The sequence below is a fragment of the Chiloscyllium plagiosum genome, unplaced genomic scaffold (genome assembly GCF_037043375.1).
Source record: "Chiloscyllium plagiosum isolate Xiang-an unplaced genomic scaffold, Cpla_swu_hap1 HiC_scaffold_23, whole genome shotgun sequence".
NCBI lineage: Eukaryota > Metazoa > Chordata > Chondrichthyes > Orectolobiformes > Hemiscylliidae > Chiloscyllium > Chiloscyllium plagiosum.
The window spans coordinates 53,995,877-54,284,234 of NW_028270161.1; the positions used below are offsets into that span (position 1 = coordinate 53,995,877).

Consider the following 288,358-nt stretch of genomic DNA (forward strand, 5'->3'; position numbering starts at 1 on the left):
CCCCTCCAAATCCTTGATTCCCTTGTCCATCGACAATCTAACTCAACATCAAATGAGTTCAATGACCCAGCCTCCATCTGCATTTATACAGAGCCTTTTCACAGCCACAGAATGCCCCCAAATGCTGAGCCAACTAAGTATATTTTGAAGCATGTGTGTTATAATGTAGGAAACGTAACAACTAACATTGCGCCCCAGCAGGCTCATACAAACAGCAATGACCATATAGAATTGTTTTTCTGAGGGTGTTTATTGAGGATTAAGCAGGCTACCAGGAATAACTCCCCTGATCGTCTTTAATAGACTGCCACAGGATCTTCAACATCCAGCTGAGAGGCAGCTGGGGTTTTAGATTAACGCCTTATTCGAAAAACAGCACCTCCAACAGTGCAGCACTCCCTCAGGACTGCACAGAAAGGTGAGCTTTGCTATTTGTGCTTATGCCAGGAATCCAGGGGTAAGTGGGCTGCCAAACTGACCTAAAGCTAACACAATGAAAACAAAGCAGAAAATCAGAGTGATGCAATTACAGAGCAAGGCATAAGAGGTAACATCTTCCCCTTGGTTGTGCCAGTGTAATAGATTAATATCCTTATTTCAATTTTTTTTTTCATTTTAAAGAGCAAAAGAAGAAGGAGCTGATTGATTGGAGATATAGCAAGAATTCTCAGACCAAGGCAGGTAGGTTTTGATTGGTCAAGATGTTGCTATGGCAATGCAGCACAGTTATGTTGTGCCCATGACCCTTCTTTTTCATGAAAAAGTTGAAGTTTTCAAATTCCTTAGAACAGGGTCCTGTGTTACTTATGTATGTAGTGCCTAGCACATCCAAATGTATCACAATGGTAGTGTTAAATTAGTTTTTGGTGTAATCCTTAGCACAATCTGAATTATTTAACAATTGATTTTCATTAGCCGAATCACATCCAAACGTTTTGAAGGTTTGCAAGCACAGTCTGGTTGAGATCAATCAGCATGCTCATGCTGTGAATGGTGAACAGGGCATGTCGATTGATACAGTCCACCAGCCATTGGGTCATATGGACTACCTTCTTGGCAACACACTAACACTGAAACTGTTACGTCACATTATACATTTATATGCTAGGCAAAGCATCAGCCAAGGTGGTAAAAACAATGACTGCAGATGCTGGAAACCTTCTTCTGGACCAGTGGTGCTGGAAGAGCACAGCAATTCAGGCAGCATCCGAGGACAGGCAAAATCGACGTTTCGGGCAAAAGCCCTTCATCTGGAATAAAGGCAGAGAGCCTGAAGCGTGGAGAGATAAGCTAGAGGAGGGTGGGGGTGGGGAGAGAGTGGCATAGAGTACAATAGGTCAGTGGGGAAGGAGATGAAGGTGATAGGTCAGGGAGGAGAGGGTGGAGTGGATAGGTGGAAAAGGAGCTGGGCAGGTCGGACAAGTCCGGACAGGTCAGGGGATCGAGTTGCTGGAGGTTAGAAGCTAGGATGAGGTGGGGGAAGGGGAAATGAGGAAACTGTTGAAATCCACATTGATGCCCTAGGGTTGAAGTGTTCCAAGGCGGAAGATGAGGCGTTCTTCCTCCAGGCGTCTGGTGGTGAGGGAGCGGCGGTGGAGGAGGCCCAGCACCTCCATATCCTCGGCAGAGTGGGAGGGGGAGTTGAAATGTTGAGCCACTGGGCGATTTGGTTGATTGGTGCGGGTGTCTCGGAGATGTTCCCTAAAGCGCTCTGCTAGGAGGCGCCCAGTCTCCCCAATGTAGAGGAGACCACATCGGGAGCAACGGATACAATAGATGATATTAGTGGATGTGCAGGTAAAACTTTGATGGATGTGGAAAGCTCCTTTGGGGCCTTGGATAGAGGTGAGGGAGGAGGTGTGGGCGCAGGTTTTACAGTTCCTGCGGTGGCAGGGGAAAGTGCCAGGATGGGAGGGTGGGTCGTAGGGGGGCGTGGACCTGACCAGGTAGTCACGGAGGGAACGGTCTTTGCGGAAGGCGGAGAGGGGTGGGGAGGGAAATATATCCCTGGTGGTGGGGTCTGTTTGGAGGTGGCGGAAATGTCGGCGGATGATTTGGTTTATGCGAAGGTTGGTAGGGTGGAAGGTGAGCACCAGGGGCGTTCTGTCCTTGTTGCGGTTGGAGGGGTTGGGTCTGAGGGCGGAGGTGCGGGATGTGGATGAGATGCGTTGGAGGGCATCTTTAACCACGTGGGAAGGGAAATTGCGGTCTCTAAAGAAGGAGGCCATCTGGTGTGTTCTATGGTGGACCCGCTCCTCCTGGGAGCAGATACGGCGGAGGCGGAGGAATTGGGAATACGGGATGGCATTTTTGCAAGAGGTAGGGTGGGAAGAGGTGTAATCCAGGTAGCTGTGGGAGTCGGTGGGTTTGTAGAAAATGTCAGTGTCAAGTCGGTCGTCACTGATGGAGATGGAGAGGTCCAGGAAGGGGAGGGAGGTGTCAGAGATGGTCCAGGTAAATTTAAGGTCAGGGTGGAATGTGTTGGTGAAGTTGATGAATTGCTCAACCTCCTCGCGGGAGCACGAGGTGGCGCCAATGCAATCATCAATGTAGCGGAGGAAGAGGTGGGGAGTGGTGCCGGTGTAATTACGGAAGATCAACTGCTCTACGTAGCCAACAAAGAGACAGGCATAGCTGGGGCCCATACGTGTGCCCATGGCTACCCCTTTGGTCTGGAGGAAGTGGGAGGATTCAAAGGAGAAATTGTTAAGGGTGAGGACCAGTTCGGCCAAACGAATGAGAGTGTCGGTGGAGGGGTACTGTTGGGAACGTCTGGAGAGGAAAAAACGGAGGGCTTGGAGGCCCTGGTCATGGCGGATGGAGGTGTAGAGGGATTGGATATCCATGGTGAAGATGAGGCGTTGGGGGCCGGGGAAACGGAAGTCTTGGAGGAGGTGGAGGGCGTGGGTGGTGTCTCGAACGTATGTGGGGAGTTCCTGGACTAGGGGGGATAGGACAGTGTCGAGGTAGGTAGAGATGAGTTCAGTGGGGCAGGAGCATGCTGAGACAATGGGTCGGCCAGGGTGGTCAGGCTTGTGGATCTTGGGAAGGAGGTAGAACCGGGCAGTGCGGGGTTCCCGGACTATGAGGTTGGAAGCTGTGGGTGGGAGATCTCCTGAGGTGATGAGGTTCTGTATGGTCTGGGAGATGATGGTTTGGTGATGGGGGGTGGGGTCATGGTCAAGGGGGCGGTAGGAAGAGGTGTCCTCGAGTTGGCGTTTGGCTTCAGCGATGTAGAGATCAGTGCGCCAGACTACCACTGCGCATCAGCCAATCAAACCAAGAAAAAAAAGTCAACACCTGAAAACTAAGGATGTTTTTTAAAAGAATTGTGAAGTCTGTGGGTAGAAAATGGAAAATGTGCAAATTCAGCATTTTGTTTTGAAAAGAAGCTGATGTTTCAAGGAGACTGAGTAAATTTAAAAGGTCTTGAAAGTGGTCTGCAAAAGATTCAAGAACACTTCTGCAATGTTTGAAAAGCTTCTCAAGTGCTTTATTACAATACTACAAGAAAATGCAGCAAGATTTTCTCTCTAAAAATGAATAGGCAACAGCAAAAAAAATCTAGATTGATAGCCAACAAGGGATAGTCAAAGGCACATTGTCAGAATGTCCGCACAATTCCCTAGTTTAAATTGGGGCACAGCAGACCTCCTGACAGAATTTAAAATATTCAAATAGCATTCAAGCTATGATGTCTAGATACAGATGTGTCTGATGTAAATAAACTCAGTTTTCACTGAGTTTTGGATGGCATGCGGCAGTGAAGGCCATTAGTGGAGGCAGAGCACTGGAACAAAGACTGACACAACGTCACAGAGCTAGGCGCTAACACAATTCACAAGAAGTACCTTCAGGCTACTATTTCAGATAGTCTGATATTCCACCAGGCGTATATGCATGAACAGATCAGCATCTGATGATACACACAACAAGATAATGAGTGGTAAACTCATTGCAGCTGTAATGTTAGTTATAGAACATGTAATGTGGATTTCTATTTCAAATAAACAAAGCTCCCAAGCCAATCAGCCCCTGAGGAGTGTTGAAATATTAGACCAACATCATTCGTGTGACAAGGAACAGCTTGTAAAGGGGTGAGCAAAATCGACAGACCTTACTGTGCACAACCAGAGAAAGATCATTTTGGCTGGTGGGTGATCAGAAAGACAGAGTGATCACGATCACCAGTCATTGAAGCTGATAGGTCAGGATGAAAAAATGGTTAATAAGGCATAAAATGTCATAGATTTTAGAAATAGTTGCATATAGTACAAAGGTAAAGAAGTTATGGTGAATTTTTATAACACTCTGGTTTTCCCTAAACTGGAGTTATATTTCAGCATCACATTTCAGGAATGATGTGAAGGCTTTTGATAGGAAGCAGAAAGCAATAGTTCCAGGGATGAGGGACAGAAACTCAGTGTTATTTCCCTCAATAAGACATTGAGAGGAGAGTTGGTAGAGAGGTTCAAAATCATAAGGGTTCTGGGCAGAGTGGGCGGATAGAATTACCCACTGACTGAGGGGTGCAGAGGACTCTGATTTAAAATAAAAACAGAAAATGCAAGAGCAAGTCTGGCAGCATCCACAGAGAGAGAAACCGAGTTAGCATTTTGGGTTCAAGTTAAAAAGCACACAACACCAGGTTATAGTCCAACAGGTTTAATTGGAAGCACTAGTTCATAACTACCTGATGAAGAGACAGTGCTCCAAAAGCTAATGCTTCCAAATAAACCTATTGGACTATAACCTGGTGTTGTGTGCTTTTTAACTTTGTACATCCCAGTCCAACACTGGTTCCTCCAAGTCAATTTGAGTTCAGTATGACTTCTTCAGGACAAGTTAGACTCAGTTTAAACTTTTATATTCATTGATTAGATTTCATGTTATTTAGACAGAGAATTATAGAATGCATGGTCCACTTTTTTGAGCAGATATAGAGAACAGAACTCAATAAGTGATTTATCAGTTGTGGAATCATCTATTTCCACAGATGCTGCCAGACTGAATAGTCAAGGTCGGTTCCCCAGATTCAGAGAGTCCATAACTAGAGGGTATAGGTTTAAGGTGAGAGGGGAAAGATTTAAAAGAGATCAAAGGGGCAACCTTTTCGCACAGTGTGTGTATGGAATGAGCTGCCAGAGAAAGTGCTGGAGGCTGGTACAATTACAACATTTAAAAGGCATCTGGATGGGTTTATGAATAGGAAGGGTTTAGAGGGATATGGGCTGAAAATGTGTTGCTGGAAAAGCGCAGCAGGTCAGGCAGCATCCAGGGAACAGGAGAATCGACGTTTCGGGCATAAGCCCTTCTTCAGGAATCCTGAAGGAATCCTGAAGAAGGGCTTATGCCCGAAACGTCGATTCTCCTGTTCCCTGGATGCTGCCTGACCTGCTGCGTTTTTCCAGCAACACATTTTCAGCTCTGATCTCCAGCATCTGCAGACCTCACTTTCTCCTTAGAGGGATATGGGCCAAATACCGGCATATGGATAGCTGGTCTACATGGACAAGTTGGACTGAAAGGTCTATTTTGTGCTCCATGACTCGATGACCTGCTGAGTCCTTTCCAGCATTTTCTCTTTTATGTTCCAGATTTCAAGCGTCCCACAGTATTTTGCTTCTAAATGACTCTGATTTAAGATGATGAATGAATGAACCAAAAGGCAACACAGGGAGACAGTGGGTGACCAGCATGTAGATTGCATTGCCTGATGAATATTCGGTTAAAGTTATGGGAAAAGGGCAGGGAAGTGGGCCTAGCTGAAATGCTCTTGCACAGAGCCAGTACAGATTGGAGAGGCTGAATGGCCTTCTCCTGTGTTGTAACCATCCGTGATGACCACCGCAGTATCCGAGTGCTTAAAATTGTACAGAACATTGCTTTGCCCAGACATGCAAAACCCTAGTCTCCATATTACATAAAGTATGTATATATTGAAGCACTGGAGAAGGTGCAAAGAATATTTTAAAAGCTGTTCACCTGAAATGTGAAGCTGCATCTGTCAGGGCTCTTCTGTCTGGAAAAATAACCGGATGAAGTTCTTTGAAACTGTGATAGGATTCAATAGGATACATATGGAGGAACCTTTGCTATTTGTCAAAGACTGTAAAATGGTGAGAGGGATCAATACCAAATAAAAAAGGAGACTGAAGGCAGTACTCATTATGTCAGGGAGTATCAGTGTAGAAAGAAATATGATAAATGTTTCAGGTCAATGACTTTCATCAGCCTATAAATATCAAATAGCCACCTCTACACAGGGAATATAGGAGAAGTGTTCTCAAACAGGGTGTATGGAGGTGGAACATGCTGCTAGGATCAAAGGAAATAGCAGGGTACATGGATAGTAAGATTGGGGCACAGTTAAGGAATAGCGGAGATATGGACACAGAGTGGAATAAGGTCATTAGAGTTGGGGGACAGCTTGCATGGAGAAGGTACACTGACGTAACCCAACCTCCTGAATAGTCTGGATCAGTGCTGCAGAATCTGCTGCCAGATGATAATATCTGCTGGCAGCTTGCCTTTTCTGAGGTCCTTGAGGGTCACCACCTCTGATACGGAAGGTCTGGGCACAAGTCCTGCTCCAGTGTGATTATTAAATCAGTCTGGTAGGATTGCTTGATGCATGTGGAACTAGATGGGGAATAGATAGCTTGTGGTGTGGAGGCCGAAATAAACTCTGACCTGAAAAGAATGCGCAAGCAGCATTTAACGGTTGGTCTTTAACATCCAGGATAGTCATGGAAGGAGCATTCATTAGACAGTTAAACTGCAAATCCTTCCAACAAGACTATGGCAGGTACTGAGAGTAAGAGAGCTTCCTGGTCAGCCATAATTGATATAGGATTACCTCCCTCAGTCTATAGCCTCCAGTTTCACGCAGGCGAACAGTGTAAGGTAAAAGACACGAGCTGTAGAAAACAGACCTAAACATATGCTTCGACAACATCACCCAACAAGGGATATCTTCTAAAGGCTTGGCTTTACCATAGAAATGATGGTTAATATAGTACAAGGCACTTGTGAGACTGGCTCCTGCCAAGGGAACAAATTACAGTCAGACAGGAGAACGTGAGTGGCTCTGGATTTGTTGAGGGTGTTAAGAGGAGCTCCCTGATCCATTGTAGGGCACCCAGTCTCCTTTTAACCTTGGAGAGCAATGGAATGACACTGCCCCGCAGAAAAGAACTGAAAGACAATTGCTCTGTTGAACAATTAATGTGGTCTGTTTCTCAGAAGGAGCTCGTACTATGGTCAGTACACTCGCAAGGCATCAGGCATTTGATAATACTTGATATTAAGCCAGCTGGTAAGGTATTAGAGACAAACTATTTTCCCTTTAAGCAGGCAGCATGTTGGCATAATGGTTAGCACTGCTGCCTCACAGCGTCAAGGACCCATGTCTCTGTGATCTTTGCACTTTCTCCCCATGTCTGTGTGGGTTTCCTCTGGGTGCTCTGGTTTCCTCTCACAGTCCAAAGATGTGCGGGTTAGGGGGATTGGCCAGGCTAAATTGTCCATAGAGTCCAGGGATGTACAGACTGGATGGTTTAGCCATGGAGAGATGCAGGGTTACAGGGATAGGGTAGGGGATTTGGGTCTGCTCTTCAGAGGGTCAGTGCAGATTCAATGGGCCAAATGGCCTCTTTCTGTACTGTAGTGATTCTATGATCCTATGCAGCTATTCACAACATAATACATGGTGCTAGAATACTGAGCACAGTTTTGGAATCCACATTATAGGAGGGATGTGGTAGCAGTGGAGAGGGTGCACAGGAGATTCAGCAGGGTGGTGCCTGAACTGGAGAGTTTCAGTTACAAACAGAGATTGGACAGATTGGGGTTTCCTTAGAGCAGAGGGGACTGAGAGAGGACATGCTTGGGATGTATAACGTTACAAGGGGCATAGGTAGGGTGGACAGGAAGAAACCTTTCCCCTTGATGAGGGATCCATGACCGGGGACATAGATTGTAGGCAGAGATTTTAGAGGGGATGTGAGGTGAAACATTTTCACCCAGAGGGGTGATGAGAATCTGGAACTCACCTCCTGTAAGGAAGGTAGAGGCAGAAATTCTCCAAACATTTAAGAAATATTTAGATGTGTACTTGCAGAGCCAAGGCTGTGGGCCAAGTGCTGGAAGATGGGATTCGAATAGTTAGGTTGTTGTTTCTAACTGGCACAGACACAATGGGCGAAAGGGCCCTTTGCGGTGCTGTAGATTTCAGTGACACTATCAGACACGCTTCACAAACCAATGGAAGGTTAGATGGAATATGCAGCTCAAATATACAAGCTGCAAAGCACTGATTATCAACTCGGTGCATGTTGAGTACAGATCTACACCAAGCCCTCACACAGCCTTCCTGTTCAGGTTTAGATTACTGTGTGTACTGCACCCGTCAGCCTGGGCACAATGACACCTCACTAAAGGCTGCAATTTGGGCACGGGCTGTGTCACCGATTGTTCTCCGGCACAGGAGTTCCAGCAGCACCTCCATCCCAGGAGACAATGACTGAAATGTTTGGAATGAACCCAGCTATTTCAGTCATGGCTGTCACTGAACAAGCACCAGTTTAGTCACTAGAATACAACATCAACAAGAGGTATTATGCTACAAAACAGCAAGGACATGTATCCTGATAACTTATGGATGGTCTTGGTGACAGTCAGAGGCAAGGAAGCATCAGACTGCAATATAGTATTCTGTCCAAAAAACTGAAAAAAAAACCAGAACATTGCAGTCTATTGCAAACTCTCAAACTATTCTCACTGGGTGCACCTCGTCACAGCATAAGCTTGAAGTATCTCAGCTTTTTTTTAAAAGTCAGCTTTCTCTGCAGAGTTTCCATCTGAAGATGCTAGTTAAGAAACGGCAGAGTGAAGAATGCCCACTTACTGAACTTGGTTTAGTGCAGAGAAGCAAGATGCTGAAAGTACATTCTGCAACGGACAAAATGGACAATTGCTGCATCCTAATTAGCCCTTAGATATTCGAAGCTAACTACCATGTGTGATAATATGGTCACTTCTAGGCCATTGAGTGAGCAGATTACCTTCCTACAGGATAAGACACTTGGAGGTTTATGTAAAAACATAAGAGTATATCAATTAGGATCAGGAGTAGGAAGCTCAGCCCCTCAAAGTAGTACGTCGATAGTTGAACGCATCTTAGCTTCAACACCATTATCTTGTCTGCTTCTAACTCTGTAATGTGTTACCAATTTAAAAATCTGTTCATCTCCTCCTTATGTTTCCACAGATTCATGACTTTGAGAGAAGTAATGTCTCCTCTCCTTGCTTTTAAATCTGCTGCCCCTTACCTTAAAGCTATCTTATCTCATTCTAGATTGCCTCACATGAGGAAACATTTGAATTAGAATTAGCTTTGTTGTCAAATCAATACAGTGAAATGTTTACAGTTGCCACATTACAGCACTACCTTAGGTACAAAGATACCTCGGTACAGATCAAATTCTTAGGAAATAAAAGAAGAATTAGAAAAGTAAAGAAATAAGAAATCCAACATTTGGCCCATTTCCTTCCTAACCCTTTCTATTCATATACCCATCTAGATGCCTTTTAAATGTTGCATTGTACCAGCCTCCACCACTTCCTCTGGCAGCTCACTCCATACACATACCTTTCTCTGCATGGAAAGGTTGCCCCATATATCTCTTTTAAATCTTTCCCTCTCATCTCAAACCTATGCCCTCTAGTCTTGATTTGCCCTGCCCTGGGGAAAAGACCTTGGCTACTCACGTTATAGGTCATAGGAATAAATTAGAAAAAAAAGTAAGAAGTTCAGAATACAGGTCGTTCTGCTAGACGTTTTGTTAACTCGAATTCACTGTAATGTGATTGATGAACTGGGGACACTGTTTCTAAAGCACAAGCCTTTAAAACATGTTTTGGCTGTAACGTGATTACATCGCCAACACTTTAAGTGCTGTTTCTAAAGAGTAATTTTTCTACAATGCAGGGTTGCACGAGAACGCAACCATCACGTTTGGAAGAACTACCTGTATCAGTTTTCCCGACCCAGTCCACGCCAGCACCTAGTCTCACGGGAGACCTCCGCTGCCCCATCGCTGTATTTGTCGGACCCACCAATGTAGGAGTTAACCCACTACCCAGCCATCTCTTCGCCACTGGGCCCACTTTCCTGGCACCGCTGTACCCACACTCGCTGCCCAGGCCAGGCCGTCGCCGGGCAATGAGTCCCACTTTGGCTGCAGATGTCACCTTGTTGGTGCTGCCATCTTGAAGGGTCTGCTGCTGCAGAGATTGTTGGCAGGGCAACCCCGTTGCTACTGCTGCTACTGTCAGCCTCAGACACCGGGAGAACACACTCACTGTCACAGGCCCCGGAAGGTGGGAGAACAGCCTCACTACCTCCGATCGCCAGGGGAAGCCACACCTGCCACTCTGTATGTGGCCCTCCCTCGCTGCTGCCCCAGTGCTGCTGGAGAAGAGAAAAGAAGACAGATAAAGACCAAAAGGAAAGGAAAATAAAATGAGAGAAAAGAAAAGATCTTGCTTTTTATGTCTACTTTGTCAATCTCCTTCAGCATCGCGTTTAATCTCCTCTTATTCTTCTAAACTCCAGGGAATATCAGCCTCAACCGCTTAATCTCTCTTCATAAAACAAACCCCACCAGCCCCCACCATCCCCCAACCATCTCTGGACTCAGTCCAGACAACCTGCTCTGAACTGGCTCACTTGCAATGACCTCCATCTCAAATATATTTAGGCCAGTTCAGCAGCTTCTGTTGTCATCTTCCAGTATCACCCTGACAGGTACTACATTGATGGAATTAAATTTACTGATTTATCACGGTGACAGATAACCTTGCGACCTGCCAATTTTCTGGCCCAACTCTCACTCATGAAGCTCACAGAATGACTATGCAACTTGCTGTTTCCATTGTCATATTGCAGAGACTCCACACCAACTTGCGGTGTCATAGAGTCACAGAGATGTACAGCACAGAAACAGACCCTTCGGTCCAACTCATCCATGCTGACCAGATATACTAAATAAATCTAGTCCCATTTACCAGCATTTGGCCCATTTCCTTCTTAACCCTTCCTATTCATATACCCATCCAGATGCCTTTTAAATGTTGCAATTGTACCAGCCTCCACCACTTCTTCTGGCAGCTCACTCCATACACATACCACTCTCTGCATGGAAAGGTTGCCCCATATATCTCTTTTAAATCTTTCCCTCTCATCTCAAACCTATGCCTAGTGTTGATTTGCCCTGCCCTGGGGAAAAGACCTTGGCTACTCACGTTATCCATGCCCCCCCATGATTTTATAAAACTCTATAAGGTCACCCCTCAGCCTCCGACACTCCAGGGAAAACATCCCCAGCCTGTTCAGCCTCTCCCGAGAGCTCAAATCCTCCAAACCTGGCAACATCCTTGTAAATCTTTTCTAAACCGCTTCAAGTTTATGGTAGCACGGTGACTCAGTGGTTAGCACTGCAGCTTCACAGAACCAGGGACCCAGGTTCGATTCCAGCCTTGGGCGACTGTCTATGTGGAGTTTGCACATTCTCTCCATATCTGTGTGGGTTTCCTCCCACAGTCCAAAGATGTGTAAGTCAAGTGGACTGGCCATACTAAATTGCCAATAGTGTTAGGTGCATTAATCAGAGGGAAATGGATTTGGGTGGGTTACTCTTCGGATGGTCAGTGAGGACTTGTTGGACTGAAGGGCCGGCTTTCACACTGTAGGGAATTTAATCTAACCTTTCTGAAGCAGGGAGACCAGAATTGCACACAGTATTCCAAAAGTGGCCTAACCAACATCCTGTAGAGCTGCAACATGACCTCCCAACTCCTGTACTCAATACTCTGACCAATAAAGGAAAGAATACCAAATGCCTTCTTCACTATCCTACCCATCTGGGGCTCCACTTTTAAGGAGCTATGAACCTGCACTCCAAGGTCTCTTTGTCCAGAGTTATGACAGTTACATGACATTACGTTATGTGATGTTCTAGTATAATAGGTTCCGCCTCATATTCGGTATGCAATTGTACCATCGTTGTGATTGCAATTACTGTCGCTTTGTTGTATGTAAGCAGACACTACGCACTGAAACCAGACTATCTGTAAGTCCGAGATCATTTAACATTCTAAAACGTGAGCACTGTTAACAAAGTTCAAAACATTTGTCTCAACAAGAGTCAGGGCATTTTGGTATATGGTCAATAGATCAGGAACGTTCAGAGCACATCATCCTTGCAGTGGTGTTCCACCCAAACCCTCTGACTTTGTCCATCCATTAGAAAATCAAATTTTGATTTATTTCAACTGAATTGAACTAGCTTTATTGTCACATGTACTCACATGAGTACAGTGAAAAGCTTACAAGCCACCACTCAGGTACAAAGGTATCCAGGTACAATCCTTAGTTACAGAATAAAGAAATGAAGAAGACCAAGTTACATTTCAGCTACACACAGAATGACCTGAGGTCGCAAAAACAAGATGCAAAGTTAAAAGGCAGCCATCCCAGTCTCTGTCCGAGGACCTTGCGCAGCAGACTATCAGAGGGGGTATCCATATGTGTCTGCTTGCTGGCTGCCCCCACGCACTGGCCCACTGTAACCATGCTCCGCACTGGGCCACTGCCCCCATGCTCCGCACTGGGCCATGTCACCACGCACCACACTGGGCCACTGCCCCCACGTTCCACACTGGGCCACTGCACCCATGCTCCGCACTGGGCCACTGTCACCACACTCCGCACTGGGCCACTGTCACCACACTCCACACTGGGCCATCGACACCACACTCCACACTGGGCCACTGTAACCATGCTCCACACTGGGCCACTGACACCATGCTCCGCACTGGGCCACTGACCCACGCTCCTCACTGGGCCACTGTCCCCACACTCCACACTGGGCCACTGTCGCCATGCTCCACACTGAGCCACTGTCCCCACGCTCCACACTGGGCCATTGTCCCTACGCTCTGCACTGGGCCACTGCCCCCATGCTCCGCACTGGGCCACTGACCCACGCTCCTCACTGGGCCACTGCCCCCACACTCCACACTGGGCCACTGTCGCCATGCTCCACACTGAGCCACTGTCCCCACGCTCCACACTGGGCCACTGCCCCCACACTCCACACTGGGCCACTGTCGCCATGCTCCACACTGAGCCACTGTCCCCACGCTCCACACTGGGCCATTGTCACCACGCTCCGCATTGGGCCACTGCCCCCACACTCCACATTGGGCCACTGTCGCCACACTCTGCACTGAGCCACTGCCACCACGCTCCGCACTGGGCCACTGCTCCCCAAGCTCCGCACTGGGCCACCTTTGCCATGCTCTGCACTGGGCGACTGTCACAATGCTCCTCACTAGGCCACTGCCCCCACGTTCCACACTGGGCCACTGTCCCCATGCTCCCAACTGGGCGCTGTCACCACGCAGCACACTAGGCCACTGTCACCACGCTCTGCACTGGACCACTGCCCCCACGCTCTGCACTGGACCACTGTCACCACGCTCTGCACTGGGCCAATGCCCCCACGCTCTGCACTGGACCACTGTCACCACGCTCTGCACTGGGCCACTGCCCCCACGCTCTGCACTAGACCACTGTCACCATGCTCTGCACTGGGCCATTGACACCACATTCCACACTGGGCCACTGTCACCACGCTCTGCACTGGACCACTGCCCCCACGCTCTGCACTGGACCACTGTCGCCACGCTCCGCACCGGGCCACTGTTGCCATGCTCAACACTGGGCCACTGTTGCTATGCCCGCACTGGGCCACCGTCGCCATGCTCTGCACTGGGCCACTGTCGCCACGCTCTGCACTGGGCCACTATCGCCATGCTCTGCTCTGGGCCACTGTTGCCACGCTCCGCACTGGGCCTCTGTCGCCATGCTCCGCACTGGGCCACTGTCGCCATGCTCCACTCTGGGCCACTGTCACCATGCTCCGCACTGGGCCACTGACCAACGCTCCTCACTGGGCCACTGTCACCAAGCTCAGCAGTGGGCCACTGTCACCACGCTCCGCAATGGGCTAGTGATCCCACGCTCCACACTGGGCCACTGTCACCATGCTCCACACTGGGCCACTATCCCCATGCTCCACACTGGGCCACTATCCCCATGCTCCACACTGGACCACTGCCTCCACGCTCCACACTGGGCCACTGCCATGCTCTGCACTGGGTACTGTTGCCAATCTCCACACTGGTCCACTGTCCCCACGCTCCATACTGGGCCGCTGTCCCCATGCTCCACACTGGGACACTGCCCCCACGTTCCGCACTGGGCCACTGTCACCACGCTCCACACTGGGCCACTGTCCCCACACTCCACAGTGGGCCACTGTACCCACGTTCTGCACTGTGCCACTGTCCCCATGCTCCACACTGCGTTACTGTCACCATGCACTGCACTGGGCCACTGTCCCCACGCTCCACAGTGGGCCACTGTCCCCACGCTCCACACTGCGTCAGTATCCTCATGCTCTGCACTGGGCCGCTGTCACCATGCTCCACTCTGGTACACTGGTGCCACGCTCCGCACTGGGCAACTGCCCCCATGCTCTGTACTGGGTCACTATCCCCATGCTCTGCACTGGGCACTGGCACCATGCTCTGTACTGGGCTACTGCCCTCACACTCCACACTGGGCCACTGCCCTCATGCTTCGCACTGGGCCACTGTCCCCACACTCCCAACTGGGCCACTGACACCACGCTCCACACTGCATCACTGTCTCCACGCTCCACACTGGGCCACAGCCCCCACGCTCTGCACTGGGCCACAGCCCCCATGCTCCGCACTGGGCCACTGCCCCCATGCTCTGTACTGGGACACTTTCCCCATGCTCTGCACTGTCCCACAATCCCCACGCTCCACACTGGGCCCCTGTCCCCACGCTCCTCACTGGACCACTGCCCCCACACTCCACCCTGGGCCACTGTCACCACACACCTCACTGGGCTACAACCCCCACACTCCACACTGGGCCACTGTCACCATGCTCCACACTGGGCCACTGCCCCCATGCTCCACCCTGAGCCACTGTCACCACACTCCTCACTGGGCTACTACCCCCACACTCCACACTGCATCACTGTCACCATGTTCCACACTGGGCCATTGTCACCACGCTCCACACTGGGCCACTGTCCCCACGTTCCACACTGTGCCACTGTCCCTATGCTCCACACTGCATCACTGTCACCATGCTCCACACTGGGCCACTGCCCCTATGCTCCACACTGTGTCACTGTCACCATGCTCCACACTGGGCCACTGTCCCCACACTCCACACTCGGCCACTGTCACCATGTTCCATACTGAGACACTGTCCCCACGCTCCACACTTGGCCACTGTCCCCACGCTCCACCCTGGCCCACTGTCACCATGCTCCGCAATGGGCTATTGACCCCATGCTCCTCACTAGGCCACTGTCCACACGCTCCTCACTGGGCCACTGTCACTACGCGCCTCACTGGGCACTGTCACCATGCTCTGCACTGGACCACTGTCCCCATGCTCCACACTCCGTTACTGTCACCATGCACTGCACTGGGCCACTGTCCCCCCGCTCCACAGTGGGCCACTGTCCCCACGCTCCACACTGCGTCACTGTCTCCACGCTCCACACTGCGTCAGTATCCTCATGCTCTGCACTGGGCCGCTGTCACCATGCTCCACTCTGGTACACTGGTGCCACGCTCCGCACTGGGCAACTGCCCCCATGCTCTGTACTGGGTCACTATCCCCATGCTCTGCACTGGGCACTGGCACCATGCTCTGTACTGGGCTACTGCCCTCACACTCCACACTGGGCCACTGCCCTCATGCTTCGCACTGGGCCACTGTCCCCACACTCCCAACTGGGCCACTGTCGCCACGCTCCACACTGCATCACTGTCTCCACGCTCCACACTGGGCCACAATCCCCACGCTCTGCACTGGGCCACAACCCCCACGCTCCGCACTGGGCCACTGCCCCCATGCTCTGTACTGGGACACTTTCCCCATGCTCTGCACTGTCCCACAATCCCCACGCTCCACACTGGGCCCCTGTCCCCACGCTCCTCACTGGGCCACTGCCCCCAAGCTCTGTACTGGGACACTTTCCCCATGCTCTGCACTGTCCCACAATCCCCACGCTCCACACTGGGCCCCTGTCCCCACGCTCCTCACTGGGCCACTGCCCCCACGCTCCACCCTGGGCCACTGTCACCACACACCTCACTGGGCTACAACCCCCACACTCCACACTGGGCCACTGTCACCACGCTCCACCCTGGGCCACTGTCACCACACACCTCACTGGGCTACAACCCCCACACTCCACACTGGGCCACTGCCCCCATGCTCCACCCTGAGCCACTGTCACCACACTCCTCACTGGGCTACTACCCCCATACTCCACACTGCATCACTGTCACCATGCTCCACACTGGGCCATTGTCACCACGCTCCACACTGGGCCACTGTCCCTATGCTCCACACTGCATCACTGTCACCATGCTCCACACTGGGCCACTGTCACCGCGCTCCACACTGGGCCACTGTCACCACGCTCCAAACTGGGCCATGGTCACCACGCTAAACACTGGGCCACTGTCCCCACACTCCACACGGGGCCACTGTCCCCACACTCTGCATTGGGCCACTGTCCCCACACTCCACATTGGACCACTGTCGCCACACTCCACACTGGGCCACTGTCCCCACACTCCACACTGGGCCATTGTCCCCACGCTCTGCAATGGGCCACTGTCCCCACGCTCCTCACTGGGCCACTTCCCACACCCTTCACCCTGGGCCACTGTCACCACACTCCTCACTGGGCTACTACCCCCACACTCCACACTGGGCCACTGTCACCATGCTCCACACTGGGCCACTATCCCCATGCTCCACACTGGACCACTGCCTCCATTCTCCACACTGGGCCACTGCCATGCTCTGCACTGGGTACTGTTGCCACTCTCCACACTGGTCCACTGTCCCCACACTCCATACTGGGCCGCTGTCACCATGCTCCACACTGGAACACTGCCCCCACGCTCCACACTGGGCCACTGTCCCCACATTCCACACTGGGCCACTGTCCCCACACTCCACAGTGGGCCACTGTACCCACATTCTGCACTGTGCCACTGTCCCCACGCTCCACACTGCGTTACTGTCACTATGCTCCACACTGCATTACTATCCCCATGCACTGCACTGTGCCACTGTCCCCACGCTCCACACTGCGTTACTGTCACTATGCTCCACACTGCATTATTATCCCCATGCACTGCACTGGGCCACTGTCCCCACGCTCCACAGTGGGCCACTGTCCCCACGCACCACACTGCATCACTATCGCCACGCTCCACACTGCGTCACAGTCTCCACGCTCCACAGTGGGCCACTGTCCCCACGCTCCACACTGCGTCACAGTCTCCACGCTCCACAGTGGGCCACTGTCCCCACGCTCCACACTGCGTCACTATCCCCATGCTCTGCACTGGGCCGCTGTCACCATGCTCCACTCTGGTACACTGGTGCCACGCTCCGCACTGGGCAACTGCCCCCATGCTCTGTACTGGGTCACTATCCCCATGCTCTGCACTGGGCACTGGCACCATGCTCTGTACTGGGCTACTGCCCTCACACTCCACACTGGGCCACTGCCCTCATGCTTCGCACTGGGCCACTGTCCCCACACTCCCAACTGGGCCACTGACACCACGCTCCACACTGCATCACTGTCTCCACGCTCCACACTGGGCCACAGCCCCCACGCTCCACACTGGTCCACAGCCCCCAGGCTCTGCACTGGGCCACTGCCCCCATGCTCTGCACTGGGACACTATCCCCATGCTCTGCACTGTCCCACAATCCCCACGGGGCCCCTGTCCCCACGCTCCTCATTGGGCCACTGCCCCCACGCTCCACCATGGGCCACTGTCACCACACTCCTCACTGGGCTACTACCCCCACACTGGGCCACTGTCACCATGCTCCACACTGGTCCTCTGCCATCACATTCCCCACTGGGCCACTGTCCCCATGCTCCACACTGCGTCACTGTCCCCATGCTCCACACTGCGTCACTATCACCACGCTCCACACTGCATCACTGCCACCATGCTCCACACTGACGTCACTGTCACCACGCTCCACACTGGGCCACTGTCCCCACGCTCCACACTGCATCACTGTCCCCACGCTCCACACTGCATCACTGTCACCATGCTCCACACTGCATCACTGTCTCCATGCTCCACACTGGGCCACTGTCCCCACGCTCCACACTGACGTCACTGTCCCCACGCTCCACACTGTGTCACTGTCCCCACGCTCCACACTGGGCCACTGCCATCACACTCCCCTCTGGGCCATTGGTTTCTGGCAACCCTGCTTCGGAGGTCAGGAGTCCGAGGCTGGGGCCAGGTGTCTGAGAATACAGAGGAGGAGAAGAAACCACAGAAGGGAGGAAGGAGGGAAAAAAAGAAGTCTGAATGTTTCAAATAGATGCTGTTAGTGAAGTAGAAGATCTCTGATGCGCACTGAAGCTGAGTGGAGGCCCCCCCCCTCCATAGTCAGAATTCTTAGATTTACATTTTAGAACTGAAATTCCCTTTTTCTGTGTCAGACTGTGTTGATTTATTTGTTCATTCATTCACTTCAACTCACGTCACTCTGAGACTCATGTGAATGCATGCTTTTGGTGCTTCAGGGATTTTAGCTTCTATTTAAACAGCAACTTGTTTCGATTACTTGATCCGAGGCATATTGACCAATAACTGTTAGAATCCATGACTGTAGTAAGGATCTCGAACACAGAATTTACAGTTCCTTCTGGTAATGGTGTATAAACGTTAACTCCTTTCTCTTACTATTCTCTGGATCAGTAGGAATTCGCATCCCAACGAAGGAAACTTCCATTTGAGGTGACCATGTTGTGTAACTTTCATTTAAAAACTTCACAGATTACATGAAAAACATCAGCTGGTCTTTAATGTATTAGAAGCACTGAAAATTTGGAGATTCTAATCAGGCCCACCATCACAGAAAACATCTTGAACCAAAAAATATATCGCAGCTGCTTCTCGGCTCCTGCACCCAGCTGACCTGGTTGCCAAGACAACCGGCAAATGCAAAATGATAGATTGAAGCCAAGTTGGGTTTCAGATGGCCTTCAATCATAATCCCCGCATGTTCAATTATCACTGAGGTTGAGGAGAGATCATTAGTTTTCTGCGTTTAATGTTTTCAAAATATAGCGCATTAGCTGTAAGAGTATTTTTATACTTGAGCACATGAATTATGGATATTTTTTTCAGATAGATGGCCTACAATTAAATCTAATTAAAATCTACCATCTGAAAGTTGTTGGACACATATGGGAGGCAGAGGAAATATCTAAGCTGTGATTTAATAACTTCTGTGTCTTTGAGAAGTATGATTACTAGTCTCTATCAGACTACTCAATGCAGAGAGAGAAAATTGCTCAGGAAGGAGTCCCTTCAGTTAATAAGTAATTCCCATAAAACCGTCAAAGACATTTTTGACGTAGATCATGACACACACTTATTAGAAGACGGAAAAGCCAGGAGAGAGGCGAAGATCATAAAGTTGGAGCTGTGGTTTTAAGTTCTGTTGTGTAAGCTTAACATAAACTGGCTAACTCTTTTGAATTAATCAGATGTGTGTCGAAAATATGAATAGGATCTGTGGGAAAAGGGATCGCCACAATCTTCAGCCAGAGTGGATGATCCATCACAGCCTCCTCCAATGGTCCTGAGCATCACGAGTGCCATCTTCAGCCAATTCGATTCACTTCATGAGACCTGAAGATACAGCAAAGGCACTGACCACTGCACAGGGAATGGGCCCTGACAATATACCGACAATAGCACTACAGACTTGTACAGGCTAGCCACACCCATCGCTCAGCTTTTCCCGGTTCCAATGGTGGTATCTACTTGACAAAGTGCAGAATTGTACAGCTCGATCCTGTACAAATCCAACCCGGCCAATCAGCCTACTTTCCATCATCAGTGAGGTGATGGAAGGTGCCATCGGCAGTGCTATCAAGCAGCATCTGCTTAGCAGTAACCTGCTCCCTGATGTACTGTTTGAATTCTCAGCTCCTGACGTCAACACATCCCCAGTCCAAACACAGGTAAACAACATGAAATGAGGGGAAGGGAGAGGAACTTCCCTCGACACAAAAGCGGCATTTGACTGAGTGTGGCATCAAGCAGTGCCGGCTAAACTGAGTCATAGAATCATCGAGTTACATAACACAGAAACAGACTCTCAAATCTAACTTGTCCACTTTGACCAGACATCCCAAGATGACCGAGGCTCATTTTCCAGCACGTGGCACAAATCCCTCTAAACCCTTCCTATTAATGTACCCATCCAGATGCCTTTTAAAGGTTGTCAATTGTACCAGCCTCCACCACTTCCTCTGGCAGCTCATTCCATACACGCACCACCCTCTGTGTGAAAAAGTTGCCCCTTAGGTCCTTTTTAAATTGCTGCCCTAAGGGGCAACTTTTTCACACAGAGGGTGGTGCGTGTGTGGAATGAGCTGCCGGAGGAAGTGGTGGAGGCTGGTACAATTACAACATTTAAAAGGCATCTGGATGGGGACATGAAAAGAAAGGGTTTAGAGGGATGTGGACCAAATGCCGGCAAATGGGACTAGATTAGGTTGGGATATCTGGTCAGCATGGACTGTTTACTTGCTGTACCTGTCTATGACTCTGACTCCTTTCGAGCAGTTTGCTATAACTGAATGGCTTGCTCATCCATTTCAGAGGACAGTTAAGAATTAACAGCATTGTTGTGAGCCCAAGTCACATGGATGCCAGACTGAGTAAGGTTGGCAGATTTCCTTCTCTAAACCTGATGGGTTTTAACAATAATCCCATTGAGGCTCAGTAGTGTGGCACAGTGGCTCAGTGGTTAGCACTGCTGCCTCACAGCGGCAGGGACCTGGGTTTGATTCCAGCCTCGGGTAACTGTCTGTGTGGAGTTTGCACATTCTCCCTGTGTCTGCCTCCGGGAGCTCCGGTTTCCTCCCACAGTCCAAAGATGTGCAGGTTAGGTGAATTGGCCATACTAAATTGCCCCATAGCGTTCAGGGGTGTGTAGGTTAGGTGCATAAATTAGTGGAAATGCAGGGTAATGGGATGGGTTACTCTTCGGTGGGACGGTACGTAACTGTTTGGCCATATGACCTGTTGCCACACACTGTAGGGATTATAGGAATCATGGTCACCATAAACCTAGCTTATTATTCCAATATTTGTTTGCAAAAATATACTTTATTCATAAAAAATACATAGGTGCTAAAGCAACTCTGTACTGTCGTTACATATCAAGAAAAACAGCCATTGGATCTTACACTTCCTGCAGCTGCAAACGCAGAAGGCCTTTCATACTCATGACGGACATACGTTTGAGGCAGTGAGAGGGTCTACCAACTGTATGAGCCCCCACTATATTTTGGCAGAAAGAGTTTAAATTCACATGCTGTCATAGTGGGATTTGGAGTTGTATCTTTTAGGCATTAATGCTGACCCCCAGGGATTACTGGTGTCCTGGCTGTTACCACACCACATTGCTGTTCTGTGCAAGAAAGTTGCTTGATTCCAGACTTGCGGATTACACCTCATTATCCCCAGGGATGAATTGAGCAGGAAATTAAAATGCACTCGCAAGAGCCAAATGTTAAATAATGCAAATCGATTCTTTAAAAGTCTTCCAATCACACGCTGAAGAAGGAAGCATGTTCGCAAATGTGTTTCCCAACCTTCTGGCACCTTGATGTCAGTTTGTTGCCTATTTGCTGCTGTTTGTGCTTTTCCTTTAGTTCAGACATGTTTTCTCAGCCTTTCTCCAGTAAATGACGCCATGTTGACACCCAATCCCAGCTTGCTTTGCCCTTGGCAGAAAAAGAGGGTGTGAGGTGGAAGCTCAGCGTCCGTTGCCTCACCTCCTGGATTTGCATAATCCAATTGACAAGAACTTCTGGCACTTTCCTCTACTCGAAACTGCTCCACATAAATTTGCACGTGTAACACCTCAATCAAGCAGCTTGTTTGCTCATTAATAAAAGGCTGGGATAGCTTATTTCACAAGTTCATTAGCTTTTCCGTTGTGCAATCCTTGGACCCCATTCTAATTTTGCTCTCATTCAGCAAAATACAGATGAATAAACTTGCCTGAATAAACTTGCCACACAGAGGCAATAGAACATAGAACATCACAGCGCATTACAGGCCCTTCAGCCCTCGATGTTGCACCACCCTGTGAAAGTAATCTGAAGCCCATCTAGCCTACACTATTCCATTCTCATCCGTACACCTATCCAATGACCATTGAAATGCCCGTAAAGTTGGCAAGTCTACAACTGGCGCAGGTAGTGCGTTCCACACCCCTACTACTCCCTGAGTAGAACACCTTCCACAACTTCAAGTTGTTGCAAAGTGTTTTGAAGAAGAAGTATTTTTATAGCAGTAACTGCAAGGTAGGAAATGGAGCAGCCTCGTAGCACATAGAATCATAGAAGCTGGCCATTCGGTCCATCAAGTCCACACCGACCCTCTTTCTCCTCTACCAACTACTGTGGAACTGTCTGCTCTTTCAAATCTGACACACCATTGTTTTAGGAGAAAGTGAGGACTGCAGATGCTGGAGATCAGAGCTGAAAATGTGTTGCTGGAAAAGCGCAGCAGGTCAGGCAGCATCCAAGGAGCAAGAGAATCGACGTTTCGGGCATGAGCCCTTCCTGAAGAAGGGCTCATGCCCGAAACGTCGATTCTCCTGCTCCTTGGATGCTGCCTGACCTGCTGCGCTTTTCCAGCAACACATTTTTAAGTTCACATTCCAATCACTTAACCTGAACTATCAACATCTTTACCCCACCAGCACTCTACTCCCCACGAGCCCCACAAACCCATCCAACAATATCATCCATGCTTCCCACCTCCACACTTCACATCAGCTCTGAAAGAAGTGTCATCTGGAGTTAAGATGTTAGCTTGCTCTCTCTCCGTGGATGCTGTCTGACCTGTTATGATCTCCAGCATTTGTTGTTTTCAGTACCTGCTGTAAATCACTCCTAGATTATGAAACAGCTGCCTTGTGTGCTTTCCAACACCGGTCTATGAAGTGAGGAGTAACATGAACTACCCTCTGGCATTTGCTGCCTCTTGACAGGAGTGTAATAAACAAGGCTAAAATAAAAACAAAGACTGATGTAGGGTCATCGCTCTGGTACAATTCCAGTTTCTCTCCGCAGATTTTGCACGACCTTTTTCTGGCATTTTCTGCTTTCATCGGTCCTTTACTTCTGCAGCCAAGGATGTGAGGGTGCCTTCAGCCAAAGGTGACAAGTGTAGGACCGTGTTTGTGAGGGAGTGGAGGGATGGGAAGGGAGGTACCGTGAGAATGAAAGCAGCGTTCTGCTGCTGTGGGGTACAATGGGTTCAGGCTGCTGACATGATCCAGAGCAAACATGTCAGCAGTGCTGCACAAACTCAGCTGGAGGTCAGGTGACAGTGTGTCACGTTGTGGCGGGGGGTTGGGGGAGGGGGGGCGAGTGACCAAGCCACTTCATTTCAGGTGTAAATCACCACCCCCGCCCCCAATCCAATCAAGCATAGTAGTGGGAAGTTGTGCATAGAGTCAGAGAAGGTAGGGGAAGTGCTAAATGAAGACAGCAAGATCAAATACTGAGATACAGGCTAGATGGGATTGAGGTGTTTAAGGAGGAGGTGTTCGCAATTCTGGAAAGTGTGAAAATAGATAAGTCCCCTGGACTGGATGGGATTTATCCTACGATTCTCTGGGAAGTCAGGGAGGAGATTGCAGAGCCTTTGACTTTGATCTTTGTGTTGTCATTGTCTCCAGGAATAGTGCCAGAAGACTGGAGGATAGCAAATGTTGTCCCCTTGTTCAAGGAGAGTAGAGACAACCCTCACAATTATAGACTTCGGTTGTGGGTGAAGTGTTGGAAAGGGTTAAAAGAGATAGGATTTGTAATCATCTAGAAAGGAATAAGTTGATTAGGGATAGTCAACACGGTTTTGTGAAGGGTAGGTCGTGCCTCACAAACCTTATTGAGTTCTTTGGGAAGGTGACCAAACAGGTGGATGAGGGTAAAGCTGTTGATGTGGTGTATATGGATTTCAGGAAGGCATTTGATAAGGTTCCCCACGGTATGCTATTGCACAAAATATGGAGGCATGGGATTGAGGGTGATTTAGCGGTCGGGATCAGAAGTTGGCTCGCTGAAAGAAGACAGAGGGTGGTGGTTGATGAGAAATATTCACACTGGAGTTCAGTTACTAGTGGGGTACCGCAAGGATCTATTTTGAGTCCATTGTTGTTTGTCATTTTTATAAATCAACTGGATGAGGGCACAGAAGGGTGGGTTAGTAAATTTGCGGATGACACTAAGATCGGTGGAGTTGTGGATAGTGACGAAGGATGTTGCAGGTTACAGAGTGACATAGATAAGCTGCAGAGTTGGGCTGAGAGGTGGCAAATGGAGTTTAATGTGGATAAGTGTGAGGTGATTCACTTTGGAAGGAGCAACAGGAATAAAGAGTACTGGGCTAATGGTAAGATTCTTGGCTGTGTGGATGAGCAGAGAGATCTCGATGTCCAGGTACATAGATCCCTGAAAGCTGCCACCCAGGGTGATAGGGTTGTCAAGAAGGCAAACAGTGTGTTAGTTTTTATTGGTAGGGGGAATTGATTTTGGACATATGAGATCATACTGCAGCTGTACAAAACAGCAGTGTATTCACATTTAGAGTATTGCATATAGTTCTGGTCACCACGTTATAGAAAGGATACGGAAGCTTTGGAAAGGGTGCAAAGGAGATTTACTAGGATGTTGCCTGGTATGGAGGGAAGGTCTTACAAGGAAATGCTGAGAGACTTAAGGCTATTTTCGTTAGAGAGAAGAAAGTTGATAGGTGACTTAATTGAGACATATAAGATAATCAGAGGGTTAGATAGGGTGGACAGTGACAGCCTTTTTCCATGGATGGAGATGGTTAGCACGAGGGGACACAGCTTTAAATTGAGGGGTGATAGATATAGGACAGATGTCAAAGGTAGTTTCTTTACTGAGAGAGTAGTAGGCGCGTGGAACAGACTGCCTGCAACAGTAGTAGACTCACCAACTTTAAGGGCAATTAAATGGTCATTGGGTAGGCATATGGATGAGGATGGAATAGTGTAGGTTAGATGGGCTTCAGATTGATTCCACAGGTCGACGCAACTTGGAGGGCCGAAGGGCCTGTACTGAGCTGTAACGTTCTATGTTCTAGCCCCCACCAAAGGGGAAGGTCTCTGATAAAGGATCCCATGACTACAATTGTGACAGGGGAGGGGGAAGCTGGGCTGCCTTTGCAATTATACAATGGATTTGGGTTGTTTTCTCATCTTGGTCAGATGAGAGTGGAAGGTATGAGCACCATGGCTCAGGAAACAATTCAAGTGGGACAAGGGAAAAGGAATGTGGTGACCATAAGGGACAGTTTAGTGAGGCGCACTGACACAGTTCACTACTGCAAAGGCAAAGGATCCCAGAGTGGGTGCTCAGGGCTGGCGGAGAAGTTGCAGTGCGACAGGGAGGATCCAGTTATTCTGGTCCACATAGGTACCAATAGTAAGGACAAGCAAAGAGGTTTGGCAGAGTCAGAATGAGTAGCTTGGCACCAAATTAAAATCCGCCTTCCGCAAAGACCGTTCCCTCCGTGACTACCTGGTCAGGTCCACGCCCCCCTACGACCCACCCTCCCATCCTGGCACTTTCCCCTGCCACCGCAGGAACTGTAAAACCTGCGCCCACACCTCCTCCCTCACCTCCATCCAAGGCCCCAAAGGAGCTTTCCACATCCATTAAAGTTTTACCTGCACATCCATTAATATCATCTATTGTATCCGTTGCTCCCGATGCGGTCTCCTCTACATTGGGGAGACTGGGCGCCTCCTAGCAGAGCGCTTTAGGGAACATCTCCGAGACACCCGCACCAATCAACCAAATCGCCCAGTGGCTCAACATTTCAACTCCCCCTCCCACTCTGCCGAGGATATGGAGGTGCTGGGCCTCCTCCACCACCACTCCCTCACCACCAGATGCCTGGAGGAAGAACGCCTCATCTTCCGCCTCGGAACACTTCAACCCCAGGGCATCAATGTGGATTTCAACAGTTTCCTCATTTCCCCTTCCCCCACCTCATCCTAGCTTCTAACCTCCAGCAACTCGATCCCCTGACCTGTCCGGTATTGTCCGACCTGCCCAGCTCCTTTTCCACCTATCCACTCCACCCTCTCCTCCCTGACCTATCACCTTCATCTCCTTCCCCACTGACCTATTGTACTCTATGCCACTCTCTCCCCACCCCCACCCTCCTCTAGCTTATCTCTCCACGCTTCAGGCTCTCTGCCTTTATTCCTGATGAAGGGCTTTTGCCCGAAACGTCGATTTTGCCTGTCCTCGGATGCTGCCTGAACTGCTGTGCTCTTCCAGCACCACTGATCCAGAACCAAATTAAAAGCAGACCTCAAGTGTAATCAGTCAGTTGCAAATTGGCAAAGAGCAAATTCGAGATACAAATTTATATCTCAATGCAAATTGATTCTCGTCCATGGGTCAATGTCGGAGTACTGGGAAACTGGGGGGCACTGCACCATAGTGATGGTCTACCCCTGCACCAGGCTGGGGTCAGAGTTCAAATGAACTGCACAAATAGGAAAGTAGAGAGGGACTTAACCTAAATAGAGGGGGCAAAGGATCAAGTGTGAGAGGTAGCAACTTAAAAAGCAGAGTCAGGGCATGATAGATGATAGGCAGCTCATGATAGGAAGACATAAAGAGTGCAAAGTCTAGATTAGAGTGGTGCTGGAAAAGTACAGCAGGTCAGGCAGCATCCGAGGAGCATCTGCAGTCCTTGTTTTCACCATAAAGAGTGCAAAGCCAAGAGTAAATCAGCAGAGGTTTGAAAAACAATAAAAAGATAAACTATGCAAATATCTGGTTAGAAACAGAGGTTCGGTTGAGAGGCAAGTATAACTAACCAGGTAGGACACTGACAGATATGAAAGATTTAAAGATTTATGTTAGAGTTAACCATCAAAGACAGAAGAAGGAAGAGTTAGGGAGCGCCACTTTGAAACTATGATTTATCTAGAAGGGGACATCGAGACGACACACAAACGCTATTAATTAAATAAATTATTAGTACAAAAGATAATATAATCATTGAAAGAAAGTCCGAGAAAGAGACATGCAACATCACACCTAGACATGAAAACAACCGTCCAAGTGACAAGATCCTTATCACATCAACACCATTAGAAATCACAATAAGTCAACACTCATAAAGACAGAGGAATGAAACCCTTGTTTCCAATTAATTAATGGGCTTTGCGTGTACATTAAGGGCATGGTGAGGGAGAAGAGGGGACTTAATCAAAATGGACTGTTCACTTTTCTAAACTCCAATGGAAACAAGTCCAACCTTTATTGGAGGATTATTTTAAGAATAAAAGAATGACTGATATGAAAGGAATATCAATATGGGAGTAGAAAACATCACAAATAAATTAACAAGCTAAAAGCTCACAACTTCATAAAGAAGATCTTCACTGATTAATTAAGGAATAGTAGTTAAATGATACGGCATCACATGAAAACGGGAGAAACCGAAACAAAGGGTAAACCCCGACAACTGCAAAGCTGGAGACATCCAAATGTTATAAAAATAAGTTTCACTTCAAAACTATTTCCCTCTCTGGGAGATGGTACCTTACTCACTTGGAGCTTTAAGATTCAAGATGGCAGTGGAGAGGTAGGCCCCTGAGCCTGGGGCTTGTCCACTCTGTCCACTTTTCTTCTTGGTGGTTTCTTTTTTGGGTTTTCGCTTCTACTCATATTCTGAGGAGAGCTTGGTCGTTAGGAAGGCAAACTCGACTGGATATGGAGAGGGAGTGACTTTAGGAGCAGCAGCGTTGTGGGCCCGAGTCCTGGCGGCAAAGTAGCTACAATGTGGGTCGGCTGGTGAACCAGGAGTGAGATTCTGGCAATTGTATGGTAGAGGCTGGTAAAGTCCAGAGTGGGATTCTGGTGGTGGCATTGATGAGGGGACTATCAACAGCAGTGGAACGTTGGGCTATCTTTAATTTATTTTGTTTTATTTTTAAGTTACTCAAAATTGGGCCGATTATTGGCAACAATTTAAATTTTTCACCATATTTTATATTAAATACACGTGACAGTAAATGTTCCAATTTCAATGAGTGGAAGACTAATAAAGTTGGAAACGTTACAACTCTGAAAAAGTTTAGTGAGAAAATGTAAAAACATAAACGTGAGCCTTAGTCCTATAGTTTGGAGACTTAATAATGGAACCTAAAAGAAACGGCATATGAATTGATCAGACTTCAATACAGACAATACAAGCAACATTCCAGCAATAGACGTCAACTGGGAAATGGAAGTGAGGGAGGAAGTTGAGAAAATTACAATCACTGGGCAAGTGGTTTTGAGCAAACAGGTCCCCAGATCCTGATGGGCATCATCCTAAGGTTTTAAAAGAACGGTTGATACATTGCTTTTAACTTCTTTAAATTTCCTTAATCAGGTGAGGTTCCATTTGATGAGGAATTGCACATAAAGGAAAGATTACACTCCAGTTTGACGTGGCTGCGCAGAGACTGCTTTGAATACTGCGTGCAGTGTTTTTATTTGAAGGACGATATAAATTGGAGGTGCTTTAGAGGAAACTTCGAAGATCGACACCTGAAATGAGTAGGTTGTTGGACAACATTGGACAGGTTGGACTTGTTTCCATTGGCGTTTAGAAAAGTGAATGGTTCATTTTGATTAAGTACCCTCCTTCTCCCTCACCACGCCCTTAATTAATTTAAATGCAAAGCCCATTAATCAGTTGGAAACATGGGTGATTTACTGATGGTGGTTAGTAGGTGAAAATTCCCGCAGGTGATTGGTAGTGGGAAAAGCTGTATGGTTGTGTGTGTTAACACTTCCGGATATATGAAAGAAGGTGAGGATAACGCAACTGAACTGTGTAAGATTCGCAATGATCTTGACAGGGAGGATATGAAAACAATATTTCCTTTTGTGGGTCAGTCAAGAATAAGATATGTGCTACTGCACAGAACCAAAATGTGTTTGCGACTATATATATTATAATTTTACGAATAAAGCATATTTTGTAATTTTAAAATGTTTTAAAATGTTAGCACGTGGCGTCCTTGAGACCCTGCAGGGAAAGGAGAGGGTGGATCCTGTTGCGTGGTCCCCTGAGCAGACTATCAAAGTCATTTGGTTAGAGACAAGTAAAATTGCAGATGCTGGAATCCAAGGTGGACAGGCAGGAGGCTGGGAGAACACAGCAGGCCAGGCAGCATCAGGAGGTGGAGAAGTCAATGTTTGGGTGTAACCCTTGTTCAGGACTGGGGGTAGGTGTAGGGAGAGCTACAGATAAAGGGGGTGGCGGGGGCAGGGTGCTGAAGTGGGGATAGATGAAGACAGGTAGAGGGTACAATCTGTTTGGCAGAATGCCTCATTGCTAGAACTTTCCAACAAACACCAAAGGCAGCTTGGCTGGTGGTGAGGAGGGTTACCTGCGAAATCCTTCATGTACGCCTGGTCGGTCTGCGTCACCACAAGCTGCCCTCGAAGCCATTGTGCTGACGAGGAGACTGTCACATAGCTCCCTCGGGAATGTGCCTTTGCAAGGCAAGTCTGGAGGAAGAGGTTTCTGTTGAGGCTCGTCCCGAGCAGCTCCGTAATGCAGGGCTCTGCTCTATGGCCAGTTCCCTGGGACACACACCGAGACAAACATCGGCTGTGCCTGGAGGACCATCAGGTCGGTAAAAGACACTCTTTGGTCTCACCAAAATTTGGTTGGTCTTACAGAACAAGGGGTTGACCCTGACCGAGTTTTGCAGATTGGCACATTCCAAGGTCCAGGAATATGTGCTGAGGGACGCCCGAACTTTTGGGGCAGTGCCACCAAGGCGCAGTGGGGAAAGACCACTGTCTGAGGTCCTTCTGCCAAAGTGAAATGGGGGTCCGTCCAGCTATCAGGCTCTCCTTATGCCTTGAATGTACGTAAATACAGTCTTGTACAAGTAAGAGATGTCTTTGGTTTGTTTTTTGAACAGTCAAACTCCAAAGTTTGTTCGTTTCCTCATATGTTACTGTACTCGAACAAAACTGCATTTGTGATTATGAAAAGATCTATATACACACAAATAAAATATAGTTGCGAAATTAAAACTTGTTTAAAGTAAGAGGCCTCCCTTTCAGATCAGAAATAAGGAGAGATGCTTTCCTTCAAAGAGTTGCATGGCTTTGCAAGTCTCTACCTCAGGAGGCTGTACACACTGCCTAGTGAGTATTTTTAAGACAGAGGTTAGACAGATTCTTGTTAGGAAGGAGTGTCAAAGGTTATGAGAGGTCGAAGGAAACATGGACTTGAAAACACAGACATCACCCATGATCTTATTGAATGGTGGAGCAGGTTTGAGGGGCTAAAAGGTCTACTACGTCTGCTATTTTATATGTCCACATCTGACCCTTACTGAGCTACCCCTAACCTCTCAGTTTTGACTGCCCAGTGTACAGCTCCTGAACCTCACAGTCCCAGCCTTCCTCCCACTTGCTACTGGATCTCTATCCTCTGGATTGTCTGTTTATACTAAGGGGAGATACCATATGACCAGCCAAATCACACTCTGTTGATCCCTGGCATTGACAGGCATCAGACTGCACCCACTGTTACAAGGCTATGGCATTGAGAGGGAGGATCTCCAATGGTTATACTAAATGGTGGAGTGAATGAGTCATATGGTCTACTCGTGCTCCCACTTTCTACGTTAGCTTCAGCCTTGATTTAGACACAGATGCAATAGCAGAATACCAGAGGTAGTAAGCGCAGCTGCCCCCAATATCGAAGCCATATCCAAAAGTACAGGACATGAATGAAATGGGGAAAGATGGACATCACTGGGGGCCATGAAGAAAACTCTCCAGTAACCGAAATGAACTTTACACATTGGCAGATAGACATGGTTGACAATAGTCAAAAGCTCCGATTATAGCCAAATGGAGAAAAGAGATCGGAATCAAATATCTTCATCTGGTTCCTCAATAATCTCCAGTCCATCAACATACCAGAAGGGTGACCATTAGCTGATGCTAAGTACTCAGCAACATTCACACCTCAACGTTCATACCTTTCTCAAATAACTTGATCAGGGTAATACTCACAACACAAAAATGCAGATAATTGCTATCTCAAATATGAGAGCATATACCCCAATCAGTGATGCCCTCGAAGGTGGCACTATAAAGATAGCATATCATCTTAGATTAATGCCTACAGTGACAGAACACGTGTCTGCTTCCCCAACTATTGAATCCTCTACCACTTCTTTTTGTCTGTTGTCTTTGTGTCCCACTGCATAGATGAGTCAGTTGTGGCAGCTTGGTTCTGGTTGCACACTCGCTATTCAGGAATGAATACAGTTTAGAGACAGAGACAGAGATGTACAGTGGAGACTCCTGTGCTAACTGCCTCATATTGTCTGCTGATGGCTGACCAATCCTTCCCTCTATTATCAGCTTATGGAGTGACCACATTTATAAATGTAGCATCAACAAAATGCTCAACGTTGCAGAATATACCAGAGAGAAGCCACCTGCAGCTTAAGCTGTGGCACGGCGCCCTGAGGGGGCAGTGGTACGGCCCCCTGGGTGCTATGAGGGGAGGGTTTGTCAAATGTGTAAGGAGATGTCAGTTATCTATAAGAATAAAAGGGTGGTTATGGTAGGAGATTTTAAGTTTCCAGACATAGACTGGGACTGCCATGGTGTTAAAGGTTTAGATGGATTGGAATTTATCAAGTGTGTACAGGAAAATTTTCTGATTCAGTATGTGGATGTACCTACTGGAGAAGGTGCAAAACTTGACCTACTCTTGGGAAATAAAGCAGCGCAGGCGACTGAGGTGTCAGTGGGAGAGCACTTGAGGGCCAGCGACCATTATTCTATTAGTTTTAAAACAGTGATGGAAAAGGATAGACCAGATTCAAAAGATGACGTTGTAAATTGGAGGAAGGCAAATTTTGATGGTATTGGGCAAGAACTTTCAAAAGCTGATTGGGAGCAGATGTTCGCAGGTAAAGGGATGGCTGGAAAATGGGAAGCCTTCCGATAATGAGTAAACGAGGGTCCAGGGACACTATATTCCTGTTAGGGTGAAAGGAAAGGCTGATAGGTGTAGGAAATGCTGGAAGACTAAATAAGTTGAGGGTTTTCATTAAGAAAAAGAAGAAAGCATATGTCAGGTGTACACAAGATAGATTGAGTGAATCCTTAGAAGAGTATAAAGGCAGTAGGAGTATACTTGAGAGAAATCAGGAGGGCAAAAATGGAGCATGAAGTCGCTTTAGCAAATAGGGTTAAGGAGAATCCAAAAGGTTTTTATACATACATTAAGGACAAAAGGGTAACTATGGAGAGAATAGGACCCCTCAAAGATCAGCAACTGGTAAAGATTTATAAAATCATGAGGGGCATGGATAGGATAAATAGACAAAGTCTCTTCTCTGGGGTGGGGAAGTCCAGAACGAGAGGGCAGAGGTTTAGGGTGAGAGGGGTAAGATATAAAAGGGACCCAAGGGGCACCTTTTTTCACACAGCGGGTGGTACGTGTGTGGAATGAGCTGCCAGAGAGAGAGGAGTAGGCTGGTACAATTGCAACATTTAAAAGGCATTGGGATGGGTATATGAATAGGAAGGGTTTGGAGGGATATGGGCCGGGTGCTGGCAGGAGGGACTAGATTGGGTTGGGATATCTGGTCGGCATGGACAGGTAAGACCGAAGGGTCTGTTTCCATGCTGTACATCTCTATAAGTTCCTGCACGTGTGGTTAGCTGGAACACCGTCTACACCCTGGAGTTTGACCATGAGTCAGGATGTGCAGTCCAAAAGTCAGAGCTGCTCTTAAATAAAAATTACTGCTTAAAAAAATGACAACTACTCACTTTTATAGTCATACAGCATGGAAACTGACCATTCAGTTCAACTAGTCTGCAGCAACCATTTTCCCAAACTAAACTAGTCTACCTGCCTGCGCTTGGCCCACATAACTCCAACCCTTTCCTATTCATGTACTTAACAAAATGTCTTTTAAACGTTGCAACTACACTTGCACCCACCATTTCCTCTGGAATATCATTCCACACACAAACCCACCCTCTGTGTGAAAGGTTGCCACTCATCTCTTTTGTTATCACTTAAATATAAGGAAGTGAATTTAAACAAAGACTTCAGTTATAACTCTTGCAAAAAGATTAAAAATCTGCTCTTTAGACAAACTCCTTAACTTTGAGAAAAGGAAACCAAGTTATATTATGCACCATCCAATAAACTCTGCCTTTCTCTTCTCTGTCCACTTCAGTGAACCTGAGCCTGTGGCCCAGCGACACCAGCCTGCCCCACACCGCTCCCCAGGCGCCAGCCACGCCGGCCTGCCCCACACCGCTCCCGGGCCCAGCGGCACCGGCCCGCCCCACACCGCTCCCGGGCCCCAGGCAAGCCAGCCTGCCCCACACCGCTCCCCGGGCCCCAGCGATGCCAGCCTACCCCACACCGCTCCCCGGGCCCCAGCGATGCCAGCCTGCCCCACACCACTCCTGGGCCCCAGGCACGCCGGCCTGCCCCACACCGCTCCCGGGCCCAGCGACACCGGCCCACCCCACACCATTCCTAGGCCCCAGCCACGCCGGCCTGCTCCACACCGCTCCCCGGGCCCCAGCCACGCCGGCCTGCCCCACACCGCTCCCCGGGCCCCAGCCACACCGGCCTGCCCCACATCGCTCCCGGGCCCAGCCACACCGGCCTGCCCCACACCACTCCCGGGGAATAGCCACGCCGGCCTGCCCCACACCGCTCCCGGGGAATGGCCACGCCGGCCTGCCCCACACCGCTCCCGGGGAATGGCCACGCCGGCCTGCCCCACACCGCTCCCGGGGAATAGCCACGCCGGCCTGCCCCACACCGCTCCCCGGGACATAGCAATGCCGGCCTGCCCCACACCGCTCCCGGGGAATAGCCACGCCGGCCTGCCCCACACCGCTCCCCGGGACATAGCAATGCCGGCCTGCCCCACACCGCTCCCCGGGACATAGCAATGCCGGCCTGCCCCACACCGCTCCCTGGGCCCAGCGACACCGGCCTGCCCCACACCGCTCCCCAGGCCCTGGCCACACCGGCCCGCCCCACACCGCACCCGGGCCCCAGGCACAGTGATCCTGAAATGCTTCAAATTCCTCCACGGTTGGGGAACAAGGGCAAGGCGTTGGATTCCTTTATCAGAATTGTAAATGATTGAAATAAATTAGTCAGGACAACTGTCGATAATTCAAAATAGTTCACATTTAACTTCAGTATTTTAAATGGACTAAAGTTACTGATCTTGATAGAATGATGGCAAGAGTGTGCCTTGACGCTTCAAGTCCCTGAATTCCTATGAATGGGATGAAATATTCTCCATTTTCCAGATGGGTACACCTGCAACAGCAGTCACTATCCTTACATCAGCCCAAACAAATTGGTTAAGTTGACTGGTGCTGTGTCACTGGTGCCAATATCTATTCCATCCTACTTTAAAAAAGGTACTAAAGTTGAACATCAAATTTCAACAGATGCCTACACTGGGAAATTTAGAGAAATCCATGCTCATTTATTGCCAATTATCGGAAGCTTATTTTTCACTCCAATCAACAGTTACAACATTCTCCACTTGTGGTCAATGTCTGCTCATCACATCACTGGTCACACACAATTCTGATCCAATAAGAAATAGCAAAACTTCTAACGGGTGGTTATGGCACAACAGTTCATTTAAAAATCTGAATTTCTGAATGATGGTTGGCATTATATTCACATGCTGAATTGTTTCGGAACCTGACTTTGACTTAAAAACCATACATGCAGGAAATGACTCCATTTCAGGCTCACCTTATTGTAGTAAAGTGACGAGAATTTGGACATTGGATATTCTTTCCTAACCACACGTGATCAACATTTCTCCCAGCACAGTACCCATTCACTATCAGTTTGAAAAAACAAACTGGACCACTTGTATCGGCAAAAAAGCAGCAATTTATAAATATTCATAAAATATTTATTTCCCCAGAGGAAGTAAGGGAACTATTTTCTTTCATGCTATTACATCTTTGTTACAATCTGCAAAACTACAGCAGAGAATTTTATTTTCATGCACTGAAGTGTGCAAAGCAAGTGAATTGTTGAAACCTTTAAAAATTAAGTGTTCTGTACATTCAAGTTTTCAGTTATGCACTAAATTTGCAAACAAAAACCCCACAATCGAATGCCTCCTGTACGCACTCTGGTTCTGCAATATTGCAAGTCACAGATTGAGAAGCTTTTTAACAGCTTTCATCCTCTTAAAGCTCCACCTTGAGAATTACAAAAATACCATTTTTCGATATGCAGAAATATACAGTGCCATTTGCTGGGTGTGGCAATTTCAAATTTGATTCCTAAACCTTCCAACATTTTCTAATTTTAACAATCTTTGTGAATCTGACTAGCCTATGTATTTTCTTAATAAAAGAAAACTTACATTTTTGTGGCTTATTACATTAGAACATCACAGAAAGATGTACATAGAGTTTCAGCATTTCTCTGTCAGACTGGCACTGAAGTTCTATGTTGATATAACATTTGGATAGTGGCACTTCCAGCTTTCATTTATCATTGCAAAGAGCAGGATTTACAGATAAACATCCAGTTTTACAGGTACAGCATTGGCTTAAAATACAGTTCAGTACCATTTAATACCCTTATATTTGGTCTTGGTGCCAAGTATTAACTCAAAGTTACTGAAAAAGTCTTCAACTATAGAAATGTTGCCAATTCTTAAGAGTATTTTACATATAATCTCCACATTTAGAGCAAACATTCACTTCTCATCTAAAGATCCAGATGATGCAAGGTCAAGAAATTTAAATTCCTGGATAACAGATAACGTGTCAAGATGGCCACTATTTGCTCAGGATAATCACATGTCTACAGATCTAGGACAATACGGGTCATCACATACTGTGTAACACAGTACAGCAGTTACATACAGATACCCATACAGAGAACAATGACCTATGAGGTGGGAAATGTAGAAAAATGGTCTTCGATCTGTTCCAGAAACCCAGGCAGCGACAGCAGGAATTATTCTGTACCAGTTTCATGTGACTATGTCCCCACTGCCATTTCCTGTCTGTAAGCCACTTGTTTGAGGCTGAGTTGATGTCAGCTCCACATCAGCATCTCTAAAGAAGTTCACAGCATCACCACTTACATTGATAAGGCACTGTGCCTAGAGAAAGAGACAATAGAGTGCGTAACCATTATGAGCAAAAGATGAAACATTCATGCAGCACAATCAACAAATCAACTCTACCATATGACAGAACTTCAACTTAATCATAGCTTTAAAACAAAATTAATGTAAAGGTTAATGACTGATGTCACAAATTGACCAAAAAAGGAACAGTTCTGTGTTTTGTTGTCTTTGAAACTTTCACCTTAAGTCTTAATCTTTCGTCCTCTGATGCTCGTTAGGACCTCTCTCTTTGGCCACATAATACCTTTCAGCCCATGAGTACGTTCCTTCATTCAAACAGATCATGGTTAATCTGCATTTTAAGGCCATCTACCCACCTTGAGTAACCCTCAAAACTCTTGTCTAACAAAAATCTATCAACTCCAGATCTTCAATCTTAAACTGACTACTCAACCTCAACAAATATTTGGGTGACAAGTGTTCTCAATGTCCTCGACAGTTTGTGTGAACAGGCTGGTTCGCAATTTTAAGACAATGGCTATTTGTTCTGGACTGACACACCAAATGACATAGGGCAGACAGAAACTACTGAATCCTTCAACCATCTTAAAATTAACCTTCAATCGCCTAAATTCCAGGAAATACAATTCTAGTCAGGCAACCTACCCTCATAACTTAACTGCCTTAGCCCAGATATTACTCTGACAAGTCTGTGCTGAACTCCTTCCAAAACCAACATATTCTTTGTGATGTGCAGTGTTTAGTTTGGAATGCTATATAGTCCAGATGGTGTCAAATCAGAGATGTGTACAGTTGTAACATAATTTACGCCCCCTTCTATTTTCAGCTCTTATGATAAAGGCCCAGTTTCCATTCTCCCTATCCACTACCTTGGAGCGGTTTCTGTATTTGGATTCCCAAATTACTCTGCTCTTCCACAATTTCAAGTTTTAAACAATTTAGATAATACGCAGCTATCTTCCAATTTATCAGGGTGAACCTAAGTAATTGGTCGCCTTTCCTTATATCTCACATGGTACAGTGCCAAACTGATGTTGGACAATGTTCCTGGGAATATGTGCCTACAACAGAGTTATTATACAAGTGCAATTTGTTACTCTTGATAAATTACAGTGAAATGCTGCATAATAATATCTCATATACTATCATAAATCATCCGATCTACAACAACAGAGATGGTGGCAAATTGGTATCACTCCAGAGACCCAGACTAAGGGCCTGGGGATTAAAGGAAATTCTGAAGATGCTGGAAATCTGAAACAAATACAGAATTCTGGAGAAAATCAGTGGTAGCTATCCCTCTACTTTTCTTTCCAGCTGTGCAGCCTTGGATGGCTGTGTAGGACAGCGATTTCTGGAACTGGAACACAGAGGGAATGTTGCTCAGCTGTCCCTGCAGCAGCTATGGAAGGAGAAGCAGAGTCCAGTGCGACTTCTTCAGATGGCGGCTCTGAAGAAGATCGTGTCAGACTTGAAACGTTAACTGTTTCTTTCCCCATAGATGGCGCCAGATACACTGAGTTTCTTCAGCACTTAGTGTGTTATTTTAGGGCTCTGGGGTCTGATGTTCAAAGCCCATTCTGTCGGCTGGTGGAATTTAAATGGCATTAAAACATGTGGAATATAAAGCTAGCTTTAGTAGTGGCTTAAACTGAATAGTGAGGGCAAGGAACCAAATTTGGGAAAATGTGACAAATATAGAGTCCAGCCAAAGGCAAAGGCCAATGTATTAATATAGGAAATGGTAAATAGACTGTGAGAAGAAGGAATAGCAAGTATGAATCCAAGGGCCAACCAGTAAATGGGATTAGAATTTATAAAGAGAGTGAAAAGACAAAATTAAAGCCTCTGTATCCGAATGGACAGATCATTCAAAACAAAACAGATGACCTGACAGTGTAAATAGGAATAAGTACAATCTGTAACCATTACTGAGACATGGCTTTGGGATTGGGTCTGGATTCTTGAAGGAAAAAGGTGGAGGTTGACTCTGCTAGCTAATGATGATATGAGCAAGCAAAGAGGGATGAGCTAAGTTTAGGAAAGTAAGATGCGGAACAAGTTAGGTAGAAATGAGAAAGGATAAAGCAAGAAGTCGCTAGTGGAAATGGCATACAGATCCACTAACAGTAACAGCACGTCAGAGTGGAGCATAAACAAATAAATAATAAGAGCTGGTCAGAAAAGTACATGATAACTGTGGAAGAGTTTAATCTATTATTAATATCAACTTTAAAGACTGGTGGGCAAAGGTAGCAGAGATGTGGAGTTCAAACCATGTTTACAGGGCTGTTTCCTACCTGGAGCTGGCCAGAAAGAAAGCCACACTAAGTTGGCATTGTACAAGGAGATAGGATTAATTAGCAATCTCAGAGCTCAGGTGCCCCATTATATGATTGAATTTTACATTCAGTTACAGGGAGAGATGAGTGGGAGCAAGGCTACTTTTCCAAATTTAAATCAAAGTAATTATGAGGGCATGAAAGCAGAGTGAATTGGCAAATTATTTCAAATGAAGGGTCAATAGAGCTGCAGTAGCAAACATTTATGGGGATATTTCAGAACATACAGAATAAAAATACTCCAATGAATAAGAAGAACTACCAAGTGTTGGACCCACCATTAGTGGTTAAGGTGAAAAGCTAGTATCAAACTAAAACAAATTTTGCACTGATAGGTGGCAGGTTAGAAGGCTGGACAAATGAGTAAAACACATCCAGACAGTCAAAAACATTTAAATTAATTGGGAAAAATTAGATTTTGAGAGAAAGTTGGTCAGAAATATAAAAATAGATAGTAAGAGTTGCTATAAATAATGAAAGAATACAAACAAAGAGTTAAAGTGAGTGTTGGCTCTACATAATAGATAGAGTAGACAGTCAGAAACTTTTTCCCCGGGTACAACAGAGTGTTACAAGGGGACATAAATTTAAGGTGAAGGGTGGAAGGTATAGGGGAGATGTCAGGGGTGGGTTCTTTACCCAGAGAGTGGTGGGGGCATGGAATGCGCTGCCTGTGGGAGTGGTAGAGTCAGAATCTTTGGTGACCTTTAAGCGGCAATTGGATAGGTACATGGATGGGTGCTTAAGCTAGGACAAATGTTCGGCACAACATCGTGGGCCGAAGGGCCTGTTCTGTGCTGTATTGTTCTATGTTCTATAATGAGACTGGGGAATTAATAATGGTGGACAGGAAAAGATTTGCCCCTGGCTGGAGATATCAATGACCAGATGTCATTGATTTAAGGTATGGCACGTGGTTTACACAGAATGTGAAGAACTGTTTTTTAATCAAAGGATGGGAATCTGGAATTCACTGCCTATGATGGCAGAGGCAGAAATCCTCATAATATTCAAGAAATATTTAAATGTACACTTGTGATGCCAAGGTATAGAAGGCAGTGGGCCAAATGCTGGAAAATAGGATTAGAATAATAGGTGCTTGTTTGATTGGTGCAGACTTGATGGACTGTTTCTATGCTGCAGACCTCTCTGACTATGAGAATAAGACAGTCTATTTCTACCTCAAAACATCACTTAAGTTCACAGTCTCAGCATATCTATTGCTGAAGTCCTCGTCCTTGCCTTGTTGCCTCAAGACTTGATAATTACAGTACACTACTGCCTGGAGCCCTCTGCCTTTAAACTTGAGGCAATCCAAATTTCTACTGCTAATTTCTTGCCTCGCATTAAGGCCAATTCCTCTTTCCAGGTGGCTTGCTGAACCATAATGACCCACTCTTGAACAAACAACATATAGATGTTAAAATTTTCACCCTAAGTTTCAATCATTCCATGTTGTTACCACCCCCCCCCACCCCCCCAAGTACTCTGTGTTGGTTGGAGTCATACCTAGCATAAAGGAACAAAGTTACAGCAGTTTAAGGTCAGTCATCTCAGTTCCAGAAAAACTTTGCAGGAGCACCTCAGGATAGCGTACCAGGCCCAACCTTCTTCAAGAGCTTCATATGCTCTCCAGCATAAGGGGAGATGTGGAGATACTCATCGATGATCGCACAATATTCAACATCATGCTCAACTTCTTAGTTACTGAAGTAATCAATGTCCAAATTCAGTTAGACTTGGATAGTACACAGCTTTGGTCTCACGTAACATTTGTGCCACACAAATGTCAGCCAATGACCATATCAATTGGCTCATGACTTTCAATGACATTCCCACTGCTATCAACATCTTGTAAGTTGCCACTGACCAGAACTGAACTGGACAAGCCATTTAAACATTGAAGGTGCAAAACGAGACCAGAGGCTAAGAATTTGCCAGCATGCAACTCAGTGCCTGACTCCCTAAATTCACCCATCATTGAAACGGCACAAGACAGGAATGGAACACAACACGGTTGTCTGATGAGTGTAGCTTCAAAAACACTTAAGCAGCTAGACACCTCCCAGCACAAAGCAGTAGATACATGGGAACATAGTTACCTGCAAGTTTCCCTCCAAGCCATTCTGATTTGAGAACATATCACTGTTTGTTTGGTGTCACTGGGTCAAATTCCTGGATTTGCCTGTCTAAGGGCACGGGTTTACGTACAGCACATAAACTGCAGCAATTGAAGAAGGCATCTCCCCACTCACTATCTCAAGGATACCTGGGGGAAATAAATGCTGCCCCAGCCAGCGAGACCCATTTCACATGACTGGGAAAAAAAAAAGCTGCTCCACTTCCACAACCTTCAGAAATACATTAATTCCTTCAGTTGACTTCTTGCACATCACTAATTTTAACTGCACCGTCATTGATAGCCATGCTTCAGTCACTTAAGCCCAAACTCTGGAACAGCTGCCCCCTGCATGTCTGTCCTTCTCTACCTCACTCCCAATCTTTAAGATTCGTCTTAAAATTGAAGTGTTTGAGAAAACCTTTGGTGACCGAGCATAATACCTCCTTATGCAATTTGGTGTTATATTCTATTTTATAATGCTCCTCTGAAACGCCTTAGGCAGTTTCAGTACATTAAAAACTGTGCATAAATCAGTTGTGGCAAACCAGAAGGCCACTGGATTCGTCTATTGTACAGGGCTCTAATTTTATTAAAATAATTTAGCATCAATTCATGCTTTTTTAAAAAACGTTTGTCGATTATTGCTATTCAAGCAAGACCTGTAGGCCACGTTGGCTGATCATTACTTGTCCTCATTCTAAAATTGTTGAGTACAAAAGTTAAAAATGGAACTGGGTTAAAAACCTTTTATGATAAATTGTTAAGAGGCATTTAAACTCCAGAGTTCAATAGAAATATTTATTAAGCATTCCAAGGACATTTGCTTGACCCCTTTGTTGCTTCACCGATTCTTCCACAGCAAAGGGTGAAGGATTCATCAGGGCTGGTGGGACTGTGGGCTGATGTAAGCAATACTAGTTTAATCTGAACAAGGTTCACTTCAAACGTGGTTTAGTTTAATGCATTTTACAAGGTATTAGAAGGTAACCTTAATACTTCTATAAAACAGATGAGCAATTTTTAAAACTGGAGTAACAGACCTGATTTTTGTTGGGATTTTCCATAAACACACACTGCTTCATGATATAAGACACGACTGCATTCCCTCCCAAGGCAGCGACATGGGCCCGCACCATAGCAAACACTTCAGCAATGAATGCATGAAGAAATCCACTTACTCCGCCTTCCTACACAAAAATAAAGCAGGTTCAAAATTCAAAATCATGTACCTCCCCATCTATCTTTGATGGGCCTTTTACTTGTTGTAATTTGACAGTTGATAGTAAAACTGCCCACTACCCATAAAAATTACCTTGCTCATTCTTTCTTTCCTAATAAGGGAATTGTATAAAAATGGAAGAGATTCTAAGTGAGATTCCAGGATTTAAAAGAAAGTTCAAAATTGCATTCTCAAACATGTTCATTCTTTTAAATGGTAAAACCTCTTCCACTGTTACAATAATGAAATTGCACACATTGGTCTCAAATGTGTGTTTTATTTTTGGTATTTTTAAACTTGAAGCAACAAACCTCCTTTTCTAGGCTTGGTGCAACCCACTTTGATGATCCTCAAATGGTGAGAATTTTCTCTCTCGGTAATTTCATGTAATTTTATACACATCCAACTGAAATGTTCTTAGCTGAAACAATAGTGGTTTCTTCATTGCTGCTCCAAGATAATAGCTGTGACTCTGTAGAAGCACTGTTGAAGGAGTCAAGACAGGTCTTACTCCAGCCAACTGAGACAGAGATGTAGGCTGACATTTCAATGGATAGTGAAGAAGTGCTGCACTGACAGAGGTATTATCCTTTTGAATGGGACATTAGACACTTTGATTGCTATCTTGGGTGGATGTACAACAATAACTTGCCTTTATATTACTACTTTAACACAACACAACAACTCAAGCAACTTCACCTGAGTATTTTAAAAGAGATATTCGGGTAGAAGTCGTCAGTTTTTAAAACTCTTAAAGAGAGTTTAAGAGTTTTAAAAACTCAGAGAGATACAGATGGAGCTCCAGAATTTAGAATTTTGGAAACTAATGGTTTAGTGACCAATTTAGGTACAAATACAATTGGGGATATTCAAGAAACCAGAATTACAGGAGCACAAACATTTTAAAGGATAGTGGGCTGAAAGTTACTTAAAGAGGGAGAGGCAAGGCTATGGGGATATTTGACAGCAAGGATAAGAAATTTAAAACTAAGGCAATGCTTAACTTGGAATCTGTAAGTTAAAGTCAGCGGAAATGTTGTGAAGGAAATACTTTTGTGAAGGAATTCTTTTAAAAACAAGGTCAGAGTGTCTTTCTAGAACAGGGACAGACTGCTAAATTGCAGGAGACTATAAACTCCTGCAAATTTAATGGAAAAATTCACAAGACAAATATTTAAAACCATTTAATAAAAACTGAAATAAGAACAGATGCTGGAAATCAGAAAAAAAAATAGAAAAACCACTGGAAAAGCTCAGCAGTGACCCTTCATCTTGAGGAAGGTTTTAAAGACAAAACAAAAACAGAAATTGCTGGAAAAGCTCAGCAGGTCTAGCAGCATCTGTGAAGAGAAATCAGAATTTTGGGTCCTTCCTCACTCATCAAATTGTCTCCCTAATTCAAGGCAAATATAGTGCAACAAGTCAGTTAAAGAAAATTAAATAGATAATCTGTCAAACCAGGTTTCATTCTGGGATCTGATTTGTCCAGTTGTAGCATCAGCTGGAATGACAGCAGACAGCTGTAGCCAATGAAAAATAATTCAAACTGCTTCTAACAGTAAGGACCGAATGCAGAACAGGGGAATATCATGCTATTGGCATGCATTTGATTAATTACTGCATCTCTTTACAAAGGATGACAGCAATACCACATTTGCATTTGAAAACTAAATTGATAAGGAAAACTGCTGTGTCTGTATTTGACAACATCTAGCAAAGGTAAGTGCATACATTTAGTAGCTTATTGAGCTTTATACTACAAAAGTGGCACCCCAGATCACACCATTTCTAGATTACGAGATTTCACTGATTGTAGGCTGTAAGGCTATCATCTTCCAATAGGAAGATACCATGTATTTTCTTGGACATAAAATGACTGTAGAAAGTATAGTATGAAGTTAAAAATCAACTATTTTTTCTTAAACTGCTGTCAGTTAAGAATAATATTCATAGCAGTCTGTAAATGTTTTTTCCTGGCAGCAGGGTTGGAGGGTTTGAGCTATAGGGAGAGGCTGAACAGGCTGGGGCTGTTTTCCCTTGAGCGTCAGAGGCTGAGGGGTGACCTTATAGAGGTTTATAAAATCATGACGGGCATGGATAGGATAAATAGACAAAGTCTTTTCTTTGGGGTGGTGGAGTCCAGAACTAGAGAGCATAGGTCTAGGATGACAGGGGCAAGATATAAAAGAGACCTAAGGGGCAACTTTTTCACACAGAGGGTGGTACGTGTATGGAATGAGCTGCCAGAGGATGTGGTGGAGGCTAGTACAACGGCAATATTTAAGAGGCATTTGGATGGATATATGAATAGGAAGGGTTTGGAAGGATATGGGCCAGGTGCTGGCAGGTGGGACTAGATTGGGTTGGAATATCTGGTCAGCATGGATGGGTTGTACCGAAGGGTCTGTTTCCATGCCATACATCTCTATGTCTCTAAAAGAATGAGTGAGAGAGTTTCATTGGCTTTAAGTGCCTGTCTGGACAAGCAGATTTTAGATTTGCTAATCACTCTGTAGGTGAACAATTTAACTCAGTTGGTGTGTACCATATCCAATCTACCTTTCCTGTAGTTCATCCCTACAATTTCAGTCCTTCGAATCCTAGAACCATGTAGGTAAATGGATTGGTTCTGAACCCATTGCATGTATAGAAATCGGTCACTTCACAAGAAGCAACTCTTCTAATAATGTTTGGTATTACCGTAACATCTGAAAACAAAACAATACAAAAGTATTGCAAAGGATTGTTTTTGGAATTAATTAAATTATTTAGTGTTTAATTATAGTTATTAACTTGCAAGCCATACCCACCACACATCCATGAAATAACAGCGAAGGAAAATTGTCAACATCAATTTTATGGAAAACTGGACAGCACAATTGCAAAGCACAGACTAAAGCACATTTTTTCACTTATTATGCAATACCACACAGAGACTAAAGCAGATGTCTTCCCAGATTTGCCGCTCACCTCACGCAGAGATGTGGTTTCCCGAATGAAGAACATATTGATGATTCCGAGATATTTAGTTATTTTTGCCCCAGGAATGAAGGAGAGGGGGGTCATTTCCACTACAGTGACTGTGGAGGTTGTGCATGATATTGGTGAGCGATGACGTGTATGAGCTTCAGCCAGTGGGCTCGCTTTGTCAAGTGAAGCAACTACAATGGGTGGAAGAGACAGAGAACAAAGTAGAATGCAATTAGTGGTGAAAGATCAATTTGTTTAGATGCACACGTGCTCTTTGTCATACCTTTTCAGAGCAGATGCAAAGTGATATATTCAGCACATGAAGCTCAGTAATGGAGCAGGCAATGGGCTACATTAAAGAGTGGATGATCATGCAGAACATGCAAATAAAAGGCATAAATAGCTAGAATGGGATCTTTTAAAAAGAAAAGTGGCATTCCGCCAAAAGGCTCAATTTTCCCCAAAAGGGAGCATTTTAATAGCGATGGCTGCATTGGCGGTATCTCAATACAAAAAGAAATCAAGGGAAACTTTTTTTTTGCTGAAGTGAAGTATTGATCAAGAGTGTGAAAGATGTTACTTTAGCAGAATGCACTATTTTGACATGTTCATCTCCAGGTTAATGCTGTCCAAATGAAAGTTAACGAATTTCTGTTAAACATTCTCTGGACAAAGGTGCAGCTTTCACACTCAAAATTGCGTGTGCCATTGATTTGCAATGCCATTACTGGGTAGGACAGTCCATCCTTCACCACTGCGGATCATAGGCATGTCTCCGATTATTATCACCATGATAAACTGTAACTTCCGCCTACTTGTTTTAATTGATCCACGCCTTATGGTCTGAGCTTTCTGTTTAATGAACTCTATCCAGCTGCTGCATCTGTCTGCAAAGGAACTGTAATCAACTGAGGTAGCTAAAAACAACACACAGAAAAGAAAAAGAAAAATGGATGACGTCTATTGCCTACTGCAATGCCCCTCTGATGAACCAAACATCACCGCATTAAGGGTCTGAAAAGGAGAACGAAGACCCTTTCCTTGGTTGAGTTAACAACCTGGTTTACTCACCTCTTTGTGCTGCTGGAGTGACTTGCTGCAAGTTGCCACTTTCTGTAATCCCTGAGAGAAAGATTTTATGAATATATATTGGAAAATCAATATACAAGAGCACCACAAGGCAACAGCATACCAAGGGATTTGTTCATCACATCTAGAATTATTCATCATTACCTCCGCAAGTCATATTATAATCTTAAATCACAATCTTACAGTTCTGAACTTTACAATGTGACCAAAGGATTACACTAGAGAAAGAAAAAGACTCTAAGGAAGTGCTTCAACAATGAGACACAGGTAATCAAGAAGCAAATTATACTCAAACTAATTAAATTATAATCAATCTGCATTTTAAATAAAACTTCTCAAACCAGAAAACAGAAGGGCCTTATTTTTATACTTAATGCAGCATCTTACTCAGTGGTAGTTTTATAACTTAACAGATACTTAGCTTGAATCACAGATTCTAAAATGATTGGTTAACATTTGATTAAAATCAACCTATCAATGGATAAGTCACATCCAGTTGCTAATGATATGGAAAGGGAGCAAAAGGCAGATATTAGTGATAAATGACACATGTACTAATGCTTTCTAGTAAGAGGAGACAGTGGCGTAGTGTTGATGTCACTGGCTAATGCTCTAAGGACACGTGTTTGAATCTCACCATTGCAGACAGTGAAATTGGAATTAAAATAATAAATCAAGAATTAAAAATGAGTTGAATGGTGACTGAGAATTAATTAGTGATTGGCCTAAAATCGAACAGTTTTACTAACTTTCTTTAAGAAACGAATACCACAGCTGAGCATATCAGTGCAAAAGTCAAAGGTGATAAATGTGTCAGTCTGCACGATGTCAAGAAACGGCTAAAAGCATTGGATGTTACAAAGGTTGCGAGAACAGATGACAATCGGACAATAGTACTGAAGATTTGCACTCCAGGATAAACATACAAAATAGGAGGAATAGGTTGTTTGGTCTTTCAAACCAGCTCCACCATTCAATATGATCACGGCTGATCATTTCCACTTTCTCCCCATACCTTTGATCCCATTGACCTTAATGATTACATCAAACTCCTTCTTGAAATCATTCAATGTTTTGGCCTCAACTGCTTTCTATGGCAGAGAATCCCACAGGCTCACCACTGTCTAGATGAAAAATTTCTTATCTACACCCTAAATAGCCAATCCTGTATCCTTGGACAGGAAGCCCTGGTTCTGCATTCCCCAGTCAGTCTTGGGAACATTCTTTTTGTGTTTATCCTGTCTAGTCCTGTTAGAATTTTATAGGTTTCTAGATGATTCACCCCATCTCATTCTTCTAAACGGTGGTGAATACAGTTCTAACCATATTCTGCCATCTCAGGAATCAGTCTGGTATACCTTCACTGCATTGTCTCCACAGCCATCTAAGGAGACCAAAATTGCACATATTTTAGGTGTGGTCTCATCAAGACCCTGTACAAATATAGCAAGACATTCCTGCTCCTGTACCCAAATCCTTTCATTATGAAGGCCAAAAAGCCATTGGTCTTATTTACTGCCTCTTGTTCCTGCATGCTTACTTTCAGCGACTGGTGAACAAGGACCCCATGGTCTTGTCACAATTCCACTTTCCCAACCTATTGCGATTCAGATAATTTGCCTGGGAGAAAGTGAGGACTGCAGATGCTGGAGATCAGAGCTGAAAAATGTGTTGCTGGAAAAGCGCAGCAGGTCAGGCAGCATCCAAGGAGCAGGAGAATCGACGTTTCGGGCATAAGCCTTTCTTCAGGAATTTGCCTTCCTGTTTTTGCTGCCAAAGTGGATAACGCCACATTCATCTGCCAAGCGTTTGCCCACTTACTCAATTTGTCCAAATCACACAGAGGCATTTCTGCATCTTCCTTACAGCTCACTTTCACTCCCAGCTTTGTGTGGTTTCCAAGCTTGGCGATGTTACATTTAGTTCTATCATCCACATCATTAATATAAACTGTGAGTAGCTGGGGATGGAGCACTGATCCCTGCACTGCTTGCCACTGGGAAAAATACCAGTTTATCCCTGCTCTATGTATACTTTTCCTGTCCACACAGACATCTATTTCAAACCCATTGACTCCTATAGCTACCTAGACTACACCTCCTCCCACCACATCTCCTGTAAAAAACACTATCCCTTACCCCTATCCAGAGAGGGGTGATGGTGATAGGTCAGGGTGGAGAGATGGGAAGGAAGATGGACAGGTAAGACAGTTCAAGAGGCCATTGCCAAGTTGGATCTGGGATAAGGTTTTGGGGGGGCGGCGTGGGGGGGGGGGGGGGGGGTGAAAGAGATCAGGAAACTGGTGAAATAGACATTCATCCCACGTGGTTGGATGGTCCCAAGGCTGAAGATGAGGTGTTCTTCCTCTAAACGTTGGGAGGCTAGAATTTGGCAGTGGAGGTGGCCCAGGACTTGCATATCCTTGACAGGGTGGGAGGGAGGAGTTGAAACATTTGGCCACAGGACATTGGGGTTGTTTAGAGAGTGTGTCCCAGAGATGTTCTCCGAAACGTTCCACAAGTTGGCATCCTGTCTCCCCAATGTAGAGGAGACTACATAGAGAGCGATAAACACAGTAGATGAGGTGTTTGGATGTGCAGGAAAATCTCTGCCAGATGTGGAAGTTTCCTTTTGTTGGGGGGGGGGGGTGGAGGGGGGCTGCAGAAAGAGGGGAAAGAGGTGTGGACCCAGGTTTTACACCTCTTGCAGTGGCAACAGAAGGTGCCAGGAGTGGAGGGTGGGTTGGTGGGGGGGCGTGGACCTAACAAAGGATTTTCAGAGGGAATTGTCTTGCGGAACAGAGATAGGACAGGGGAGGGAAATATCTCTCTGGTGGTGGGGTCTGATTGTAGGTGGCTGAAATAGCGGAGGATGATGCATTATCCAGAGATTGGTGGGATGAAATGTGAGGACCAGGGATGTTCTGTCCTTGTTGTCATTGGAGGGGTGGGTTCAAAGGGGGAGGTGCAGGAAGTGGAGGAGATGTGCTGGAGGACATTGTTGAACACATGGGAGGGGAAATTGCAGTCCTTGAAGGAGGAGGCTATCTGGGATGTCCTGGAGTGGAATTGGTCCTCCTGGGAGCAGATGCGGTGGAGGCGGAAGAGTTGGGAGCAAAGAATAGCATTTTTACAGAAGAGGGGGTGGGAGATGTAGTCCAGGTAGCTGTGGGAATCGGTGGGTGGGTTTGAAGTAGATGTCAGTGTTGAGTTGGTCACCTGAAATGGAGATGGTCCAGAAAGGGGAGGGAAGGTGTCTGAGATGGTCCAGGTGAAGTTGAGGTCAGGATGGAGGGTGTTTGTGAAGTTGTGAACTATTCAACCTCCTCGTGGGAGCACAAGGTGGCGCCGATACAGTCAGCGATGTAGCAGAGGGAAAGATGGGGAATGGTGCCAGTAAAAGCTGCAGAAGATGGACTGTTCCACGTTCATCAGTTTCCTCATCTCCCCTACCCCCACCTTATCCCAGATCCAACCCTCCAATTTGGCACTGCCCTCTTGAACTGTCCTACCTGTCTACCTTCCTTCCCACCTTTCCACTCTGACGTATCACCATAACCCCCCCCACCCCCCCATCTTCATCCACATATCGCATTCTCAGCTACCTTTCCCCAGCCCCACTCCCCTCCTATTTATCTCTCAGCTCCTTGGCCAACCGCAAACCCCCCCACCCCGCCCATCCTTTCCTGATGAAGAGCTTATGCTCAAAACGTGGATTCCCCTACTCCTCGGATGCTGCCTGACTGGCTGGGCTTTACCAGCACCACGCTTTTTGAAACTAAACTGCTCCCAAACCCTATGTTTTTGACAAATTTGTACACCACTCCTTTGGATCTCATACTATTTCTAATTTCCATTGATTAAGCTGGGACCATTTGTTCCAGTACAGTTATTTAGTGCTCATTACAATCTTGGTCCAAACATGGACAAAAGAGCTAAACTCCAGAAGGGAAGTGAAGTCACTATGCTTGACATCAAGACAGAATTTGACTGAAAACAGCCAAGTTACTGGTTGGAGTCTATCTGGCTCCAAGAAAGATGGTTGTCATTGTCCAAGGTCAATCATCACAGCTACAGGACATCCCTGCAGTAATTCCTCAGTGGAGTGACCTTGATCCAACCATCTTCAGCTGCTTAGTTATTGGTTTCCTCTTCATAATAAGGTCAGAAATGGAGAGGTTCACTCATTGCACAGGTTCAGCACCATTCATGATTCTTCAGATACTGAAACAGTCTGTACTCAAACGCAACAAGACCCGGGAAACGTTCAGGCCTGGCTACTAAGTGGCAAGTAATGACTGTCACCAACAAGAATGTAATGATCACTCCTTGATTGCCAGAGTTGAATCCCTTACTGTCAATATTCTGGGGTTGCTATTGATCAAAACTGATCTGGATCCCTGTGTAAATACTGCAGTTACAAAGTAGGTCTAAGGCTGGGAATTCTCTGGTGAGTAACTTATCTACTTGACTCCTCAAAAGCTTGTCCACAATTTACAAGGTAGAAATCAGGAGCATGATGGATGCCGACTTGCTTAGATGCCGACAACCGTCAAGCTCGACTCCATCCAAAATAAAAGCAGCCCGGTTGCCTGGCAACTCATGCACCAACTTCACTTCTTCCATCATTGATGCATAGTGGCAGCAGTGTATAGCACCTACATGATGTCCTGCAAGAACTCACCAAGGCCTGTTTGACAGCACATACGAAACAAATGAACTCTGCCAGCTAGAATAACAAGGGCAGCAGGCTGCACCCCACCCTGATCAAAATTCTGGAACTCCCTCTACGCCACATGGACTGGAGTGGCTCAAGAAGCAAGCACATTACTATAATTTCAAGAATAATTAATAACAATAAATGTCTATCAATCCAGTAATGCCCACATCCCATGACTGTAAGAAGAAAATTAGGTACTACAATTATTCCAAAATACATTCATTCACATTTTCAAACCACTTTATAGGAGTGCCACCTATTGGTAATCCCTACTGCTTTCTTTTGCATACAATAAGTATTTCCCAAATATTAATCTAAATACTCCACCACAAGAACAAGTAGTGGTATGGTGTGTGCATTTTCAGTGAGAATTAAGGGTCTCTCAAAGTCGTACATGGAGGACTAGGTCATGTAGATTTGGATTCTTATCTCACTTCAGAAGGCTTGGTATTTTCTACAGTGAGCAGACTGTCAAGGCATAACTATTTTCCAACATGCAGAATGGACAAATTAGCTTTTGCCACCAGGTTTCACATGGAACTACTTAATATTTAATGCAGGTGGTTATGCCTGACGAAGGAACAGCACTCTGAAAGCTAGTGCTTCCAAATAAACCTGTTGGACTATAACCTGATGTTGTGTTGATTTTTAACTCTTTACAGAATAGAAGATCTTTCTCTTTGCCACCAGAACATATGCCTTCTAAAAGAGAAGGTAGGGATAATACAATCATATAGTTGATATCAATTCTATTATAGTGCATGTGAACAATGTGCATTTATCATCATGCAAATACTCTGAGGAAAACCATAGCAACTACAACATGCATCTTCTTTAACACAAACACTTCTTGCATTTTTGTCAAGAGATTTGAGGATGGAATAAATATTAATACTGTTTGTTATTTAGATATGTAGATAGTCCTCACTATTGCTATAACTTTCTCTAGTTCTACCATTTCTCCATGAACTCTGTTCCTTTAATTCTGGTCTCTTGAGCAGTCTCCTTCTCTTTGCCCATTCTTGGCTGTGGTGTCTTTAGCCAAAGTTCTGAAATGGTCTTCCAAAATCTTTCCATCCTTGTTCCCTTGTAAATCCTTCTTTGAGCATTACTTCTTTGTCCATGCTTTTAACCAACCCTTTGGCTTTACAGCCCTTACTTGTCCACCTCAGCAAAGCAGGTTGGGATCTCTATTCTAGATGCAGTCTAAATGCAAAAACTTGCATACAGTCTACAGGCATCCCATGGGTGATATTAATTCCACTGTAGTTCACTTGAACAACATATATTTAACATTATGTATTCAATTGTTGAAACACAACCTTTTTGAACCTTCCACACTGATCTGCAGCGCAAGACTCATGAGCAAATATTTATGGAGACCTGGGCGCGAACTGAAAGCTCTTAATTGGCTTTCACCAATGTAGAAATCGGTCACATCGAAGGACATTTTCTAACATCGCTTTGAAGTGAAATGTTACAGGTCTTTAAAATGCATGTGGATAACTAAAAAGATTCCACTTCAATTTATATTAAATCTCCTATGCCCAGTACACTGCCTTACCTGTAACTTTACTCGGGGAAAAGTGTATAGCAGACTGACTAGACTGCGATTCCATGCAGAGTTCCAAAGTAAACTGCAGTTGGTCTTCATTCTCCACAGAAGCTTTAAGCCAGGGATGAAACAGAAAAAATTAATTAGATTCGGAAAAAGCCATTCAGGAACATAAACCTGTAAGAAGAATACTGTCAGCTGAGAGTACTTCCACAATGTTTAGATAAAAAAAATTGCTGAACAGTAAAACACAGAAAGGGGAAATTCAATCCATATGTCAATGCCAACTTTATTGAAGGATCTACCTAATTACTCCCAGTTCCATGCTTTTTTCTCTGTAGCCCAGCAAGCTCTTTTCTTGACATCTGAAAATGTATTCAACAGCTTTTCAAGCAGCACATTCCAGATCATAAAAACTGCCTACTTAAAAATGTTTCTCATCTTTTCTCTGGTCCAATTACTAAATGGCCTGCTCTGCATATTCGTTGTCTCGGCTTCTAATCAGTGGAAACAATTCCTCTTTATTTACTCTGTCAAAACCTTTCATGATTCTGAAGTCAGAGAAAGTGAGGACTGCAGATGCTGGAGATCAGAAAAGCACAGCAGGTCAGACAGCATCCAAGGAGCAGGCGAATCGACGTTTCAGGCATAAGCCCTTCTTCAGGAATGAGGAGGGACTTGGGGGAGGGGCGTTGGGAATGCGATAGGTGGAAGGAGGTTAAGGTGAGGGTGATAGGCCAGAGAGGGGGTGGGGGTGGAGAGGTCGGGAAGAAGATTGCAGGTCAAGAAGGCGGTGCTGAGTCCGAGGGTTGAGACTGAGATAAGGTGGGGGGAGGGGAAATGAGGAAGTTGGAGAAATCTGCATTCATCCCTTGTGGTTGGAGGGTTCCTAGGCGGAAGATGAGGCACTCTTCCTCCAGGCGTCATGTTGCCATGGTGGTGTCATGGTCAAGGGGGCAGTAGGAGGTGTCCGCGAGCTGGCATTTATCTTCAGCAATGTAAAGATCGGGGCACCAAACTACCACCGCGCCTCCCTTGCCTGCCGGTTTGATAGTGAGGTTGGCCCCACCTCCCACCACCAAACCATCATCTCCCAGACCATCCATAACCTCATCACCTCAGGGGATCTCCCATCCACTGCCTCCAACCTCAGTCACAACCCCACACCGCCCGTTTCTACCTCCTGCCCAAAATCCACAAACCTGACTGCCCCGGCTAACCCATTGTCTCAGCCTGCTCCTGCCCCGCCGAACTCATCTCTGCATACCTCGACATGGTCCTGTCCCCCTTAGTCCAAGAACTCTCCACCTACGTTCGGGACACCACCCACGCCCTCCACCTCCTCCATGATTTTCGCTTCCCCGGCCCCCAATGCCTTACCTTCACCATGGACATCCAGTCCCTGTACACCTCCATCCCCCATCACGAAGGACTCGAAGCCCTCTGCTTCTTCCTTTCCCGCCGTACCAACCAGTACCCTTCCACTGACACCCTCCTTCGACTGACTGAACTGGTCCTCACTCTGAACAACTTCTCTTTCCAATCCTCCCACTTCCTCAAAACCAAAGGAGTAGCATTGGGCACCCGCATGGGCCCCAGCTATGCCTGCCTCTTCGGCGGATATATGGAACAGTCCATCTTCCGCAGCTACACTGGCACCACCCCCCACCTTTTCCTCCGCTACATCGATGACTGTATCGGCGCTACCTCGTGCTCCCACGAGGAGGGTGAACAGTTCATCCATTTTACTAATACCTTCCACCCCGACCTCAAATTTACCTGGACCGTCTCAGACTCCTCCCTCCCCTTCCTAGACCTCTACATTTCTATCTCAGGCGACCGACTCAACACAGACATTTACTATAAACCGACCAACTCCCACAGCTACCTAGATTACACCTCCTCCCACCCTGCCCCCTGTAAAAACGCCATCCCCATATTCCCAATTCCTTCGCCTCCGCCGCATCTGCTCCCAGGAGGACCAATTCCAATACTGAACAACCCAGATGGCCTCCTTCTTCAAAGACCGCAATTTCCCCTCAGACGTGGTTGACGATGCTCTCCACCGCATCTCCTCCACTTCCCGCTCCTCCGTCCTTGAACCCTGCCCCTCCAATCGCCATCAGGACAGAGCCTCAATGGTCCTCACCTACCATCCCACCAACCTCCAAATACATCGTATCATCCTTCGTCATTTCCGCCACCTCCAAACCAAGGATTTATTCCCCTACCCTCCCCTATCAGCGTTCCGGAAAGACCACTCCCTCCGCAACTCCCTCGTCAGGTCCACACCCCCCACCAACTCAACCTCCACTCCCGGCACCTTTCCCTGCAACTGCAAGAAATGCAAAACTTGCGCCCACACCTTCCCCCTCACTTCCCTCCAAGGCCCCAAGAGATCCTTCCATATCCGTATATCCGTCACAAATTCACCTGCACCTCCACACACATCATTTACTGCATTCGCTGCACCCGATGTGGCCTCCTCTACATTGGGGAGACAGGCTGCCTACTTGCGGAACGTTTCAGAGAACACCTCTGGGACACCCGCACCAACCAACCCAACCACCCAGTGGCTGAACACTTTAGCTCCCCCTCCCACTCCGCCAAGGACATGCAGGTCCTTGGCCTCCTCCATTGCCAGACCATGGCAACACGACGCCTGGAGGAAGAGCGTCTCATCTTCTGCCTAAGAACCCTCCAACCACAAGGGATGAATGCAGATTTCTCCAGCTTCCTCATTTCCCCTCCCCCCACCTTATCTCAGTCCCAACCCTCGGACTCAGCACCGCCTTCTTGACCTGCAATCTTCTTCCCGACCTCTCCGCCCCCACCCCCTCTCCGGCCTATCACCCTCACCTTAACCTCCTTCCATCTATCACATTCCCAACGTCCCTCCCCCAAGTCCCTCCTCCCTACCTTTTATCTTAGCATGCTTGGCACACCCTCCTCATTCCTGAAGAAGGGCTTATGCCCGAAATGTCGATTCGCCTGCTATTTGGATGCTGCCTGACCTGCTGCGCTTTTCCAGCAACACATGATTCTGAAGTCCTTTATTAAAATTTCCTTGAAACATTCTGGCTCTGCTTCTTTAGTCACTCCAGCCACCTGGCATTTGCATCCGCGGTACCATCTTGTAAATCTCCTCTCGACTAACACACAGGCTCCAAAGAGCTTCTGTTGCCCAGAACTGGATGCAATATTCCAAGCTGAGGCTCCTGCACTTTTGTACCTTACTCCTCTATTTACAAAACCTTGCATTCCACATACATTTCTAACAGCTTTCCCAATTCATCCTGCTACTTTTAAAGATTTGCATATATACTTCCCAGATGTCTGATCTTGTTTTCTTATTAAAACTGTACCATATAGTCTTTATTAACTTTTTCCAAAATGCATCCCTTCATGTTTCTCTGTATTAAATCACATCTGACAGGTGTCTGTCCACGTCCTCCTCAGTCGTTCGTCAGCCACCTCATTATTTGCTGTAATTCCAAATTTCATGTCATCTACAAAGATTTGAAATATAGGGAGACGCCTGTATCCACGGAATGATTTTCCGCGGCCTGCACATATAAAAGGGAGGGGTGCGCTACTGTAATGGTTTGTATACTGATATCAAGGTCAAAAAGAAGTGATCCCAATAATGATCCGAGGACCAAAACCATCTACTTTGGAAATACTTGGAACAGTCCCTTAGTGTCTTCCATTACATAAATGCATAAAGCTAATCTGTAGATAATAAATTTCATGTTGCAACTGGTCAGCGATCTTGCTATGGCGTTTTATGTGAGCGTTCTTTACAAATGGGCAGCATCCCGAAGTGTGAGAGATTGTCTCGACTGCCGTCTCACACCTTTGGCACAGTTTGTTTCGATTTGGTCTTCCTCTCGATAGTGTAGCTCGTTGGGTATAGATTACACTGCAGGAGCAAGTGGTTTATAAACCCAGAGGATTTTTGCTGGTTTGCTGCTTTTAACCACGAGTTAGAGATCTTGTCATCTCTAAAATTCTGGATGCCTGCCCCTTGACATTCCAGTTTTTATCACTTTTCGAATTCCCATTCCCTCCAACTCGCATACCTGTTGGGTGGTTTCTGTCACCCAGCGTCTGCCGCCTGGAGTGCTGGCATGATGTCATGGATGTGGGTCACCTGGTCCATTTCCTCCTTGCCGCTGTTACGGGCTGCTGGATAGGAAATTTTCAATTTCTTGAAGGACCTTGAGCTCTCGCAGTCCCGCAACGGTATCTGTGTTGCACTCTCCTTTATACTGAAAGGAGGCCCGAATGACCACATCACTGGACATCTCAAGTGCCTAGCGTTTGTGAACAATTGCGGATGGAATCTGCACTTCCAGTTTTGGGACGCCTAGACTGCTGTTCCTGTGGCTGGTATACAGAACTCCGTCAGCGGTATGAGGAGGGAGGTGTAGGGATTCTTTGGTGGCGTTACGGATTATTTGGTCCAGTTTTGTGAGGGTAGTCTGAGATGCTTCAGTTAGGATCAAGTGCTGCCTGTACTCCTTTAATCCAGCATTTAAGCTTTTCCTCCCACTCCCTTTCTGCCACACCTGCCCACAGATCGAAACGGGCACCCAGGTACTTCTCTGTGTCACCTGGGGATATGTAGGCTTTGGATTCATCTCACAGCTTCCAGTTTGTGAAGTGGTTGCATAAGAAGGTCTTCCTTTTATACGTAAAGTGGAATCCCTTTGTCTTCGCTATGTTAATACTGAGAGCTGTATGGTCACAGTACACCTGGAACAGGTTAAGATTCCTTGCCATTCCAGTGTGTGAGTCGCTTAGAAGGGCAATGTCATCCATGAAGGCCAAAATCGAGCAGTTGGCTCTTCTGCTGCCCAGGGGCATGGTGACCCAAGTTGGCCCTCTCCAGAGAGCTTACCAGCAGGTCCAGAGCAATGTTAAATAAGATTGGTGAGAGCGGGTCGCCTTGTTTTACACCCCTCTCAATGTTCATTGGAGTGGTAAAGTTCCTGTTCCCTTCCACCACTGTTGTGTTGCTAGTGTAGTGGTCTTTGATCAGATCTACAAAGGCTTTGGGGAGTTGTACTCTTTGCAAGGCTGAGATTAATAGCCTGTGCCCAACCGGTCGAATGCTTTCGCCAGATCGACAAAGACAACTGCGAGGTCCTTACGGTTGTGTTTCGCTCTCTCAATGATGTTTTCGAGGATGACAATGTTTTCATTGCATCCGGGAGTGGATGCTCGGAACCCCTTTTGTCTGGGGTTAATTTCGACTGTTTCACTAAGGCTTTTTGCCATTATTTTCATGAACAGTCGCGGCAGCATTGGACCGATAGTTATTGGCCGCCAGTTGTTAATGCTTTTCAGACAGTCTTTATCCTCGCACTTCAGACCATTAGACTCTTTTTTTAGTGAACTGGGTACCTTGCTTGACTTAAGCCATAGGGAGAAGAGATAGGGTAGATGAGTTTCTTCTTGTTCGTGGATTGCTCTTACGTCCTGCAGTTTCAGGCCGTCTGGTCCAGCAGCACTGTTCTCATCTATCCCATTGACGGCTGCTTCAACCTCTTCTACCTCTATGGGTTTGATCAAGGACCCGTCATCAACTTTACCGGTGTATGAGGCGTACTTATTTATGTTTGATTTCTGGTTTGGTGATGACAGTTTCTCACGGAAACATGTCTCCAATTCCTCTTTTGAGAGAGGACAAGTGGATGACGTCGGCGCCCCCATGATCTCACGAGCTAGTTGGCGCCGGATAGTTGTGTAGAGCTGCTGTGTTGCTCTAAATACGCTCTACGTGCTGCCCATCGCTTGTCGGCTCCGGTATCGTTACCAGTCCTTTTGTCTCTTTTGATCTGGTCTTTTTGAGGCCTCTTGCGTTTTCTCTGTCCTTTCGTACTATTAGCAGGTCAGTAATGCTTTCCACTAGTCCAACCCCGAAGGCAAGAGTATTTGGGTTATTCCTCGCGCTCAAGAGCTCCTCAGCTTGTGTAAGCTGGTCATCCACGTCCCTGTGTTTCGGGCTCGAAGCCGGTGTTCTTCGGCCGGCTCTTTGGCGCGGGTTTTGATCATTGGGATTTTACTGGACACACTCTGCCTCTGATTCGTGCGAGTCGTTACCGGTCATTGACTCATTTGGGGTTTGGACCTCCGTCAGGGTGTTTGCCAGGAGTCTGCATTTGTCTGAGATTTGTTTCAGGGTTTTTGATTTAAGGATGCTGGCGATCGATTTATTTATGAACTTGTATCCTGCAAATCTCACTTCCAGGAGTGCCACCTCCTCCTGTGACTATATGCGATCACTTCTCCCAGGTTTGCCCTTGACTCTGGGTGCAGGTTTGAGGAGTTTTTCATTCCGTAGAATAGGGTGTCTGTGCCTCTCATGTTGACCAAGGCCCGACTGAGTAGAAAATTGTTGGTCACACGCGCTGCATGCAATATCCCCTGTTGGGGGTTGTTTCTTGCCTTTGCATTTTGGATAGTGGTAGGAGATTGCATGATATTGTCCTGCTTTGTCACAGCGTGAACATTTTGTTCAAATGTTCTTTACTCTGTTCACTTTAGTCAAATGAGTCTTGAACAGGCTCACTGTGGTGAAGAGGGTGTCACAGTCCTTGCAGAACAGCCCATCGACGGGGTAGTGGATAATTACCTCCAGGACAAATGTTCTGTCGTATACTGGCTCGATAACAACTCCTTCCATGAATGAGACAGTTTCGGTTGCGGTCTTCTAAAACTCTGTGCCCTGTATTGAGTTTTGATAAGTTCTGTTGTAGAAGGTCTGGGAAGTCACGCTTACCCCATCCACAGGGTGGACCGACCTTACGGAACCTTCTTCATTATCTGGCCCATCCGTTACTGGGCGAGCAGACTCCCCGAGAGGGGTGTCCGGTCTCAGCTCCATGTAAGGCAGGAGATATCGTCTCAAGGTCCTTGCCTCGGTTTGGATCAAAATGGACCTTGTTGTGGGTTTTAAACATGTACAACTTAATGACTTATCACAGCTCGCAGACGAGACTGCGGGGAGATTGTTTTTCCGGGGATGCTTCCCAGCCGGACTGCTCCATTGACATCATAATATTTTTGAGAACAGGTCCGTATGGATCACAGCTGTCTCGCACTTTTTCTCAGTCGTTTGGTTGCACAGCAGCCAGAGCTATTCAGCTTACCAGCGGGGCCAGTGGCGAGGCACGACACAAACTATGCGCCAAAAATACGTCAAAATGTCATAGCTACTCCCAGTTGTACTCCTAAATTTATCAACAAAATCAAAAGTTGATAAATCTAACAACTGGGAGAGAGCCAGCGTTCCCAAAGTTTTAACAGAACTTTAGCTTCATGGCTGTTTGCATGTGAATACCCTTTCAATGCTGATGTGATGTTACGACACTAAGTTTCTCATGACTCCAAGATGGCGTCAGATTAGCAGTGCAGCGTTCGGGCTCCTGAGCCTGGGGCTCGTCTGCTTCCAACTCCTTTTCATTTTCTACATTTGCTCTTCTTTACCTTTTCTTTGAAGCATTTTGTGGCTTCAGAGAGGATTGGAATAGTAGCAACGAGGCAGGGATTGAGTAACGAGTTCAGGAGGCTGGCAGTGGCAGCATCAGAGAGTTTTGGGAGCTGGTGGCAGCAGGATCAGATGAAGCTCCTATTACCGAAGAGCAACTTAGCAATGACTCGTGGCTTAGGAGGTGGAGGCCCATTTCACCTTACGGAGATAAGACTTTAAGTTACAGATGTTTCCCTTTCTTCTCGGCTTTATTTCTTGTATTTCTGCCTTTGCTTTTTTAAAATTATTTTTTGTATCTAAAATGATTGTTTCAGTTTTGTGTCTAAGATGGCTATTTCTGTTAATCGTTTCTTTTTGTAGCTAACACGGTGCCAGAGAAAGGTGACTTTGTACACTTTTCATTGTACTCCCGTATCCCTGTGCTTGAGTACAAGTGACGATAAAGCCTAATTCTAATTGAAAAAATCAGCTATCCAAATCATCTTTATGGTGCAGAGAAGCAATATTCAAGTTGCAAGAGTTTCTGGATCATTTCTAGCCATTGTCAGCAATAAATCTGGATTTTTAAACTGTTTTTTAGTAATCAATATTATTTCATGTCCTTGAAATATCTCACCTTTCAGGAGGGTCCTGTCTGTGTAAGCCTTAGTGATGCACTGGGCTTGGTCCTTGTCATATGTTATTGCAACAGCTGTAACTGCAACCTACAAAAATTAAACAAATGTGAATGAAAACTACAATTTAAATTACATACATTGAATCATTAAGCAATGTAATAAATAACGACAGTATACTGTATACGTACCTGGATTAACTCATCTTCTGGCAATGCAACATTAAAATTCACATGACAAAGGCAGCAAGGTACCATGGATCGGAGCTTAAAGTACAGGGTCTGGAAAATTTCAAAAAATAAATATGGCATCACATGCACATAAAACCTCCTAGTACCTTAAAGCATTATTCTATTGTTCATAGTGCCACAACTGCACCCTGTAGAAACAGGACAAACCCAATGTTTTTCATTTACTTGTGGGACGTGAGCATTGCTAGCTAGCCAGCATTTATTTCCTGTCCCTACTTGTCCTTGAGGTGGTGACGGTTAGCTGCCTTCCACAGACAGTAGGTAGATGCACAATGCGTTAGGATTTTAACCCAGTGACAGAGAAGGAATGCAATAGATTTCCAAGTCAGGAGGGTGAGTGGCTTGGAGGGGAAATGTTAAATCCCGTCCTTTGGCCTTAAAAGCATGGACAAAATGTAGATTTTAATGAAGGTCTTTTGAGAGAACAAGGGAGTGAAATGAAGAGATTTTAGAAGAGCATTTTAGAATGTAGGCTGCAGCACTAAAAGGAAAGGGGACTGTACAAGAGACCAGAATTGAATGAACATAGTTCAGGGGAGAATTGTAGAGCTGGCAGAAGTTAGAGATAGCAAGGGGTACTTACAGGGCTAAATATTAACAAAATAGCACGTGCTTTTTTTCCCTCCCATCTATTGACAAATGTCAAAAAAGTGTTTCAATCTGAAAGAAAATGCAATGATGTGGTTTTCCTCACACAATTTCCAGCCTCTTACCTTCAGCAGATTTTCACAAAGATCACTAAAAGCTTTATTAAGTCCATGTGATGTGAGACTAGTAACATTGTTTAACCGGAACACTCTCACTGAAGTGAACATCTAAAAAGCAAAAGGAGAAGGGAAATAACAAGTTAGTCATAGTAACAGGTACATTCAGTTGAGAGTTATGAACAAAACACCATAAGTACTAATTGTTCATGGTATGGCTAGTAACATTCTAATGATTGCTGAGTTCATAAATACTGGGCCCTCAAACTTCAGTATTTTAAAATACACTTCCAAAATGGGGTGCATTTGTTCTTTAAAGATGCTTGAAAGAAAAATAATCTGTAGAAGTATTTAGCAATTACTATAGTCTGCCACACTTTCCACAAGAACAAAAACAAAGACCATATGAAAAAAAACACAAAGTATTGGAACTTCACACGTGGGTTATAACGGTTATGAAAATGTTGCTATATTACAAGAGTTCCAGCACTGCACAGTTTGCAGTTAAATGGTCCAAGTGCTAGATGGTGGGATTAGGTGCTCAGAGGCTTGATTGTCAGCTGGCACAGAAACAATACATCAGTTAGCTATAAACTTTGTCTGATTTTCTATGGCTTCCTTGTGTCTCTTCATAACTTAAATGCACAGCATCGTTTATTTCAAACAATAAGATGTTATTTAAATAAATGCCTTCAAAAGGCAAGAGAAACCTCTTCTAGAGTAGTAGCATTGTACGCTGCATTGTACTTTCCAACAATTCATGACAACTTCAAACTATTACAATGTTAGGTTGAGTAACAATGTATTCACTGGTTTAAAAACATATTTTTATGTTCCTTTTTAAGGAACATAGAATCTAAGAAATTACAGAAAGCTGTAGTAGTAGGAGGGACTGAAGAAACCTACTCAGTCTTTTAAACTGGGATAAGGGCATTTGAATAGTTAAAGGCAAGTTTTAAATAGGCAAGGTAAAAATTACTACAATTACAAATTAATTTCAGAAGCCAATCATGGAATGTCACAGATGTTTTGTTAAAATAAAAAAAGGTTTGCTCTAAAAAAAATCCATCCACTGCATGGTGTGTCCTGACCATTTAGCTGGATCGAGCAGGTTATCCACCACTCTCACTGCATAAAAACACAAACCGTGTTTTAAGCTAATTTTCTTGCTATGTGTTTGCTTTTATTTACCCTGCTAAACCCTCCGTCAACAGAGCAGAAGACAGTTGGATGGCCAAACATTGTTCAAATGCAAAATATTTACCAAAGCAATGGTCTATATGAAAAGCCTTGAGGAACAGTGGCATTTTGGTTTAAGGATAGATAACTAATTGTTACCTTTGTAGTTCCTATAACAAGCTGAATTATCAATAGATCTTACAAAGAAGCCATTTTGTCCCAAACCTTCCCTTTGTTTTTGTTTATGTATAGCATAACTGCAATCTCAACATTTAGGATATTCTTCCTATTCTGTATGCTAATACACACTTTGCTATATTTTGAATCTCCAGATGCATGCAAGAATTTTCTTAGATATCTTAACAGGGTCTGTCCTGTGCTCGATTCTTATGAGCAGTCTAATGAGCTTGTTTCCCTTGTGCTCAATGAACAATCTGCCCCCAGGTTCTCTCTTACTGTCTAACATAGTAGCCTCTCTTTACTGGTCAATAGATACATTGAGATTCTACATGCTATAAATGTGGCGTTACTGACAACCTCAGAAAAAGGGCCCAAATTATTTGCTCACTCTGTAAACCTGATATTCAACAGGGTGCATCAAAGCCATGCTGTGAGATAATAGCTACCCTGATCAGAATATTTTTTGCCACTCGAGGTCCTGAAAAATGCCCAGTTCACCTCAAAATAGCCTGGAAGGGAAAAGGATGGTGTGAAAAAAAAAAGAATATTTACTATTAACCATCTAAATTAAACACCAGAGTCATAATGATTTGTGTCAGAACGTTAGATAGCTTGCAGTCTCAACGCATCTCATTTTCATGTGCAAACGAGGACACATTCAACGAGAGAGAGAATTTGGCCCAAGGACTGAAATGGAGACAATAAAACAGAAACTTTTTCCAAGTTAAGAACAAAGAACAATACAGCACTGGAAAAGGCCCTTTGGCCCCAAGCCTGCACCGACACATTTTGCCCTTACTACCAAAACAGTCTTCACTTACAGGATCTGTATCCCTTTATTCCCTTCCTTTCATGTATTTGTCCAGGTATTTCTTGAATGCTGCTTTTGCATCTGCTTCCACCACCTCCTCTGGCAGTGTGTTCCAGGCACCTTCTGTTTGAAAAACCTGCCTCGCACATCTCTTTTAAACTCCAACCCCCCTCCATCCCTCAAACCTGTATACCTGTAGTAATTGACCCCTCCCCTGTAACTTGTTGCAGATGCAGAGTTTGCAAGTGGAGGCTGACTTCGCGGAGACAGGTAATCTTTATTTTTGTGCACAACTCTTCTGCCTCCAAATACAAATTAATGGAGCTGAAGCTGCACAGGATATTGGGGTGCAATCTCTCAAGACTAAACAATGATTGCCTATGTGAAACCTATTAGTAGCTGTTACATCTAGACAGCAGTGGTTCAGCAAAACAAGCCTGTCACCATTGACAGTGAAGGGCTGAAGCTATAACACCCATATTATGAGCAGAGTGAGATGGAACACATTTCAATTTCACCCTTTCTTCATTATTTCAAATGCTTTACAGATTTACCTGTAAATCAGATGTCCAATTGTTGATCCCAGGCATAATTTCTGTATTGCAACTGTAAAAACCTGTCAACACGAAATAAATGACATAAAACACAAGTCAAGAATGTTAAGTACAAATCTAATTAACAGAGGGCTCAGCTGATCAGAGACAGGTAACTTCCATACATATATGTGGAACCTCAGCTGACCTTCAATTTCTGTCCACAATTGTATAAAAATAATTGTTTGTTGTACAGGACTTTAGTATTGCTTGAAAAGGACACATTTTGTCCAAGGTTTTTGTCTTATACACATCAGGACATTCACAACAATGTCAACGTACAAAGAACAATGTTGTATTCTGAATGAGAAGCAAGCACTGACTGGTTGGCAAATGGATTGGTCGAGGCACTGCACAACAATAATGTAGCATGGCAGCCCAGATACATAGCAGGAATCTGTATACATTATCTTGTGCAGCTGAGTACAGTTTTTAACACTATGTACGCCCAAATGAGATGGCGTTGCTTTTGAAAACCTACCGGCCTAGCTCTTGCAATCATTTTCGTTGGGTTCCACAAGAAACATTCCTTCAATGGAATTGCACCTGAACTCTTATCCATTGCTCTTTTCAGATAAGTGGATGATATGTTTGCTATATTTGAATCTGTAGCTGCCTGTAAGAATTTTCTTAGATAGCTTAATGGCTCCATCCTGTGCTCAAATTCAGCTTTGAAATTAAGCAGTCAAATGAGTCCCCTCTCCTTGCTGTGTTGTCGAATACTCAACCTCAACTACCTATGACTGTCCACCACAGTATCCCACCTTTACTGATCAATATGCATTATGGCATTCCTTCAGCACCACGTGTTACAAGATATGGTCTTATTGGCAACATCAGAAAAAGGACTCAAACCACTGGCCCACCTTGCAAACCTGGTGCTCAAAGAGGGCATACCAAAGGCAGCCTGTGAGATAATAGCTATCCCTAGTCTGAATATTTGTTACTGTGTATTACAAAAAAAACTCTCAAAACAAGACTAAGGCCGCCATGTTAGGTCCTGAAAAATACCCAGTCTTCCTCAGCTAATTTTATCACAAACAAGTGGTGAATTACAGTACTGGTGTGATGTTAGTGCCAGAAATCTGGCTGATTTCTAAATGGACCATGAATTTTATGACTGTCAGGGTCATTGTTGTGGGTAATCATACTCATAGAAGTGTAGTCAGTCATACAAAATGGAAACAGACCTTTCGGTCCAAATGGAAAACGGTCTCATGGAATACAGGGAGAACTAGCCGTTTGGATACAGAACTGGCTCAGAGGTAGAACTCAGAGGTGGTGATGAAGGGTTGTTTTTCAGACTGGAGGCCTGTGACCAGTGGAGTGCCACAAGGATCGGTGCTAGGTCCTCTACTTTTTGTCATTTACATAAATGATTTGGCTACGAGCATAAGAGTTATAGTTAGTAAGTTTGCAGATGACACCAAAATTGGAGGTGTAGTGAACAGCGAAGAGGATTACCTCAGATTACAACAGGATCTGGACCAGATGGGCCAATGGGCTGAGAGTGGCAGGTGGAGTTTAATTCAGATAAATGCGAGGTGCTGCATTTTGGGAAAGCAAATCTTAGCATGACTTATACACTTAACGGTAAGGTCCTAGGGAGTGTTGCTGAACAAAGAGACCTTGGAGTGCATAGCTCCTTGAAAGTCGAGTCGCAGGTAGATAGGATAGTGAAGGCGACGTTTGGTATGCTTTCTTTTATTGGTAAGAGTATTGAGTACAGGGATTGGGAGGTCATGTTGCAGCTGTTCAGGACATTGGTTAGGCCACTGTTGGAATATTGTGTGCAATTCTGGTCTCCTTCCTATAGGAAAGCTGTTGTGAAACTTGAAAGGGTTCAGAAAAGATTTACAAGGATGCTGCCAGGGTTGGAGGATTTGAGCTATAGGGAGAGGCTGGACAAGCAGGGGCTGTTTTCCCTGGGGCGTCGGAGACTGAGGGGTGGCCTTATAGAGGTTTACAAAATTATGAGGGGCAGGGATAGGATAAATAGACAAAGTCTTTTCCCTGGGGTGGGGGAAGTCCAGAACTAGGGGGCATAGGTTTAAGGTGAGAGGGGAAAGATAGAAAAGAGACCTAAGGGGCAACCTTTTCACGCAGAGGGTGGTAAGTGTATGGAATGAGCTGCCAGATGATGTGGTGGAGGCTGGTACAATTGCAACATTTAAGAGGCATTTGGATGGGTATATGAATAGGAAGGGCTTGGAGGGATATGGGCCAGGTGCTGGCAGGTGGGACTAGATTGGGTTGGGAAATCTGGTCGGCATGGACGGGTTGGACCGAAGGGTCTGTTTCCGTGCTGTACATTTCTACGACTCTAAATGGTACAGGCCGACAATATTCCTAAGCTAAATTAATAGAAGTTACTTATTTTATACACAGGGCCCTGCCCTTTGCAGACATAAAGAACACACACATTGTTTATACTTAACAAAATAGGTGTCAGCCATTCTGTTTCAATCCTCAGGGCAATGCTTTGGCCAATCAGTGTCAACCTTCATGGTTTAAATTTGAAGAAAGCTTGGCACACCATGCACCAATCACAATACACTTGACAACCATCCAGCATATTCTTCTCATACATTTGTTGTATTGTATAAATTTGTTTTGCCTTTACACTGGAAATCTTATTTATTGTTCTGAAGAGTGCAAGATGAAAAATTTCAAAATTGCATAAGACTATTAGGAAACAAAATTGCAGAGAAGTGGAAAATGATAAAAAGAAGCTTTTTTTATAAAATAATTTGTTATGCTAATATTTTCTTATTTGCTTACCAGCTGGTGTGGGAGCATCTGTCAACAATGAGTGAATGTCTTCAACTGCATCAGCATCATCAATCTGAAATAGAGAGCAATGATATTATAACCCTGACATGATTTAGTGGACTATAGTGCAATGTTGCTTAAAACTTCATCCAGGTCTTTGGAATATCAACACCACTTCTCTCGGCCCTTTCTACTGTCTCCAAAATTATGATTTTGCTTGTTTCACATCTATGTTGGATGAGCATGATTTCCTCTAATTAAATACTAGGGCAACCACAGCCATTGCTTTAGATCTTGCTACAAACCTCACTCCTGAGTCTTGGAAAATATTTGATGCTCAACCAGTTAGTTCACAACTTTGGTGAACTTCTGACCACACGTCTACAAAAGAATGCTTATTCCCCTCTCTCTAACATTGGGCAACTCCACCTTTGCTTCAGTTCATCTGCTATTGAATCTTCTTTGATAAATTTTAGAGATGATGATTCAATACAATCCTGGCCAGCATGTGACATTTTACCCTTCAATACCTGAACATATCTAAACCCATACTATGCCCTAATTTGTACCACATTCTGTTCACTTGTCACCCTCTGCTCACTGACTTACACTGAATCCTGTTTAAGTCATACCTTGAACTTAAAATTCATAGTTATTTTCAAATCACTTCATGTTCTCACCCCTCCTTTGTAATCTCTTTCAATCCATCAACCCTTGTTGCTTTAATTTTAAACCAGGCAGGTTATTTGTGATTTCTTGAGATTGTCTCGACCAATAAACAAGATATGACAGTCAAATGTCAGCCATCAGCTGGCTCATTGGTAGAGGCACTGCAATTGTCAATCAGACTCCATTTGCCAACCAATTCGCACTCTCCGCTCTCACAATACACATGATACTCCCTTTGGTTTGATATTTGCCACAATTTGCACTCATCAGGACAAAACAAAATACTTTGACAAAATTAATCTCTTTTCAGCAACACTCAAATTCTATACTATGAAATGACAAGACTGCAACTTTATTAAAATAGGAGCTAATTAACAAATGAAATGAATCAATAAGTATAGGTAGATCTAACATGGTAAGTGCATGCTATATTACTGACAGGTTTGGATTTGGATGAATGCCACAATCTTGTACAACCATGAGTAAAGAAAATGTTTGTAGCTTTCGTAATTTCAGCTCAGAGTTTTTGAACTGGGGTCTGAGGCATTGGGAGACAGCAGGGGTAAAGTGCGCTACCTGGACATCGTTTCAAGTAGTAGTCTCAGCTTCTATTACGTAGAATTTTAGAATTGGTTAACATTCAGAGAGCTGGTTGCGTCTGTGAGTCAGACATATGGGGGACACCAAGCTGTTGTGGTGGGGAAGCTTCAGTTCTCAGACTTTGACCAATAGATATGAAGTAATTGATACTTTTGTGAATGGGAGCAAGAATTTCAGGTTGGATATTCAGATTTTCTACGAATGGCTTGCTACACCAACAGACAGTGAGGGGAATTTTTAAAAAAATGTGACAGTGGAAGGGAAAGTAGAGGCAGCAGGTTAGATTTTGCTGTCTGGTCATTCCAGTCCAACACAATGTCTGTCCTCTTCCAGGGATTAAAAAATCTCCTTGTGGTCGGATATAAACTTGGAATGGATGGAAAAGGGTCTGATTATTCAGATTCATGTATTAACTAGAAATCACATTTTCTTGACAGATTTTGAAGAGTTTGGGTCCAAATTAACACACAGATGTCAAAGGCAATAATGTCTGGATTGTTACCCAAGTTAGCCACCACTTGATGTAGAGTCAATCAGATCAGAGAATTAAGCAAGTTGAAAGACTGATGTGGAAAGAAAGGGTGGTGATTCATGGGACAACAGTGTCAACTGCTTCAGAAAGAGGGAGCTGTTCTGTTGGAATCTGTCCACGGAAACCAGCCTGGGATCAGAGCCCTAACAAGTCATATAAAACTAGGCCTGTTGAAAGGGCTTTCGACAGGAGAGGTGAAAGTGGAGAGGTCATGTGAAAGTTAAAAACAGAAAGATCAAGATAATTGATTATTGCAATTTGGGACAAAAAGGGATCGAAAATTTAATGGTAATGCTGCATCAGTGAATAAAGTCCATGCAAAGAGCATTTTTTAAAAAAATTAAAGACTTTATCTAAATGCACTGAGAATTCAGGAGAAGACTATGAATTAGCAGGACAAATAGATAAGTGTTTAGATCTAATCACCTTGACAGATAAGTTTACAGGATGACCAAAATTGGAAATTAAACTGCTAGGTACACAATATTTCAAAAAGGGAGTCAGAATGGAAAAGCAGAGGTCATTGCACTGATAATAATGGATGACATAAGGGCATCAGTGAGAAAGGCTCTTGGCTCAAAAGATCAAAACATCGAATTAGTATGGGGGAAAATTAGAAATAGAAAGGGTCTGAAAACAATGGTGGGTGTATCTCATAGGGTTCTAATATTTATACTGTTGGAAAGAACATCAACCTACAAGTTATTAGCACTTGCAACAAAGGTGATACAATAATTGTTTGGTACTTTACTTTGTAGAGTGGTTTCACGATCATTTCCTCGAACAATATGTTGTGGACCCAAATAGGAATAAAACTACTTCAGAGCTAATATTCTGCAGTTGGACAGGGCTAATTCATAGTCACACAAAGTCTGCAGGGAAACAGTGATCATAATACAACTGATGTTTGGAACTGACATATTCCAACTACAAATAAGAACCTTAAACTTAGGGATGATGTAATTGGATGAGTTGCCTTAAGTTGCCTGCTCATTTATCCAAAAAGGTAGGGTAATAAATAGAGTGGGTAAAATAAAAATAAAAATGTTCAACAAAATATATTCCATTTCAAACAAAAACTCAACAAGAAATATGCATCTGATTTACAAGAAAGGTAAAGATAGTATAAGTTTTAAAACTAGAGACTTATAATCTTGCAAAGAATAATGTTAAGTCTGAGGAATGCAAGGGTTCTAAAAACTAGCAAAAAGTCACCAAAAGCTTGATAACCAGAAAACTTAGCACACAAGAATAAATTAGTCAGTAACACATACAGAGGTATTGCAAGTAAATGGAAAGGAGAGAATATCAAGTAATCTAAAAAATGAAGAAAGAAGAAATTGTCATGGGGGAATGAAAAATAGCATATATAGATTAGATTAGATTCCCTACAGTGTGGAAATAGGCCCTTTGGCCCAACTCCACACCCACCCTCCGAAAAGTAACCCACCCAGACCCATTTTCCTTCTAACTAATGCACCTAACACTATGGGTAATTTAGCATGGCTAATTCACCTAACCTGCACATCTTTGGATTCTGGGAGGAAACCGAAGCACCCGGAGGAAACCCACACAGACACAGGGAGAATGTGCAAACTCCATACAGACAGTCACCCGAGGCTGGAATCAAACTTTGGTCCCTGTGCTGTAAGGCAGCAGTGCTAACCACTGTGCCACCCTAATGCACAAATATTCCGTGTTCAACTTCAAATAGAAGACACAAGCTATTTCCCTGAAAAAGATAATGAGTGAGATAATTAAAGTAATTATTATTTACTGAATGAGTGTACTAGAGAAACATAAAGGACCAAAATCTGACAGATCCCCAGACCTGATGTCCTAAGCCAAAGATTTTAAGAGAAATAACTGCAGAGATAATTGATACACTGGTTACGATATTCCATTCCAGAATGACCATAATGAATTGGAAGTTAGCAAATATAACACCATTATTTAAGAAGAGTGAAGAGATAAAACAAGCAACTATAAACTCATTAGTCTGACATCATCTGTCAGGAATGTACTGCATTAAGGAAAACAGCGAGGTGTTTGGAGACTGTTGCTTTTAACTGTAAAATGGAGGAATAATGACCTACTTAGAATTTTGCTCAACAATAAACTTGGATGCTGTACAGATAAGAGGGGTTGAAGTCAAAAGCTTACAAAGACGATGTAAAATGTTCACACCTAAAGAAATGGCAAGTGTGTCTGTGCTGGTTGTGACCATCTGTCTGTCTTCAAGCCTCATTGAAAGTTGTTAGGAATGTTAGGTTTTGTAAATGATTATTCTCAACATGTATATTTAATACAAAAGAAATAAATGGCTGTTGGGTGGCTGGAAAGTAGTTAATTAGACCATGTGGCTACATGCCCCCTGTGATTCACATTGCCATGAGAATGGAAAAAATTATGGAAAGTCATTGTATTATCAAATTGTGGGGTTTTCCAGATATCATTGAACATGACAGAAACAAGTCAGTGAGAGGGATAGTAGAAGAAAACAGAAACAGCAAGTCCTGGATCTGAGGCAGGGAAAATGCTAATCTTGTGGTTTACCAAGCAGAACATAGTGGAAGTCACATTCAGAATGAAGGGCTCATGTTCGTGGCAAGTTTAAAAAAAAAGACTGAGCGACATGATGAGCTTGAATAAAACGAAAGAAATCTCCAGCATAATCTTCAGAGTTCTGGAATTATAAATTACTCAGCTAGGAAAGTAAAAGGAAGCAGGCCCATTGATAATGAAGAAACTTTGGACTAGTTCCAAAAGAATGAAGTGTCCTCTTAAGAGGCAACATAATTTGCAACTGTGGCAGAAGGTTTTCTGTTGTTTTAGAAGTTAACCTGGGAAATACTTTTTTTGTGTTAAGTACAGCTAGATTACTGTACATTGGTTAGTTACATATCATGCTTAACCTGTTTATTACTATAAAAATCTCAAAACTTTAAAACCTTGTTGTGTGATCCCTCCAGATAGTCACCAGATGTTCAAATGTGTTCTTCAAAGTTATTGATCTCTATAGGGATAAGAGATCACACAAAGGTTAAAATGTAGGTTAAGTGCTCATGAAGTTGGAGGTAACATCTTGGTATGGGATAAGAGGCAGAAGGAAGAAAAATGAGGCACTTTCAAGTTAACAAGCAGTAATGAGCAATGGTTCATGAAGATAGGCCCCTAGCCTTTTACAATCTATATTAACGACAAACAGACCAAGAATAATGTCTTTCCATTTGCTGATGATACAAAGCTAGGTGGGAACACAAGCTGAGATAGACACAGTGATTCCAAATAGTTACAGGCAGGTTAGGAGAGTGGGTAACAAGTTGTAGTTTAGGTCTGGGTTGGACAAGGTCAAAAATCACACAACACCAGGTTACAGTCCAAACAAGCTTTTGCAGCCTTGCTCCTTCTTCAGGTGTAAGAGATGAGTTGGACCGAAGGGTCTGTTTCCATGCTGTATATCTCATATATATGCGGAGAAATGAGAGATTATTCACATTTGTTGTAAGAATAGAAATGGTAAGAGGCTAAGCTTTATTATAAATAACACTTTTTCAATTTGCTGGCTATAAACTGGCAGGGTGGCACAGTAGTTAGCACTGCTGCCTCACAGCGCCAGAGACCCGGGTTCAATTCCCGCCTCAGGCGACTGACTGTGTGGAGTTTGCACGTTCTCCCCGTGTCTGCGTGGGTTTCCTCCGGGTGCTCCGGTTTCCTCCCACCATCCAAAGATGTGCAGGGTCAGGTGAATTGGCCATACTAAATTGCCTGTAGTGTTAGGTAAGGGGTAAATGTAGGGGTATGGGTGGGTTTCGCTTCGGCGGGTCGGTGTGGACTTGTTGGGCCGATGGGCCTGTTTCCACACTGTAATTTAATCTAATCTAAACTCCTCAGTGAACATTTAAAAAGACTAGAAACCATGCACCAGCAATTTGTGATTACATTCTTAGACGGCTCCTTACTTGTATCAATGCATTTTACGCATTCTAATGCCACTGAAATGAACAACCTGTCTGCAAATGTACACTATGAACAATATACTTGAGAGCATGCATAGGGAAAACTACCAATGCCATTAGCAAAGTAGCTGGGTGAGTCAGACCATTAGACGTAATAGTTTGAAAAATGGCACTATGGCTATGAAAGGAATGTTCTCAGATATAATTTAAACATTGGTGATAAGTCAAGCAACTGGAATACATCAGGCATGACCATATTCGAATGACTGGTCCGTTGGTAAGAGAAGGTTATACGACACGTCAACAAGCCCATTGTGCATTTAAGCAAATGGGTTCTTTGCAGATTAGGGACAAGCAACTGAGATGCTAAAGGTTGCCTCTCACTCTCCAGCCAACCTGCAAGTTTCAAAGCCTGTCAGTTGATCATGACCAACGAGGTACCAGAGACAGAAATTTTAAAAAGAGTACAACTCAACAGGCACAGTACCCAGATCAGATAAAATGCCGGGCAACACTTTTAAATTGCTTCACACTGCAGGCAACAGGTTTAGCATAAAGCCAGCCAAGACATTAACCTGTGCACCCCTTTCAGCTTAATGGACTTTAAATGGCTTAATATATGTAATATGTTTTCAATGGAGGAAGATATAAGTTTATCTTAAAATTAGAAAAGTACTTAGACCTAATTATCCAAATTAAAAGTATCATTTTTAAAAAAGACTCAACAAAAACTGTCTCTTTTGATTCACGTGTAAACAGTTAAATAGTCATTGAATTGGCATGTGCACCCTTGAGGAGGAATGGGAAATGTGTGCCTTATGTGACCTCTGCATCCATGAGATCAACCCAGTAGAAAATTAGATGATCCTTAGTAGTAATTTGAAGTTTCTATACAGGTTTTCTTGTAGTATGTAATGCTTGAGGACTTAAAAATATCCATATTTGAAGTCAGTAACTTCCTAAAAAGAGAAGGAAATAACTTGGTACAGTTTTAAATGCTTTATCAATGAATGGATTAAGGAATGTAGCTGGACATTTATAAATATGCCGCTGTCCAAAAGCTAGCAAACCAAACAAAAATCATAAAATGCGTGACCATCCAATTTGCAACTGAATCTGAGAAAAAGGAGAGTGGCATGAAATCTGAAATGGTAGGTTGCATCAGCAAAGACATCTCTGGAACTGCAGAGATTGGAATTGTAATTCCAAGCAAAAGAATAAAGGTAGGAGAGAGCTGTAAAACAAGAAAGAGACAGACAGACAGACAGACAGACAGAAAAGGGAAGGAGAATTCACTGTAAAAGAGAAAGACACATTGGGACAAGAGGAGGAGAAAGAATGAGTGTTCCAGAGGAAAAGCAAAACATGGATTTATGACAGCTTGAACTGATCAGGAATGGTCCATTGTGCTCAGTAAGGATGCTGCTAGTTAGAAAAGCAACCCCATTTGAGGACTAAGTGTTGAATTTAGTTATCACAGCAGATACCAAAGTTTGATAAGGGGAACCTAGGGCATTTTGGCTCAATGGCCAAGCAGCCAAAGGAAACAACAGGAATTTGGACCTTTCCATGACAAAGCAGATTAACAGGAAAAGCCCATTAAGTTTATTCCTTATTGTCCATAACAAGTTCGTCAAATTTGGAGATGACTATAAAGGCTATCATGAATTCACACAAGCTGATCAGAGGCTTTCTGCCAAAATTCTGAATTACCTGAAAGCTGCCTTAGACCTTATGAATGTGAATGAGTTACCAAAATTCCTTTTGAGTAGTGGATATGGGCATTTGAGAAATTTCCCAGCAATGGGAACCTCAGAATGTGAATGTCCTTGAGGAGTTCAAAATCTCTTGATTTTTCCTTAAAATCCCATGTGAAGAACAAAGAGTCTCCGAAGTCAGAGTGGCACTCCACCATAGTAGATATCTATGAATTAGCCCACAGACATGCAACTTCAAAGCAAATTGGGATCTGCTCAATTTCACAGGCTTTTGACAATCAGGAGGTGATTGAAGAAGTTTGGACAGACTTAAGAAAAAGGGGTATAATACAGGAAAGACACATCAATCCCCAACTTTTCAAAGATATCAAAAGAGATGAATGAATAGGGGAATGCCCATTGTGTTTTCAGCACAGAAATGTAGATACATGAGAGAGAGCTGTTGGCGTGCCAAAGGATCCACAAGAAAGCTCTGAAGTCAAGATGGTGTTTCTGGTTATGAATGTCATGAGCTTGTACTTCAACGTAGTCAAGGATCAGAGTATCTAACAGGATTTTGATTTATTCTCCTTTTAATCATAATTTTTCAAAAAGAAAGGAAAGATCAGCAATCTTAAGAGATACTAGTTGTTTGCAACCATTGCTGAAAGCAGATTTTACCCTGGTTAAAAGACTCACTGTAGAATGTGTAGAGTTTTTTTTTTAAACAAAGACATACCTGCAGGATGAGCTAGCGATGGGGCTCGTAATAATGGTGGGTGTGATTTCAAATTTGCCTATATAATGGTGGACTGTAGTGTAGTGAACTTCCATCCTCAATGGATCCAGAGCAGTCCTTGGACTCTAGAAAACCAAGCAAGCTTCTGCATAGGTTCAGAAGATTGAGGGGGTCCTAAAACACCCAAAGAAGGCAATGAAGCCTGTGAAATTTGAGGAGAACAAAATGGAGCCAGTAAGTAGAACGTGTGGAAAGATGGGGCCTGGGAAAGCAAACATACTGAGATAACAGCAACTGGAAATGCATCTGAAAAGCTGGCAAAAAGAAATCTTCCAGAATTTAAATATAGATTATGCAAGTTCCCAAACAAATGAGCAGAGTGAGAGAGAGAGCAAAAGAGAGAGTGCAAGAGATACCTCGCTTAACTCATGTGCCATAAAAGAGTTGTGCACACTGCCATTTGTTGCAATAGTATTCCAGAAGAGATGAGTCTGTTTGGGTGAAAGCCTATCTCAATGTAAAGGACCAAGGAAAAATGTGTCCCAGTGGTGAACAGTGCTTATCAACAGCATAAGGGAAACACAAGAGCAGTCAGTGTGGAACTGGCCACTTAAGGATCAAATCATTAGGTTCAAAATTTAATCCAACTAAAAGTAGTAATTCAGTTTCACAGTATACTGAAGACAAGCTGTAGGAATATAGTGCACTGGGGTTTATTACCAAGTTACAACCCAATGACCTCAGAATTAATATTTATTGATGTGCTGAAATCTGAACTTTTAAACCATGGGCTTTAGACATAGTAATTAAAGGGCTAAAGTTTTTACAAGCAATGCAATCATACAGCAACAAAACTCTGCACAGTAAACATTAGGGATTTAATGAAATTTTTTATCCACAGTAGCCTATGAAATTCAAGCTCCTTAGAAAGTTGAGTATTAAATGTGAATTCCCATTAAACCCAAAACTGAGAAAGAAAACCGTGAGCGTTCATATCAAAATATTCAGAGTGCCAACACGAAATGCTAATGACCAAACCTCCAAACAATACCCAACAGGGATTGAGAAGAAAAAAAAATTAGAGGGCAGCAGGTTTCCAAAATAATGTCTTCCTAACATGGATCTCAATATCAAAAGAGGCTCAGTTACAACTGTGCCACACAAATTTGAACTTCGAGCAGAGATATAGCAGTACGAGACTGATAAGTGATTGTTTTAATGTGATGCATTTTTGTTTAAAAAAAACAAAAGTTGTGCAGTGTGGAGATATTAACATGATTCTGATGTTAATTGGCTTGAAACCCTCAATTGAAATTTTTAGTAAAACTAAAAGCCACATTCCAGTCACTTGGGATTGCAAAGGTGGCTGCACATTCGCATCACTGTAAATTCCACATTTCAAGATGATATAAACCCAGGCAACTTATATGAAAAGCTGGACCGAGAACAAAGACCCTGAAGGATTATGAATCAGGACTAATTCCATGCCATTAGGGAAGCATTTGGACAATCATCTGAATACTTAACAGGTTGGATACAAATCATTCGGCTTAACACTTGGCCAGAGGGCCTTTGGTTACCAAAGGAACATCATAGCTCTTGTGGTGCAGCTTGTGGTTGCAGGAGAACTCAATTCAGGTCCCATCTGCTCCAAAAGTGTGTATTTACGTCCCTGAGCAGGTTGATGAGAAAATATTCACAAAAGCAACTTCTAACCCCACCATATAAACCAGGCAACTGGAATATACCAGCCACGTTACTTTTGGGTCATTGGTCAGTTGAAAAGATTTGATCACGTAGATAGAAGTGGGTACTGCAGAGGCTGAACATTAGAGTCAAGATTAGAGTGGCGCTGGAAAAGCACAGCAGGTCAGGCAGCATCCAAGGAACAGGAAAAATCGACGTTTTGGGCAAAAGCCGAATGCTGCTTGACCTGCTGTGCTTTTCCAGCACCATTCTAGATTTGGTTATGTGAGAAGCCAACTAGTTCTTTGCGCTATTGTTTCTTCTGCTGAATGGGACAAGTAATTGAGGTATTGAAGAAGCAAGCCCTCGAGTGGATTCCCTTTCTCTCCTCAGCAAACATACAAAGTTTTGAATCCTGTCTACTGATTTTCATCAGTCAGGTGCTACATAGACTTTTAAAAGAATTCAATCAATCTAGTAGCTACTGTCTCCAAAAGATAAATCATTTGAATATTTTAAAAATCACCTCAGTATTGAAAGCAGGTCTACCAAGTTCAGTGTGAAGTCAGACAAGCCACCAACCTTTGAGTACCATATACCTTTTACTTTTAACTGACTCTAAATTACCTCATTTATCCTCCAACTACCTGTAATCTATTTGTGTGTGTGTGCATGCACGCTCATGCAAAATGGGGAGAGACAATCAGATCTACTCAAAAGTAAGTTAAATACAATAAAATTATCCTCTTTTTCTAAAAAGAAAATTCAATTGTCTCTTTTATGATCATTGCCCATAAACAATTAACACTCACTGAATTAGCAAGTATTTCCTTTATTGATACCTACTGCAGTCAATAAAGGAGTGGGATAGAAAGGAAGCATTCCTCACCTGATCGTAACAAAAAGCAGAATACTTTTTAAAAGACGTGAAACTTTTAAACGTTGCTGCTTAGGGAGTCACTTATATACTCACAAAAAAAAATTAGCAAACAATTAGGGAGACAAATGGCATTGTAATCAAAAGGGGATTGAAATGTAAGAATGAAAACACAGCCTACTGTGGGCTGTTGGGGAGACCCCACTTGGAAAACTATGAGCACTTTTAGTCTCTATATCTCTGGAAGGATATATCACCTTGGAAGTTGTGCAGGAAAGTTCACCAGGTTGGATCAGGGGAAAAGAGGGCGGTCCTGTGATTGGAGACTGAGCAAAATGAGCCTGTACTCTCTGGAATTTAGATGAATGAGAGATGATTTCAAGTGAAACATCTAAGATTATGAAGGGGCAGTCACAGAGGCACAGGATAAGATGATGACTATTTAGGAAGAGAAGAGGAGACATGTCTCAATTCAGAAGATTGAAAATCCTTTCAATTGTCCTGCCCAGATAGTTGTGGGAGTATTTAACGTTGAGATAAATAGATTTTTAAACTCTCAGGTAATCAAGGGAAATGGAGGACATGCGCAATTTTAGCATTAATGTGGAAGATCGGCCATGACCTTACTGAGTGGTAGAACAGGGTCAAGGGCTGTACAGTTGACCACAGTGTTCTTCTACTTCTGAACAATGGGATATACTGCTTTTAAATATTGATTTTGTTCAGTGGAATAGTTCAATTTTAAAATCTGCAGATGTTTAGCATTATAATCTGAAGGAAAGCCATTATTTCTAGCTAATAAAGTTTTCCTTACCTCTAATACAAATGCATCCTTTTTTCCATGTGAAAGATCCAGTTCTGAAACATCATCTGAACTTTCTGACTGGGACCTAAAGAGCCTGGAACGCTGCCTTGATTCTGGGATTGGGGATCCAAGCAGCTCCTCTAGGATCTCCTATTGTCAAAAGTGTATCGGACAGGAAATAAAGGTTTCTATGAAAATATTTCACTAATAATTTCCTCCTCTGCTCCACCGAAAGCTCTTACGTACTCCAAGGGTACAATTCCAAGGGCTTTAGTCACCCTCCAGTACCTCATGTGAAGCTAGATTATGAATGCAATAAATGGTATTGGAAGAATGGAGTGGTCATAACCTCTTGACCTGATCCTGCCTTCAAACAGCATCCAAATTCATGAACCTCCACCAGGGTCGCTAGAAATTGATCAGGAATGGGAACCTTAGCTACTTTGCCCTCCCTTGGCAACAGGTGCTGAGACAAACTTCAGCCCTCAGTCATGGTCGGAGCTCAGTAAACCTTACATGAGCCTCAGATCTTGTATGGCTGTCTCGATCACTCAGTTAAATAAGTCATATTTCCTACAATGCTTGAATGTATTTAAAATAGTTAAATTTTGGATAGCCACATCATATTTCTGCAGGGGTCACATTAAGTTTGCTTACTTCAAAACCTTTACAAGGTTCCACAAACTTTACGTGATGCCTTGCAGAAATATGTTTCATAGATACTTGGCACTGGCAATTTCATAGAAGTTGTGGCTTACATTTGGAAGGTGCCACGGATTAACCATGTCACAAAAGCATTTTCCAATAGGTTTTGGCAACCCGCGGTTGTTAGCATGTTAAGTAAGAAAGTAGTGATGCTGTGGGCTGACATACTTTGGGCATTTTGTATGTTTCGGTGTAATCTGCACATTATGTGCTCGAAATTGATCACTTTTATTACAATAAATCTGAAAGGGAGGGGTCAATTTTACATTTTGAAAGCGAGAGTGATGAAAGCCTGCCAGCTGTAGGGAGCTTTGACTCATCAACAGTAAGTTGAAAAGTATAAAATTAGGGAAATAATGTCAGTCACAATGTTAACCAAACAAACAAACCAAACAACTGCAGATGCCGGAAATGAGAAGCAAACAGAAATTGCTGGAAAAACTCGGCGAGTCTGGCAGCATCCGTGGCAAGAAAACAGACTTAATGTTTTGGGTCCAGATATCCTTCTTCAAAATTCTGCACTCGTGCACAGATGCTGCCAGACTTGCTGAGTTTTTCCAGCAATGTCTTTTTATTTCAGACATAACTCTGATGGGTTCCATTGTATTAAAACTGGCATGAAACCAAAATGATTCACGAAACAGATATTTGAACGTATTCCCAATAAATTATTGGACACAAATGTAGTTATTCCGCATACTGTTTGTTTAATATGAAAACTGCATCAAACCAAGGTCTAATCTTCAAAAGATGTTGCCACTTAGAATAAGTGAGCTTGAGAAACAATTTTCAGGTACACTCAACAACCTCCTGTCACGGGTATTACGCTTGATTCCCTTATTATACAGTTGATTCTACAAATGATGTCAGTTGGGTAACCATCAATTTCAGTCCAATGTACACAACATTAATCTTTTGCAAATTGAGAGAGATTTGTAGAGTGCAACCAGAAATCTGTCACATCACAGAGATGCATCTCCTTGCAGAGACACCTCTGGCTGTGCGTGATCTACATAATGTAGAAATTTGACTGTATAAAAAATTTTCTTTTTATAACTAAAATCAGTCATCATCTTTCCATTCCACCATTTATTACTCCAATTTTTCTACTAGATAATATTTACATTTAAAAACAATTTTTTGCCATCTTTTATGTGGCATTACCAAAATATAAATGTATCTAAAATAAGGATTTTTAAAACAATTCATTCAAGAGATGTGGGAGTCACTAGTTGGGCATTTATTGTCCATGCCAAATCCCAATTTCGAGTCAACCACATTGCTGTGGGTCTGGAGTCACCTGTATGTGAACCAAGCAAGGATGGTAGATTGTCTTCCTGAAAGGCCATTAGTAAGCCAGATGTGTTCTTACAATTGATGGTGGTAACATGCTCACCATTAGACTAACATGTTTTTTTCCAGATTTTTTACTGAATTCAAATTTCACCATTGTCATAGTGGGATTCAAACCCATAACCCCAGAACATTAGCCTGGGGCTCTGGATTACTAGTCCAGTGACAGTCACTGCCAACCTCCTCCTCCCACCCCCCCCACCCCGATCAACCAACCAATAGGAATATCCGTGCTCACATTTTATTAATACTTCGGCATAAAGAATTTTTAAAAATTCTTTTTGGAAACACTTACTCTCATAATTACGAACGTAAAGTTTTTTATTGTAGCACGCTTAGACGTGGCTCGGCAGGCACAAGGAACAGGAGTCAATCAATCATCTCCTCACATTTATCTTGCTATTTAATTAAATTATAGCTGATCTACACTTCACCTTCATTTATCCATCTTTGCCTAGTATCACTAGATACTCACAAAAAATAAAAATCCAACAACTTCTGTCTTCGACTGACTTCCAACATTAACTGCCTTATGGTGGGAGAGGCGCATGATGACAATGTCCAGATTTCTATGACCCTTTGTGGGTTGCTTCATGCAAGTAGTGCATGCTAACTGCATACTATCTAGTTATGCAGTTATAACTAAAGAAACTGCAACAATCCAAAACAACATATTAATATTGTATTATATTTGCCTATTTCAAGTTATTTTTAATCCTGCTTTTAAATTAGCATATAGCTTATACGATGTAACACTAACATTTTGACTGAAGTTTTAAATTGCGATCACTTCACTCCTTTCTACCAGTTGCCCTCTTAACTCCTCAGATGGCATTCTTTCTACGTGAATCCCCCCACCAACTGTGTTTGGGCAGGGTGGTGTCGGGTAGGCGTGGTAGTAAAAGCTTCACACATTCTTCCACAATTGCTCCCAATGCAATTTTCTGACCATGAAAATATCAAGGTATAAAGTTAAAAATCACAACACCAGGTTATAAACACCTGGTGTTGCGTGATTTTTAACTTTGCCCTCCCCAGTCCAAGACTGGCACCTCCACATCATCAAGGCATGACACAAACACCCACAACTTTCTCCTCTGGCTCACGTGGTTCAAAGGTCAAATTGATGATTACCTACAACTGCAGGGCATGAACTTGTAACCTCTTGGGCAGGAAGTTGTGATTCTTACTGTAGCTTCAGTACTTAGTCATCAGCTTATTTCAGATTTTGAATATGTCAATGGTTTTCAATTTCAGTTAACAATGAAGCATCAAAGTATAGACTTGGAACCTTGGAGTTCCATTAAACGCTTATAATCATTTCACTCCACAATTAAAGATTTTCAATATTACAGACTTTCGAAACAAAGGTTCACATATAAATACGTGACTGTGAAAGTCACTCCCCTCACACAAATATGCCGTACTTACTGGAGGATTAATCTCATAGATTTCCCTGTTCTTGATGATCATATCATTAATCTTTTTCTGCATATTTGATATATGCTGTTCATAAGAAGAGTCACTGGGCGTCTTTCCTGCAATTTGTATACCACCTGGAGAGGGCAGCGCAGTCAAATATACACCTGTAGCAGACTAGAACAAAGAAAGAAAAGGAAAATATCAAATCATAAAATAAAATAGTTTCAATTATAAATATGGATAAGCCTTTTAAAAGAAAACATTGATGGGCAATAATGCACAGATTTTAGACTTACTGCAAATTGACTGTCTTTTTACACTAGAATTATAACACAAAAGCAGGAAGCTCAACTCAACTAATTTTTGATATTTGTAGAACTAACTCCATATGCTTTCTCTGTTTCATATTCTTTTTTGTTTCCTATCGTACTGACTTTTGAATAATGTTACAGTTTCTGCTGCAACAATTAATAACAAATTGTGTATTCCACCACCCTTCATGTAAAAACATTTCTCATACTCAACACCCCAAAACTCTTTCATTTCACCATGTTTTGGAGTCTTCACTTCACTCCAACTCAACTTCATTTTGTCATCATACCTTCAAGTCATTTCCTACCTACAACACTCTTTTGACATCTTCCACCATTTTCTAGCCCTCATCAACTTCTCTGTAGTGAGAACTTCCAACCCAGCTACACCTCTGTTTCCACTCTCAAAACCCTTTTCCATTGTTTCCTTGAATCGAGGAAAAACCCACCCAACTCTTCTGGCTGGCTGAACTTTCTATTCCATCGAACAACGTCTCCTTGGTCTCCATTCACTTTCTCCAAATAAAAAGGTTTTGCAATAGGAATGTCCATAGCTCGTTGGTAGGTCCTCCTTTTTATGGGACGTGGTGCACCCTTTGCACCAGTCCTACTGAGGTCCCCTCTTCCACTGCATCTCCCAGTGAACTGAAAATGTGCAGCTCAGAGAAATATCTTCCTTTACATAATAACTCCTGTGAAGCACCTTCAACGTGCTAACGGTGCTATATAAATGTAGGCTGCTGTTTTGTTCAATTGTCATATTTCCAGCATTTTGCCTTGATATTTACCCCACCTTTTTACATCCCTCAATCAACTGAGACTTTCTACTTCTGTTTGCTTTAGACTATGGGAATAAAAAGAAAAATCAATTTATGTGATATAAAACTACTGAAAGGATTTTTACTTCAGTTTCTGAAACTCCCTGCAAGTGTGACCATGGCTTAAACGCAGTAAACAAAAGAATTGTGGGTAATATTTGAATGCTGATTTGTGTTGGGGGTTAACACAATATTCTGTTAGATTCAATGGAATATTTACTCACAGCAAGGCCCATCAACATATTTTCACCAACTGCAATCTGAATCCTTAGGCCAAACAGTGCATTCATTCCTCTTAGTTTAAGTTTGTTCATCAGCTGAGTGTGGAGCTCATACTCCATAAAAGGCAGCAGATTGCTTATTGCCGTGGCATTGGCCTCACCCTGAGTTTTCTTCTTTTGACGGCACAGCCTAGGTCATGGAAATAAGCAGAGGTCAGCACACTTTATTCTTTGTGTCAAATGCGAAAATAGTAGTTAGAGCAAAATTATCTGAACTCTGCTTGTATTACCTAGCCTGTATTAAGCAACCTCTTCCAGTTACTGCTGCTTCTAAGGGAGGTTCAATTGTGGTGAAGAGAACATCAGGAACTTTCTGCTTCCGACAAACATAACAATATGTAAGGTGTGCAGGGAAAGGCATATTTAACTCATCATAAGGAATGTGACAGAAACTGCAGCCCTGGGATGATGTGTCATCCAACCTGCATAAAGGAGACACATTTGAGTGAAATCTTCAATCTTCAAATAAGTGAACATGATTATTTTTTGCAAGTATTTGGAAAATAGCATGCAGAGGCTCTTTAAAAGGTCTAAAAATTGTCAATAAAGCTAGTTTCTCATGTCTTTTAAATAAAAATACACCCTCATTTTGGTGCTAACTTCTTGCAATTCAAAAGGAAAAGATTAGCTGTTAATTTTATTCACCCATATACAAGGCATTTTCACCTACAACAATCCATAATAATAATAAAACACATTTTGTGCAGTATTATATACATCCAAAACAATTCTGGTCAAAGCGGTTTCAACAGGATTGGATGATGATTAAAATTAGAACCCCAATTGGCTTTATTATAAATTAGCTAAAAAGATAAATAGACTTGTTACTGTAGGACATTCAGAAATAAATGGGCTTAACCAAGCATTATATTGGTTGTTTACATAAGATACATGATCTTTGCTAATTCATCACTGAAAGCACAATTCAGTTTGACTTCCTGAGTCTTTGATCAGATCACAATAAACACAACACATGTTCACCAGTTATGAGTGGACAAATCAGCGAGCAATATTAAAATATTGTTAGTATTTTAGAGTTACCTTGATGCAAGCTGTTAGGTAACAACAACAGCATTTCAATTTCTTGCCAAATCGATGCCAAATTTCAAACTTTGTTAGTAGAACGAAATGAATTGTTTGGACCTGCCCCCTTCACTGTAATAGTTTAACCTACCCTAATATAGAAGCACTATCCTGGCACTGAAGAAAAAAATCAAACTCTCCCTTCTCTGACCCTGTGGAAAAGAAGCTAGGCTGCCTTGACAACCTGTGTTCACTGCAGCCTTCCACACTGCAGTCTTGAAGCATCTTTGGGTTCAGTACAGCCGCAGTGCCTGAAGCAGACAAGATACAGACTTCCTCACTGTGGAAAACAAATCAACAGAACATTACTAGGAAGTTGTGTCAAACAAAGGAAAGTTCAGAAGTACTCATATTTAGATACAAAATACTGATAACACTGAATTATATGGTACAAGTTAGAAGGATAGCTAAGCATGTACAGTGTAATTGGTGAAAAAAGTGTGCAAAAATACCAATAGGCTGTAAGATCACAACAGTTAGGAGCAAAGTTAGGCCATTTATCCCAACTAGGAGAAAGTGAGGACTGCAGATGCTGGAGATCAGAGCTGAAAATGTGTTGCTGGAAAAGCGCAGCAGGTCAGGCAGCATCCAAGGAGCAGGAGAATCGACGTTTCGGGCACGAGCTTCTAGCCTGCTCTGCAATTTGATCATGGGCGATAGGTTTCTCAACCCCATTCTTCTGCATTCTCTACATAATCCTTAGTTGCCTTACTAATCAAGAACCTATCACTATCTTAAAGACACTTAATGACTTGGCTTCCACAAATTCATCACCCTCTGCCTGTCTAAATTCCTCCTCATCTCAATTCTAAAGGGTAGTTCCTTCACTCTAAGGCTGTGCCCTTGAACCCTCGTCTCTCCCACTACTGGAAACATCTTTTCCACATCCATTCTATCCAGGCCTGTCAGTATTCTGTAAGTTTCAATGAGATCCTCCTTCATCTTTCTAAACTCAGTCCAGTGCCTCAACCACTCCTCGCATAACGACTCCTTCTTTCCCCAGGATCATTCTTATGGACCTCCTCTGGATCCCCACCGCCACCCCAAATCGCCTGGAGTTGTGACCTTGCTGCTGCCAATTCCATTGGCCGGGAGGTGTCACAAACTCATGCGGCTTCCACTTCCAGTTCAGACCATCAGGAGACTGCTGCTATTCTGCACACACCCTACTCTCACTGCTGTGCCAATGCTGATGATCCCGCCGCAAAAGGCTTCAAATAAAAGAAAACACAAAAAAAGGAAAAAGAAAAAAAAGAGAATGAGCAAAAACAATAAGGACAAAAAAAGCAAATTGGAGTGGATGAACCCAGGGCCCTAAATGGAGCCCTGCTACTATCTTAGAGACAGTAGCGTTGTGGTATTACCACTGGACTATCAATCCAGAAGACAGCAAATATTCCAGGGAGCTAGATTTGAATTCCACCATAGCAGATAATGGAATCTGAATTCAATTTAAAACAAAACTGAAATTACAACTCTAATGCTACAGGAATGTTGTTGTAAAACTTGAAAGGGTTCAGAAAAGATTTACAAGGATTTTGCCAGGGTTGGTGGGTTTGAGCTATAGGCAGGGGCTGAATATTTTCCCTGGAGCATTGGAGACTAATGGGTGACCTTATAGAAGTTTATAAAGTCATGAGGAGCATGGATAAGGTGAACAGCCAAGGTCTTTTCCCCAGTGTATGGGGAGTTCAAAACGAGAGGGCACAGGTTTAGGGTAAGGCGGGAAAGAATTGAAAAGGATCTAAGGGGCAACATTTTCATGCCGCGGGTGGTGCATGTATGGAATGAGCTTCCAGGTGGTGGTGGAAGCTGGTACAATTACAACATTTATAAAGGTATCTGGATTGGTACACGAATAGGAAGAGTTGAGAGGAATATGGTCCAAATGCTGGCAAACAAGGCTAGATTAATTTAGAAAATCTGGTGGCATGGGTGAGTTGGACTGTTTCCGTGCTGTACATTGCTATGACTCTAGGTGATGACCATGACGGTCAGACAAATGCACGTCTCACTAACATCCTTCAGGGAAGAAAGTTTACCAGCCTCGCCTAGTCTGGCCGACGTGCGACATCCAAACCCTCTGAATTGGCCTCTCATTTGTATCAATCATCACAAACTCTCAACAGTGAAATCTGACAGACCATCAGGCATCGATCTAGACACTGGCAAAGACAACAACAGAAACAGCCTTGTCAACCCTGGGAAATCCTCCATTACAACATCTGGGGGGCAGCGTCACAATTAGGAGAACTGTCTCCTAGGCTACTGAAGTAACAGCCTGACAGAGTCATACTCATAGAATCATGCCTAACAGACAATGTCGCAGATACCACCATCACCATCCCTGGATATGTTGTATCACTGGCAAGACAGACACACAGTTGGAGCACAGCAGAATGCAGTCAGGTGAGAGTTGCCTGTGGACCCCATAAAGTCTCTCAGGTTCATGTTAAATATGGATAAGGAAACTTCCTGCTGGTTTCCACATACCATCGTACCTGATGAATAAGGACTCCTCCATGTTGAGCAACACTTGGAAGAAGCACCAAGGGTTGCAAGAGTGCAAAATATACTCTGGATGAGGTTTTTCAATGACTACTGATCAAGCCGGAAGGGTGCTAATAAATATAGTTGCTAGACTGGGTCGGTAGAATGGGAAAAGCATACTTTACCTCATCCTTACCAATCTGTTAGCTGCAGGTGCCTCTGCTCCTAACAGTACTGTTAAGAGTGATCACAGCACAGTCCTTTTGGTGATGAAGTGGTATCTTCACATTGAGAATATCCTCCATGTTGTGTGGTACTTTCACTGAGCTAAACAGGACAGACTTCAAATGTCTGTCACAACTCAAGACAGGGCATCCATGAGGCACTGGGGCCATCAACAGCAACAGCATTGTACTCCAGCACAATCTGCAACCTCAAGGCCCAGCATATTCCTCATTCAACCATTACCATCAAACCAAGAGAACGATCAAAGTTCAATGAAGAGTGCAGGAGGGCACATCAGGAGCAGAACCAGGAATTCCTAAAAATGAGGTGTCAATCTGGTGAAGTTACCAAACAAGAGTACTCGCATGTCAAACAGTGTAAGAAGCACATGAATGACAGAGCTAAGCAAACTCAACCAACAGATCAGATCTAAGCTCTGACACAGCCAAACATGAATGCTAGTGGACAATTAAACAACTCACTAGAGGAGGCAGCTCCAATAAAATTCCCATCCTCAGAGATGGAAGAGCTCAAAACATCAGCGGAAAAAGAGAAGGGTGAAGCATTTGAAGCAATCTTAAGCTATAAGTACAAGCACATGATCCATCTCTGCCTCCTTCAGTGTCCCCAAGCATCACAGATACTCGTCTTCAGCTAATTCAAATCACTCCATGGGATATCAAGAAACGTTGGAGACAGTGGATACTGCAAAGTCAATGGGCCCTGACAACATTCTGGCAATAGTGCTGAAAATTTGTGCTCCATAGTTTGCCACACCCTTTGCCAATTTTTTTTATGTACAGTTACAACGCTGGCATTTACCCACGAAAATAGAAATTTGCCCAGATGTGTCCTCTACACAAAGTTAGAGGAATCTAACCCAGCCAATTACCCTCTCAATAGTCCACTCTTGACCATCAGTAAAGAGATAGGTGTCATCAACAGTGCTATCAAGCAGCATGTGCTCAGCATTAACCTGCTTAGTGATCCCCAATTTAGGTTGTGCCAGGCCCACTCAGCTCCTAACCTCATTACAGCCTTAGTTCAAACACAGATAAAAAAGCTGAACTCCAGCTGTGAGGTGTCAGTGACAGCCCTTGTCTTGAAGGCCATCTTCAATCTTCAGTGTAGCATCAAGTAGCTCGAGCAAAACTGGAATCAATGGGTTTCAGGGACCAACTCTCAGCTGGTTGGAGTCATACCTGACATATGGGAAGACATTACAGTTGTTGGAGGTCAGTCATCTCAGTTCCAGGACACCTCTGCAGGAGTTCCTCAGGGCAGCACAGTGGCACAGTAGTTAGCACTGCTGCCTCACAGCGCCAGAGACCCGGGTTCAATTCCCACCTCAGGCAACTGTGTGGAGTTTGCACATTCTCCCAGTGTCTGCGTGGGTTTCCACCAGGTACTCCGGTTACCTCCCACAGTCCAAAACTGTGCAGGCTAGGTGAATTGGCCATGCTAAACTGCCCGTAGTGTGAGGTGAAGGGGTAAATGTAGGGGAAAGGGTCTGGGTGGGCTGCTCTTCGGAGGGTCGATGTGGACTTGTTGGGCCGAAGGGCCTGCTTCCACACTGTAGGTAATCTAATCTGATGTATTGTCCGATGCACAGCGATCTTCAGCTGCTTCATGTTCAAATGCAACAAGATCGGAATAATATCTAGGTTTAAGCTGACAATTAACTTTTGCGCCAAGCAAATGCCAGGCAATGACCTTTCCCAATAACAGGCAATCTGACTACTGCCTTTTGACATTCAATGTTGTTCCATCATTGAATCCCTCACTATCAGCATTCTTGGGGTTACATTGACCAGAAATTCAACTGGCCTCAACACCCAATACACTGGCTACAAGAGCAGGTCAGAGGCTAGAAATATTGCGGTGAGTAACTCACCATCTGATTCTCCAAAGCCTGTCCATTATCTCAAAGGCACAAATCAGGGGTGTGATGGAATACTCCCCAACTCCACAACACTCAAAAGGTTTGACACCATCCAGGGCAAAGCAGCCCATTTGATTGGCACCAGGTCCACAAACATCCACTCCCTCCACCACTGATACTCAATACTATCCACAAGATGCACTGCAGAAATTCTCCAAAGATCTTTAAACAGCACCTTCAAAACTAACAACCATTTCCATCTGGAAGGACAAGGGCAACAGATTGGTGGGAATACCACCACCTGCAAGTTCCCCTCCAAGTCACTCATCACCCAGACTTGGAAATATATTGCTATTCCTTCACTGTCAAAACATTAGAATTCCCTCTTTAATGACTTTGTGAGTCAACCTATATCATGTGGACTGCAATGGTTCAATAAAGCAGCTCATCACCACCTTCTCAAGGGCAACAAAGGATGGGTAATAAATGCTGATCAGCCAGTGATACCCATTAAAAAAAAATCAACAGGTGTTCTCCCTTTACAAACTAGTGCCCCATATACAGCTTCCCCTTCCCTTCCAAAGTCCATGAACATAACATCACCTGCAAATCTGCGCCAACATTTCTGCAACTCCACGTGTGGTCCCCACTAACTGGGTTCCCTTCTTGCTACAATATTGAAATGACTCCTGCCCAGAGTCACAAACCACACCCGGTATGACTGTGATCATGATAAACTGACCCTTCATACTATTCTTTACTTGCAAGTAGCTTTTAATTCGATGAATCACACCATCTTCCTCTAACATGTTTTCTCTATCTTACAGCTGGGGGTGGGTCTGCACTTCATTTATATCTATCTTGACTTTGCTAAAAGAAGTAATTGTATTGGTTTCATTTTATGCTCCTGCACCATTACTTCTGAGGGCTCTCCTAAGGATCTAAACCCTTGCTTTATCTTTTTTTCCATGAAGATGCTGCCACTCAGTGACCTGAAACTAAAACCAAGTTAGGTTTCTCATGTCAACTGATGACATTCACTCTACCTCACCAGCACATCTCTCAATCCCTCCACTTTCGCTGCTTGTCCAACTTCTAATACTGGTTGAATAGAAACTAATTGTTTTCTTATTTTGTTCATGAGTCGTAAGCATTATTGCCTATCCCCCATTGCCTTTGAGAAGATAGTTGCCTCCCTGAGCAATTGCAGTCCACATGCTACAAGGATGCCTACATTGCTATTGGGGAGGGAGTTAAATTTCAGGACATAGCAATAATGAAGGACCAGTGATATATTTCCAACAATAGACCGGTTGCTTCTGTCCTCAGAGATAGTAGAGGTCAGAGGTTTGGAAGATGTTGTTCAACAAGTCTAGATGAACTGCTTTAGCAGACCTTTAGATGGTATGTGGTGCTCCAATGTGTGCCACTATGGAGAGAGTGAATATTGAAGGTGGTGAATGAGGGGACAAATCTAGCAGGCTGCTTTGTCACAGATGATGTTGAACAAGTACCACTCACCCAATAAAATGAAGAGACAAGTGTGACAATGCTGTCCATGGCATCATCCTTGTGCTCCCAGATTTACAATAGCTCCCATTGACAGTACTTCAAATATAACATTTGTATTCTTGTTTTCAAATCCCTCTGTAGCTTCTCCCCACCCCATTTCTACAACCTTCAAAGGCCCTAGAATCCTCCAGAATTCTGTAAGCTTGTAATTCTTCATGTGCACTGATTGTTACCATTCCTCCATTAGCACAATGTTGTCCAGATCTAAAATCTCTGGAATTCCCCTGGAAAGCTCTCTGCCCTCTCTACATTTCTCTCCTCAAAGATCCTGCTTAAAAGCTACCTTGTTAATCAGGTTTTTGATCAGCTGTCTGAATATTTTAAGTGCCTTCATTTCAAAACTTAGCCTGATAGCTCTCTTGCTTCATGCCTTGGGATATTTTCCTATTGAAAGAGATATCGCAATGCAACCTGATGCTAAAATGGTACCTTGCACTATATAATCCTTTTATCATGCACCTCCGTGGACGCCTGCAGTCTCCTGTTGTGGGCGGCACGGTAGCACAGTGGTTAGCACTGCTGCTTCACAGCGCCAGAGACCCGGGTTCAATTCCCGCCTTAGGCGACTCTCTGTGTGGAGTTTGCACATTCTCCCCGTGTCTGCGTGGGTTTCCTCCGGGTGCTCCGGTTTCCTCCCACAATCCAAAAAATGTGCAGGTTAGGTGAATTGGCCATGCTAAATTGCCCGTAGTGTTAGGTGAAGGGGTAAATGTAAGAGAATGGGTCTGGGTGGGTTACGCTTCGGCGGGTCGGTGTGGACTTGCTGGGCCGAAGGGCCTGTTTCCACACTGTAAGTAATCTAATCTAATCTAATCTATGGTCCAATTGTAATGATTCAGTTTCAGATCATTACAAATGAATGCCTGCTCAGATTTATCAAACTGTAACACTGGTAAGTCAAGTTGGCACTTTTCTAATTGTTCGGGTACATTTTCTAGAGTCTGGGGATTCTCAGAAGATAACTACCATCCACTAGCTCTGGAGTTACTTGTTTTAATATCCGAGGATTAAATTCATCAGATCAAGGGGACTGGATCCAGTCTTTAGCTCCATCAGTTTCTCTAGTATTTTTTCTCTAATAATTATTTTTATTCTATCCCCCTTAGTCCTTGGATTTTTCTGTACTGTTAGTACGCTGTTATCCCCTGTGGTGAAGAATGATACAAAGAATTCATTGAATAGCTCCACTATTTCTGGTCCCCCATTATTTCTCTATAGGACCTTTGTTCCCATTGGCCTCTCTTTTTCTATTTATATATTTAAAGAAGCAATTAGTATCCTCTTTCCTATTACCTGCTAGTTTACCCTGCTTATTTTCTTTCTTTTTTGGGGCATCTTTTGCTGGCTTTTAAAACTTTCCCTAATCCCACTATATTTTTCTTTCAATTTGATATTATCCTTAACCTCCAAGGTTAGTTTATCATCATCTTCAAAAGTTTTCTTCACCACTGTGATATATCTTGGTTGTGAGTCATGAAATATATTCTTAAACATTTTGCATTTTCTTGATAAATTCCTTTCCCAGCCCACTCCAGCCAACTCTGCCCTAATGGCTATTTAATTATCCTCATTAAGTTTCGCACAATTGTTTCTGATCTAAGTTTCTAACTCTCAAACAGAATGCTAAATTCTACCATTATATGATCACTAAACCAACCTGTTACACATCATTAAATCCAAAACAGCCTGCTCACTGGTCACACTATCACTTTCTAGAAAACTGCCCTCAATACATATGAATTCTCCATGCGACTGAAGTCAGAGTCATAGAGATGTACAGCAAGGAAACAGACCCTTTCGTCCAACCCATCCATATGGACCAGATATCCCAACCCAATCTAGTCCCACCTGCCAGCACCCGGCCCATATCCCTCCAAACCTTTCCTATTCATATACCCATCCAAATGTCGCTTAAATGTTGCAATTGTACCAGCCTCCATTACTTCCTCTAGCAACTCGTTCCATACACATACCACCCTCTGTGAAAAAGTTGCCCTTTAAGTCTCTTTTATATCTTTCCCCTCTCACCCTAAACCTATGCCCTCTAGTTCTGGACTCCCCCACCCCAGGGAAAAGACTCTGTCTATTTATCTTATCCATGACCCTCAATTTTGTAAACCTCTATAAGGTCACCCCTCAGCCTCCGACGCTCCAGGGAAAACAGCCCCTGCCTATTCAGCCTCTCCCTATAGCTCAAATCCTCCAACCCTGGCAACATCCTTGTAAATCTTTTCTGAACCCTTTCAAGTTTCACAACATCTTTCCGATAGGAAGGAGACCAGAATTGCACACAATATTCCAACAGTGACCTAACCAATGTCCTGTACAGCTGCAACATGACCTTCCAACTCCTGTACTCAATACTCTGACCAATAAAAGAAAGCATACCAAATGCCTTCTTCACTATCTTACCTACCTGCGACTCTACTTTCAAGGAGCTATGAACCTGCACTCCAAGGTCTCTTTGTCAAGGAACAGTCCCTAGGACCTTACCATTGAGTGTATAAGTCCTGCTAAGATTTGCTTTCCCAAAATGCAGCACCTCGCCTTTATCTGAATTGAACTCCATCTGCCACTTCTCATCCCATTGGCCCATCTGATCAAGATCCTGTTGTAATCTGAGGTAACCCTCTTCACTGTCCACTACACCTCCAATTTTGATGTCATCTGCAAACTTACTAACTGTACCTCTTATGGTCGCATCCAAACCATTCCACAAGTTTCACTTTTTCAATCTGCATCCAGTTACTGTAATTAACGTATGCCTTTTAAAAAAAAATCTTCATTACGACGATTTATTCCCTGTCCTACAGAATAGCTGCTGTTAGGTGCCCAATGGATGGTTCCTACTAGTGTCATCTTCTGCTTGCTATTTCTTACCTTCACCCACATCCATTCAACATCATCCTTTCACAGAATTCCTACAGTGTGGAAGCAGGCCATTTGGCCCATCGAGTCCACACCAACCCTCAGAAGAGCATCCCTACCCACCCCCCACCCTAGCCCTGTAACCCTGCATTTCCCATGGCTAATCCATCTAACGTGCACATTCCTAGACACTACACAGCAATTCAGCAAGGCCATTCTTGCAATTAAACATATTCCATCTCATACTAAGAAAGTTGCTCCACCATCTTTTTGTCCTTGCCGATCCTTTCAAAAAGTCACATACCCCTGAATATTTAATTCTCCGCTTTGATCTCCTTGTAATAATATCTGCTGTAATATCTACAGGATAATGCCATTAATTCATTTATTTGCTTCTAATATTACATGATTTAAGTAAAGTGCCATTACTTTTGCCTTTTCCCCCGTTGGCTAGGATTGCAAAAGATTGTAAAATTGGCACTGTGCCCCACAGTGTACACAGAATGAAACCAGAAATGGATGCTCAAGGGATACACCAGTCAAAACATTCGTTTTAACAAAGGTAACAATTGTAAAATGGCTGACTATGTCATACCATATAAACTTTCTTCAGCAGAGAATTGAATTAATAAAAAAGTATTTTAAATAAAAGAATATTCTAACTCTCCTCCCAACCAAACCAGTCTTCTCTTTTAATAGACAACTAATGTTATTCAATGGTACAACATTGCAAACTTGCCATTACTTGCCTATTACATGCATAATCATACACACTAAAACTATAAAGTCCTTTTTTTGACTACTATTTGAAATATTAAATTGCGAAAAAAATTAACTGGTGAGATGTCTCTAAATACACATAGCAAACTACGAGAAATATACTACGTTATTGTATTCACCTGCATCATGTGAAGATTTAATAGAAAAATTACACTCACCAGATGCTGGTTGATTCACTGTATCCAACCACTGCATGGCACCCAAGAGCTTTGCCATGTGACTTGATTTCTTGTCGGATTTCAGCCCACCAAGCATCACGAGTTTCAGGTTCATCTAAGAATAGGAAACAAAAAGAGACATCAATAGACCAGGAAGGTTTATTAATATAACATGAGATATAACTACAAAAATCTCTGAACACATACTTGTCATCCTTAAAGCAAGATCTTCAAATTGTTAAAAACTAAAAATGCACATACAGCAGGCTGTACTGCACTCCCCAAAAAGAACACAATATTCTTCCAAATTAAACATAGTTTCATGGTGATGGACACTAGAAGTATGCTGGCATCACCAAATGTGGTTATAAAGGTGTTGAATTGTTATTAAAGTCCGAATGGTTCATCAGGGAAGGAAACCTGTTCCCATTAGTTAGTCTGGTACCCATGACACTCCAGTCCCATAGCCCTCTGGCTAACTTGGGAATTTATTTGTTGCTGAGCTTACCAGTTCAAGAAGGCTCATCACTAACTTTTGAGAGTAACCAATGATGGGCAATAAGTCTGGCCAATTAATTTTTTTTTTGTTTTTAAAGAGTTGAAGCTTTCTCTTAGACTACAATTGTTTCCATGTTAAAAACCTGGAACTCTCTGTACAGCTGTGGTAGCAGCCTTGCCACACAGGCTGCAGTGGTTCAAGAAGTTGGCTCATCACCACCTTCCCAACAGCAATGAGGGAGAGGCAATAAATCCTGACATTTCTAGTGATAACTGCAACTCCTGAATGAATTAGCAAGAATGCATCCATTCTTAAACTATACTATTAATCAAAAAGGTATTCCAATGACCGATCATTATTGGGTCATTCTATCTCCTAAAAATTATCTGCTAGAAAAGCATAATAGGCAAGTTCTAAAGAACTAAATTCTTAATGCATGTGGATTGCTGTCATGGGTAGAACGGAAAAGTGAGTATTGACGGTGAGATTAAACTTGGAACGTGTACACCTTGCTGCTCTACTCCATTTGGTTCATGGGGGTTCTCTTTGTTTAAGGAAAAGCATACAATTGTCTTATGTAGTCACAGAATGTCAGGAAACGCCGACGATTCATATTACCCTCTCGAAACATAAAGCAGAGTACAAGTTCCAAAATCAAACTAACAAAAAGAAAATTAAGATGCAGCTCAAGCAGTAAGTGAAACCCAAAAAGTGAAAATGTAACGGAGAACTACTACAAAGTAGGCGTTACTGCTAGACTCTACCTTGTCTACCTTTATCAAAGCAGCATTGAACTTTGGCAATATTTATGAATGACTTCTTGATTTTCAATACACTTCAACAACTTAAAACATGATTAAACAACATACTTTCAGCTACTTGCACCGATAAATGTAAAGGCCATCAATATTTTACCACATATAAAATTTTTCGCAAGGCATTTCAAAGCCATTTGGCCCACTATGCGAAGTGAATTTTTAAAAACTATTCAAATCATCCACTTCCCTGCTCCTTCCCCACAGGCCTCTTGTTTCTCTTGAAGAATAGATCCAATTTATTTTAAAATTTACTATGAATTGACTTCCACAACCATTTAATATATTGTATTCCAGAACATCATATCTTGCATCTTAAAAAAAGCCTTTTTCTCTTTCTTCTGTGAATTTTCTTAAGTTTGTGATCTCTGGTCACTGGCATTCCCGCTGGTGAAAACAAGTCTATCAAAACAATAGATCTATTTAAATCTCCCCTTCAATTCTAAGGAGTACAATCCCAATTTCTTTAGTCTCTACATGTTACTGGTACTAATTGTGCAAAGATTCTTGCGTTCTGTCCAAAGTTTTTGCATCATTGCTGAAATACAATGTCCAGAATCAGATTGGAAAATTTCAACTCAAGACTAACAAGTAATTTTAAAAAAGGTTTTGAATAAGTCCCTTACTTTTGTGTTTTGCAGACCTGATTTTCTCATTCCTGATGAGACAGGAAGAAAGTAGAAGTGTCTGCTGAGGTACAAAGCTGGGACTCCTGACTCGAACTATCCCCGCACCATTTTCCTGAGAGTGAGGGGGTGGGAATAAGCTTTGGAAACGGCCCACTCTTATTGAGCATGCATTATGAGCCCATCACCATTATGCTCTGTAATGTTTAGCAAAGTAATGATTAAGAATCAGACGGTCAGCTCGATGAAAGTGGGGACAGGTTCGGCTGTTAAGTGACACATCAAAGTGATGCTAAAGACTATGCATGGCAGAGCAGTCTATGAGAATTCACTGACTTGATAGAACAGGTCATCGGCCTGCCATGTCCCAAGTTCCTGGCCTCTTGCTGCCCTCAGTAATGTGGGAAATTTTAACTATTCCAAACTGGGTCCCGAAATATAGATGTGCAAACAGAAGTGAATGCAAGTCACAATGTGTTCCATTCAATGTGGTCCAAACTGCCAGCTCCATTCCTATGGCCTTGCCAGATCAATGGGCATCAGACAGCCCATCAACACTTCATCTCTATTCCCAACTGATGCAGAACCCATCTGATCTTTAACATCAAGAAAGCAAATTATGGTAATTTAAGATTATTTAAAAGGGAAATATTTTTAAAAGTTATTTAATAAATACATTTTAGTAAGCTCATTAAAATCTATAAAACGGCATCAGCTTTAATTCTCATCCCCTCATAGCCAAAGGACTCGAAATGTATTAATAATGATGTTCCTATAAGCATAACTAATCAAATCTGTACAGGTTTATGTTGTTAGATCTGCGTGTGTATTTAGTCACGGTGCATTCAGAAACACTGTCTAGTTAGAACTTCGTTGAGCAACAATTACACTACAATTAATAATATTACATCCAAACTGCCAGCATACATTTTTAAAAATGTAATCAGGAACAAATGACAAAATGGCTAATGAAAATTAATGAAAAATACTGAATTCCATTTAGATTATAATGAAATATCCCCAGAGATGAGTCTGCAAGCACATATATGGATACACAAATATGGCAACATAGACACTAACTGTTCAGTTCTCAATGTGTGCATAGATGTTCATCCTTTATATCAGCTGCTTTCCTAATTTATCCTCAAGTCAAGGTACAGCTGAGGAGTCCTAAGACTCCACATTGTTTCCTTACTCCTGTATATTCCTTGCTTTTAATTACTCATCTAACTTATTCCAAATATTGTCCTCGTTTCTGTTTTAATCACTCATTTAGGTCGTGGCTGATATCTAATGCCAGGTATGTCACAAATCTCTTAAGCTCTTGTTTATATCGTCTTGTTCTAGGCCCCTCAACCACTGTTCCTAACAATTCTGTCTCTTATTGTCTTCGCACGGAGCATCTATCAAATTGTTTTTAATTTTGCCAATTTGAATAAAACAGATCAATAATCTTTTATTAAAGAAGACATACTCACGAATTAATGATTTTAATGCGCATTACTCTCAAATTCAGGATGAAATTTAATATTTAAACACTCTCTAATGAAACAATACCTGTTAACACACTTCCAACAGCAGTGTTCCGGTTGTTTATTTTTTGACAATCTTAGGATTTAATAAGTTGACTCAGTCCAAGTACATAAAGTGAAACAAGCGTGCAAATAAATAAAGTTCTTAAACCGCAACTGCACTGGCATGTTGACATGACCTTATCAATCATTACCTAAATAACAGCATGAGAAATAAGCATTAAAATTATTTTGCTATCCAACAATTAAGCCTTCTAGAAAATGTTCACTTTTTATACCATATTACATCTTTATCTTCATGTCCATCAACAAGTTAAAAGAAAGTTTCATATGAGTTTCACATGAAACAGAAGAACTTTTCAAATTAAATAGTAGATCTTTGAGAATTTGTATTCATTCTGCACCCTTCACAACCTTGAATCCCCGCCAAAACATTTCACATTGACCTCATTGTTTGTACAACTGCAATGATCAAATTCTTTATTCATGATGCTGATTAAGTGTACAAGGAAGGAGATCTACCCTTTTTTTCTTCAAATAGTACGAGATCTTTTAGGTCTACATGATTAGACAGGCAGTTTAATATCTATCAAAAGACCTCCCTTAAACCAGGTAACTCGACCAAAGCAAATGGTAAAATTTGAATTCAATTAAATATTCAGGGGAGGCAATGGCCAAGTGGCATTTTCACTGAACTGTTAATCTGGAGATCCAAATCATGTTCTAGAGATCCAGGTTCAAATCTCACCACAGCAGATAGTGGAATTTCAATTAAGATGATTGAAATGATGACCATGAATCCATTGTCGATTGTCACAGAAACCTATCTGGCTCACTAATGTCCTTTAGGGAAAGGAACTGCAATCCTTACCTGGTCTGGCCTACATGTAACTCCAGACCCACAGCAACGTGGCTGACTCATAACTGCCATCTGGTCAATTAGGGATGGGCAGTAAATGCTAGACTAGCCACCGATGGCTGCATGCCATGAATGAATAAAAAGATGTTCTCAAAGCTAATCTAATGGTGACCGTGTAATCCTTGTGGATTGTCATAAAAGTCAGTTTTTAGGGAAGGAAATCAATTGTCTTTATCTAATCTGATTTACTTATGACCCGATACCATTGTTATGTGGTTACCTTTTAACCCTCTAGACATGTTAGTAGAAAGTGAGGACTGCAGATGCTGGAGATCAGAATCAAGCGTGTGGTGCTGCTTCAGGAATGAAGAAGGACTTTGGATACTGCCTGACCTGCTGTGCTTTTCCAGCACCACACTTTCTACTCTGTATAAAAATATTAGTCTAGCCATCGACAACCACAGCCCTTGAATGAATTTAAATAAGCAATTCCCATTTACTGCTAATTAGGATTATATATATTAAATACAACTCAGTTATCATTTTTAAAACCTGTAATTCTTCCCAATGTGCTTTAGAAGCAGGAAGTCAGCCTTTTTAATCTCCCAAGAGAAGTACAGTGATAAGGAACAATATTACTGTACATCTTGGGGAAGTTTCATCTTGTGCCCACATTCCAAGTGAAGGCACTGCAGATAATCAATAAAGGCCTACAACATAATTCAAGGAACCTTTGGCAATGTTATAACTGAACTTCACTCCAGCAAATCTAGTAGGAAGGCAAGAGAGGTTGGAGTAGTACTGATTTGCAGATACATTGCACTGAATGAAGGCAAGTTGCAAGTGAATGACTGATAATAAAGTGACCTAAGAAATACATAGAAAAGTTGAAAAATTGGGGCTAATTCCTCTTAATGTCAACAAGATTAAAAAGCATATCAACTGATATAGTTATCCATTTACCCTTACGCTAAACAAGTATTCAAATATATTGAAAACATCAAGATTAGATGTTTAAAATACTTATACTCTTTAATAAAAACTTGTACAGGGAAACATAGAAACTAGCTTCCTTCATATAAACATTATCATGCTTTCATATGTATTCACGCAATCCTGAGTGCAGTTTTTAATTCCGAAAAGCAAAAGGTTAAATTGTTCCCAATTGTAAGCTAGTTCTTGTAATTTCCCAATTGCATTCTTTAATAGTGTTAGTCTGTGTGGAGTAGCACTTCTGCAGACAAACATTTAATCACATTTTGCAAGTGATCAGATTTAAGTTACATAAACCGCTCCTTGCTTATTACTTATAGACAGCCACAGACTTTCTAAGCCATTAGGTTCCTAAAGGAGCAAAAATTAAAGTTAAATTATGCAACCCTTTCAAAGCTTATTTCACATTTTTTTCTTATTCAGCAGTCTGCAAGGCTGTGTAACACTGAAGAGCAAGGATTATAATGTTTGAGAACGTGAGAAAAGTCTTAGTTGATTCATTGCATGAGGAATTGAAATGCAAACTCTCATCTTCAACAAAAACAGTTGCAGGAAAGATTACAATGCAATTAAACAAAATGCACCTGCGATGAAAAATGAAAAAGTGCAATTTTAAAAGGAAATTTTCAGAAGCAGCAGCCTTTTCATAGTTCGAGCCATAAAGTTTCAAGTGGGCATGCAAATTCACATAAATTAAGCTTGAAGCTGAAGAGGTAATAATTTAGGATGCATGATGCAAAGCACCAAGCAAAGTTCAACAATACACATTGCTGGCAATACTACTATTTGCTGCAGCAAAAAAGGTAAAAATAAGAAAAATGGCAATACAACAGGAACTCTCTCAGTGAACAATAGTCAAAAAATACTATGCATGTTGAGGCATGCTTCACTGAACGGGACAAAACAGACAGAAAACCATGGCAGCTCACTGAAATGGTTAAAGTAATGATCTTGACATCCTTGTAAAAGCATGGCAAATGTATGCAACAAAGAATTTACTTCTTTAAAAACTTTTAACATGTTACTTTAAATACTCAAATCAGAATATCAGAAAATTACCTATGATATACTATTTTTAAAAAATCATTTGCAAGGCTAATATTAAAGTAATAAGAACATTAGAAAGAATTATTTCAATAATGGTAGAGATATTAGAATCTACCCATATCTTCACTCAAAGTTCACGCAGATCAATTATCATCTGAATAAATTTGAAGAAAAGCATGTCATTCAACACTTCTTAAAATAGTCATGCGGCCAAAACAGCCTCTTAATTTAGTCTTCTGTAACCAAATCTCTTACTTATCATTTGTTTATTTGTTCTTCTCTGCTCTTCCATTTCAATTTTGCTTCTCCAGTCCTACATGCCTTTCCTGTCTTCTATTAGTTTTAGTTTCCTTTCTGTCACCAATCCAATGCTTTGTTGGAAATGGATAACTACTCAAGAGATGTGCCTCAATCTTACTGCAGCTGCTACTCTGCATTCTGATGGCGTGCACATCGCACTCCCTGCCAGTCATTGATTTCCTCGGGGCTGCTGTATTCTTATGCCATACTTTGAGATCTCAATCCCATCATCCTCCTTCTGCAAAATTCCTAATGATATCCCAGTCCTACCTCAGCCTTAACATTAAAATATAGATAACTGGGAACAGGCACATTTTGGTGGGAGAATAAGGAATCTGTGCCTTCAAAAAGTCAAGTCTAAGTGCAAAAGGATCCAACAGTACAGAGAACACAAATGATTAAAGGAAGCAACACATGAGGCCATAAAAGAAACCACACACACACACACACACAAAGTATCAGATGGTTTTCTGGAGGGATAAAACTGAAAAACAGAACTAATTTTGAACTTGCCAAAATCCCATTATAGTACTGTGTACAGTTTTATTTTCCATGTTTTGTTTTAAAAAAAATGAAATAGAAGCACTGGAGAAGGTACAAACATAATTTACAAGGATGGTATCAAGCTGAGAGGTTCAACCCACCAGGAAATTTTGAATAGGTTGGAATTCTTTTTTCTGGGAAAAAGAAAGCTGAGAGATAATCTTTTTTCCTACTCAGCAAACTTTGCACAATTTAATAGGAAATTTCTCCACTTTTGCAGGAGACCAAACAAAAGATACACACCAATAAGTCCAACAGGAATTCACTCCTTTACCTAGAATGTGGCAAGAATATACCACAGAGATTTGCAGCGTGAAATAACACATGTACACTTAAGGGGAAGCTAGATAAAAACATAAGCATAAAGGAAAGGATATCATTTAATAGGGTTAAGTGAAAGAGACTAAAGCAAATCTGATGTGGAGATTTGACCAGTTGGCTTGAATGGCTTATGAACACTGTAAACCTCTTAGATACTCTGCTTTCTCTTTCTCAGTTCTTATTTTTCTACACCCAGCTCCATTCTTCTCTAATTTCTATCACTGCATTTTTTTTCTGATTCTCCTTTCAATCTTTGTAGCCCTTCTTTTTAGTATGTTTTCTTTATACTTGTGGGAGAGCCCAATACTCAGGAACATAACCTTAAAACTGCAGTCATGATTTGAAGATGCCGGTGTTGGACTGGGGTGGACAAAGTTAAAAATCACACAACACCAGGTTACAGTCCAACAGGTGTAATTGGAAGCACTAGCTTTCAGAGCACTGCTCCTTTATCAGGTGAGCCACAACCACCTGATGAAGCAGCACTCCAAAAGCTAGTGCTTCCAATTAAACTTGTTGGACTGTAACCTGGTGTTGTGTGATTTTTAACTTAAAACTGCAGTTAGTCATTGTGGGAAAAAGTAATTTGTAACATTGCATCTCAAAGGCTAGGCGGAAATCTGAAAGTTCCTCCTTCAGAAAGATGTTGGAACTAGATCAATTGGAAAAATTCAAAACTGACACATGCTGAGTTTTGCAAAAGTTATGGAGCAAAGTCAGGTAAACAGAAATGAGACACAGATTACCCATGATCCAAATAAATAGGTGAACAAACTTAAAAGAATGAAGAGCCCTCTCCATTTTCTATAAAAGTAGGTCACTCAGCCATTCATGCTGGTTCTGCCAGCCAACCAGGTCATTGCTGCTCCATGTTTTAACTACACCTACATATCTTGGCATTTTCTACTCCCTTTTATAGTCATTACTGTGCCACTTCAGAACATGCACAAGAGTCATCACCCTCCTTTCCATCTGATGTCCAATTTCTATGACATATTTTTGCCTGAACAAAGATGCATAAAGATGCTGCTGTTGAAAGCTAGCATTAAAAAGATACGAAACTAGGAAAGCGCTAGGCCTTTACAGCTCACTGTGACCCCTATGCTAAACTGTCGGTCCCAGAAATCTGGTGGAACAGTAATACAATGAAAGTGTTGAGAATCAAAATTCCAGGTCAGTAATAACTGCTCATGGCAATTTTAAAAAAAAAAAGTAACTAAATTTGATCTCTCCGAGCTGTTGCTAATCAAAGAGTGAGATTTAGGCTGAAGAGAAAGGGGGAACATTGTTACATGGTCATCTTTAATGTTGGGACCTAGCTTAATTTTACCCAGAAGTTTGAGACATCCATCTACCTACTGGCTCTAAGGGGTCAAATGTTTGACCAACAATACAACTGCTCCTTATTCCAAAGAGCAATTGATTTGATTTATGAGGGAGGTAAATGCAATTGTTCCATCGGTCCTCAGGTTGAGGGATACAGTCGAGAGAGCTTTACTCTCTCAACATTGCTGCATCAGAACTGATCAAATGCCTGATGCTGAAAACACAAGTGACATTTCCAGATACTAAAGATCTCATCTTAGTAAACATTATATTTTTAAAAAACTAATTTGATCAGGACAGAAAGGTTGGCACCATTATAATTGTTCCATCTTGTTATTAACCTTCACAATGACAGAGAAAAATAAGCAAAGACTCACCTAAGTTAATGAAAACTTTTAAATAGGACTAAAAATCCTTTAATTGTTCTTTACTATTTAAGATGATTAGCTAAATTCTTGAACTATTATTTCAAATTGTCATTTCATCAATAATAAATGTCAGTGCTCTAACAGACTTTTCACAGTGTGTTACATAGGAAAGATGAACCGGACAAATAAGTGACTATACTCCAAAAGTAAAATTCTTTAAACACAAGCAACAAACCTGAAATAACAAAGTACATTTAAAATTTCACCTAATGGTACGATTAATCCTGAACCATTGACACAAGATTCTATTCTGCTAGTTAATCTCATATCTTTCAGTGCATTAGCTGAATTGAAGGTGGGATAGTACATTAAATTGACTAATATTTCAGTACTTTAAAAACTACCTCTTAGTGAAGTCATGCATCTCAGATTTATTAAATATGTTAAATCAGATTATGCTTTGACATGCAGGTTAAAACGTGTGTGCAGTACTGTACAAAATGAAGTACAGTAACTACACCCTTTAAAACTATGCAACATATAGTGTGCAAGTGGTTATTGTTAGACAACAGCTAAACTTTTGCTGTTTAAAGGAATTAAATAAACTTTGCATTTTAAATAAAGTATTTATTTCCTAAGACTGATTTTGATCTACCAACCAAAGAACATTTGATTTAATTAGCATTAGTTTCATAAATAGTCAGTGCTTTCAAGTGTTGTAAAATTATTTACTTTGGCTGATTATAAAATTATAAAATAAAGCCATGGAAGGTTACTTCACTGAGCTGCCATAATTTCGGTCAGTATGTGTAACGTTGAAGAAGTTATAAAATACCTGCATTGAAACTATTCCAGTCTAGCAGTTTGTAAGATCTTGTGTTACCCATAATTCCGACAAAGGCTGAGTTCAAAACAGCAAGTTAGTAGATCAGTTATAGGAGCAGATCGAAGTAAGCAATACAGAGAGCACAACAAGGACAACACTACTCCACAGGAACTGGAAAGACACAGACAATAGAGTTAATAGAAGTTCATTCATCCAGACAGGCCAGAGAGTAAGGACCATGCTACTTCAATCTAGTACCAGCTTTTAGCCATTATACCTTAAAATAGAAAAGGCTGAAAACTAGTTGCAAATATTGTTAGCTGTTCATTGGGAGTGTACATCAACACACATTTTCATTAATTTTCAATAGAAATGTCTTTTCCAAAACAGTTACCCTACTAATTTGTCAACCAAACACAAAATTAGTAATATAACTTTCATCAAAGACAGGGACACTCAGAAGGTAAAACTCTTAGATATTATTTGGAGATTAAAAATAGATTTAAATAAATAAACTGATAAATAGGAAGGATAGAAGACTGTACAAAGAGTAGTCAATATTACCATCTCTATGGAATTATAATATTGTAGACTGGTTCAAGATGATTTTATTAAATATTTTAAACTAAAAATATTGAACTTCATTTTTCTCCCAATAAAAGCATTATTGCACTAAAAAGATAAGCATTGCTCAAAAACCCCATTCCATATAAAAAGGTATTGATAGAACAGTATAGAAATGTGAAAAGAAATTATGTGAAAAGTCACATAATATGCCATGACCTGTGCACTTCAGCATGCAAATATACCCAATTAGCCACTACTAAAATACACAATTAAAGTAGTTAAAACTTAACATGGAAGAGGAAATCACCTCTTAACACACAAGAAACACATCAATATAGATAGATCACCAACCAAAATCAGCTGAGTTTGCACGTGTAACTATATGTGGGGTGAGGTTGTGGTGTTGTGGCAATGTCATTGGACGAGTAATCTAAAAGGCTCAGACTAATGAACTGCGATCAAGAATTCAAATGTCACCACAGCAGCTATGAAATTTACATTCATCAAAGACAGGGACACTCAGAAGGTAAAACTCTTAGAAATTATTTGGAGATTAAAAATAGATTTAAATAAATAAACTGATAAATGGGAAGGATATAAGACTGTACAAAGACTAGTCAATATGATCATCTCTACAGAATTATGATATTGTAGATTGGTTCAAGATGATTTCATTAAATACTTTAATATATAGATCGTGTTCTAGATGAAATGATCACAGACTGCTGCAAAACCTCAGCTGGCTCATGAAAGAAATCTATCATTTTTAACTGGTCTGGCCTACATGTGATTCCAGATCCACAGTAATGTGAACTGGCCTAGCAAACCAGTTGGCAGATGGGCAACAAATGCTGGCATTGGTAACAACATTCTACAAAAGAATAAAAGAAAATATACAGGTTTCATTAACCTGAACGTGGAATTTTAACACTGTCCCAGCCTAAAAATACAAGATTGACAGTCCATATTGCATTGATTGTTATTCACAGTGAAATCAACAATACGTTGTTTTTGAATAGACAAGATGAGCAATTCATCCCCCTTCATGAGGCTAGGATTTCAAAATAAAAATCAATAAACTAGTTGAATAAATCAACTTAAAATAAAAAAGTTAATACTAGGCATTAGCTCTTTCCTGTGATTATTCACTATTTTTTATGTATCTGAAGTACAGACTTTTTAATTTGCATAATATCAAATCCTCTTACAAAGTTTACACCAAACTCTGTTTCAGAGAAATTGAATCAAACATTCAACAACAAAAAAAAAGGAATCACTTATAAATCTGGTTGAAATTTATTTAGTTTTAATTTTATGGGTATAGATGCATATTGGTTACATTAATGGTCAAGTAATCCAGAGACTTCAACTAATGATCTAGGGAATACATGTCCCACCAGTTTGTGAATGTGAATTCATTTTATAAAGTGAACTGGAAATGGAAGACTGTGTTGCCAGATGGTTTCAAAAATCTGACAGATTCACCAATATATTCTGGGAACAAACATTGCTGTCCTTATCTGGGGCAATCTATAGTGACCACAGCTGTACATCATCATGGCTGACTCAGAACTGCCCTCTGAAGCTGTATCAGACCACTACAAATAAAACCCCCATATCAGCAGCATTGTGGGAACTCCTTCCCAACATAGACTCCCAATGATATGATAAAAATTTTCACCAACACCTTTTCAAAAGCAACTTGTAATGGGCAATGAATGCCAGTCTTGTTGATAGCCAAATCACAAGAATTAATTTTAAAAATTGCCACACAGATGTCCGAGATACATAGCTTTGAAGTTTAACCATATCCACGCTCAAAGAAAAAGTAGAAGGAACCAAGTTTTGAATTTTTGCTCTTTAATGAGAAGAGCACTGTTTGCAACATGATGTTATTATTCTAATATTTGATACTTGGGCAAATGCATTAGTTTCAAATTTCTTAATTTTGAACGAAACCTGAAAAGATGAAAGAAATACTGTCAAATATTCAGTTTCAAACTCGATCAGCAGCTGGAGACATTGCACATCCACAAGGCTGAGATGTACGTGGATAGCCTGTTTAAACAGGCAGGGTGAGCAGGAATCCCCTGGGATCCCATTCACAAATTGGTTTTCCGTACTGGAAGCTGAGAAGAGTGCTGGTCCCTCAAGGGAGTACAGTCAGAGCCAGAGTCTGGCACCACAAGCACCCTGACTGTACAGGAAGGGAGGAGGAAGAAGGCAGGCACAGTTGTGACAAGGGATTCATTAGCTCGGGGAACAGACAGGAGTGTCTGCTGCTGCAGATGTGACTCCAGATGGTGTGTTGCCTCCCTGTTGCTGCTGAGCAGCTGCAGGGCATCCTGAAGGGAGAGGATAAGATAGAGGTCATAGTCCACATTAGTTACGTAAAGTCACCATACTCTTAGAAGACCAGAAAAGGAGAGTCCTTCATGGTAACCTCATCCAATGTGGGAATTGAACTCATGCTGTTGGAGTCATTCTGCATCACAAACCAGCCATCCAACCAACTGAGCTAACTAGTTCCACATTGATATAAACAATAAAGGTAGAACAAAACACGAGTTCAGGGAGCTAGGTAAATGACTAAGAAGCAAGCTTTTGAATGTTGCAATCTCAGGATTATTTCCAATACCACATGCTCGTGTGGCAGAAAAGGCAGAATAAAGCAAATGAACGTGTGGCTCAGAAGTTGGAGCAGGAGGGGGGGTTTTACATTTCTGGACCATTTCTGTGGAAGACCAGACTTCCAGACACCAGACAGTCTGCACCTGAACCAGAATGAGAAGATTTGCTCGTGCCACTCTGAGAAGTTTAAACTAGTTAAGCAGAGGCAGGGTACTGACTGCATTAATTCAATAGTGACCCAGCATAACAGGGGGAAAAAAAAAAGGAACTGAGACAGATTCAAGTTTAGCCACATTGCACCTCAAGGAAGCAAGACAAGGATGGACGACTTCTACTTTTATGCCAAGGGGATTACAAGTAAGATAGCTGAATTAAGATATAGACTTATACATGGAACTACAATTGCCACCACAGAGACATGGTTGAGGGAGAGACAAAACTGGCAACTTAACATCCTGGGTTATAGGATCTTTAGGCAGATGGGGAGGGTGCTAAAGTGGAGGTGGTGTTGCAGTCTTAGGGAGTCAAGTACTGCAGTAAGGAGGGAATATACCATGGAAAGGTTGTCAAATGAGGTTTTGTGGATAGAATTCAGAAATTCAAAGGGGACACTCACAATTTTATGAGCATATTATAGACCCTTAAACAGTCAGCAGGCAATTGAGAAGCAGGTATGTAGTCCATTCAGGGAGGCATGTAAAATTCATAAGATAATTATATTTGGGGATTTCAGCCACTCCAATATTAATTTGGATAATCATTGTTTAAAGATGGCAAATTCCTTAAAAAGCTCTCCTGTAAACATTTCATGTCAACATGTACATGGTCCTACAGGGAATGATGCAGGGCTGGACCTAGTTCAGGTGTGAGGGGATGAGGCTGGACAGTTGTTCAAGGTGACATTAGGGGAATATCTTAAAGATAGCGACCACAACATCGAAAGTTTTAGGTTTGTAATGGAAAATGAGAAGGATGGTTTTGGGCTGGGGAAATGCAGATTTTATGAAAATAAGGCTGGATCTGGCCAAAATAGACTTGAAACAGCTACTTCAGGGTACATCTTCAACAGCACAGTCAAGCTTTCAAAAAGGTACTGGATGAAGTATATGCTAAACATGTTCTCTTTAGGGTGAGACAAGGAGCAACAAGGCCAGAGAACTGTGCATGTCTAGGAATATTCAAGACTGGATTAAAAAAAAGGAAAAGACAGATGTCTAACAAGTACAAACAGAGCAAAACAACAGGGGTTCTAGAGAAGTATAGAAAATGCAGGGGGAATCTCAAAAAATCTATTAGGAGAGCAAAGAGGGGCCATGAAAAAGTGCTGGGGGAAAGAGCAGAGTCTATTAGGGACCAAAGGAGGCAATCAGTGTGTGAAGGGACATTGGTAGTGATAAATGAGTAATCTATCTTTACGCTGGGGAGAAGAATGCAAGTACGGAATTTTAGAAGGTAAATGTAGTGATTGTAACAAGGTCAGCCAAAAATCCTCAGAATATGAGTTACCTGATTGGACCAGGTTAATAGCCCCAATCAGGGAGCCCTGTGCTGACAGATATAAACAGGAGTGTCTAACATTCTATTCATTCAGAGCTGGCTCTGAAGGAGCTGGATCAGTGTCAAGAACTCTCCATGTGTAAATAACGGGTGACTTTGGGATGGGATACCTACCTCTGTGGAGTTATTTCAATAGATTCCAAAGTTATTGAGAAGCAGGGAGGTACTGGAGGATTTTGGCACACTTTAAAGTGAACAAATCCCCAAGGCCAGGTGAGTTGCATTTCAGGCTGCTGTGTGCTTTTGTGTTGGTGGTAGCAGGGGAATTACAGGGGATCTGACCCACATTTTTAAATTGTTCTGGTTACAAGGGAAATGCAGGACTGAGGACAGTTCATGTGGCTCCACGTTACAAGAAGGTTGGCAGAGGTACACCAGGGATCTGTACGCCAGTGAGTCTAACATCATTGGTAAAGAAACTACCAGAGAAAGTAGAAAAGGAAAAAAAAAGTGAGTCTCCATTTAGTGGGACAAAATTTTATCATGAATAGCCAGCATGGCTTTGTCAGCGGGAGGTCACTCCTAACAGGTTTTACAGACATTTTGGGGAAATGACCAAGTGGTTAGATGGAAATATGGGCAATTGCTGTGGTTTATATTGATACCAGCAAGTCCTCTGACCAAGTCCCAGATGGGAAACTTGATGAAGAAGGTAAAAGCTCAAAAAGATCCAGGGTAATGTGGCAAGTTGAATCCAAAATTAGCTTAGTGACAGGAGAAAGAAGGTAGTGGCAGAAGGCTGTTTGTGTGACTGAAGCCTGGTGGGCAGTGGGCATACCAAAGGATTAGTGCTTATTACTTGTGATAGTCATAAATAACAGATTAGTATATGTGGTGGGGGAGGGGGAGGGGCTATGATGTAAGTAAGTTTGCAGATGACAAAAAAATGGCTACATGATTGACAGTGAGGAGGTGGGTGTTAGATTACAGGAGAATATAAAACAGATTTGTCAGAGACTCATTAGGTTTAATCCTGGTAAATGTGAAGTGATGCACTTGTAAAAAAAAATTAACAAGACAAGACAGTACTCAATGACTGGCAGGACACCAGGAAGTTCAGAGGAACATAGGGATCTGAAGGGGTTTGCCCTAAGATTTGTGAAGATGGCAGACCAGGTTAATAGGGCAGTTAAGGTAGCATACAGAACACTTGTTTTCATCAGTCACGGTACAGATTATAAGATCAGGGAGGTAGTGTCGGAGCTGTGCAGAACTGTAGTTGGTCCACAGCTGAAACAATGTGTTTGGTTCTGGTCATCACACTATAGGAAGGATGAGAGTGCACTGGAGGGACTGCAAATGAGATTCACCAGGTTGTTGCTGGAGATGGAGCATTTCAGCAATGGCGAGAGGCTGAACAAGCTCTGGGTTTTTCTTTGGAGCAGAGAAGGTTGGTGGGGGGGGGGAACCTGAAAGAGGTGCATGGACAGGGTGGTTAGAAAGCACGATTCCCCTTGGTCGAAGGGTCAATACCGAGGGGACAGAAGTTTCTAAATGAAAGGCAGGGAGTTTAAAGGGGATTTGAGGAAAGATTTTTCACCCAGAGGATGGAGGTGTGGGATCTGGAATGCACTGTCTGGGTGGGTGGTTGAGGTAGGAAACATCACTACTTTTAAGAAAAGTACCTGCATGAGCACTTAAAGCATCGTAACATCAAGGGTATAAACTGAGTGTGGGAAAATGGAATACTGTAGGTAATAGTATATTTTTAGCTGTACAGACTCAATGGGCTGAAAGACCTCTTCTGTACTGTATAATTCTATGATGCACTGTCACTTAAAAACACACTGAGCTCAGGTGTAAGCAAACACTGATGACCCCATCAAAATATAGCCAAGCATTTGAAGAGAGACATATTTTCAATATCTAGTAAAAATATAATCCATTATTTTTTAAGAGGTGTTGAAACAATAACTTATGTTTTAAAACACAGTCTCAGAGAATTCCAGTAAACTGATCAAAGAATTTCATGGCAAGGTCAGCCATTCCTCCGAACTCATGAAAAGTCAAAAACGTGAAATGTTAATTCACTCTCTCTCTCTCTCTCTCGGCCACACACATACGCCCACACCCCCACCACTCCCCCCAATCCCAGCTGAAAATTTCCAATTTTTTCACTTTTTATTTCAAACGTCCAGTATCTGTAGTATTTTAATTTTGTATCACGATAAAGAATCCTGGGTATTGGTTATCAGCGCCACTGTTAATAAAAACATCTTAAAAAGAAAATCCCCCATGCAAAAATAGTCAGCTTGTTCAAAGATTCTGCGTGAATTTTGCCAATATAAAACTGCTCACTTTGCCTTCAATCTTCATTTACATCCTCTCATTTCCTGTGAACAATCTGCATAGGAAGCAACATTTTAAATGTTCAACCCATAAAACTGAAACAAGTTGCAATTCTTTTTCTTCCCGGCAACAGACAGACACACACGTGACAAACACACTTACCCGGATTATGGATTCGGTCCAGTAACTTCACAGATCTCGCACTCACTACACCACCAACATGAACAAGAAACCCAGGTGGGAATGTTGTAAGGGTGAAGAAGGGAAATTCCTTTGCAGAGAAAAAGAAGTGAAATGATAAATTTACTTGCAAAATGACATGAGAGGAAAGTCATCACACTTTCACCGAAAATCCAGTGCTCAAAACCAAGACAAAGGAGCTACAAACCCTAACGTAATGCTGGGATTTATTTCTCAGTGCAAAGTTAAAAAGTATCAAATTTTTGTTGGACCTATATAGGACCCTGTTCAGGGTCAGAATAGACGTGCTCTGTAGGAGTTTGCTTTCCATCCTCTACAAAGGACTTAGAAACAGTGGAGAAAACGCAAAAACAATTTAGGAGAATGCGACAAAAAAAAAAGGAGAGGCCAAAGTTATTATGCAAGACTGAACTGTTTCCTTCGAAAAGAGAAAGACTTCAAGGCTTTTAAAATCACAGTAGATGTAAACAAAAGGTCTCCAGTTGTGAGAAAATCCAAAATTTACGGACATAAATATGAGACAGTCACTAATACTTCCAACAGAGAAGTACATAAGGAAAAATGGCTTCATTCAGATAATGGTCACCTGGAACTTGCTCTCATATAAAGTGGTTGAGGCAATAGCCTTAATCTCAAAAGGAAATTAGACCAGTACATGAAGTAAAACAAAATGGAAATATATATTGAAAGCTAAAATGCATTAGATAAAACAAGAGTCATTCATGTAGAGTCCCTTCCATAGAAGTATTACTATCAATATAGACTAGTTAGGTTGAATGGCTGTTACATTGAAAATAGGAGCAGGAGTAGATTGTTTGGCCCTTCAAGCCTACTCTGCCATTCAACATGATCATGGCTAATCCTCTACCTCAATGCCATAATCCCACTTTCTTCCTATACCCTCTAATATCTTTAAAATCTAGAAATCTCTCACTTTTTTGAATATATTCAGTGACTTGGTCTTCTATGGTATAGACTTCCACAGCTTCGCTACCATTTGGGTGAAGGAATTACTGGCAGTCAAGCTAAGTAATATTTTGTAAATTCCTCTTTGGAAATAGAACCAGTCTGCCTGAAGATTGGGATACAGACAAATTCTGACCTCACACCTTTAATGCATTGTCTGAGCTGAGATGTCACCTTTTGGATAAAACCTTAAATTATCTTGAGAAGGTGACTTGAAAGAAGTTCTAGGATTTACATATTAATGAACTAAAACCTGCTTTCTAAAAGATGAAAGACTTAACAATCTAGGTTTGTTCAATATATTGCTGTATGACACTGTAATCTTTTGCTATAAATTCATTGTCTTATGATTTTATAATCCACAACCACCTGGTGAAGGAGCAGCGTTCCAAAAGCGAGTGCTTCCAAATAAACCTGTTGGGATTGTTAATTGGTGTCATGTGATCTTTAACTTTATCCACCCCAGTCCAACTCTGGCTCCTCCACATCCTAAATAATTTATTTCTTATCCCGAACCTGCATACCCTTTTAAATGGCCAAGTGGTATTATCGCTGGACTGTTAACCCAGAGACCAAGGTAATGTTCTGGGGACCCAGGTTCTAATCCCGCCACAGCAGGTGGTGGAATTTTAATTCAATATAAATCTGTCTTATAAGTCTAATGATGACCATGAATCCTTTGTTAATTGTCAGAAACAACTATCCAATTCACAAACATCCTTTAGGGGAAGAAACTGCCATCCTTACCTGGTCTCCAGACCCACAGCAATGTGGCTGACTCTTAACCACCCTCTGGGCATTTAGGGATGTGCAATAAATGCTACCTAGTCAGTGACCCTTCATCCCGTGAATGGATAAAGGAAAAGAAGGGGAGCAGGAATATTACATTTACAAACAGATCAGCAAAAGCCTCAAAAGTCTGTATTTTTAAAGAGAGAGGTCTATGTTTGAAGAGTTAATTACATGTTCGTTTTTGATGAGAAACAGCACTCCCAGTATGTCAGGTTTCCTTGATTGCAAATACCACTTTGAAAAAATGTGCAAAGACATTCAAATTGCAAAACAAAACAATTGATAGCTCATAGCTGAGCTTGTTCCAAGCTTATAGATCATTATCAAGTTCAACAGTTTAGGACAAAGTTAACTGTCACTTAGGCAAATACGTTTTAATTAAGGAAAGCCAGCACTGATTGGTTAAATCAAAACTAGTGGTACTGGAAAAAGCACAGCATAGAGTCAGAGATGTACAGCATGGAAACAGACTCTTTGGTCCAACCCGTCCATGCCGACCAGATGTCCCAACCCAATCTAGTCCTACCTGCTAGTACCAGGCCCATATCCCTCCAAACCCTTTCTATTCATATACCCATCCAGATGCCTTTTAAATGTTGCAATTGTACCAGCCTCCACCACTTCCTCTGGCAGCTCATTGCATACACGTACCAGCCTCTGCGAGAAAAAGTTGCCCCTTATATCTTTCCCCTCTCACTCTAAACCTATTCCCTCTAGTTCTGGACTCACCGACCTCAGGGAAGAGACTTTGCCTATTTACTCTATCCATGCCCCTCATGATTTTGTATTTGGGCAAAAGCCCTTCATCAGGATTGGTTAAGGTCGGACCATGTTTAATTAGTTTGCTTGAATTTTCTTGATAAGTTAACAGTGTGTTGATGAGTGTACATGGACTTCCAAACAGCATTTGATAAAGTGCCACACAAAAGCAAAATTGAGAGTAAAGTTATAGTTCATGGGAAAAAAATGGACTGCAACATGGATAGTAAATTGGCCAAAAGACAAGATACAAGGTATAGCAGTGACTAGTTGATGTTTGGAGTACCATTCACAAGGGTTTTCTGTTAGGAACCATGCTCTTCCTGAAATGTATCTTTTTACAGAATACAGGGCACAATTCCAAAGTTTGGAGGTGATTAAACTACTCTACGATTAAAACAAAGATGGCTAGTTAACTTTCTAAAGTGACTCCACCAGCCGAATGGTGCACTGAACTACATCAAAAGGCTCCACAGCCACAGAAACAGGCCACTGCAATAAACTGGTCCAAGCCACAGTGTTTGTGCTTCAAAATACCTTTGCCACCTGGCTTCATCGTACCCCATCAGCATATTACCATTTCTGTCTCCCTCATTTTTTACTCCACTTTCTCTTGATTACACTTGTGTTACTCAGGAATTCGACATTCTCACTGCACTTTAGAAACTACAGAAATTTACAGGAGCGGATTTGGTCCATTGTGTTTGCAATGGCCAACAAAGAACTATCTAGCTGAATCCCACTTCTGGATTTTAGTCCATAGCCTCGCAATTTACAACAAGTGTACATCTAAGCACTTTACAAATACAATGAGCCTTTCACTATAACCCCTCCAGGTAATGAATTCCAGATGCCAACCACACTTTTGGTGTAAGTATTGCCACTTAAATCCCTTTGCAATCTCCTCCTCCTTACTCACTGTCTCAATATCCCTGCAGAGTTGATCTTCCCAATTTACTCTGTCTAGACTTTTGTAATTTGATGTACTTGAATCAATCTTCCTTCAATCTCCTCTGCCTAAGAAAAACTGATTCTATAGAGGTGTCTTTTGGATTTCTCCTTGACGATTTTATATTCATGGCCTTTAGGTTTACTTGATCAAAGGCTTTCATAACTTTAAAAGACGTGTATTCAGTTAGTCCTAATAGATTACATTGAATAAACATCATTGTTAACATTCATACTTTAGAGTGTTGTGGAGTAGCCAATAAGCATCCAATTTTATTTCCCATAGTCCCAAGTTCTGTGGTCATCTATCTTATAGTTATGGCTCCTTGTCATGGCCTGACCTGCAAGTGGAACTGTCTTCTCTATATTTACTACATCAATCATATCCACAATCTTAAAGACCATCTTCAGGTTGCCACTCAGTCATCTTTTTTCTAACATTCTCCAGTTTGAGGAATCCATACCTATCAGTATTTTATATTTCAATTAAATTCTACAACTTAGGCATAGTATCTCCCAAAATTCAATAAGACAAATAAACAATAAAATCAAATCTTGTCAGAAAAGTGCATAAATTACAATGTAATTCAGAAACAATATCTGTGGAGCAACCAAGCATAATGAGTCCACAGTAAAAGCCTTTCTAAATGCTTACCCTATGTTCAAAAGCAGACTGAGTTTGCTGTCGATAGAGTGTTTTCAGCGGAACTCCATCTTTACCACCGCTCCCACTTCCCATACCTAAGAGATCATCAGGCAGGTGCATTATAAGCTTATTATAATAACAATCAGGTATCAAAATGAATCAGCACAGAAATACTTTTAAATATTCAACAAAAGAAGAAGTGATTATCAAGAAAATTGACCAGATATCTATTTTGCTTCAAAGGATAAGGGACTTCCACCCAAAACATCAACACATGTATCAGACTTGTCTATTCATTAGGGGGCCCTGTTAGCTGGATGTCTATCCTGCAATGCAGCGTGAGTGGGGTCAATTCCCACACTGGCTGTTACCAGGAAGGACTGTCCTTCTCAACCTCTGAACTCGCTGAGGTGTGGTGACCCTCAGGCTAAACCACCAGCATTTATCTCTCCATAATGAAGGAGCTGTCCAATAGTCTGGTAAGATTTAGTGAGCTTTGCTTTTTGATTTTTTTAATTTCAGCTTACTAATCATTGGAGAGGAATTTTTCTTTCATCTGACTACTCCTTCATTCACCAATTTTATTACCTCTACGTACTGTTCTCTGAAATGTTAAAACATGTACTTCAAGTACATACCTATTACACTGAAACCCTGCTGGCCCAAAACTATGAAATCCAGACAAACTGTTACCTAAAATTATTTCCATTTGATCCCACAACTTTCAGATTAGGTACTTGTGACACTGCAACAGATCACTGGAAAATATGTTCAGACTGTGAGAAAAACCATTCATGTTGCTGTGCTCTGATTGTGAGTGGTGACTTCAAACTTTTTTGCATTTCTGCTCCTATGTATCTGTAGCATAGGATCAGTAACCTGGTAATAGCAGGTAGGTCAAAAGTCAGCTAGAGCGACTGATTATGCTGTGTGCATATGCGTGAAGAAGCGATCTGTTTGTAGTGGGGGTGAGGCCAGTGAAGATAATGGGGGGAGGGGGAAAGAGAGTGACAGCGAGCGAGGGTGAGACTCGTAACTGCACAAGTGGAGGGGTTTGCACACTTGGGAAGTCAATACAAGCTTGCAGGGGGTGCAGGAGAGAGTTGAGATGCAAGAGGAACTAATTACTGTGTGTATATGTTAAAATGGGATCAGACTGAAAAATAGTTTAAGAAACATTGGTGTAGAGGATATCCATTGGGTAGGAAACGGAGATAACAATTAAGCAACTTCAAATATATACTATGAATGCATCGGAATTTACAAGCCTAGTTTTGGCATCTTTTGTAACTCAGGTGTCTATTTACATCTATTTGTTAATATTAATAAATATATTTTAATATATTTATTACAGATATATATATATATATATATATATATATATGACATATTTATATCTGGTTTACACACCAGCAGTTAGATATTTGAATTGTATGGATAATGAAACAAATTCTGAACATCAGAAACTTCTTCATTCCAAACATTTTAAATTGAAAATTTACAGTGCACTTAAGCAGCTCTACCTTTACAATGTTAGCTTGTGGCTGTTTTATAAGGATTTACATTCAATATGCAAGTGAAGTTGAGAGGAATATTAACACAAGATGTTATTGAGAAACTTCAAATGGCTCATGTTCTAACAACAAACTTACAATGCAACCTATTAACTACACACTGTTTCTACGTGAACCGTGACCGATCTGTAAAAAGATTTGCATCTACTGGGTTTTCCTGAACTTAAGATATTAATAAATGGGACTGCTTATACAACTTTACACACATATCTACATCCTCCCCTTTGCCAGTGTTTCAGTATCACTGGCAGGGAGGAGCAATTACACTGTGCTAAGTTCATATGGGCAGTTTCTATTATAACCATAAAGATGGGAACTTAAATATACAAGTACGGACATTATGCAACTCTTCAAAATGAGAATTTGAGATTCCTTTTTAATTATCTCCCCAATCCCAATTTACCTGAAACTCAACTTGGTCCTAACTCTGAAATTTAATGGGAAATCTCATATTTTTAAAAATATGTTTGCTTTCGACTTTTACAGCTAGATAATTTTTTCCTACTGAAATCATTTTCTTTAATAATCACTTTCTTGTAATTTTTAAACACTTTTATACAAGATTACTTTTCAAATTGTAATGACAGGAAAATCATGAAAAAGCCTTATATAAAAGTTGGTGTTAAAAGTTTTAGCTGTGCCTTTGATAAGGAAACAGTGCAGACTTACCAACCCTTCTGTATAGGCCTTTGGTTCACATAAGCTAATTTTCTTTAGGAGTAAACAATACATAGCAAAAATGCACACAATTTTGTAAATTTCTTTTTACAAGAGAAAAATGAGCTCATGCGAGGTTGTACTGAAGAAAGGACAATACAGAATTAAACACACTACTTAAAAATTATGTAACAAAACATAGTTTTAAGCAAATCAGCCTTAATTTGATCAGCAGGTAAGCGTATAATGAAATTAACGATATTAACAAATGAATAAAGTAAGCATTGGACTGCAAACAGCAACCAGAACATTCAACAAGACAAATATTTAATGAACTATGCAATGAATGAATGAAGTGATTCCCAATAACTAATAGCCATGGTTCAGTCTATTCCTAATTCAATTCCCCCATTTCATCTCCATTGTCAATTTTTATGATAGAAAATATTTCTCTAGGACAAATTTGTAGGCAACTTCTGAACTTTTGGGATACTAGCAACTGTTTAAGTGCAGAGCAAAAAGAAAATTTTAAATTTGCCATTTACAGAAATGTACATTAGTTTGATTTGTTTTTCTTAAATATGTTTTTACTTGCCAATTAATATCAAAACAATTTCAATTTTAGCATGCTTTCTTCCCCAATTCAGGTGCATTTTTCTGATCGTTTGCTTTCATATAAAGTAAACAAAAACACTTTAGGCACTGAGCAAACAGGACTTCTGAAAAGTAGTTTATCTTGATATTAATCAATCCTACCAGAGGCAGTTAGAAGCAACTCTTCATTGAAAGACACAGTTTTCCTCAGACAGACTGGACTCACATAGCCAGAATGAGGAGGAGTAAGGCTGTGCAGAGCCTCCGAGCGAAGGAGATGTGCACTTTTATGAAGTGGGGAACCGGAAAAGAGAGGAGGGGAACTGGGAAAGAGGAAAATCCTAGGCCCCTCAGGGGAAGGTGCTGCTGGAGAAAGGTTGCAGAAAAAAAAATGAAAAAGAAGTTGGAGGTTCAGAAGATCACGCACAGAAGATGAAGAAAACACTGCATGGAAAGTCATACAAAAGCAAAACAAATTAAATATACATTTGTCAAAATGAACACGTATACACAAACTACAGAAAGAACCAATGAAAACCTTCAGAGGCTGATTCAATCAATTTAAAAAACAAACACCTTTTTGCATATTGACATAAAATGATACACTTATAAAAGGGCATTATACATTTTCAGTATGATTGAAAAGGTTTAATCCTTTGGGATCTTGAGTTAATTTTTTGGAACTTAGGTCTTTTGAAGAAAACATTTGCAAAAAAAAGGCTTCCTTACATTTCAGACAAAATATTTTAAGTAAACCAAAACAATTTGGAACCAGTCAATTAAATCCTTAGACATCTGACCCTGGCACAGATGATATTGTCCCCAGTGGGTGCATAAAATGAAGAATCTTACTTGAGTACATCTTTCTTAGTTTTGCTATACCTACAAAGCCTTCCCAAAAGTGCTTAAGAAATAATTCCTCAACCCAGATGCAACACACCTTCTGAAAGCAGAATAATTGTATTATCAAATGAATAATGCATTTAAAATCAAAAACCCATGTTCAGTTATACTGTCTATAGCACTGGACAAGCTTTTCTTTTTGAAGATGCTTCCATAAACAAGTTTGCAACTTAGCTAAAAGGATGTGAATATTAAATTCACAAACTACCACAGCTTAGAGACATTCCACATAGACACTTAAATCAAAGCAAACTATTTTAAACTTCAGCACAATAACAAGAAAAAGGTACAGAGCAAATTTGGCTCATCCCATTCCCTGGCTTCCTTTAAAAAGTGTCTTTTATAAATGGTGGAAAAATGGCTATTCCTAAAAACTGTCCGTATTTTGCAGTTAAAGTAACAGCAAAACTGTCAGCATTTACCCCCCATTACAAGTGCCAGAGATTCCTGGATTTTCTACAGTGTGTATGTTAAACTTCCAACAAATGGAAATCTTTAGAGTGCACCAACTTGTACGATTTGCAGCTTAGCTTTGGTTGAAAGCTTGAAAAGGTCAGCTTGTTGAATTGGATGTAACTGGGCGTATAACAGTTTTTCAAGTTTAGAATTGTTACTGAACAACCTTTCTACACCTACAAAAACCTAATTTTATATTTGTGGAATGCCAAAAGTCTCTTAGTTAAAAAAAAGATATTTTATTCAAGCTAAAAACTAACTCATGGTTCTTCAAGTGAGGAGAGGTGAGAAAATCAGCCTATTGTACGCTCATTGATGTAGTAGATATTAACAATGCAGCATTCTTTAAAAAAAATTGTTCATCTGTGGCCTTGACATGCACATTCTGAGTCCAGTTCGCAAAGTCTAAAAAATTACATCACAGGGTGTGGGGATCACTGACCAGGCAGCACTTGATACCCATCCCAAACTCCCTTGAGAAGGTGATAGTGAATTGCTGCAGTCTGTGGTGTTGGAACATCCACTGTTAGGAAAGGAGCTTCTGGATTTTGACTAGCAGCTGGAAAACATTTGCACTCAACTAATGCTAAATGTCAGGTAAGTAACATGAGAATTTAGAAAGAGTAAGATGATCACAAAAGGTGGAGGGGTAGAACTACATACATGTGGAAACCAATGCTATATTTATAGGGAGCCAAGATTAGATCCCTCGGGGATAAAGAGCTAACAACATAGTATCAGGAGCAGAGGCGCCATTGCAGTGACTATGGCTGGACATTTGTTACTACCTGATAGGAGATAAATGTTTCGGGCCTGGGGAAAGGCATAGGAGGAGGTAAATAGACAAGTGCTACACAGCAAAATGCTAGGTAAGGGTAACTGGAGGTTTGATTAATGAAATAATGGACAGGTCTTCCCCAAGAAGGGGATCAATTCCTCCAGAAAAACAAAAGGGCTCAGAAATATTAAAATGTGCTCAGCGATGGGAGTCTTGAAGACAATAATGGTGATCTAATATATATTAAAAGCCGATCAGGGAATAACCGGTAAGTGTGAAACAAGTAGGAGACTGGTTTGTTCCTGTGCTTTACTGTTCTCGGTTTATGTTTGGTACAGGCTTCCAGAACTTGAATTTTCACATTAGACCTACATTCTCAGGCTTCTGTATTCCTGCTTCATTTTCTAGCCTTTATAAGTTGGACCAGTCTTAGGTGGTGGCCTATTTCTTTTCAAGTGTTCTTCTGTTAGCCTTTAACAATGACCTGCTTTTCACCGGAGTAGGGTACAGTTCACAAAATTGGGTGGTCATATTTTTTGGCAGATTGTATTTAATTCCTTGTTCCTTCTCAAAATGCTTTTGATTTTCAGTATATTAACCAAAACATTTGTCTGACATTGCCCTTTATAGCAAAGTCTTGCCAACCATTTTCTTTTAATTCTTCTGTTTCTGACCCCAGGAGTGTAACAAAGCAGTCTAGAGGGAGACTTTTATACAAAAAAATGTGGATAAAACTACTGCCCAAGTTTCTCTAGTAAGACGAAGAATAAAAATTAGCATCTTCAAAAGCTAAGAAAAATCCAACTGTTTCAGTTTTTGCTTTTGTCCTTAAGAAAATTATAATAATCTAACATGTCGTTTACAGTCAAATTTGTATTTTAGTAGATTCATGATGTCTGTACCTGCATCCATGAGCTTACCTAAGTGCAATAATTCTAGCACTCCATCAGTCAAAACAATCCTGGGTATCTTTTGAACTGCCACCTGAACACTGTTGACCATTTTTACTCTTTAAAGCACATATATCTGGATAGAACAGAATGGACACACAACGAGGATCTATAATTCAAATATTTAGGTATCTGTAAGCCAAATTACTGTCAACTCAAGGTGAAAATTAAGGGGGCTGAAAAGTGATTTAAATCTAAACAGAGCATCCAATTCCATCATTATTTTCTCAAAGACCGACATTAGCTCAGCTTGTGTATCTTAAAAGTGTCCAGCTATAATAAATAAATTTCCACAGCATCTGAATTCATTCATTGTGATTCAAAGACTTAACGAAAATAGTTCCTCGTCCAATTCAGTTTGCTGCGCTCTAGTTCAACGAGAGGAATAAGGTTTAGACAAACAGAATGAGGTGCTTCAAGTGCAAAGAAACATAAATTTACAACAAAAAAAAGAAGCGGGGTGGAGGTGCCTTACCAGTTTTAGGTGTCAAACTCAAATCTGTGTCAGAAGAGGAGGACTGTCGACTGTAGGACTTGGAAGGTGAAAAGGAATAGGTTTGATTTTTCAGTGGGGTGGAGGGTCCAGATGAATGAGTAACAGGGTTGGGATCTTCACTGAAGGGAACCCTGCCAGAAGAAGCGGGAAACACATTCAGTAACCCTGTGCTAAGGATCTAAGCAATGACGGAATGATCCAAATACAGGGGAGACAGCAGTTGCTTCTTTGTGCAAGCGGAGGACGACGCCAAAAGGCAAAGAACCGCCGTCCATACACTGGGGAAACATATGGCTACCCAGGTTTGTACATTACACACAAGAAACAGGTTAGAAATTCTGGAGCACAAATCAAACCATGTACTAGGAACCTGAGCGAGATGATTGTGTAAATAAAGCAGCATGAAATATGACTTTAAAAATACACAACGCATTTTAACTAGATAACAAAAGAAAGCTCGAGAATGTGGAACTGAAACTCATGTTTCCTTATTCCGGAACACCAAAACAGTGCATCACAGCTAAAAATGAAAACAAAAAAAGATTTGTTAAGTAAAGCTTCTGCAGGTTTTACTCAAGGTATTGAAAACCAGAACTTCCTCTGGTACTTTATCTTTAGCAATGCTATATTAAAATCTACTTAAAATTTGATCAATTCTTAGTTCCAGAAGCTGGACACCAGTTAAACTAAGAAGGGGTTGAGGATTTAGGATACCTTCCTACACTACCTGCCTGACATTACTCACTGAACCTTTCTGCCTGTGGCCCGGCTATCCCCATCTCCTCAGCCTGTGCAGTCTCATACCAGTGTAGATGAGTGTAGGAACAGATACAGAGAAGTTCTGAGTTAGTCTCGAGCCCGTAGCAGTGTGAATTGGGCTGTTGTGAGTCGAACGGCATCCGTGGCTTGGCTGATGCACCAAAGGAGACCTGACAGAGAGAAGCAGGAGCCAGGAGAAAAAATACACACGGTAGAACTGTCAATGTTTTAAAAAAAAACAAATGTGAGGGAGTCAAGGTATAAAGCAAGCATCTTCACTTTTTGGTATAATATACAAGTAGGATTACCAGAAACCATGAAGTACTCAATAGGAAATATCTGCAGACACAACCAACATGCATGTATTAGAGCCGTTTAAAGGTGACATGAGAAGCTGGGGAGGTAGACAGTAAAACTCAAGGTTAACATACATTTAGATGAGTTTTAAGACGACAAATTGATTTTTAGTTTATTACACTCAAAAGCTTGAAGATTTCAAATGCTTAAAAGTATTTTACACCATAGAATTTTCCAGCTTTCTCAAATTAGCCATGCAAATATTAGGATTGTATGAAAATAAAGACACTGCCACAGTAAAAACAATTCAGAGTTTTAGAGGGATGGGATTTTAAGAACTGTATTCCATGGGAGCAAATTAACAAAGTTTATTCCCTTTTCTGATGACATTTTGTTAACATGCCTCTCCTCAAGTCTTTCACTTGATGAAACAACAATGTGGGCAAGTAACTTATCTGTTTCCTTGGCCAATATTGCTGAGATAGCTGTTATGGCATATGCCAGAAAAAGCGTCACTGGCACATCCTCTCATTCAAAGTTACCAAATACCAATTAAAATACCTCCACTTTGTTGGCAGCATTCAAAAAGGTGAATTGATCTATAATTGCAAAAGACTTTATTCAGAATAAATCAAAATAAAAGGGTGCTATTTCATCTTTTAAAATTAAGAACTTATAAAATGAGACACACACTGAAAATACTTGGAAAATAACTTGCTCTTTCCAATTTATTTTTAATAATTTTTTTTTACCAGTTTGAACACTTTCACATTAATTTATATAACTGACATTCAGTGAATACTGATGAAAGCAGGGCTGCTCTGTACCTTAACTCCACATTCCTACTTTTGCCCAAGATCCTTAAACAACTGTGGATACCTATAAATCCTAAAAAACTACAAATTTCAGATTTAAAATTTACAACTGATCTAGTATCAATTGTCATTTACCAAAGGGAATTCCAAGGCCCGGTTCTAATTTTTAAACTATATGTAACATAGTTCTAGACTTCCCAGTCATCAGGAAAAGTATTTCTGTTGAAACTGTCCGTGCCCCCTAATGTCTTGAGTGAAACCCTGGGGTCTAGATATCATTTTGGTAAAATTACCGCATACTCTCTCCAATTGTTTAATTAATTTGCATTTTAGTTTTCCCTTTGGCTTATCAGATGATTATTTACGCAAACTTTATCACTGGATGTTACTATCCCATTCACTATTCAACTAGTCAAGCATGGAAATGTAATATTTCAATGAATATTTGTATACAGCAATGGATACTGTACCAGCTACAGTCTGCTGCTATTTATTATCTTCAACCAAGCTACATCCATTGGGATATTCCAAGGTCAGGGTAGCTGCATGACAGATGCAGACCATTATTTTTCTATGATTTATTTAGTGGGTATTGCATATGGGACTTTATTTCAGGAACATTCATAAACAGTGCATTTGGTTAAAATGGTTCAAGTATGGGTAATTGATGCACAAAGTTCAAGGCCATTGTCAATTCAGCTTTGGAACAGTGATTTAAACCATTCAAGATAAGCTTTATTCCTTACCAGATGTAAACGTATTTGTTCCATTAACCAAATGAACGATACTAAATTCAAAAGCTACCAATTTCTTTTTTTTTAAAAAACAACGAACCTCCTGATAGAAGTATTACTTTTGATAGTTGATTTCATGACAGTAACGTTTCAGGTTCTCTTTAGATATTTTCACAATAAACTGAGGTGCTGCTTAAGAAAATCGGAGTGCATAAATCTCGAGCCAGCTTTAATCCCTTGAGAACAATTAGAGGTAGGACAAAAAGCATAATAGGAGTTGGTGCTTCTTTCGGTTTGAAGAAAACCATTTCATATTCACCAAGGTCTGGTGCTTTTTTAAAGCTGGAAACAGGGGAACTATTATGCAATAAAGGAATAATAATGCTCCCAAATAATGAAATTTCTCAATTTAGCAATACACAGCAGCAGGCTTTCATAAAACCTTAGTATGCAAATCACATCTTCACATGCACGTATACATTATTGCTACTTAAATACACAAAGTTTGCGCAAACAATTGAATGCATCCAGGCATAGCTTCTGATACTGGATACAGGTCTACAATTTGCATCAAATTAAACAATATTCAAAGGTTTAAAGATCAGACATATTTTTAGTTACTCTTTTTGAGTGCTGCTCAACAACCACATAAAATAGGAGGTGCTATTAACTCACATCAAGGAGCATGGAAATTAATAAAGGCAATGTAGCAGTGCTTCCTGAAAAGAAAAGGAAAGCTCAAAAGGGAAAAAACACAACACTAAGTTTCCAACAGAGAAACAGGCCACTCAAGCCAATTGGTCTATTCCTATCTTCTGTCCTTTGTACTTAACTTCATCTCACTCTTGCAACAGGTCCTTGAACTCTAGTATCAGGAATAAGGGTGACAAACTTATAGTTGGAACTATAATGTTGGTTGGGGGGCTAATACGGAGACTTGGATATCACATGGGCAAGAATTATTGTTGGATGTTCCAGAGTTTAGATGTTTCAATGCAGGGAATTGGGGGGACGGGGGGTGGTTTTGGGGGTAAATGTGGTGGTTGAGTGGCATTGTCAATCAGGGATAGTATCACAGCTGCAGAAAGAGAGAGCATCAAGGAGGGTTTGTCTACTGAGTCAGTATGGGTGGAAGTCAGAAACAGAAAAGGAGCCGTCACTTTATTGGGAGTTTTCTACAGGGGTCCCAATAGCAACAGAAACAGGGGAGCAGATTGGAAGGCAGATTTTGGAAATGTGCAGAAGTAACAGGGTTGTTGTCATGGGTGACTTTAACTTCCCTAATATTGATTGGAACCTACCTGGTTAAAAGAGTTTGGATGGAGCAGTTTTTGTCAGGTGCGTCCGGGAAGAGTTCCTGACGCAATATGTCGATAAGCCAACTTGAGGAGAGGCCGAATTGGATTTGGCACTTGGCAATGATCCAGGCCAGGTGTCAAATGTCTCAGTGGAGAGCATTTTGGTGACAGTGATCACAACTCAATGACCTTTACATGGAGGGGGATAAGAGCAGAAGACATGGGAAATTATTTAACTGGGGGAAGGGATATTACAATGCTATTAGGCAGGAACTGGGGCACCTAGATTGGGAATAGATGTTCTCAGGGAAATGCACAACAGAAATGTAGAGATTGTTTAGGAAGCACCTGCTGATAATGCTGGACAGATTTGTCTCACTGAGGCAAGGAAAGGATGGTAGGGTGAAGGTACCTTGGGTGACAAGAGACGTGGAACATCTAGTCCAGAGGAAGGACAAAGCTTACTTAAGGTTGTGGAGGCAAGGATCAGACAGGGCTCTAGAGGATTACAAGGCAGCCAGGAAGGAACTGAAGAATGGACTTAGGAGAACCAGAAGGCAGCATGAAAAAGCTTTAGCGAGTAGGATTAAGGAAAACCCTAAGACATTCTACACCTATGTGAGGAACAAGATGATGGCCAGAATGAGAGTAGGGCCAATCAGGGATAGGGGAGGGAACTTGCGCCTGCAGTCAGAGGAAGTAGGGGAGGTCCTTAATGAATACTTTACTTCAGTACTTACTACTAAAGGGGGCCTTTAGGTTTCTGAGGACAGTGTGAAACAGACTGATATGCTAGAACAGGTTGATGTTAGGAAGGAGGGTGTGCTGAAAATTTTGAAAGAAATAAGGATAGATAAATCCCCTGATCCAGGTTACTACAAGAAGCGAGAGAATGCACCTTTGGGGATGATCTTTGCATCCTCACTATCCACTGGAGTAGTGCTAAAGAACTGGAGGGTGGAAACTGTTATTCCCTTGTTCAAGAAAGGGAATAGGGATAATCCTGCAAATAACAGACCAGTCTTACATCAGTGGTGGGCAAAGTACTGGAGAGGATTTTGAGAGACAGGATTTATGATTATTTGCAGAACCATGGTTTGATTAGAGATAGTCAGCATGGCTTTGAAGAGTACAGGCCATACCTCACAAACCTGACTGAACAGAGAATTGGTTGTTCCAGAGAAGACAGAGACATTCATATCAATTATATGGCAACACATTCAATGTGCTCATTTACTTCTGCTTAACAAATTTAAAATTCCTGCTGCATTTCCTGACAGAGAGATAGCTTGCGAGAGCGACACACACACACACACACACACACAAGGAGAGACAGTCAGACAGACAAACAGAAGGAGGGAGAAGCAAGCAAGGGAGTGCACGAGGGAGACACAGACAGATAAACTGGAGTGGTGGGGGGACAGACACGCACAAATGGGAGAGGGAGACAGGGAGGGGGACAAACGAGACACACACGCACACACACATGCTAGGGGGTTGTGGCAGAGCGGTGGAGGGACAGGTCCGAGTGAGTGAGTGAGTGACTGGGAGGGTGAGTGGGGAATAAACAGACAGAGAGGGGATGGAGCTGGGGCGAGAGCATTTCAGTGCTCCGGGCACAGGGTCAAATATCCAGTTTGTCCCCAGACCTTGATCAGGGATAGTGACAGAGCAAGATTGAAGCAAGCGGGAAAGTATCCCACCTATTGAAAAATGTAGCCAAATTCTGGCCTCATGAAAAAGTGAATAGTGGTGGTGGAAACCGGTTGGAAAACCAAACACGTTCAAATTTTGTAATGTGTCAGCTGTAGTCGCCATCTTTTGAACACCCTGTGCCTCTGGATCAATCAAACTGCTATAGGAAGGATATTATTAAATTGGAAAGGGTGCAGAAAAGTTTGACAAAGATATTGTCAGGAGAGACTGGAGGGTTTTAGTTATAAGGGAGAGGCTGGATAGGCTCGAACATTTTTTCCCTGGAGCATAGAAAGTTGAGGGGTGACCTAATAGAGATTTATAAAATCACAAGGGACATAAATCAGTTGACAAGCAAAGGTCTTTTACCTCGAGTGGGAGTTCAAAACTAGAGGACATAATTTTAAGGTGAGGGGGAAAGGATTAAAAAAGGGACACAAGGGGCAACTTTTTCCACACAGAGGGTGGAGCATGTATGGAACAAACTGTCAGAGGAAGTGGAGGATGCCGGTACATTTACAACATTTAAAAGATATTTGGACAGGTATATGAATAGGAAAGGTTTCATGAATTGAAAATGTTTTGAGACAAATGGGGGCCAGTCCAATTTAGGAAACGTGGTCGACATGGAAGAGTTGGGTCGAAGGGTCTGTTTCCATGATGTATGACTCTATGACTACTCCTAATAGCAGATTTACCCTGTCTGTAGAATTAATGGGAAAACCCATTCTTATCCTGGCAACTCCTAACTTTTGAGAGAACTGGAATTTTATGCTTGCCAGAGGCATAACCCTAATCACAAGAAATCACTTCACTGTACTTTAACTCAGGTAGTTTGAGATGAGCTGCTAAACTGGTCAGAATGCACAAACTATACTAAAACAAATATAGCCAACGTACAGGTAACTCCTTACTTTCAGCCACTGGCATCACTGGGGGCAGCTCTGAAGAGAAAGTAGCCTGGATCTGTCTGGCAGGTTGAAGGATGTGCATTTTTTTAAAAAACAGATTAAAGGAAATATAGCTGTGGGCACATGTGCACAGAAATTAGGAACACACTTGGAAGTTACAATATTGATGTTCCTTCTCTTGAAAAAGAATCCTGATCAAATAAGAACATATTCTGATCAAGATGATATCAAGAATTCATGAATTTCAGCAGGGTAATCAGATGCCTCGAGCAACTTGGTAGGTGCTCTAAAAGGCCTCAGTTCGGATAGCACCAAATGAACCTGGCAGTGACCTTGCAGTTCAACTCAAATCAACACTGAATATTATCATTTTTATAAAGCTGCCAAAGGAGAATTTTGGAGAGTGGCTGAAAACATTTCAAATGTACGTATAAGAAAGTACATGACAGAAGAACCATCGGCAGATAGCTCACTTTTGAACTTCCTGAAGGATGTTTGTGGATCATTGCTGTTGTTGCCTCATCCAAGATATTGTAAATGACGTGCATTAACATCAGTTGTGAAGCTGAGATGCTAATTCAAGTAGTTTGAGGGTTCTAATTAGTCCTAAATTTATTACATTTTGGTTAACTCTCATTTCTGATCAGCAGTAAGATTTCCAGATTTCCCTGACTGTTAAAGTTGAAATAGTTCAGTTTAATCTTCCATTAATCCAGCTCTTTAAAAAGACCATTATCTTGACACAGCCTCCACCTCTGGGAGATTTTTCCAGCATATTTCTCCTACTTTTTAGCATGAGAAAAAGGAACAACTCATTTTCTGATACTAAACCTTCATTCATCCCTAATATGCACAACCCTCACTCATAAATTATCTTGTTCTCTTCTTTATATCCAAAAGGATAACGTTGTTCTGAGTTTCTCTGTAATCATCGTCTATTTTTAAGAGAAATGTTTGCAGCTACACACAAGTAAATGGGATATTCCAATGACCAGGTCTTCCAAACACTCATTCAGACCTTTCCACTTACTAAAATAACAGGCCTTGAACAACAAGAAAAGGTTGTGGGCGTCTATCACTCGGATGTAATTACAATAACTTTCACACATTTCCAAACCAAATGCCAGCACTTGCTGATTTGACACTGGGCTGAGGCAGCTGTTTTTTTTTTGTTCTTGCTTCCAATAAGAACAACTTCATATTTTCTCATCTCACACACACACACACACACACACACCAACTTTTTGTCCACTTACCTAATGTCTCTGAACTGTTTTGTTTCCTCTCATAACTTGCCTTCCTCCCTATTTTTAAGAGTCTGCCAATTTGGCTATAGTACACCTGCTTCCTTCGTTCAAGTCATTGATTTCTGTTGCAATCCCAGGACTGATTTCTGTTGAATTCCATTGGTTACTGGCTGCAAACTCCTTTTCTCCACTTGGTGTCTCCTACCCATTAGCCAATTTTCTATCCATGCTAATATACTACCTCCAGCACGGAGGGCTCTTGTCCTTTGACTTAATCTTTTGTGAGGTACTTTGTCAAACACCTCCAAATGCAACACATCTACTGGTTACTCTCTCAAAAAGTAGTTGACTTTTAAAGTTTCAAATTAGTTAGCAATGCCAGATGTCATTTTATTTAAAATAGACAGAGACATATATCATTTCTTAGAACAAGAAAATCTCAAGCATCACTCTCCAATATAGTCATAGAATTTCAAAACATAGCACTTGATTTTACAGAAAATCTATTTGACATATCTTAAATTTAAAATTACAAGTTTTACAAACAGCAGAATATACTGTACATTGTAGACCGAGAGAGCAAATGCTAACTGTAACAAAAGCAACAGATAATAAATCTTCAAGTATAAGCAGATATAGCATTCATAGCTACCAGACTTTCACTGTGCAGACCGAAGGGATAGATGGATGGGACTACAATTCCTTGAGGTAGAGTGGACTTGTCTCATGGGGACAATTTGGTCATAAAACATGGTAGAAATTTGAAATTTTGTGGCATTTACTTACAGCTTTTTATTAAAGCAGAAAAACCATAGTCCTAATCTGTGCTCACTTAGATGATTGTCACCAATTGCAAAATTGACTTCATAGCCCTGGTGCCAAGAAAGAGAAAATCAGATTGCCCATTCTTAATGCTCACCTAGTAACCAGTTATAGTCAAGTATGTGGATGTCAGGCAAGTGCATGATGAGATGTTGCAAACTCATACAACTGGTTTCAGTTTCCTAGACTATAAAAAGGTAGGGGTGCAAACCATGTTTCATTAGCAGCAGGTGATTAATGCTGATAATGGACAGGATCTTGTGATGACTCCACCACAAATAGTGACATAGGAACACAGAACATAGGAGTAGGCCATACAACCCACAAGCCAGCACTTGCCACTGAATATGACCCTAGCTGATTGAGCTCATTAGCCTCATTTCCCTCCACCCACCAGCCCAACCTAATCAAATATCCCTCGACTGTGGAATAGACACTTAATGGTAAGGTCCTAGGGAGTGTTGCTGAACAAGGAGACCTTAGAGTGCAGATTCATAGCTCCTTGAAAGTGGAGTCGCAGTTAGATAGGATAGTGAAGGCGGTGTTTGGTATGCTTTCCTTTATTGGTCAGTGTATTGAGTACAGAAGTTGGGAGGTCATGTTGCTGCTGTACAGGACTTTGGTTAGACCACTGTTGGAACATTGTGTGTAGTTCTGGTCTCCTTCCTATCGGAAAGATGTTGTGAAACTTGAAAGGGTTCAGAAAAGATTTCCAAGGATGTTGCCAGGGTTGGAGGATCTGAGCTATAGGGAGAGGCTGAACAGGCTGGAGCTGTTTTCCCTGGAGCGTCGGAGGCTGAGGGGTGACCATATAGAGGTTTACAAAATTATGAGGGACATAGATAGGATAAATAGACAAAGTCTTTTCCCTGGGGTGGGGAAAGTCCAGAACTAGAGAGCTTAGGTTTAGGGTGAGAGAGGAAAGATATAAAAGAGACCTAAGGGGCAACCTTTTCACGCAGAGGGTGATTCGTGTGTGGAATGGGCTGCCAGAGGATGTGGTGGAGGCTGGTACAATTGCAACATTTAAGAGGCATTTGGATGGGTATATGAGTAGGAAGGGTTTGGAGGGATATGGGCCGGGTGCTGGCAGGTGGGACTAGATTGGTCAGCATGGACGGGTTGGGCTGAAGGGTCTGTTCCGTGCTGTACATCTCTACGACTCTATGTTATTACAACATTATGGCAGTGTTTAACTCAAATTTAAGTAAACATACTAAATACATAGATATATAGATATAGGATTTAATGAATGGTTGCACTTCTGGTTATGCAGCTAAAATAACATGTCCTGGATGTAATATGTAGCAAATCCTACTACTCAGTCACAAGACGAGGGATATGTAGGAAAGTCAGCACATGCAATTAGCCTATAATGATTATTTTAGCTTTAAAATACCACGCATAACAAGGTTCAAATTCTGAGTCAGGTGTAGCATTGTAATCTCAAAGATTTCAGGGATTACTCATACTTTCTTTATCTGAATTTACACTTTAATGAAATGTGTCTAACTTCCACAAGTATTTTCTCTGTCATGTACTTGACAGATTGTGCTTTTAGTGTACTTGCAATTCCAAGAAATCTTTCTGCACATTACTTAATAATTCGGCATATGAAATTGGTATGCAACATAATATGAAGTAATCCAGAGGAAGTGATTGCAGATAATTGTAACCTTATACTTACTCTTTCAGGTCTTTGGACGGGGAACTACATGGTGGGAGGAGCGATGTCACTGTATTACTCAGTTTATCAAGCGTACATGCAGTCCCAATTGCACGTACCACCAATCCAGATTCACCTTCCAAGTCAAAACACTGCAGGTAGCCCACTACAGCATTGCCTCCCATCTCAAGTACCTTTAGGCCAATTTTTCGTTGCAGTTCTCCTGTAAAAATCAAATACCCATTGGTACTCAACATGATTTGTATCAAATAAAGAAACTTTATTGCGTGTTCAACCAGAGTGGCAGAAATTAAATCGATTTTGCAGGAAGAGCAACTTTTGAGAAATTGGCCTACAATCTACATATATTCCTAAAGGTTTAAACTTTCTGCAAGGCTATGTAGAATTAAATAAATGATTTTTGGCACCAAATTTCTCCAATTTCAGGTCAGAACAAACAGCTATAAGAAAATACATGGAATTTTGACAAAGGTGCAGAGCCAACCTCCCCAATATGAAGGTGCTTTCTCAGCAATACAAGGCATCCTGTTTCACGCATTCAGTAATAAGCTATGATGCAAAAACATTTTCAGCTAAGCACATAGACTATCACATGAATTATAGTGCACATTGGAGAATGTTTTAAAAGGAACATTACAGGTAATGCGTGGTGTAATATATGCCATTGTCAAATCACTGTTAAAAGACTTATTTTGAAGAAATGGTAACCTAACATTGGAAACTCGGTCACGGAGTAGAACTTTTGCTTTAGCACTAAGACATTGTGAATCGCTTTGCAAGAAATCCGCTTGTTTAACAAGTGGAGACAGGAATAAAATTGCGGTTTTATCATTTCAAACAAATCAATTTTGAATTTTGACAAAAATGTAGGACTAACTTTCCCTTGCACAAGCGTGCTCTCTCAGCAGGATTAGATATCCTGTTCCACACATTTGCACTGTTGATTCTGAGTACACAGATGGTACTTTGTCACATGTCAACAACGGTTAAGCAAACATATATAAACAAGTCAGCCAAAAATTAACAGGCATAATCTTACCAATTTAAAAAGTAAACTTCAAATTCTAGAAACTTGAAATTAAAATAAGACAAATGGGTGGAAATACACAGATCGAACAGCACGTGATAAGAATAAGGTGAGTACAATTTTAATATCTAAGACTATTTCAAAAATATTTTTGTCAGCTTCTTAAAAGGACATGTGAAATTCAGTCCTAGTCTATATGAAAATTCATAACCTTAAAATTGGAAATTTGCCAAATATTTATTCAACAAATTGTATTACTGATATTGTAGAGACCCTAAATTCATTACATCTTGTGATTGATGTTATCAGCCTCTCAGCATATTACCAAATTGTAACATACTCAACCACCTCAGATTTGTGAAGTTCCCAGTTGCCGGTTCCTCCGATCTATACTTTCCCCAATTTTGGATTGTTGGTTCACTAACAATGTCAATTTGTCCCCATAACAACATTTCTGAACATATTGCACGTAGTACAATACATAATTTCTGACAATCACATTTTCACTACAACTGCAATTGCATCACCAAATAGCCTTGTATCAATAAGTACGGTTTACAAAAAATCAGATTTTTTTTACCTGACATTAGTGATATTAGCCTCTGCCTGGCTTCATTTGAAGCCCTGGGTGTGCGTATCCTATCAATCCACTGGTATTCTGGATCCTCGTTCACTACCAATTCTTCAACAAACCCATGGATTGTTACTGCTTTGTAGCATTTCGGAATGGATGTTGCTGTGGAGAAACATATATTTCAGAGCTTACTTTGCAAAGAAAGGTTAAAAGGTTGCTCTGAAAAAGCATTACGGTGAAAATATGATTTGAAATCTTCCATTTTCTGATCTGATTTCAACCCAGTCTAAGATGATTAAAGCTCCTGTCTTGGTTGGTTGTATTTGGATCTTACAGGAAATGTGCTTTGGCTATCGCAAACTCGACCATAGCAGCTACCTGCCTATTGAAAAGAGCTCGACACCTTGGCAGTAAATAGCTTCAGCAATAGCACTGGAAATATCAACAATATAAAAAACACTCAGGAGTTCTACAATATTAATAAAAATAGAAGGAACTTTAATCGGCTTTCTGAGCTGAAAAAGCATGATGTTGAAAATGGGTGCAGAAAGTGCAGAAGTGTTCTATTCTCCGACAATGACACATATCAGCTTTACTGAAATTAAATTCTTTGCAGATTTACTTTTAAAAAACAAAAGATATTCACGGACCATTCACGTTTTACTAACCTGACAATCAGTGCATTGCCAATACATATTATGTGTTTGGAATTCATTGAAACAAACAATTTAGGATTCTGAAAAAAAACTTACTACAGAAGAACTTGACCCCGCATGATGATTGTCTGAAGCGGTTCAAATCATTGAAAAGATCTACTTTCACCATGACATTAATTTCCCCTCTGATACCTGTTTCAAAACAAAAACACCCATTTTTGACAATAAAGTAACAGAGCCAAACATGGATTCATCTTTACAAATTGCCTCCTGGCTGCAAGTGCACAATTGTTTTGGATTTTTGAACACAATGAAAGTGAAAGAAACTCAAACACGCTCTAAACCTTAGCATAGTTCTTTCAAAATTTCAAAGTACTATGAGAACCATTTTATTCATTTCAGTCCATTCCTTTCCCACTAGCTTAAATTGTAAGAAAAAGAGAACCCACCTGATGCAACAACACTGAAAGATTAACAATACCTCATTGTCATTTTATCAGTTAATGATAAATCAGCACATACTAATACAACATGCTCTAAACGTGACACACTACATATCAGATATTACTCACAGATAGGCCTTCTTTTGTAAAATGTAAGAGGTAAAGGTGCTAACGTACAGGGGAGGTTGCATAGAATAGGTTTGTGTCAACTTAAGATAAAGGTGTGGAAGATGATTAAATGACTTAATAGGACAGGCAGAGAAAAAAATCTATTTCCTCTGGTAGAACAGTCCACAACAAGGGAACGTAACTTTGAAAATAGAGCTTGACCATTCAAGGGCGATGTCAGCACATACTTCTTCATACAAAGTTTCATAGAAATCTGAAACTTTCCGCCACTCCCCCAAAACATAAAGCTGTTGAGAAGACAGCAACTGAATGATTCAAGGCTGAGACTGACAGGACTTTTGTTTAACAATCTTGCTGAGTGCTATAGGACACTATGCAAATAAAGAGTGTTAAAACACAGGTCAGCTATGACTTCAATGAACAATGGAACAAGTTCCATGGGGCTGAATGACCTTTGCCAATGGTTCTGTCCACCTTTTGTTAACAGACATACACTTGCTTTACCTGTTCAACAGCACTCAGTCTGGATTCCCTGAGGGCCACTCAACTTCTAACCTCTTATATCCTTGATTTCAACAAACACTGACAAAAGTGCTGAATTTCAAGGTTAGGTGAGAGTGCCTGCCTATGCTCGACCATCTTCAGCTGCTTCATCCCTGACATTCCCTGCATCATAGTCAGAGATGGGGACATTCATGGATGGCTGCCCAATGTTCAGCACCATTCACAATGACTCAGATACTAAAACAGTCCATACCAAAATGGAGCAAGACCGGAACAAATCAAGGTTTAGGCTGACAACTGGCAAGTCACACATGCCACGCAAATGACCGGCAATGACCATCTCAGACAACAGAGAAGCCAACCATCACCCCATGCCATGCAATGGCATCACCATTACTGAATTCTCAACTATCAATATTCTAGTGGATTCACCATTGACTACAGACTAAACTGGATGAGCCATACTAATAGATCAGGTCAGAGGCTAGGAATCCTGCAGCAAGTAACCCACTTCCCGACTCCCCAGAGCCAATCCACCATCCATAAAGCACAAATCAGGATTGTGATAAAATACTGCCCACTTTCCTGGACGAGAGCAACACCAATCACGTGCAAGAAGCTTGACACCATTCAAGACAAAGCAGCCAGTCTGGCAGAATATCCATAAACATGCAGTCCTTCCAGCAGTGACACTATTATTAAGATTTACGGCAGATATTCACCAAGGCTCCTTGGGAAGCAACTTCCAAAGTCACAACCACTATCATCAAGAAGGACAAAGGCAGCAAGTACATGGAAGCAATACTACCCACAAATTCTTCTCCATGTCACTCACCATTCTGACTTAGCAGCATTATGCCATTTCTTTCATGTCACTGGGTCAAAATCTTGGATGTCTCTGCCGAACAGCATTGTGGGTTTTCCTACATAAAACTGCAGCAGTTCAAGGCAGCAGCTCAGCACCACCTTCTCAAGGGCAACCTGGCTTGGAAAAAAACGCTGGCACAGCCAGTGATACATACATTCCATGGCAGAATGAAAAAAAAACTATTCAAAACTGCCAAACTGCCCTTTCTTTCATTACAACTTAAGCTCACCTTTAATGCAAAGGTAGTGAGTTACATAACTGGTCATTCTAAAACCATGTTACAGCAGTAAGTTTATATGAGCAAACTGCATAAATTCTCAACGGACTGTCAATGCATTTCAGCATTTACCTATGAGGTGAGTGACTGTAATGAAAGAGCCCTTAAAGTCATAAGCAGTAATTAGAAGTCTGAAACAAGCCACCATGAAACTCACAATAAACATATGATGACCAAAGGATGTAAAAATCACTAAGAATGGAGGGGTTAAGAAAATTCAGAGTGTACATCTACAAGCTGTATGTAAAATATGAACTTATCTCTCTCACACACACACACACACATCAAGCCACTTCCCAATTTAAGAAAACACTCCACCCAAACATATTTTATATGCAGAAGTCAAATGTAATACGTCATTCTGATAAACATATTGAAACATTTGTGTTCAAATCTGGTTCCAAGTTTAGCTTTTATCATTTAGCTATTTTCCGGACCTTGCAAATTCCAAATGGGCGGCACGGTGGCACAGTGGTTAGCACTGCTGCCTCACAGCGCCAGAGACCCGGGTTCAATTCCCGCCTCAGGCGACTGACTGTGTGGAGTTTGCACATTCTCCCCGTGTCTGCGTGGGTTTCCTCCGGGTGCTCCGGTTTCCTCCCACAGTCCAAAGATGTGCAGGTCAAGTGAATTGGCCATGCTAAATTGCCCGTAGTGTTAGGTAAGGGATAGATGCAGTGGTATGGGTGGGTTGCGCTTCAGCGGGGCGGTGTGGACTTGTTGGGCCGAAGGGCCTGTTTCCACACTGTAAGTAATCTAATCAAATCTAATCAAATCTAATCAAATCTAATCAAATGTCCACACAGTAGATACTTGCAGCATTATCAAAATGAAAACCACACATTCTGTTAAGTCAGCAACATAGTGCAGCCTTTGCCAATCGTATCGTTCAACAATGCTTGAAGTAGTCAGACTTTCTCACTTTGAAAAATTAGCATTCTCCAAATCACTTACCTAAACTTTGTTGCCCAGACAAAACAAACACAGAATTTTCGAGTATTTAAAATCCTGAAATCTTTCTTCATATATTCCCTCAGATTTCATGAACTGGAAATTTTTGGAGAGTCATATTGTTGGGAATGAAAGCAGGGAACACCCCAGTTTGGCAACTAGTAAGGCATAACGTACAAGTTATCAGCGGTAGCCAATAAACTAGCTGCTGTTACCTGGAGTTAAGAGATGCATGTCCTATGCAGTGTTTTGTGCAGTCCTTGCATGGGATTTTGTACACTACTGCACAAAACACTACATAGGACAAACAGGAAGACAGCTAATGATCCGCATCCATGAACACCAACTAGCCACAAAACTACACGACCAGCTATCCTTAGTAGCCACACACTCAGATGACAAGCAACATGAATTCGATTGGGACAACACTACTATTATAGAACAAGCCAAACAGAGAACAGCCATGGAATTCCTAGAGGCATGGCATTCATCCACAGTTTCAATCAATAAGCACATCGACCTGGACCCAATATACTGGCCACTGCAGCGGACAGCTGGAACTGACAACCGGAAGCAGCAGATACAAGTCACTATAAATGCCGGAGGAAACATCACAGAAGCGCTTCACAGGAGGCTCCCACTGTGAAGCACTGAGGATGTCACCTAGACAGGGGATGACACGTCTGCAATACAAATTCCCAGCTCGGCGAACAGAACCGCAACAAATGTGGAATTCTCTATCCAAGAGGGATGTGGATGTTGTTTAGTAACTTAGTTTGTGGGCCTCTTCTGTCTCTAGCAGGTTACATCCTGTGGGTAAACTATCCTAAGAACACAAAAGGTGGTGCAGGAGTAGGCCATTCAGAATTGTAACACACTACAGTTACAAGATTTTGCTTAAGTGTTTGAAACATGATGTGAAACAGAATACTGTTTTTGATACCAGAAAGCACCGAGAAGAACTCAGGAAGAACTGACCTGAAAAAAAAAATATAGGGAGTAAGGCTGGAAGCTAGAAGGTAGACGAGCAGAGTTGCAATCTCAGGATTGCTACCGTTGCCACATAGTAGTGAGGCGAGGAATAGAGAGGGAATGCAGATGAACACGTGGCTGCAGGGCTGGTGTAGGAGGGAGGGCTTCAGATACCTTCAGGAGCATAGGGGTATCTTCTGCGCAAGGTGGGACCTGCACAAGAAGGATCGGTTGCACCTGAATTAGAGGGGCATCAATATCCTGGGCAGGAGATTTGCTAGAGCTCTTCAGGAGGGTTTAAACTGGATTGGTAGGAGGATAGGAACCTGAGCTACAGATAAGATGGTGGAGTATATAGTGAACAGCCACATATAGCATGCAGAAAGTCTGTGAGGAGCTATAGACACAGAATTAGAATTAGAATTCCTACAGTGTGGAAACTTGCCCTTCGGCCCAACAAGTCCACACCGACCTTCCGAAGAGTAACCCAACCATTACCCATTCCCCTATCCTATATTTGCCCCTGACTAATGCACTTATCCTACTCATCCCTTATGGACAATTTAGCATGGCTAACTGACCCAACCTGAGCTCTTTGGTCTGTGGGAGGAAACCAGAGGAAACCCACGCAGACACGGGGAGAATGTGCAAACTTCACACAGACAGTCACCAGAGGGTGGAATTGAACCTGGGTCCCTGGTTCTGAGAGGCAGTCAGTGCTAACCAGGAAAAGGTGCAGTCACTGTGATGGATTGAAGTGTGTCTATTTTAATGAAAGAAGTGTCAGGAATAAGGGTGACAAACTCCGAGCATAGATCAGTACTTGAAATTACAATGCTGTGGCCGTTACGGAGACTTGGATATTGGATGTTCCAGGGTTTAGGTGTTTCAAAGGGAACGGGAGGAAAGGTAAAAGAGGTGATGGAGTGGCATTGTCAATCAGGGACAGTATCACAGTTGCAGGAAGGGAGATCGTTGAGGAGGGCTAGTCTAAAGAGTCAGTATGGGTGGAAGTCAGAAACAGGAAAGGAGCAGTCACTTTATTGGGAGTTTTCTACAAGGGTCCCAATAGCAACAGAAACACAGAGGAGCAGATTGGAAGGCAGGTTTTGGAAATGTGCAGAATTAACAGGGTTATTGTCATGTGTGACTTTAATTTCCCTAATATCGATTGGAACCTACTTAGTTCAAATAGTTTGGATGAAAGAGTTTTTATCAGGGGTGTCCAGGAAGGGTTCCTGATGCAACATGTAGGCTAACTAGAGGGGAGGCCATATTGGATTGGATGCTTGGCAAGGAACCAGGCCAGGTGCCAGATCTCTCAGTGGGAGAGCACTTCGGTGGTACTGATCACAACTGCATGACCTTTACTATTCTCACTGAGGGTAATAGGAGCAGACAGTATGTGAAATTATTTAACTAGGGGAGGGGGGAAATACAATACTATTAGGCAGGAACTGGGCAGCGAGACTGGAAACAGATATTCTCAGGGAAATACACAACTGAAATGTGGAGGTTGTTTAGGAAGCACCTGGTGATAGCGTTGGACAGGTTTGTCCCATTGAGGCAAGAAAGGGATGGTAGGGTGAAGGAAACCTGGGTGACAAGGGATGTGGAACATCGAGTCAAGAGGAAGAAGGGAGCTTACTTAAAGTTGAGGAGGCAAGGATTAAACAGGGCTCTACAGGATTACATGGTAGCCAGGAAGGAACTGTAGAATGGACTTAAAGCTAGAAGAGGGTATGAAAAAGCTTTAGTGTGTAGGATTAAGGAAAATCCTAAAGCATTCGACAAGAAACAAGAACAAGGAACAAGAGGCTGGCCAGAGTGAGGGTGGGGCCAATCAGGGGCAGTGGAGTAAACTTATGCCTGCAGTTGGAGGAAGTAGGGGAGGTCCTTAATGAATACCTTGCTTCAGTATTCACCACTGAGAGGGACATTGAGGTTTTGAGCATACCTGTTCTGATATGCTAAAACAGGTTGATGTCCGGAAGGAGGATCTGCTCAAAATTTTGATAAACATAAAGATAGATAAATCCCCTGGGCCGGACAAGAGATACCCTAGGTTACGACAGGAAGCAAGGGAAGAAATTGTTATGCTTTTCGTAATGATCTTTGCATCCTCACTATCCACTGGAGTAGTGCCAGATAATTGGAGGGTGGCAAATGTTATTCCCTTGTTCAAAAATCCTGCGAATTACAGACCAGTCAGACTTAGATCAGTGGTGGGCAAATTATTAGAGAGTTTTCTGAGAGACAGGATTTATGAGTACTTGGAAAACCATAGTTTGATTAAAGATTGTCAGTATGGCTTTGTGAGGGGCAGGTCATGCCTCACAAACCTGATTGAATTCTTTGAGGATGTGACAAAACACATTGATGAAGGTAGAGCAGTGGATGTGGTGCACATAGATTTTAGCAACACGTTTGATAAGGCTCCCCATGGTAAGCTCATTCAGAAAGTAAGGAGGCATGGGATACAGGGAAATCTGTTTATCTGGTTACAGAATTGGCTGGCCCACAGGTGGTGGTATTCAGCCTGGAGTTTGGTGATCAGTGGTGTACTACAAGGATGGGTTCTGGGACCTCTGCTCTTTGTGATTTTTTTATAAATGACTTGGATGAGGAAGTCTAAGGGTGGATTAGTAAGTTTGCCAATAACACAAAGGTTGGCGGAGTTGTGCATAGTGTGAAGGGCTGTTGTAGGCTGCAACTGGACATTGACAGGATTAGGAAATGGGCTAATAAGTGGCAGGTAGAGTTCAACTTGGAAAAGTGCAAAGTCATTCACTTTGAAAAATTGAATTTGAATTCAGAATACAGGGTTAAAGGCAATATTCTTCGCAGTGTGGAGGAACAGAAAGATCTTGGGGTCCATATCCATAGATCCCTTAAATCTGCCACCCATGTTGATAGGGTTGTTAAGGTGGTGTATGGTATGTTGACTTTCATTAGCAGGAGGAATCAGTTTAAGAGCCATGAGGTTATGCTGTAGCTCTACAGAGCCCTGTTTAGACCACACTTGGAATATTGTGTTCAGTTCTGGGAAGGATGTGGAAGCTTTGGAGAGGGTGCAAAGGAGATTGATCAGGATGCTGCCTGGGCTGGAGGGCATTTCTTTTGAAGAAAGGTTGAGGGACCTCATTGGAGAGACGAAGGATGTTGACAGACATAGAGAGTGGATAGCCAAAGACGTTGTCCCATGGTGGAAATGTCTATCACAAGTGGGCATAATTTTAAGGTGATTGGAAGAAGGTTTAGGGGAGATAGGGGTGCGTGGAATGCACTGCCAGCAATGGTAGTAGAGTCAGATACTTTAGGGACATTTAAGCGACTCTTGGATAGGCACATGGAAGTTAATACAATTAAAGGTATGTAGGTTAGACTGATCTGAGAGTAGGATAGAAGGTCAGCATAACATCGAGGGCTGATATTCTCTATGTAACTAGGTTCCAGGAAGGTCTGTCCTGAGAACATGTTTCTGATGCAGGCACTTAAGAAATATAGTGTTAGTTGGTGGGCGGCACGGTGGCACAGTGGTTAGCACTGCTGCCTCACAGCGCCAGAGACCCGGGTTCAATTACCGCCTCAGGCGACTGACTGTGTGGAGTTTGCATGTTCTCCCCGTGTCTGCGTGGGTTTCCTCCGGGTGCTCCGGTTTCCCCCCACAGTCCAAAGATGTGCAGGTCAGGTGAATTGGCCATGCTAAATTGCCCGTAGTGTTAGGTGCAGGGGTAAATGTAGAGGGTATGGGTGGGTTGCGCTTCGGCGGGTCGGTGTGGACTTGTTGGGCCGAAGGGCCTGTTTCCACACTGTAATGTAATGTAATCTAATCTAATCATCTAATCTAATCATTTATACGAATGCAAAATCAGGAAATTTAGCCTGCAATGGACAATATTAAAAGAGTGTCAGAAAAATATAGCAGAAATGAAACTCGGGTCATAATTCATGAAAAATCATACTCACCGTGAATAGTGTCATAGATTGGAAACCAGCCAGATAAAATGGCTGCAGCTTCATTTGATAATAATGGGTCAATATCAATATATACTTTCCCAATAGCATCATTAGCACTGTAAGTATCATGGTCCAGAACGGTGATTTGTAGTGGTTCATCTTGCAAGTCTTCATCATCAACCTGTAAGCACATTTCAAGGTATTTATCATTGAATCACAGAAAGAGAGATTGAACCATATCCTACGATCAGGTTTTATGGGCAGTAAATTCTGCTCTATGTGATATTCATAAACTGATGTGATCTCAATTAAATTTATACGGTAGTTATAAAACCTGTTTCATTCTCATACCCTCACCCTGAGTTGAGCATCTGTGGCATTGCTCATCAGAAGTCTGCTGTCAGGTCAGAAGCATTATATCATGCAATGAATGAATTATACCATGAATGTAATGCTTTGCTGCTCTGTTGAAGTTGAGCATCTTCACAGCCACCAGGTAATTACAAATTATAAAATCCATTAAGCTCATTTTAGTCACTCCACACAGAATGTCCTTGATTTTAACTCACTCATGATTCATGTGAAGTAATTAGAGAGGGGGAGTAGATGGCTAAACTTTGAAAGACAGGGAATATATCCTCCAACCTGATTTCCATTTATAGAAATCACCAAAAGAAGTGTTTGCAGAGTCTTTGATAGACAAGGCATCACTATGGAACTGGGTTTCAAATGGTTAGCTGATGGCTTGAACCATTCAGCAGCAGGAAAAGGAACTGAAAGGAGAGCTTGCATAGTAGCGGGCAAAGTAGGTGGGGTGAAGTAAAATGGGAGCTAGGAGGGGAAGGGGTAAAAGGCATACTAATTCACAGGTAGAAATATCAGATGACAAGTATAACACTAACAGGAAGCACCATGAAAATCCATAACTAGCTCTTGAACAACACCATTGGGAAACGAGTTTTATTATCAAGAGCTGCCAGGTGAGAAAGCATAGTAGAGCTAGAAAAGATTAATATTCCCTCTGCTCTGCTAAAAGAGTATAAAATTTGAGGAAACAACTGTGTGCATTTGGATAAGATGCCAAAATCTCTCAAACAACTGAAACTTCACAAACCACATCATAAAAGGAAGAAATGTGCCCTTATACCTAATATCAACTGATCTTGGACCTGCTTACATAGCAATTAGGATGTTTTGGCCTCAAAGGGAGACAGTTTTAGTTAGCAGAATGACAGGTTCTATATTTGATTGGAGATTACAGTACCTATAACACAGTCCTTCTCACACAGTGGCTACGCCAGAGATACTAGTACCTGCTTTTGTTACATACTCATGCAATAAAACTCCTTGCAGACGATTAGTTTCAATCTATTTGCATCAGCGACCAGACAGGACTGCATGAAGTCTCAAGAAATTTTTTTAAAAACTTTTTTTTTTTTATGATTCCGCCCAACAAGTCCACACTGACCCTCCGAAGAATAACCCACCCGGACCCATTTCCCTCTGGCTAATGCACCTAACTCGATAGGCAATTTAGCACGGCCAATTCACCTGACCGGAGCACCCGGAGGAAACCCACGCAGACATTGTGCAAACTCCACACAGACAGTCGCCCAAGAATGGAACCGAACCTGGGACTCTGGTGCTGTGAGGCAGCACTGCCAACCACTGAGCCACTGTGCCACCCCTAAAATCTAATAATTCAAAACAGATACTGAACCAGAAATAAACTCATTGAATTAAATCCCTGAGAAGTTTTTACAGAAATCTTTCATTGTTATTTTCTTCTATCCACAAACTCAAATGTGCAGGGCTTAAAAAGAAAGTGAACATCTGTACGTAGGTTTTCATTCCTACTTTCCCTGGACTGTTGGGTTCATTCCGAATATCAATAACAATGCAGTCCCAACACAGGCTCTACCCAAATTATTCTTCATTGAAAAAAGGTACGCTACAAAATTACTGTAATCATAGTAATGCATGATACGTCCACCTATACTTTAGAATCGTAAGTGATCTGGTTTATGAGGACTTGTCAGAGGATTAGACTGAAAATGCCAGCCTGTCCTGCCTCAACTCCAGTTGTTGAACAGGTGACTCCTGTTCTGGACCTAACTGTATCAGCCAGTGTAATCAAGCCTTAAAACTATCCAGTCTTCAATGGCTGTTCATTTTGACCACTGCCAAACATCACAAATTTATCATCTGCCATGGTTGATGATCTCCATTTATCGGAATATTTGCTTTCCCTGGATTTTAACAACCCTTGACCTCAGGTGAGCTTGTTAAGAGCTGCTGCAGCTTTTATGTCATCTAACGAGCATAAGAGGTACAGTTAGTAAGTTTGCAGATTACACCAAAACTGGAGGTATAGTGAACAGCAAAGAGGGTTACCTCATATTACAACAGGATCTTGATCAAATGGGCCAATGGGCTGAGAAGTGGCAGATGGAGTTTAATTTAGATAAATGCAAGGTGCTGCATTTTGAGAAAGCAAATCTTAGCAGGACTTATACACTTAATGGTAAGGTCCTAGGGAGTGTTACTGAACAAAGAGACCTTGGAGTGCAGGTTCATAGCTCCTTGAAAGTGGAGTCGCAGGTAGATAAGATATTGAAGAAGGCGTTTGGTATGCTTTCCTTTATTAGTCAGAGTATTGAGTACAGGAGTTGGGAGGTCATGTTGCGGGCTGTACAGGACATTGGTTAGGCCATTGTTGGAATATTGCGTGCAATTCTGGTCTCCTTCCTATCGGAAAGACGTTGTGAAACTTGAAAGGGTTCAGAAAAAATTTACAAGGATGTTGGGAGAGGCTGAACAGGCTGGGGCTGTTTTCCCTGGAGCGTCGGAGGCTGAGGGGTGACTTTATTGAGGTTTACAAAATTATGAGGGGCATGGATATGGTAAATAGGCAAAGTCTTTTCCCTAGGGTTGTGGAGTCCAGAACTAAAGGAAAAAACAATGACTGCAGATGCTGGAAACCAGATTCTGGATTAGAGTGGTGCTGGAAAAGCACAGCAGTTCAGGCAGCATCCGAGGAGCAGGAAATTTGACGTTTCGAGCAAAAGCCCTTCATCACGAATAGAGGCAGAGTGCCCGAAGGATAAATGAGAAGAGGGTGGGGGTGGGGAGAAATTAGCACAGAGTACAATAGGTAAGTGAGGGTGGGGATGAAGGTGATAGGTCAGGGAGGAGGGTGGAGGAAGTTAGCAAAGAATACAATGGGTGAATGGGGGTGGGATGAAGGTGATTGGTCAGAGAGGAGGGTGGAGTGGATAGGTGGAAAGGAAGATAGGCAGGTAGGACAAGTCATGGGGACAGTGTTGAGCTGGAAGTTTGGAACTGGGTGAGGTGGGGGAAGGGGAAATGAGGAAACTGGTAAAGTCCATATTGATGCCCTGGGGTTGAAGTGTTCCTAGGCGGAAGGTGAGGCGTTCTTCCTCCAGGCGTCGGGTGGTGAGAGAGCAGCGGGGAAGGAGGCCCAGGACCTCCATGTCCTCAGCAGAGTGGGAGGGGGAGTTGAAATGTTGGGCCACAGGGCGGTGTGATTGATTGGTGCGGGTGTCCCAGAGATGTTCCCTAAAGCGCTCTGCTAGGAGGTCTCCAGTCTCCCCAATGTGGAGGAGTCCGCATCGGGAGCAACGGATACAATAAATGATATTAGTGGTGTGCAGATAAAACTTTGATGGATATGAAAGGCTCCTTTAGGGCCTTGGATGGAGGTGAGGGAGGAGGTGTGGGCACAGGTTTTGCAATTCCTGCAGTGGCAGGGGAAGGTGCCAGGATGGGAGGGTGGGTTGTTGGAGGGCGTGGACCTGACCAGGTAGTCATGGAGGGAACGGTCTTTGTGGACGGCGGAAAGGGGTGGGGAGGGAAATATATCCCTGGTGGTGGGGTCTTTTTGGAGGTGGTGGAAATGTTGGGCGGATGATTTGGTTTATGCGAAGGTTGGTAGGGTGAAAGGTGAGCACCGGGGGGTTCTGTCCTTGTTACGGTTGGAGGGGTGGGGTCTGAGGGCGGAGGTGCAGGATGTGGATGAGATGCGTTGAGGGACATCTTTAACCACGTGAGAAGGGAAATTGCGGTCTCTAAAGGAGGAGGCCATCTGGTGTGTTCTGTGGTGGAACTGGTCCTCCTGGGAGCAGATACGGCGTTCCCAGAAACACTGCAATACTAGGACGATGCGCAAAGTTAGTGGAGCAAGCTCCTAACACAACTTCATCCTGCAAAAATCAGATTAATATTCAGTCCCTAAGTCAGGGACATATCTGATATTAAAACTGACAAGAACAGAACCACACATGATCTTAGCCAAAAGGCCGAGAAGCGTATGGGCCCCAGCTATGCCTGTCTCTTTGTTGGCTAGAACAGTCCATCTTCCGTAGTTACACCGGCACCACTCCCCACCTCTTCCTCCGCGACATTGATGACTGCAATGGCGCCACCTCGTGCTCCCACGAGGAGGTTGAGCAATTCATCAACTCCACCAACACATTCCATCCTGACCTTAAATTGACCTGGACCATCTCTGACACCTTTTATATTGCTTTAACCTGTGGTATATCAGATGTTGCTAGAAATCTTACCTCAAACTTAAACCATTCTGAATTCCACTGGGGGTTGAGTGATTTCGGGAACACATCAGTCTTAAATGTTGTATTACCAAATTTTACCTGTTAAAAAAAATGGTTACAGGGAGTATTACAATTCTTTTAACCCTTTTTGTCAAACATTTTCTTTAATCAGTGTAGGAGGAAGATTTGGAACACAGCTTTATCCTTAGGCACTAATTTTCCATCCACACTCCAACATAAACTACTTACAATTGAACTCCTAATGCCTTTTTCAGAACTTTCCAGAAGCTCAAAATGACCTGAAGAATTTTACAATCAACAAAGTACATTAAAATTACAATTATTCTTGTGCTATAAAGAGTTGCAGAACAAATTTGCATACAGCTTGGTCTCACAAACATTATAAATGACCATCAAAATTTGTTTTTCCTTATTTTGGTCAGGGACAATGGAAGAACACTGGCTTACTCCATATTTGCATCTACAGGAAAGAAAAACAAACTTGCATTCATATCACACTTTCACAGACAAAAGTTATGATGTCGAGTCACATTTAGAGATATTAAGGCAAATGGCCAAGAGTTCCGTCAAAGATGTAGGTTTTAAGGAACATCTGAAGAAGAAAGGTTCAGAAAATCAAGAATGGATTTCCAGAGTGCAGGATCTTGTCAACTGAAGGGGTAGCCACCCACAGTGAAGTGATTAGGAGGAGATGTGCAAGTGGCTAAAATTGGAAAAGCATCGTGATTCCAGATGGTTGTAGAACTGGAGAATGTCACAATTATAAGGATAGAGAAGCAAAAGAGGCATTTGAAAACCAGGGATTTGAATGTTAAGTTTGAGCTGCTGCCAGACTAGGTGCCAAAACTCATTGACAGCATAAGCAATGATTGAATGGGACTTAGGATTAGGGTTATAAAGCCTTTTATCTTGTCAAGTTTAAGGAGGTTAAAAGGTATAAAGTTAGTATGCAGAGTGAAGTAATAGTGTTATGGACTAGGCCAGACTACTCAAAACATTCTTAAGCAGGCAGCATTAGATCTAACTTTGCAATTTGTTTTGGTAAAGTGTCCAGTGAAAATTACCTGGAGTAAAATAGCTAGGTTGACTACTATACTCTAAAACGACAAAAAATGTATTCACAAAATTACACAATGAAACACAAAGAACCCATGCTTACAGGTTGAAGTTGAAAGGCAGAAAGAGAGTGTGTGCACACAGCTCCCTGTTGAACTTCCCAGTTCAAAACCCTAACTAAAAACAGCTCAGCTCAGCTAAAGAGCTGACCACTCCCCTTTCATTATACAGGTCACTTCTAAAACATGACCACTTTGGCCTGAAGTCTCATCTGTTTACATATAAACTAAAGGCCTCTCAAATTCCTTTTCATCTCCGTACTAAACCAGACTGATTGGAGCCCGGCCCGTTTTATTGCCCCTCTGAAAATATCAAGGACAGAGTCTCCTTAAGCCAAGGAGCAGCTTCTAGAAATAAAGGGACTAGCTTTGTGACAATAGTCAAGTCTAGGTTAAACAAAAGAGATTTTCAGCAGCTGATTGAGTGAAGGCTGTGAATGTGCCTCAGGTATATGCTAAGAAATTAGTCATGGAGTCAAACATGACATCAAAGTTGTGAATGGTGTTCCTCAACCTCAGACGCTTACCAAGGAGTCAGCAACAAGAGCACCTAGTTAGTGCCAGCACCAAAGAGCATGAATTCCCTCTGGAAGAAATCTCAAAACAGGGCGTCAGAAAAACAGTCAATTTAGTATGAGGAGGAGTTATAGAGTCAAAGAGGTGTGCAGCATAGAAACAGACTCTTCAGTCCAACTCGACCATTAACAGATATCCTAAATAAATCCAGTCTCATTTGCCAGCATTTGGCCTATATCCCTCCAAATCCTTCCAAATAATATACCCATCCAAATGCCTTTTAAATGTTGTAATTATACCAGCTTCCACCACTTCCTTTGGCAGCCCATTCCATCCACGCACCACCCTCTGTGTAAAACTTTGCCCCTTACATCCCTTTTAAATCTTTCCCCTCTCACCTTAAAGCTACGTCCTCTAGTTTTAGACTCCCCCACCCAGGGAAATTCACTCTATCCATGCCCCTCATGATTTTATAAACCTCTCAGCCTCTGACGCTCTAGGGAAACTAGCCCCAGGCTACTCAGCCTCTCCATATAGCTCACACCCTCCAACTCTGACAACACCCTTGTAAATCTTTTCTGAACCCTTTCAAGTTTCACAACATCCTTCCTTTAGCAGGGAGACCATAATTGAACATCGTATTCCAAATGTGGCCCAACCAATATCCAAAACAGCCGCAACAGGACTTCCCAACTCCTATACTCAATGCTCTGACCAATAAAGGGAAATTTAGCAAATGCCTTCTTTACTACCCGACCTACCTGCGACTCAAATTTCAAGGAACTATGAACCTCCAAGGTCTCTTTGTTCAGCAACGCTCCTCAGGACCTTAGCATTATAAGTTCTGCCTTGATTTGCCTTTCCAAAATGCAGCACATCACAATTATTGAAATTAAACTCCATTTGTCATTCCTCGGCCTTTTGGCCCATCTGATCAAGGTCTAGTTGTACTCTGAAGCAACCGTCTTCACACCTCCAATTTTGGTCCCATCTGCAAACTTACTAACATTACCTCCTGTATTCACATCCAAATCATTTATATAAATGACCAAAAGCAGTGGATCCAGCACTGATCCTTGTGGCACACCATTGGCCACAGACCTCCAGTTCGAAAAGCAACCCTCCACCACCATCATCTGTCTCCTATCTTCAAGCCAGTTCTGTATGCAAATGGTTACTTCTCCCTGTATTCCACGAGATCTAACTTTGCTAACCAGCCTACCGTGAAGACCTTTGTCAAACGCCTTACTGAAGTCCATATAGATCACATCCACTATTCTGCCCTTATCAATCCTCTCCATGACTTTTTCAAAAAACTTTATCAAGTCAGTGAGACACTATTTACCCATGCATAACGCTACATTGACTATCCTCAATCAGTCCTGATCTTTCCAAATACATGTAAATCCTGACCCTCGGGCTTCCTTCCAACAATATGCCCACCACCGATTTCAGGATCTTCGGTCTATAGTTCCCTGGCTTTTCCTTACTGTCTTTCTTAAATAACGGCACCATATTCTCCAACCTCCAGTCTTCCGGCACCGCACCTGTGACTATCAATGATACAAATATCTCAGCAAGGAGCCCAGCAATCACTTCCCTAGCTTGCCACAGAATTCTAGGATTCGGCTTACCAGATCCCACCTTTATACGTTTTAAGACATCCAGCACCACCTCTTCTGTAATGTGGACATTTTTCAACATGTCGCTATTTACTTCTCCATGTTCTACATCTTCCACAGTAAACACTGATGCAAAATACTCGATTAGTATCTCCCCATTCTCCTGCAGCTCCACATTGAGATAGCCTTGCTGATCTTTAGGTAGCCCTATTCTCTCCCTAGTTATCCTTTTGTCCTTAAAATATTTGTAGAATCACTTTGGATTCTCCTTTATACTACTTGCCAAAGTTATCTCCTATCCCTTTTTTGCCAAAGCTATCTCACACCCCTTTCTGCTCTCCTGATTTCCCTCTTAAGTATGCTCCTACTGCCTTTCTCCTCTAAGAATTCACTCTATCTCTGCTGTCGATACCAGACATATGTTTCCTTCTTTTTCTTGACCAAAACCTCAATATCTTTAGTCATCCAACATTCCCTACACCTACCAGCCTTGACTTTCACCCTAACAGGAACATACTGTCTTTGGACTCTCGTTATCTCATTTTTGAAGGCTTCCCAATTTCTCGCCATCCTTTAACCTGCGAACATCCACTCCCAATCAACTTTTGAGAGTTCTTGCCTAATATCGTCAAATTGGTCTTCCTCCAGTTTAGAACTCAACTTTTAGATTTGGTCTATCCTTTTCCATCACGATTTTAAAATTAATAGAATTATAGTTACAAATCCAAAGTGCTCCCCCACTGACAACTCAGTCACCTGCCCTGCCTTATTTCCCAAGAGCAGATTAAGTTTTGCACCTTCTCTAGCAGGTGCATCCACATACTCAATCAGATCATTTTCTTGTACACACTTAAATTCCTCTCCATTCAAGCCCTTAACACTACCCAGCCTCAGTCTATGCTTGGAAAATTAAAACCTGCTACCAATTGCAACATTTAAAAGGCATCTGGATGGGTATATGAATAGGAAGAGTTTGGAGGGATATGGACCGGGTGCTGGCAAGTGGGATTAGATTAGGTTGGGATATGTGGTCAGCATGGACGAGTTGGACCAAAGGGTCTTTCCACGCTGTACATCTCGATGACTTTATGATAATCATCCTATTATTCTTACAGATAACTGAGATCTCCTTACAAATTTGTTTGAGAGCGTATCTGATCAGGTTGATCTGGGTGGCATTAGTGTACATTTGTAAATAGATGGTGTCACCAAGATCAGCATGAAAATGGGAAACAGGTGGTCAGTACGGATAGATCCTGATGGAGTCCAGAGTTAATGGTGTGGGAATGGGTAGAGAAGTCTTTGCAAGTGATTCTCAAATCACAATGGGAGAGACAAAAAATAGAATCAGTTGAGGCATTCCCACACAATTGGATGACAGGTGAGCTGCATTGGAGGGGGAACGTTGTGTCAACCATATCAAAGACTGAGTAAAACAAAGTATAGTCCAGCATAGTGACAGTCAGGATTACCAGTGCTTTTGAGTATTGTTGCAGGATGGAAAAACGATTATGGAGATATTCAGGTTTTCAGGAAAGAAAGGCGAGGATTTGGGAGGCTACAGTACATTTCTGGACTTTCGAAAGGAAAGCATAGTTGGAGATGGGCCTGTAGTTTGCAGGGTTAGAGGGATCAAGATTTTCTTTTGTTTAGGAGAACATAGTCTGTCATATAGATCCAAATTACTTACACATGACATTTTATATATCTTTGAAGTCACACAATGGATTTAAATCCATGTAATGTGGGCATTATCTCAGGCACAGATATATTGCATTGCTTAAAAGTTCAAGGATTTTTTTCTGGTATCATAGAGTTGTGCTCATATCTCTATGATCTTCTAATTGCCATCCATCTATGAAATTTCCTGTCCAAAAGATTTCCCACAAAACTGGATCAGCTCAACTCTGAAAATACAAGCATCATCTAAATGTACTGACTCACAGGGTCTTGGTATATTGTTTGCAAATTGAACATGTGCAATATAAGACAGTAACTATTCTAGTCTTTTACTGTAATTTGAGTGTTTTTTCCTACTTCTTCCCACTAAGGATTGCTTTATGTTTTCTTTGGACCCTGATTCTTTATGCTCACTTACACCTATTTTAAGTTCAAGCAAACAAAAATATTGCCTGCATCGCAGAAAATGATAAACTGAATGGAGAACAGTTAAGGGATTTTGGGATACAGGTGTACCAGTGATTAGAAGCAGCATGATAGGTCAGCAAAGCAAATGAAACTAAGAAAGCACTGGCATTGATTTCTAGGTATAGAACTCAAAAACAAGTACTGTAACCAAATGAAGCGATATTATGTTACTTATAATACCAATGCCAGGCCATTTTTAGAGTACAATGATGTCCCACCATTCTCAGGGGATTACCTCTCAGAGAATCTTGCAGTCAGTGATTTTCACAAATGCACACACAATATGATACACATACGCACATTTATGCCCAGAAGACCACACGTGAGCAAAGTTTGGAGTACTGTGAGCAAAAAGGTATTCACAGTAAATATTGCATAGACAAGTAAATTCCTGAGACTTAGCATGACAATGACAGGATTTCACTGTACAGCACTAAAACTGAGAGTTTGCAGATAGTGTGGAAGATTGTACCAGCTGGGGTTTCTGAGCTTTGAAAACAGAAAACATAAAAGCATCTTAACAGAGGTCTTTAAAATCATGAATGGTTTGGGAAAGGACAGATGCAAACAGAATGTCCCAATTTGAGGTACATCCAAATCTGGGACCTTTAATGTAAGGTAGTTAATAATAAACTCAAAAAACTTGAAATTTCTTTTCTCAGAACAGTTAGAATATAGCTCTCAACAACACAAGAAAAATTAAGGCAATAGAAAGAAACTTGATGAGTACACGAGAGAAAACTGAACAAAAAGGTATGTGGAAAGAGTGAGATGTGGTTTATGGAATGGGATGAAACCTGTGTGGAACATAAACATCGACACAAATTTGTTGAGCTGCGCAGCTTGATAACGTGCAGGAAATTCTACGTTAACGTTCTAATGAAGTTGGGAAGATACTTGGGCATGGAGAAAGTGAGGTCTGCAGATGCTGGAGATCAAAGTTGAAACTTTATTGCTGGAACAGCACAGCAGGTCAGGCCGCATCCAGGGAACAGGAGACTCGACGTTTCGGGCACAGGCCCTTCTTCAGGAATGAGCAGAGAGTGTTCAGCAGGAGAAGATAAAAGGTAGGGAGGAGGGACTTGGAGGAGGGGCATTGGAAATGTGATAGGTGGAAAGAGGTCAAGGTGAGGGTGATAGGTCGGAGTAGGATGGAGGCGGAGAGGTCAAGAAGAAGACTGCAGGTCAGGAAGGCGGTGCCGGGCTGGAGGGATTCGGCTGAGACAAGGTGGGGGGAGGGGGGATGAAGAAACTGGTGAAGTCCAAGTTCATCCCCTGTGGTTGGAGGTCTGGTGAAGTCCAAGTTCATCCCCTGTGGTTGGAGGCCTGGTGAAGTCTCAGCCGAATCCCTCCAGCCCGGCACCGCCTTCCTGACCTGCAGTCTTCTTCTTGACCTCTCCGCCTCCATCCTACTCCGACCTATCACCCTCACCTTGACCTCTTTCCACCTATCACATTTCCAACGCCCCTCCTCCAAGTCCCTCCTCCCTACCTTTTATCTTCTCCTGCTGAACACTCTCTGCTCATTCCTGAAGAAGGGCCTGTGCCCGAAACGTCGAGTCTCCTGTTCCCTGGATGCTGCCTGACCTGCTGTGCTGTTCCAGCAATAAAGTTTCAACCAAGATACTTGGGCATAACTTGACACTGGCAATATTGGTCACAGTTCAGGTCAAACTCCTGGGAAACGTACAAGGAATAAACTCCAGGACCTTTTGCACTTTTACAGTAGTGCCATGAGAACTTTCACACCCAGAGGAGATAGCAAGGACTTTGATCCAACATCTCAATTTAAAATATAGCCTCTCCAACAGTGCAGCACTCTCTCAGCACTGCACTGGAATGTTGTCAAGACCTCCTGACTAGAGACGAACATAAGACCAACTGACCCATGGCCAACATCTTGCTGATGGGCTTCTTGCTCAGCTCACGGAAGACAATGCAATGCTCTGCAGCCTGTTTGCTCTTTGAGCTGTCTGTAGGTTACATTGTTTTCTTTCCCTTTCTCAGTGCTACACTCTATTTTTTACAACTGATGTTCGCCTATTAACAAGTCCTATGGTGGAAGACAACCAATTCATCACATTAAGGACCACATCTCATCATATAACTCCTCACTTCGCAGCTTGGTGTGCTGGTAAATTCTGATCACGATAAGAAATTTTATGTAATTTGTACAAACCTCAACAAATGCATCCGTTAGGTCACTAGCCCTGTCCATAACTGGCAGGTGACGGCCAGCCACAATTCTGACTTTCAGCTTCCCTGGCATTGTTGGTCTTTACTGCAAGAAAATAAAGACAGATTATTTAACTGTATTAGTGTATTATTTAACTGTATTATTTTAACTGGATCTACCCTCAAGTACTAGTTTTAACCTCAAAATCACCAAAAGAGGTACATAATCAGAGCATTAATTCAAAATCTTAATCTTGCTATCACTGGGTTAAGACCAACAAACTCTCTCAGACAGAAGCATTTGACAGAATGGGGTCAGTCATTGCAGTTCTCAATAACAAAAGGTGCTGTTATTTCTGATCTTATTTTACTTCATTGGCTCATGGGGAATATATTTATTGTATGCCACTTTTAAAATCAGAAATACGAGTTGTACATAAAACATTATTTTACTTACTTCAAGACAAACTTTAATTTATTACGTACATCTTATTGTGTGCACTTCCTAACCTTCAATGAAAACAGCTAACACAAAAGTGAAGTTTGAGTGCATCCACAGAAGAAAAATAAAATTCAGAGGTTTGACACTAGTTAGGTGAAGTACTTGACAAAAATATTTTACCTTTCTATTTCATGATTTCCTGGATACATGGCCTCCAAATGTCTGATTTAAATTCAAAGCCTCCAATATTTGCTACATGCAAACCGGGCATTAATAATCCTTGTTAGTGCATCATGGCTCATGTAAAACATTTCAATGTGCAATGCAAGAGAAGTGGTGTGGTGTGGGGTGGGGTGGGAGGTAGTAAGCAATTATATATGACAGAGAGAATTAGAGGAAAGGAGCAGAATTGTCCATGCAAAATGAAGTTAAAAAGCATAGAATTCTAGTCAGCAGGGATAGTGCAGTTGAAGACAATGTCACAGAAGGTGAAATTGAAAGGTGATGGAACATGCAGGCCAAATCAAGCCAACAGGGTGAAGTAGGTTGCAAAGATAAGGTGGAGTGAGGCTTGAAAGGACTGGAATCTAGAACAGGGATTTTGAAACCAATTGACATTTGAAAACTAATCATCTGCAGCAGAACGAGACAGCAAAATAGTTTTGGGTTTCAGCATGAATATGGGGAAGGAGTTAGTGTAGGTGGTTGATATTAGCAAAGATGGATGACAGCAATCTCTGCAATGATCTGGATATAAAGGCCACCAATGATGAACACTCCCTCAATCGGTTTTAAATGAGCAGTCAAATTTGGAAATGAAAGCAATGACCAAGGTGCAAAATTTCAGTTAAGAGCAAAATGGCTTCTGTCTTGTCGATGCTAAGCTAACCTAATGGTATAGGAGGAGAAAGTGAGGACTGCAGATGCTGGAGATCAGAGCTGAAAATGTGTTGCTGGTAAAGCACAGCAGGTCAGGCAGCATCCAGGGAACAGGAGAGATTCCTGAAGAAGGGCTTATGCCCGAAACGTCGATTCTCCTGTTCCCTGGATGCTGCCTGACCTGCTGCGCTTTACCAGCAACACATCTTCAGCTCTAACCTGATGGTATAGTCAAGATCATTTTATTAGACCGTGTGACATGAGGCTTGGATCAAGGGTGATAGCAGACGTTGGATGCCTTGAAAGCATTTTTAAAACAGTCCAACCTATGTTGTGTGATTTTTAATTTTGTCCACCCCAGTCCAACACTGGCACCTCTTCACCTTCAGAGCATTTGGCAAAGGATCTAATTCTTGACTTGTTGCTAAAGAGTAGGACATAGATAGGAAAGGTGAGGCAAGTACATCATGCTGTACAATCTTAAGATTTATAACAATGTTTATCACATTTAAACATTGTTTATTAATAGCAAGAGAACAGGTCTGCTCTACACCATCTTTATAACAGCTGGATTTTTAAAATTAGCTAGGATATTATCAATCTAGCACTAAATGTGGAACTTCGTTAATACAGAATTAGATAGTTACAAGTGACTGCTTTCAATGATATGCTAAGAGACAGAGTGTGGATGATCCATGATGTTACTGGCACAGAAACGGATAACAATCTGAAGTTATAATGGAGATGGGGTACAAGAGACAGTGTGAAAAATGACAGTTGCTGTGCCAGGTAGACAACAGTCTCGTGCTGTTCACTTACACGCTCCAGCTTAAGGATAAATAAGCAGGTTACCATGCATTCATCATTAAACTGGTGACATGACAGTGTGTTGATTTGAGGTTAGTATTCAAAGTATTTGGCTCAATCATGAAAATTAACATACAAGACAAAAGCATTTTAAATCATTGATTTCTTACTGTATCATTGTGAGGTTTTTGAATACTGTTGATAAGAAATAGATCTGCAAACGAATGTGGAACCAGCATGGCGAAAATAATTGTATCATTGCTTAAAAATGTATTTTGCATTGCTAAGATTTTTTTTTCTACACAGCATAATATAATTGGATGATTTAGCTCACTCTATGGAACCACGTAATGGTTATAGTCTACGTTATTCACAAGAGGTATGTTGACATATCAATTTACCACAATAAATGGCAACAAAATACAAATCAAATGTGACATTTATGGACAGATCTGATTTCTGATACACAATTATGGCACTTAGATTAGGACTATAACTGCATAGAAGATAGATCTCATGTTCCAAATGTTCAGGGAACAAACCAGGCACACAACTGACAGGTAGGTCAGCTGGAAAGGTGGCTTGTTTTCAGCATCTGTCTCAACTTGTATCAGTTCACAAAATCCCAAGTAAGTGTCTTCATTTTTGCTGTTTGATCCTGCTTTGTATTTTGGTATGGGATCACATACATCTGCCAGATTTGAGGACTGCATGTGCTACATTAATAATTCGCAGAATCTTTAGAGGTTGCAAGTTGGAAGCATAAGCTGGGACGGTTATATACATTTTTAAAAATTGTGGTGTGAAAATACTTTAAGGTACTGAAAAATCTATTCTAGTGCATTTGCAGCCTCTCTCTGCTGGCTTACCTGCTGTTTCTCTGCCACCTATCTGTGAAGTGCCCGAGTACTGTTTATCAAAGATGTCAGTTGATGCCTAATATTATTAATTGTTAAGAAACGTGAACCCATGACTGACTGAGTAGAAACAATTGCCAAGTTTTAATATTCTACATTTTCAATTTCTTCACTGAATTATTATCATTTTTTTCAGTGGAATGAACAAGCCCTCTTAACTTGGAACAAAAGAAATTCTTGCAACAAGTGTAAAATTACTGTTCATGCTTCCAATCCAACAGATTTTCAGTCAACTTGCCCTGCGCCTGCCCTTTTATTAATTAAAGCAGGTTAAGTACTTTACGTAAAATAACTTTATCCTCAACAATCAGAAATGTTCTGTCCTGTAGATGTATCGATAACATTACAAATGTGAATACAGTTAATTTCCTTCAAAACTACATTCCATCTACTTCAATGCACCCATATATATTTCAGCACCACTGTTGTTGCATAAAAACAAACAAGAACTCAAAGGCAACAATAAACATAAAAGCAAAACTTTCACATCAACTCTGCAGAATGAAATGCACAACACAACAAGGCTGTGCATTTGAATTGAGCTCTTTAAAAAAAACCATGGATATCAACGAAAATACTATGGATATGTCAAAATTTGCCAGGATTTGGTGCCATTGAGGAAATGAAAGACACAAGGGATCATCTCCTTCATTATGACTGAATTAAATTCGAAAACATTAGACACAGAACTGAATCTCAGAGGCGATGCTCTTCACATCCCTGGACATTCAAACGAGGGGCTAAACATTTTTTAAAACCTTTAAAAGCCACAGAGTTGAGATGTCTTGAGACAGCCAGCACCCATGAGATTATGATCACATTTTAATCATATTCCAATGCATAATGCGGAAAAAACCTAAGGATACCAGTTCATTTTGTTTTGTGTATATCAAACCTAACCATTGATACTCCTTGCACTCAGTTTTGCTAAACACTGAAATAGTCAATTAATTTTGTCAAAGTGGGCATGCCTGAGAATGCAAGGACAAGAAGTAATTTTGAAATTAGACCTAAACCATTCAGGAGTGAAATCATGAAGCATTCCTCCAACAGAGATAGCTGAAAACCGGAACTCATCTCCCCATAAAGACCAGTTGGGGATATCAAGAAATGTTGTGCAAAGGTTGATAAATGGGTTGTGTGCGCACATCATCAATAATTTGACTGAATGCTGCAGTATGTGTGACAGACTGAGGGTCTCTTCTTGTGCCTTTCCAATATTATTGCCCAACTTGTTTTACACTCAGTTTAGGCAATAGAGAATAGAATAAAGGATATTCCATCATATGAATGATTTTTTACAACCATATGCTTCTTCAAATCACAATTGACTTTTAAAGTGCCTTTGTTATTGCAATGTAAGAAGCCTGGCAGCTAATTTGCTCACAGGAAAGTCTGACAAGGACTAAAGCAATAAGCAACCAAATGATTTCTTTTAATAGCGTTAGTGGAAGGTAATCCATTGGCCAAGGTCGGCAAGGACTGCCCTGATCTTCAAAATAATGCCAAGGAACTGAACTGCAAACAAATGCATTGAAAATTAAGGAAAGGGATGAAGGTAAAGGAAATTTGGCCAGTATAGGAAAGGCCATGCTTTGCAACATGAAGAATCCATTAATTCCGTGGGGCGAGGGAGTGACAGGAAGATCTCACAGAGTCAGTTCCTGAGAAACACACTGATCTCTTGTTTCAGCACAGAAAGCAGGATGGAAGATGTGGGCAGTACTAAATTTGATGGGAGAACGTTAGGCATTTTGATAGCTCAGCACTGCTGTAAACACAAATGCAAAGTCACATTTTATAGTTCCAAGTGGCGATAGCTAACAGGTGATCCCTGAACCCTGACAAGATTGTAGAATAGTGGTTCTCCAAAGAATAATGGTTAGATACTTGGAAGAGAAAAAGCAACATTACAATCATAGGAGGCCATGATGTGGAGGTGCCAGTGCTGGACTATGGGTGGAAAGAGTTAAAAATCACACAACACCAGGTTACAGTCCAACAGGTTTATTTGAAAGTTCGTCGTTTCAATTGGATTCTAAGCTGGTGTTGTGTGATTCTTAACTTAATGACACGAGAGAGGAGCCTGGGGAGCAGAGATTAACTGGAAGAGATTGTGCGTGTTCGATGGGCCAGCTCTGTGCTGAGCTGTTGTGTACACGGGAAGGCTGCAGTGGGGTTTATCATCCTGCAGCAGCTGGGGGTCAGACAGTAACCGTCAGGTTGAAGGGTGGTGAAGATACCACTCGCACAAGACGCTCAGGGAGACAAGACCCAGTGCCGCCCTGTCTGTCTCTGTGTGTGTGTGTCCCTCTCTCTCTCTCTACACCCAATCCGCCGCGGGAAGGAGAAGGAGTACGAACCTCAAGGCCTCGGCATCTGGCCCAGCGGCCGCAGCACCACTCAAAGCCCCGCCATCCGCCCCTTGGCCCCATCACCCGGGGCCGGGCCGGGCCGGGCCGGGCCTCACCGATCACCGACCGAACAACCGGGGCCCGTCACACTCCCGCTCTGCTACCGCGGACTCCTCGGGGGGGGAGGGGGAGGAGGAGGAGGGTTCCTTCTGAAAACACAAGTAAATAAAATCCGGAGAGCTACGACCCCTCTCCCCCGCCTCGGTCTTCCAGCCGCCGCCGCCCCCCTTCCCCGATCTGCTTCCGGGGTCACCCGCAACTTCGCTTCCGGGTGAGGCCAGCTATGGTCAAGGAGATCCTCTGACATTGGGGGAAGGAGGGCCACATGTCCCACTATGGGCAAAAACCAGCAAGGACCCCCTCTCACAAACACCAGGACACATCTGGTGATGATCTAAGGGTGGGCTGAAGCTTAGCCAGCCTTTACTGCTGGCAATTTATCTTATATTCCTTTCTTGTAGCCACCTACAGATTGTGTCATTGATCCCATGGGTACTGCATTCGGATTTGCAAAAACTCAAAGCCTGGGCATGCTGAAAAGGCACAGGAAGCTGGGGGATGCTCAATGGCTGAAGTCTTGAGCAGGAAGCAGGTGGAAGGGCCGTTGAAGGCAAGAGGTCACACAATGAATATTGCCTAGCCAGAGTTGACAATGTGGCTCCATCGATCACTCAGAATGGTGTCATCAGCAAAGCCATTGCCACCTAAAAGGCCATAATGACTCCTTCAGAGATGTCAAAGGGGCACTGTTGGAATGGAAACAGCTCCACTGCATACAGTGCAATATGATGTGATAGATGTTTAAAGCAAGGGCAATATGTCACTGTTAAAAATCAGACAACACCAGGTTATAGTCCAACAGGTTTATTTGGAAGCACTAGCTTTCTGAGCACTGCTCCTTCATCAGGTGATTGTGGAGTATAAGACCATAAGACACAGAATTTATAGCAAAAGATTATAGTGTCATGCAACTGAAATAATATGTTGAACAAACCTAGATTGCTATTAAGCCTTTCATCTTTTAGAATGGGTAGCAAGTTTCAGTTCAGTAATATGTAAATCCCAGAACTTCTCAAGACAACTTAAGGTTTTATAACAAAAGCTCAGCTCAGCTCAGAAAATGCATTAAAGGTGTGAGGTCAGAATCCGTCTATATCCCAATCTTGAGTCAGACAGGTTTCATTTCCAAAGTGGAACTAATATTACATGGATTGACTGTCTGCAGATTGTGCATTGTTTGAGCAAAATAGAATATATCTGCAAATATAATTCTGCATATACAAATTCACCTCGTAGACTTATTTATGTGTGCACGTGCATGAGAGACAGAGTGAGTGTGTATGAGAGAGTGTGATAGTGTGTGAAAGCTTGGTAAAGTGGGTATGATGGAGTCTGTAAAGGGGTGTGTGCGAGGTTGTGAATATGGGGGAGGTATGTGTGCGTGTGTATGAGAAAGCGTATGCGTGAGTATGAGTAAGTGAGAGTGAGTTTGTGTGTGCATATGAGAGTATGAGTGTATAGTGTAGTTGGTCACCTGTAGTGTGACATGAACCCAAGATCCCAGTTGAGCCTATCCTCATGGGTACCCAGCTTGGCTATCAGCTTCTGCTCAGCTAATCTGCGTTAATGCATATGCTGAAGTCTGCCTTGGAGGACAGTCACCCGAAGATCCGACTAACTGGGAGGGAACAGCCCTGTCTGTTGATTGTTGTGCAATGTCCATGTATCCGTTGTCATAGATTCTGCTTGGTCTCGCCAATGTACTGTGCCTCAGGGCATCCTTGCTGGCAGCATATAAGGTGGACAACATTGGCCGAGTCACATGAGTACCCGTCGCGTACACAGTGGGTGGTGTCCCCATGGGTAATGGTGGTATCCATGTCAACATTGTGACACATCTTGCAGTGGTTGACATGACAGGGTTGTATGGCGTGAGTACCAAAATATGATACAAATGACCAAAATGTGCAATTTGTTCTTTCCAATAGTAACACTTGTCAACATGAGAAATAAACTTGCATCATATCAAAACAACTATGTCAGTGTGCAGAAAAATAAGTCCAACGTTAACATTATGTTCTGACTTACAAGGGAAGATTTAACCAGATAATTGTCAACAAAGCTGGAAATGACTGGATAAGTATCTTAAACAAAAACTTTAAGAATAGATTGATGTTTATGTATACTTTTTCAAATTGCTGGTGTTTAACAACACAAACTGCATATTTCTTAACTTTTAAATAATATCTTTGACATTGCTAGCAAAGATTGTTCTGGGAAGGTAATGGTGAGTCACATTCATGAACTATTGCAATCCGTATGATGAAGATACTTCCACAGTTCTGTTAGATAGTGTGTTCCAAGGTGCATTTCCAAGTCATACTGTATGCAACTTCCAGGGGAATTTGCATGTGGTGGCGTTTCAATGCCGCTGCTTCCTAAGCACTTTTTGATAGCTTTGCAGATTTGGGACACTGTCAAAAAAAATGTTGACAATTTGTGCAGTTCATGCTGTCGATGGTACACACCAAACCCAGTGGTAGAGAGGGTGAATGTTGAAGGTGGTGGATGGGGTAAGCAGTCTGCTTCTTCAGTGTTGGAGTTGCACTTATCCAAGGAAGTGGGGAGTATTACAAAACAATCCTGACTTGGGTTGGGTTGGGTTGGGTTGGTAGATGGGGTAGACAGCCTTTAGGAAGTCAGGAGGCCAATCATTCACCACAGAACACCCACTCTCTGAACTGCTCTTGTAGCCGCAATAACTTTTTGATCAATGTGATAATCCAGGATTTTGATGCAGAGCGATTCAATTATTTTAATACCATTGAAGCTATATAGTTAAGTAGATCATTTAGACTGCAGAGGAATCCATTTGGCCCATCATGTCTATGTCAGATCCCTACACAGCAATCCAGCCAATCGCACATCACTGCAGTCCCATTGCCTCATTTTCTTCAAATACACATCCAATTTCCTTTTGAAATTATTGATTGTTTTTTCTTCCACTGTGCTTGTGGGCAGAAAGTTCCAAATCATTATAACTCACAGCCAAAGAAGGTTCTTCCTCACAATACCCTGCAAACTCTTGACAAAATTCTTCAATCTTTGTCCCATGAGCTTTGTACAATAAACTGATGGGAAGAGTTTTTCTTTTCCTATCTTATCTAAGTCTATCATAATTTTGTATATCTTTGTAAAATCTTCCCACAATCTCGTATGAATAAAAAAAGAAGTGTGGATACTGGAAATCTGAAACAGAGATTGCTGGAGAAACTCAATAGGTCTGGCAGCATCTGTGGAGGGAAAAGAAAGTTAATGTTTCGACTTCAGTAGCCTTTCTTCAGAGCTTCCCATGAGCATTTTTGCTCAGAAAAGAATAACTCCAGCTATTCCAAACTAACCTCAGCTTAATTCCCCATCCCTTATACCATTCCAGTAAACATGCTCTGTATTCTCTCCATGTCTTTCACATATTCATTAAAGTGATGTCCCAAGGAGTATTACTAAATAAGATTTGACATCCAGCAATGTAGTGATTACTGATCCAAAATCTTGGTCAAAGAGATAGGTGTCAAAAGAATATCTTAAAGGAGAAGATAAAAAGATTGGCGGAGACATTTAGGAGAGAGATTTCAGCTCCCAGCTGAAGGTATCATCACCAATGTAGGAGTGATTAAAGCCAGGGATGCATGAGAAGGGAATTGGAGGAGCACAGAAATCCTGAAGCTTTGACTAACACCAAGACGTTACAGACTGGGGAGACAATGTGACCATGGAAGATTTTGAAAACTGGATGTTTTGACAAAACAGTGACCACGCTTCAAACATGAGTGATTCGTTATGAAGGTATTTTGGAATAAACTAATATAAATGCACTGAAATCTAAAAATGCTGCAGATTCAAAAAGGTCAACTAGCATCTGTCTGGAGCATTCGAATGAATGGTCTTGGACCTGAAACGTTAACTCTGTTCTACTTTCCAGAGAAACTGTCCAGAAACCTAAAAATGCTGCAGATTCAAAAAGGTCAACTAGCATCTGTCTGGAGCATTCGAATGAATGGTCTTGGACCTGAAACATTAACTCTGTTCTACTTTCCAGAGAAACTGTCCAGAATTTTTCCACCATTTTAGACATAGTGTCACACAGCTTAAAAAAAAGGCCTTTTCCCACTACGTCCAATGTGTTACTGGAAAAGCGCAGCAGGTCAGGCAGCATCCAGGGAACAGGAGAATCGACGTTTCGGGCATAAGCCCTTCTTCAGGAAGAAGGGCTTATGCCCGAAACGTCGATTCTCCTGTTCCCTGGATGCTGCCTGACCTGCTGCGCTTTTCCAGCAACACATTTGCAGCTCTGATCTCCAGCATCTGCAGTCCTCACTTTCTCCCCACTACGTCAAAGCCAATCAACAAACACCAAACTACACTAACCTCAATTATCTGCACTTAGTCCATTGTCTACCATGCCCTGGTATTTTAAATGTTTATCCAGATGCTTCTAAAATCATGCAAGAGTACCTGCCTCCACTACCTTTGCCTAACCCTCTGGCCTCGAATGACTTTCTGATATAATGTTTATTGCCCATCTGTATGTGCATAGAATCATAGAATCTTACAGCATGGAAGTTGGCCTTTTGAGTCCGCACCAATTCTCCGAAGACCATCCCACTCAGACACTCCTGCCCCCTATTCCCACACGTGGAGTCCTACAGCACAGAAGCAGACCCTTCATTCCAAGCAGTCCATACCAAACATAATTCCACACTAATCTAGTCCCACCTGCCTGCCCCTGGCCCATATCCCTCCAAACCTTTCCCATTCATGTAACTATACCCGCAAGCACCACTTACTTACAAAGTTCATTCCATGTGCGAACCACCCTCTGCGTAAAAGAATTTGCTCTCATAACTTTAAATGCCTTTCCTCTTACCTAAAAAATACACCCCTACTCTTGAAATTCCCCATCTTAGGAAAAAGACAACTGATATCAACTCTATCCGTGCCTTTCATTATTTTATAAACTTCTGTCAGGTCACCTCTCAACCTTCATATGCTCCATGAAAAACATTCCTGCCTATCCTGCCTTCCTTTATAACTCGCACCTTCCATACCTGGCAACATCCTGGTAAATCTCTTCTGAACCCTCTCCAGCTTTATAATATCCTTCCTAAAAACAGCCGTCCAAAACCGTACATAACATTCCAGAAGACGTCTCACCAATGTCCTGCAGAATCTCAACATAAAGTCCCAACTCCTATACTCAAAGGACTGAGCAATGAAGGCAAGCATTACAAGTGCTTTTTTAACCACCCTGTCTATACGGGATGCAAACTTCCAAGAATTATGTACCTGCACCCCTAAGTCTTTATGTTCTACAACACTACCCAAGGCCCTACCATTAATTGTATAAGCCATACCTGTGTTTGCTGTACTAAAATGCAATACTCCACATTTATCCATATTGAACTCCATCTGCCATTTTTCAGCCCATTAATCTATATAGAGTCATAGAGATGTACAGCATGGAAACAGACCCTTCGGTCCAAATCTTCCATGCTGACCAGAAATCCCAACCCAATCTAGTCCCACCTGCCAGCACCCGACCCATATCCCTCCCATTGACTAGACTTCCAAATATAGATTAAAAACCCTGGAATCTTGAAAAGCAAAACTGAGATGTCGTAATAAGGGGCTTGTGATAAATGTCTAGATGGATAAACCAAGATGAGCCACGATAAAGTAAGATGATGCTGCTCCTCAGCAACTTGGCGAATACTTTCTTTTTCAAAATAAAAAGGAACAACAACAACCTATCTTTATGTCATGTCATTAAAGTAATGTAATATCTCATATTGCTTCATATGAGCATTAGAAAATTAATTGTGAGAGTGAGACACCTACTGAGGTCAGATGTCAATGATGCATCAGAATCTCTAGTGTCGGTCACAAGCAAGTTAGAAAGACATTTGGGATTTTCAAACTGAACAGCACTCTTGAAATGCCAGACAAAGAAAAGTAAGGAGTTAAGACATTGGACAAAATGAATTAAAGATTTTCATGTCAGGAATGAGGAATGGCACATTTTGAGCTTAGAAAGAAGCAAGTTAAAAAATTCAGTGGAGTGTTAACTAAAAACAGCATCAAGAATACATGCATAGATCGGGGCAACATGGTGCTTCAGTGGTTAGTACTGCTGCCTCACTGTACCAGGGACCTGAGTTTGATTCCAACCTCGCGTGACTGTCTGTGTGGAGTTTGCACATTCTCCCTGTGTCTGTGTGGGTTTCCTCTGGGTGCTCCGGTTTCCTCCTGTGTTTGATATTTTTTTTCCATTTTAACATTTTTTTTGGAGGTAATGATAGATAATTTACTTTATCTATAAGGTGTTATTCAAACACCCTTTTTTAGGCTTAATGTTATTAAAGGCATATATGAGGTACAGAGTGAGATGGCTAGTAGATTTAGAAAAGTGTTTACACAACAAGGAAAATTGTGTCTCACAAACTTGATTGAGTTTTTTGAGAATGTAACCAAGAATATTGATGAGGGCAGAGTGGTAGATATTGTTGATTTTCATTTTAGTAAAGACTTTGACAAGATTCTGTATGGTAGACTTAATTAGTAAAGTCACATGGGATTCAGGGTGAGCTTGCCAACTGGATACATAACTGGCTTAACAGCAGCAGACAGAGAGTAATGGTGGAGGGTTGCTTTTCGGACTGGAGGCCTGTGACCAGCGGTGTTCCACAGGGATCGGTTCTGGGTCTCTTTTGTTTGCCATTTATATAAATGATTTGGATGAGAATATAGAAGGCATGGTTAGTAAGTTTGCAGATGACACCAAAAGTGGTGGCATTGTAGACAGTGAAGAATGTTTTCTAAAATTACAAAGCGGCTTGTTTGGTATGCTTTCCTTTATTGGTCAGAGTATTGAGTACAGAATTGGTAGGTCATGTTGCAGCTGTACATTGGTTAGGCCACTTTTGGAATATTGTGTGTAATTCTGGTCTTCTTCCTATCGAAAGGATGTTGTAAAACTTGAAAGAGTTCAGAGAAAACTTACAAGGATGTTGCCAGGATTGGAGCATTGGATCTATAGGGAGAGGTTGAATAGGCTGTTTTCCCTGGAGCATTGGAGGCTGAGGGGTGACCTTATAGAGGTTTATAAAATCATGAGGGGCATGGATAGGGTAAGTAGACAAAGTATTTTTCCCTGGGGGACTCCAGAACAAGAGGGCATAGGTTTAGGGTGAGAGGGCAAAGATATAAAAGAGACCTAAGGGGCAACGTTTTCACGCAGAGGGTGGTACGTGTGTGGAATGGGCTGCCAGAGGAAGTGGGGGAGGCTGGTACAATTGCAACATTTAAAAGGCATCCGGATGGGTATATTAATAGGTAGGGTTTGGAGGGGTATGGGCTGGGTGCCGGCAGTTGGGACTAGATTTGGTTGGGATATCTGGTCAGCATGGACGATTTGGACCGAAGGGTCTATTTCCGTGCTGTACATCTCTATGACTCTATTCAATCATTATTGACTGTAGTTCAGATATCTTTTTGGATTTAGGTCTTGAGCACAGAAAAATTTTCTGTTGTTATTTCAGATGACCTGCACAGTATTTTGTCCACCGCTGGACCACAAGAGCCTCTTACAGAGTACATTTATTTCTCAAAGTGTGTTTCTTTCTAAGATCTGATTTGTAGCTACTGTCATCATTTAGATTGCTCAGCGAAGTACCTAGGGACGTTTCTTACGTTTAAAGGTGCAGCTGAGAGAAGGGTATATGAATATGATTTGTTGTTGTACACATTCCTGAACACATGAGCCTCACTCATCCCCAGAACCCCTTGCTGGTCTGACACCACTCACTATCACGTGGTTTGGGATGGACGCCGCGGGTGATGTCATGACGTCGCGGGAACATGCCGGGCAGGCGCATGCGCGGCTCCCTGGAAGGTTCCAGTAGCGAGAAGCCTGCGACGCCATGGCCAGTTACATCCATGTACCTCCCGCGGCGTCCGCTGTCCCCAGGTTGCACATCACCGTCGATCAACAGGATATGGCAGCTGGCTCCCTGCGGCTCATGAAAGAACTGAGGCCGCACTGGGACCCGGCTGAGGTCAGACTGAAGGTAAGGGGGAGGGATGGGGATGTACCCCCCCCCCCGTCGCCAGTGACTGGGATGTGCCCCCCCCCCGTCGCCAGTGACTGGGATGTACCCCCCCCCCCGTCGCCAGTGACTGGGATGTGCCACTCCCCCCGTCGCCAGTGACTGGGATGTGCCCCCCCCCGTCGCCAGTGACTGGGATGTGCCACTCCCCCCGTCGCCAGTGACTGGGATGTGCCCCCCCCCCCGTCGCCAGTGACTGGGATGTACCCCCCCCCCGTCGCCAGTGACTGGGATGTGCCACTCCCCCCGTCGCCAGTGACTGGGATGTACCCCCCCCCCGTCGCCAGTGACTGGGATGTGCCACTCCCCCCGTCGCCAGTGACTGGGATGTACCCCCCCCCGTCGCCAGTGACTGGGATGTGCCACTCCCCCCGTCGCCAGTGACTGGGATGTGCCCCCCCCCCCCGTCGCCAGTGACTGGGATGTGCCCCCCCCCCCCCCCCCGTCGCCAGTGACTGGGATGTGCCCCCCCCCCCCCCCCCGTCGCCAGTGACTGGGATGTACCCCCCCCCCCGTCGCCAGTGACTGGGATGTGCCACTCCCCCCGTCGCCAGTGACTGGGATGTGCCACTCCCCCCGTCGCCAGTGACTGGGATGTGCCCCCCCCCCCCGTCGCCAGTGACTGGGATGTGCCACTCCCCCCGTCGCCAGTGACTGGGATGTGCCCCCCCCCCCTGTCGCCAGTGACTGGGATGTGCCACTCCCCCCGTCGCCAGTGACTGGGATGTGCCACTCCCCCCGTCGCCAGTGACTGGGATGTGCCACTCCCCCCGTCGCCAGTGACTGGGATGTGCCACTCCCCCCGTCGCCAGTGACTGGGATGTGCCACTCCCCCCGTCGCCAGTGACTGGGATGTGCCACTCCCCCCGTCGCCAGTGACTGGGATGTGCCACTCCCCCCGTCGCCAGTGACTGGGATGTGCCACTCCCCCCGTCGCCAGTGACTGGGATGTGCCACTCCCCCCGTCGCCAGTGACTGGGATGTGCCACTCCCCCCGTCGCCAGTGACTGGGATGTGCCACTCCCCCCGTCGCCAGTGACTGGGATGTGCCACTCCCCCCGTCGCCAGTGACTGGGATGTGCCACTCCCCCCGTCGCCAGTGACTGGGATGTGCCACTCCCCCCGTCGCCAGTGACTGGGATGTGCCACTCCCCCCGTCGCCAGTGACTGGGATGTGCCACTCCCCCCGTCGCCAGTGACTGGGATGTGCCACTCCCCCCGTCGCCAGTGACTGGGATGTGCCACTCCCCCCGTCGCCAGTGACTGGGATGTGCCACTCCCCCCGTCGCCAGTGACTGGGATGTGCCACTCCCCCCGTCGCCAGTGACTGGGATGTGCCACTCCCCCCGTCGCCAGTGACTGGGATGTGCCACTCCCCCCGTCGCCAGTGACTGGGATGTGCCACTCCCCCCGTCGCCAGTGACTGGGATGTGCCACTCCCCCCGTCGCCAGTGACTGGGATGTGCCACTCCCCCCGTCGCCAGTGACTGGGATGTGCCACTCCCCCCGTCGCCAGTGACTGGGATGTGCCACTCCCCCCGTCGCCAGTGACTGGGATGTGCCACTCCCCCCGTCGCCAGTGACTGGGATGTGCCACTCCCCCCGTCGCCAGTGACTGGGATGTGCCACTCCCCCCGTCGCCAGTGACTGGGATGTGCCACTCCCCCCGTCGCCAGTGACTGGGATGTGCCACTCCCCCCGTCGCCAGTGACTGGGATGTGCCACTCCCCCCGTCGCCAGTGACTGGGATGTGCCACTCCCCCCGTCGCCAGTGACTGGGATGTGCCACTCCCCCCGTCGCCAGTGACTGGGATGTGCCCCCCCCACCATCGCCAGTGACTGGGATGTGCCCCCCACCATCGCCAGTGACTGGGATGTGCCCCCCCCCCATCGCCAGTGACTGGGATGTCGGGTGGGCGTAGGGAGGGGACATGGGGGGCAGTGGGAAGGGGCATGGGGTGGTGGTGGGGGCAAAGGGAGGGGACACGGGAGGGTGGTGGAGGCAGCAGGGCACGGGGTGGTCGTGGGGAGCAGAGGGAAGGAGCATGGGGGGCGGGGAGAAGGGAAGGGGGGGCGGGGAGAAGGGAAGGGGGGGCGGGGAGAAGGGAAGGGGGCGGGGGAGAAGGGAGGTGGCACGGGGGTGGGGGCGAAGGGACGGGGTGTGGAGAGGGCACGGGAGCGGTGGCTGGGAGAGTGGGGCACGGAGTGGCGGTGCACGGGGTAGCTGTGGTGGGGGGGCAGACGGAGGGGGCACGGGGGCAGTGGCGGAGGGAGTGGGGCACGGAGTGGCATTGGTGGGAGGCAGAGGGAGGGGGCATAGAGGGGTGGGGGGCAGAGGGAGGGGGTATGGTGGTTGGTGGCAGGGGTGCGGGGCATGGAGGTCGTGGGGGGGCAGTGGGAGGGGGCATGGAGGTGGTGGGGTAGAGGGAGGGGGCACGGAGGGGGTGTTGGTGGAGCAGAGGGAGGGGGCACGGGGTGGCAGTGGTGGGGGCAGAGGGAGGGAGCATGGGGGCGTTGGGAGGGGGCACGGATGCAATGGTGGGGGGCAGAGGGAACGGGGCACGGAGTGGCGGTGGTGGGGGGCGGTGGGAGGGGGCGCGGTGGTGGTGGGGGCAGAAGGAGTGGGTGCAGTCGCGGTGGTGGTGTTGGGGGGGGGCGGAGGGTGGGGGCACGGACATGGTGGTGGGGCACGGGGGGGGACCGTGGTGGGGGCGGCGGGAGTGGGGCACGAGGGTCTCGAGGACTGGCATAGAGTTGCCATAATTTGGAAAAATTATTTCATAAGTGGCCTGACCAATGTCCTGTACAGCCGTAACATTCTATCCCTATACTCAGTGTACTGACTCTACTTTCAAGGAACTATGAACCTGCATTCCAGGGTCTCTTTTGTTCAGCAACACTCCTCAGGACCTTACCTTAAGTTCTTCTCTGATTTGTGTTTCCAAAATGCAGCATGTCACATATATCTAAATTAAACTCTCATCTGCTACTGCTCCATCTGATCAAGGTCCCTTTGTACCCTGAGGTATCCTCCTTGGGGTTGTCCACGACACCACCAATTTTGGAGTCATCAGCAAATTTATTAACTATACCGCCCATGTTCACATCCAAATCTGTTATATAAATGACCAAAAGCAGTGGACCCAGCACCGATCCTTGTGACACACTGCTGGTCGCAGGCCTCCAGCTTGAAAAGCAACCCTCCATCACCACCTTCTGTCTCCTACCTTCAATCTGGTTCTATATCCAATTAGCTAATTCTCCCTGTATTCCACGTGATGTAATATTGCTAACCAATCTACCATGTGAAACCTTGTCGAATGCTTTACTGAAATCCATATAGATCAGGTCCACAGCTCTGCCTCCTTCAATCTCTTTGTTACTACTTCAAAAAACTCAAGCAAGTTCAAGTGGTACGAATTCCCCCACACGCAGCCATGTTGTCTATCCCTAATGAGTCATTGCCTTTCCAAATACATGTAAGTGTTGTCCCTCTGGGTCCCCTCCAATAACTTGCCCACCAGTGATGCCTGACTCAATGATCTGTAGTTCCCTAGCTTTTCCTTACAACCTTTCTTAAACAGTGGCACTATGTTAGGCAACCTCTGTTGCATCTTCTGCTGTGCCTCCATTCCCTCTCATGCCCTTCATTGAGTTCTAGCTTTCTGACACTCATGCTTGCGCGCACACTTGAAAGACAAGGTGTCCTAATAAAGGTCATTGACCTGAAATGGTAACTCTTTTTCCACAGGTGCTGCCTGACCTGCTATGTATTTCCAATATTTTCCTTTCTGACTTGTTATAAAGTAAAAATGAAATTGCTGGAACTGTAAGGTTTCTGGTATTTTGCTTTTGACTCGGGTATCTGATCCTGGCAGTGGTATTAAATAGTCCTAATTCAAGTTATGGATGCCAGACCAGGGATTGATTGTCATGCAATTTCTCTCTCCGTCATCCATGTACTAGCTATGATCAGCCATAACGTCGACAGTCTCTCTTGTCCCTGTCGAGTTCAGTTTTAAACTGCCTTTGCTTGGTCCAATTCTTATTTGTTCAGTGTACTATGGAAATTCAACCAATGGTTTATCTTCCCGTCTCGAAGCTAGACCCTGTTGTTAACCACTCTTTCTTTCTATCCTCTCTCTTCCTTTCAGATGCTCCTAAAACCAAGCTTTTGGGCTTTTAATATAGTGTACGTTTAAGTGGGATTTCATAGTCACATTTTGTCTAACTCTTTGTGAAGTGCTTCCACGTGGTTTCACTATTTTAACTAGGCTAGATACAAGCTGTTTTCTCAATGCAGAAGATCCAACAGGACTAAGAACCATTGTACGGTATCTTGCTTATATATTTATTTGTTGTATTGTCAGTCATGATACAGCAGAAGATATTTGCTGTTGATTTTCTGAACAATTAGATTTGTCAATGAAGAGCTACCTGAAAGAATCTAACTAGGTTTGGATGGCCTGTCGGGAGGTCTGCTGAGTTGATTTGTTTAGGAGATGGTATGTAATAGCAAAATATTTGATTCACTGTCTTGCTATATTTAGTTACTTTATGCGGCAAACTATGAACAACTTGTGTTGACAGGAATAAATAGCAGTTGGTAAACAGATTATTAGACTTTGTAATGAGTATATAGGAGAAGTCAAATAATTTAAATTCTCCTTCCTAGTCTTAATATTCATTCTAATGCCATTTTATGAAATGTATACGATGCCATCAGTTGCATACCAAATATACAATTTATATTTTGAGATTTCTTAACTTAGGTAAATGCCAGGTTTCCAAATAATGATTCCATAATCGCAAACAAAAATCCCTGCAAAAATTCGACAGGTCCGGCAGCATTTGTGTAGAGAAAGCAGTGTTAACATTTTGAGTCCAATAGCCCTCCTTCAGAACTTATTTTCAGGTCACTGGACCCAAAACATTCACCTCTACTTTCTCCATAGATGCTAACTAATTCTGGTTGTTTTTGGTTTCCAGCATCTGCAATTCTTTGATATTTTTATTAAGGATTTTGTAGTGCAGGTAGTTCTCCTATAACGCTGTTGCTGCGTTCCTGTGCAATGCTGTGTTTTAGAAAATCTTGCAATAGAAATAATGGTGCCGATAGAAAAAACAGGTTTGGGGCAAACCACCAAAAATACCAGTAAAAATTAAAACAAAAATAGTAGTTAGTCTAACACAAACGATAGCACTGTTTAAGTAAATTTTGACCTGTTGTAATTGGCCTGTTTTATGGTACAGTATAGGACAATTCATCAGAATCTTCAACTGATTACTCTTGATTGGTATCTATACCTGCTGACTGCACTACATTCTAGGCAGTCTTCAGATCCCATCCAATGGTAACTGTGCACAAGTGAGAACCCAGCATGAAACCTGCCTTGATAGATCAAGGGCTGAATCTTAATTTCTTTCATCAAGTGCTAGTTTTGTCAAGTTTTTCAGAGGGTTTCACGTCATGATGCTTGGGGACTAACACTTTATTTTATAAAACCTGCCTGATTTATTACCTACTCCACCTTTTGGTGCCCCTGTCTCACATTCTAGCACCACCATACCATGTGCCATTTCCAAAATAACTCACCACTTCCTGGATATCTCTGGATTGATCAACATCCGTTTAGCAGCACCATCTTGAAAAAGATATTGTGGATCTAGACAATAGCAGTCAGTCCAGAGCTGCCCTGCATTGTTCCTGACATTTCTGCCTGGGTATGGCAGACAATGTAAAATTGATGCCTCTCTTCGAGCAGGGAAATGGAGATGATGCTGATGGCGATGGGGTGATGCAAGACATCCTTTTCTCCCAGGCCAACAGAGGATGCCATTCTACTGGAATAATGCCAACCTGGACCAGGGTTACCATCCAGACCAGTGTTGTCTCAACCATCTGAAGGAATGCACAGAATTTAGGAAGAAGGTCAATGACCTTCTCCACTTTACCAGTGCAAATGCCACCATCTTCTTGTTGATACGTCACACTTACTCTCTGTTACTGTACCGAACATTTCTTGCAACATCTTCCCCACTCACTCTCATTCTCACTAACCTCTGACCCTGACTAACCCTGAGTCTCTTCTGCAGAGCCTACTCACCCCCTCAGGTCATCTCCACCAGAAGTATCAGTGTGCCATTCACCGTTCTCTTCCTCACCCACTATATGCAGTTTCCTGACTTCTGACCACCTTGAGCAGTTGACTGACTATGTCCAAGCCTCTGTACTGGTATTTTTTTTTGCAACTGGTTACTATAGTGATTAGTCACTGAAACAGATTCACATGAGTCTACACGTATTCTTTAACATCTAAATATATTTTTTGAACAAAAAGGGAGAAAAAAAAATTAATATGAGCAACAGAGCCATGTTTCAAACGGTTCCTTCACACTGTCCTTTTACTGTTAGTCAATTCCAGTAAAATTTCACTCTTATCTCAACTCTTTTTAAATTAGCAGATTGCTCCCAGCTTCAGGCTGTAGAGACATTTTCGCGATAAATTTCCAAGCCCACCAGCACAAACATTTCACAATATCTTTCATATAGTTCATCACGAAAAAGCAACTGATCACATGATGCCAACGCAGAGTCCAGTCCTCTGCGCACCACAGCACCTAGTGGCGGGGATGAGAATTGTCTACTAACTAATGGGAGTTTCCTTTATTTTAAAAATTGCTTTTCGGACCAATTGTATTTAATAAACGTGTTATAGGAGAACTACCAGTGTTTGAAATCTGTCTACCTACCATTTAATACAGAGGTTTCCTGATTTACGAATGCCTCCTCTTACGTGTGTTTGTAATTATGATTGTAATCCCATAAGGATATAATTTTTAAAAGTCTGACAAACAAACATTTTTTGTACTTACGGACCACAACTTTATATTGTTCTGCATTGTGTTTGAACTGTGAGTAGACTTGAGAACAGAACCTATTCTCAACTGTTGGCTGCTTGCATGAACATCAGTAAATGCTAGAGATCTTCCTGAAGCTTTGATAGTTTAGAATTCTGCATGTTTGATTATTAAGCTAAAAATCACACAACACCAGGTTATAGTCCGACAGGTTTAACTGGAAGCACACTAGCTTTCGGAGCGCCACTCCATCGGGTGGTTGATGGTAATTCTCCTATAACACGTTTATTATACACGATTGGTCTGAAGAGCGATTTTTCAGGAGCAGCGCTCTGAAAGCTGGTGTGCTTCCAATTAAACCTGTTGGACTATAACCTGGTGTTGTGATTTTTAACTTTGTACACCTCAGGCCAACACCGGTATCTCCAAATCATGTTTGATTATGTTCGCCTCCCCCTTTGATCATATTCTAGTAGCTTTGCTTAATGTAAAATATTGGCAGAATAGTAACTTTCATTATACAATCATTTATCTAGTTGATAAGATTAAGGTATTTTCTTGTTTTAAATTTTTCATTTTTATTCAACAGGTGTTCACAGATGGTATTACGAACAAACTTGTTGCTTGTTATGTTGATGATTCATTAGACGATGTTGTTTTGGTAAGGGTGTATGGCAACAAGACAGAGTTGTTTGTTGATCGTGAAAATGAGGTGAAGAGCTTTCAGGTCCTGCATGCTCATGGCTGTGCACCACAACTCTACTGCACCTTTCAGAATGGACTGTGTTATATGTTTATGGATGGCAATGCATTGGATCCAGAACATGTCAGAAATCCATTCATTTTCAGGTACTTTTTTCCTAATTTGTATTAGATATATATTCCAAAAATAGAGTATCATTATTTTTGTGTTTCACTGTCTGTGGTTTAACTTGAGCAGATCATTGTGGAACCAACACAATTTGGTTTGAAGGACAATTGTGGTTTTTAATAAAGGCCAAGATTAATGTTTGTGAAATAATCTTTTGTGAACCTATTGCATGATTTTCCTAACTAGTAGTTGTCGTTTATTTTCCAAGGAGTTCATGCATCTCTCATTTTGTCATTAAATTCTCAGTTAGTACTTTGTAATGCATTTTACAGGCTCAGTACTAAATTGTGTCTTGGTCTGGAAGTAAATAATAATTTAAATCTTGCAAGTTTAGTCCCAAATAATTTATATTTTGAGCCTGTAATAACTAGCTAAACAAATGTTTCCTTAAATGGAAATTCCATGTGCAGTACATTTTGCTCATGCTGTTTACCCTGGAGCGTCGGAAGCAGACGGGTGACCTTATAGAAGTTTATAAAATCATGAGGGGCATGGATAGAGGAAATAGACAAAGTCTGTTCCCAGGGTGTGGAGGGGATAGGTATAGGGTGAATGGGGAAAGATATGAAAGGGACCTCAAGGACAACCTTTTCACACAAAGGGTGATACGTGTATGGAATAAGCTGCCAGCGGAAGCGGTGGAGGCTAGTACAATTGGGGCTATGATGGGTATATGAGCAGGAAAGGTTTGGAGGGATGAGTCAGGTGCTGGCAGATGGGACTAGATTAGATTGGGATATCTGGTCGGCATGGACAAGTTGGACCAAAGGGTCTGTTTCTGTGCTGTTCAACTGTATGGCTCTATATCCCTTTGCATCTTTGATCCTACTGGAGGATTTTCAAATTGCAAATTGGAAACCTGCTGAAGACTTGTATATTGTTTGAATTGTGTAATCAGAAAAATAAATAACTAATAGCTAAAGAGTGTGTTGAAGTTTTCATATGAAGAATCATCACTGCCTACTTTTAATTCCCAGAAGAAAAATATACCACTTGAACAAAGTGGGTCCTACTCTAAGCAGAAGTGTAAAAACTCGCTTTTTAAAGTACCTCTGAATATTGTTGTTGTTAATGGTCATTCTGCTGTATAAACTGTTAAATGTCCCACAAGCACTTGAAAAATGAAAACTAAGTACTATAGTACTGGCTCTGCAATTTTCTTCTTGGGAATTGGTGATATAATATAAACTCATCAAGTCTGTCAATTTTTTTTCAGAGAATGTAGTAGGATTTTGGCTACAGGCCCTGTGTCCATAAAGACAGAGTTTCAGATGTATTTCAGTATTCTACTTCCTAAAATTAGATGGTGAATTACCCCTTCAAATGGTAGCAGTTCATTCTGGTCCTCACAGTTCTTTTCTGTACCTTTGCCAGTTAAATTAGAAGAGACTTGAGTTTTTTTTAATCTTACTGAAGATAAAATTTTTGTGATTTCTAAAGATAAATCCCAACGTTAACAGTGAGTGAATTTTTTTTAATTTCAATATAATGTAACATTACTGCTGATTTTAATTTGATTCCATTTAAAGTGTCACTTCATTTTCTGCCACTCAGACTTATAACCAGGCAACTAGCAAAGATTCATTCGATTCATGCTCATAATGGCTGGACTCCCAAGCCAAATCTATGGTCAAAGCTGGAAAAGTACTTCGCTCTTGTGCCCACAGAATTTGCTGATGAGTGTTTGCATGCGAGGTATGCTTTATTCACTGAAAATCTGTATTTTGACCTGGCAACACTATGGAGGTTTATCACTTTTATTATTTGCGGGAGGTGTCTTCCATGAGCAAATTGTAACTATGGATGTGGGAAATGAGATCTAATATGCATCAGTGTTGATAGCTTAAGATGATGGGTGGTCTTAGGTTGTGTCCATGGGTGAAAATGTGTTGCTGGAAAAGCGCAGCAGGTCAGGCAGCATCCAAGGAGCAGGAGAATCGACGTTTCGGGCATAAGCCCTTCTTTAGGAGAGAGATTTTACTAGACTCCCAGCTTGGCGAACAGAACCACAACAACGAGCACCCGAGCTACAAATCTTTTCACAAACTTTGAGTTCATTGAATGCTGATGTACACTGCGTGGGCTGAGCTCTGCTCCCCTTTATGATTTCTTCTAATCTTCCTATCAAAATGTATAATCTCTTTCCCTTGTTATACTCGTGCTAATTTTCTGTCGATTCACTTAACCTGTCTATATCTCTACATAGATTCTATCATCCTCACCACTTGCCTTCCCACCTATTTTTGTGTTAACTGCAAACTTCACAAAAGTACATTGACTTTCGTTATCCAAGTCATTGGCAAATATTATAAATAATTGAGGTCCCAGCCTTGATTCCTGTGGTACTTGAGTAGTTCCAGATTGCAATCCTGTAAATGCCTTTTTATCCCAATTCCATTCTATTTGTTAATCAATTCTCTTTTCATGATACATACTTTTATCTATTTAAGTACCTTATGTACACTATCTGATTGAATGCATTTTGGAACTCCAAATATATCATAATTATTAGTTCTAATTTATCAGTTGTGCCTGTTACATCCTCAAAGAATCCTTATAAATTTGGTCGTGATTTACCTTTCACGAAGCTATGCTTGCCGTTAATCATATTATGTATTTCTAAATGCTCCACTATTACATCCTTTAAAATAGAGATGCTAATATTTTCTCAATGTTTGATATTAAGTGAACTCACGTATTGCTTTTTGTTGTCTGCCTGGATAAGGGTCCTTGGACGGTTACTACAAGTACAACTACTACCTTTAGCTACTTTCTTTAAAATGCGAGAATGCAACTCATCCAAATAAGTAGGCTTATTGGCCTTTAATCCCATTGAAGAAAAAGTACAACTGAAACTAATAGTTATTTATTACCTGACTCCAAACTTTAGCCCCTTGAGCTTTTTGTATTTTTGTAATGCTATTTGTATCCCCTACCATGAAGACTTGTGAAAAGAATCTATTCAACTCCTCTGCTATTTTCTGGTTTCCCTTTTGTTTCCCTGGCCTCATTCTGTAAGGGGACTTCTTTTTTCCCCTTTTGTATATATTTAAATAACTTTTACTGACAGTTTTTATATTACACTCTAGTTACAGTTAGTTTTTTCCCTCTTATTATTTGGTCATCTTTTGTTGGCTTTTGAATGTTGCCCAGTCCATAATGAATTAATTTTGCCCCATTGCATATTTTTCTTCCAATTTGATATTATCTTTAAGTATTTTTGGTTACCAAGCCAATATTAATACAGTACTGGAGTTTTGAGTTCTTAGATACAGTTGCATTCAGGAAAAATGTGGATTTTTCAATTCTTAGTTGTATTGAACTGATTATTCTCTAGCTTCTTTTCAATGGGCCACTTCCACCCCTCCCTACAATGCCAGTTTTCATTGTAGGGATTCTATGTGGAAGCATGGCATTCGGCCCATTGAGGGCACACCAACCCTCTAAACCGCATCCTACCAGACCCTACCCTATCCCCGTAACCCTGCATTTCCCACTGCTAACCCACCTACACTGCACATCCCTGGACACTATGGGAAATTTAGCATGGCCAATCCACCTTACCTGCACATCTTTGGATTGTGGGAGGAAACCAGAGCATCTGCGCGAAACCCTGCAGACGCAGGGGGAATGTGCAGACTCTACACATACAGTCACCCAAGGGTGGAATCAAACCCAGGTCTTAATTTTTTTTTAAAGTTTCATGATCAGTGTTCTTAATTAGAATGTGTGGTTGCTGACAAACTGACATTTTAAATTTAACTTCCCAAAAAGTTTTGTGAATAAAAGCAAAGCTATTTTAACATAATACTCTCATCTGGCTAAAGCATGACCAGTGGCACAATTTTTTTTTGAAACAGGCATTGTAGAATTTGAAACAAATCAGGGGCTCGAGGCCCTCAATCAATTTGTTTTAAGGTTACATGTTTGATAATTTTAAAAAAGACCTAATGTTGTTTAATGATGTAAAAACAATCTGCCCTATTGCATATCCCACAAAACACATTGAATTGAGATCCTGATTCAAATAAGGCAAAACAGTTACTTAAAAGGATTTTTGGGTTTCACTCCCACAGTCCCAGCAAAATAAAACTAATTCCCTGTAATTACAAATATTCTGCTAATTCACTCATTAGGCCCTGAATGAAGACAATGCTGTTGTATCAGGTCGTCATCCTTCTTAGGTAATAAAAATGCTGGAAGTCTTTAGTATGGCTTTCCCTTACACTTTTCAACAGGTTTAACCCTTGTAAGTTTGGCAGGTTTTATAAGCATCCTCAAATTTTGACCATACACCATGAACACAGGCAACTAAAATTTAAACCAGCAAAGAGGTATTGCTTAATATTTCAGTAACAGACCTGGGTCTTGTTGACCCATTGTGTCATAATCATCAACATTTTCCACGTGAATTTCCTGTCTACTGTCAGATACCAGTAGGTTATTGTTAAGCCACAATGACAAAGTTCATCACAAGTTCTGACTAGACTTAGGCAAATAAAAGACTGTTGGGTTTAAAACCTGTAATAGGAATGCATGTCCCACTTTTAAAGTCTCAACTTCCTAATTTATTTCTAAATGCTAGTCTAGTGTCTTTAGTCTCCACACCTACTTCAAGGTCTTGACCTTCACATCGGGGCTTTTCTCTTCTTAACACCTGGTCTAAGGCAGGGTGATAGAGACAGGCACAGTAATTATCCTCTATTATTTTTAATGCTCCGGAGCCTCAAATCTCGTGTCTGTAGTCTCCACACCCCTTCAGGGTCCTGACCTTCGGTGGGGGATCTCCCCTCTAAACAACCGGTTTGCGGCAGAGTAGTTGTGACAGACACAGTAATTATATATTTTTTGCACTATGCTCCGGAGCCTCAAACCTCACCACGAGAGGATTGCAACCTTGTTTTCCCAGGGGGACTTTAACCTCCTTTCTCTATAGGGGGGAGTCTAACTTCTGAATTCCAGGGGATTTTTAACCTCCCTTCCCAGTAATGTACAATTCTGAAAGTCAACTTGTTGTCATGCAAGTGCGTAGTTACCTCAGAGATTCTGTCATCACAGTGTGTTAGGGGATGAGGGATCGACTGAGTGGTAAGTTAAGGAGAGAAATCAAGGTAAATCTTACATCATGGGCCCATCCATCTCGCACAACTGGCAATCAGACAATCACTTATCCAGTCCACCTGGAAGCTCCGTGCATGTAGGAATCCCACTGCCATCAAATGAAATGTTCTTTTTTTTCCCCTGTGATTATTCCAGACTAGATACAACTGCACTACGCCAACTTCTATGAACAACCAAAATCTTATTAAGCAAATACAGTACAAGCTTTGGAGGATCACTTAACCCTCTTCACAGTGCTTGCAGAGCATGTCAAGCAAGGCTGTCTGAACAAAGCTATCAGCTCTGCTTTATACAAAATCTTTACATCACAGTCAGTAATGCCTACAAGACAACTTCCAGCCATTCTCCACAGTCACATGTCCCTTAAGATACAATGCAGTGACCACATCATTTCCAGAAACAATATAATGTGAGTCATCCCTGAATGGTCAAATCTGTTGTGAATCATTTTTTCAAAAAAACTACAGGGAGTAGTCAAAATTCCAACTGCAATGTTCTTATTGATTTTGAATGATGATACAAATGTAAATTATGTCTGAATAATAGAAGATGGCCATGTAAATAGCTTTGAATGGCAAGGGATAGGAATGTAAGTTCACTTACATTCTCTCTGTAGAACAGAGACATCCCACTTGCCCCCAAGGCATTCAATTTCTTGCAGGTCAGGAAAGCAAATTAACTCTTTAATATTGCAAACATCCTAAGTAAATCTAGCCCCATTTGCTAGCATTCGGCCCGTATCCCTCTAAACTCTTCCTGTTCATGTACCCATCCAGGTGCCTTTTAAATGTGTAATTATATTAGCCGCCTCCTCTTACTGTGGCAACTCATTCCATACTCGCAACAACCTGTACGTGAAAATGTTGCTCCTTCTGTCACTTTTAAATCTTTCCCCTCTCATCTTAAACCTATGCCCTCTAGTTTTGGACTTTTTCGCCCACCTCCCCATCCCAGGGAGAAGACTCTATTTTCCCTATCCATGCCCCTCATGATTTTAAAAATCTCTAAGATCAACCCTCAGCCTCCAATGCTTCAGGGGAAATAGCCCCAGCCTATTCAGCCTCTTCCCCATAGCTCAGTCCTTCCAATCCTGGCAACATCCTTGTAAATCTTTTCTGAACAGTTTCCAGTTTCACAATATCCTTCCTATAGCACGGAGACCGGAATTGAAAAGAGTATTCCAGAAGTGGCCTAACCAATGTCTTTTACAGCCACAGCATGACCTCCCAACTCCGATACTCAATTCACTGACCAATTAAGGCAAGCGTACCAAACACCTTCCTCACACTCCTGTCTACCTACGACTCTGCTTTCAAGGAACTATGAACCTGCACTCCAAAGTGCAGCAATATTCCCCAGGACCGTCCCATTAAGTGTATCAGTTCTGCCCTGATTTGTCTTTCCAAAACGCAGCACCTCTCATAAATTGGGGTGATTAGCACAAATTCATTTAAAGAGAACATAAGAGCAGACGTAGGTCATTCAGCCCCTTCAGCCTATTGCACCAGTCTAGATCATAGCTAATCATTCACTGCAAATTCATATTCCCATCCTATCTCCTTGATGTGATAGGGAGCAAGATAAATATGAGAATAGAACAGCATTATATCCTGATAGTGGGAGGAAGTTCATGGAGTATTAAAGGCATGCACCTGTTGAGCCATATGCTTGCTTCTCTTTGGTTATGTGTTAAAAATGTAATTATCAGCATGGGATGAGCAGACTAAGATTCTTAAAATTGTGAAGGTCTTCACTTGTGATCAATGTGAAGAACTATTCTGTTTGTGGGTGAATCTGGAACGAGGGCATCTAAATAAAATAGAAAAAAGCCAGTCATTAAGAAATTTCTGAAAGGTTTCATGCAGTGTTTGAGAATGCAGGACTAGCTGCCAGCCACGTATTGATGGCGACAGAATTTAAAGTAGTTGAGGAAAACTCTGATACAGGATTGAGGTTCCAAGTTAGAAAGATGCATGGGCAGAGTGAGAAGATACAAATGGAATGAAGGAAATATGCAGTCTAAACGCCAGCTTAGAATAGATAGGCAGAATGATTTATTTCTGTGCTTTAGATTCTGTGTACATTGTTAGAAGAAAATACTGTATTGCTTACATGGTACATATTTTTATCATTGGGATGAATGGAATATGTTGCAACAGCATGATCTAGGATATTACAATGTCTCAGTTAAATGTGAAATGTACGCTATAAACTGCTTTTGTTTCAAGTCTCCAACATCCGCAGTTCTTTGTTTTTTGTTCAAAAAGTGAGAATGTTCCTGACAATCTTCTAAATTGATGCCAATTCTTGCAGGTTCATGACAGAAATCCCTTGTCTTCACGAGCTTGAACAGGAATTGGTGTGGATGAAGGAACACCTGCCTAGTCTTGGCTCCCCAGTAGTGCTCTGCCACAATGATTTATTGTGCAAAAATATTATCTATAATGAAATAAAAGGTAAAGTTCCAACAAGTAATACAGGTGGTTTCAATTTGTTCGTAAATCAATTACGTCTTCTGAAAAATGAGTATGTTAGATTTATTAATTTAACCCAATAACAATGAAATTACTCCATTTTGAGTTAGATTTTGCTATTATCTTGGCAATTCAGTGAGCTTTTGGAGTCTATGATTAGATATGTATTTTATACCTAATTTGGTTGCATTAATTGCATTCCCAAACATGTAGCCTGGAGTGATTGTGGAGGGAAGGCAGTCTAAATGGAGAATTATTTTGAAAAATTTTTTAAATATGTAAATACGCAGGACTCCTACTTCTATACAGGCAGAGTTAGGCTGTTTTTAAAAAATACTTCTATAATTATTTTAAGCCAAAGCACTAGGCAGTGAAGAGATCTGAGGTTTTGGCCGGCTTATTTTAAATACACTCATGGGTCATGGATATTGCTGACTGGTCAGCATTTATTGTCCATTCTGAGCTGCCCTTGAAATGGTGGTAGTGAGCTGCCTTGAACTGCTGCAGTTCGTGTGCTGTATGTACACCCACAAAGCCAGTAGGGAGAGAATTCTAGGATTTTGAACCCAACAGTGAAGCCTTGTGGCTGGTGGACAGGATTTAGGAAGTCAGGAAACAAGTTAATCACTGCAGTATTCCTAGCCTCTGACTTGCTCATGTAACTACTGTGTTTATTTGACTAGTTTGGTCAGTGTAACCCCTAGGGTATTGATCATGGACAAATCCTCGGGTCCAGGGTCCCCTGGTCCCCAGGACGAGGGAGGTGCCAAAGAACTGGAAGACAGTTAATGTGATTTCACTTTACAAGAAGGGTGGCAAAGGTAGACCAGAGGAGATACAGCAGGGTTGTTGGCAGGGATGAGCATTTTAGACAGGAAGGGGCTGTATTGGCCTGGGTTGTTTTCTTTAGAGCAGAAAAGGCTAAGGGGGGGGACATGACGTGAGATGTATAAGATTGAGGTACATGGATAAGGTAGATAGGAAGTAGCTGTTTCACTTAGTTTAAGGGTAATAACAAAAAGGTATAGTTTTAAGGCAAACGGTGGGAAGTCCAAAGGAAATTTGACAAACTTCTTTCACTCAGACGGTGATGTGAATCTGGAATGCAGTGACTGGGAAGGGTATGGTAGATGACGCAGGAAACCTGAAACCTTTTAAACGTGCATGGATTGCCACTTGAAATGCCATAACATTCAAGGCTATGGGCCAAATGCTGGAAAATAAAATTAGTGCATATAGGTCAGTGCAGATGTGATTGGCCAAACAGCCTTGTCTCTGATTTCTGGTTACTGTGTTTCCTGTTTTCCTAACTCTTTTTGGAAGGAAAAGAACTGAAGGAATGGCATTCTGCACTTAGATGAGGAACGAGAGCATGGCGAGAGTGAGGGTAGGGCCAATCAGGGATAGTGGAGGGATCTTGCACCTGGAGTCAGAGGAGATAAGAGAGGTCTTTAATGAATATTTTGCTTCAATATTCACCACTGAGAGGGACCTTGATGTTTCTAAGGACAGCATGAAACAGACTGATATGCTCGAGCAGGTTGATGTTAAAAAGGCGGATGTGCTGAAAATGTTGAAAAACCTAAGGATAGATAAATCCCCTGGGCCAGACGGGATATACTCTAGGTTACTGCAGGAAACGAGGGAAGAGGTTACTGCACCTTTGGCAATGATTTTTGCATCCTCACTGTCCACTGGATTAGTGTCAGATGATTGTTGGGTGGCAAATGTTGTTCCCTTGTTCGAGGAAGGGATTAAGGATAATCCTGGGAATTTCAGACAAGTCAGTCTTGCGTCGGTGATGGGCAAAGTATTGAAAAGGATTCTGAGTGACAGGATTTATGATTACTTGGAAAACCATAGTTTGATTAGAGGTAGTCAGCGTGCTTTGAGAAGGGCAGGTCATGCCTCACAAACCTGATGGAATTCTTTGAGGATGTGACAAAATACATTGCAGGTAAAGCAGTGGATGTGTTGTACATGGATTTTAGCAAGGTATTTGATAAGGTTCCTCACAGGCTCGTTCAGAAAGTAAGGAGGCATGGGATACAGGGAAATTTGGCTCGATACAGAATTGGCTGTCCCATAGAAGATAGAGGGTGGTGGTAGATGGAAAGTATTCAGCTTGGTGACCAATGGTGTTCCCCATGGATCGGTTCTAGGACCTCTGCTCTGTGATTTTTAGCAAGGACTTGGAGGAGGAAGTGGAAGGGTGAGTTAGTAAGTTTGTGTCATCAGCAAAGGTTGGTCAAGTTGTGGAGGGCTGTTGTAGGTTGCAACGATACATTGACAGAATGCAGAATTAGGCTGATAAGTGGCAGATGGAGTTCAACCTGGAAAGGTGTGAAGTGATTCACTTTGGAAGGTTGAATTTGAATGCAGAATACAAGGTCAAAGGCAGGATTCTTGTCAGTTTGGAGAAAGAGGGATCTCGGAGTCCTTGTCCATAAATCCCTCAAAGTCGCCATCTAAATTGATAGAGTTGTTAAGAAGGCGTATAGTGTGTTGGCTTTCATTAGCAGGAGGATTGAGTTTAAGAATCATGAGGTTGTGCTGCAGCTCTATAAAGCCCCGGTTAGACCACAGTTGGATTTTGTGTTCAGTTCTGGTTGTCTCATTATAGGAAAGATGTAGAAACTTTAGAGAGGGTGCAGAGGACATTTTACCAGGATGCTACTTGGACTGGGGGACATGTCTTATGAAAAAGGTTTGAGAGAACTAGGGCTTTTCTCATGGGAGCGAAGAAGGATGGGAGGTGACTTGATAGAGGTGTGCAAGATGATGAGAGACATAGATAGAGTGGGTGGCCAGAGACTTTTTCCTAGGGCAGAAATGGCTATCACAAGGGGGCATAATTTTAAGGTGATTGGAGGATAGTTTAGCGGGGATGTCAGAGGTAGGTCTTTCACGAAGAGCGTGGTGGGTGCGTGGAATGCACTGCCAGCAGTGGTGGTAGAGTCAGATACATTAGGGCCATTTGAGCGACTTTTGGATAGGCAATTGTACAATGAAGGGTATGTAGGTTAGTCTGATCTTAGAGAAGGATAAAAGGTCAGCACAACATCAAGGGCCGAACAGCCTGTACTGTGCTGTACTGTTCAGTTTTCTATGAAAGCTAAAGAATAAAGCCAAATAAGTAATACGGTTAGTTCTAGTGTAGTGAGAAATCTTGTTCAGGTTGTGTGCTTTACGTTATTTTTCAGTTGAAAGCATGGTTGTATCTTTACAATATTTTGTGTTTTTGATAAATTGTTTTGATTTTGTTGTGTGGAAGAAGGAGCATAGGATAATTGTAATATTTGCCTGTTGGTGTTTGCAGGGATGAAGTAGCAATGTCTTTTTGAAGAACCTTCCCCTTGCAGGAAGGTATTATCCTGAGTTGATGATCATGGATATAAGAACGATTCACTATTTTAGTCATAAGCCACTGGATTTGACTGCTGAGGACTTAGTTTGTTGTTCTCGCCTCTGAAAATATTCAAAATGCTAGACTTTTGGGAGAATACTTTGAGATCCAACTGTTGAGTGTGTGCCATCTATTGGTCAATATAGTACATTATTTGAAAGTGTAGCTTACCTTTCACTTGAAGGGAAATCATCACTCACTGAATAAAAATAATAGCGCACTGTTACATTAGTGATAAATGGAGATTGAATTTTACTTAGGCTGTTACTGATTTCAAATGGTCTTTTATGGGAGTTGCCAAGTAGCGATTCAGTATATTCCAATAAGGGGAGAGGAAACCGAGCATTGTCCTCTTCATTGAGAATGCGCAAACACGAAGTAATGGCCTGCCAATATCCAAAGGGGAAGAAAATTGAAAACTCGATACTTCTGCTAGCATTTCCAATAATAGTGATAAACTGACGATAAATTCTGTTAATATGTTTAAAGTGTGGTAGAGGAGGCAGGCCAGGTATATTTCTGTTTTATGCTGATAACTAGTTTTTATAAATTATTTCTGGGCTTTTGCTCACTAAGTTTGTAATTGCCTTGCTAAAAAATATTAAATGCCTGTTTTGTTTGGTGAGTGATTGGTTTGTATGGATTATATGTGTTAACTTCCTGAATGACAAGGTGGTTGTCTACCCTATTTTCTGAATGATTTAGTTTCTCATGAGGTTTACTCTTGCCAAATAATTATATTTGTCATTTGCACTAATGTAAATTTTTCAAAATCTGTTTTGCATATTTTTTCCCTAAACTCAGATCCCGAAATAAGTCATTTGTGATCACCCATTCCCATCTGAATGGAGAAGCACTTGGCATACTCCACTAGCTGACAACTGAAATATGAGAGATTTTAGACACATGATCCAGCTAATGGCACCTTATTAATTTTGGCAGGCTTCAAATGTTCCTAGACGATGTCCAATCTTTGGATTGGCAGTAAACTTTTGTTGGCAACCCTTCCTGTTTTGAGAAATAGATCAGTCCAGTTGGCCTGAGTGAACTTATTAAAAATATGCTGAAGCTCTGTGGTTTGTCAATTCTTCTTGTCTATCACCTTTCTTTGCCCAACTTCATTAATTACTTATGTTGCACAAAATTGACCTTCAGATACCAATCTCTTGAGACCCCCATGTTCTTGCTAATTCTAGAAACTTGTAGTGATATATTCTAGCCCTCTCCCTCGACATCTAATTGAGGGTCAATATCTCCATTACATTTCATCTATCTGTAAACTACAAATAAAGAGTTGTGAATAGAAGCTGAAAATTCGGAGAAGCCTACCCTTTTTAGTTTCAAACTTGGTTCTTTTTTTGCTTTTTGATATTTTGTCAATTAATCATCATGTTCATTGTCAGAGAGCCAGATTTACATAGACAACATTATTTCCAATGTACTTATCCATAGTTCTTTGTACAAATATCCTAACTTATTTAAAATATGTCTCCAGATTTGACTTTGTGCTAAATTTGGGAACCTAAAGCCACTCCAAAAAAGGCTAGTGCAGTAAATAGATGAATTGTAATACTTATACATTTTTATGTGTAGTTCCTCTACTGTCAAATTTCAGTGATCAAAACCTAGATACATGCATATCATGTTGAAATGATAACTGCAGATGCTGTAAATTTGTATATTTAAAAAAGTGCTGGAGAAATTCAGGTCTGGCAACATTTGAAGAAGAGTTATTGGACTGAAAACGTTAACTGTTTTCTCTCCACAGATGCTGCTAGGCCTGAGTTTCTACAGCAATTTGTTCTTGTATAATGTAATGTTAAGATGATGGTAATGTGCCTGATTTTAATTGTTCCATTGTTGCATTTTAATACTTTTTTTTGTTTGGGAATTAGTTCTGTTTATTGACTTTTCATTAATGCAAATTGCAAATTATTATTCACAAAAGATTTAGCTGTTCCAGTCAGATTTTAACCTTGGATTTGCTGAACTTGTCTCATTTGTTGCATGTGTGCTGCCAACAGTTGGTGGCTTACATCGTACTGTTATAGTGCATTGGTCGGGGATTAATTGTACACTTGTTCGTACATACCTGGCCATGGGAGGTAATAGTTAATCAGTGTTGTACAGTCCAAGTTTTATATCCATATTTCAGACATCTCTTTGGTGCTTACCTGAAGATGTCTTTGTTGAGTGAAGGTTAGAATATTTTTCTGAAACATTTTATTTTTCCCTATGGTTTATGAATTTGAGCAGTTTGTTTTTTTTAACATTAGAAATTTTGTATTCGGTATGTAAACTACTTATTAGTTTTAACATTCAGTTGTCACAATTATAAATCTATAAAGTTTGCAAATAAGTATTTATTTCTGTAGGTCAGCTCACCGAATTAAATGCCAGGACCAGGTAATGTGTTCAAACTTTTTTCTCTTTTTTTAATGTAAATTATATCCAATAAACAGCTTTGCTGACATCTCCTCATGCCAACTTAGGTATTATAATATGTAGTTTTTTTTTCTTCTAGTAAAGGGGATTTATTTTTCAAAAGATGGATATATAAATGCTCAATCATTAAAATTGAAATATTTGTTGACACCTGTCAGTTTTTTCAAACATCTAATTTTGAATTTAGGATACAACCTATCTGCAAATGCTCATAAGTTTAACATTTAATAGATATGTTTATGGATAATTAGTTAGTCTTATCATACTTGTGAAAGGGAGGACCATAAGAGGCAGGAATGTAACTTGGATCATGTTTGTTTTTAGCATTTTTAGAAAGTCTCAGTATGATGATTGAGCTTCTCGGACTGTTTGTGTAATTCGTTACAGCAAATTTAGAATAAGCATCAGTAAAATGCAGTTATGCAATAAAAATAGCTCTGAGAAAGGTGCGTGGTCATGAGCCCTTGCAACAGGTTTGTAGCACTTCCACAACTTTTTAAGAAGTTTGGGTACTTTTGTTTTTCAGTCTTTCGACTTTAATGAAACCAAGCTAAAGCCGAAACCTTTATGCATTGGGTAATATTTATTTAATTTATAGGTCTTTTGACATATTAACAAGCAACTTTAAAGTTGGAGGCATCACAAAACAAGAACCTGTGAAACACAGGTACAGTAATAATGTTCAACACACAGGGATGTTTGTGAATTTTTAAATGTTGAAATAGTCAACTTATAGCACTTAGTCTTTGATACAAAATGTTGCTATGGCTTCCTTTTTGAATAGTATAAAATATCAGAATGCTTTAATAAACAGTAATATTATTTTAAGTGTATTAAAACATTATTCTTGAAAGTAGAATCTGCATGCACTTTCTATTTGTTTAATGTATTGGGGATTAGTTTCTCAGCAAGAATCAACTGATTTAGTCTATGGGACCAGTAGATTAGTGTTTTGTTATTTCTTTCTAAAAACATTAAACTCATCCTGGATTTAATGAAGAGAACTTCGTCTGTAATTGCATTCATAATAGATCTGGGTGTATAGAATGAAATTGAAGCCATGAGAATCAGAAATGCGTTATACCCATATAAATTTGGGGGAAAAAAAAGTCTTCTAATGATTCATCAATGCCACCTCGGTGAACATAACAAAAATGTATTTTCATTCCATGTATTTTAGTTATTTTGTTGATCACATAGTATGTTGAACAATTTCAAAGCATGCCTGATTTCATTTTCTTCCCTGTTGTCTTTCACCCCTACCATATTAACCACTCGATTGATAAATACCCAGAACTATGACAATGGCAGTATTCAGCTGGTGCAGCACTGAATGTCTAACTGGTTTCCCTCTTATCACTTTTCTTAGATTGGCAAGCATTTTGCTTTTATTTTACATGGGTTTAGGATGGCGCAGAGCACAAATCATTTCTGATCTTAAAAAGATTGTATATTTTGTGTCAATGTATTACAGCATTAATTGGTAAAAATAACTACATAAGTGTAATTAATTTTGTGCCATCAAGTTTCTCCCTGATTGGTGACTGATTTCCTTCAGTCAGACAGTAGCACAGAAGCTTCCACAGAAGTATAGTTAGAGTGGAAGCTTTGGGAAGAAGTAATGAGTGCTCGGAGGAAAGAATTTTACATTGAGGGAACTTCATGCTTGGGGGGCTAAGACCTCAGAGGTGATTTAAGAACTGCAGAGGCAATGAGTGGACATTGCAGGAGTGAGTTAAAGCACAGCCTAAGGATGAAAGGAAACAATTTCATCACTATGAACTTAAATCATGTTGAGGCTCTGTCCCTGCTTTCTCTGCTCTTACTGCAGTTGGTTTCCAGTCTTGTCAATAGAACATAACTTATCATGATTATATGGTTACTGTTCACTAATAGCAAAGATTCATTGAAGATGATCATGGAATTATTATTAACCAGAAACTGATTCAGAACCCCTCAATGTGGATATTAAAATAACTTTAAAGTCGTCTTCATGAAGTTACGTGAATTTAATTTGTTCATTAGCATTTAAAGGGCAATCAAAACAAGGGCTTTAATGATGAGATGGCCACTTACAAATCCAATAGGAAATCTAGCGGAAACCTTCTTAGCCAGAGAGGTTAGAATGTGAGATTTGACATGGAATGGTTGAGGTGAAGAGCAATGATTCATTGAAGGAGAAGCTAAGAGAATATGGGGGAGAAATGAGTAGAAAATACAGTTGGATGAAATAGAGTTTGTATGGAACATTATAACTGGCATTGACCAAGTAAATCAAACTGCCTGTTTCTCAGTTTGGAGCTCTATGGAAACACTCATTGTGTTGCACAGTTCCCATTGAAACTAAAGGAAAGACAATTGATTATTTTATAAGAGATACCTAGGAATTGGCCTGTTCATCAAATTTTCATCTACGTGTTGATTTGATTGTTTTTCTACTCTGAATAGGTCACGTGCGATTCATTGATTATGAATATGCAGGCTATAACTACCAGGCATTTGACATTGGGAACCATTTCAATGAATTTGCAGGTAATAAATCCAGAAATGTGAAGTTTTTTTTATATAGAATCCATGGATTCAAAGTTGTATAACACATTTTACTCTTTTTTTAACCTTAGGTGTAAATGAAGTTGATTACAGTTTGTATCCAGCCAAAAATATCCAATTGCAGTGGCTGAAATGCTATCTTGAGGCTTTAAAAGAGTATAAAGGAATTAGTACAGAAGTAACTGATGAGGAAATTGAAGTACTTTATTTACAAGTTAATGTATTTGCACTGGTAAGTTTATTGTTCAAGTATAGCCAGTAACATCCAAGTGCTGTTAATGGTGATAATGTGATCAACTTTAATTATTTAACATACTGCCTGAATACTTTACTGTTGTGTGAAACATGTAGTTAAACCTCAAATTTGTATAAACCAAAGCTAGCTACCAGATTTCATACATCTATTGTATTTCCATTTGCTGGTTTTCTATTTTTAAAAAAGGATAAGTAACAAGAATGTTCATTTCAAATTTAATAGAATTTCTCATAACTTAATCACATCAGGGGTTCCTAAAATCTCAGAGCACGTTGCTGTAACTATTCAAAAGTTTATTTCCAGGTGACCAAAAGTATGGTGAAAACATATGTCATGAGGGAGGGCAGATGGAATGGTGAGGATAGTTAAGGAGAGGGTTTCAGAGCACTGAACCTCTGTTGCTGAGGTACATATAGCAAGGGGAAGGCAGTACATAGAAGACCAATGTCAAGGAACATGTAGAACGACTATAAGATGAAACCGATGTAAGAATGAGATAATTGAGGGTATGAAACAAAAGGATGACCATTTTAAATTCTCAAATATTGCAAGAATGAGATCCAAAAGAGGTCAGAAAGGGAACAAACAGAATACTGAAGAAACTCTAAATCTGGCAGCATCTGTAGTGAGAGAAAGTTCATGTTTTAAGCCTGATATGACATTTCAGCCATACCAGGGGATGTTTCTCTTTCTCAGTTGCTGTCAGACATACTGAGTTTCTCCAGCATTCTGTGTTTGTTTGAGATTTCCAGCATCTGCAGTATTTTACTTTTAGGTAGAGAAGGCGATTCCAGGGAAGTGGAGATGTGTGTTATAGAGTCATACAGCATGGAAACAGACCCTTTGGTCTAACTGATCCACGCTGACCAGACATCCCAATCTGACCTAGTCCCACTTGCCAGCTTTTGGCCCATATCCCTCTAAACGTCTCTTCTTTATATACATATCCAAATGCTTTTTAAATGTTGAAATTGTGCTGGCCTCCTGCACTTGCTCTAGCAGCTCCACATTCATGCACCACCCCTTGCGTGAAAACCTGCCCCTCTTGTCCTTTTAAAATCTTTCCCCTCTTACCTTAAAGCTATGACCTCTAGTTTTTGGACTTCCACACCCTAGGATGGAAAACTTGGCTCTTCACCTACCCATGCTCCTCATGATTTTATTGACCTTTATAAAGCCAGTCCCCAAGGCTGCAGGAGAAAAATGCCCCAGTCTATTCAGTGCTCCCTATAAAACCCTCCAGTCCCTGCAGCATCCTTGTAAACTTTTTGTGTACTTTCGCAAGTTTAACAACATCCTTCCTATTGAAAGGTGACCAGGATTCTACGACTCCACTTTCACGGAACTATGCCCCTAGGTCTCTTTGTTCGGGCAGCTCTCTCCAGGCCCCACTGTTAACTGAATAAGCTTGCCCTGGTTTGGCATTGGCAAAATGCAACATTTCACATTTATCAAAATTTAACTCCATCTGCCACTCTTTGGCCCATTGGTCCATTTGATCAAGGTCCCATTTAACTCTGAGATCATCTTCTTTGCTGTGCACTATACTACTTATTTTGGTGTTATCTGCAAATTTCTCAACCGTAACTCTTGTATTCATATCCAAATCATTGATATCAATAACAAAAAACAGTGGATCAAGTTAAAAATTACACATCAAGTCATAGTCCAACAGGTTTATTTGGAAGCACTAGCTTTTGGAGCGCTGCTCCTTCAGGTGGTTGTAGAGTATAAGATCATAAGATTCTGAATTTATAGCAAAAGATTACAGTGTCATGTTATAGCTGTCAGGTCATGACTCCCAGTTTGGGAAGCCCTGCCTTTAAATGGTGATAAGTCCTGAGATTTCCTGCTAGAGTAGCACAATGGTTTGCACTGCTGCTTGGCCGCGCCGGGGACCTGGGTTCAATTTCACCCTTGAGTGTCTGTCTGTTGGGAGTTTGCATGTTCTTCTGGTGTCTGCGTGGGCTTTCACTGGTGCCCTGGTTTCCTTCTACAATCCAAGATGTACAGGTTAGGTGGTTTGGCTGTGGTAAATTGCCAAATAGTTTTTCGGGATGTGCAGGCTATGTCAGTTAACCATGGTAAATGAGGGGCTGCTGGAATTGGGTGGAGTCCTGGGTCTGGGTGGATGCTGTTCAGAGGGTCTGCCTGGGCTTGATGGGCCGAATGGCCTCTTTCCGCACTTTAGGATTTCTATGATTGAGTTTTTTTTCATGTTGAGAATGCCTTCCATAATTTTTTTTTGTTGTTGCTGATATTCTCTACCTTTATGAAAGCATCTTGCGTGAGATTCCTTTTCAGGGATGCCACAAACCTTTTATTAAATTTCACCTGAGTTACCACTATTAATTTGCCTTAACTTTAAGCACTCCCAAGCTATTCCGCCTCAGTTCATTGCATTGCATCAGCAACATTGTAAACGTTCAACTACTAATACCAATACTATTGATACTACAATTATCATTGAACAAAAACTTGAACACCATTTTAAAAATTTTAGGCTACATGAATACCAGAGAGATCAGAGACTGGAAATTCTGAGGTGAGTAACTTAGTGATTCCCCAACGACTGTCTGCCATCTGGCACAGATCAGGGTTATGTTTGGAATACTGGCCTGAATATGTGCAGCTCCAGTGACACTGAACAACCCCAGTGCTTGATGTCATCCAGGACAAAATATTGCAGTTGGTTGGTAATATTCCCACCATATTAACCATTCACTCCTCCCACCTATGGACATAGTGGTAGCAATGTTTACCAACTGCAAGATGCACTACATTAACCAACCAAGGTTCTTTTGACAGCAGTTTCAAAACCTATGACCTCTATCAGCTGCAAGGGCATGGGCACTAGAGACACTAGCACCTGCCAGCTCCCCTTCCAGACCTTTGGAATTCTATTGCTATTCCTTCACAGTTGGTGATACAAACATCTTGCGACTACACTGGTTCAAGAAAGCTGCTCATTATCACCTTTCTTATTCTAAGCCAACGAAACCAATTTTTAATTCTGTCTCCTATTTCTTCAGGCTTCCCATTTCTTCTGGGGTCTTTGGGCACTAATCCAGGCGAGGTATTCAACAATCGACTTTGATTTTTTGGGGTAAGGTTGAATGATTTTAATTTTTGCTTTTTTGTTGCTAGAGGATACCCAAAATGAACCAACTGTTTTGACAGCTGTAATGTTCTTTGTTCTCAATCCAGATTAGTTTAATGTACCAATCAAATCAGTAAAATCCAGTGTCTTAATGAATGTACAGATGGTTTCAAAAGAAAATAGCTGAAAGATCAAAAATGTCTTGTTGAGTGCTTTACATTGTTTCACATTGGTTTTGTGTGGGGTTATGGAAAGTCAAATTGATAATTTTCTGCAGTGACCCTATCTCCTCACATTTGTCCATAATAAAATTTGAATTTTTAAATATCATTGTGATTTTGTTGAAATAGTCAATTAATTTTGTGTCCTTCTGTTTTTTCCTTGCCACACACTAACTTTTTATTTTGTTCATTGATGGAATGAGGGTGTCGCTGGTCAGGGCAGCATTTATTGCTCATCCCTAATTGCCCAGATGGCAGTTAAGAGTCAATCATATTGCTGTGGGTTTGGAGTCACATGTAGGCCAGACTAGGGAAGGATAGTGGTTTCCTCGCCTAAAGGACATTAGTGAACCAGATGGGTTTTTCCTGACAATGGATTCATGGTCATCATTAATTCCTTATCCTTAATTGAATACAATTGCCACCGTCTGCTGTAGTGGGATTCAAATCCAGGTCCCCAGAACATTACCTGGGTCTCTGGATGAACAGTCCAGTGATAATACCCTCAGGCCATCATCTTCCCTCATTTATAGATTTATAGATCTCTCATCCATTCATGATCTGAAACAGCCTTTTAAGATTCAAGATTTGGCAGTATTAGGATTTTCTCAGATTCCAGTCATGAAACAACATGCAGTCATGCTTTGTTTACGGTTGCATTGGGAAATAGAAATGCCAATACATTCTCTTGCATTTAGTTTTGACCTTCAACTGACCAGTAAATACTGGCAGAATTGTAAAATTCTATATCGTTAACTGGCTAATAATTATCCAGTCCCTTGTTGGAGTTTAAACCTTCAACATGTTTAAATGTTTTTACGTTTTGTTTTACTTGATACAAAGCTCTCTTTCATTCCAGTAAAAATGTGACAGGTTTTTGGAGGCCATCCCTCTGCATTACAACCACGTACTCGTTGATAGGGTGTGAATGCTGTTGGTTGGACAAGCTTTGGTTGCCCATCTTTAATTAATCCTTGAGAAGGTGGTGGTGAGCTGCAGCTCCCCGTATTGGTTGTTGCCGGCTCTATATGTCCTTGTTGCCTTTGATTTGCCTAGTGAACACCATAAATTCCCTGCAAATTAAAATCTACAACTGTCCACAGACTGACAAAAAAGAGGGTGACAACATTAAAAAATACTGACACCTTATGGGAATCTTAACTTTTGGCAGCACAAAATATATTGTAGCTTTTAACGTGTGCTGATAAATTTGCTTATTGAAATCTGAGCAGGTCCAGGGACTGAATGGCCTATTCCTGCAACTAATTTGTTTGTTTGAGACATTAATAATGAGGAGCAGGAGTAGACAATTTAGCCTCAAGCCTACTGCATCATTTGGTATGATCTTGGCTGGTCTCATTTCAGGCCTCAACTCCACTTTCCTGCTTGCTCCCTATAATCCTTTGACCCATTACTAATTTAAAAATCTAGGTTAAAAACAATGACTGCAGGTTCTGGATTAGTGGTGCTGGAAGAGCACAGCAGTTCAGGCAGCATCCGAGGAGCAGTAAAATCGACGTTTCGGGCAAAAGCCCTTCATCAGGAATGTCTGTCTCCTCCTTAGCTTTATTCAATGTTCCAGAGTTCACCACGCTCTGGGGTACTGAATTCCAGATTCACAGTTTGTTAGCCCTTACCTTAAAACTATGCCCTATCTTACATACTTCAGTTAGATCTCCTCTCATTCTTCTAAACTCTTTTAAGCTGCTCAATGTCTCTTAAGACAAATCCCTCATCTCTGGAATCAATTAGGTGAACCTCCACTGAACTGCTTCGAATGCAACGATCGAGGGGAGCAATATTGTATGCAGTACTCCAGGCGGGTGTCTCATGCCTTTTACAGTTGCAGCAGTACTTAGCTATTTTTGTACTGTCTTCCTTTTGCAATAAATGCCAAAATGCCATTTGCCTTCCTTCAGTACCTGCATATTACTTATGTGATTTCATGCATGAGGCACTAAAGCATTCTGAAGTGTTCCTCCATTTAGATAAGTTGTTTTTCTATTCCTCCAACCAAAATGGATAACCTCACTCTTCTTCACATTAAACTTCATCTGCCACATTTTCAACCATTCATCTCACCTATCCATAACAATTTGTATTTTTAATTTCTTCATTGCAGCTTTCCCACTGACTTTAGTATCATATGCAAAATTGTCTATAGTACTTTCTATTCCCCACATCCAAGTCATTAATATAGATTGTAAATAGTTGGGGCCCGAGGACTGAATCCTGAAACATGCCATCGGTTATATCTTCCCAACCAGAAAAAGACCCATGTATCCCGACTCTTAGCAAACCAACAGAAAGCAAAGCAAATCCTCTGTCCAAGTTAATAAATTGCCCCAATTCCATGTTATCTTACCTTTTGTGCAGGATCTTGTCGAATACCTTCTGCACATCCAGATATATAGAATTCACATTATCAATATTGCTTGTTATATCTTCAAAGAGCTCTAGCAAATCAGTCAACATGATTTACCCTTCATAAAGCCATGCTGACTTTGATGCATTGTATTTTGAGTTTCCAAATGTCCTCTATTACTTCTTTAAAATGGATTCTAATAATTTAGCAATGCCACTTGTTTGTAGTTAAATTTTTGTGACAACTGTTTACATTCCTTTACTCTGTTCTTGCCTTGAATTAAATTTCCCTCTTTCACAATATCTAGAGTAATATTCTCTCATTATAGGATAATATTACATATTTTTGCAAAAGGAACTGCAAGTGGGACATCTATTATTCTCATCTTTTTGAAATTGCCTGAATGGGATTTGTATGGTCGAATTTCTTTAACTTGGTTTCTGATTTTATTTAATAGTTTGAATGTTTGCTTTACCTTGCAGCCACAAGATGGCATTGTAAATTGCATGCAGTCTGTGAGCAGGATATATTCAATACCTATGTTACTTCTGAGTGACATGAAAAATTACATTTTATCAACCAAATAATCATTACTGTTTCCTCCTCACTTCATTGAACTACATTCACATTCAAGCTAGTTTTTAAACAAAGGTTAACTACCAGTGTAAGATAAGATTGGTTTGTGAATAGTGGTGTTGTGGTGTTTCAAGATGAAAGATAATTTCTACTCTGCTGAGCTTCTCCATGATCAGAGAGGAATCATGAAAGCACATAAATATATCAGTTGTAGCCAAACTTATTATAGAACATAGAAGAATACAGCGCAGTACAGGCCCTTCGGCCCTCGATGTTGCGCCGATCCAAGCCCACCTAACCTACATTAGCCCACTATCCTCCATATGCCTATCCAATGCCCGCTAAAAGCCCATAATGAGGGAGAGTCCACCACTGCTACTGGCAGGGCATTCCATGAACTCACGACTCGCTGAGTAAAGAACCTACCCCTAACATCTGTCCTATACCTACCCCCCCCTTAATTTAAAGCTATGCCCCCTTGTAATAGCTGACTCCATACGTGGAAAAAGATTCTCACTGTCGACTCTATCTAAACCCCTAATCATCTTGTACACCTCTATCAAGTCACCCCTAAACCTTCTTTTCTCCAATGAAAACAACTCCAAGTGCCTCAGCCTTTCCTCATACGATCTTTCTACCATACCAGGCAACATCCTGGTAAACCTCCTCTGCACTCGTTCCAGTGCCTCCACATCCTTCCGATAGTATGGCGACCAAAACTGCACACAATACTCCAGATGCGGCCGCACCAGAGTCTTATACAACTGCAACATGACCTCAGTACTGCGGAACTCAATTCCTCTACCAATAAAAGCCAGTACGCCATATGCCTTCTTTACCGCACTATTTACCTGGGTGGCAACTTTCAAAGATCTGTGTACATGGACACCAAGATCCCTCTGCTCATCCACACTACCAAGTATCCGTCCATTAGCCCAGTACCCCATCTTTTTATTACTCTTACTCTTCTCATTCACTCATCTAGTTTGATTTTCTTCTACACAAACATCTTTAGTGCAGTCACCATTTAAAGAATTTGTTTTGTAAGCAGCATTTAAAAGTTCTGATTTTCCTCCTTGTTCAGATGGCTAGAATGTGATGCAAAATGACACTGAAGTTGTGGGTTCAATGCTTGTACTAGATGTGGTAGTTCATGGAGGCTTACGTCCTTGGCTCGATGTGGAGTGACGCCCCCTATATGTTCCCATCACCATAACACCTGTTCTGGCGCATGGACTATAGACAATTAAAACTACAGAAAATATCTAGTCTTTTTTTAAAATCAGAAGTCCAAGCAATTAAATCCACTTGCTGTTCATTAATATCAGCAACTTGATGTACATGAATTAATAGAAATATACATTTAGCCTTGTGTGAGACCTTTGAGGCCTGTTGAATAATAAGTTGGCAGCACATGAAAACAAAAGGCTTCTTTCAGCACCCCAGAGACTACTGCTGTTCCTCACAATTTTTGTTGCATTGTGGCTGACTTTGTCTCTGCTTATTCTATGTAAGGTTACATGGAACTAATTAGAAATGTAACATGCCAAAGACTGTTATTTAGATGTCCAGGATTTAATTTTGTGAAATCTTTTTACTGACCCTAGATTAATCATATTTAATATGGACATAGAAATGTATATTTTAACCTATTACTGAGAGAAAAATCAGGCCTACCAAAAAAAACTTGCAAAAACAGATGTATAGTTCTCTTTGCATCTTTCTTAGGAGGTGGAAGTTAGAACAAGGAGCTATTGCTGACTTGTTCATTTTGGTTTGGTAATTTGTGCTGGTCTGATAGGCGATCGTTTTGGGTTCAGAGACTTGAGGCCCAAAAGCTGGTTAGGAGTAGGCCATATTTAGTCAGGGTTTCTAATAGAATTTCCCTGGAAACTAATTATGAGGGCTATTAAATGTTACGAGCAGCATTGGAGGGAGAAAGGAAACCTCCTTGGCTCGGAAATATTTTTGGGGTGGGGGCAGGTTTAAACTTAAAATGTTTCAATTTTCACTCTTTTCCCCCATACTTAACCCTGAATCAAAAAAATCTTGTACACTGCAGGTTCTGTTTAAATTTGCAGCTTTTGTTCCTTTTTTAAGGAACGTATATGATGGGAGAACAAGCAATGGATGTGTCTTGGTGTAAATTTTATACAACACACAGGTTTTTAATATAGTTGGAAACCAGTGAAGAGGTGTGAACAATGTTTAACACTGCACTATCTTAATTACACAGAAAATTCAGCTTAAAGTTTTCTTTGGTGTTTAATGCTACAGGAATGAGTTAAGATATCACTGCGAGGAGTGACAAATTCCCAAAATTATGCATTGAAAAGTGCAGTTGCAGAAGGCAACCAAGTTAGTTGAGCATATTGACATGTATAGGAAGTGTGTGAAGTACAGAGAATGCTGCAGGGGAGCACTAATTTTATGCATATGCTAATAAGGTGTGACAAGGACAAATTTATATTCTTTTTTGAATAATGCCTGTTCTGTTCTGTTCCCATAATAGAACTAAATTTTATTAAAATACTTAATGATTTGGAATGATTTGCTAATAAGAGCTAGATGTATGAAACAATTATTTCTAGTTCACAAATCAGCAGTAAACATGACTGACGGTCATTTAAGTTTCCCACAGCTGATAATGGCGATTAATAACACAAGCCCATTTTGCTTTTAAAGTCTGTCTGCATACATGCATGTATTTGGATACATTTGTTTAGAAAGTGAACTCTGTTTTATGATCTATTAGTTGCCTATAATTGAGCTATAAAAGCAGTTTGTAACATGAAATGTATGCAGTTCTTTGTCTTCCTTGTAAATTGGCACAAGAGTTGATTAAAATCTAAGTGAAGGGTAAAGATATATCTTCTGATACTTTGGCATTTTATTTAAAATGTTATATACTTGATTATCCTGTTCACTTTTTTACTTCCATCTATATCCATTACATTAAAATTGTTCCTGCTAGTAAGAATGTTTTCTCCAGGGAAGATTATAGTGATATCGAGCTTGCTGCCATGAATTACTTTAAAGCATGTGTGAATGTCAGGGAAAAATCTACTGTAATGTCGATGTTTCAGCCCTAATCACAATCAGCAAATATTTGAATCGATTGCAGCCTTGTTCAAATTACATAGGTAAATCCACCCCTAGAGTCCCTAAGTTGCCCCAGAAAATCCATGACTAACCACTTGGAAAATGTCAGCAATAAACATGGGAGAAAAACAATCTGTAATCAGAGCAGTGACCACCTGGGAAAATAAATGCTTGTATTGAGGTAGGGAGCAGAGGTCCAGTAACAGACGATCAAAGGCCAGGAACAAGTTTTTTTTGCCAATTGCAGCAAGGCCAGTGGGCAGGGATCACTTTGAAAAGGTAGTCAAAAGCCTGCTGGATGCACATGGGGGCAGGGGTTGGCAAGGGAACCAGAAAGATATACAGAGAGGCAGCATGTGTGACTAAGGATGTAGGGAAGGAGAGAGAGAGATTGAGTGTATGGAGAGGAAATTGCAGGCAACAGAGTAGCTCGGGTGGAGGATATGAGGCTGCAAAGGAGAGAGATGAATTTCAAACCTATCCACAACTAATTAGGAGCTTGGAAATCTTAATCGCTGAAGTGGTGATTTGTTTGCAAATGAATGAGATATTTCTAGCTTGAGGCTGCATATTCAGACTTCAGAAGTAACAAAGAGTGGTTGTTATTGTAATGACCATTGTCAGTTGTTGAGTTTGAATCTGAGTTGCAGGCGAAGGGGATCATAGAATTTCTACAGTGCAGAAAAAGGTTATTTTGCCCATCAAGTCTGCATCGACCCTCCGAGAGCATCCTATCCTATTCACATAGTAACTGCTCGTTAAAATATTCTGGTTTTGTGGGCATATTTTACCTGGAACTTCAATCTTTCAGAAAGTATTTTAGAGTGGGTTTTTCTATGTGCAAAGGTGAATCAACTATCTTTTGGAAAACTTTCAACTTAGTTTATTGTCCAGTTCCAATGTAATACTAATTATCAAGGAAAGGACTCCATTCCTTGTGTTGTGGCTTTTAAATTTAGTGAGGATTACAGCAACATTATTGTGAGACCATCTTCTTTCTGTATTTGATCATTAGCTAACCATATTCTATTGCCCCATTTTCTAGATAAAGCTTTGTAATCCTATGTAAGTTGAATATCATAAGGGATAAACTAAGGTTTCCCAAGTGGAGTTATGAGCTCAGAGGTTGCAATGACTGGCCTGAAGCTCTGGCCAAGTTATAGCAGCTCTGTAGCTGTTCTGTTGCTCTAATAGTCCTTACGGTGGGGTTGCAACAATATTCAAGCCTCAAAATGGGGTCACTGAAGGAAATGTTTTTGGAAGCCTGGGATAAACCATATGGAATTGGGCCATTTAGCCTAACTAGTCCATGAGGTCATAGACTTGTTCGTTGAGCTGATGTGTTCTTATGCAGCCATTTTGTCACTGGCTATGTGACATCATCACTGTGCCTCTAGTGAAGCGTTGTTGGTCTGTCCCAGCTGATAATTATGTATCTCTTTTTTTTGTTATTTTCGGTTCTGTACTTGAGTGGTTTGTACATAGAGTCCAATTCAGGAATTCTCTAACGTGTCTCTGTTTTGCCTATGTTAGGATGGTTACATTGTCCCAGTTGAATGTGTCCTTCATTGTCTGTGTGGGTGGAAATGAGAAAATACTGGTTATGTCTGGTGTTGGCGAGCTGATGTTTGTGTACTCGATGGTCAGTTTTCTTACTGTTTGTCCTATGTGGTGTTTTTCACAGTCCTTGCAGGAGATCTTGCAGATTACGTTTATTTTGTTGGTTGAGAGTGTTGGGTCTTTAACTTTTGTGAGGAGCTGGTGAAAGGTTTTTACTGATTTGTGGGCCTCTGAGTCCTATGGGTCTGAGTAGTCAGGTAGTCATTTCTGATACATCCTTGATGTATGGTATGGTCACTATTGTGTCTGGTCATGTAGTGTTTTCTGCTTCAGATTTGTTGCATAAGTACCAGAGGGTAGTACTCAGGGGGTACCTGTTTCTTTTAAATCCCTTGAATAAGTATTCCGGTTCTGCCCTCTGGAGTTCTAGGTTGCTGCAGTACTGCTTCTGTTTAGAACGGACAGCCCTCCCCACCATCCAACCCAAACTCTGAATCCGGTATGTAGATAATATCTTTGACATCATCCTCTAAGCCGGGCACTCCAACCAGAACACAATCAACAAACATATCAACTTGGACTCCATATACAAACCACCTCAGATACAGAACCAGAAATAACAAAAAAGAGAGGCATATAATTACCAGGTGGGGCAGACCACTAACGCTTCACGGCAGGGGCACAGACGATGCCACCAAGTGAGATGATGAAATGTCTGCAGAAAAACACATCAGCTCAACAAATGAGTTCTGGATGTAGGTTTGCTCGCTGATCTGGAAGGTTCATTTCCAGATGTTTCGTCATCCTACTAGGTAACATCTTCAGTGGGCCTCAGGCCAAGCACTGCTGATGAGTCCTGTTTTCTATTTATATGTTTAGGTATCTTTGGGTTGGTGATGTCATTTCCTGTGGTCAAGTCACTTCCTGTTCTTTTTCTCAGGGGGTGGTAGATGGGGTCTGATTCGATATGTTTGTTGAGTGTGTTCCGGTTGGAATGCCATGCTTCTAGGAATTCTCATGCGTATCTTTGTTGGGCTTGTCCTAGGATGGATGTGTTGTCCCAGGCGAAGTGGTGTCCTCCCTCACCCGTATGTAAGGATATTAGTGAGAGAGGGTCATGTCTTTTTGTGGCTCGTTGGTGTTCATGTATCCTGGTGACTAGTTTTCTGCCTGTTTGTCTAATGTAGTGTTTGTTACAGACCTTGCACGGTATTTTGTAAATGACATTAGTTTTGCTTGTTTGTATAGGGTCTTCCAAGTTCATTAGCTGCTGTTTTAGTGGGTTGGTGGGTTTGTGGGCTACCATGATGCTAAGGGGTCTGAGCAGTCTGGCAGTCATTTTCGAGATGATTTTCACGTAGGGGAGAGTGGCTAGGGTTTCTGGATGTGTTTTGTCTGCTTGTTTGGGTTTGTTGCTGAGAAATCGGTGGACTGTGTTTATTGGGTACCCATTCTTTTTGAATACAGTGTATAGGTGATTTTCTTCTGCTCTGTGTAGTTCCTCTGTGCTACAGTGTGTGTTCGCTCGCTGAAATAATGTTCTGATGCAGCTCCGTTTGTAGATGTTGGGATGATTGCTTCTGTAGTTCAATATTTGTTCCGTATGTGTTGTTTTCCTATAGACGCTAGTTTGAAGTTTCCCATTGGCTGTTCGCTCTACTGTGACATCTAGGAATGGCAGTTTGTTGTTTTCCTCCTCTTTAATGAGTGATATACCAGTAATGGTATTATCGATGGTCTTGAAGGTTTCCTCTAATTTGTTTCGTTTAGTGCTGACAAAGGTGTCATCCATGTAGCGGACCCAAAGTTTGGGTTGGATGGTTGGCAGAGCTGTTTGTTCAAGTCTCTGCATTATCACTCTGCTAAGAACTCTGATATCTGAGATCCCAGATTGGTTCTATTGGTTTGTCTTTAGGTTTTGTGGTTGAAGGTGAAGTGTGTGGTAAGGCATAGGTCCACGAGCTTGATGATACTTTCCTTGTTGATTAAATTAGTGGTGTTTGCTGTGTGTCTCTTTTGGTTCTTCTAATAGTGTAGTCAGTGTTTCCTTGGCCAGGTTAATGTTGATTGATGTAAATGACTGCTAGACTACTCCGACCCCTTGGCATCATGGTAGCCCACAAACCCACCAACACATTAAAACAGCAGCTAATGAACTTGAAAGACCCTAAACAAACAACAAGCAAAACTAATGTTATTTACAAAATACCGTGCAAGGACTGTAACAAATACTACATTGGACAAACAGGCAGAAAACTAGCCACCAGGATACATGAACACCAACTAGCAATTTTAAAAAAAAGACCCTCTCTCACTAATATCCTTACATATAGATGAGGAAGGACACACACGAGAATTCCTAGAAGCATGGCATTCCAACCTGAACTCTCTCAACAAACACATCAAGTTAGACCCCATCTACCACCCTCTGAGAAAAATAGCAGGAAGTGACTTCACCACAGGAGATGACCTCACCAACCCAAAGGAACCCAAACATACAAAGAGAAAGCAGGACTTATCAGCAGTGCTTCACCTGAAGCCCCTGATGTTATCTAGTAGGGTGACAAAATGTCTGGAAATGAACCTTCCAGCTCAGCGAGCAAACCTACATCCAAAACCTCAACCTGAGCTACAAATCTTCTCAAAACTCGCTCAACAAACGAGTCTATGACTTCACCCACAATCGGCCCTACAGATCTTTCCAAAACCTCTCAACTAACTAGTCCATGTTGGTGTTTATCCTCCACGTGAGCCCCCTCTCATTCTTCCTCTTTTAAACCTACCATCATATCCCTCTGACATCCTTATTGTCTACAACCAGACTGTGCAATCTAGTCTAGCCAAAATTCAATGCGTTAATACAGTATCCTTTATGCTAGTCCTTGGTTTGCATTCTTTTAAAATAACCTTGCTACCCTATAGCACAAGCTAGTGATTTGTGTTACTGCTGCTAGATCCTTTTGTTCTTTACCCAAATTAGGCTTGCATCTTCCAAATAGTAAATGACCCCCCCACCCACCCCCCCCTCTCCATTGTTCCTGTGAAAATGTCCTAGATTACATTTGTGGTGAGCGCCACTTGTCAATTTTGTCCATTGTGCCAGTTTATTATATAGAGTCATAGAGATGTATAGCATGGAAACAAATTCTTCGGTCCAACTCGTTCATACCGACCAGATATCCCAGCCCAATCTAGTCCCACCTGTCAGCACCTGGCCCATATCCCTCCAAACCCTTCCTATTCATATACCCATCCAAATGCCTCTTAAATGTTGCAATTGTACCAGCCTCCACCACATCCTCTGGCAGCTCATTCCATACACGTACCACCCTCTGCGTGACAAAGTTGCCCCTTAGGTCTCTTCTTTATCTGTCCCCTCTCACCCTAAACCTATGCCCTCTAGTTCTGGATTCCCCGACCCCAAGGAAAAGACTTTGCCTATTTATCCTATCCATGCCCTCATAATTTTGTTAACCTCCATAAGGTCACCCCTCAGCTTCCGATGCTCCAGGGAAAACAGCCCCAGCTTGTTCAGCCTCTCCCTGTAACTCAGATCCTCCAACCCTGGCAACATCCTTGTAAATCTTTTCTGAACCCTTTCAAGTTTCACAACATCTTTCCGATAGAAAAGAGACTAGAATTGCACGCAATATTCCAACAGTGGCCTAACCAATGTCCTGTACAGCCGCAACATGACCTCCCAACTCCTGTACTCCATACTCTGACCAATAAAGAAAAGCATACCAAACGCCTTCTTCACTATCCTATCTACCTGCGACTCCACTTTCAAGGAGCTATGAACCTGCACTCCAAGGTCTGTTTGTTCAGCAACACTCCCTATGACCTTACCGTTAAGTGTATAAGTCATGCTAAGATTTGCTTTCCCAAAATGCAGCACCTCGCATTTATCTGAACTAAACTCCACCAGCCACTTCTCAGCCCATTGGCCCATTTGGTCCAGATCCTGTTGTAATCTGAGGTAACCCTCTTCGCTGTCCACTACACCTCCAATTTTGGTGTCATCTGCAAACTTACTGAAGGGCTGAATGGCCTACTCCTGCACCTATTGTCTATTACCAACTGTACCTCTTATGCTCGCATCCAAATCATTTATGTAAATGACAAAAAGTAGAGGGCCCAGCACCGATCCTCGTGGCACTCCACTGGTCACAGGCCTCCAGTCTGAAAAACAACCCTCCACCACCACCCTCTGTCTTCTACCTTTGAGCCAGTTCTGTATCCAAATGGCTAGTTCTCCCTGTATTCCATGAGATCTAACCTTGCTAATCAGTCTCCCATGGGGAACCTTGTCGAATGCCTTACTGAAGTCTATATAGATCACATCTTCTGCTCTTCCCTCATCAATCTTCTTTGTTACTTCATCAAAAAACTCAATCAAGTTTGTGAGACATGATTTCCCATGCACAAAGCCATGTTGACTATCCCGCATCAGTCCTTGCCTTTCCAAATACATGTACATCCTGTCCCTCAGGATTCCGTCCCAACAACTTGCCCACCACCAAGGTCAGGCTCACCGGTCTATAGTTCCCTGGCTTGTCTTTACCGCCCTTCTTAAACAGTGGCACCATGTTTGCCAACCTCCAGTCTTCCGGCAGTTCACCTGTGACTATCGATGATACAAATATCTCAGCAAGAGGCCTAGCAATCACTTCTATAGCTTTCCACAGAGTTCTCGGGTACACCTGATCAGGTCCTGGGGATTTATCCATCTTTAACCATTTCTAGACATCCAACACTTCCTTCTCTGTAATCTGGGCATTTTGCAAGATGTCACCATCTGTTTTCCTGCAGTCTATATCTTCCATATCCTTTTCCACAGTAAATACTGATGCAAAATTTTCATTTAGTATCTCCCCCATTTTCTGTGGCTCCACACAAAGGCCGCCTTGCTGATCTTTGAGGGGCCCTATTCTCTCCCTAGTTAACCTTTTGTCCTTAATATATTTGTAAAACCCCTTTGGATTCTCCTTAATTCTATTTGCTAAAGCTATCTCATGTCCCCGTTTTGCCCTCCTGATTTCCCTCTTAAGTATACTCCTACTTTGTTTATACTCTTCTAAGGATTCACTCGATCTATCCTGTCTGTACCTGACATATGCTTCCTTCTTTTTCTTAACCAAACCCTCAATTTCTTTAGTCATCCAGCATTCCCTATACCTACCAGCCTTCTTTTTGCAGTTCTGGTCTCATTCGATGTAACGACACTGTTCACCTCTATCGACAAAACCCTAGCCAGAGAAACAATAGCCAACCTGCTAGAGATACAGAACAGACAACAAAACCGGGAACCTATCAACAAAGACTGCATATTCAAACTACTGGACCTGTGCCTCACAACACACTTCACATTCAACAACCAAATATATGAACAAATCAAACGCACACCCATGGGCTGACCCATCTCTGGACTCATAGCAAAAGCGGTAATGCAAAGATTAGAACAAACAGTCTTACCACAAATTCAACCCAAACTCTGGGTCAGATATGTAGATGATACCTTTGTAAGCATTAAAAAGACAGAAATAGAGAACATACACCGGATCATCAACGCCACACTCACAGGAATCCGATTCACTAGAGAGGAAGAAAAGGACAACCAACTCCCATTCCTAGATGTGATGGTACAGAGAACACCAAACGGAGAATTCACCACAAAGGTATACAGGAAAGCCACACACAGACCAAGTCCTAAACTACGAAAGCAACCACCCCAACACACAAAAAAGAAGTTGCATCAAGACACTGTTCAAAGGGGCCACAACGCACTGCAGCACACCAGAACTGCAAAAAGAGGAAGAAGATCACCTAATACAACGTATTCGGCAAAAACGGATACCCCCGCAATTTCATCAACAGATCCCTAAGGGAAAGACAACAGAATGAGGACATGCCACAAACCAAAGGACTAGCCACACTACCATACATCAAAAATATTTATGAACTGACAGCCAGACTACTGCGACCACTAGGACTCATAACGGCACACAAACCAACAGCCACTCTCGGGCAACAAATCACCAGGACGAAGGACCCGATACCCAGCATGAGCAAAACCAATGTAGTGTACAAAATCCCATGCAAGGACTGCACTAAACACTACATAGGACAAACAGGAAGACAGCTAACGATCCGCATCCATGAACACCAACTAGCCACGAAACGGCATGACCAGCTATCCTTAGTAGCCACACACTCAGATGACGAGCAACATGAGTTTGACTGGGACAACACTACTATTATAGGACAAGCCAAACCGAGAACAGCCAGGGCATTCCTAGAGGCATGGCACTCATCCACTGATTCAATCAATAAGCACATCGATCTGGACCCAATATACTGGCCATTGCAGCGGACAGCTGGAACTGACAACCGGAAGTGGCAGATACAAATCACTATAAATGCCGGAGGAAAGATCACAGAAGCGCTTCACAGGAGGCTCCTAAGCACTGAGGATGTCACCGAGACAGGGGACGAAACGATTGCAACACAAATTCCCAGCTCAGCGAACAGAACCACAACAATTATGGTCGCTGGCCACAAAGTGCTCCCCCGCTGACATCTCAGTCACCTGCCCTGCCTTATTTCCCAAGAATACGTCAAGTTTTGCACCTTCTCTAGTAGGTACATCCACATACTGAATCAGAAAATTGTCTTGTACACACTTAAGAAATTCCTCTCCATCTAAACCTTTAACACTATGGCAGTCCCAGTCGATGTTTGGAAAGTTAAAATCCCCTACCATAACCACCATATTATTCTTACAGATAGCTGAGATCTCCTTACAAGTTTGTTTCTCAATTTCCCTCTGACTATTTGGGGGGGTCTATAATACAATCCCAATAAGGTAATCATCCCTTTCTTATTTCTCAGTTCCACCCAAATAACTTCCCTGGATGTATTTCCGGGAATATCCTCCCTTAGCACAGCTGTAATGCCATCCCTTATCAAAAATGCCACTCCCCCTCCTCTTTTGCCTCCCTTTCTATCCTTCCTGTAGCATTTGTATCCTGGAACATTCAGCTGCCAATCCTGCCCATCCCTGAGCCATGTTTTTGTAATTGCTATGATATCCCAGTCCCATGTTCCTAACCATGCCCTGAGTTCATCTGCCTTCCCTGTTAGGCCCCTTGCATTGAAATAAATGCAATTTAATTTATTAGTCCTACCTTGTCCCTGCCGGCCCTGACTGTTTGACTCACGTCTGTTCTCAGCTGTACCTGTCTCAGATCGATCTCTTTCCTCACTATCTCCCTGGGTACCACACACCACCTTACTAGTTTAAATCCTCCCAAGCAGTTCTAGCAAATTTTCCTGCCAGTATATTAGTCCCCTTCCAATTTAGGTGCAAGCCGTCCTTCTTGTACAGGTCACTTCTACCCTAAAAGAGATTACAATGATCCAAAAAAGTGAATCCTTCTCCCATACACCAGCTCTTCAGCCATGCATTCATCTGCTCTATCCTCCTATTCCTGCCCTCACTAGCTCGCAGCACTGGGAGTAATCCAGATATTACTACCCTTGAGGACCTCCTTTTTAAATTTCTGCCTAACTCTCTGTAATCTCCCTTCAGAGTCTCAACCTTTTCCCTTCCAATGTCGTTGGTTCCAATGTGGACAATGACCTCCTGCTGGCCCCTCTATCCCGTGAGAACATTATGCACCCTCTCCGAGACATCCTTGATTCGGGCACCAGGGAAACAACACACCATTCTGCTTTTTCTCTGCTGGCCACAGAAATGTCTGTCTGTACCTCTGACTACAGAATCCCCTAACACAATTGATCTCTTGGAAGCCGACGTACCCCTCGTTGCATTAGAGCCAGTCTCAATACCAGAAACTTGGCTGTTTGTGCTATGTTCCCCTGAGAATCCATCACCCCCTACATTTTCCAAAACAGCATACCTGTTTGAAATGGGTATATCCACAAAAGACACCTGCTCTGGCTGCCTACCTCTCTTACCCTTCCTGGAGTTAACCAAGAGTTCCTGGAATTTCCCCTTTCACCCTAAACTTATGCCTTCTAGTCCTGGACTCCCCCTCCCCTGGGAAAAGACTTTGTCTACTATCCATGCCGCTCATGATTTTATAAACCTCTATAAGGTCACCCCTCAGCCTCCGACGCTCCAGGGAAAACAGTCCCAGCTTGTTCAGCCTCTCCCTATAGCTCAAACCCTCCAACCCTGGTAACATTCTTGTAAATCTTTTCTGAACCCTTTCAAGTTTCACAACATCTTTCTGTTAGGAAGGAGACCAGAATTGCACGCAATATTCCAACAGTGACCTAACCAATGTCCCGTACTACCAAACAACTCCCAATTCCTGTACTCAATACCCTGACCAGTAAAGGAAAGCATACCAAACGCCGCCTTCACTATCCTATCTACCTGCGACTCCACTTTCAAGGAGCCATGAACCTGCACTCCAAGGTCTCTTTGTTCAGCAACATTCCCAAGGATATTACCATTAAGTGTATAAGTCCAGCTAAGATTTGCTTTCCCAAAATGCAGCACATTACATTTATCTAAATTATTCTCTATCTGCCACTTCTCAGCCCATTGGCCCATCTGATCAAGATCCCATTGTAATCTGAGGTAACCTTCTTCGCTGTCCACTACACCTCCAATTTTGGTGTCATTAGCAAACTTACTAACTATATCTCTTATGCTCACATCCAAATCATTTATATAAATGATGAAAAATAGTGGACCCAGCACCGACGTGCAGCACTCCCTCAGTACTTACCCTTCGACTGTGCAACACTCCATCCGAACTGATCCTCTGACAGTGCAGCAATCCTTCATTACTGACAATCCGACAGTGTTGCACTCCCTCAGTACTGACCCTTTTTTTTTCTACTTCTTAATGTCTTGTGAAAATTTGGAGGCATTGCGTTTGCAGATTCTGAGGAAGCATGAGACAGATACACAAACCAAGCCCTTTCTGAAACTCTTTGCAATAGGCTATTTAGAGTCATGGAAATGAACAGCATGGAAACAGACCCTTCCATCCAACTCGTCCATGCTGACCAGCTATCCGAACCTAATTTAGTTTCATTTGCCAGCATTTGGCCCATATCTCTCTCAACCCTTCCTATTCATATACCCATCCAGATACCTTTTAAATGTCTCAATTGTACCAGCCTTCACTACTTCCTCTGGCAGCTACTTGCAAGCCCTTGAATAAGTGTTGAAACACTCATAACTCGATGCAATCTCAAATAAACAGCAACCTACAAAATGCTATCACTGTCATTTTCAACCCATCCTTTGATTCTCCGTTATACTGGTTTGAACAGAGGTAAAGAAACAGCCTTTGTGACCACCCAGGGGGACCTTGTAATAAAAGTTATTTGCAAATTTGGCTTGCATGTGATTACCACGCCCTCTAATAGTTGCCTGAAAGGTAGAGGTGAGCTGTATTCTCCTGCTGCAGTCCTTGGGTGTCCCACATTGATGTTAAGGAGGAAACTCCATGATTTTGACATGAACCATGCGAAGAGCTCTCTCACTGGGGTGTCCCTTTAAAGTTGGAAAGTTACTATCGACCAGGAGGACCCAAGAGCTGCTGCCTGGTCAGAGAGAGAGAGAGAGAGAGAGAGACAACTGGTGGGTCACACACCTCCGGTGAGGGGCGAGTTTGAGAAGCTGGGACCTTCATGGGAACTTCAGACATGATAGAAATTGAGCCAACAATGTTAGCATCACGAACCAGCTAGCTGAGGTAACTGAACCCCTTTGTGGTGTAGGAATTCTATCCCTTTAATAGAGCAAGCTTGAGAATTCAACACGAAAATAATCCTGTTCGTGCAGGAGTTCTGAACCATCAGTACACAGATTGCTGAAGAAGCTCAGCATGTTCATCAGCATCTGTGAAGAGAAAGAGACCGAGTTCACCTTTCAAATCCAGTTATTTCTGCAGGAAAGTTTCTTCAGAACAGACCATTTTGTGGAAGGGTCACTTGAAATGCAAATTTTCTCTCTCTTCACTGATATAATGTCCTTCTGTAATTTGTTGCAGTCACCCTTAATGTTGACTAAACCAAACACCCATTGTGGTGATGCTTTAAAAAAACACTGAATTTTGTTTTGATGGTTCCTTAGTTTGAGTGATTTGCCTGTCCTCCAAAAAACAATGAAACGTTTCTCTAATTTTTGTGTGCAGTATTTGCTCACTATATTTTTGCCACCCATTAAAATTGAGAAACATATTTCATACAACTACAAAAGTCAACATTAATTTGGTTGCATTACCATTCAGCCGACAAGGTCATGCCTTAACCTTGTTTGAATTGCCATACGTACTTTTTTTAACTTACTTCAAAACTTATGTTAAGGACTGATATTTTATTTGGTTTCTCTTTCTATATGCAAAAAATCTTTTTAAACTGGAAATTAATGCTTTAATATTGGCTGATGTGTGAAGGCAAATGTACTTGAGTGATGTTTCCTTAAACTGCCTATTAAACTGGAAAAATAAATGTGCCAGGTTAGCTTTATATTATTCATAGGAACTCTCAGGTGAAAAATTGCACAATGCAAGATATCCAGTACCAGTACAGGTTGCTCTGATGCACTGACACACAGAAATAGGAGAGCCTAATGGTTTGTCCTGCTTCCTGGTCAAAACATTGGGCACCGTGATTAGCATTGTATAATATATTAGTATTTGTAAAAGGACATAAAAGAATATTTAAGAAAAATCCAAGTAGCCATCCGAGAATTTTTCATTTTGTACTTAACAAGCATAGGTCGTGTTACAGCAGTGCAAATGTTTAGTCTTCAAGCAGTTTGTATGATTATTGAAAAGTACGTAGTGTGCGTGCGCACATGCATGTGTGTGTGTGTGTGTGTGCCATGCTCATGCCCATGCCTGATTAAGAGAAAGGAGTTGTGCAGTGATCCTGCTGATAGTTCCTGTTGAGCTAAAGATTATTATTTTTGAGGCACACTGATAATATTATGCCTTGCACCAGGAAGGAATAAATAATTTATTTTAGAGCACAGCAGGACAGATTTGCATGGGAAAGGAGGGAGAATGTGTTAATTGATTGGATAATCCTTGTGTTCTGGGTATTCATGGCTCCTTAAATATTGTGATTGTATGGAAATATTCTTTTAACCCTATCTCACTTCTACCTGAGTTTACGTCTCCATTGTCCCTAAATTACAAGAGTTGCTATCTGACATCTATAGTCTGTTGGGAATAATGTAGCTGTTGCTTTTGGTCACCACTCCAAACTCCTGTTCCCTGGCTAGTTACTGAAGTTATCTCTCAAATAAGTGTCTGCTACAAACCAGAAGTTTGAAACATTAGTGCTGTATTTGATCTGAAGGTGAGTTTCTGGTCATGTAATCACTAAAATTGCCCAATTCTAGTTTCTGCAGCTCTGCCCCTATCTTAATTTTCTGAAACTCTTATTCATGGCATTGCTACTTCTAGATCTGATCATTCCAATGCACTGCTGACTGGTATCCCACATTCTACTCACTGCAGACTTGTCATCCATCAGTCTGCATTTCCTATTCAACGTGTACAAAGTCCTGTTCATCTATCACCCCAGTGCTTGCTGATCTACACTGGCTCAAAGTTAGCCAGCATCTTGCTTCACAAATTGTCATCCTTGTCTTCAAATCCTTCCAGGCTATGCCATCTCTTTCCAGCTCTTATCTCTGTCATATCCAGTCACTGCAAATCTACAAAATACTGACACTCATTTAATTCTGCCCTTTTGAACATCCTTGAGTTAAATTTTTCCATCATGCTAACTTGCCTAGGCCCTGAACTGGAATTTCCACTCTACACTACTTTGCTTCTGTGCCTTTTTTCTATTGTTTATGACAGTTCGTAAAACCTCCCACTTGACCAAGCTTTTGATCATCATGCATGCTGGGACATTTTATTACCTTAGAGATACTTTGCAAGTTGGTGAACCAGCAAACGTAGGCTGAACTTTCAGTTCTTGGTGTAAACTGTGGATTCGTATAGTTTAAAATGAGGTCAAATGTTCCCTCTGAATTCTGAGCAAATATATTGATTAGTTAAAATCCACAAGCTCTGTAGATGGGAGTTCAGTTTTGATAAAATCAGAATTGCACTTGCTCAGCTGTTACATAGTGAAGACTCCTATCTTTTTTTTTGTCTAGAATTATCGTGGCTTCATATTTCCATTCAAGTTAGCACTTTGTATCATCTGAGGAAATGAGAAATATGAGCAGCATTGAGCCATTTTGATCTGTCACCAAAATCATTGCTCCATAAAACTTAACCAAGTAATACATTGTGTGTGTGATTATCAGATTTGTCTACTCTTTTACTCCAAACCTTTGTAACCAAATTTAACATACCATTTGACTTTGTGATTGTTGTTGCCTTCATGTTAACTTTGTGATTCATATTCAAGTTCCACTGAATGCAAACATTTGCTTCCTTGTTCAGAGTTTTTCTTAAACTAAAGTAGATAATTTCACATCTCCACGTTATGAATTCTATTTTCATTCTTTCATCATTCTTATCTTCACTTGTGGGACATGGGTATCGTTGGCCTGGCCAACATTTATTACCCATCTCCTGGTTGCCCCGAGAAGGTGGTGATGAGCTGCTGCCTTGAACTGCTGCAGTCCTTTGGGTGTAGGTAAACTCAGCGTTGTTAAGAAGGGAGTTTCTGGATTTTGACTGGGAACAGTGACACTGAAGGAAAGGCAGTACATTTCCAAGTCAGGATGGTGAGTAGCTTAGAGGAAAACTTGCAGATGGTGGTATTCCCATGTATCTGCTGCCCTGTCCTTTTAGGTGGTGTTAGTTAAAAATCACACAACACAAGTTTATAATCCAACAGTCATGATTTGGAAATGCCGGTGTTGGACTGGGGTGTACAAAGTTAAAAATCACACACCAGGTTATAGTCCAACAGGTTTCTGTGGAAGCACTAGCTTTCAAAGCACTGCTTCTTCATTTGTTACAATCACCTGATGAAGGAGCAGCACTTCAAAAGCCAGTGCTTCCAATTAAACCTGTTGGACCTATAACCTGGTGTTGTGTGATTTTTAACATAATCCAACAGGTTTATTTGGAATCACAAGCTTTTGAAGTGCTGCTGCTTCATTAGGTGGTTGTGGAACAGAAACACAAGACACAGACTCTATAGCAACAGGATTGCAGTGTCAGGGAATGTAATATTAAAGAAATTTAGCTTAAGTCTTTTATCTTTTAGAATGACCATGTTAGTTTTGGTTCCTTCATATATAAATTCCAGAATGTTTTTTAGTTACATTCTCAAGGAGCTTGTAACAATAGGTGTCATCTCGGCTCAGATAATGCATTGAAGGTGTGAAGTTCATGTCTGACTGTGTCTCAATGTTAGGTCAGACTAATTCAATTTCTGAAGTGCGAATTGATTCTTCTGCTTCTCAGATGCTGCCTGAACTGCTCCACACCACACACTCGACTGTGATCTCCAACATCTGCAGTCCTCACTTTCTCCTAGTTACAGAATCTTACATGGATATATGCAGGTTTGAGTAAAATAAAATGTAATTTTGCAAGTACAAATTCCCCCCACAAACTTATTTATGCGTGTGCAGGGGAGACCGAATGAGTGTATGCACGTGGGGATGTTCGGGTTAGGAACAAGGAGTGTTCCCTCCCAGTCAGGGAACACTTCAGTGGTTTGGGATATTCAGCCTTGGACCTTCATGTGACCATCCTCCAAGGTGGACTTCAGGACAGGCAACAGCACAAAGTGCTGAGCAGAGGCTGATAGCCAAGTTCAGTATCCACAGGGATGGCCTCAACTGGGACCTTGGGTTCATGTCACACTACAAGTGACCCCGCTACACTATACACCCTCATTCTCACGCGCGTGCGCACCGCTTTCTCTCACATGCAGGCATGCGCGCACTCATGCAGATCCTCTCATACAGAAGCACTCCCTCATTCTCAAACACACAGCCCCCACACTGTCACCCACACATGCACCCCCTCACAGACTTATATCCCATTACATTCACGCTCAGACACACACCCCCACATGGACACACTTACTCTGTCTCCCCTCCACACGCATGTATAATTTTGTGGGATGAATTTGTGCTTGCAGAATTACATTTTATTTCGCTCAAAAACTGCACAAATCTATTTAAGATTCTGTAACTCCCACTTTAGAAATAGTCAGTCTGACCTAACATTGAGACACAGTCAGAATTTAATGTATTTGAGCTGAGATGGCACCTATTGTAAAAAGCTATCTTGAGAATGTAAGTTTTTAAAAAAGTTCTGGGATTTACATATGAAGGAACCAAAATTAACATGGTCATTCTAAAAGATTTCCTGATAAAGGGCTTATGCCCGAAACGTCGATTCTCCTGTTCCTTGGATGCTGCCTGACCTGCTGTTCTTTACCAGCAACACATTTTCAGCTCTGATCTCCAGCATCTGCAGACCTCACTTTCTCCTCCCATTCTATAAGATGAAAGACTTAAGCTAAATTTGTTTAGTATTGCATTCCATGACACTGCAATCCTGTTGTTAGAGTATGTGTCTTATGTTTCTGCTCCACAATCACCTAATGAAGAAGCAGCGCTTTGAAAGCTAGTGATTCTAAATAAACCTGTTGGACTATAACCTGATGTTGTGATTTTTAACTTTGTCCACCCCAATCTAACACCAGCTCATCGAAATCATGACTTTGAGATAGTAGTAGTCTTGGGTTTGAAAGGTGCTGTCTGAGAATCTTTCATGAATTTGCTGTTTGCTGTGTTCTTTTCACTCAACCCATTTCCTGTCCTGTGCAATGCTCCAAAATCCACATACACTATACAGTTTCTATTGTATATTTTAATTACATCCTGAAAAGGTCCTAACCAATTTGACAAACATGATTTTAGTTTAATGAACCCAAATTGGTTCTCCTTAATCACCCTGTTACCACTTTGCTGCGAGCAGTGAGGCAAATTGGCTTAGTTCCTGTTTTCTTTTTTCTCTTTTCCCCCTTCTTGTGTAGTGATATTATGTTTTCCATTTTCTAAATTCTTGGTAACGGTTTTAAAATCCTAAATTCTGACAGACCAAAACCAAAATCGCTGTCTCTGTAGCTACTATTTAAGAACCCCGGAATAAAAATTGCCAGCTTCAGAAGATTGCCACTTGGATCCATTAATTTCTCCAGTATAATTTACTTAAATTCTTTATTCTCTTTATACCCTTGGTTCCCCATTATGTCCAGAATGAGTTTAATGCCATCCTCATTTCTTATTGTCTGTGCTGACAACAAATTCCTGGTCATACTTGAGTTCTGAAATCTTCCCAATCCTCAGGCTTACTGCTGATTTGTTTTTTTGGCAACATTGTAAGTCTCTTTTCTCAAATACTACTTTAATTGTTTTTGTTAATCACAATTGAGCTACTATTTGAAGATAGTGCCTTAATGAAATAGATTTGCAAATTGTATTACTTAAATGCTTTTTTTTCCAGAGATGTACACAACATTGCATTTCTTTTTCCATAAAAACATAAAAGCAGGAGTAGGCCATTTGGCCCATCGAGCCTGCTCTGCCATTCAATAAAAGCATCTTTTGGTGAATTCGGCTCCACTTACTTGGCTGCTCCCATAACCCTTAATTCCTTTACTGTTCAAAAATCTACCTTTTGTCTTAAAGATATTCACCAAGATAGCTCAGCTGCTTCACTGAGAAGGGTATTCCACAAATTCACAACCCTTTGGGTGAAGAAGTTCCTCCTCAAGTTGGTCCTAAATCTGTTCCCTTTTCTAAGCTATGCCCTCCTCCGGCCCCCCAGTTATAGCTTCATCCACCAGTGGAAACAACCCTCTTGCTTCTATCATATCTATTCCCTTCATACTTTCTTATGTTTTCATAAGACCCCCCCCAAATTCTTCTAAATTCCAATGAGTATAGTCCTAGTGAAACTCCTTTGCACGCCCTCCAGTACCAGTGCATCCTTTCTAAAAGCTGTTCCTTTTCTCAAGGATACTATGTCCTTGGTTTATTTCAGAGTGGTATTAAACTGCTCTCTGTGCTGATTAGACTGGTTTGGTGTAGAGATTAATGGGTATTCCGAGACCTTTTTGTTTGTATGTAAACAGATGAGACTTTCGGCCGAAGTGACCTGTATAATGAAAGTGAATTGGTCAGCTCTGTAGCTGAGCAGTTTAGTTCAGACCAGAACTAGTTGGGTGTTAAACAGAGAGTTGTGTGTAAACAAACTCTCTCTCCTTCTGCTCTTCTAACTTCAACCTGTAAGCATCTGTTCCATTTTTTTTTACTGTGTTTCAAGAGGGTTTGCTTATTGGGACTGTTATGTATATTCGAACAGCATAACCAAGTCTAGTTTGGATAGACTGAGTTCTGTAGGGGTTCTTTATTCTGTTCTTTGTGTTTCATTGTGTAATCTTGTGAATATATTTTTGTCTTTTTTTTTGAAAACCTGGTAGTCAATTAGCTATCTCACTCCAGATAATTTTCACACTGCACTTACCGAAACAAATCGCAAAGTTATGGTCTGGTCTACCTGCTTAAGAATGTTCTGAGTGGTCTGGCCTAGTCCATAACACACATTACACAAATCTGATGTATCATTTAGAAATTCACTTTAGACTGTGTTTCTGATCAGTCAATGCCAATTTAAATAGTAATTCTTCTTTTGTTTGATTATAGTTCATTCATTTTCTTCCAATGCAGGCTAATTGGTTGGTGCTCAGCAATTTTTGTACCTCTTTTTAGACAGTATATGTTCCAAATCCCTAGCTGCTGCTCCTTCCTTGATCAATTTTAATAGTGTAGAACAAACGTGTATGCAGTAAATTTAAAATTAATCCTTGTAAAATCACTTTTCTCCCCCAGGTATGCAGCCGTGCGATTCTGCCAATATTTCAAAATGAAGCCTGAAGTTACAAACTTGAAACTTTCTGAATGACAACAATTTTCCCATTGCTGAAGAACAGAAAACTAGCAGAATGAATTGAGTATGTTGCAAAGTACTGTCAAACTGGAATTCTAATGCTTTCTAAAATACCGTGTCGTTGTATTAAAACTACATAACATTGATCCAAAAGTTGTGGTTTAAGAAATACTTTAGTAATTTGACACTAAATATGCCACTTAATTATGCTTGAAAGCAAATTTGTTAACCGTACTTTACATTTCTAGTGGAAACTACCATTTCACTGCAACTAAAAATTTAACCATTTGTCAAATTAAATATTCTTCATCTACAGTTCCACTGCTAATAAATGTGCTGAGGCAAAAATCGTAATCTGTTGGAGCATGTAATTGCTTCACATGTTAATCTTCACTTACCTTGTCTTGCACGAAAGCCCTGTTCGTGGCTGGGCGTAGTTGTTCCTTCCAGCCAGTGCCATAAACATCGAGAGATCTAAAGTTTTGAGGAAAAATGTTTTCACTAAATAATATTGTCAGTGTTTCTGTTTTTGGAAAATTGAATCTTCTGAGATGTTAGTTTGCACAAGAGCCTGATCTTTAGGATGGTGGTCTAATTTACACATGTAGTTGCTAGTCACTTGTGGGTGATTCTTATGTTCCGGTGGCTGGTGAGGCAATATGTGGATCTTTGAAGAGTATTTGCATTTATATAAAAAATGTTGCAAATACTCAACAGGTCATGTAGCATCTGTGGAGAGAGAAAATGCTGATATTTCAGCTCCGTGACCTTTAATTAGATTACAAACACACATTCCATTTACTGTCCCCATTTCCATCCTTGTTCTTTTCCAATTCAATATTATTTTTAAATTTTTTCCCAGCTTCACCTATTTTGTCAATCTCAGTTGGTCCCTGGTTCCGGAACACTTCAACGTTAAAATGTTGAGGATTGTTTTTCTGCAAATTTGGCCTCTTCTGCATCCACCATTTCTTTCACCCTGCCATTGACAACTGTAGGTTCAAGCATCTAGACTGTTCAATAATTATAAAACTTCAAACTCAGTTGCACTTCATAGGAATAAAGAGTTGCGACTTATTTAGAGTTTTTTCAGTGAGACTGATGCCTCAACACAATCAGTAAATTGCATATTTTGGGGGGCTTCAACACCATATGAGGATAGGTACAGTCACTAATTAGCAGCTTCTGGATATCCGTGTTTAACTTTGAATGTGCAAACTTTAATTGCTGTTAGTTTCAGGATAATAACAGCACATTCCAACCGCTTTCCTGTCATTTCTGCTGCAAAATAAAAATGCTAACCTTAAATCCCCATACAGCAGTAGATAAAGACAGTACCCTGGCTCTGAAGAATTGCTGATTATAATGCAACATAGTATGTCATAAAGACTATCTTCTGTTCCTTTTAAATGTAAGAATTATATTAACAGATACCTTGTAAAAAGAATTGCAGCAGTTCTTGTACAAATCTCCATTTTATTTAGAGCAGACAGAACTTTTTGTAAATGATGGGGTTAAGTTGTTAATTAAGCTTGGTTACAACATCACCTTGAAAAACTTTGTAATTTCTTTCCATTAAAATAATCTTTTCTTTCAAGTATATATTCAATTGTATAACTCTTGATTGTGAAGTAATGCTGAATAATTTATTTAACTTTACCATCCTTGGAAAAGGGGACTTCTTGATTTGACCAGAACAGTTGCTCATTGTTTGCACTTTAGCCAAAAAAGACTCTCCTAAATTTGGTAAAGGGTTTTAAGTTATTTGTATGGATAATGAACTATTAGACATTAAGCTGCACAATCGATGCACCCATCCAAACCTATACTGAGAATTAAATGGTAAGCAGAATGTTAAGTTAATTTATGTATTTTAAAAGACTGTCACTTGTATCTCTGTTATATGGTGATTTATAGCAGTTTTGACAAACTTAGAGATTGCTGAAGCAAAGCCAAATACAGTTTTGTGCTTGCAAACTTTGACTGTTTTCTTGCATGTCAGCAAATCTTGCTTAAAGTTTGTTACATACCTCTATTTGATATCCTTCATCTGAAATAGAAAAGGTAAAGGTTGACTCATGTTCCCAGTATTTCCTGCTTTTACTTTTAACAGTTCGGGCTTAAAATGAGCTCATGCAAATTAAAACAAGAGCCTGTATTTTTTTTAAAAAGTCAATATTGCATCTAGTTCATATACTTTAAATATTGGATTTTAAAGCACATATTTATTACCTACATTTTTATGCAGATACCTGTCTTTTATCAAATTCAGCAGTCCTCACTTTCTTAAATCTATCTTAATTGCTTTTACAAATGTGTTTGTGTGTGTATGCCCAATTATTTTTATTTAATGAGAATCCATCTGTTGGAGACTGTATAACACATCAGTGGAAGCTAACTTGAGTGATGATGAGAATATATTCCATCACATTAAAGTTGGAGGATCTGATTTTGTGGCCTACAGCACTGAAATTAACCATCAAAACTGAAGTTGTATGATGTTTCCTAAGATGGCCTCAAATAAATTAATATTTTTTGTTGAAGTGATGTAAACATGGCTGCATAGATTTATGGCCCTGTAAGATACTTGGTACATCAATCTGCTGCATCTGAAAAATAGAATATAGTTAGGTTATGGCAGATGCAGCTGTCAAAGCTGTTTAAATCAGCATCTTCTTTCAAATGTCATGTAACAAAAAATTTTAAAAATCTCAGCTGATGCAGCACAGTTCAAGGCTATTGCATTAAACTATTCATTTGGTGCAAACAATGGGTATTCTTTGACCAGCTATCCAACCAGTAATCCCAAGCTGCTTGTGATAGTGTCCCTATCTCTGAATCCCAAAAGCCCACATTCTGCTTTAAAGGTGTGTTCATAGCATCTCTGAACAGGTTCATCAGTAAATATATCCAATTAATCCCAATCCTGTGCTGTACCTGATAAGCTTACAAATATTTCTATTTAAATTCTGTACTGTATTCATGTCTTTTCCCCATCATCTCATCCTCTCCAACCCTCAAAATTACTATTAAATCTACACCCACTACTTTGTCGAATAGTAGTATTCCAGATAATCACAGTTTGCACATAAGAATACTCGTCTCCCTATAGTTCTTCTATTGACTTGCATTATCACATAATGGGGAGGTTAAGGGTGGTGCTTTTCCAACGTCTGTATCTGTACATCCATTTAGACGTGAGCTTTTTTTTTGAGGTAACATTCTCAAGAATTTGATGCTTCTGTGCTACCTTTACAATGTGATGTGAATGGATTACTAAACATGAGCCAGCTTTTAAATTATAAAGAAACTTTGTGCCACATGAAAATGTGTAAATTTGTAAATAAAATTCTTACCCTGTTTGCTTTTCTATTGGTGGTCCAATTTCTGTCACTGTTTTCTGTCAACCAGGTATAATGCAGTAGTCAGCTTGTTACTGAAATGCAAAGGTTTTGATTTCAGATTCCATTGTGCAACATTTCTCTCAACAAATGTGGGCTACCTGGATGAAGACGTAAATCCATAAGCTTCCTGTTAAAATGTCAACTGATTTAATTTGTACTTCAAGGCATAGAATCAATTTTACATCTTTTTTTTTGAGAATCGATAGATATTTACACTATAGGAGGTGGTTCAAGGTGCTCTCCTGCCTGTTCCCACCCACTAAATCTTGGCCTATAGCCTTGAAGGTAATAGCACTTTACAAGAGCTTTTAGATATGCACTTAAATATAACAAGAGTACCTGAAAGGATGACAGGGCAGGCAGAGCTACAGATGCTTATTCCCATCTGGGTGGAATAATTGCATCTCCAATCTCTTAATCTTCCTAACTCTTACTCCTGGATAATTGGGTCCTATTATTAGTCAATCTATCAAGACCTCACAATTTGCACGAGTTAGAGATTTCCTCATCCTCCGCTTCAAAGAACCCTAACCAATTCAGTCTTCTAGCTAAAATTCTCCAGTCCTGGCAATATTCTCTCAAATCTCCTACATTACTATCATGCACTTCTATGGCTCAGCTAATGTGTATTCAGCTGTAGCTTCCTTTTAACCATTTTATTTGTCTGTCCAGCTGCCTTCAGGAATATGAGAGCATGAAGCCTGTTCCTCTCTACGTGGCACTTTCCTACCATTCATTGCCGCCTTAACATTCCCTAAATCTGTTGTCTCTCACCTCTTGTTGAACTTAAATTACCACTGTTACACCATCTGGTTCATTGATTTTTTTTTAAAAAATAGTCTGAAGCTTTGACTCAAATAGTCCATATTAGTTACATCACATAGAGTCATAGAGAAGTACAGTACAGAAACAGACCCTTCAGTCCAACTCATCCATGCTGACCAGATATCCCAACCTAATCCCGTCCCATTTGCCAGCACTTGGCCCATTATCCGTCTCAACCCTTCTTATTCAAATATCTATCCAGACGCCTTTTAAAGGTTGCAATTGTAACAGCTTCCACCACTTCCTCTGGCAGCTCATTCCATGTTTGCACCACCCTCTGCGTGAAAAAGTTGCCCCTTAGGTGTGTCTTTTTTAAATATCTTTTCCCCCTCACCCTACACCTATGCCCTCATGCCCTGGACTCCCCCACCCCAGGGAAAATACTTTGTCTGTTTATCCCATCCAAGCCCCTCATGATTTTATGAACCTCAAATACAAGTCACCCTTCAGCCTCCGATGCTGCAAGGGAAAACAGCCCCAGCCTATTCAGCCTCTTCCCACAGCTCAAACCCTCCAACCCTGGTAACATCCTTGTAAATCTTTTCTGAACCCTTTCAAGTTTCACAACAACCTCCTAATAGGAAGGAGACCAGAACTGCATGCAGTTTTCCGAAAGTGGCCTAACTAACGTCCTGTACAGCCACAACATGACCTCCCAACTTCTATACTCAATACTCTGACCAATAAAGGAAAGCATACCAAATGCCGCGCTCACAATCCCATCTACCTGCGACTCTACTTTCAGGTAGCTATGAACCTGCACTCGAAGGTCTCTGTTCAGCAACAGTCCCTAGGACCTTACCCTTAACTGTATAAGTCCTGCTGAGTTTTGCTTTCCCAAAATGCAGCATGTCATATTTGTCTAAATTAAACTCCACTTCTCGGCCTATTGGCCCATTTGATCAAGATCCCGTTGTAATCTGAGGTAACCTTCGCTGTCCACTATACCTCCAATTTTGGTGTCATCTGCAAACTCACTAACTATACCTCCTATGCTCACATCCAAATCATTTACATAAATGACAAAACGTAGTACACCTAGCATCAATCGTTGTGGCTCTCCACTGGTCAAAGGCCTCCAGTCTGAAAACAACCCTCCACCACCACCCTCTGTCTTATACATCTTGCCATAATAAAGTTAGCATTTCTCCTCTTGATTTATTCTATCATTATTCCAAATTTAACTGAGTTATGATCACTGCTGCCAAAATACTCTCTAAATATTCATCTTTCCAATTTCATTTCCTAAAACATAAATCCTGATCTGATTCCCCTCTCAGTCAGTAGCAAGATGCTTTCTCTTTAACATGTTTTTTGTGAATTTACACTATCTACCTTTTGCACATTAGTTATCAAGTTTAATATTAGGGCAGTTGAATAATAACCCCTGCGTCTTCTGGTCTCTCTGCTATCGGAAGGATGTTGTGAAACTTGAAAAGGTTCAGAAAAGACTTACAAGGATGCTGCCAGGATTGGAGGGTTTGAGCTATAGGGAGAGGCTGAATAGGCTAGGGCTGTTTTCCCTGGAGCGTCAGAGGCTGAGGGGTGACCTTATAGAGGTTTATAAAATCATGAGGGACATGAATAGAGTAAATAGACAAGGTTTTTTCCTTGGATTGGGGGATGTCCAGAACTAGAGGGCATAGGTTTAGGGAGAGAGGAGAAGGATTTAAAAGGGACCGAAGGGGCAACGTTTTCATACAGAGGGTGGTGTATTTATGGAATGAGCAGCCAGAGGGAGTGGTGGAGGCTGGTACAATTATAACATTTAAAAGGCATCTGGATGGGTACATGAATAGGAAGGGAGGGATATGAGCTTAAAAATATGTTGCTGGAAAAGCGCAGCAGGTCAGGCAGCTTTCTTATGCCCGAAACGTCGATTCTCTTGCTCCTTTGATGCTGCCTGACCTGCTGCGCTTTTCCAGCAACACATTTTTAAGCTCTGTTCCCTAGCATCTGCAGTCCTCACTTTCTCCTAGGGAGGGCTATGAGTCAAGTGTTGGCAAATGGGACTAGATTAATTTAGGATATCTGGTCGGCACGGATGAGTTGGACTGAAGGGTCTGTTTCCGTGCTGCACATCTCCAATTCTACTGACCTGTTCAGATTTGCTAATATATCTGCTCTTTCTATCTTACTAGAGGCGTGTAGTGCATAACCCTGATTAACCTGAAATTATTTGTTTTTGGTTCAACCCACGTGGTTTCATTTTGTATTAATTCTGCCATATTTTCTATCCTTAAAGTATTGTGTCCATGACCTTTTTTTTGAAATGTCTTTGCTTTCTAGAAAGCTTTCTAACCTGGAAAATTGAGCTATTATGCTGGCCCTTCTTTCCGTTATATTTCCTATCTATAATTTCACGCTTCCATATGTCAATCTATGCTGTTAGGTCATATGCCTCATTTCTTAAACTAGATGCATTTAAAACTTTTTTTTCTGCTTGCCATATCCATTTTCTCCCCCTTTTCAGAATCTATTCAAGTTTGTCTCTGCCTACCAAGCTAGTTTGGACCTGTCCTAAAACCAGTAACAATACGAGGCAAAATGTCGATTCAGGTTTGCTTGATGGGAACCTAGCTAACTTGTAAAGTTTGTTTCTTCCAGCAGAATGGGTCCCAATCCCTCAAGAATCTAAAGCCCTGCCGCCTCCCCCATTTCTCCTGTCACATATTCAACATTTTTTATCTTCTATTTCTATACTCAGTTGCATCATGAGTAATTACAGTTGAAATCCTGCCTTTCACTCCCTAAACGCTGTGTCTGCAGAACCTTGTCTCTCTTTATACCCTGTGATGTTAGTGATGAAATGGATTTTAGCTGTTCACCCTACTTTTAGCTGCTCAGTCATGTCTTTGACCTTGGCATTGGCGAGACAACCTACCATCTTGTAGTCATAACTGATGGTAAAAATTCTTGTCTGTCCCTTGCCAGTATATCTTCAACCAATTTGTTAATCTTCCAGTTTTCTTCCTCCCCCTCGTCTGCCTACCTCCAAGTGGATTGACTCTTACAATCCTCTGCAACAGTTGTGGAAAATTGCTCACCATCACCCCAAGTGGGGATAAGGTTCTGTAGCAGGTTTCGCCCACCTTGAGACACTTTTACTTACTTTTTAAATCTGGTGACAGAAATGTCAAAATGTAGCCCTCACGTTCTGAAATTTTAAACTGACAGCTGTTTTAGCTTGTACAGACTTCATTGCATATTCGGGTAAAGTCATGCTATTTAGTATTGCTGTGTTTGTGCTGATAATGATGTTGTAAGGACCTATGCAGGAAGCAGTCACATCACTAGAACTAGTTGCAATCTAATTGATGGTTATTTTCTATTAAAAATTATGTGCACACACCACCTCTTTGATCATTCCAAAGCAGCTTGCTTACAGTTACTGTTTGTGGAGTCTTGCTGTATGCAAATCCATTGCCACAATCTCTCTCATAATTAATGACTTTGAAGTAGAATGGACTTGTATGGATGAATGTCAAAGAAAATAATTTGCATTTATGTTAAGAAATTGTCTTTAGGACATCCAGTTGTTTCACAGCTAATTGAGTACTTCTGAAGGGTAGTTGTAATGTAGGTTAATGTGAATGTGACAGCCAGTTTTTGTGCAGGAATTAATATTGGTGAGTACTGGTTGACAAAAGTATCACGCATTGTTTCCAGATAGGTTTCTCAAGTTTTTCAAGCATGTGGCAGCAAGTGAACAAGAACAAAATACGTTGCTTATTTGTGCTCAAAGCCAATACCACAATGTGTAACATTGAAGTATGGAGTATCTCTGGTTTGCGGGTGACTGTATAGACATTGTCCATGGGACTGTTTGCTCCTTATCACCAACCAAGATCCTTCAATTCATTATGTTCTGTAAATGTTGCAGTTTAAGAAACTATAAGAAAATTGCTACAAACTGATTAATTGCCTACATCAGGTGACCGTGATCACAAACCCTGCAAAACCAACAAGATCCACCTGTGGCTTTGGTAGTGAATGAGTGTAATTTGCTAAAATGTCAGGAGAAAGTAACTTTTTGATTCGTTCAAAAGCTGGAGTCCATTTTTGGCTCAAATCTACTGCCTGAGATTTTCAAAAACACTCATGGGTTGAATACAACTGTTTGAAGTTAGGGGTAACTTTTCCCTCTTGATTCATCATGTCTAAGAAGAGCCAGGGATTCACTGATTTGTTCTAGTCTTCCTTGAATCTGTTGTGATGCCTTGTTCTTGGATACTGTAATTTAGAAAAAGGAGAACTGGAGAATTCTGGAGGCTCTGGACAGTCGGAATTCTCATTTACTGTAGGGCATATGTTCTGCAGAGCCTTCATTATTTCACCATAAAATAAAATGTCATCCAAAAGCTAAAAGATTCCCTGTTTCTCTCCCAGGGTTCTGGATATTTCCCTTTGGAAGCTGTTTAGCTCAGGAGAGACCTGGAATGGCAGAAGGTTGAAGCAATACCTCCTGAATAGGGTGAAATATGCAGTCACCAATCCTGACTCTTGGCCGTTATTTTATTTACTTGTGGGACATGCGCATCACTGGCTGGCCAGCATTTATTGACCATCCCTACTTGCTCTTGAGAAGGTGGTGGTGAGCTGCTGTCTTGAGTTGCTGCAGTTTGTATGCTATAGGTTGACCCACAATTCCCCTAGGGGAGGATTTCCGAGATTTGGACCCAGCGACAGAGAAGGAACAGTGATATGTTTCCAAGTCTGAATGATGAGTGGCTTGGAGGGAAATTTTCAGATGGTAATGTTCCCATGCATCCATGTGTTCGAAGTGGTATAAGGGTATCTGCCACAGCACGTGGTTTGTACACAGTTCTATGGAAAAAAAAATGCCTGTTGCCAATTTTGCCCAATTATTGATGACATGACAAAGATCTTTTTCCAGTTCTTACAATTTTGCCTAAATTAAATGAGATCCATGCAAGGTCTGAGTTTTCAGTTTGTGTTGGCTCTGTCACTGGTAATATGAATCGACTTCTCTCACTGAGCTCGTACCTCTCCTGTTGATTCGCTGCACATACTGTAACTGCTTGCTCTTTATCACTAAGCGAGACTCTTCTCCTTATGTACTGTAACATTCCTTTATTTACATATGTATATAGTGAGATCTCAAGCAGTTCTCTAATGCAGTGTCGGAGATGTCTCTCCTTACTCATTCTAAACTAATGTGTTCTCTCTTGCTGATATCATTCATATGATCAGTTATTATGAATTACATGAATATCATACCACAGTCATACTGGGGGGCAGTACAGCAGTTAGAACTGCTGCTTCTTGGCACCTGAGACCTGAGTTAGATTCCACCCTCAGGTGACTGTCAGTATGGAGTTGGCACATTCTCCAAGTGTCTGTGAGTTTTCTCCAGGTGCTCTGATTTCCTCCAATAGTCCAAAATGTGCAGGTTAGGTGGATTGGTTATGCTAAATTGTCCTGTAGTGTTCAGGGATTTGCATGGTAGGTGGGTTAAGTATTGTCAATGTAGGGTTACAGGGATAAGATGGGATGTTGTTCAGAGGGTTATTGCAGACTCGACAGACCAAATGATCTCTCTCCAAAAGAGAAAATGCTGGAAAGTCTCAGCAGGTCTGGCAGCATCTGTAAGGAGAGAAAAGAGCCGACGTTTAGAGTCTAACTGACCCTTTGTCAAAGCTGGATCTCTCTGCACTGTAGGGCTTCTGTAATTCTATACCGTTTTATGTAAGGCTGAAAATAGTCAGCGACCACTTGTTTACTGGCAGCCAGGTTGGTTGCTGTTGGAAGAGAATGTTGGGTCAAATGTTAGCCACCACGCAGATGATTTGCATGACAACCTACAGATGACTCTTCCTATCAAGACCTTCAGCTCCTTTGCCAAGACAGTGTCCTGTACCAAACCCAGATTAAGCCAGTGTTTAGGCTTAAGAACCCATTTTTGGAGGATTCTTAGTGAAATATTTGGGGAGGCGTATACGTAGGATGACCTGGCCTAACCTCATTGGATGCTGTGATGACCACTTCACCTGACAAAGGAGCAGTGCTCCAAAAGCTTGTGATTTCAAATAAACCTGTTGGACTATAACCTGGTGTTGTGTGACTTCTGACTTTGTCCACCCCAGTCCAACACATGTACCTCCACAGAGAGAGAGGCAGAGATCAGCTCCAAGGGGACCCCACACCACAGCAGGTGTAGTGCTATAATTATAGCTGAGCGGCTCACTGTTCCTGACACACGCTAACCCCCACACAAACACTAGAGGGACAGGTGCAACAACCCCCAATAGGCACAGTTCATGGCACTGAGAGCCCCTTCTCCCTGTCCTCATTAACAACTTGGTTGCTACCATTGGTGCTGTCAATGTACCCACCTCAATCACTTCCGCTGGCAGCTCATCCCATTTGCATACCAACCTCTGTGTAAAACAAATGCCCCTCAGGTTCCCTTTTATTCTTTCCCCTCTAACCTTAAACTGATGCGGTCTAGCCCTGGGAAAAGAGGCACCACAGAGCAAATGCCAAGTGTGCTCCCAATTCTAAATTTTGGGGTCAACCCTCTGTTAGGGAGAGATTCTAAACAGGAATCTGAAGTCCTGTGTTCAGCAGCACAAATTGATTTTTATTCCCCACTGCAGTGTGGGAGAGGTCTCTGGCAGCTGTCTCTAAGACATTCTAATTGTCCCAATCAAGTACAGCGTATTAATACATTCCATGTTACAATGATTACACGCAATACTGATGTTAGCACTTGCCACATCCCCCCTGACCGTTATGCTCCACCCCAGACATTTGCCAGCTACGTTCTACTGACAGTGTTGTAATTTGTAAAGCTGTGATTGTTTATTTTCTCAGTCATTACGCAGTCTTTATGTTCTGCAATTGATTCTGTCCCCTTATGATGCTGTCTGCTTCGCAGTGCTCTTTTATGAAGTTATCTATTTATCTTTTGTGCCTTAGTAAGCATCTGATCTGATCAGGTTTTAGTGAGTTACTAATCTTAAGTACAGCCAGTCGTTCCAATGTTTCCTCTTGTTATTCTTGATCTCATGTAGCCTCATCTTGCACTATGTCTTTGGAAGTATCCTTCTCCTCGCTAACAAAACAGCTGCAGAGTGCGCATTTATTTGCTCAGCCATGCTGTCTGCATCCATCGATGAATCTTTTCTGGTCCTTAACTGACTTTGCTCCTCCTTTTGCCACCCTATCACTGTTTGTGTGGTTATCGAAGACTTTTGGATTCGCTTTTATGTTAGCTGCCAGTCTTTACAGCTCTTATTTTGTTTTCGCCACTCCTATTTTCAGCTTCTTAGTTCCAAGTTAGCTTCTCAGTTAGCTTCTGCCTTTGTCCTCTCTCAGGCATGCTCATTCCTAAGTAATGTAATCCTTAGTCAATACTGCTATCCCACTGATTGTCTTCCTTTTCTTTGCTAATCCTCATTAACTTTATGGATGCACCATTGAAAGCATACTGTCCAGGCACATAATGGCCTGGCACAGCAACTGCTCTGCCCAGGACATTAAGAAACTACAGTGTGCACAACCCAGACCATCACTGAAGCTAACCTTCCCTCCATGGACTCCATTTACAAGTCTTGTTGCCATGGAAAGGCTACCAACATCATCAAAGAACCATTCCACTCCAGTAATGCTCTTCTATAACCTCTTTTGACAGGTGAAGGTACAGAAGCTTGAACACAGGCACCAGCAGGTTCAAGAACAGCTTCTTCCCTGCTGTTATTAGACTGATGAATAGACTCTCCAACTTTGAACAATGTTGATCTTGTTAATGTTTATCTTGTCTTGCATACATCCAGTGTGGTGTAACCTGTATGCCTTACTCTGTTCAAATTTTCTTCACCCTATGATCTGTATGTCTTTGCTCACTGTGATCTGCCTATACTGCTCTCAAGCAAAGCTTTTCACTATACTTAGGTATATGTGACAATAAATGCAGGAATAATTAGTGCCCAGTCCTACATACCTTTTTGAGCTTGGTCTCAATTGTAACAACAATATCATACTTTGAGGTGACCACCAGCCTTATTTACCAGCATTACACTTAAATACATTATCTCTTACTCTGACCCTCATACTTTACTGTTTCTTTCTGAGAGTTGCTTGTGTCTCCGTTCCTTGCTTTTCCTCTCTATAGTGTTACTGCCTGGTCCCCATTTTCCTGCCAGGTTAGATTGAACCCAGCCCAATAACACCAGCAAACTGTGTTCCAGGACAATTGGTCCCAACGTGCAAGGTCAAATCTCCTCAGAAACAGTCTCAATGTTCCAGGAATCTAAACCCCACTTTCCTGAACTATTTTTCCAGCCAGGCATTGATTTCTCCTCAGAGAAAATAAAGAGTTAACATTTAGGTCTGGTGACCCTTCCTCAGAACTGCGGGTCTGAGAAGGGTCACTGGATCTGAAATGCTAACTTTGATTTCTCTTCACAGATGCTGCCAGACCTGCTGAGCTTTTCGAACAACTTCTGTTTTTGTTTATGATTTACAGAATCCATAATTCTTTCAGTTTTTATTTTTTCTTTATCTGCCTGAAGGACTTTATCCCCATATTTCCCTACGTTATTGGTTTTGATATAAACCATACCTGCTGAATGTTTACTCTCGACCTACGCTGCAGCTTTCAATGACATCTTTGCCCTTGGCACCAGGAAGACAATGTATATCCCTCAATGTAGAATTCTCCTTTGTTCCCAATTTTCCTCTCCCTCCTCACCCCCCCACCCCCCCCCCCCCCCACCACCACCACCACCCACCACCCACCACCCACCACCCACTCATCCTGCTCTTCTGATTTAGCTATGGCAGCATGGACTTAGCTGCACTCCCAAGAGGAATAATCATTCTCAGCCTCAGATATCAGGGAATTCCAGTGCTGTCTGCTCAGTTTCCCTGATTGACCAGCAGTTACTCATTCCACGTCTGCATGAATAACCTGAAGCTACAGGACACCCACCTGCAGGAACAGGCTATTTGCATAGTTACCAGCCTGCACAGTAGCACCAGTCAAGCTCTGAAATCCAAGGCTTGACCTGTTCCAACTGGTGAACATTTCCTGGCAAATGTACAATCTCTGGCGAACAGGATGGACTCAGGTCATGGCTCAGCTTCCAACGGGAACTGCAGGACTGCTCCGCGTTCTGCTTCACAGAAACCTAGCTCAACCCTTCCATTTCTGAATGTGCACTGTAGGCTGATGGTTTTTCTATCCATCATATAGACTGCACAGCGTCCTCGGGTAAGACAAAGGATGGAGAGGTTTTCTTTTTAATCAACAACTCATGGTGCACGCACATTGCAACCCTGGGCAGCCACTGCTCCCCAAACTTTGAATTTCTCACCATCAAATGTCATCTTTTCTATCTACCAAGGGAATTTCCCGCTGCTATACTAACTGCTGTGTACATACCACCACAAACAAAGATTGAGGAAGCTCTGGATGTGCTGTACTCCACCACTAACACCTTGGAGATGGAACACCCTGAGGCCCTGTTTAATGTTACTGGTGACTTCAATCAAGCCAATCTAAGGAAGGTGTTGGTCAAGTACCATCAGAACATTACCTGCCCCACTAGGGGCTTGAACATTTTAGACCACTGCTATACCACTGTGAAGGATGCCTACCGCTCCTTCCCTGCCCTCATTTCAGGAACTCCAACCACAATGCCGTGTTTGTTCTCCTGGCTTACAGGCAAAAGCTGAAGCAGGAGGCTCTCTCATGGATACAGGTCCAGTGCTGGTCGGAGGAGGCAGAGGATCAACTCGGGTGCTGTCTGGAATTGGCTGATTGGGACATGTTCAAATTAGATTACTTACAGTGTGGAAACAGGCCCTTCGGCCCAACAAGTCCACACCGACCCGCTGAAGCGCAACCCACCCATACCCCTACATTTACCCCTTACCTAACATTACGGGCAATTTAGCATGGCCAATTCACCTGACCTGCACATCTTTGGACTGTGGGAGGAAACCGGAGCACCCGGAGGAAACCCATGCAGACAGGGGGAGAACGTGCAAACTCCTGAGGCGGGAATTGAACCCGGGTCTCTGGCGCTGTGAGGCAGCAGTGCTAACCACTGTGCCACCGTGCCGCCCAATAGGCCGCAGGTACCTTGGACAAGTACACCACCACTGTCACAGACTTTATCTGCAAGTGTGTGGACGACTGCATACCGAGGAAGTCAATCCGGGTGTTCCCCAACAGGAAACTCTGGATGAATCAGGACATACAGAACCTGCTAAAAACCAGGCGTGAGGCCTTCAGATCAGGAGACCCACTCAAATGTAAGGAATCCAAGTAAGACCTTCACAGAGCCATTAAGACAGACAAGGACCAACACCGATCTAAACCAGAGACCCAGACAGACACCCAGCGACTATAGCAAGGACTGAATGACATCACAAATTATAAAAAGCGACACTGCAAGATAGCAGATGATGACAAGTCACTCTCAGATCATCTCAACACCTTCTATCTTCGCTTTGAGTAGAATTTCGGCGGAGAGGTAACACCTATTCCAACAAGTCCTGTTGAACCCATCCCAACAGTCACTGCATCAGAGCTTAGATTAGTTTTCTTTTGTGTGAATCCAAGGAAAGCGATGGGACCAGACGGAGTACCAGGTCGTGCTCTCAGAGCATGTGCAGGTCAACTGGCAGAGGTCTTCTCGGACATCTTCAACCTCTCCCTGCAGCAGGCCACTGTCCCTGCCTGTTTAAAGAGGGTCAACATCATCCCTGTGCCTAAGAAGGCTCATGCAGCATGTCTCAGTGACTACCGCCCAGTGGCCCGAACTTCGGTGGTCATGAAGTACTTTGAAAGGCTGGTCATGGCATTAATCAACTCCAGCCTCTCCACTACTCTTGACCCACTCCAATTTGCCTATCGGACCAAAAGATCCACCTTAGATGCCATATCACTTGCCTTTCACTCCTCCCTAGAACATCTTGACACCAAGAACAGCTATGTAAGAATCCTACTCATTGACTACAGTTCAGCCTTCAACACTATTATCCCCTCGAGGCTGATTACTAAATTTAGTGATCTTGGACTAAGCCCCACTCTCTGCAACTGGATCCTCAGTTTCCTGACCACAGGCCGCAATTAGTGAAGATTGGGGACAATATTTCATCCTCACTAACACTGGAGCCCCCCAAAGCTGCGTATTCAGCCCTCTACTATACTCACTGTATATGCATGACTACGTCACCAAATACCAGACTAATACCACTTACAAGTTCGCTGATGACACCACCATAGTCGGTCAAATATCAGATGGCGATAAAACAGACTACAGATGGGAGGTGGAAGACCTGGAACAGCCTATCTCTCAATGCCGTCAAAACCAAGGAACTCATTATTGACTTTCGGTGGGATGTTACTCATGCCCCCTTACACATTAACAGCACTGAGGTGGAATGAGTGGAGCTCCTGGGAGTGGTCATCAACGACAAGCTTTCATGGACTCTTCATGTGGACGCACTGGTTAAAAAGGCCCAACAATGTCTCCTCCTCTTCAGGCAGCTGAGAAAATTTGGCATGCAGGCGAATACCCGTGCCAATTTTTATAGGTGCGCCATTGAGAGCATTCTGTCTGGATGTATCACTACCTGATATGGCAACTGTACCATTCAAGATCGGAGACGGTTACAGAGAGTGGTGAACTCGGCCCGGACAATCACAAAGGCCAACCTCCCATCTATAGAATCCATCTCCCAGGCTCGCTGTCAAGGAAAGGCCACCAGCATTCTCAAAGATCCATCCTGCTCTGGCAATGCTTTTCTACAACCAGGGAGAAGGTACAGAAGCCTGAACACATGTACCAGCCGGTTTCACAACTGTTTCTACCCTACTGTTGTTAGAATACTGAATGGACTGAAACTCTTAACATTCTCCTGTACCTGTGTTTTTGTTTTGCTGCTGTTTACCTGTTATTTACTTATCTCTGCTACTGAGCTGTGATCTGCCTGTGCCTCTGTACACATGACAATAAATTCAATTCAATTCAATCTCAGCAATGCTCTGGTGCAATACCCTTGTGCAATATATTTACAACAACTAGTCATAAATGGTTTTTTTAGGTTTACATCTACAATGTTTTAATCTACTGTATTTGCACATTGACTTAGGCAAAGCTCTTCTCTGAAATTTATGGTATTGTAATATTCTTGAGGGTGATATTATGGTCTCTTTAAAAAAAAGTGCAGTCACGAAAGAATGATCATTTACAGGACCCAGGTAAAATAGCGGTGGCCATGATGTACACCTAGTCAGCTTATTGCTGCCAACAATTTAATAAACAACTCAGAAATTAGTTGAAGAGCATTAACTTAGTACATGTTTAAAATATACCGACCTATTAGGGCACACCTCTGAAGCAGGTGGGATCTGAACCTGCTGACACAACCACTGACACTTCACGCAGGAACTAGAGAGCTGCTGTTATTTGATACAGTTTCTGATCTAGAGCAAATGCACTAACATTGTGCCACAAGCCCACTGCCCAACAATGATCAACATTTACCACCACCAAGTGCAGCCACTCCCCGCCATCTAACAGTGCAGCAGCTCCTCAGGTTCTGTTCCTGAACAATCTTCAGATGCTTCATCAATTGCCATCATAAGGTCAGAGTTGGGAATGACCACTGATAATTGCATCACGCTGAACACAGTTTGTAATTTCCCACATACTGAAGCAGTTCATGCCTGTATGCAACAGGATCTGGACAACATCAAGTGTGATGCAACCAACATCTCCACTCCCTTGACTTTCAACAGCATTATTTTTGCTCCATGTTCTGTCATTAATCACTTGGGGTGAGGTTTGCCATTGACCAGAACCCAAACTGGACCATCTACTTAAATACAGTGATGACAGGAATCATCAGCTATCGGGAATCCTGCGGTGAGGAACTAACTCTTGTTTTCCTAAAGTTGTATCTCCTTAAAGGGAAAAAAACCTGGAATACAATGGACTGGTCTTCACCAGTTGGATGAGTGCAACTCCCAAGGGGTTTGGATAAATCCAAAACAAAGCAGCCCAAGTGATTGATACTCAATACACTGTCAGAAACACCTCACCCTCCACCACTGATGCATTGCAGCAGCAGCATGTGCCACCTTCAAAGCACCTCAGACAGCATCTCCTAAACCCAATTCACTACCATTTACAAAGCAAGGGTGATCGACAACAGCACTACCAAATTCCTTTCCGAGTCAAACACCACCCTATTTTGGAAGCATATCACAGATCCTTCATTATTCTTTTCTCTCTTCATCCCTAATGGTGTACAATGCAAATAAAACATGTGCTTACACTAGTTTCCATAGCTAGTTTCTCCTGGAACACACTGCTAGCCTGGCACTACAGGCTGTAACTTGAGTGGTGCCACTCTGCACTAAGTATGACGGATCAGGAGTTTTTCCTAATCTTGCCTCCTACCAAAGGCATGTCGGAAGGATGTAGAGATTAATAGTCAACCTGTTTGGCCTTGTTACAAATGTACCTTCTTTAGTCAGCAAGCCCTGACCAAGATTCAAATCTGGAACTTCTGGCTGAGAGACAGGGATACTACACACTGTACCTTGTTGACCATCATCATAGAATCATTGAATTGCTACAATTCAGATAGAGTCCATTCAGCCCATTGAGTCAGCACCGACCCATGCAGACCCAGATTTTCATGTTGATTTGGAATTTTTTTAATGCTGAAGCAGAACTACTGCCTTTTCTTTCTTGAAATAAAGTCCTTGCTGATTGAAATGTAACGTTTCAACTACTGAAAGCAATTCATTTTGTATAACCTAACAAAACACTCCGATTCTTTATAAATGGAATAAAAAAGTTTCAAAAAATCTCAGGCAACTGTTCAACGTGCAAAAAGAAATTCAGATGATAAATGTATTGACTTCAGAGCCGCTTTTGTGTGACACTTTGTGTAACAAAGGAATGTAATAACACAGACAGCCCAATATTAGCCTCATCCTCAGAATGAAATCTTATTGTAGCTGAAACTATTAACTGCTCACATCCTCACTTTGAGAATGAAAGACTAGGGTGTTCATTCATCTTGATGAGCTTTGCCAACCTAATTACTGCAGGAAACAATAATTAGCTATAGCCTCACCTCATTAATCATCACATGCTTGTTTCAGACTATTTTCATCTGATAAATGAACAAGGTGTATATTTTAATACAAAGTAATCCCTATCTAATTTTACACCGTTTGCAAACAGGAAACTTCACCACTTGAGCATTGGGTTTCAAAACAAGTGCTGAAGATCTACTGCAGACTGCAATTCAGTTAGTGTGTTTTTGCCAGAAAATGCATTTCTGCTTCTATATTGAGGAAAACAAACTAAAATTAAATAGGACCGTCTTAAAGTCAACATTTTTGTGATATTAACTCTGTGGAATCGAATTTTACAAGCATGTTCTTAACTAACTGCAAGATAGGTCATATTTAACCTTACATTTCTTACCACTAGCCAGCAGGTGTCCCCAGTTACTGATATTCTGTTGACAAGTTTGATCACAGTTACAGAAATTAATGTTCAAACTTTCCTCTGAGTTTCAACGTAGAATATAAATACATTTTAACACCGATGGAATAAAGAATGTTCCATTGATTATTTGTCATGCAGTTCATATCCACAACAAAGCCTTGCAGTCCTGACACATCCAGTCAGGAATGGTGGGTGACAATTAAACAATTAGATAAAAACAATGACTGCAGATGCTGGAAACCAGAGTCTAGATTAGAGAGGTGCTGGAAAAGCACAGCAGTTCAGGCAGCATCCGAGGAGCAGGAAAATCGACGTTTCGGGCAAAAGCCCTTCATCAAGAATACAGGCAGAGAGCCTGAAGGGTGGAGAGATAAGTGAGAGTTATCTCTCCACCCCTCAGGCTCTCTGCCTGTATTCCTGATGAAGGGCTTTTGCCCGAAACGTCGATTTTCCTGCTCCTCGGATGCTGCCTGAACTGCTGTGCTTTTCCAGCACCACTCTAATCTCGCCAATTAAACAACTCACTGGTGGAGGTGGCTCCACATAGACCCCTGTCCTGAATGGGAGAACCCATCACATCATTGCAAAAGATAGGGCTGAAGACATTTGCAACAGACTTTGGCCAGAATTGTTGAGTGGATGATCCATTTCCAATGGCCTCCAGCATCATAAGTGCCAATCTTCACTCAGCCAATTTGATTCACTCCAAGTGATATCAAAAAATGACTGAAGGCACTGGACACTTAAAAATCAAAGGATCCTGAAAATATTCTGGTAATAGTACTAAAGACTTGTGCTCCAGAACTTGCAGCTCCCCTAGTCAAGCCGGTTCACTACAGTTACAACATTGGCATATACTCAACAAAGTGGGAAATTGCCCAAGTATATTCTGTACATAAAAAGAACAAACTGACCCAGACAGTTGTTGGTCTATCAGTCCTCCATCAGTTAACTATTGGTACCGGTCATGAATAGTGTTATAGAGGAGCACCACCTGAGCTGTAATCTGCTCACTGGCATCCAGTTTGTGATTCACCATGGCCACTTAGCTCCAGACCCCATTACCTTGGTTCAAACATGGGCAAAAGAGCTGAATTCTGGAGGTGAGGTGAGAGTGGCAGCCCTTGACATAATTTGACCGAGTGTGGCATCAAGGAACCCTAGCAAAACTGGAATCAATAGGTTTTGGGACAATCTCTCCACTGGTTTAATCATACCTAGCATTAACGACGATGGTTGTTGGAGATCTGACTAGGTGCCCCATCTGGTGGCAAGGTGTTGGATCCTTGGAGGGAAGGTATTGGGTCCCATGTGAATGAGGCAGTGTTTGTCAGAATCGCCCAGGCGGAGAGGGGAGGGATCTGTCAGATCCCAAGGAAATTGGTTGGTTTTGGGTTCCCGACAGAGATGGGGAGGTTTTAGATTCTGGGAGAGGTGGAGTGTTTTTGGTCCTAGGGGCAGCCAGATAGAGGAACGATGGTCTGGGGGAGAGGAACGTATCAGGTCCTGGGGGAAACAGGGAGAGTGGAGCTGCGAAGGCAGTGAGAGAGAAGAGGAAAGTGTCAAACAAGAGTTAAGTGAATGCCCGTGACGAGCCTTATCTGAGCATTGCTGTTATTTACCCAGCTGGCATCTTGCTGCATGGGGAGCCAGGTCGGCTCTTTCAATCAAAAGTGCCCAATGGGTGACGTAGGGACTTGACATTGGCAGGGAGGGTCCCTGAGAGTCAACTCTCCTTCTGTCGATGTTGATAGCCCCTCATCCATTACCTCAACCCACCTAACCTCTCCTGTCATCACTTCCCTGTGGCCTGGGTTCCAATGACAAGACCAGGTCACCTGTGGATGCCATATGGGAAGCAGCCCCACCACCTCCCCAATGGCACTACAGTAGGGCTGCTCAAGCTCTGATTCCACCTCTGGCTCCTTGGGATCTATTGCAGGGTGCCTAATGTAGCACCGAGTACAAGAGGAAATGGCCAACCTGCTCTCTCACTAACAGATGAGACACCGTTTGCCTCCATTAAATACTATCTACAGCTACTTTCCCGATTGAACTTGATCTTGTGGCACCCATTTGAGCAATTCCTCCGAGGAACCTAAATGTCGCCTCCAGATGGTGTAACTAGGTCATGTGAGCTACCTTCAGACCTGGATGTTGCCTGTTTCATGCCACTTTTAACAATCGTCCCATTTTCCCTCATCACTCAGCCAATGTTACTACTCTCCCGTAAGCGCACAAAGCCTTTTGTGCGATTCAGTACCAGTTGTCTTTTGGAATCCCCTGTACACCATTTCACAGAATTGCTCTGAGACAAAAGACGACCATTCAGCCTGTCGTGCTTGTTCCGTGCTGCTTGTCAATACCATTATCCTTGTCAACTCTCTCTGTTACTCTTCAATGAACTCCTGCCAGTTATTTAAACTCAATTTTCCTTTCAGAAATCAGTGCTGGCTTTCCCGATTTAACCCTCATCCATCCACACGACTATTAATTCTATCTCAGACTACTGTTTTTTTGGAAGATTCACCAGCACTGGAGTTAACATGACTGCTCTGTAGTTGCTGAGCCTATTCCTACACCCGGTTTTGAACTGTTCGGCAGATTTAACACAACATCCCGCATAAGTCCAGGAAAATAAACACTTTTCAAAGGATATTTTTCCGACTCATTGCAAAAGATAGATTTTAGAGCTGGTGTGAGCAGCCACTGTAACATTCGTGTCAACAGTTTTAAACAAACTTCATTAAAAAAGATGTGTTTTCCCAATGGCAAGCAATTGAAAGGCAGGATTGTCAAAAGGCATCATTGTCATTCATCCAGATTTGTAAGGTGTATTTTGACTTTCACAGTCCCATTATACTCCTATTGTGCTCACAATTCAATTATTTCAGGGGCCAATTTGGTGAAAGGTTTAACATGAAGAAATGTAAAGAATCATTTGTTTTGCTAGCAAATGACAGTTATGGGATGGGTCCTGGAATCTTCTTAAGTTTTTGTCTTGGGGGGAGGTGCAGTGAAAGGCATGTTGTGACACACTGTGGTGGGTGTGGCAGAAAGGGCCCTTAGTGTTTGATCAAACATTTCTAGGAGTGTCTCTCGCAGAACGATTACCACTGACTTTGTACTTCAAGGGAAATAGGTTACAAAGTTCGAAAGAAAAAAGGAGCCAATTGCCTTTGTGTAGAGCCTTTCACAACCTCAGGGTGTCTCTCAAAGCACTGAACTCAATAGTATCCATTATCGTATTTAAAATATCCTTCCCTGTCTGGTCTCCACGTTAAGTATCTGCAAAATGATAACAAGGTGGGGTGGGGCTCCTTAAGGCCTGGAAGTAACAGGTCTAAAATTATTGGATGTGGATATATCATAATTAGTGTGCAACTAGCCGACTCCATCCCTGTTCCATACCTGCTGTTAAGCCTATGTCTTGGCAACAGAAAGTGAGGCCTCAGAGAGTTGCTTGGTCCATCGTAAAGGTTTAGATTTTGGCACCACAGTACTGATGACACATCAATAATAGTAAACCTGAAATATCGTGCTCTATCATGCCCTTGTGGTAAGGTGCTCCATTTGTACCTTTTCGATTGTCTCATTGGTGGCGTTTGTCACTGATTTCATCAACTGGATCATTGGCCTTTATCCCTTGGATCCCCCAGCTCTCTGGAAGTGCACAGAACTGCAGGATCAGATACTGGTGAAGGATGAATAAGGCACAGCTACTCCCTGGATGCTTGGGGTACAACTTATGAACCTACAAAGTGGAGCAGACGTAGACCACTCAGCACCTCAATCCTGTTCCCTCAATCAATGAGAACATAGCTTACCTGTCTGCGTTTTCCACATTTCCACCTCTCGCTGATAATCTTTGATTCCCTCACCTAACAAGGATCCATCCACAGAAATTATTGGAAGAGCCCAGCAGGTCTGGCAGCATCTGTGGAGAGAAATCAGAATTAACATTTCGGGTCCACTGACCCTTACTCAAAACTGAGGAAGTTCCAGTTCTGAGGTAGGGTCACTGGTCATAGAGATGTACAGCATGGAAACAGACCCTTCAGTCCAACCCGTCCATGCCGACCAGATATCCCAACCCAATCTAGACCCACCTGCCAGCACCCGGCCCCATATCCCTTCAAACCCTTCCTATTCATATACCCATCCAAATGCCTCTTAAATGTTGCAATTGTCCCAGCCTCCACCACATCCTCTGGCAGCTCATTCCATACACGTACCACCCTCTGCGTGAAAAAGTTGCCCCTTAGGTCTCTTTTATATCTTTCCCCTCTCACCCTAAACCTATGCCCTCTAGTTCTGGACTCCCCGACCCCAGGGAAAAGACTCTGTCTATTTACCCTATCCATGCCCCTCATAATTTTGTAAACCTCTATACGGTCACCCCTCAGCCTCCGAAGCTCCAGGGAAAACAGCCCCAGCCTGTTCAGCCTCTCCCTGTAGCTCAGATCCTCCAACCCTGGCAACATTCTTGTAAATCTTTTCTGAACCCTTTCAAGTTTCACAACGATCCTGAGATGCTAACTCTGATTTCTCTCCACAGGTGCTGCTGCACCTGCTAAGCTTTTCCAGCAATTTCTGTTTTTATTTTGTATTTCCAGCATCCGCAGTTCTTTCAGTTTTTATGCAGAATCTATCTACCTTTAAAACTATTAAATGGCCCTGACTCTGCTGCCTTCTGAGGTAGAGTCCCAAAGTCTCACAACCCTCTCAGAGATTCTCCTTCTCTCAGTTCTGGAAGGGTGCTCCCCAGTTCTAGAGGAAACATCCTTTCCACAACCACCTTGTCAAAACCATTCAGGATCTTATACACTTCAAATCAAGTCATACCTCACTCATCTAAATTCCAGTAGAAACAAGGAAAGTGTGTCCAACGTCTCCTCATAACATGGTCTACTCATTCTAGCTATCAATCTAATAAACTGTCTCCCATATTTTTACATTCTTTCTTTAATAAGGAGACCAAAACTGCACACTGTATTCACCAGTGTCCTGTACAACTAAAGCATACTGTTCTTACTTTTATTTTCAATTTCTCTCCATAAAAGATAGTATCCCATTAGCTTTCTTGATTATGTGCTGTGTCTGCACATTAACCTTTAGCGACTCATACACCTCTGCACCTTAGAATTCATTCCCCATTCAGACAATACTTTTTCTTCCTGCCAAAGTGAACAACGTCCCATTTTCCCTCATTGTACTCCATCTCCCAGATTTTGTCTATGCACTTAGCCCATCTACATCTATCTGCAAACTCTGTATATCTTCTTCACATCGAAACATAGGCATAAAAACATAGAATATAGGTGCAGGAGTACACTAGTTGTGCCTTCAAGACTACTCTGCCATTCAATATGATCATGGCTGATCACCTACCTCTGTCTCTTGTTCCCATTTTCATCCCATATCCTTTAATTCTTCTAATCCTATGAATTTAATCTAAATCCTTGAAAACATTTAATGTTTTGGCTTAAACTGCTTTCTTTGGCAGAGAATTCCACAGGCTCACCACAGTGACCCCTGATTTCAGAGTCTCTGATCATTGGGAACATCCTTCCTACATTTATTCTGTCTGATCCTGTGAGGATTTTATAGGTTTCTGTCAGGTTCCTCCCCTCAGAGTTCTAAACTCCAGTAAATGTAATCATAACCAATCTAGTCTCTCTCTATATATACATCAGTCCTGTCATTCATTGAGAACATGCTACCTTACCTGTCTTACTAAATGACCCACGTTGGCATTGTCTACAAATGTAGCAAACATGCCTTTGCTACTGTCATCGAAATCATTGAAATAAATTGCAACAAATTGAGTTTCCAGTACAATCCCTTGCAGAACTCCACTTGTTTGATCATCCTGATCAGTCAGTGATCCTTTTGTTTTTGCATACACTCTGTTTTCTATCAGCCAGCCATTCCTCTATGTTATTAAGTAACACCCTACACCAGGAGCTTTCAGTTTCCACAATAACCTTTAATGTGTCACCTTATCAAATTTGTATTATCTTCCTGTAATGGTCACATACCAGCTGCACGTTAAGGAGGTAAAAGACCTTCTGATTGATAAAGATTCCTCCCTTTTCATTGGTGCCTCTGAGGGAAGCCAAGCTTATGGCTCTTTAGATTTAACTAGAATTATTTGTCTGAACGTTGCTATAGGTGAAGCCATTTCTGATCTGGCTAATAGAATTGGGAGATGTAGATTGCCAAGTCCTACAGCTATTGGCTGTGGTCACCTTGTCAGCGCCCCCATGAGGGAGGGATGGTCACCAGCTCCCCTGCGCCAAGAGACTGTGGAGATGTGTACACGCCCATTGTGACGCACTGACTCTTCACAAGCATCACCGCTCACAGAGACAGCACTTGGACAATGGATCCTGTGTTGAGGGTATTGTATACTTCCAAGTACAGCCTGATGTTGTTGGGTACAGAGCCTGTGTAGGAATCTGTGCTGGGGTAGGCAGTCTGTGCTGGGGTAGGCTGTCTATGCTGGGGCAGGCAGTCTGTGCTGGGGTAGGCAGTCTGTGCTGGGGAAGGCAGTCTGCGCTGGGAAATGCGGTCTGTTCTGGGAGTATAGAGTCTCTCCTGGGCTTAAGAACATAGAGCATAGAACGGTACAGCACAGATCAGGCCCTTCTGCCCTCGATGTTGTGCCGACCTTTTATCCTACTCTAAGATCAAACTAACCCACATACCCTTGATTTCACTGTCATCCATGTGACTATCCAAGAGTTGCTTAAATGTCCCTAATGTATCTGACTCTACTACCACCACTAGCAGTGCATTCCATGCACCTACCACTCTCTGTGTAAGGAACCTATCTCTGCCATCTCTCCTAAACCTTCCTCCAATCACCTTAAAATTATGCCCCCTCGTGATAGCCATTTCAGATCTGGGAAAAAGTCTCTGGCTATCCACTCTATGCCATTTGGATGGGTATATGAATAGGAAGGGTTTGGATGGATATGGGGCAGGTGCTGTCATATGGGACTGGGTTGGGATATCTCTTCGGCATGGACAGGTTGGACCTAAGGGTTTGTTTCCATGCTGTACATCTCTATGACTCTCTGACTCTCATCATCTTGTACACCTCTGTCAAGTGACTACTCATCTTTCCTCGCTTCAATGAGAAAAGCCCTAGCTCCCTCAACCTTTCTTCATAAGACATGCCCTCCAGTCCAAGCAGCATCCTGGTAAATCTCCTTTGCGCCCTCTCTAAACCTTCCACATCCTTCCTATAATGAGGCGACCAGAACTGAACACAATATTCTAAGTGTGGTCTAACCAGGGCTTTATAGAGCTGCAGCGTAACCTTGTGGCTCTTAAACTCAATCCCACTGTTAATGAAAGCCAACACACTATACACCTTCTTAACAATCCTATCAACAAACCCTATCAATCTATGGACATGGCCCCCATGATCCCTCTGTTCCTCCACATTGCCAAGAATCCTACCTTTAACCCTATATTCTGCATTCAAACTTGATCTTCCAAAATGAATCACTTCACACTTTTCCAGTTTGAACTCCAGCTGCCATTTATCAGCCCAGTTCTGCATCCTGTCAATGTCCTGTTGCAACCTACAATAGCCTTTTGCACTATACACAACTCCACCAATCTTTGTATCATTGGCAAACTTAGTAACCCACCCTTCCACTTCTTCATCCAAGTCATTTATTACAATCACAAAGAGCAGAAGTCCGAGAACAGATCCCTGCAGAACACCAGTGGTCACCGAGCTCCAGACGGAATACGTTCTATCAACTACCACCCTCAGTCCTCTATGGGCCAGCCAATTCTGTATCCAGACAGCCAGATTTCCTTGTATCCCATGGCATCTAACTTTCTGAATGAGCCTACCATGGGAAACCTTATCAAGTGTCTTGCTAAAATCCATATACACCACATCCACTGCTCTACCTTCATCAATCTGTTTTGTCACATCCTCAAAGAATTCAATAAGGCTTGTGAGATATGACCTGCCCCCTCACAAAGCCATGCTGACTAACTCTAAACAAACCATGGTTTTCCAATTAATCATAAATCCTGCCTTTCAGAATCTTCTCCAATAATTTGGACACCACTGACGATAGACAGACTGGTCTGTAATTAAAAGATTATCGTAATTCCCTTTCTTGCACAAGGGAATAACATTAGAGTTATTCGAAGCTCAAAGAAATGCTACATAATAAAAGGGATAACAAAAATGATTTGGCTTTCAGCGGTGTGTTGATAAAAGGCTGCAGAGATTACCAAATCTTCCTCATTTGTGGAGGGAGAGAGGCAAGGATAACGAGTTTGGGCTGGGGGCTACAGAGTCTGTGCTGGGGGGTTACAGAGTCTGTGCTGGGGGTTACAGAGTCTGTGCTGGGGGTTACAGAGTCTGTGCTGGTGATTAAAAAGTCTGTGGTGGGGGTTAAAGGGTCTGTGGTGGGGGTTACACAGAATGTGTTGGGGGTTACAGGGTCTATGCTGGTGGTTACAAAGAATGTATTCAGGGTTAGAGAGTCTGTGCTGGGGATTACACAGTCTGTGGTGGGGGTTACAGAGTCTGTGGTGGGGGTTACAGAGTCTCTGCTGGGGGTAACAAAGTCTGTGGTGGGGGGTTACAGAGTCTGTGCTGGGGGGGTTACAGTGTCTGTGCTGGGGGTTACTCAGTCTATGGTGGGGAGTACAGGGTCTGGGCAGTTGTTTACTCAGTCTGTGGTGAGGGGTTTCAGAGTCTGTGCTAGGGGTAAGAAACTCTGTACAGGGAGTTACAGAGTTGGGGCTGGGGATTGCAGAGTCTGTGCTGTGGGTTACAACAGTCTATGGGGTGGTTACAGAGTCTGTGCTAGGGGTTACAGAGTCTGGGCTGGGTACTTCAGAGTCTGTGGTGCTGGTTACACAGGCTGTGGTGGGGGTTTAAAATGCCGTGCTGGGAGCTACAGGGTCTGTGCTGCGGGTTACAGGGTCTGTGCTGGGGTTACACAGTCTATTGTGGGAATACAGGGTCTGTGCTGGGGGTTACACAGTCTGTGCTGGAGTTTAGACAGTCTATGGTGGGGGCTACAGGGTCTGTGCGGGTGTTTACTCAGTATGTTCTCCAGGTTACAGAGTCTGTGCTGCGGGTTACACAATCTATGGTGGGGGTTACAGAGTCTGCAAGCGGTTACAGAGCCTGGGCTGTGAATTACAGAGTCTGAGCCTGCGTTTACTGGGTGTGTGCTGGGGATTACACAGACTGTGCTGGGCGTTACACAGTCTGTGCTGGGGGTTACAGAGTCTGAGTTCGGGCTTACAGACTTTGTGGTGGGGGTTACACAGTCTGTGGTGGGGGTTACACAGTCTGGGCTGGGGGTTACAGAGTCCGTACTGGAGGTTACAGAGTCCGTACTGGAGGTTACAGAGTCCGTACTGGAGGTTACAGAGTCCGTACTGGAGGTTACAGAGTCCGTACTGGAGGTTACAGAGTCCATACTGGTGGTTACAGAGTCTGTGCTGGGGGTTAGAGAGTCTGGGATGGGGTGTTCCGAATCTATGGTGCCAGTTACACAGACTGTGGTGGGGGTTTAAAATTCTGTGCTGGGGGTTACACAGTCTGTGGTGGGGGTTACATAATCTGCATTGGGATTACACAGTCTGTGCTGGGGGTTTCAGAGTCTGTGCTTGGATTACAGTGTCTGTGCTGGGGGTTACAGAGTCTGGGCTGGGGGTTACAGAGTCTGTGCTGGTGTTTACAGGGTCTGTGCTGGGGTTTACACCGTCTGTGCTGGGGTTTAAACCGTCTATGGTGGGGGTTACAGAGTCTGTGCTTGTGGTTACTCAGTCTGTGGTGGGGGTTGCAGAGTCTGTGCTGTGGGTTACGACGTCTATACTGGGGTTACAGAGTCTGTACTGGGGTTACAGAGTCTGTGCTGGGGTTACAGAGTCTAAGCTGGGGGTTAGAGAGGCTGTAGGGTGTTACACAGTCTGTGCTGGTAGTTACTCAGTCTGTGGTGGTGGTTACAGAGTCTGTGCTGGGGGTTACAGAGCCTGGGCTGGGGGTTACAGCGCTTGGGCTGGGGGTTAGCCAGTCTATGGTGGGGGCTACAGGGTCTGTGCGGTGTTTACTCAGTAAGTGCTGAGGGTTACAGAGTCTGTACTGGGCGTTTTAGAGTCTGTGGTGCGGGCTACACAGTCTGTGCTGGGGGTTACAAATTCTGTGGTGGGGGCTACAGGGTCTGTGCTGGGGGGTTACACAGTCTATGGTGGGTGCTACAGGTTCTGTATTGTGGTTACTCAGTCTGTGCTGGGGGTTTCAGAGTCTGTGGTGGGGTTACAAAGTCTGTGCTGGGGGCTACAGGATCTGTGCTGCAGGTTACAGTGTCCGTGCTGAGGTTTACAGGGTCTGTGCTGGGGGTTACAGAGTCCCTGCTGTGGTTTACAGGGTCTGTGCTGGGGGTTACGCAGTCTTTGGTGGGGCTACAGTGTCTGTCCTTGTGGTTACTCAGTCTGTACTGGGGTTACAGAGTCTGTATTGGGGTTACGGAGTCTGTACTGGGGTTACGGAGTCTGTACTGGGGTTACGGAGTCTGTACTGGGGTTACGGAGTCTGTGCTAGGGGTTAGAGAGTCTGAAGGTGGTGACACAGTCTGTGCTGTTGGTTACTCAGTCTGTGGTGGGGGTTACAGAGTCTGGGCTGGGGGCTTCAGAGTCTGTGGTGCCGGTTACACAGTCTGTGGTAGGGATTTCAAATTCTGTGCTGGGGGCTACAGGGTCTGTGCTGGGGGTTACAGAGTCTGTACTGGGTGTTACACAGTCTATGGTGGGGGCTACAGGGTCCGTGCAGGTGTTTACTCAGTCTTTGGTGGGGGGTTACAGAGTCTGTGCTAGGGGTTACTGAGTCTGTGGTGGGGGCTACACAGTCTATGGTGGGGGCTACACAGTCTATGGTGGGGGCTACAGTGTCTGTGCTAGTGAGTTACTCAGTCTGTGGTGAGGGTTACAGAGTCTGCAGGGCTTTACAGAGTCTGGGCTGGGGGCTTCAGAGTCTGTGGTGCTGGCTACTCAGTCTATAGTGGGTGTTCAAATTCTGTGCTGAGGGTTATATCGTCTGTGGTGGGGATGACAAACTCTGTACTGGACATTACAGAGTCTGTGCTGGGGGTTAGAGAGTCTGTACTGGGATTACAGTGTCTGTGCTGGGGGTTTCAGAGTCTGTTGCGGGTTACTCTGTCTGCGGTAGAGGTTACAAATTCTGTGCTGGGGGCTACAGGGTCTGTGATGGGGTTTACAGGGTCTGTGCTGGGGGTTACAAGGTCTGTGCTGGGGGTTACAGAGTCTGTGCTGGGGGGTTACAGGGTCTGTGCTGGGGGGTTACAGGGTCTGTGCTGGGGGGGTTACAGGGTCTGTGCTGGGGGTTACAGGGTCTGTGGTGGGGGTTACAGGGTCTGTGCTGGGGTTACAGGGTCTGTGGTGGGGTTACAGGGTCTATGGTGGGGTTACAGGGTCTGTGGTGGGGTTACAGGGTCTGTGGTGGGTGTTACACAGTCTATTTGAGATACAGGATCTGTGCTTGTGGTGCTGGAAAAGCACAGCAGGTCAGGCAGCATCGGAGGAGCAGGAAAATCAACGTTTCGGGCAAAAGCCCTTTATCAGAAATAGAGGCAGAGTGCCTGCAGGGTGGAGAGATAAATGAGAGCAGAGTGGGGGTGGGGAGAAAGTAGCATAGAGTACAATAGGTGAATGGGGGTGGGGATGGAGATGATAGGTCAGGGAGGAGGGTGGGGAAAGTTGCAAAGAGTATAATAGGTGAATGGGGGTGGGGATGGAGGTGATAGGTCAGGGAGGAGGGTGGGCGAAGATAGCAAAGAGTACAATGGGTGAATAGGGATGGGGATGAAGGTGATAGGTCAGAGGGGAGGGTGGAGTGGATCGGTGGAAAGGAAGATAGGCAGGTAGGACGGGTCATGGGGACGGTGCTGAGCTGGAAGTTTGGAACTGGGGTGAGGTGGGGGAAGGGGAAATGAGGAAATTGTTGAAGTCCACATTGATGCCTTGGGGTTGAAGTGTTCTGAGGTGGAAGATGAGGCGCACTTCCTCCAGGCATCAGGTGGTGACAGAGCGGCGGTGAAGGAGGCCCTGGACCTTCGCATAAACCAAATCATCCGCCGACATTTCCGCCACCTCCAAACGAAACCTACCACCAGGGATATATTTTCCTCCCCACCCCTTTCCACCTTCCGCAAAGACCGTTCCCTCCGTGACTACCTGGTCAGGTCCACGCCCCCCTACAACACACCCTCCCATCCTGGCACCTTCCCCTGCCACCACAGGAATTGCAAAATCTGTACCCACACCTCCTGCCTCACCTCTATCCAAGGCCCTAAAGGAGCCTTCCACATCCATCAAAGTTTTACCTGCACATCCATCAATATCCTGGGTCTCCTTCACCGCTGTTCCCTCACCACCCAACGCCTGGAGGAACAACGCCTCATCTTCCGCCTCGGAACACTTCAACCCCAGGGGCACCAACTCTTTGCCTGTGCTGGGGGCTACAGATTCTGTGCTGGGGTTAGAGTGTGTGCTGGGTACTCCAAAGTCTGTGTGGAGGGTTACAGAGTTTGTGCTGGGGATTACAGAGTCTGTGCTGGGGGTAACAGAGTCTGTGCTGGGGGTAACAGAGTCTGTGCAGGACGTTCCAAAGTCTGTGCTGGGGGTTACAGAGTCTGTATTGGGGGTTACAGAGTCTGTGCTGGGGGTTACAGAGTCCCTGCTGGGGCTTACAGAGTCTGTGCCTGGGATTACAGAGTCTGTGCCTGGGATTACAGAGTCTGTGCCTGGGATTACAGAGTCTGCGCTGGGGGTTACACAATCTGTGCTGTGGGTTACAGAGTCTATGCCAGGGGCTACACAGTCTGATCGGGGATCCAGACCTTGTGATGTGGGTTACAGAGTCTGTGCTGTGGGTTACTAAGTCTGTGGTGGGGGCTACACAATCTGTGCTGGGGGTTACAAAGTCTGTGCTGTGGGTTACAGAGTCTGTGCCAGGGGCTACACAGTCTGATCGGGGATCCAGACCCTGTGGTGTGGGTTACAGAGTCTGTGCTGTGGGTTACTAAGTCTGTGGTGGGGGCTACACAATCTGTGCTGGGGGTTACAAAGTCTGTGCTGACGGTTACAGAGTCTGTGCTGGGGGTTACAGAGTCTGTGCTGGGAGTTAGAGAGTCTGTGCTGGGAGTTAGAGAGTCTGTGCTGGGGGTTACAGAGTCTGTGCTGGGGGTTACAGAGTCTGTGCTGGGGGCTACAGAGTCGGTGCTGGTGGTTACAGAGTTTGTGGTGGGGTTACAGTATGTGCTGGGGGTTACAGAGTGTGTTCTGGGGGTTTCAGTGTCTGTGCTGGGGGTTACAGAGTGTGTGCTGAGGTTTATACAGTCTGTGCTGCGGGCTACAGTGTCTGTGCTGCGGGCTACAGTGTCTGTGCTGGGGGTTACAGTGTCTGTGCTGGGGGTTACAGAGTCTGTGCTGGGGGTTACAGAATCTGTGCTGGGGGTTAAAGAGTCTGTGCTGGGGGTCACAGAGCCTGTGCTGGGGGTCACAAAGTCTGTGCGGGGGGTCACAGAGTCTGTGCTGGGGGTTACAGTATCTGTGTTGGGGGTAACAGAGTCCCTGCTGGGGCTTACAGAGTCTGTGCCTGGGATTACAGAGTCTGTGCCTGGGATTACAGAGTCTGTGCTGGGGGTTACAGAGTCCGTGCTGGGGGTTACAGAGTCCCTGCTGGGGCTTACAGAGTCTGTGCTGGGGGTTACAGAGTCTGCGCTGGGGGTTACAGAGTCTATGCCAGGGGTTACATGGTCTGTGATTGGGTTTCCAGACTCTGTAGTGGGGGTTACACAATCTGTGCTATGGGTTACAGAGTCTATGCCAGGGGCTACACAGTCTGATCGGGGATCCAGACCCTGTGGTGTGGGTTACAGAGTCTGTGCTGTGGGTTACTAAGTCTGTGCTGGGGATTACAAAGTCTGTGCTGGGGGTTACAAAGTCTGTGCTGGGGATTACAGAGTCTGTGCTGGGAGTTAGAGAGTCTGTGCTGGGAGTTAGAGAGTCTGTGCTGGGAGTTAGAGAGTCTATGCTGGGGGCTACAGAGTCGGTGCTGGTGGTTACAGTCTGTGCTGGGGGTTACAGAGTGTGTTCTGGGGGTTTCAGTGTCTGTGCTGGTGGTTACAGAGTGTGTGCTGAAGTTTATACAGTCTATGCAGGGGGCTACAGTGTCTGTGCTGGGGGTTACAGAATCTGTGCTGGGTGTTACAGAATCTGTGCTGGGGGTCACAGAGTCTGTGCTGGGGGTTACAGTCTGTGCTGGGGGTTACAGTCTGTGCTGGGGGTTACAGTATCTGTGTTGGGGGTTACAGTGTGTGAGCTGGTGGTTACACAGTCTGTGGTGGGGGTGACAAAGTCTGTGCTGGGCGTTACAGAGTCTGTGCTGGGGGTTCCAAAGTCTGTGCTGGGGGTTCCAAAGTCTGTGCTGGGGCTGACAGAGTCTATGCTGGGGGTTACTGATTCTGTGCTGGGGGTTACAGTGCTTGTTCTGGGGGTTACAGAGTCTGTGCTGGGAGGTTTCAGAGTCTGTGCTGGGGGTTACAGTCTGTGCTGTGGGTGACAATGTTTGTGCTGGGGATCACAGAGTCTATGCCAGGGGTTATACATTCTGTGATCGAGGTTCCAGACTGTTGTGTGGGTTTCAGAGTCAGTGCTGGGGGTTACTATGTCTGTGCTGGGGGTTACACAGTCTGTGCTGGAGGCTACAGAGTCTGTGCTGAGGGTTACAGAATCTGTTCTGGTGGTTACAGAGTCTATGCTGGGTTTTCCAAAGTCTATGCTGGGGGTTACAGTCTGTGCTGCATATTACAGTGTCTGTGCTGGGGGCTACGGAGTCTGTGTATGGGGGTTACAGAGTCTTTGCTGGAGCCTACAGAGTCGGTGCTGGGGATTACAGAGTCGGTGCTGGGAGTTACAAAGTCTGTGCTGTGGGTTGCAGAGTCTGTGCTGGGGTTACAGTGTCTGTGCTGGGGTAACAGAGCCGGTGCTGGGGTAACAGAGCCGGTGCTGGGGGTTACAGAGTCTGTTCCGGGGGTTTCAGTACCTGTGGTGGGTGTTACAGAGTCTGTGGTGGGGTTTACAATATGTGCTGGGAATTACAGAGTCTGTGCTGGGAGTTACAAAGTCTGTGCTGGCGTTACAGAGTCTATGCTGGGGATTACAGAGTCTGTGCTGGGATTACAGAGTCTGTGCTGGGGGTTAGCTCCTTGGATGCTGCCTGAAATGCTGTGCTCTTCCAGCACCACTAATCCAGTTACAGAGTCTGTGCTGGGGGCTACAGAGTTTGTGCTGGGTGTTACAAAGCCTGTGCTGGGGGCTACAGATTCTGTGCTGGGCACTCCAAAGTCTGTGTTGGGGGTTACAGAGTCTGTGCTGGGGGTTACAGAGTCTGTGCTGGGGGTAACAGAGTCTGAGCTGGGGGTAACAGAGTCTGAGCTGGGGGTAACAGAGTCGGTGCTGGGGGTAACAGTCAGTGCTGGGGGTAACAGAGTCAGTGCTGGGGGTTACAGAGTCTGTGCTGGGGGTTACAGAGTCTGTGCTGGGGGTTACAGTGTCTGTGCTGGGGGTTACAGTGTCTGTACTGGGGGGAGCAGAGTCTGTGCTGGGGGTTACAGAATCTGTGTTGGGGGTTATAAAGTCTGCGCTGGGGGTTACAGAGCCAGGGCTGGGGGTCACAGAGTCTGTGGTGGGGGTTGCAGTCTGTGCTGGGTATTACAGTGCCTGTGTTGGGGGCTACAGAGTGGGTGCTGGGGATTACAGAGTCTGAGCTGGGGGTTACAGAGTCTGTGCTGGGGGTTACAGTGTCTATGCTGGGGGTTATAGTCTGTGCTGGGGGATACAAAGTCTGTGCTGGGCATTACAGACTCTGTGCTGGGGGTTACAGACTCTGTGCTGGGGGTTACAAAGTCTGTGCTGGGGGTTACAAAGTCTGTGCTGGGGGTTACAGTGTCTGTGCTGGGGCTTACAAAGTCTGTGCTGGGGGTTACAGAGTCTGTGCTGGGGGTTACAGTGTTTGTTCTGGGGGTTAGAGAGTCTGTGCTGGGAGGTTTCAGAGTCTGTGCTGGGAGTTACAGTCTGAGCTGTGGGTGACAATGTCTGTGCTGGGGATCACAGAGTCTATGCCAGGGGTTCTACAGTCTGTGATCGAGGTTCCAGACTGTTGTGAGGGTTTCAGAGTGTGTGCTGTAGGTTACTATGTCTGTGGTGGGGGTTACACAGTCTGTGCTGGGGGCTACAGAGTCTGTACTGAGGGTTACAGAGTCTGTGCTGGGTTTTCCAAAGTCTGTGCTGGGGGCTACAGAGTCTGTGCTGGGGGTTACAAAGTCTGTGCTGGGGGCTACAGAGTCTGTGCTGGGGGCTACAGAGTCTGTGCTGGGGGCTACAAAGTGGGTGCTGGGGATTACAGAGTCTGAGCTGGGGGTTACAGAGTCTGTGGTGGGGGTTTCAGTGTCTGTGTTGGGGGTTACAGAATCTGTGCTGGGGGTAACAGTCTGTGCTGGGGGTTACAGAATCTGTGCTGGGGGTTACAGTTTGTGCTGGGTATTACAGTGTCCGTGCTAGGGGCTAAAGGGTCTGTGCTGGGGGTTACAGAGTCAATGCTGGGGGTTACAGAGTCAGTGCTGGGGGTTACAGAGTCATTGCTGGGGGCTACAGAGTCAGTGCTGGGGGCTACAGAGTCAGTGCTGGGGGTTACAGAGTCTGTGCTGGGGGTTACAGAGTCTGTGCTGGGGGTTACAGTTTGTGCTGGGTATTACAGTGTCCGTGCTGGGGGCTAAAGGGTCTGTGCTGGGGGTTACAGAGTCAGTGCTGGGGGTTACAGAGTCTGTGCTGGGGGTTACAGAGTCTGTGCTGGGGTTACAGAGTCTGTGCTGGGGGTTAGCTCCTTGGATGCTGCCTGAACTGCTGTGCTCTTCCAGCACCACTAATCCAATTACAGAGTCTGTGCTGGGGGCTACAGAGTCTGTGCTGGGGGTTACAGAGTCTGTGCCAGGGGCTACACAGTCTGATCGGGGATCCAGACCCTGTGGTGTGGGTTACAGAGTCTGTGCTGTGGCTTACTAAGTATGTGGTGGGGACTACACAATCTGTGCTGGGGGTTACAAAGTTTGTGCTGATGATTACAGAGTCTGTGCTTTGGGTTACTAAGTCTGTGCTGGGGGCTACAGAGTCTGTGCTGGGGGTAACAGAGTTTGTGCTGGGTGTTACAAAGCCTGTGCTGGGGGCTACAGATTCTGTGCTGGGCACTCCAGAGTCTGTGTTGCGGGTTACAGAGTCTGTGGTGGGGATTACAGAGTCTGAGCTGGGGGTTACAGTCTGTGCTGGGGGTTACAGATTCTGTATTGGGGGAGCAGAGTCTGTGCTGGGGGTTACAGATTCTGTGCTGGGCACTCCAAAGTCTGTGTTGCGGGTTACAGAGTCAGTGCTGGGGGTTACAGAGTCAGTGCTGGGGGTTACAGTCTGTGCTGGGGGTTACAGATTCTGTATTGGGGGAGCAGAGTCTGTGCTGGGGGTTACAGAGTCGGTGCTGGGAGTTACAGAGTCGGTGCTGGGGTTTACAGAGTCTGTGCTGGGGGTTACAGTCTATGCTGGGGGTTACAGAGTGTGTTCTGGGGGTTTCAGTGTCTGTGCTGGCGGTTACAGAGTGTGTGCTGAGGGTTATGCAGTCTGTGCTGGGGGCTACATGTCTGTGCTGGGGGTTACAGAATCTGTGCTGGGGGTTACAGAGTCTGTGCTGGGTGCCACAGAATTTGTGTTGGGGGTTATAAAGTCTGTGCTGGGGGTTACAGAGACTGTGCTGGGGTTACAGAGTCAGTGCTGGGGGCTACAGAGTCAGTGCTGGGGGTTACAGAGTCAGTGCTGGGGGTTACAGAGTCAGTGCTGGGGGCTACAGAGTCAGTGCTGGGGGCTACAGAGTCAGTGCTGGGGGCTACAGAGTCTGTGCTGGGGGTTACAGTGTCTGTGGTGGGGGTTTCAGTGTCTGTGCTGGGGGTTACAGAATCTGTGCTGGGGGTTACAGTCTGTGCTGGGTATTACAGTGTCCTTGCTGGGGGCTAAAGGGTCTGTGCTGGGGGCTAAAGGGTCTGTGCTGGGGGTTACAGAGTCTGTGCTGGGGGTTACAGAATCTGTGCTGGGGTTTACAGAGTCTGTGGTGGGGGTTACAGAGTCTGTGGTGGGGGTTACAGAGTCTGTGCTGGGGGTTACAGAGTCTGTGCTGGGGGTTACAGAGTCTGTGCTGGGGGTTACAGAGTGTGTGCTGAGGGTTATGCAGTCTGTGCTGGGGGCTACAGAGTCTGTGCTGGGGGTTACAGTGTCTGTGCTGGAGGTTATAGAGTCTGTGCTGGGGGTTACAGAGTCTGTGCTGGGGGTTACAGAGTCTGTGCTGGGTGCCACAGAATCTGTGTTGGGGGTTATAAAGTCTGTGCTGGGGGTTACAGAATCTGTGCTGGGGGTCACAGAGTCAGTGGTGGGGGTTGCAGTCTGTGCTGGGTATTACAGTTCCTGTGTTGGCGGCTACAGAGTGGGTACTGGGGATTACAGAGTCTGAGCTGGGGGTTACAGTGCCTGTGGTGGGAGTTACAGTGTCTGTGCTCGGGGTTACAGAGTCTGTGCTGGGGGTTACAGTGTCTATGCTGGGGGTTACAGTCTGTGCTGGGGTTTACAGAGTCTGTGCTGGGCATTACAGACTCTGTGCTGGGCATTACAGAGTCTGTGCTGGGGGTTACAGAGTCTGTTCCGGGGGTTACAGAGTCTGTTCCGGGGGTTACAGTGCCTATGCTGGGGGTTACAGTCTGTGCTGGGGTTTACAGAGTCTGTGCTGGGGGTTACAGAGTCTGTGCTGGGGGTTAATGATTCTGTACTGGGGGTTACAGTGTTTGTTCTGGGGCTTAGAGAGCCTGTGCTGGGAGGTTTCAGAGTCTGTGCTGGGAGTTACAATCTGAGCTGTGGGTGACAATGTCTGTGCTGGGGATCACAGAGTCTATGCCAGGGGTTCTACAGTCTGTGATCGAGGTTCCAGACTGTTGTGAGGGTTTCAGAGTGTGTGCTGTAGGTTACTATGTCTGTGGTGGGGGTTACACAGTCTGTGCTGGGGGCTACAGAGTCTGTACTGAGGGTTACAGAGTCTACGCTGGGTTTTCCAAAGTCTATGCTGGGGGTTACAGTCTGTGCTGTGTATTACAGAGTCAGTGCTGGGGGTTACAGAGTCAGTGCTGGGGGCTACAGAGTCAGTGCTGGGGGCTACAGAGTCAGTGCTGGGGGCTACAGAGTCAGTGGTGGGGTTTACACAGTCTGTGCTGGGGGCTACAAAGTGGGTGCTGGGGATTACAGAGTCTGAGCTGGGGTTTACAGAGTCTGTGGTGGGGGTTTCAGTGTCTGTGCTGGGGGTTACAGAATCTGTGCTGGGGGTTACAGAATCTGTGCTGTGTATTACAGTGTCCGTGCTAGGGGCTAAAGGGTCTGTGCTGGGGTTTACAGAGTCAGTGCTGGGGGTTACAGAGTCAGCGCTGGGGGTTACAGAGTCTATGCCAGGGGTTACATGGTCTGTGATTGGGTTTCCAGACTCTGTGGTGGGGGTTACACAACCTGTGCTGTGGGTTACAGAGTCGATGCCAGGGGCTACACAGTCTGATCGGGGATCCAGACCTTGTGATGTGGGTTACAGAGTCTGTGCTTTGGGTTACTAGGTCTGTGGTGGGGACTACACAATCTCTGCTGGGAGCTACAGATTCTGTGCTGGGGGTAACAGAGTCTGTGCTGGGGGTAACAGAGTCTGTGCTGGGGGTTGGACTGTGTGCTGGGCACTGCAAAGTCTGTGTTGGGGGTTACAGAGTCTGTGCTGGGAGTTACATTTTGTGCTGGGGGTTACAGAGTATGTTCTGGGGGTTTCAGTGTCTGTGCTGGGGGTTACAGAGTGTGTTCTGGGGGTTTCAGTGTCTGTGCTGGGGGTTACAGAGTCTGTGCTCGGGATTGCAGAGTCTATGCCAGGGGTTACACAGTCTGTGATCGAGGTTCCAGACTGATGTGTGGGTTTCAGAGTCTGTGCTGTGGGTTACTACGTCAGTGGTGGGGGTTACACAGTCTGTGCTGTGGGTTTCTAGTCTGTACTGGGGGCTACAGAGTCTGTGCTGAGGGTTACAGGGTCTTTGCTGGGGGTTACAGAGTCTGTGCTGGGGGTTACAGAGTTTGTGCTGGGGGTTTCAGTGTCTGTGCTGGGGATTACAGAGTCTGTGCTGGGGATTAGAGTCTATGCCAGGGGTTACACAGTCTGTGATCGAGGTTCCAGACTGTTTTGTGGGTTACAGAGTCTGTGCTGGGGGTTACAGAGTCTGTGCAGTGGGCTACAGAGTCTGTGCTGGGGGTTATAGAGACTGTGCAGGGGGCTACAGATTCGGTGCTGGGGGCTACAGAGTCGGTGCTGGGGGCTACAGAGTCGGTGCTGGGGGCTACAGAGTCGGTGCTGGGGGCTACAGAGTCGGTGCTGGGTGTTACAGAGTCTGTGCTGGGTGTTACAGAGTTTGTGCTGAGCATTTCAGTGTCTGTGCTGGGGATTACAGAGTCTGTGCTGGGTGTTACAGAGTCTTTGCTGGGGATTACAGAGTCTATGCCAGGGGTTACACAGTCTGTGATCGAGGATCCAGACTGTTGTGTGGGTTACAGAGCCTGTGCTGTGGGTTACTATGTCAGTGGTGGGGTTTACACAGTCTGTGCTGGGGGCTACGGAGTCTGTGCGGGGGGTTTCAGTGTCTTTGCTGGGGGTTACAGAGTCTGTGCTGGGTTTTCCAAAATCTGCGCTGGGGGTTACAGTCTGTGCTGGGTATTACAGTGTCTGTGCTGTGGTCTACGGAGTCTGTGCTGGGGGTTACAAAGTCTGTGCTGGGGGCTACAAAGTCTGTGCTCGGGGCTACAGAATCGGTACTGGGGATTACTGGGTCTGAGCTGGGGTTTACAGAGTCTGTGCTGTGCCTTACAGAGTCTGTGCTGTGCCTTACAGAGTCTGTGCTGGGGGTTACAGAGTCTGTGCTGGGGGTTTCAGTGTCTGTGCTGGGGGCTACAGAGTTAGGCTGGGGGTTACAGAGTCTGTGCTGGGGGTTAGAGTCTGTGTGGGGGTTACAGAGTCAGTGCTGGAGTTTACAGAGTCTGGGCGGTGGGTTTTCAGAGTCTGTGCTGGCGATTACAGAGTCTGTGCTGGGGGGTTACAGTGTCTGTGCTGGGGGGTCACAGTGTCTGTGCTGGGGGGTCACAGTGTCTGTGCTGGGGGGTTACAGTGTCTGTGCTGGGGGGTCACAGTGTCTGTGCTGGGGGGTCACAGTGTCTGTGCTGGGGGCTTACAGTGTCTGTGCTGGTGGGTTACAGTGTCTGTGCTGGGGGTTTCAGTGTCTGTGCTGGGGTTTACAGAGTCTGTGCTGGGCATTACAGACTCTGTGCTGGGCATTACAGAGTCTGTGCTGGGGGTTACAGAGTCTGTTCCGGGGGTTACAGAGTCTGTTCCGGGGGTTACAGTGCCTATGCTGGGGGTTACAGTCTGTGCTGGGGTTTACAGAGTCTGTGCTGGGGGTTACAGTGTCTATGCTGGGGGTTACACAGTCTGTGATCGAGGATCCAGACTGTTGTGTGGGTTACAGAGCCTGTGCTGTGGGTTACTATGTCAGTGGTGGGGTTTACACAGTCTGTGCTGGGGGCTACGGAGTCTGTGCGGGGGGTTTCAGTGTCTTTGCTGGGGGTTACAGAGTCTGTGCTGGGTTTTCCAAAATCTGCGCTGGGGGTTACAGTCTGTGCTGGGTATTACAGTGTCTGTGCTGTGGTCTACGGAGTCTGTGCTGGGGGTTACAAAATCTGTGCTGGGGGCTACAAAGTCTGTGCTCGGGGCTACAGAATCGGTACTGGGGATTACTGGGTCTGAGCTGGGGTTTACAGAGTCTGTGCTGTGCCTTACAGAGTGTGTGCTGTGCCTTACAGAGTCTGTGCTGGGGGTTACAGAGTCTGTGCTGGGGGTTTCAGTGTCTGTGCTGGGGGCTACAGAGTTAGGCTGGGGGTTACAGAGTCTGTGCTGGGGGTTAGAGTCTGTGTGGGGGTTACAGAGTCAGTGCTGGAGTTTACAGAGTCTGGGCGGTGGGTTTTCAGAGTCTGTGCTGGCGATTACAGAGTCTGTGCTGGGGGGTTACAGAGTCTGTGCTGGGGGGTCACAGTGTCTGTGCTGGGGGGTTACAGTGTCTGTGCTGGGGGGTTACAGTGTCTGTGCTGGGGGGTCACAGTGTCTGTGCTGGGGGCTTACAGTGTCTGTGCTGGTGGGTTACAGTGTCTGTGCTGGGGGTTTCAGTGTCTGTGCTGGGGTTTACAGAGTCTGTGCTGGGCATTACAGACTCTGTGCTGGGCATTACAGAGTCTGTGCTGGGGGTTACAGAGTCTGTTCCGGGGGTTACAGAGTCTGTTCCGGGGGTTACAGTGCCTATGCTGGGGGTTACAGTCTGTGCTGGGGTTTACAGAGTCTGTGCTGGGGGTTACAGTGTCTATGCTGGGGGTTACAGTCTGTGCTGGGGTTTACAGAGTCTGTGCTGGCGGTTACAGAGTCTGTGCTGGGCATTACAGACTCTGTGCTGGGGGTTACAGAGTCTGTGCTGGGGGTTACAGAGTCTGTGCTGGGGGTTAATGATTCTGTACTGGGGGTTACAGTGTTTGTTCTGGGGCTTAGAGAGCCTGTGCTGGGAGGTTTCAGAGTCTGTGCTGGGGATCACAGAGTCTATGCCAGGGGTTCTACAGTCTGTGATCGAGGTTCCAGACTGTTGTGTGGGTTTCAGAGTGTGTGCTGTAGGTTACTATGTCTGTGCTGGGGGCTACAGAGTCTGTACTGAGGGTTACAGAGTCTACGCTGGGTTTTCCAAAGTCTATGCTGGGGGTTACAGTCTGTGCTGTGTATTACAGTGTCTGTGCTGGGGGTTACAGAGTCAGTGCTGGGGGCTACAGAGTCAGTGCTGGGGGCTACAGAGTCAGTGCTGGGGGCTACAGAGTCAGTGCTGGGGGCTACAGAGTCTGTGCTGGGGGCTACAGAGTCTGTGCTGGGGGCTACAAAGTGGGTGCTGGTGATTACAGAGTCTGAGCTGGGGGTTACAGAGTCTGTGGTGGGGGTTTCAGTGTCCGTGCTGAGGGCTAAAGGGTCTGTGCTGGGGTTTACAGAGTCAGTGCTGGGGGTTACAGAGTCAGCGCTGGGGGTTACAGAGTCTATGCCAGGGGTTACATGGTGTGTGATTGGGTTTCCAGACTCTGTGGTGGGGGTTACACAACCTGTGCTGTAGGTTACAGAGTCGATGCCAGGGGCTACACAGTCTGATCGGGGATCCAGACCTTGTGATGTGGGTTACAGAGTCTGTGCTTTGGGTTACTAGGTCTGTGGTGGGGACTACACAATCTCTGCTGGGAGCTACAGATTCTGTGCTGGGGGTAACAGAGTCTGTGCTGGGGGTAACAGAGTCTGTGCTGGGGGTTGGAGTGTGTTCTGGGCACTCCAAAGTCTGTGTTGGGGGTTACAGAGTCTGTGCTGGGAGTTACATTTTGTGCTGGGGGTTACAGAGTATGTTCTGGGGGGTTCAGTGTCTGTGCTGGGGGTTACAGAGTGTGTTCTGGGGGTTTCAGTGTCTGTGCTGGGGGTTACAGAGTCTGTGCTCGGGATTGCAGAGTCTATGCCAGGGGTTACACGGTCTGTGATCGAGGTTCCAGACTGTTGTGTGGGTTTCAGAGTCTGTGCTGTGGGTTACTACGTCAGTGGTGGGGGTTACACAGTCTGTGCTGTGGGTTTCTAGTCTGTACTGGGGGCTACAGAGTCTGTGCTGAGGGTTACAGGGTCTTTGCTGGGGGTTACAGAGTCTGTGCTGGGGTTTACAGAGTCTGTGCTGGGGTTTACAGAGTCTGTGCTGGGGGTTTCAGTGTCTGTGCTGGGGATTACAGAGTCTGTGCTGGGCATTAGAGTCTATGCCAGGGGTTACACAGTCTGTGATCGAGGTTCCAGACTGTTTTGTGGGTTACAGAGTCTGTGCTGGGGGTTACAGAGTCTGTGCAGTGGGCTACAGAGTCTGTGCTGGGGGTTACAGATTTAGTGCTGGGGGCTACAGAGTCGGTGCTGGGGGCTACAGAGTCGGTGCTGGGGGCTACAGAGTCTGTGCTGGGGGCTACAGAGTCTGTGCTGGGTGTTACAGAGTTTGTGCTGAGCATTTCAGTGTCTGTGCTGGGGATTACAGAGTCTGTGCTGGGTGTTACAGAGTCTTTGCTGGGGATTACAGAGTCTATGCCAGGGGTTACACAGTCTGTGATCGAGGATCCAGACTGTTGTGTGGGTTACAGAGCCTGTGCTGTGGGTTACTATGTCAGTGGTGGGGTTTACACAGTCTGTGCTGGGGGCTACGGAGTCTGTGCGGGGGATTCAGTGTCTTTGCTGGGGGTTCAGTGTCTGTGCTGGGTTTTCCAAAATCTGCGCTGGGGGTTACAGTCTGTGCTGGGTATTACAGTGTCTGTGCTGTGGTCTACGGAGTCTGTGCTGGGGGTTACAAAGTCTGTGCTGGGGGCTACAAAGTCTGTGCTCGGGGCTACAGAATCGGTACTGGGGATTACTGGGTCTGAGCTGGGATTTACAGAGTCTGTGCTGTGCCTTACAGAGTCTGTGCTGGGGGTTACAGAGTCTGTGCTGGGGGTTTCAGTGTCTGTGCTGGGGGCTACAGAGTTAGGCTGGGGGTTACAGAGTCTGTGCTGGGGGTTACAGAGTCCGTGTGGGGGTTACAGAGTCAGTGCTGGAGTTTACAGAGTCTGGGCGGTGGGTTTTCAGAGTCTGTGCTGGCGATTACAGAGTCTGTGCTGGGGGTTACAGAGTCTGTGCTGGGGGGTCACAGTGTCTGTGCTGGGGGGTTACAGTGTCTGTGCTGGGGGGTCACAATGTCTGTGCTGGGGGCTTACAGTGTCTGTGCTGGGGGGTTACAGTGTCTGTGCTGGGGGTTTCAGTGTCTGTGCTGGGGGTTTCGGTGTCTGTGCTGGGGGTTACAGAGTCTGTGCTGAGCATTTCAGTGTCTGTGCTGGTGGTTACAGACTCTGTGCTCGGGATTGCAGAGTCTATGCCAGGGGTTACACAGACTGTGATCGAGGTTCCAGACTGTTGTGAGGGTTTCAGAGTCTGTGCTGTGGGTTACTACGTCAGTGGTGGGGGTTACACAGTCTGTGCTGGGGGCTACGGAGTCTGTGCGGGGGGTTTCAGTGTCTTTGCTTGGGGTTACAGAGTCTGTGCTGGGTTTTCCAAAATCTGCGCTGGGGGTTACAGTCTGTGCTGGGTATTACAGTGTCTGTGCTGTGGTCTACGGAGTCTGTGCTGGGGGTTACAAAGTCTGTGCTGGGGGCTACAAAGTCTGTGCTCGGGGCTACAAAGTCTGTGCTCGGGGCTACAGAATCAGTACTGGGGATTTCTGAGTCTGAGCTGGGGTTTACAGAGTCTGTGCTGTGCCTTACAGAGTCTGTACTGGGGGTTACAGAGTCTGTACTGGGGGTTTCAGTGTCTGTACTGGGGGTTTCAGTGTCTGTGCTGGGGGTTTCAGTGTCTGTGCTGGGGGTTTCAGTGTCTGTGCTGGGGGTTTCAGTGTCTGTGCTGGGGGCTACAGACTTAGTGCTGGGGGTTACAGTGTCTGTGCTGGGGGTTACAGAGTCTGTGTGGGGGTTACAGAGTCAGTGCTAGAGTTTACAGAGTCTGGGCGGTGGGTTTTGAGAGTCTGTGCTGGCGATTACAGAGTCTGTGCTGGGGGGGTTACAGTGTCTGTGCTGTGGGGTCACAGTGTCTGTGCTGGGGGGTCACAGTGTCTGTGCTGGGGGGTCACAGTGTCTGTGCTGGGGGGTTTCAGTGTCTGTGCTGGGGGTTTCAGTGTCTGTGCTGGGGATTTCAGTGTCTGTGCTGAGCATTTCATTGTCTGTGCTGGGGATTACAGAGTTTGTGCTGGGGATTACAGAGTTTGTGCTGGGGATTACAGAGTTTGTGCTGGGGATTACAGAGTCTATGCCAGGGGTTACACAGTCTGTGATCGAGGATCCAGACTGTTGTGTGGGTTACAGAACCTGTGCTGTGGGTTACTATGTCAGTGGTGGGGTTTACACAGTCTGTGCTGGGGGCTACGGAGTCTGTGCGGGGGGTTTCAGTGTCTTTGCTGGGGGTTACAGAGTCTGTGCTGGGTTTTCCAAAATCTGCGCTGGGGGTTACAGTCTGTGCTGGGTATTACAGTGTCTGTGCTGGGGGTTACAAAGTCTGTGCTGGGGGCTACAGAATCGGTACTGGGGATTACTGGGTCTGAGCTGGCGTTTACAGAGTCTGTGCTGTGCCTTACAGAGTCTGTACTGGGGGTTACAGAGTCAGTGCTGGGGGTTACGGAGTCTGTGCTGTGGGTTAGAGTCTGTGTGGGGGTTACAGAGTCTGTGCTGGAGTTTACAGAGTCTCGGCGGTGTGTTTACAGAGTCTGTTCTGGCGATTACAGAGTCTGTGCTGGGGGGTTACAGTGTCTGTGCTGGGGGGTTACAGTGTCTGTGCTGGGGGGTTTCAGTGTCTGTGCTGGGGGGTTTCAGTGTCTGTGCTGGGGGGTTTCAGTGTCTGTGCTGGGGGTTTCAGTGTCTGTGCTGGGGATTACAGAGTCTGTGCTGGGGATTACAGAGTCTATGCCAGGGGTTACACAGTCTGTGATCGAGGATCCAGACTGTTGTGTGGGTTACAGAACCTGTGCTGTGGGTTACTACGTCAGTGGTGGGGTTTACACAGTCTGTGCTGGGGGCTACGGAGTCTGTGCGGGGGGTTTCAGTGTCTTTGCTGGGGGTTACAGAGTCTGTGCTGGGTTTTCCAAAGTCTGCGCTGGGGGTTGCAGAGTCTGTGCTGGGGGGTTACAGAGTCTGTGCTGGGGGTTACAGCGACTGTGCTGGGGGTTACAGAGACTGTGCTGGGGGCTACAGAGAGTGTGCTGGTGGTTACAGAGCCTGTGCCGGGGGTTACAGAGCCTGTGCCGGGGGTTACAGAGCCTGTGCCGGGGGTTCAGAGTTTGTGCTGAGCATTTCAGTGTCTGTGCTGGGGATTACAGAGTCTGTGCTGGGGATTACAGAGTCTGTGCTGGGGTCTACAGAGTCTTTGCTGGGGGCTACAGTGTCTGTGCTGGGGGCTACAGTGTCTATGCTTGGGGCTACAGTGTCTGTGCTGAGCATTTCAATATCTGTGCTGTGTGTTACAGAGTCTGTGCTGGGCATTAGAGCCTCTGCCAAGGGTTACACAGTCTGTATTTGAGGTTCCAGACTGTTGTGTGGGTTACTACGTCAGTGGTGAGGGTTACAGAGTCTGTGCTGAGGGTTACAGAGACTGTGCTGAGGGTTACAGAGACTGGGCTGAGGGTTACAGAGACTGGGCTGAGGGTTACAGAGACTGGGCTGAGGGTTACAGAGACTGGGCTGGGGGCTACAGAGACTGGGCTGGGGGCTACAGAGACTGGGCTGGGGGTTACAGAGACTGGGCTAGGGGTTACAGAGACTGGGCTGGGGGCGACAGAGGCTGGGCTGGGGGCGACAGAGGCTGGGCTGGGGGCTACAGAGGCTGGGCTGGGGGCGACAGAGGCTGGGCTGGGGGCTACAGAGGCTGGGCTGGGGCCTACAGAGGGCTGGGCTGGGGGCTACAGAGGCTGTGCCGGGAGTTACAGAGTCTGTGCCGGGGGTTACAGAGTCTGTGCCGGGGGTTACAGAGTCTGTGCCGGGGGTTACAGAGTCTGTGCTGGGGGTTACAGAGTCTGTGCTGGGGGTTCAGAGTCTGTGCCGGGGGTTACAGAGTCTGTGCCGGGGGTTACAGAGTCTGTGCTGGGGGTTACAGAGTCTGTGCTGGGGGTTCAGAGTTTGTGCTGAGCATTTCAGTGTCTGTGCTGGGGATTACAGAGTCTGTGCTGGGGTCTACAGAGTCTTTGCTGGGGGCTACAGTGTCTGTGCTGGGGGCTACAGTGTCTGTGCTGGGGGCTACAGTGTCTGTGCTGGGGGCTACAGTGTCTATGCTGGGGGCTACAGTGTCTGTGCTGAGCATTTCAATATCTGTGCTGTGCGTTACAGAGTCTGTGCTGGGCATTAGAGCCTCTGCCAGGGGTTACACAGTCTGTATTTGAGGTTCCAGACTGTTGTGTGGGTTACTACGTCAGTCGTGAGGGTTACAGAGTCTGTGCTGAGGGTTACAGAGACTGTGCTGAGGGTTACAGAGACTGGGCTGGGGGTTACAGAGATTGTGCTGGGTGTTACAGAGACTGGGCTGAGGGTTACAGAGACTGGGCTGAGGGTTACAGAGTCTGTGCTGAGGGTTACAGAGACTGGGCTGGGGGTTACAGAGACTGTGCTGGGGGTTACAGAGACTGGGCTGGGGGTTACAGAGACTGGGCTGGGGCGTTACAGAGGCTGGGCTGGGGGCGACAGAGGCTGGGCTGGGGGCTACAGAGGCTGGGCTGGGGCCTACAGAGGGCTGGGCTGGGGGTTACAGAGTCTGTGCCGGGGGTTACAGAGTCTGTGCTGGGGGTTCTGAGTTTGTGCTGAGCATTTCAGTGTCTGTGCTGGGGATTACAGAGTCTGTGCTGGGGATTACAGAGTCTGTGCTGGGGTCTACAGAGTCTTTGCTGGGGGCTACAGTGTCTGTGCTGGGGGCTACAGTGTCTATGCTGGGGGCTACAGTATCTATGCTGAGCATTTCAATATCTGTGCTGTGCTTTACAGAGTCTGTGCTGGGCATTAGAGCCTCTGCCAAGGGTTACACAGTCTGTATTTGAGGTTCCAGACTGTTGTGTGGGTTACTACATCAGTGGTGAGGGTTACAGAGTCTGTGCTGAGGGTTACAGAGACTGTGCTGAGGGTTACAGAGACTGGGCTGAGGGTTACAGAGACTGGGCTGGGGGTTACAGAGACTGGGCTGGGGGTTACAGAGGCTGGGCTGGGGGCTACAGAGGCTGGGCTGGGGCCTACAGAGGGCTGGGCTGGGGGCTACAGAGTCTGTGCCGGGGGTTACAGAGTCTGTGCCGGGGGTTACAGAGTCTGTGCCGGGGGTTACAGAGTCTGTGCTGGGGTCTACAGAGTCTTTGCTGGGGGCTACAGTGTCTGTGCTGGGGGCTACAGTGTCTATGCTGGGGGCTACAGTATCTATGCTGAGCATTTCAATATCTGTGCTGTGCGTTACAGAGTCTGTGCTGGGCATTAGAGCCTCTGCCAGGGGTTACACAGTCTGTGATTGAGGTTCCAGACTGATGTGTGGGTTACAGAGTCTGTGCCGGGGGTTACAGAGTCTGTGCCGGGGGTTACAGAGTCTGTGCTGGGGATTACAGAGTCTGTGCTGGGGTCTACAGAGTCTTTGCTGGGGGCTACAGTGTCTGTGCTGGGGGCTACAGTGTCTATGCTGGGGGCTACAGTGTCTGTGCTGAGCATTTCAATATCTGTGCTGTGCGTTACAGAGTCTGTGCTGGGCATTAGAGCCTCTGCCAGGGGTTACACAGTCTGTGATTGAGGTTCCAGACTGTTGTGTGGGTTACTACGTCAGTGGTGAGGGTTACAGAGACTGGGCTGAGGGTTACAGAGACTGGGCTGAGGGTTACAGAGACTGGGCTGGGGGTTACAGAGACTGGGCTGGGGGTTACAGAGACTGGGCTGGGGCGTTACAGAGGCTGGGCTGGGGGCGACAGAGGCTGGGCTGGGGGCTACAGAGGCTGGGCTGGGGCCTACAGAGGGCTGGGCTGGGGGCTACAGAGTCTGTGACGGGGGTTACAGAGTCTGTGCCGGGGGTTACAGAGTCTGTGCCGGGGGTTACAGAGTCTGTGCTGGGGGTTACAGAGTCTGTGCTGGGGGTTCAGAGTTTGTGCTGAGCATTTCAGTGTCTGTGCTGGGGGGTCACAGTGTCTGTGCTGGGGGTCACAGTGTCTGTGCTGAGGGGTCACAGTGTCTGTGCTGGGGGCTACAGTGTCTGTGCTGGGGGCTACAGTGTCTGTGCCGGGGGTTACAGAGTCTGTGCTGGGGGTTACAGAGTCTGTGCTGGGGGTTCAGAGTTTGTGCTGAGCATTTCAATATCTGTGCTGTGCGTTACAGAGTCTGTGCTGGGCATTAGAGCCTCTGCCAGGGGTTACACAGTCTGTGATTGAGGTTCCAGACTGATGTGTCGGTTACAGAGTCTGTGCCGGGGGTTACAGAGTCTGTGCCGGGGGTTACAGAGTCTGTGCTGGGGATTACAGAGTCTGTGCTGGGGTCTACAGAGTCTTTGCTGGGGGCTACAGTGTCTGTGCTGGGGGCTACAGTGTCTATGCTGGGGCCTACAGTGTCTGTGCTGAGCATTTCAATATCTGTGCTGTGCGTTACAGAGTCTGTGCTGGGCATTAGAGCCTCTGCCAGGGGTTACACAGTCTGTATTTGAGGTTCCAGACTGTTGTGTGGGTTACTACGTCAGTGGTGAGGGTTACAGAGACTGGGCTGAGGGTTACAGAGACTGGGCTGAGGGTTACAGAGACTGGGCTGGGGGTTACAGAGACTGGGCTGAGGGTTACAGAGACTGGGCTGGGGGTTACAGAGACTGTGCTGAGGGTTACAGAGACTGGGCTGGGGGTTACAGAGACTGGGCTGGGGGTTACAGAGACTGGGCTGGGGGTTACAGAGACTGGGCTGGGGCGTTACAGAGGCAGGGCTGGGGGCGACAGAGGCTGGGCTGGGGGCTACAGAGGCTGGGCTGGGGCCTACAGAGGGCTGGGCTGGGGGCTACAGAGTCTGTGACGGGGGTTACAGAGTCTGTGCCGGGGGTTACAGAGTCTGTGCCGGGGGTTACAGAGTCTGTGCTGGGGGTTACAGAGTCTGTGCTGGGGGTTCAGAGTTTGTGCTGAGCATTTCAGTGTCTGTGCTGGGGGGTCACAGTGTCTGTGCTGGGGGTCACAGTGTCTGTGCTGAGGGGTCACAGTGTCTGTGCTGGGGGCTACAGTGTCTGTGCTGGGAGCTACAGTGTCTGTGCCGGGGGTTACAGAGTCTGTGCTGGGGGTTACAGAGTCTGTGCTGGGGGTTCAGAGTTTGTGCTGAGCATTTCAATATCTGTGCTGTGCGTTACAGAGTCTGTGCTGGGCATTAGAGCCTCTGCCAGGGGTTACACAGTCTGTGATTGAGGTTCCAGACTGTTGTGTGGGTTACTACGTCAGTGGTGAGGGTTACAGAGTCTGTGCTGAGCATTTCAGTGTCTGTGCCGGGGGTTACAGAGTCTGTGCCGGGGGTTACAGAGTCTGTGCTGGGGGTTACAGAGACTGTGCTGGGGTCTACAGAGTCTGTGCTGGGGTCTACAGAGTCTTTGTTGGGGGCTACATTGTCTGTGCTGGGGGCTATAGTGTCTGTGCTGGGGGCTACAGTGTCTGTGCTGGGGGCTACAGTGTCTGTGCTGGGGGCTACAGTGTCTATGCTGGGGGCTACAGTGTCTGTGCTGAGCATTTCAATATCTGTGCTGTGCGTTACAGAGTCTGTGCTGGGCATTAGAGCCTCTGCCAGGGGTTACACAGTCTGTGATTGAGGTTCCAGACTGTTGTGTGGGTTACTACGTCAGTGGTGAGGGTTACAGAGTCTGTGCTGAGGGTTACAGAGTCTGTGCTGAGGGTTACAGAGACTGGGCTGAGGGTTAAAGAGACTGTGCTGAGGGTTACAGAGACTGTGCTGAGGGTTACAGAGACTGGGCTGAGGGTTACAGAGACTGGGCTGGGGGTTACAGAGACTGGGCTGGGGGTTACAGAGACTGGGCTGGGGCGTTACAGAGGCTGGGCTGGGGGCGACAGAGGCTGGGCTGGGGGCTACAGAGGCTGGGCTGGGGGCTACAGAGGGCTGGGCTGGGGGTTACAGAGTCTGTGCTGGGGGTTACAGAGTCTGTGCTGGGGATTACAGAGTGTGTGCTGGGCATTAGAGTCTATGCCAGGGGTTACACAGTCTGTGATCGAGGTTCCAGACTGTTGTGTGGGTTACAGTGTCTGTGCTGGGGGTTACAGAGTCTGTGCAGTGGGCTACAGAGTCTGTGCTGGGGGTTATAGAGACTGTGCTGGGGGTTACAGATTTAGTGCTGAGCATTTCAGTGTCTGTGCTGGGGATTACAGAGTTTGTGCTGGGGATTACAGAGTCTATGCCAGGGGTTACACAGTCTGTGATCGAGGTTCCAGACTGTTGTGTGGGTTACAGTGTCTGTGCTGGGGGTTACAGAGTCTGTGCAGTGGGCTACAGAGTCTGTGCTGGGGGTTATAGAGACTGTGCTGGGGGTTACAGATTTAGTGCTGAGCATTTCAGTGTCTGTACTGGGGGTTACAGAGTCTGTACTGGGTGTTACAGAGTCTGTGCTGGGGGTTACAGAGTTTGTGCTGAGCATTTCAGTGTCTGTGCTGGGGATTACAGAGTTTGTGCTGGGGATTACAGAGTCTATGCCAGGGGTTACACAGTCTGTGATCGAGGATCCAGACTGTTGTGAGGGTCACAGAGCCTGTGCTGTGGGTTACTCTGTCAGTGGTGGGGTTTACACAATCTGTGCTGGGGGCTACGGAGTCTGTGTGGGGGGTTTCAGTGTCTTTGCTGGGGGTTACAGAGTCTGTGCTGGGTTTTCCAAAATCTGCACTGGGGGTTACAGTCTGTGCTGGTTATTACAGTGTCTGTGCTGGTGTCTACGGAGTCTGTGCTGGGGGTTACAAAGTCTGTGCTGGGGGCTACAGAATCGGTACTGGGGATTACTGGGTCTGAGCTGGGGTTTACAGAGTCTGTGCTGTGCCTTACAGAGTCTGTACTGGGGGTTACAGAGTCTGTGCTGGGGGTTTCAGTGTCTGTGCTGGGGGCTACAGAGTTAGTGCTGGGGGTTACAGAGTCTGTGCTGGGGGTTACAGAGTCTGTGTGGGGGTTACAGAGTCAGTGCTAGAGTTTACAGAGTCTGGGCGGTGGGTTTTCAGAGTCTGTGCTGGGGGTTACAGTGTCTGTGCTGGGGGGTCACAGTGTTTGTGCTGGGGGGTTACAGTGTCTGTGCTGGGGGGTCACAGTGTCTGTGCTGGGGGGTCACAGTGTCTGTGCTGGGGGGTTTCAGTGTCTGTGCTGGGGGTTTCGGTGTCTGTGCTGGGGGTTACAGAGTCTGTGCTGGGGGTTACAGAGTCTGTGCAGTGGGCTACAGAGTCTGTGCTGGGGGTTATAGAGACTGTGCTGGGGGTTACAGATTTAGTGCTGAGGGTTACAGAGTCGGTGCTGGGGGCTACAGAGTCGGTGCTGGGGGCTACAGAGTCTGTGCTGGGTGTTACAGAGTCTGTGCTGGGGGTTACAGAGTTTGTGCTGAGCATTTCAGTGTCTGTGCTGGGGATTACAGAGTCTGTGCTGGGTGTTACAGAGCCTTTGCTGGGGATTACAGAGTCGATGCCAGGGGTTACACAGTCTGTGATCGAGGATCCAGACTGTTGTATGGGTTACAGAGCCTGTGCTGTGGGTTACTATGTCAGTGGTGGGGTTTACACAGTCTGTGCTGGGGGCTACGGAGTCTGTGCGGGGGGTTTCAGTGTCTTTGCTGGGGGTTACAGAGTCTGTGCTGGGTTTTCCAAAATCTGCGCTGGGGGTTACAGTCTGTGCTGGGTATTACAGTGTCTGTGCTGGGGGTTACAAAGTCTGTGCTGGGGGCTACAGAATCGGTACTGGGGATTACTGGGTCTGAGCTGGGGTTTACAGAGTCTGTGCTGTGCCTTACAGAGTCTGTACTGGGGGTTACAGAGTCTGTACTGGGGGTTACAGAGTCTGTACTGGGGGTTTCAGTGTCTGTGCTGGGGGCTACAGAGTTAGTGCTGGGGGTTACAGAGTCTGTGCTGGGGGTTAGAGTCTGTGTGGGGGTTACAGAGTCAGTGCTGGAGTTTACAGAGTCAGGGCGGTGGGTTTTCAGAGTCTGTGCTGGCGATTACATTGTCTGTGCTGGGGGGTTACAGTGTCTGTGCTGGGGGGTCACAGTGTCTGTGCTGGGGGGTCACAGTGTCTGTGCTGGGGGGTCACAGTGTCTTTGCTGGGGGGTTACAGTGTCTGTGCTGGGGGGTTACAGTGTCTGTGCTGTGGGTTCCTACGTCAGTGGTGGGGGTTACACAGTCTGTGCTGGGGGCTACAGAGTCTGTGCTGTGGGTTCCTAAGTCTGTACTGGGGGTTTCAGTGTCTGTGCTGGGATTACAGAGTTTGTGCTGGGGATTACAGAGTCTATGCCAGGGGTTACACAGTCTGTGATCGAGGATCCTGACTGTTGTGTGAGTTACAGAGCCTGTGCTGTGGGTTACTACGTCAGTGGTGGGGTTTACACAGTCTGTGCTGTGGGTTACAGAGTCTGCGCTGGGGGTTACAGAGTCTGCGCTGGGGGTTACAGTCTGTGCTGGGGGTTACAGTCTGTGCTGGGTATTACAGTGTCTGTGCTGTGGTCTACGGAGTCTGTGCTGGGGTTTACAGAGTCTGTGCTGGGGGTTACAGAGTCTGCGCTGGGGGTTACAGTCTGTGCTGGGTATTACAGTGTCTGTGCTGGGGTCTAAGGAGTCTGTGCTGGGGGTTACAAAGTCTGTGCTGGGGGCTACAGAATCGGTACTGGGGATTACTGGGTCTGAGCTGGGGTTTACAGAGTCTGTGCTGTGCCTTACAGAGTCTGTACTGGGGGTTACAGAGTCTGTGCTGGGGGTTTCAGTGTCTGTGCTGGGGGTTTCAGTGTCTGTGCTGGGTGGTTTCAGTGTCTGTGCTGGGGGTTACAGAGTCTGTGCTGGGGGTTACAGAGTCTGTGCTGGGGGTTACTGAGTCTGTGCTGGGGGCTACGGAGACTGTGTTGGGGGCTACAGAGTCTGTGCTGTGTTTTACTAAGTCTGTGCTGGGGGCTAAAGAGTCTGTGCTGGGGGTTACAGCGTCAATGCTGGCGGTTTCAGTGTCTGTGCTGGGGGTAACAGAATCGGTGCTGGGGGTTATAGAGTCGGTGCTGGGGATTACAGAGTCGGTGCTGGGGATTACAGAGTCGGTGCTGGGGATTACAGAGTCTGTGTGGGGGCTACAGAGACTGTGCTGGGGGCTACAGAGTCTGTGCTGTGTTTTACTAAGTCTGTGCTGGGGGCTACAGAGACTGTGCTGGGGTTTACAGAGCCTGTGCTGGGGGCTACAGAGTCTGTGCTGGGTGCTACAGAGTCTGTGCTGGGGGCGACAGAGTCTGTGCTGGGGGCGACAGAGTCTGTGCTGGGGGCTACAGTGTCTGTGCTGGGGGCTACAGTGTCTGTGCTGAGCATTTCAATATCTGTGCTGTGCGTTACAGAGTCTGTGCTGGGCATTAGAGTCTCTGCCAGGGGTTACACAGTCTGTGATCGAGGTTCCAGACTGATGTGTGGGTTTCAGAGTCTGTGCTGTGGGTTCCTACGTCAGTGGTGGGGGTTACACAGTCTGTGCTGGGGGCTACAGAGTCTGTGCTGTGGGTTCCTAAGTCTGTACTGGGGGCTACAGAGTCTGTGCTGAGGGTTACAGAGACTGTGCTGAGGGTTTCAGAGACTGTGCTGAGGGTTTCAGAGACTGTGCTGAGGGTTACAGAGACTGTGCTGAGGGTTACAGAGACTGTGCTGAGGGTTCCAGAGACTGGGCTGGGGGTTCCAGAGACTGGGCTGGGGGTTCCAGAGACTGGGCTGGGGGTTACAGAGACTGGGCAGGGGCGTTACAGAGGCTGGGCTGGGGGCGACAGAGGCTGGGCTGGGGGCTACAGAGGCTGGGCTGGGGCCTACAGAGGGCTGGGCTGGGGGCTACAGAGTCTGTGACGGGGGTTACAGAGTCTGTGCCGGGGGTTACAGAGTCTGTGCCGGGGGTTACAGAGTCTGTGCTGGGGGTTACAGAGTCTGTGCTGGGGGTTCAGAGTTTGTGCTGAGCATTTCAGTGTCTGTGCTGGGGGGTCACAGTGTCTGTGCTGGGGGTCACAGTGTCTGTGCTGAGGGGTCACAGTGTCTGTGCTGGGGGCTACAGTGTCTGTGCTGGGGGCTACAGTGTCTGTGCCGGGGGTTACAGAGTCTGTGCTGGGGGTTACAGAGTCTGTGCTGGGGGTTCAGAGTTTGTGCTGAGCATTTCAATATCTGTGCTGTGCGTTACAGAGTCTGTGCTGGGCATTAGAGCCTATGCCCAGAGTCTGTGCTGGGGGTTACAGAGTCTGTGCTGGGGATTACAGAGTGTGTGCTGGGCATTAGAGTCTATGCCAGGTGTTACACAGTCTGTGATCGAGGTTCCAGACTGTTGTGTGGGTTACAGAGTCTGTGCTGTGGGTTACTACATCAGTGGTGGGGGTTACACCGTCTGTGCTTGGGGTTACAGGGTCTGTGCTGGGGGTTACAGGGTCTGTGCTGGGGGTTACAGGGTCTGTGCTGTGGGTTACAGGGTCTGTGCTGCGGGTTACAGGGTTTGTGCTGCGGGTTACAGGGTCTGTGCGGGGGGGTTTCAGTGTCTGTGCTGGGGGTTACAGAGTCTGTGCTGGAGGTTACAAAGGCTGGGCTGGGGGTTACAGAGGCTGGGCTGGAGGTTACAGAGGCTGGGCTGGGGGTTACAGAGGCTGGGCTGGGGGTTACAGTGTCTGTTCTGGGGGCTACCGAGTCTGTGCTGAAGGTTACAGAGTCTGTCCTGGAGGTTACCGAGTTTGTCTGTGCTGGGGTTTACAGAGTCTGGGCTGGGGTTTACAGAGTCTGTGCTGGCGGTTTCAGTGTCTGTGCTGGGGGTTACACAGTCCGTGATCGGGGCTACAGATTTTGTGTTGGGGGTTACAGAGTTTGTCCTGGGCGTTCCAAAGTCTGTGCTGGGGGTTACAGTCTGTGCTGGGGGTTACAGAGTCTATGCCAGGGGGTACACCGTCTGTGATCGGGGTTCCAGACTCTGTGGTGGGGGTTACACAGTCTGTGCTGGCGGCTACTGAGTCTCTGCTATGGGTTACCATGACTGTTCTGGGGGTTACAGATTCTGGGCTGGGTGTTACAGAGTCTGTGCTGGACGTTACACACACTGTGCTGGGGATTAAAGAGTCTGTGCTGGGGGCTACAGAGTCAGTGGTGGGGGTGACGAAGTCTTGTTACAGAGTCTGGGCTGGGTCTTGCACAATGTGGGCTGGACGTTACAGAGTCTGTGCTGGTGTTGTCGGAATTGTTTTGGGGCCACAGGCGATTGCTTGGACCTTCCCTTTGTCATGCTGTGGGATGCCATGGTAATTCTGTGTTGGCTACTCAGAGGGCCGTACATCCTGACAGATGAGCTCAAGAGAGCTGGTTGTCGCCAGTTTACACCTGATTGGTGACCTACTCTCTCTGACCCATGTCTCCATTGACCAGATTCTGCTGAAAAGGTCCAGACAGATGCAATCGATAGCCTTACCTTTCTCCCTCCACAAATGAGGAAGATTCCAGAACCTCTGCAGCCTTTCATCAACACACCACTGACAGCCAAGTTGTTTTTGTTCTCTCTTTTATTATGTAGCATTTCTTTGTGCTTAGAAGTGACAAGTTCACAGTAAAGTGTGCTTAACATCCTTTGTGGAAGAGGAAACATTGCTCTTGGTTAATAGTCCTCATCACCTTTTGTACCTTTCAGACTTTGCAATGGCTACAGCCTTTGTTATTTGAACATGAAGCAGATGGGAACAAATTATCTCAGCTTCAGACACAGACACAATTATCGTACGCAATGATTTTGCAACTTGCACCCAGAGTCAGTTTGTGTATAATTTGTTTCTGGTATGAATGAATTCAACATTCCACACTGTATCTAATCTAAATCTAAATCTAAATCTAAACATTAGATTGTCTATATATTTGTGGCACTCACACTAAAGTGAGCATTGTAATGGGCAGAAAGTGCATGGGAACACCATGGCGCCTCCCACCTCCAAATGCCCCTCTCAATGACACATATCCAAGTTTGGAAATATGTCACCAGTCTTTTATTATCATAGGATCAGAACTGGCCAGCTCCTGACCTAACTGCGCTGCTGGTGTACCTTCGGCACATAGGCTTCACTGAAGAACAGGCAGCACCACATTAAGGTCAGCTAAGGCTGGGCGATAAATGTCTGCATTGTAGCTCAATCTATATCACATACGAATGAGAGGGCAATACACTGGAAACTTTCTCACTACTGGGAAACATCGAAGGAATCTGAAGCAAAATACGCAGTGATAATTTAATTCCCATTTTAAAACCATGTACTTTGACGTTTCCCCCATACAGTAAATGCTTGGGTCCACATTTAGTACATGTAAGTTTGCCAGGTTGTAATTACATCCTCCAGCACAAGTTATGGCCCAACTGTCTCTATAGGTGTGCAAGTTGAAGTACTACTGACATGATGGACAGATTCCACAATGAAAATGTGGATGCAGGGTCAGTTAACAGGAATTGAATCCCAATATACAATGACAGAATCTATCCAAAGCCAAAGTCGTATCATTCACTGCCTATGGTATTCTAAGAAGATCACTCAGTTGCTCAATGACTGTGTGGCCATTAGCTGTATACTAATACACAGATGTAACCTGAGAACAAATAGGCTTTTTATTCACTTGTAGGATATGGGTGTTGTTGGCTGGGCCAGCATTTATTGTTCATCCCTAGCCCTTGAGAAGGTGGTGAGCTGCCTTCCTGAACCTCTGCAGTCTGTGTGCTGCACTGACATTTCACCTCCAGCCTGAACTCCAAGCCTGTTCAGTATTTACACGCATTAGGTGTCAACAGATTAGATTTAAATTCTGCAGTCCTGCCATGTCCAGTCATGAATGGTGGCAGACAATTATCACTGGAGGAGGAAGAGGCTCCATAAATATCTCCATCCTCAAAGATGGAGCAGACCAGCACATCAGTGCAAAAGGTAAGGCTGAAGAGTTTGCAACAACCTTTGGCTAAATATGCCAAGAGGATGATCCATCTCAGCCCCCCCCCCCCCCCCCCCTCCCACCCCCCCACCCCCCCAGTAGTTTCCAGCATCCAGTCTCCAGCCAATTTAGTTCTCTCCAGGTGATTTCAAGAAAGAGTTGGAGGCACTGGGTACTGCAAAGCTCTGAGTCCTGATACCAGCAATAGCACCAAAGCACCATAGGCTGCTTTCCTCGCCAACCTATTCCAGTGCAGTTACAACACTGGCATCTACCCAACAATGTGGAAAATTGCCAGGGAGGTCCTTGTTATGATACTTAGGTTGAACTCATCTATTAATTAAAACCAAACGCCCAGAAAATCTCACCATGCTTTGTAATCTGTGAAAATATGAGTGACAGAGAACTCATAAATTCCACTATTTTAAAGAAAAATAACAATTTATTTTCTTAACTCCAATAGTGAACGCTAAACAACAACTATTCACAAATCCAAGCCCACCTTTTCTTAACTACTTACTATCTGACTAATTAGTTTAGCTCAGTTGGCTGGATTGTTGGTTTGCAGAGCAGTATACTGCAGTATGGGTTCAATTCCCATTGCTGGCTTGAGATTACCATTTCTTTCTCAACCTCTTCCCTTGCCTGAGGTCCAGTGGCTGTCAGGTTAAATCACCACCAATTGCTTCTCTCTAATAAGGGGGCTGCCCCTAAGATCGGGTAAGACTATGGTGACAACACTACAACTATCCGACCCCAACTCTATAAAAATATACTGTTCCAGTAACACACTTATTAAACACTACATTAACTTAATCTCAAGACCACACAGTCTGCATCTTCTTCAGTGTCTTCAATCTTCCTGCTGCTTATCTCCCTTCTGTTTTAATGCAAGCAGGTTTCACATGAAAAGGTACCTTTGATAGAGAGTGGTTTTTAATTTCTTTGAGAATAAAATGTTATTTGGGCAGTTAGCTCTCCTACAGTTGCTCTCCTTCTAACTTTCAAAATACTGGGTTTATATGCTCCCCATGACACATTAAATTCTTGTCATTTGATTGGTTTCCAGGTGTCAACACAATAAAATTCAAATTCCATTGGCTTCTGGTATACTGGGCACAAGTCAAACGAATTGTTAAATATGAATTGTTGTCAAAACAACCGCCAAAACTCAGAGATCCATTTAAAAGCCGATTGTTACATTTGGAACAGCCTGACCTTTAGGTGGCAGCTGTGGCTGTACTTGAAATTCAGAAAAACACTTTAAATCTTAAAGTGACCACATGTGCTTTAGACGTAACAGTCCCGTACATAAAAAGCAGGACGTATCCAACTCAGATAATTATCATCCCAACAGTCTACTCTCGATCATCTGTAAAGTGATGGAAGGTGTCATCAACTAATTTTGATTTATTGTCACGTGTGTATAAAAATATGGTGAAAAGTGTTTTATCAAGCATTGTGCGCAAAGCGTCGCCACACTCCGGCACCATCTTGAAACACTATATACAGCAAGACTTTACTGCTATAGAGTCAATCTTTCCCTCTTCTTGTTCCTCCTCTGCTGTTCCTCCAGTCACTGGAATCTCTGAAATGAGCTCTGGGGTCTGTGGCGGGCTCCAGAATCTTGGTCACCGGCCTCCTGGGCCTGCCATATCAGAGCTGGAGCCTGCAGATGTGTGGGTTCCATCCCTCCTGTTCCCTATCTAACGCTCATCCAGATGCTGTCACCGGTCTGCCATCTATCCTTTTCATAGAATCCCTACTGTGTGGAAACAGGCCATTTGGCCCAACAAGTCCACACCGACCTTCCGAACAGTATCCCACCCAAACCCATTCCCCTATCCTACATTGCTCTGACTAATGCACCTAACCTGTACATCCCTGAACACTATGGACAATTTAGCATGGCCAATTCACCTAACCTGCATATTTTTGGACTATAGGAAGAAACCGGAGCACCCGGATGAAATCCACACAGACATGGGACAATGTGCAAACTCCACACAGTCAGTCGCCCAAGGCTGGAGTGGAATCTGGGTCCTTGGTGCTATGAGGCAGCAGTGCTAACCACTGAGCCACCTTGCTGCCCATCAGGCGCCCGGGCCTAGCTGCAGAACTGGAGCCTCAGCCTAGCCTGTGAGCCGGGCTGTGGGAGTCAGCCCGGGATATCCTCCTTGTTGCCAGGAGATTCTGGTGGCTTGTCCTGGCATTACTGTCACTGCTGCTGGATGCCTCCTCCCTCACCTGCCACTTTCCAGGCTTTGAAGAAAATGAAGAGAAAAAGAGAAAAAAAGAGAAAAAGAGCAATAATATAAGGGAAAGGAAAAAAAAGAGAAAAAGCAGGCGGCAGCGGACGAGTGCTGGGCTCAACCCTGCAATTCTGCCGCCATCTTGGTGACCAATGCTATCGGCAATAACCTGTTCAATGACGCCTAGTTTGGGTTCCATCATCGCCATTCAGCTCCTGACCTCATTACAGCCTTGGGTTAAATATGGATAAAAAAGCTGAATTCCAGTCTGAGGTGAGACGGACAGACCTTGACAACAAGGTCACATTTGACTGAGTTTAGGATCATGGACCACTAGCAAAAATATAGTCAATGGGAATGTCAACAGCAGGTCAGAAGCCAGGAATCCCATAGTGAATAACTCACCTTCTCACTTGCCAAAGTCTGCCCACTATCTTATTTTTATTTACTCATGAGCATCACCAACTGGGCCAGAATTATGCTTGAGAAGGTGTACTGCTTGAAGTGAATTTCAAATATCTTGATTCAGACATAAGAACACAATCCTAAGGCAGGGTACTCACTGTCCAGACATAAGGAACCAATGGCCAGCTGACTGGTGGTTTTGACATCATGGGGTGAATCTTTGGGCCAGTGGGGATCAGCGTTTGATGGGGCCTGTACAAGGGCAGCTAGTCTATCAGCTTCCTGAACCTATTCCCCAGTTGACCAATGTGGATTCGGGCCCTGGTAAAGCCATCATTTCCCTTGAGGGGAAGAGTGGGGGAAAGGGCAATTGTCGTGTCAAGAACCATATTAAGGCAGGCCATGGAGGGAGATTGGGATTTTCCAGCTGGTATCACAGGAAGCACCTGGATGTGGGCACTGCGGGGCAGGTTGAAGGGCCATCACTTTGGGCCCATGCAGGTCTTTGGGTCTGTCCAGCCTCCTTCTGGGTTGGGCGCAGCCAAAGGCTACTCTGTGGCTGTTCACTGCCCTGGTGACGGGGTAGTGTTAGCAATTGCACCTTTGCTCCGCATCATAGAGTCTAATCCCGAGGCAGTGTTGCCGCCTTCCTCTATCCTTACCTAATGTTTCCAAGGTATGGGAATTGGCATTTAAGGCTTTGCTGTCCCACTCCTAAGCATCCTTAAAGTGGGTGTCCTCCTGCCAGCCTGGCTAAAACTACCTCACCATGTAGATGACTCTGGGCTGTTGACCATCCTACAAACACGCCCCACCCAGCAAAGCCACCTCTACCTGATGAGTGTCAAAATACTTGGGAGATTTGCTTTTGAGAGATAGCTGCACTCACCATTTTGTCCTTCCAAGAGATGCACCACAAACAATGACATTGACTTGTTCAATCTTTCTTCATGGGAGGTGGAAGTCAGCTGAGTTTCACAGCCAGTCCATGGAACTGGTGTGCAGTAACATGGGGAAAAGGCAGGAGACTGGCAACAGGTAATAGAACCAGTGTAGGCACAATGGGCCAAATAATCTCCTGCTGCTGTGAACACAGGGCCCATAATCTGCTTTTGACCCTAAGAGTCAGCTTGATGTTACCCTTTACATAACTCCCCAAGATTCTCTGTTCCTGGACACAAGATAGCAGAATTTATCCCTAATTTTGCATGTTATTTAGTGTGATCAGGGCTGAAATGTTACACCCTATCCTTTAATGTATTTTTTAAAACTGTAGTGAAGGAATCTCTCCCACTTTTACCATATGCCATTGGCCCGTGTTGAAAGGATTTACAAGTTGGTACTGACCCTGTTTGGTTGCATTACCTTGGCCATCATGTCAGGGAGCAGCACTCAAACCCAAGGCTTCTAGCTCAGAGGCAGGAACACTACCCACTACTCCACAAGACATCCTGACAGACTAAACATAAGCTAAAACGTAACTTGACAAATCGAACAGCCGTGTTAATATTACATTTTAGTCCATCTCTGTTGACAGCCAAACAATTGTAGGTATTTATTTTGCTTTTTCTTTATTGACTAATACACTTTTTTGATGGTTGAGTGTAAACATGAAAGGTGATAATAGCAGGACTTTGTGACAAATCACTGTCGAAATGAAATTGTACTCTCGGTGTTAAGGATAATTTTAACAGAGTGTATACCTTCACATGTATGCTCATGAAGCTTGACAGTGATAAATGTTTACTGCAAACTCTGAAATCTACCCGATTGTTAATGACCTTGAGGATTTGAGTGTTGGAACAAGGATGGTAAAAACAATGTTGGAAACTAGATTCTGGATTAGAGTGGTGCTGGAAGAGCACAGCAGTTCAGGCAGCATCCGAGGAGCGTGCTGCCTGAACTGCTGTGCTTTTCCAGCACCACTCTAATCCAGATATTGGAACAAGGATGTCTTGCGGCAGTTTTACAGGGGCTTGGTGAGGCCACGCCTTGGGTATTGTATGCGGTTTTGGTCTCCTGGCCTGAGGTAGAAGATTCTTGGTGTCGAGGGAGTCCAGCGAATGTTCGTCAGACTGATTCCCCAGATGGCAGGACTGACATATGAAAAGAGACTGGATTGACTGGGCTTGTATTCACTGGAATTTAGAAGAATGAGGCAGGGGGTGTCTCATAGAAACATATCAAATCCTGACGGGACTGGACAAGCTAGATGCAGGAAGAATGTTTAGATTAGATTAGGTTACAGCGTGGAAACAGGCCCTTCGGCCCAACAAGTCCACACCGACCCGCCGAAGCGCAACCCACCCATGTCCCTACATTTACCTCTTACCTAACACTACGGGCAATTTAGCATGGCCAATTCACCTGACCTGCACATCTTTGGACCGTGGGAGGAAACTGGAGCACCCGGAGGAAACCCACGCAGACACGGGGAGAACGTGCAAACTCCACACAGTCAGTCGCCTGAGTCGGGAATTGAACCCGGGTCTCTAGCGCTGTGAGGCAGCAGTGCTAACCACTGTGCCACCGTGCCGCCCAATGTTCTCGATATTGGCGACATCCAGAACTAGGGGGTCACAGTCTAAGAATAAGGGGCAAACCATTCAGGACTGAGATGAGGAAGAATGTCTTCACTCACAGAGTAGTGAACCTTTAGAATTCTCTCCCATAGGAAACTGTTGGGGCCAGTTCATTAGATATATCCATAAGGGAGCTGGACATGGCCCTTGCAGCTAAAGGGATCAAGGGGTATGGGGTGAGGGTGGGAACGGGATACTGAGATTGCATGACCAGCCATGAGCATATTGAATGATGGAGCAGGCCCGAAGGGCCGAATGGCCTACTCCTGCACCTTTTCTCTATGCTTGTGTGTTAATGGCAGAATTTAGTAATCTTGCACTTTTTAATTTGATAAAGAATGTTAATCTGAAGAAGAGTCATTTTGAATTAACTCTGTTTTCCTCTTGCCACAGACGTTGCCAGGCCCATTAGGGTTCTCCAGCAATTTTTATTTTTGCTTTTTTTTCCCCAAATTTTGGCATTCTTTTGTTTTATTACACTTATGGTGACATGTTCATGTCAGGATGATGTATGACAGTTTGAGACCTTGAAGGTTAGCCTGGAAATTCAGCAGCGAGTAAGTCACCTCTTAGCTCCACAAAGGCTGCCCAACACCCACAAGGCACAGGTCAGAGGTGTGATGGAATACAGTCTGTGAGCAGCCCCAGCATAACTCAAGAAGCTTGCCCCCCATCCAGGACCAAGCCGCCTGATTGATTGGCACCCTACCCACCTCCTTAAACATTTACTCTGTCCACCACCAACAGTCATTATCAGCGTGGTATATCATCTACAAGATACATTGCAGCAACACACCAAGGCTCCTTGGACAGCACCTTCCAATCCATTGACCATTAATACCTAGAGGGACATCACCTGTAAGTTTCCCCTCCAAGCCACTCACCATCCCGACTTGGAAATATATAACCATTCCTTCACTGTTGCTGGGTCATTATCCTGGAATTCCTTCCCTAAGGGCATTACGGGTCTACCTCCAGTGCATAGGCTGCAGCAGTTCAAGACGATACAGCCCAAACTGTGTAAACCTTCCAACTGATACAAGCCCAGACTGTCTAACCCTTCCAACTGATACAAGCCCAGACTGTCTAACCCTTCCAAAAGATACAAGACCATACTGTCTAACCCTTCCAGCAGATACAAGCACTGACTGTCCAACCCTTCAAGCAGATACGAGCCCAGACTGTCTAACCCTTCCAGCAGAAAGAAGCCCAGACAGGGACAGGCCACTATAAATGCCGGAGGAAACACCACAGAAGCGCTTCACAGGAGGCTCCCAAGCACTGAGGATGTCACCTAGACAGGGGACGAAACGTTTGCAACAAAAACTTCCAGCTCGGCGAACAGAACCACATCAACGAGCACCCGAGCTACAAATCTTCTCACAAACTTAGAAGCCCAGATTGTTTCACCCTTCCAGCTGATACAAGCCCAGACTGTCTAACCCTTCCAACAGATACAAGCCCAGACTGTCTAACCCTTCCAACAGATACAAGCCCAGACTGTCTAACCTTTCCAGCAGGTACAAGCCCAGACTGTCTAACCTTTCCAGCAGGTACAAGCCCAGACTGTCTAATACTTCCAACTGATACAAGCCCAGACTGTCTAAACTTCCCAGCAGATACAAGCCCAGACTGTCCAACCCTTCCAGCAGATACAAGCACAGACTGTCTAGCCCTTCCAACAGATACAAGCCCAGACTGTCTAACCCTTCCAGCAGATACAAGCACTGACCGTGCAACCCTTCCAGCAGATACAAGCACTGACTGTGCAACCCTTCCAGCAGATTCAAGCCCAGACTGTCTAACCCTTCCAACAGATATAAGCCCAGACTGTTTCACCCTTCCAGCAGATACAAGCCCAGACTGTCTAACCCTTCCAACAGATATAAGCCCAGACTGTTTCACCCTTCCAGCAGATACAAGCCCAGACTGTCTAACCCTTCCAGCAGATACAAGCCCAGACTGTCTAACCCTTCCAACAGATATAAGCCCAGACTGTTTCACCCTTCCAGCAGATACAAGCCCAGACTGTCTAACCCTTCCAACAGATATAAGCCCAGACTGTTTCACCCTTCCAGCAGATACAAGCCCAGACTGTCTAACCCTTCCAGCAGATACAAGCCCAGACTGTCCAACCCTTCCAGCAGATACAAGCACAGACTGTCTAACCCTTTCAACAGACACAAGCACAGACTGTCTAACCCTTTCAACAGACACAAGCCCAGACTGTCTAACCCTTCCAACTGATACCAGCCCAGACTGTCTAACCCCTCCAGCAGGCACAAGCCAAGAGTGTCTAACCCCTCCAGTAGGTACAAGCCCAGACTGTCTAACCCTTCCAACTTTCTCCTTCAAGATCCTCCGCTCCACACTTGCAGCAATCTGCCGGCACCTAACCTCTCTACAGTCAGCCCTGCCTCAGCTGAGGGCCACATTGTCAGAATTGCAAAGGAGCCACTCTGTACTACATCCTCAGGAGAATTCATACTCTCAACAAACAGTATTTCAACTCCATCTCAAACATCAAAAACTGTAAGTACAACAAACTTTTATCTACTCACCTCCATAAGCAGCGCTCCTCAAACATTTCAGAAGGTTCCCCCGGCCTCTGGAACTATTTGGACTCCATTAGCCATGCGACCGATGCAGCTGCCACCCCCATGCTGATTGATGATGTCACTTCCATCCCATTATGGCCACTCCCACAACCACTTCCACCCCTCACAATTCCTCAAACATCACACTTCCGCCCCTCACATCATCGCTGATGTCACACGCTCAGTGACTTCCGCTACCCCTACTGCTGTGTCTGCCACCACTTCCACCCCCACCAACGCTACTCACCTGCATTCTGCTGACATGCCCCCCACAGATCTCACAGTCACCATCCCTGCCCCCCCCAGAATCCTGAAGGGAACACCACCCCGCTCATGACTCCACCCCCATTCCCCCCACCATCACACCCACTCCAGTTACTTGCTCCGTCTCCACTCCCAGCTCCACACCGACACCAGATCCCAGTTCCCAGCCCTGCCACGTTTTCACCATTCCGCCAGACCTTCCCCTCACTGAGGACAAATGATCAGTCCTCAGCAAAGGACTCACCTTCATCCCCCTCCGTCCGCGCATCAATGAATTTAATACACGCCGTGACATCGAACAATTCTTCCGCCGCCTCTGCCTCCGAGCTTACTTTCACAATCAGGATTCCCGCCCACCTTCCGAGGATCCCTTCGCCCACCTCCAACACACTGCATCCACCTGGACACCCCGCGCTGGCCTATTACCGGCCCTTGACCTCTTAATTTCCAACTGCCGCCAGGACATTAACCGCCTCAACCTGTCTACCCCACTCCCCCACTCCAACCTCTCACCCTCACAACGCGCAGCCCTCCAATCCCTCTGCTCCAATCCCAACCTCACCACCAAGCCAGCAGATAAAGGGGGGTGCAGTGGTAGTCTGGCGCACTGACCTCTACACCGCTGAAGCCAAATGCCAACTCAAGGACACCTCTTCCTACCGCCCCCTCGACAATGACTCTACCCACCATCACCAAACCATCATCTGCCCGACCATACAGAACCTCATCACCTCAGGAAATCTTCCACCCACAGCTTCCAACCTCATAGTCCGGGAACCCTGCACTGCCCGGTTCTACCTCCTTCCCAAGATCCACAAGCCTGACCACCTTGGCCGACCCATTGTCTCAGCATGGTCCTGCCCCACTGAACTCATCTCTACCTACCTCGACACTGTCCTACCCCCCCTAGTCCAGGAATTCCCCACATATGTTCGAGACACCACCCACGCCCTCCACCTCCTCCAAGACTTCCGTTTCTCCGGCCCCTAACGCCTCATCTTCACCATGGATATCCAATCCCTCTACACCTCCATCCACCATGACCAGGGCCTCCAAGGCCTCCGTTTTTTCCTCTCCTGACATCCCCAACAGTACCCTTCCACCGACACTCTCATTCGTTTGCCTGACTGGTCCTCACCCTTAACAATTTCTCCCTCGAATCCTCCCACTTCCTCCAGACCAAAGGGGTAGCCATGGGCACACGTATGGGCCCCAGCTATGCCTGTCTCTTTGTTGAGAAAGTGAGGTCTGCAGATGCTGGAGATCAAAGTTGAAACTTTATTGCTGGAACAGCACAGCAGGTCAGGCAGCATCCAGGGAACAGGAGATTCGACGTTTCGGGCACAGGCCCTTCTTCAGGAAGGGCCTGTCTCTTTGTTGGCTACATAGAACAGTCGATCTTCCGTAATTACACCGGCACCACTCCCCACCTCTCCCTCCGCTACATTGATGACTGCATTGGCACCGCCTCGTGATCCCGCGAGGAGGTTGAGCAATTCATCAACTTCACCAACACATTCCACCCTGACCTTAAATTTACCTGGACCATCTCTGACACCTCCCTCCCCTTCCTGGACCTCTCCATCTCCATTAATGACGACCGACTTGACACTGACATTTTTTACAAACCCACCGACTCCCACAGCTACCTGGATTACACCTGTTCCCACCCTACCTCTTGCAAAAATGCCATCCTGTATTCCCAATTCTTCCACCTCCGCCCTATCTGCTCCCAGGAGGACCAGTTCTACTACAGAACACACCAGATGGCCTCCTTCTTTAGAGATCGCAATTTCCCTTCCCTCCAACGCATCTCGTCCACATTCCGCACCTCCGCCCTCAGACCCCACCCCTCCAACCATAACAAGGACAGAACGTCCCTGGTGCTCACCTTCC

At 43.6% G+C, this 288,358-nt stretch overlaps 2 protein-coding genes, 1 non-coding gene and 1 pseudogene across 21 annotated transcripts; 1 reads left to right on the top strand and 3 right to left on the bottom strand.

Annotated features, from left to right (window-relative positions):
• Positions 1 to 34,507: 34,507 nt before the first annotated feature.
• c2cd5 (C2 calcium dependent domain containing 5) lies at positions 34,508 to 160,869 on the bottom strand. Of its 19 annotated transcripts, none has more exons than XM_043713404.2 (29): positions 160,633 to 160,866; positions 155,229 to 155,330; positions 147,640 to 147,726; positions 143,063 to 143,234; positions 135,046 to 135,141; positions 134,300 to 134,455; positions 132,693 to 132,894; positions 122,407 to 122,558; positions 119,007 to 119,207; positions 116,029 to 116,114; positions 111,870 to 111,978; positions 104,673 to 104,738; positions 94,609 to 94,723; positions 84,725 to 84,913; positions 83,781 to 83,972; positions 83,494 to 83,680; positions 82,150 to 82,314; positions 78,670 to 78,810; positions 67,106 to 67,169; positions 64,286 to 64,347; positions 61,571 to 61,672; positions 60,798 to 60,887; positions 60,609 to 60,696; positions 52,504 to 52,605; positions 46,203 to 46,253; positions 45,947 to 46,048; positions 45,132 to 45,322; positions 41,983 to 42,129; positions 34,508 to 36,490 (listed from the first exon to the last, which is right to left on the bottom strand). In XM_043713404.2, the coding sequence occupies exons 2-29, from the start codon at positions 155,316 to 155,318 to the stop codon at positions 36,359 to 36,361; spliced, it is 3,537 nt and encodes a 1,178-aa protein (XP_043569339.2). In that variant the 5' UTR covers positions 155,319 to 155,330; positions 160,633 to 160,866; the 3' UTR covers positions 34,508 to 36,358. The 19 variants fall into 19 exon arrangements, 18 of the variants coding, with proteins under 18 accessions (XP_043569339.2, XP_043569344.2, XP_043569341.2 ...); XM_043713409.2 differs by having other exon boundaries at positions 84,818 to 84,913; positions 119,007 to 119,210; XM_043713406.2 differs by having other exon boundaries at positions 84,785 to 84,913; positions 119,007 to 119,210.
• Positions 57,442 to 59,386, bottom strand: LOC148145899 (uncharacterized; annotated as a pseudogene).
• On the bottom strand, positions 147,194 to 147,384 carry LOC122561896 (U2 spliceosomal RNA). Its single transcript, XR_006315142.1, has one exon. It is a non-coding gene; the product is annotated as a U2 spliceosomal RNA (small nuclear RNA).
• Positions 160,870 to 168,630: 7,761 nt separating the features above from the next.
• Positions 168,631 to 224,060, top strand: etnk1 (ethanolamine kinase 1). The gene is made up of 8 exons (XM_043713402.2): positions 168,631 to 168,809; positions 176,299 to 176,558; positions 178,135 to 178,275; positions 184,015 to 184,157; positions 192,475 to 192,558; positions 192,648 to 192,808; positions 195,865 to 195,938; positions 220,633 to 224,060. The coding sequence occupies exons 1-8, from the start codon at positions 168,663 to 168,665 to the stop codon at positions 220,703 to 220,705; spliced, it is 1,083 nt and encodes a 360-aa protein (XP_043569337.1). The 5' UTR covers positions 168,631 to 168,662; the 3' UTR covers positions 220,706 to 224,060.
• Positions 224,061 to 288,358: the final 64,298 nt, after the last annotated feature.

Excerpts from the sequence above, each read along its gene's own strand:
- etnk1 (XM_043713402.2), top strand. The coding sequence starts at position 168,663 with ATGGCCAGTTACATCCATGTACCTCCCGCGGCGTCCGCTGTCCCCAGG. Across the intron at positions 168,810-176,298 it reads CGGCTGAGGTCAGACTGAAG|GTGTTCACAGATGGTATTAC; the intron begins GTAAGGGGGAGG and ends TTTATTCAACAG. Across the intron at positions 176,559-178,134 it reads AGAAATCCATTCATTTTCAG|ACTTATAACCAGGCAACTAG; the intron begins GTACTTTTTTCC and ends TCTGCCACTCAG.
- c2cd5 (XM_043713403.2), bottom strand. The coding sequence starts at position 155,318 with ATGCCAGGGAAGCTGAAAGTCAGAATTGTGGCTGGCCGTCACCTGCCA. Across the intron at positions 143,235-147,639 it reads CAGAATGGTTTAAGTTTGAG|GTTGATGATGAAGACTTGCA; the intron begins GTAAGATTTCTA and ends ATGTGCTTACAG. Across the intron at positions 36,491-41,982 it reads AAAATCCCAACAAAAATCAG|GCACAGTGCCTTATCAATGT; the intron begins GTCTGTTACTCC and ends CTCTTTCTCTAG.